This window comes from Tetrao urogallus, assembly GCF_951394365.1.
Source record: "Tetrao urogallus genome assembly, chromosome: 7".
NCBI lineage: Eukaryota > Metazoa > Chordata > Aves > Galliformes > Phasianidae > Tetrao > Tetrao urogallus.
Window position 1 is genome coordinate 7,615,224 of NC_136820.1, and position 259,527 is coordinate 7,874,750.

Genomic DNA, 259,527 nt, shown 5'->3' on the forward strand with positions numbered 1-259,527 from the left:
CACCTCCCCACACACATACTTCCCCCCCCCCTTTTTTTTTTTTTTTCCCCCCCCAAAATGCATGGGCAAGCTGGCAGCATTAATGAAACATTTCGGATAAGGAATAAATTCAGTCACTGTTCTGTTCCAAGACAAATCCCTGAGCTGCTCTCCTGGGGGAAACAGGTTCTTCACTCCGCGCTCCTCATTCAGTTTTCCCTCAGGAAACACTCATGCAGGGAACAGGCAGGGATAGGCACTGTACCCCAGAAGGACAGGGAAATAACCAGCTCACACACAGGGCACCTTTGCTCAGTGAAAAATAAGATAAGCAAATAAATCAATCAGCAGGGGAGAAGCCTATAATCACTTGCCCTGCTCTGCTTTTGGGACATGCATCCAAATGGCCCAGAACTATACAAACACTTTATGGCGTGCACATCTCCATTAAATCAACATAGAAGCTTTTCCAGATAAATCTTCTGAGGAGAACAAGCTTGGAGAAGATGCAATTCTATCTCTCCTCACCTCATTAATTAATGTGGGAGCGTTGGCTGACTCCCACATCCAGATCCGCTACTGAGCCAGTCTCTCTGGGCCACTCCGCACATTGAGGCTCTTCTCACACATTACCACATGCCTCCTGCTTGTCGAGATTCAAGTGCAAAACTCACACATTTATTTTTTTGCCTGTTTACCAAAAGGAAGGTATCCTAAAATGACCTTTCCAATAACTGCTGTCTTTAATATAGTTACTCTTCTAAGAAGCCCAGCCCTATGCAGCCCTCTCAGATTAGGGAAACAAAAAACAAAAAAAAACAAACAAGGGAGAGCAGGGTCAAAGGCTCACATTCTCCTCCACCTGCATACAAACCATTCTCACTGGATTCTGTCCTTGAAGCAGCTTTTACTCCAACCTGCTGCCTGCAGTCTCTTGGGCAGAGTGCTTGCACTTCCAAATACACTTTCCAGCAGGAGAGCAACTCTTCACAGTTTTTCCCTACTCTAGCTGTAGAAACAAAGATAGCAACCTTGTTTATCCAATGACTGAATATTAAGACAGTCTTAAAAACCATGTTTTCCTTACCTTCCTCCTTGCCCTACAATTGCTCTTAACTCATGTCTTCACTGATGTAGCAGACAGAATTATAAGCAAGTAGTAAGTTCTATTAAGGCGATTTGGCTTGCTGCAGTTTTTTTTCTGAATTTAAAACATAAGCATTTATTGCTTCCAACAGTCAAGGCAAACAAGGTGAAAGCTTTAGGACTGAGTCTCCCCTGACCTTGGGAATTCTAATCCACACCTTTTTACAACCCCCAGATGTACCCTGCCACAGTGTCTGATCATCCCAGGTCACTCAAACCCCAGTCAGTGTGCACAAGTCACCAAGGCAGACAGCTAGCTTCTTGCCCTCTCAAATTACTTTCCACTGCTCTCTGTAAATGGGGATCATTCACCAGGAGGAGGAACACCCAGCTCTGAGGCAGCCACAGGACACACTCCAAACATGCTTCACACAGAAACTTCCTGGGAGTCACGATGTCCAAAAAGGTCACAGAATTAGTCCAAGAAATAAGTTGGTGTGGGATAGAGGGATGATGTCTTCTTTTTCACCCAGGTCGTCTCAAGAGTCAGCTTTCTCACACAGACCTGCAAACTGCAGCACAAGGCACCTGAACTCTCATGCCAGCTTTCCCTGAGGAAAAAAAGAGGCAGAGCCAATCTGACTCCTTCAGAGAAGAGCAGCTAGTCAGACAGAAGGAGAGAAGGGACTACTCCAAAGCTGAGCCAACCCAACGCTAGGAAGTCAAGTCAAATCCATGAAGGCACATCCTTGGCTTTGGATTTTGGTTTGCTTCAGGGATTTTTTCAGTGGCATTCATGTTTAGTGAACTTTTGTTCTTTTTTTTTTTTTTCCTTAAAAAAAAAAAAAAAAAAAAAAAAAAAACATGTTCTTGAAGAGTTAAAATCATTTAAGCTCACATTACAAAGAAATTGGAATGCTTTAGATGGAAATCTCATTAATAAGTTTAATCCTGTATTTCTAATAAGCAGAATTAACAGTTCTAGGACCACTGTTGTCTCTCGCACTGTAATGGAGAGCAATGGACCATCTGGAACAACAGACAGGCAGAGCCTTGGAGGATCAGAATGGATAACCGTTTGTAGACTACATAGTTTTGGGGGAGTGAGACTTTAATAGCAGAATGCAAGCATCTGCCTTCCCAGATACGTGCTCTGATTTGAACCATGACTCTTTGATACTGGTACCTACTGTTTTACTAGAGCCAAGTGGGCCTAAACAATGTCTGTTCAGTTACTACTAAAAAGAAATAAGCAAATTAACAAGCCTATTTTCAATAAAGTTCAGAACTGGAAAAAAAAAAAATCAGCTTATGTTGTGTAAATCTCCAGCTGGAAATTAAAATATCTGGACTTAGTTTAATTACATCTTGAATGTGGTCCCCAGTAGGACTCTATAACCTTTAGGGTTTAATAACCTAGCTCATTTAATGTCCTTTCATTACATTACTGTAGCAATCCAAGAGTAAGGTTTGAAAACTAAAACTCCGTGCTTTCTCCTGGGCTTTCCCATATGTTCACCATCTTTAGCTCAGACTCCCAGGATACTCATGCCAAGTCTTATAAAATTTCCTTAGCAGAACAGAAAAATATCCTCTTTCACTTTATTCTACTATTTATTCTTTGTAGAGGAAGGAAGGGAGAAGAAATAAAAAGCCAAGCAATACTCTGCTGAATATCTACAGAAGATCCATCTCATTTCATGGAGAAAAGCCAGGCAGCATTCCTCACCCAGCCCCAGCAGTAGGTCAGGTAGCAAGGTACAGCCCCAATACTGACTGTTATTTTATGACCTGGAGAGTTGTCTAATGAGAGATTGCCCAACTTCTAACCTGCCACTACTAATCATGACTGCTTGGCTGAAGAGTCATAGAACTAACCAGACTGGAAGAGACCTTTGGAGATTGCATAATCCAACCCTACTCAAAACAGAACTACCTTGCTCTAGTTGTAATAACGAAGACATTTAACAGCAGCCTCCTGCAGCACCTCCACTTTTCTCCTATAGATTATGTCAATTCAAGTGTTTTAATTCCGCCTGTCAGCACAAGAACCACTCTCTAAAACACCTGGAGACTATGTTTTCATATCTATGAACTCCAGTGTCAAGGGAAAAAACATACTTGTGTGCAAGAAAGCAGAACCCCAGAAATGAAGACCTGGAGGCCAGTAGGTGGGAGGGACCTTGCTGCAGGAACCGCTCTGCACTGACGCCGCGGGTGGGAAGCAAATCACTGAGCTTCACAGCTGATGACTGTAACACAACCATCTACTCTCCCTTCGTAATCAGTGCAAAGAAATAAACTTCAGGCACAATTAATCTGACCTATTTAAGCATTGCTTTAAGATAGCAGGAATTGCACTCCAGAATCTATTGACTGTCCTGATCTGATCTCTATTGACTATAAAGGAAACTCAGTTCTAAGAAGATGAATCCTATCCAGTGGTTGCTTTTATTCACAGCACACTTTAAAATAGAAGTAGCGTACACATGTGAGCAAAGTAGGGGTGGATTGTACCTTTCAAAGCCAGTACCACTGAATGGAGGTTGTAAAGGGAGTGGAATAGCATTTTTCTTACAGTCTTTTGTACTGACGTGAATCAATTCTATGTGCACATACACACACGTTTCTTAGAGTTTCTTTCAACCTGTCATGGTTCTATGTTTTTTTTGTTTTTGTTTTTTGTTTTTGGGTTTCAGTATTCCACATCAAAACATCATGTAGTGTACGGGGCATTAAAATGTCACTGCCCCAGTTCCAAGTACCTATCCCTGTACATTACAGCAGTCACGGGATCTGGCCCTTCCGGGTGGGGGGGGGGCGCTCTCTTGCTGCCTGGCAGTGGGTGCTGGAGGGTGCTTTCCTAGCCGTTCCAAGCTTTTTCAGGTTTGAATCGGTCCCGGGAACTCTCTCTCTCTTATCTTGTCTGATTTATTAATCTCAATTTCAATTAAATTGTATATATTGTGTTATTTTGTATTCCGATATTATAGTAAAATAAGTTTTCCTCCATAGATTGTTGCCGCTGTTCTTTTCCTCCCTTCCTTCCTTCCCATTTTTGTGGGACTGGGGTGGGGGGGGGAGGGCAGAGGCCTGTCGCCCCTGTCACGGACATAGATTGATCTGGTCAACTCCGTGACAGATTTTTGGCGCCCAACGTGGGGCACTGTTTTTTAGCTTTTTGAACGAATCTCTTTTTCTCTCTGCTCTTAGAGAGCTTCGTTAGGGAGCATTATCAGTAGTTCAGGTTTCTGTGCTGGAAAACCTGACCTTGAAAGATTAGGCGTACTGCCAGTGTTCTGGGATATTTGTAAACTTTGAGCACTACTTAGTCTGAGTAGTGCCTTTTTTCTTTTTTTTTTTTTCCCTCATCTTGTTAGCTTCAATTCATTAACCCTTTTTTAGCAAGCACCAGCGATGAACCCACTCGTTATCGTGGGGGTGCTGGGTAAAGGATTAAAAGCAATGGTGTTAGTCACAACCTACTGGCCAATAATCCATCTCACACTTGTGTGTTTTGGAATTGCATCCGTATATAACTATCTAAGGGCACTGATGGAGACACCTATGTTTTACCTATTTGCAATGTGGTATGATTTGAACTTTGACATCTACATCCCAGAAGGAATGGCTAATTTCACAAACAACTACATCCCAAATGGAGTAGCTAATTTCACAAACAGCTACATCCCAAATGGAATAGCTAATTTTACAAACAACACGATGTTCAGACCAGTGTCCGGGTTTTCTTTTCGGTTTGTCAAACGCTTTTCGAATCTTGAATTAATACTCATGTTGGTGAGTGTGTCATCAATACTCATGTTGGTGTGCATGTCGTTAATGTTCCTGAATGTACTCCAACGCATCCGTAATAAGGAGTCTCCTCCAAAACTAGAGAAGGATGACTGGCAGGGAATATGGAGAGGTTTAGGAAAGGTCTTAGAAGCATGGGGACCTGCAGTGTCATGGGATTTTACTCTTGAACACCTGTGGGATCCTGAGAAACTAAGCCAGTATTTGAGTCAGGGACTATGCGGCTTGCATAAATCTAAGGAGGTACAACTTATTTGGGGTTTGGCTTGTGCTTACCGTGCCCTATATAATACCATTCTGGAGAGAGAGAGTTTCCGAGCTGAGGTTCAAGCCAAAGGGGAAAATCCCCAAGTCAAATCTAATCAATCACAGGAGACACCAGTAACAATACCAGTTGCTCCTGTGGAGGGCAAGAAATGGAAACGAGTGTCTTCGCGTCTTGAACGAAAAAGAGAAGAAGAGGAGGAGGAGGAGGAAGATCCAGGCGAGGGGCCCTCCTCAGAACCACCACCATCGCGAAAGGCAAAAGGGAAAACTAAGAGACATGCAGAAGAGAGTGATGAAGAGGAAGTCTCTATTACTACTCGCCGGCCTCTAAAGATGACTGAAATCCAAGGTTCAAGAAAGGAGTTTACACGGCGCCCGAATGAAACTCTTGTTTCCTGGTTGGTTCGCTGTTGGGACAGTGGGGCCCATAGCTTGTCTCTGGATGGTAATGAAGCTCGCCAACTAGGTGCCATTGCCAGAGATCCAGCTATTGATAGAGGAATTAGTCAGTGTTCGGATGAGGCTGCCTCCCTCTGGGAACGAGTGTTAACAGCCGTGAAGGAAAAGTATCCCTTCAAAAATGGCTTGAAGATTGCGATGAAGAAATGGGATACAGTTGAAAAGGGGATCCAGTATTTGAGGGAAATAGGCGTGGTGGAAATGCTGTATGACCCTAACTTTGTTCCTAACCACCCACAACAAAACCGCGACCCTGAAAAAGTGAGGACAACGCCTGAGATATGGCAGAAAATCGTGACAACAGCACCGGACAAATATGCCGCTACACTAACATCAGCATGTGACAGATACCAAGAACAACAGAGAACGCCCTTAGTTTATGAATTAATTGTTACGCTCCAAAACTACGAACAATTGCTGTCCCCAATTCATGCTGCCGTTGCTGCTGTATCAAAAATGACAGAGCAAGTGTCTCAACTGATTAACCGTGACAAACCTGTAGCAGTATCAGAGACGCTTGATGAAGATCAGGATAATCAAATGAGTCTAGCGAAGGAGGTGAAGGAGATGATGAAATTTTGGCGAGCCCACCTAACTAAAGACAATGAACCTTCCTTCTTACGTGCACCATCAAAAATCTCAGCTGTTAGAGGCAAACGCTCTCCGGCTCAAGTAAGGGATAATACACCACGAATTGCCTTATGGTATTACCTACGTGACCATGGAGAAGACATGAGGAAGTGGCACAGTCAACCTACTCCTGTACTACGAGCCCGGGTGAAAGAATTACAAGGCAGATCAACCACCAGTGCAGTTGCTCCAGTTACCACAGGTAACGAATAGGGGGGCCCTGCCCTCAGTCAGGGGGGGGAAAGGGATAATAGAGTATATTGGACTGTGTGGATTCGATGGCCTGGCACATCAGAACCACTGAAATATAAGGCCCTGGTGGACACTGGTGCACAGTGCACTCTGATGCCCTCGAGTCATGAAGGGACAGAATCAATCCATATTTCTGGAGTGACCGGGGGCTCTCAAGAATTGACTGTGTTGGAGGCTGAGATAAGCCTCACTGGTAAGGACTGGCAAAAACATCCTATTGTGACGGGCCCAGGGGCTCCATGTATACTAGGTATAGATTATCTCAGAAGGGGGCATTTCAAGGATCCTAAGGGGTATCGATGGGCCTTTGGAATAGCTGCTGTGGACACAGACAACATTAAGCAGCTGTCTGTTTTGCCTGGCCTGTCAGAAGATCCGTCTGTTGTGGGGCTGCTGCGAGTAAAAGAGCAACAGGTACCGATTGCCACAAAAACGGTGCACAGGCGGCAGTACCGCACCAACAGGGATTCTTTGCTCCCCATTCGTAAGTTAATTCGTCAACTAGAGAGCCAGGGAGTGATCAGCAAAACTCACTCGCCTTTTAACAGCCCCATATGGCCAGTGCGTAAAGCCAGTGGAGAATGGAGGCTGACGGTGGACTACCGTGGCCTGAATGAAGTCACACCCCCACTGAGTGCTGCTGTGCCGGACATGTTAGAACTCCAGTATGAACTGGAGTCAAAAGCGGCCAAATGGTATGCCACCATTGACATTGCTAATGCCTTCTTTTCCATCCCTTTGGCCAAAGAATGTAAGCCACAGTTTGCTTTCACATGGAGGGGCGTTCAGTATACCTGGAACCGTTTGCCCCAGGGGTGGAAACACAGCCCGACCATTTGCCATGGGTTGATCCAAACTGTATTGGAACACGGCAGTGCTCCTGAGCACCTGCAGTACATTGATGACATCATTGTGTGGGGCGATACAGCAGAAGAAGTCTTCACGAAAGGAGAGCAAATAATCCAAATTCTTCTGAGTGCTGGTTTTGCTATTAAGCGAAGCAAAGTGAAAGGACCTGCCCAGGAGATTCAATTCCTAGGTATAAAGTGGCAAGATGGCCATCGTCACATCCCGACAGATGTGATCGACAAAATCACTGCTATGTCTCCACCCACTAGCAAAAGAGAGACACAATCTTTTCTGGGTGCAGTGGGCTTTTGGAGAATGCACGTTCCAAACTACAGCCTCATTGTAAGTCCCCTTTATTATGTGACGCGAATGAGAAATGAGTTTACATGGGGCCCTGAGCAGCAGCAGGCTTTTGAACAGATTAAACAGGAGATAGCCCGTGCCGTGGCCCTAGGGCCAGTACGGACGGGACAGGGTATAAAGAACATCCTCTACACTGCTGCTGGAGAGAACGGTCCTACTTGGAGTTTGTGGCAAAGTGCCTCAGGAGAGACCCGAGGCCGACCCCTGGGATTCTGGAGTCGAGCCTACAGGGGGTCGGAAGAGGGCTACACTCCAACTGAAAAGGAGATCTTAGCCGCGTATGAGGGGGTTCGGGCTGCTTCTGAAGTAGTCGGTACTGACACACAGCTCCTTCTGGCACCTCGACTGCCAGTGCTGAACTGGATGTTTAAAGGAAAGGTTCCCTCCACCCATCATGCTACTGATGCCACTTGGAGCAAGTGGATTGCACTGATTACACAACGAGCACGGATGGGGAACCTCAGCCGTCCAGGAATCCTAGAGGTCATCATGGACTGGCCTGAAGGTAAAAAGTTTGGAACACCACCAGGAGAAGAAGTAGCTCGTGCTAAAGAGGCCCCACCATACAATGAACTACCAGAGAACGAAAAGAAATATGCCCTGTTCACAGATGGATCGTGTCGTATTGTGGGAAAGCATCGCAGATGGAAATCTGCTGTGTGGAGCCCCACCCGACAAGTTGCAGAGGCCACTGAAGGGAAAGGCGAATCAAGCCAATTTGCAGAGGTAAAGGCTGTCCAACTGGCCTTAGATGTCGCTGAACGGGAGAGGTGGCCAATGCTCTATCTCTACACTGACTCATGGATGGTAGCAAATGCCTTATGGGGGTGGTTACAGCAGTGGGAGCAAAATAACTGGCAAAGAAGGGGTAAACCTATTTGGGCTGCTGAACTGTGGAAAGACATTGCTGCCCGAACAAAGACTATAGTTGTAAAGGTGCGCCATGTAGATGCTTATGTGCCCAAGAGTCGGGCTACTGAAGAACAGCAAAACAACCATCAGGTAGACCGAGCTGCCAAAATTGAGGTGGCTCAAATAGACCTGGACTGGCAGAACAAGGGTGAATTATTTCTAGCTCGATGGGCCCATGAGACCTCAGGTCATCAAGGGAGAGATGCAACATACAAATGGGCTAGAGACCGAGGGGTGGACTTAACTATGGATGCCATTGCACAGGTTATTCATAACTGTGAAACATGTGCCATCATCAAACAAGCCAAGAGGATGAAACCTCTCTGGGAGGAAGGGCGATGGCAAAAGTATAAATATGGGGAGGCATGGCAGGTTGATTATATCACCTTGCCACGATCTCGCAATGGTAAGCATTATGTGCTTACTATGGTGGAGGCAACCACTGGGTGGCTCGAAACATATGCAGTACCCCATGCTACCGCCCGAAACACCATACTGGGTCTCGAGAAACAAGTCCTGTGGCGACATGGCACCCCGGAAAGAATTGAGTCAGATAATGGGACTCATTTCAAAAATTCTCTTGTAAATACTTGGGCCAAAGGTCATGGCATTGAGTGGATTTACCATATTCCCTACCATGCACCAGCCTCTGGTAAAATTGAACGATACAATGGATTGTTAAAAACGATGCTAAAAGCACTGGGTGGCGGAACATTTAAGCACTGGGAGAAGCATTTGGCAGAAGCCACCTGGTTAGTCAATACCAGAGGATCTATCAATCGTGATGGTCCTAACCAATCCAGTTCCCTACATACCGTAGAGGGAGATAAAGTCCCTGTTGTACATGTAAAAAACATGTTAGGAAAGGCAGTTTGGGTTCTTCCAGCTTCTGGAAAGGGCAAACCTCTCCGTGGTACAGTTTTTGCCCAGGGACCAGGATCCACTTGGTGGATAATGCAGAAGAATGGGGATGTCCAATGTGTACCACAAGGAAACTTGATGCCGGGGGAGTGCAGTCAGTAATTCTATGTGTATATATATATATATATATATATATATAGCCATGTGTGACTAATGCATTTTAATCATTTTTTTGTTTGTTTGTATATATGTATATATATTTTAAGCATGATGTAACGATGTAGAATAAGGGGTGGAATGTCATGGTTCTATGTTTTTTTTGTTTTTGGTTTTGGGTTTCAGTATTCCACATCAAAACATCATGTAGTGTACGGGGCATTAAAGTGTCACTGCCCCAGTTCCAAGTACCTATCCCTGTACATTACAGCAGTCACGGGATCTGGCCCTTCCGGGTGGGGGGGGGCGCTCTCTTGCTGCCTTGCAGTGGGTGCTGGAGGGTGCTTTCCTAGCCGTTCCAAGCTTTTTCAGGTTTGAATCGGTCCCGGGAACTCTCTCTCTCTCATCTTGTCTGATTTATTAATCTCAATTTCAATTAAATTGTATATATTGTGTTATTTTGTATTCCGATATTATAGTAAAATAAGTTTTCCTCCATAGATTGTTGCCGCTGTTCTTTTCCTCCCTTCCTTCCTTCCCATTTTTGTGGGACTGGGGTGGGGGGGGGAGGGCAGAGGCCTGTCGCCCCTGTCACGGACATAGATTGATCTGGTCAACTCCGTGACACAACCACAATTTCTGAATATCCAAGCAGCCATCCCATTTCATTAACAAGTACAAAAACATATTGAGATGCCCCTGATTCCATAAATGAACAGAATTTGTGCTTTTTCTTCACAGGGTGCTTTAGGGAAAAAAAAAAAAAAAAAAAAAAAAAAGCGCAATGGTCAAGATATTTCCTTTTCTTTTTTTCTCCTAAAATCTGGTCAGAATAAACTGATTTCTCATGTCCCAATAACAGCATGGATGGAAGGATGTTCCCTCCATGGATTAAAATCAGGGCCACAGTTCGACCACGCTCACACAGATGAGTAGTCGTCCCTCATTTGCCATTAAGGAAAGATCAGGACATTGTTTAATTTCTAGACTGTTCTAAATCCAGAACAGCTAGAAACAGAAAAGACCAAGATTCTTTTGATTAAGACCTACTAAATATTGGAAAGCACTGTGAAATTAGTGCAACCACAGCCCAGAAAATGAATGCAATACATGGAGTGCTAATGCAAAGCTAGAGAGTCTGCTGGCTTTTTGTTGTTGTTGTTCCAATCGCATTTTATTTTTTCATCTAAAAGCAGCCATAAGGAAGTGGAGCTCTTCAAAGCCTCAAAGCACGAGAGGACATTGCAGTTGCAATGCTCCACTACAAAATGAGAAACACATGCAGGATATTTGAGTCCTGCTGGGAACCTCTTTGCTAAGAGAAGGTCAACTAAGAGAGGCAAGGAGGGTATTCACAAGGTAAAAGCTTTTGACTTGCAGGAGCTGTTGCTATGCCTGATACAGCTCTGAACAAAGACAACTGTTAAGCCCAGGTATTATACACATATAGAGCACTTACACTTGAGTGTATAAAATAGCCACTAGTGCAATTACCATTTAAAACTATAAAGGCAAGGTTACAACAAAAGTCTAGTGTTGAACATCCCCTAACCGTTAGGGACACAAGGCAATGTTTTAAACCTGATACCTACTCCATTATAAAATGAAAGTGAAAACTGTAGCTCCAGACTATAATCTGATGTAGGTTTAATCAAGACTGAAATTTGATACTGCAGACCTACATGGAATTTAACAAAAACATCGGTGAAACATCACTGTGTTCAGTTTTGGGCCCCTCACTCCAGGAAAGATGTTGAGGCCCTGGAGCGTGTCCAGAGAAGGGCAATGAAACTGGTGAGGGATCTGGAGCACAAGTCTTATGAGGAGCAGCTGAGGGAGCTGGGATTGTTCATTGTTCAGTCTGGAGAAGAGGAGGCTCAGGGGAGACCTCATTGCACTCTACAACCTCCTGAAGGGAGGCTGTGGTGAGGAGGGGTTTGGCTTCTCCCAGGCAATGAACAGGACCCACGGAAATGGCCGCAAGTTGTACCAGAGGAGGTTTAGGTTGCACATGAGGAAAAACAGTGGTCAGGCACTGGAATGGCTGCCCAGGGAGGTGGTGCAGTCGCCGTCCCTGGCAGTGTTCAAGAGGCGTCTGGATGAGGAGCTGCGAGATGTGGTTTAGTTTGTGGTAGCAGCGTAATGAGAAGACGGTTAGATTAGATGATCTTACAGGTCATTTCCAACCTTGTGATTCCATGATCTGTGAATCTACCAAGGCAAGTTTCAACTTGATATTATGCACCTCATGCCTAACACAGCCCAAAAAGACAAAGCTCTGATGATAGAAAGCCTCAGATCGGGAGCAAACAGTTCCAGATTTGTATGGCTTTGTACTGCCACCCGTATAAGTCATTTATGTACACAAATCCACTCAAACGCTGCTGAGCTACTAGCAAATCTTGAAAGGAATTTCCCAGCTGTACAAAAATGAACTACCACTTGGGCTAGCAAATGAATTTGTATGTGCAGCAATAACATCTGATTGATGTCACTGTCACATTCTCTTTAATTTCACAGAATTTGATAACCTCATCAGATATTGCTGCTGTGAAAAGAATCCCTATTTGTTAATCCAAATGGCATCTGTTACTGGGAAAAAAAAGTAGAGACATCATTCCTCAAAGATGCAGTTCATATATTGACGTTCATATATTCCCTACTAGACATGATTTCAAGTAGTCTGAAGATTAAAGAGGAGCTGTTTCGTGTTTCAATTAAGAAACAATTTGAGTCAAACAATCCGTTTGCTTGCTCCTAAGGAATTATATTCTCAGTACATGTATTTATGCCTCCAGGAATTACATTTTGTGCATTCTGTTAAGCTAGTGTGTGTAGCTGCATGTTGAACCACCCAATGGGCACTGGCAGACAGCATACCTCTGTACTCACTCGGGAGGAGTACATACCAACAAATGCCCCTGAAAAGTCTATTTATTGATGCTTGTACGCAAGTATGTCATATGACTCATCACTTCAGTTTTTCATTCTGATCTCTTCTCCTCCCCTACAAATCTCTGCTGAAAGCATAACGGTCCTCGCAGTATAGTTTTAGAGCAGATAAATGATTTCATTTAGGACTCTCCATAGATCCTTATTTGTACCCGAGCTATCAAGAGTAGACACTATCCTCTTCAACTCTGCTAAAAAAGTAGAATGATATAAGAACAGAGGTAAAAGTTGAGTATGACAAGATCCACGTTATAGGCAGACATCAATTATATTACAAAAGCATTTTCATTTATGTGCCTCTAACAGCTCTGGAAATAAACAAAGGGAAGGCAAATATGATTTAAAAGAGTATGGGGCTGCTGAATCATAGCCTGAAACTCTCATTCATCACCTGAGGCGAGCACTGAGTCAGCCACAGGAGCACAGGTGAAGGCAATTCAGCTGTGCTGCTGGAATGGGCAGAGCCTGGCTGCACCTCTCCTAGACCCAGTTAAGAGCTGACTGCAGGTGGGAAGGATCTCTTCTGGAGATCCACTCCACTGGAGTTTCCCATGTGAGCCCAGGGTAGGGTGAGCATCCTTCTTTCCTACTCCAGTATAATAACTACTTCAGCCAAGCTCCTGGATATACTATATCATCTGTATATTCATTGACTGTACAAAAAGTTACATCAGATTTTAAAAAGCCTGCTTAAAAAGTTCTAGTTCCTATAACATATGTAAGAGTATTTAAAACAGAAGAAGCATGTGACTCTAAATGAGTATACAAAGATTTCATGCAATACAGGGCAGGCAATGTAACTCCCATTAGTGAAGTTGCAAAAGCAATTGACCTTATAGGACAGTGACATTTTAAGTGACTATAAACTGCTAGTAAAGATGTTTCAACATCAAGTGCCCATATAAGACTTCAATAATGGTTTTTTTTTTTTTTTTTTTTTTTTTAAGAGTACTTCATGTTTCACTGCACAGCATTTCTGGTAATAACAGAGCAAGTAAAACAGGGTTTAAGACGTATAGCTTAAGATGGTCAAGAAATAAAGTTTTCATTAAAAGTAAATTATTTCTGTACTCAAAAAATAATCTTAAATACCCATTTTTCACCATGCTCTTAATAAGGCAGTTTTTAACGAGCCAGTAAAATTTGCTTGTGGCGAGTTCCTGTAACACTGAGTGCAAGTCCCCTATCCCAGTGTCGTGTACAACCATACAGTGTTTCCTTCAACTTACTATCTCACATTACATTTTTAAATTAAAAAGACCAAGTTACCTTAACCTCTAACTAGCTAGTCACCATACGTAGTTCTGCAGTTGCTGTGCTGAGGAACCCACAATCTCAGGTTTCTCACTCATATTGTGAAAATTGCTCTTCCTTGCAGTTTCAAACACTCAAGACAGATAAATCAATGATGTACTCTGCCACAGCTAAAGAATAAAATCTTGAGTGTTCTAAATGTGTATGTTTGGTGGCCCTGCTAGGCAGGGGGGTTGGAACTACATGATCCTTGAGGTCCCTTCCAACCCGGGTGATTCTGTGACCCAAAGCCCAGTTACACACATAAGAGGCATGCAAAATATTTCTATTCAGAAATGAGCATGACAAGGCAATTTCATTTTCACACGAATCTGATGTCCAGGATGATCGGAAGGGTGAATGACTGCAGTGATCTTCAACCTGAGACCTATCCAAATATAACAGTTGTCTAGAGAGCACAAATGGTCAGAAATAAATAAATAAATGAAGGACCTAGAACATCCTAGCTCAGTACTGAAGAACACCTAGTCTAGCCAAGGATTGAGTACTGCTGATACTTGCTATCTTCCAGGTGACCTCTATAAATAGAAGCCCCACCAAACTGAGCTTTTAACTAAAGCTGTTCTTCCACAGCAAAGCTTTTAAGAAAGAGCAATCATGATAACATCTTTGCATTGGCAACAAGCAGACTTTCCCACCTTACTCTTCAAGGAGTGTGGGTCAGTTAAAAGCCTTTGAGATTCTCTACAGTATCAGAGACAGTCACATGGCAGATCTGGAGCAGCAGCTGAAGGTCAGATTGGATATCTTAAGTCATTTAAAATAAGGTCATTTGTGGACGTATAGGCAAGTGAATCAAGCTGTAGGCCTTCATCATACCTGGCTTCCAAAAACTTTCCTTCTAGTGTTAACGGTAGGTCACAAGCATGGTTTTCATTACTAATTCCCAAATGAATCCCTCCATCAAATGAGGATGTTTCAATATGAAGTTTGTGGCTTTCCATCTCCATCCAAGGGCATCTTGCTCCAGCACATTCAGATACAGAAGTGCTGGTATGACAACTAAGTTGTGTGCGTACAGCCTTGAAGTCACAGAGCTTTTATAAAGCAGACTTCTCAGTCGTCCATCACCCAGAGACACTGAGTCATTTGGTCCAAGTCCTGTCATCAACTAGATGCTCCGCAGGGTTCTTAAGGATGCCATGAATTCAGAAGATTTCATTAAATGGCAGCAACTGACCAAAACATTCATAGGACTGCTCATAAGTGTGGAATTTTAAAAGGCACAAGCTCCCCAGCAAATCAGACTAGTTCTATATCTCCTGAGCATTAACTACCAGTATTTCTCATTTCCCTCTGACCTTTTTCTAGTGGAAATTTATTACAAGAATTTAAATTAGCATCAACAAAATTAGTTAAGAGGTTTGTGATTTCAGTAGTTCTTGGAGCATCCCCCTCAGGTGACTGGGCACATGGCTGAAATTGGTTAAACTAAATCCACAAAAAAGGGCTTGCATTACATGTTTTATTCTATTGCATCTATGCAGATCCACAAATTCTTCTTGTTTATGAAATGAAAAGAGCCTGAAGTTAAATTGGATTTTATATCATTTTGTTTATGTTCTGCCCACAGGTTAGTACACTGAGATTACCAGAGTGTTTATGAAGAGCTAAACTGCTTTCCAGTGATGATTCAATGATCCTGGGCACTTCCTACCTCCTCTCTTCACAGCAGTACTGTGAAGTTTAATTTAATCCATTTCAGAACTACAAAGACAAGTACTTTTTTAGCAAAACATAACAAGGAAGAACCACATTAGGCATTATACTTCAGTCTTCAATGAGAGATTAAAAGACACGTGCTGTAAATTTATCAGAATAAAGCTTTTCATTATGAGTGGCCAGACATAACTGAGTCACTTTGGAAGCAAATTATTGACTTGTCTAGAAATAAATACACAATAATTGCAAGTTCATTATTACTGCTTCATCAAATGAAAAAGCCTATTAAGAACATTTATCCCAATTCTACATGAACCTCCTCTTACCTGCAGAACGTCTACATTACCCTAAAACTAATCAAAAGCTACTCCACGGCCGAGTAATAAGTTGTCAAGCATAGATAGCATTCTCCTCTCAACAGCTGTGCTTGAAGAACCATATATTTCTAGCTGTCAAAGCTGCATCTCTTCATATACACCCAGCTGATGAACTACATTCACAAAGAGAAGATCCACAAACAGAAGAAAAAGAAATGGAAACAGGAGAAAGAAGCCACAGTTCTCTTTCGGCAGCATAGCCTTGTAACAAACAGCACAGCAAAAGCAGAAAGCCTGAACTTCTGTTGCCTATCAAGGAACGCAAAGGAGGCGATACACATTACAGAATCACAGAATCACAGAATTGTAGGGGTTGGAAGGGACCTCCAGAGATCATCGAGACCAACCCCCCTGCCAAAGCAGGTTCCCTACAGCAGGTCGCACAGGTCGGCATCCAGGCAGGTCTTGAACATCTCCAGAGAAGGAGACTCCACCACCTCCCTGGGCAGCCTGTTCCAGTGCTCCGTCACCTCACTGTAAAGAAGTTCTTGCGCATGTTTGTGCAGAACTTCCTATGCTGCAGTTTCCAGCCGTTTCCCCTTGTCCTGTCTCCACTCACCACTGAAAAGAGTCCGGCCTCGCCATTCTGCCCCCCACACCTTAGATATTTATAGACCTGGATCAGGTCCCCTCTCAGTCTTCTCTTCCCAAGGCTGAACAGACCCAGTTCACTCAGCCTTAATTTGCCGACACTGTGAAGTCCAAACATTTTCTTTTGCTTTGATACAACTTCATTTTGTGTTACTTCTGCATTTATCCTGCAACAGGGCTTCACGTACAAACATAATCATAATCAGCTGAAAACGAAACAGATCTGATGAAGTTGCACACACATGCTTGAAAAGCATGGCTCTAACCCAAGAAGAAAACCTTGTAAGTTTGGTCACTGAATTTGGAATCCACAACTACAGCTGCGCACTGAGTTTTCTAGAGCAGCTGGGGGCTACACCAGGGAGTTCCCTGGGACAAGAAACTAAGAAGGGAAAAGGTATCCACACCAGTAAATAGCAAACCCCTAGAAGGTGAGTGTACTTGGATCTTCTTAAATTCAAGTACTTAAGAAATTTCCTCCTGCCATCATCCTTTGATAGATAAACAACAAACCAAATCCCTCCTGAAGATAAAGGAGACTTAAGCAAGTGAGAAAACCAGTCAACACCTTTGTATCGCACACCTCTCCTGGAAGCTGGATGTTCTGTAACCTTAACTTACTGACTCCCATATCTACTTCTCCCATTTTCCATTTGTTTTTAAATAAGATCTGGAAGGAGCCCATAGAACTACCACAGACTAAGAGCACAGTTTAGGGCTGTAACACAATGGAAAGCACAGCTGTGACAGCAGAGCAGCAAGATCCCAGGCTGCAACAAGCGAGGATTTGCTCAAACACAATGGCCACAAAAACAAAGAAAAGAAACTACTTACCTTCAGAAGACCTCAGATAAGCAGGGATCTCCAGCAAGATACCCGCACCTCCACCACCAACCCTTAACTGAGGTGTTGGAAGGGGTGGATCCTGGCTCCAGTCCTCTCAATCACTCAGGTTCATTGCTTGCACCTGAGCTCCCCTGGGTTGGCCCTGCCTTCCCACCAGGTGTTCAATCACTGGTCCAGACTGTGATTCAACATTTCTTCTCCAAGGGTATACTCTATCTCTGGGGAATGAAATAGAGAAAAACTTATTAACCACTGCACTGTGAAATTCCACAACATGAATTTGAAGAGTATTTTCCTGAGTGCCACACCACAAAAGGCTAAACTTCATACACATGTCCCACTTTTCATAGGCTATTAACTTTTGTTACATATCACCAGAAGGCAAGCGCAATTTCAAATGCATTTTGATTCAAATTTAATTGGCATCCTTCTCATGGAAAATTGTCCTGTATAACTGCTGATATGTCAGTGTGCCACATACTTGTTGATCTTTCTTTAGAAATGGAGAAAATACATTCAAAAGAAAAGTACATCCACATGAAAAAAAAAATCAGACAACTATAAAACACAGAAGAACTTCACATGTGGCGAAGCAGCAGCATCTGTACATTCAGCTCAGCATCTAGTGGCAAATAATGTTTCTTTCCTGAGTAAGTGCAAGTTTCTCGCACAAGTTTTCTTGGTGCAATTTTGATCTGGAAAAATGTTAAAATTGCCTGGATACACAGTGAAGCCAGATGCAGTACATCTTTATTTTTAATGGAATAATAACCACTTGCATTCAAATTTCACATTCAGCCTTTGAAACTATTTACCAGGAAAAACAAAGGTGTGCTGTGAAGGTTTTTTCGGCATGACTCACATTGCTGTCATAAGAGTAAAACCTGTCCTAGTTCTTCTCTGCCACTCAAGTTTACATAGCAACCTGAAGTACTAGCCAAACCTCTGCATGCAGTTCTCCCACCTTGTCCCTTACGTGACTGTTTACACTTGGAGCTGACTAGCTGCAGTTCATCAGTCACAGCGTATTCTATCTACTCTGGCCTGGTGCCTTTAATCTCAGACTAAGTACATCAGGATTCATCTTTCCAATGACTTGACTTTTAAAGGCTGGTTTAGGTTGAAGTTGGTTTCGGTTGTATTTTTTTTATTTGTAGCAATTGTCTGTCCCCTACTATCTGGCCACATACTATTTGTGTCAAATGAAGAGATCATCTAATAAGTGACCCCTGACTTTGATTAGGACACATTGCACTATTACCTGATTTCATATTTGGATGCAATGCAAAGGAGTTTTAATCACTGGAAGAATTATCTAAGCTCATTTTTGAATGAAATATATTTTTGTTTTGTTTTACAATAGATTCACCTCTCCTAGCACCTATATCACACAATCTACTAGAAGTAAACAAGCGTGAGCACTGAGATCTGGTTTTGTCACTTATCAACAAAACACAAATGGACACAGAGTACAGACTTGTAAATAAACTTACAAATAAATATTTAAAGGGCAAAGACCAAAGATTTCAAAACAAGTTTTATACGAATAGTATGTCCTCTCTATGAACTCTGTTCAACAGTGGATTGTGCACATATGGGTTTTCCAGGGCATAGGATAGGATGTGTCAGTCAGAGTAAGGTCATGAGCCCAAATGTTGACAACTACATTGCATGCAAGCACAGAGCTCAAATGCCAAGAGTGGGACTCACCCTTTGGCATAAACCACCCATGAATCCTAGCACCAGCAACTACCAATAGCTTGTCAAAAATGAAGTTTGCCAGCACAGGTACAACCTGGAAAACAAATCAAGCACTGATATCTTTGTTCAGCACAATGGCCAGAAATTTATTCCCATGTAAGGAGTATGTCATTTGATTTCCATGTCATTGCTCTCCCTTTCAGAGGAGAAGCGGGGTTATTCAACCTCGATTTCTCTTTGTTCTTCTTCAGTTCATCAGTTAATGAAGGCTTCTTTATGCTAAATATTAGTTAAATTCAGCCACCATTCATCTACCTGTTCCAGAGTTCACAACAGACACCCTCTGGGGCTTCACGAAGCCCAGAATCTGCTTCTAAACAGGAATAATATATCTTACGAAAAAGGAGATGCTGTTGTTCTTATGCTGTTCATATGCTGCACCTCTGAACTATTTCCTCTGCATTCACAAGGCTGACCTGTTCCCTCTAATTTTGTACTGACTAAAGCAGTAAAAGGCTGAAGTTCATTGTAATATTCCATCTGTCTCTGTTTAGCCAGAAAGGAGGAAACTGCATTCAATCAGTATGGGTTCTTACTGAATAGTGAAGAGGTCTCTACTCATCCAAAAGCTGCAGCTTCCTCTTCTCACTAGCAAGCATTGATAGTCAGCTCCCTTCCTCAGGTCTTTTAATCCCTGTTCTGCTATTACACACATCAGCTTTTATACCCTTACAGGTCACCTTCAGCTCTTCTCTTGCAGTCTTGATTAAAGCAAGTGGGTGCTGCCTATCTGTAAATCTTTTCCAGACTCAAAGCTTCTACTTCTCTTATTTTAGAGATGCTGATGCACACATTTTCATACTCCCAAACTGACAATGCTTGCTGGCAATCCTAACTCGTTGTTTAACAGTTTATACAGAGCAAACTGAATACCGCAGCAATGTGTCAATTGTGTGGGATGGCCACGAACTGCTTGCTGAAGTTCTCCTCAGTGCCAACACGCTACCTGCCTCTTAGCTAACTTCAGTGCTGCTGCTTGTTATAAACACATCAACACCACAAGATCTGGGAAAAGATACAGAGCTGTGGACACCACCTCACTGTGAGAGAGCAAAAAGGAGTCCTGCTAGTGGAGTCTCACTGAGATTTAATCCCTGTGAAAAACAGAGTTAATTCCTACTCAGACTGTAACTAATCTGAGGCTTTGCAAACTCCTACTTAACGATGAGAGGCTGCCTGACTCTAGCATGGGCCATCCCAACTGTCTCAGTGCATAATACTGCTGATTATGGATCAGTCTGGTAACTCAGCTTCTCCATCAGCAAACCCACAGAGGTCTGCTTTAAGGGAACTGTTTTCAGTCAGCTTTCTGAGCAGGGTGTAGGATTAAGCACCAGAAAGTTATCATGTCTCTCACTTTCTTTGTTTGAGTGTGAACTGCTGGATTCTGCTTTAAGTATCTCTAGCTTAGGTATAACCCACTGCTGACTTGTTTTGAGAGCTTCTCTCCTGATTTGCTCAACACAGCAGACATAGTTATTTCCTAATTGCAGTCAAGCTCCAGATGTAGGTCAGGGAGTATTTAGCTAGGGGAGGTTCCAAATGAAACAAGTCCTCAAGTAATAGGCTTGTCTTTGTTCCCCTGACATTGCTTGCTTTTGAACATCAGAGACCATGAGATTGTTTTGGTACAGGCACTATGTTACGGCTGACGTAGCATAACAAATACTAGCTCTACATCCTTCTACATAAGCTTCAATAATGTCACAGAGCAGAAGTGACAATCAATGCATTTTGTATTCAGCAGAGATCAGTGCCTGAAGACAGGCAGCTAGGAGCATTGGACAGACATGACATGGCAGAACGGAAGGATTCCTGGGATAAGTATCAGCTTTGCTCCAGGCCTCCAAGAAATAACTTTTCAGTTTAGATTAATTTGTAAAGCACAATGTATGATTACAGACCTTGCTTTTGTACACAGACCTGGCCTTAAACATTGTTTTAACTGGTGTTGCCAGTCCTTTCTTGATCATTAAATTTATTTCCTAAAACTTAAGAAGTGTAAATGAAAGGCAGCTTCTAAAAAACAGCATTCAACATTTTTATGGAAAGTAGATTTCTGGCTCTGCTCTTACCAATGCACCCTTCAATCATAAATAATAAAACGGGTGAGTTCTATCTCTTTTTCAAAGAAGTTAGACAGAACTATCATCCTGCATATACAAAATAGGCTTAAAAGACATCCGCTCTGCAAAATAATAGAAGTGGTGCTGAATGATGGATGGGAATCAGTTAAACTGATTTCTAGGACACGTTGTGCATTAATAAATCAGAGACTGTGTGTTCACTGAAAGAAGCGTAGGAGGCACATTAAGAACTTTTATGGGAGTAAAGAAAAAAAGTTAACATTGTATTTCAAAGGAACCTACAGGAGGATTAGCACTAAAATCTTTTTATGAACACTAATACTGAGCACTTACATGAAGATCAAGAAAATAGTCAGCTCCACAGGAAATCCTGGAAGTTAATTTTTTTTAGAAGACACTGCTGCTTTTCACTGCACTTAACGACAACCACGTGCCATTTCTGAAGCGCTCTTGCCCAGCTCACAGCAAAGGTATTAGTTCCAACACTGATCGCTCATTCTAATACTACAGAAACATCTTCCTGCTTCCTTAGCAAGAATACAGCCTCAGAAACCAAGAGAAAAGCACTGAAACTGGAATCAAATACATGCCTTCATCATGGATCCCAAGAGGTGCACACTGCAACACTTCGTTGTGAGCAGAGAGAGAGGACTATCAGTCCTCCTGACTTGGGTCTGCAGACAACCTCAGTGCTATCTTATCTTCATCTTCCAAATGGCTGGCTGAACTACATTTAAAAAGGAAGAAGAAGAAAAAGAAAAAAAACTCCTCCCAACCTAAACCAAAATTTGACTCCTTTCAACTCCCAGAGACAGGGAACTTGCATAGGCAGAGAAATTTTACCACTGTTCTTCCTCATTGTCCCAGATATAAGTGTAGGAATCTAAGAAAAGACTTCTGTATTTCAAAACTCAACACCCCTTGGGGTTTGTTCCATCCAGGTAAATGTACTTATGCTGCAGAAGTGCTTTTCTCTACCCCTTCAAACAAGGGGGAAAAAAAAAAAAAGGAAAAAACAGACATTTCATCAGATTCATTTACAGAATGACCCTGCTGCTAGTAGCACATTGAAGGCCCTGTTAGAGGTTACAAAGCAAAACGATTAAGACAGCCATAGAACAGCTGTATGCTGGGGAAGCAACATTTCAGTTAATAATACAAGACGGTGCTGAAGTCTGCGAACACAGAACCACTGTTCTGTCAATAAACTCTTACCCTGTTTTCCTGCTTTATTCAATTACAAACTCTCAGAATAGACACACCACTTGTGTGGTTCAGCCTGGCTCAGGTTCAGCCATAAATACTTCCATGATTTCAGTAAATTGGAAGAAAAAAACCATAAGTGAGGACAAAACATGTCCTTGATTTTCTGTCATTGTAATACAGTCAAGCTACACCGCAATCTTCATTTAGGCAGCTCTAGGTACTACATGACTTTCAGCAATGGACAGGTTATAGAACAAAGAAACACGCATTATTTGAAAGCACTCCTGCTTCAAAAGCATAGCGTCGTTATGGTCTGTGCATTTTAATGGAGTGGTTTGTGTTGTGCATTCATCCTGCAGCCCATAGGAGATGTATTTTCTAGAAAGCTAGAGGTTAGGCAGCATTCTTAAGATGAAGAGCATGCTATTATGAGAAAACAGTCACATAAAAACATGATTTGAGACAACTAAACTGGAAATTAAGAAATATCTTGTAAGGCTTATAAATAATTGAAGAGAGAGTGTTCCAAAGTTTTGATGTGTCATAAAAGTTTAGTTTAGAAGGTGATGAAATTATTTCAATTAAACAGAACAAATGTCAGCAGTGAAAGCCTAAGCATTTTAATGGATTCATCTGTAAAACCATGGTGCATGCTGAGGCACAGAGCTGGTAGGGGCTTGCATAAAGGCAAGTTATTTGTGAATATAATTGGAACTGTACAAGAAATACCTTCCCAGACTGAGGAAGTTCCTCAAAACAAAATCTGTAAAAGCTCCAGAACTTTCTGCAGTACAAAACTGACTTCAGAATGACAATACACAAAGATAAGGTTGCAAATGGTTCAAAACTATTGAAACAGTTTGGTCCAAGCAACAGAAAAAAACTTCTTTAACTTGATCCTAATGCACATAGAACAGTTTTGGAAGAGGGTGGTGCCATCATCTTAAATGGCAGCACTCTCCACCCTGTAAAGGATATAATATTTTGTCTGACATATGAGAAAAATCTGAGTTCCTAGTCAGTCCAAAGACAACATTCCCCTCAAGCAAAAACATGAACAAGGCGAAGAAGCTACATACAAACAAATGCAATGGGTAAAGTTGGTACTCAAATTATTTCCCCTTGAGAGGAAGTGACTAGAGAAAGAAAACAATCAAAAGACTTTAAAGTAAACAAAAATAACCTGCTGCTTGTGCACTTCAGAAAGTATCAACAGTAGGACCCCAAAGCACTTCAGAATACAGCTGGTTTTGATGCCATTTCCTATCCCTTCTCTTTCAGTGAGCCCGATTCCCTCAACAAGCCATATCATTAAACTCAATACTGGATTTATCATATTTGCTAAGTAGCAAGCATACATTACATACTGGTGACTAAACAACCTGTGGTGTTGCCCAATGCTCCAACCCATGGAATCCAGAGATCCCAAGCTACAGACTGTATCATATGCATGTAATCAGTATGCTGATGTACAGTGTGCATTATTAGCTATGATACATTTTCTATTTGGCTGCATTCAAGAGCAGCACCACAGACTCAGCTGATGTTATGAGCTGTTACCTGTAGATGTTACACTTGGAAGGATGCCAACCATATGCTCTCCATGTACAGAACCACAGAGATCTTCCAAAGCCCGCACGGAGTCATTCAATGGATTACTGACATCCTACTCCTTAATCCTCCATTCCACTCTGAGGCCCTCTGTATAGCTGCCCATTACCTCCATTCCATAGCTGCAATAATTAGAGTTCACATTTTTCAAACCTTCAATTATAATCTACAAATAAAGCTTAAATCAGCTCATTACCAATCTGGAAAAGCACTGCTATGCTGCTTCAGGTCAAGATTAACAAGAAAGATGATGGATGTGTTCACGTACTAACCACCTGAAAGTTGTAGGAATGTGGTTTTGTCATGTCACAGACTGTAAACCAAAATCAGTACTTCAGGAAAGGTCTCTTCCAGGAAACTTTGTATTCTTACACTTCCTCCTGCAAGAGAGCAAATAAATGTGTTATACTCATAGCTGCTCACAGCAGTTCCTAAACACCTAAGAACAAACGGATTTGAGTTATGACAATCAAACTGACAAACACACCAAAAAATTATACAAGCACTAAAGAGTGTTTATTACTGGTATTTAGCTTCTCCCAGTACCTTCCAGGCACTCTGTCCAACCAAAAATCAAAGCTTTCAGATCATAAAAATAAAACCTGAATTCTTTTGCTCCACAGTAATAATAATGTACTGGACTATATTTCATAGAACTTATTTCTGTCCTCCAAAACAGACTTTTGCATGACTGCCTGCTGTTAACAAGCTCTCATGGGCTCATGAGAAAGCTCAGCTGTCTTCCTCTGCCCTTATGGCACAGCAGGAGAAATGTCTCCAAATCACAACCTCCTGTTAAGCTTCTTTGGCTAGTGAGCAATCCAGCCAGGTACACCTAAGGAACAGGGTTCCATCTGTCAGATGACTGGTAACTCATGAAGCCAAGGAAAATGGGTATTTGGTAGGTAAAATCAAGCCTGTCGAAGACTTCACATGGGACAACTGGAAGTATCAAAGGCTTGTTGAAGTGCAAAGACTGAGCTCAGCAAACAGAGAACAGACTACAGCAACAACAGTTAGGGAATGGTGGAAGCTGTTACACAATCATTGCAAAGGGAAAGAAGGCAAAACACTGCAGGTATTCAGCAATTTGTAAGAAACAGCAGCCTCTGACAGAGTGTGAGCTATGTAGACAAAGAACAATTACGGATCTTCAGGCTGCAAATCAAATTCATTTCTATGATTCAAGTGGAGAGCAAGTCAAACTTCTGAGAAGAAAACTAGGAGGAGGTCTCTTCATCACACAGAGAGAGGAACAAATTGCGATACTTAAAAACAAAAAGTCATGAGAAGCATAGAAAGAGGAAAAAAGTCTTTCAATAATAACAGATGAGTCTAGAATAATGGAATGAAACACATGGAAAACCTAGATATACGCAGCTGGCATAAAACTGCTTCACTCTGCTTTTAATTTCTATAGAAATTTTTGTCTATGCAAAACGGCTAGTGGAGTTTGCTGAACAGCACAGTCATTCCTGGATATGTTGATACATGATTACACAAGGCACAATGTCACATTTGGCAATCCAAATCCTAATTAATGAATACTGCTTGAAATAATACTAAATCGAATGAACAAAATATGAAGTGATGAGCTAGCAAAAGGAAAGAGCATCCTATGATTTCTTTTCCACCAAACCAACAGATCTACAGGAATAAAATAGAAAATGGGAAATAAGGTTTTCTGCAATCAAATTAACGACGAAAGCAGAGAAGAAAAAAAAAACCAGTTTCTTTATCATCCCGAGCACTGGTAGTAAGAACAATTTATTCCTCATAGCCTGGAATGTCACAGCTGAAGCTGGAATCAAGAGATCAAGTCATAATCAGCGCCTGGTTGATGGCCAGAAGGATTCTCAGCAAGTATTCCAGCATTAAAGGCAATCTACAAGCAGATAATAACACTGCAGCTAGCCTGCAAGGGGAAAAGAAAAAAGAAAAAAGAAAAAAGAAAAAAAAAAGCCACCACAAAAGTTTAATAATCATAGAAAATACAGATTGGAAAGGGCATCTGAAAGTCATCTAGGCCTTTCTCCTGCTCAGAGCAGGCCACCCTCAAAGTCGGATTGGGTTGTGTGGAGCTTCGTCCCATTCAGAACTGAAACTCACAAAAGCTGGAGAGTTCAGTTTCTTCAAGCACTGTCCCCAGTGCTTGAGGATCCTTCGCTATGAAGGACTTTCCCCTTCATCCCAAAGGAAATCCCACTGCAGCTATTTTTACTTCTGTCCTTTCACATCTCTGAGAGAAGCTTAGCTCCATCTTCTCCAGAGGCACCATATAGGAAATGGAAAGGCTGCAGAACAGAGCTCTCCCTTGCCATCTCAAGGCTAAACAAACCCAGCTCCTTCAACATCTCCAGTACAACTCATGGCCTATACCCTAACCATTTTAACAGTGGTCCACGTAGTGGTGTCTACAAAATCCATATTTCACATCCCAGCCACACTTCTTGCACAGTCGCCCTTTACATGAGGATTTCATACACTACAGAGGCAACCAGTCAATCTGATACCAGCAGAAAGCACCTCCAGGCCTCCCACAGATGCAGCCTATAACAGTACTAGCTGTATTCAACTTGTATAACTAAAACCAAATGCCTCCTACTTCTAGGAATACACTATATTTGGAGGTACAGAGTAAATAATAACTTGCATCTTTCCTATATATCATGGATTTAAGTTTCAACAAGAGAGTAAAAAAAAACACTCTTAGAGAGGATTTTAGAAGATGACTGACACTGTTCTAATTACATTGGATAATCTTGGACCAAAGAATTTTTTCCATTTCATGCCTTTAATGGATTTGAAGAAAATAAAAATAAAAAGAAAAAAAAAAAAAACCCACAAATTACCTTAAGAACTGAATAGCTCTGATGATTAATAATATTTAACCAGAAAAAAATTTCAAAGACATAAAGCATCTTTCTGAAATCCCATTCACCCAGCTGACAAGAACAAGCAGGTTGGTTCTGCAGAGCAACTAGCAAGAAGATATGGACTGCCTTGCTGATTTGCACAAGAAGGCTGACTCGTCCCAGGTAAGACAGTGAACTGGCATCTGACCTCCTTATGGAAATGTGAAGGAGAATTCTGCAGATGATTTTAAGGAACTCATCTGACTTCAAACTCCTTCCACAGCATCCTGTTGTAGACCAAGGAGATTTTTTTGCCTAAGGTTAATCACCAGGAGGTTCTTCTTCCTTTGCCCCTGGAGCCAGCTGCTGTGACAGCCCGTGCAGTGGGGCTAAGACACATCTGATTGCTCTGGATCTTCTGCAGGATCACCTCAGGATGTCAGGTCTCACAAAAACTGTTCAGTTGCCTTTTTTAAGGGTGAGAAAACCCAAGGGAATGATACCAGAGCTTTGGTAGTTGTCACTTACCTTGACATTACCCTGTAATAAGACAAGTAAAAAAACAAAAACAAATTTCCTTACAGAAATCTAAATACCTGCACTGTTTCTAATGTTGAAGGACAAATGAACAGAAATAGAAGTGTGGTTTTCTCTTTAATCCCCTCATTCTAGGATCAGATCTAAGAGGCCTCTCACTCTATTATGCAGTTTTAGATGAGACAACCTTGTGATGAAGGTTCTACTCTTTGAACAAGCCTTCAGTCCTCACATTCTCCTCTCAGAGGAGAATACAGGCAGAGAGACGTGTTTGCTACAAAATCCTCCCCCTTCTGGGTGACCTCCAGCTAGTTTCAGATCTTGGTCCTTTTCTCACCCTCTGGTAATACCCTATTTAGTTTTACTAAGGATGCAGTTTGAGTATTTCCCCACCACCATCTTCTCCCCTCTTCTATTGAGTGCCCCAGTTTCATTGGACATGCTTGAAGTATAGATGTACCTGTGAGAAAGCTATAAAAAAAAAAACAAAAAACAACCAAATCACATCGTATCCACAGATAGGATACAGACTGAAGAGGTAAGATTAGGATTAGAAGCATTTCTGACTTTCTTAATCAGTTTCACGAACCAAGTCTCACCAGTTTCACACCAACATCCAGCTGATCTGAGCCAGTCACCCAAAAGATAAATTGAGGAGGGAAAAGAGAAATAAAGATAAGACGTGATCACCACAAAGAGGAAAACTGTACACTCAGCCTTAGAGCACATCTCCAGCAATACAGGTTCATGCAGATAAATGCATTTCCTCAGCACTACAATGGAGATCAATAGCAATCCCTTGAGATAAATACTGTAAACAATAAGCCACCGTGGGAATAAATCAGAAGATTAGAAGCAGAAAGGATTATTTATGTAAAAGAGCCGCATTGCATTTATTCCTTGGTTTGTACAGTAGGTTTCTGAAGGCCTCTGAGGAGTTCTAAACTGTTCACTTAAGGACTGCTCATTACTTACACCACTGAAAGGCAGCAACCCCAGGCCTGCTCTCTAGCCTCCACTAGCAATAGTGGCAGGCATTGTCATCGTACACTGTGCTTTCCTTAAAGATGCAGCCATAGTTTTCAGATTATACAAAGAAAAGTCTCTATCCTTTATTGCATAAGGACAAACATGAATGCACACTTGTTCCAAAAATCTTGATAGCTGCAGACAGTCGGTGTGGGAGCATGAGGACACCACTCACACAACACCTCCTCCTCTCCAGTTGTTTCACCAGATATGAAACTCTTAGCAAGCACTGGCATATAGCCTTGGTAGAGGCAGGTGTGTCTAGAACAGGTTTATGCAAGATCAGGTAGTTCCACAGGACATAAGACACCTTCAAACTGGTGTGTAAGAAATGCACCTGATGGAGGAAGTGCTTCATCAGGGTTCCTAAAGCAGCTTGCAGTAATGGGAAACCACTTCCATAAAAAACAAACTGAAAAAAAAAAACAGAAAGAAATCACACACGGCACAAGTGTTCCTTATAAAAGGTGGTAAGCCTTTGCGATGCTGCAAGGAATGCTGTTTTATACAGTCCTGTTTCTAATTCAATCATCTCAGGCTCTGCTGGAGGTAAGGAAATGCTGTTTTGACACAAAGGCTTTGATTTCATATGGTACACAAGACTAGAGATGGTAATGTTGGGCCTTTAGAGAGCTTCTACTAAAATCACAAAATTCAATGAAAAATAGTATGGATTTTCCTTTTTGATAAGCACAAGGATTATCTTCCATCACTAGAAAAAGCTATAAAGTGATATTCTGCGAGAATACCTTGAATTGATATTTCAAAGGGCTTCTTTTGAAAGAATGATTTATAGATCACAAAGATCAATGGGTCTTTTATGAAAGAAAACGAATTCCTTTTCTGAACCACAAAGAAAAGAATAATGACATCCTAGACCAGATCTCTATTTTTGAAAGTTGTGTACAGCCAAGAAGACAATAGCTACAGCAGGTTAGCACTTTACAGCAATGCATACAACTCACTAATTACAGATGCAGTCCTTATGGTGCTTTGTGGAAGCCAGAAAGCAAAAGTTATAGTGCAGGAAAATTCACATTGTGACTTATCTTACTCACTCAGCACGTAGTAAGAATTACAAGGAGGTTTTCACTAATAAGTGCATGTGACAAAATAGCAATATGGATACAAGTGTGCCAGTGTGCACATTTCATTCCTTGTCAGAACTCAGAACATGCATTTATGTTAAAGCGTGCTCCCCATATAAATTTTAAGTTACCTACTGCTTGACCACATCCTTTCCTCACCAATGAAATTCCTATCAACTCTTTATTTGGAGGACAGCCTGGATAGACAGGCTTTCCAACATTATTTTCAGTTTTCAGTGTGGTGGTAGAATTGATCTACTTTCATCATTCCATGTGAATCTGCTAACGCCTCACACATCACAGCAGGCCTAAGATTCCCCCATTAGTTTCCTACAGAAAGTTCCTCCAACCCACCGAGCCACAACCTTTTTCTTCAGCTCACGAGCTCACAGAACAGTCTAAACCATAACCCTTGGCACTAGGCAACTGAGCTAGGTCAGGCTTGGCAAGCAAGAAGAGAAAGCATATTAAAATAAAATAACGCAACCTGCAGCATGGGTTTTTTATTAGCTTAATCAAGTGGACATGATAATAAAGAAGATAAAATTAAAAGTAAATCCTTACACAAATTTATCCCTTAGATTCCCAAAATATTCAAGGACAACATTATTTCTCCAACGTTTTTATCAGTGCTCATTCCTCTAGAGCTGTGTCACATTGTGCAAAGGGTAGAGCTGCAGGTAAGAAGAATCCTGCTTCTCTGCTTTGTCTTTTTCCTGCTTCCCTTTGTCTTTTTACTCTTCTTGTCATCATCTGTGAGCTTTGTTCTTTTGGGTTAATGTGGCATGTCTCCAACATAGCCTTGGAAAATGACTATAATGTGATTTGGGTTTAGTGTCATTAAACCTGATTACCAGGGAGTACTCATGAAAATCCATAATTACCTCACAAAACAAAAGAGACTTTTGTTTTTGTTTTACTGGGGAATAACAAAGAGTTCTACTTCAATTTAACTATTTGGAGTACTCAAGAAAAGTTAGACATATTTTTCTCCCTCTGCACTTCTCTGGGTTTTGTAAATATCATAAAATACCAAAATCTTCTGAAAACATCAGTCTTCTCTCAAAACTGATTTCTTATATAATGCCAAATATACAGCCTTTATTTAAAAAAAAAAAATCCAAATAAAAAGCCCTTGAGAGCATAATGCATCTTGATGGATGTGCTAGTGCTTTGAGTACAAGCTGGACTTTATGATTAGATCTATAATAGTGGAGGAAAAAAAGAAAAGCTGGCCAGTGTCAGTGTAGCAAGCATCCACATAACTGAACTGCCTCCCCTCCTGGAACAGCAGCTTTGCAGGAGACATTAACCAGTAGCATGGTGTTCCTCCCCAGTTTTGGGGCAGTTCTACTGCCACGCTTGATGGACAGCTGATGTCAAACCTGGAAAAACTGGTTTAAGAGGTTTATAGTCTCTGCAGCTGTGTTAGATAGAAGTTTATGTGGCCACATCCCCAGTTATAAACGAGTAGGTGTTCTTGAGCTACAAATGCCACAGACTTCTCCCCAAGCAGCTGTTATATCTGCATCCAGGGCTGTTCAACACAGGGTGGATATTGCCCCATTTTGACACTGAGACACACCAGGAATACCTGTGCAAAGCTCGCTGAACTCCATTCAGAGACTTGATTAACTGTCCTCTACCTGAACAACAGGATCTATAGGCTGGGAAGTTGCCCTTGAAGTGCTCTAACATGCAAATTCAGTGCTGTAGGTGGAAACACGTGCAGTAAAATAATATTTGAGGAACTATCCAGCCCTAGGCAGTGAAGCTAAAAAACACTGACAATCTCAGTTGTAAAGTGAGAAATGTAAGAGGTGGACCAAAGTCACCTTCACGGTGTATGAGAGAAGTAAGCAAACTCTCTGTTGATTATATTAGAAGCAGGTAAAATTCCACTCACACGTTTGCCCTCCACATGCAGGATGATCACGATATCTAAATATGTGAAAAATAACAAGTTTACTGCAGAAGTTCTTGGCTTGCCTCTCATGCACAGATTTATAGGTACATGCAAATATGGTTGATAGATGAGCTAGCTAAAACCTCCACTACCCTCTTCTGTTCCAGTTTCGATTAATTCATTAGGAACAAAACACTCCATATCCTCCCCCTGGCCAGTTCCTTTTCAGCCCCACTGCATCAGAGACTTAAACACTGGGAGCCAGGTGAGAGCTTCCTAGAGCTGGAAACTGACAGCAACTCAAACTAAAAAAGCCATACAGAGGGCTTCTGCACTTTCTAACCAGTGAGAACTTTGGCTGCAGGAGAAGAATTTGAGGCACCCAAAAGATCTGTATGGAGGGTTATGCAGCACCAAATAATCCAGAGCTTCTATTTGCTTTCCAGTGAAAAAGACTGCAAAGCCAAATCAGTACCTAGCTTACAGCATGAAGATGCATATTACAAACCTGGAGAGCTTTATCACACAAATTGAGCTGATGGAAACAAACTTCATACTTGCCACTTCCGTCATCTAAGAGTATTAAAAACAAATGAAAACCCCACCTGTTGGATTAACATTAAACACGGACAAGGGACAATCATTTAATTTAGTAGAAAGAGAAAGTTTAAAACAACCTTCAAGTACCATCAGCAAAGGCAGTGTAGAAATTCTCCTTTTTGCATGACACGGTTCTGCCAATTAGCTGAAAACAGCAATTACCAGTTCTTTCCTTTATTATTTGTGAAGAACCAAAACTTTCTGAGCATGATAAATGACCTCATGGAAAATGCAATGCTCAGTTCTGCTAAATTTGCACTTTTCTGGTTTGTTTTTTTTTTTTCTTGTTACTTTTTTTTCCTTTAACTATTCTTCCACATAATCTGTGAAGAGAAAGAAGCCTCTGGGAGAAACAGGGCAACAGGACACACATCAGGGCAGAAAATGCCAGGGAATGGTTTGGAGAACACAGAGCTGTTCTCATTTAGCTCACTGACCAGGGCCAAGACATGTTCCTACACCTTCATTAATTAAACAGAAAAGTTAACATTGTTAGCAACATTAAGAACAAAACCTCATTTTAATTGTTCTGAAACAACAACAACAACAACAACAACAAAAAGAAGCCGATATATTCAGAGGATGACCTTTGAGAATTCTGGCTTCATTAACATTTCAAACAGCAAAGCACAAAATTAAGACAGGAAATAGAATTACAGTGCTATTTGACTGCAGAAGTATATATATCATTAGCATTCCCATAATTAACAGGAGACCAGTGTTTGTCCCATTGTCTCTGCTAATAATGGTGTAACATGCAAATGGGATTTCTTCTAAGAAAGTTAAAGGGGATATTTAAGTTCATTCCACATTTCAAGCATACAAGCACAGCCAGACCAGCCCCTTTCTGCTCTGTGAAAAGGATGTCTCTGTGCCTGCCTGCCCTCCCACACTCCTACACAACAATTGCAGAAGGAAGGCACCAGCTGCTGTGCTTAAGACACAGAGGCCAGCTATCCAAGGCCAGCCATCCTTTCCCATCTCACCACAGCAGCTAATTCCTTGGGGAACTTCCACTGACCCACTCAAGTGTCATGAAAAGAAGTTCATAGGCTAACATCACCCATCCACACGATGCCCTGCAGGACAGCAGATATCATTCCTCTTACAGGGATCGTATTCCTCAGACATGACAGCACAACTCTGCCTGTCTCTTGTTCAAAACGCTGAGCTGCCATGACATCTGTCCATGCCAGTTGTAAGCAGCCACACATCTCCACCACCATCCCTCTTACAGTGCTTGTAACTGACCATGCTCTTTTAAATGCTTCGGGATTTGGGATCCCGAAGCAGAAGGAAAAGAAGGCATAAAAAAAAAAGCTTTACAGGCAAATGCAATTGATCACCCTATGTTAGTAAAGGTTCCTACTCTGGACTAATTCACTAGAAGAAGATGCAAATGCAACACACAGAAATCAGACTGAGCTGAAGTGCTAGTAGGAGTGCTTCCTCTGGCAGAAATTAGTGAAAATGTCCATCTTTGGGTAGCACACTTGGATCTTTCCTTAGACTGCAATCAACTAATTGACATACAATTTCCCCACCAGGTAGGTTAGCAAGCTCCCCCTCCTTTACCGGGCATTGTGCATGAGTTGGTTCACTGTTATTACCCCACTCGTAAGATCATTTCTGCTGTTTCCTTAGTCATATTCTGTAGTCTTCACTTCTGTGAAACATGGCTCTGAAATTCTGCCTAGTCTCAATTTCATTCTCTTTTCCTATGTTAGATCTTCTCAAACAAATCTGCGCTCTTCATAGTGTTTGTATTCCCAAGCTGTGGCACCTGGAGGCTGTCTGATTGTAAACTGACAGGTTGTACGATTTTTCCATCTCTCTTTCAGCAGATCAGCCTGAAAATCTGGTAAGACCCATCTCTGCCTTGTGATAGAGAGGTAAGACTCAGCTAGGAGCTTCTGAAAGGATCCTGCTTCTTCCCAGGGCACAAGAAAAGGCTGGGTGTGAGGAAGTTTTGAAGTATCACTGCCAGCCCTATATTCTGCCTTTAAACAAGTTACATATTTTCAATCTATTCCCTCATTATCTCTTTTCTGTGCAAACAGTCTGAAGTAGCATAGAATGCAGCTTATTCTCTTGTAAGGAATGGGATAGAGAGGGGGAAAGGATCATCTATTACTTCTCTTTCTTTACATTACATTAGGACATCATTTAGATTATGAGTTTACTTACAAACTCCTTGGAAAAAAAAAATAATCAGATACTTAGCTAGTCAGCTGCTTTGATCTCATAATAAACATGGACAGAATTTCTCATCCTCAAGCCTTTATACAACTACTGCTGTGCCACAGATTACAGCACAAACCAACTAAGGGTTAAGGAAATAATTACTGTGGGGCTGAGAGACTCAATAAACAACAGAAGTTGTGGGATGAACCAGATTTGTTGATCCCAGCAGATAACTACAATTAAGATGTAATATTTCCTTAAGTTTTTGTTTACCCCTTTACTGTTTATCAGTATTAAAAAGGCAATTTATACTTTGCAGTTCTCTAGATTGGCCAGTGTATTTCACAGCAGGCAGGTGAGATTAAACTGTCCATCACCACAAGCTGTCCTTTCCCTGTTCTTATATTATCAAAGCCTATTGAGATTAGAGCCATAGGAAACTGGAGGAAATGCATTCATTTGCTTCAAGTTCATAAGCTTATGAAGTTTGATTCCTACACACCTGTAGTCTTCTTTAATAAAAAAGCAAAATCCCAGAAGTTCCTTCAATGGTAATGAAAGAATTTAAGACTGAGAAACATTATATGCATTTTCTGAACTTTTCCAAGACATCACAGAATGTCTTCCCAGAGTGCCCTAACACAGCAGCCAGCTGGGAAAGAAACCAAAGCCTCCTAGAGGCTGACCTGTTTAAAAGGGAAGCCACTTGTCCCGCTTGGCAAGATCACAAGAAAAGCTTCAAGCTGCTTTACTTTTCACAGATCACTCATCCAGCATCTCCCTCACAAAGCAGTCAGAAGAGTGGTCTGCAGGTGAGGGACACTTCCAAACACTTCACTGGCTCCACATATGAGCACCCAAGAAAAGTCTTTCCATGACACGTCAGAAAGCTGAACTGATTTCTGTCTGCAGAAACTCTCTGCGCTTTCCTTGAGGTTTGAACCAAAACTTTGAAGCCAGGGATAACCACACTAGAATTTAAAACTAGAGAAAAACAAAGCAAATAAAAAAACGTCAGTGTAGCTGTCACCTTCTCATGGGCAAGACAGAGCACTCTGCAAAGAAACAAGCATCTGACTTGGGTCCAAGTAGTGTTGAATGACAGGGATAAATCACAGTGATCTGTGCTGCAGAGCAAGCCAAATAGTTATCATAGAATCACAGAACACCCCAAGCTGGAAGGGACTCAGAAGGATAAGTGAGTCCAACTCCTGGCTTCACAAAGGACCACCCAAAATTCAAACTCTATGTCTGAGAGCATTGTCCAGACACTTCTCGAACCCTGCAGGCTCAGTGGCATGACCGCTGCCCTCGGGAGGCTGCTCTGTGTGCATCACCTTCTGGTGAAGAACCTTTCCCTAACTCTCAATCTGACCCTCCCCTGACAGACCTCACAGAAAGGTAATCAGCTGCCCCACACAGAAACCAACTCGCACAAGATTCAGATGGGAGGGATGGAGGTTTCAAGAAAATAAGCCTTGGTAATAGAGGAGAGGATGATGACAGTTGATGTTCTGATCTCCATTTCTTTCTCTGGCTGTTTCCAGGTATTATAGAGATAGCACTGCTGAATAATAGAAACTTGGGTAAAATAGATTTGGGTTATAGCTGACTTTGAATCCATGGAACGGAAAGATAACTAAATCAGGATATATTGAAATAAATGGACTCATTATAGTTGCAACATACCTTGTTTTAGTCAGCTTAGGCTGTAGGATTAAACTGACCAATAGATCTTTTTAAGACTCTGGTAGTCTGGGGCCATGACCACTGTCCTGGGGAGCCTGTTCCAATTCCCAACCTCCCCCTGGCTGCAGCCTTTTCCAGATATCCAACCCGAACCTCCCCTGTGTTATCATATAGGTACCATACTCAGATAAGTTACTCAGCATGAGCTAATTCAAGTTGCAAAATCCACAGGACATCTTGACACCATGACAATGAGAACAAGCATAAGAAACCAAGGAAAGAATAAGAAATTGCCCACAGAAAATTGCCTATGGAGCTCTGTCTCAGAACCTAGGTCACTGCATGGTTTTATTTCTAGTGTAGATAAAATCTGCCTTCTTCTTTCTAGACCTCTTGTCAAAACCAGAGAAGTGGCTCTTCTAACCAGAGAAACTTGGTGAAAGAAGGCACTCTAGGTTGCCACATCCTTTCCTTCTCTCCCCGCTTATCGAACTTGACCAGACTTTACCTTTAGATGCTCGCTGACAAGGCCTTATTAGCACAGAGTTAAAAAGAATTTATGGGAGCATTTTTCTTAGAATCCTCTACTAAATACCCTTTATAATTCCTAGTCTGAACCTCCTTTCTTTCCACTAAAGCCCCCTGCCACTTAAAAAGGAGAATTGCCTCAGGACAGATGTATCCCTACTGAGAAACCACAGAACACTTCCTGTCCATCCCTTAACTCATGAGTCACATCCTCTGGGGTGTCAATCAAACACAGAGAAATTAAAAGCTTTCACAGCTTGGAGAACAGAATGAAAAGGCAGAAATGTGAAAGAGTGAAGGACTGAAAATAGTTGCTCCTCAGTATGATTGATTTTTAAATCCTCCGCTTCACACATATTAAGCAGCAGCATGAAGTCCTGCATATCCAGATGTATGTTTCAGTCAAGATGAATAGGCTCAATAAATCCAGTAAACAGGAAACTGTTGAGGACAGGTGGGCATAATTCTTTTTTCCACCTCCAGTCTTCTAATTGATAAAGTATATGACTGCTGGCAGTTCATTTTTTTCACCCATTTACAGGAACTACAACTACATATTCTCATGAAAGTCCTCAGCAGCTTTAGACTGCAGAAGCAGGGGACTGAGGGAAGCAAAGCCTTCCAGTTTGATAAACATACTGGAGCTAAGTGAAGATCTCATCTGGTACTATGATGGCTGTTATTTTTACAGGGTAAGACCTTCAGACAGAATCAAAATCCAGATGCTTCTGTTTCAGAAGTGGCCAAAATACACATCCTTGTGCTTTGCTACCCTCAGATCTGGTAGCTCACAGTGCAGGGCTCTGTTTGAGAACATCTTTGGTGGGATCAAAAACAGACCTCGCAACAATCACATTTGAATTAATTGCTGCAGTTGTGCTTGAGCACAATTGGGGCTATGCAAACTTAAAATTCATTTAGAGCATCTCCTAGCAATGATTCATCAGCAGCTATGCAGAAAACTAGAGGTGCCACATGGGTTTCTTAGACATTGTTATATTTTCCAAAGGGAGAACTGCCCAAGTGTGAAGACGAGACTGGCTTTCAATAATAGTACAGCATGATGTATCAGTGAAAAACATTGTCAGCAAAGTATTCATTTCCCAAAACAAACAAGGACTAACACTACAGAAGCCAACTTATAAAGAAAACTACGAAGAATAGCAGACACTCTTCCTGGCAGGATTCAGCAAACAATGTTACTCACTGCAATGCATGGCACAAACAGAAACAAAGAGGCACAGCCAAGAAGAGATTTGGAGTATAAGTTTGCGAGTAGCTTTTACACAGCAAGGGTACGTGTTTGAGATTAACAGAGAAGCTTATTAACAATAAACCACCCTTCTATACTTACAGCAGTATCAAATGTAATGAGCAGAGGCAATGCCACAGCAGCAGTTCACAGAAGGACCTCAAGTCCCAGGAAAGAATCCAGACTTCAAGGGGCACATGCTGAGCGTGTTCTAAAACTTAGCACTAACCCTGTCTGCTCATCCAATATTGTTCAGCAGCAGCAGCCACCACAGTAGTCTATCTACTTGTTAAAGTTCACAGGCAGCAACAGGAGAACCAAAATCAGTTTCCAGGAAGATATATTACAAAAAGAAACAAACCCAGCAGTAAAGAAAAAAAATCCCCATACAGCCCTGTTGAGTACCAGTCTCCCCCTGCATAGATGTTAATGGACAATAACAAGGAATTGTCATTCCAACAGACCTCATGTGTTTGAACCTCATCAAATACACTTAGAGCAACATAAGTAATGTGAAAGAAAAGGCAAACCCCATTTTGTGACAGACATCCATGTCACCTTTCTGGTCACGCTAACAGCTGGGCAACCAGCAAAGAAACCATCTGGGAGGCAGCCAGGCTTGTTATCCTGCAGCAAAGATGCCATAATTTAGCAGGCACCAAGAGAAATCAGAAAGATTTATTTGAGACACTTGAGAGACCCCAGATACTTTGTGGTAAAGGAGGAAGAAAAGATAACTGATTTTTCAGTTCTTAAATGGAAGGAGGGGTAAGATTGGGCCAAACACCTGCAGACATGAGCAGCAGTCACCCCCCCTTCATACCTTTTGTGGGACGCACAATTTAATCCACACAGTGCCCACATGCTGCAGCAGCAGCAGATACATCCAGAGCTCTCTAGGTCTGAAATAAACTGTAGGTGACTAACAGAGAACCAAATAATATTATCATTACTCACGTTGCCTAATATCTTCCACTGTGAGTGGTCCCTTTGGTTTCAATTAGTTGTTATCCTGATGGGTGCTGACTTAATAGCAGATAAATGCCCGGCCTTGGCAAGTGCTGAAATACTGCCTGACTGAGCATGTTTCCTACTGGATGCCTTATTGCTTTGCAAGCTCATCACCCCACTTGAAGTGAACAACCCAGAGCTTACCCACTCTAGCTTGCCCAAACCCACTCTAGCTTGCATGGGAACAAGACATTGTTTTGCATTACATTTTTCTCCTAACATCTTCATTTGTATACAACACTGATCTCTCTCCATAGCAAGAAAAGATTTGACAACTGCATGTTTTTCAATTCCAGGGAGGAAAAAAAAAAAAAAAAAAAAGACCAACTTATTATTTTCTCCTCCTCCACCCTCTCTTCAACAGACAAAGCAGTTTTCCTATGACCCCAAGGAGCACAGGCCAACAGAGAGTCATCAACAGAGCAAGCCTGGGGGCAGCAACATTATAGAAAAAGTTGAAGCCTTTGATGAGAAGTTCTCTTTTCATCTGTAACTTTAAGCTCTATCAATTGCTCAAACTGTTTTTGTCACCTCCGATGACTTTGCTGAGCACAGTGGACTTTTCAGCACCAGAGAGTCTAGAAAGACCCCAGAGGTAAAGCTCCAGGCAATATCTCCAAAACAGGAGAAAGCAAAGCAGGCTCCCAGTAACACCCGCAATGATCAGCAGGGACTGAATGGTCACGCACAGCTTGTTTTCTCATTTCCAGCTGCTCTGTAGGGCCTACCTGACAGGTGGGTAAGAGGATTTATCTCCGCTGTGGTAAGCAGGGAAGTTACATAGGAGCTTGAATTACAAAAGTTTTGACTATATCATGAGCCTGTTCCAGCCTAAGTCTTAACCAGCTGTCTGACAAACAACAGGTGCTTCTGCTAGCAAAATATGTGAGGAAAGAGGGGAAAGATAGTCCAAGGGAAATATAAGGAGAAAAGGCTTTATGTTCTATGTGCCTTCCTCAGAATTTTATTGGTTGCAGGCTCACCATTAGATGCAGACTGGCTAGATACTGAGGAAAGCAGCCCAGCTCACCACCTCCTCCTTGGAGCTAGTGACTTACATTTTTACTCATGTATTTTTTAATGACTGAGGCCAAAAATCTGCTGGTGTAGGTCTAGGAGATGGCAGTGACACCAGCTGGGGTGAGGAAAATCAGCTAAAAGAAATGTGTGTAGGTTCATCTGCAAGAGATTGTCAGAAGCTGAGGGATGAAGAAGGGGAAAAACACAAGTTATTCACAGCATGAACCAGGCACTTTCTAAGCAGTCAGTCATGGAAATAAATAGTCCCATTTTGACTCTCAACCATTTATAATCACAGAAGAATTGAAGTCTTGTTACCTTTGAAGCCTGTAACCATTTAATCACTCCAAACCTCATCGTTCTTTTAAAAAGCAGCTGACTGGCTCCTTTCCTCTTTCCCAAAAAGCTGAACCTTGGTCTATGCATGCGTAGCTCAGTTCAGAGCAGTGAGACCTGCACAGCCCCAGCAACATCTAAGCATCTTAACTCACACAGGGCTTTGGATGACCCAGAAAAGCTCATAAAACAAGCAGAGATTTTCCTAATTAAATGGAGACCATGAAAAGTAATCTAAGTTCTTAGAGAAATGTTACAGTGTTTATAAAGGGAAGATAATGCTGTTCAAACTGCTCCTGAGAGGACCATAGGAGCAGCAAGTTTCCAGCATCTAGAGTATGTTTGTCTACTAGATACTTAGTAATATATCTAGGTACACTTATTAAAAGTGAAAACATACACAAGCCTTGGCAGTCTAGACACCCGCTGTGGATTTAACACATACTGCTTCTGTGCCCGTTTATTTTCTCACATGCCTAGAGCACACCCAACAAAGCCCAGAAGGCTTCAAGCAAAACCTTCTAGGGTGCAATACCACTGCCATAGGCAGAAGTAGAAAATAAATGACTTCAGGTGCTTTGGGAACATTAGTGGTGCTGCAGACAGAGAGGCAGGCAGTGGAAAATAAATACAGCTAAGCAGTGGGAAGTAGATTACTTTTGCTCCTTAGGTTTCCCATAGGGGAAGGGGATGGGAAATACAGGGGCTACAAAGGACTCCCAGAGTTACCAACACCCCTAGTTTCCAACCGAGGAATTTATCCTCTTTTCAAACTCTTCAGCTCACCCTGCTAACAGAAAAAGCAATCAGCAAGCTCTGGTAAAGTCCTGCACAGCTGCAAGCACCCACACCCCAGCTGGCACTCCAGGGCTGTTATCTTGGCCCAGAGAGAAGAAATGAAAGCCTCAGGTGGAGCTCTCCTTGACTTGCAAAGCTGACACAACAGACTTAGCTAGCTTTAGCAGATCAAGCAGGCCGGCTCCAGCCACGTGGCCTGCATAGTGCAATCCCTGGCACAAGTCTTGCATGGTGGAGAGGCGGAGAGGAGGCACCCAGACAGCTTTTGCCAGCCAGACTGGGGTTAAACAGAGCTGGGTACCCACCAAAACAGCATACGTACACCTAATTGCATGGCCTGCAGCAGCTATCCTTCAGAGCAGACCTCCAAAGGGCTGAAACAAGGCCTGGGCAGGGGTGGGTAAAAGCCCCAGGTGAGGCCTCATGCAGCCGTTGGGGCAGAGGGGCCAGAGTGGCACTGGGAGGAATCTTGCAGCCCCCCTCGCTCTCTGATGTCCCTCCTTTGCAGGATGTGATCTCCAAACAGCAGGAGCTCACACCAAGGAGGAGTTCACCGCTTTCTAAAGTTAGTCATTGGAAAATGTGCCGCCTCATGGTGTGTCCTTGCCAGCTGCAGGCCTGCCCTTGGGGAGGCTGTTGGAGAGCCGGCATTGCCAGCCCAGTGAATGTACGGCACCTAGGAACTGCTAAATCACTCCACATCAGTGATAATCTCTGCAATTGCCCTAAACCGAAGGATCCACGAATATGTTAAGTGCCATTAAATAAGGAACAGCTTTTGAATGGTCCCTGTAGTACGAAAGACAAATCTTTGTACACCAACAGCCTTCCTATTCGCCTGTCTGCACATCCTGCATTGTGCAGGGCATTGACTGCTCCCACAGATTCAGACTTCCCACTCTTGAAGCTTTTTAAGCCATGCAATTCCACAGGAAATTTAGCTACCTTTTAAAAAAATAAAAGGAGAGAGCAGCACACAAACCTCCAGACCTTAGAAAATATTCTCACATGCACCTCAAAATTTCAAGAGAGGGTGAGGAGAACTAATTTGTTTTTCTTCTTTAAATCTCACAGTTTTTGCAGCTGGCAGTGTGCTCACCGCTCTTCAGCACAGCAGCCTCTCCGTGTGCAGCAGTGCTACCACTGTGTCACAGGCAAGAGAAAGGCAGAAAGAAATGCAGAAGCCCAGTAGGTACCTCCCTCCTTTTCCTTTGGTTATACATACTTTGCAATCTTGGTTCAGAGTTTGTTGTTTCACCCAACTAGAACTATCTTTGTATCCTGTAAAGTCTACCACTCTTTGTTCTGTCCAGCAAACAAGATTTACACGCAGGTGCTAGCATCTCTTGCCATATACCTGGAAGATAAGTTTGTTTAACCAGATTCTTGTGACTGAAATTTGATTTTTAGCTTTCTTAATGGAGATATTTTTGAAATAACGCTGCGAAAATGTAGGAAATAAATTTAAAGTAGCACTTGGCTTTTTAGCATGAATGAATTTAAAACTCCAGATTTACTTCTATCTTCTTTGCTTTTTCATTATTAACTTTCCCAGATGCTGTACTCATCATAGCCCGGTGAAGAAATATGCGGAAGTAATTTAATATGAAGATGGAAAAGGCTTGGATCTATCTTGGATAGGTAGAGCGAGTTCACATCCGTCTGTAAAAAAAAAATGGTCTTGCAATCCTTTTTGACAATGAGGAATGAAAGAACATCCTGGCACCTATTCTTGTCTGAATATCTGGAAGCTACTGAGGGTCTAGCAAGATGGAAGAGAGACTTGTCAGGCATGATGCTGTCGGAAGAGTAGAAAGTTGTACAGCCTGTGCTCCCAGGAGCAGCGTGACCCATCTTTATGCAGAATAAAGCATATCGCTCTGGAGGATTGTTCAGGAGACTGAACAAAGGGATCTGCAAAGGAAATGCGTTAGGTACAGCAAGCTCTGTTTTGGGGGTTACTGTATTTTCATTGCATTGTGAGCACCCAGAGGTCACCTGTCCTTGCTCCAAATGAGCCCCCACTTCCACTGCACAGCACTGTCGGGAGGTGCTGGTTCAAAGGCTGAAGGGTCACATCAGCACAGTGGTATGAGCCCTGGGTGAATCAACACAAGCGTGTGGTATTGATGCTCACCTCTACCAGCTCAAAAGCTGGCCCCAGCTCTGCAGCAAGTTCAGCTGTAAGCTGGGGCTTCCCACATGCAGCACCACACATCATAGGCAGGAATGGAGTGGGAACAGGCAGAAATCTGGCAGCATGATGGGCTGGTGAGTTGTCCCCTTTCCTTCATATCTGATTGCCCGCCCTATCCAAGGGACCTGACCAACCAGCACAGGAAGGCTGGGCTGTATCTGCAGTGACTGTCTGCTTTTTTCAGTAAAAGGCACTTTGCTTACATCAACAAATCACCTCTGGAGTTAAACAATAAGCACAGTCCCAATAAAAGCTGGACCTATAAGTAAAGCAAAGGAGCTGCAGAGGAACTGCAAGTGCCAGCCTCAAAGCTGTCCTGGAAACCCTCTGTGCAGTGGAGAAGACCTTCTGTAACTCAGGAAAACAAGGCTGCATTGCACTAAAACTCAGCAGCAGTGAGGCAGGTACGAGCCATATGTATTTGGAGACCAAAGGCTTTGTATTTTGTTATGAGAAAGGAAGGAAATATTCAATAAAATTGTACTTTTAAAACTGCCTCTCATCCCAAAGTGGTTATCTAGCAAGTGGTGTCTGTATTGAAATGCCAGAGGAGACTGAATTCTTCTGCAGCAGTCAGAAAATGTTTGTTTTCTGCATAAGAAAAAGTCTAAAAGCCTCCCTATGGAAGCAGAAAAACTTTTTGGCATTTAAAGAATTAGCACAGAGAAGAAATTGATGGTTCAAGATATTTCTAGGACTGACCGCAGCAGAAAAAAGAAAGAAAAGAAAAGAAATAAAAACAAAAGCATTAACAATGTGCACATTGACAAGCTACCTGGACAGTGGAAAAAAGTGTATTTGGGAGGTCAAGTACTTTCAACACTGCTGTAGCTAAAGTAATTCAATAAATGAACTGATATTTTCAACAGTGCTACACTAAAATAGAGCAAACACAAATTAGTGGCCATCCAAGAATTGTACACAGATGTTAGTTAGAAAAGGCTTTCAAGTAACGTAGCACAACTTGTACTAAGTTGTCTAGGAAAGAGATTAGTTCTTTCCTTTAGGTTTATAAGAACATACACGAGGTCTGCAGTCTAGAAGCCACAGCCAACCTATGTGGTTCAGTCCTGATCCACTGGAGCTCCCTTGGGGAAAAAATGTCATACAAGCATTCCAAAACTGGAGGGATTCTAAAGACCACTGTTACTAAGAATAAGATGTTACTGAGCTAGATTTGCAGCCTCAAGTGAGTCACAGAAGAGAGGCATCAGCAGGCTCTAGTTGGAGCAAAATTGTCTGCTTTCACAAGAGGCTGATTCCAATCTGAAATACAACACTGCCACTCTGCAAAACATGTTTCTCCCTTCAATCTTGATGTGATTGCAGCGTGGTGATATTCAGATACTATGAAACGTAATTTAAAAGAGAGTCCATTTGCAGGTGGTATGTCATTTGGTAATCTGCATCTGTAAGCAAGAAGTTAGAGAAAATACATCACAGAGCCAAGTTCAGGCACTGCAAACACGCTGTAGAAGTAATGTGAAGAAAAACAGGGCAGAGGAAGAGTGCATCTCCCCTCAGGGGAAAAGCAGTCTTACTGATGAATGAGTTAAGACGATTAATAGCTAGAATAGAGCAGATCAAAGGCTGGAAACTAAAATCAGAGTGTTAATATAAGCTGTCCACGCAGGTGACAAAAGCTCAGATCATGGTACAAAGACCAGATCAGATAGGAAAGAAGGCAGAAAGCTAACTTGCTTTAGAAAAGAAGGCAGAAAGCTAACTTGCTTTAGACTCCTCTTTAAGATGGAAGAAGAAAGGAGCCGAAAAGTCAGGCTGCCACACAGAGGGCTGCAGGAAGGCACACAAGCCATAAAATCTAACCTAAGCATGCATGCAGGTAGCTGTAAGGATCTTGTCTCTGCCAGCTCACAGCCAACCCAAACGAGGGCCAGAGCTTCAGTAGGAAAAGGCTTTTCAGGATCTTTCCTGAGGACAAAAAGCATTTGAGCCTCAGGACATTGGTATACGTGTGCTTCATCTTGTGCCCACAGGCAGGCTTTAGGAAGCCTGAAGACCTACAGGGAAGGAGCAGAAAGTCTGATTCCAAAGCTGGCAACAGATGCTACATGGAAGGACTTGAAGTACAAATATTCTTTAAACAACAATGGTAACATGCACTCATCTGCTCACACCAAATATGAATCAGAGATAGAAATTTCTTCAAGGCTGCTAGGACAGAAGGCTCTATAAATTTTATCAGATGCAACAAAGTGGGTTACAGTGAAATCTTCACCTCAGCAAAGACAAAATACAGAGGTATCTTCAAGGGAGAAAAAATTCCGTTGTAAGACATAGAGCCCACATACCCATCAGTACCCCATTGGTATTGAAGTTTAGTAGTGCTGTTGGAGCCAGGTGCAGCTGCTCATTGGCCTTGAGTTTTGTACTCGAGGGGCACAAAGCTAAGGAACTGCCTTGCCAGGTAAGCATCCCTGCTAAGTAACCCTGATTAATCTATCAAATTATGACAGTGCTCTGAAAGGATGAGCAGTGCTGCTATATTCATGGTTCAAGGCTTCACAGTTGAATGAAATCATCTCTTGTCAGCTTTCTGCAGGCTCTGTCAACTGCACAGATACTGCATCACACAGGTTGAAATCCTGTCTCAGTTAACAAATGCCCTTGCTAGCTGGGTCTAGAAGTGTGCCTGGGAAATTTTATGAATGACGTACTACATGCTGAATGATGCCTTCATGCATGAGGGTACAATGCAAGAGAAAGGTACCAACAGTTGGAGAAACAGAAAATTGAAAGCTCCTGCACAACAGAGACATCAAAGAATCAGAGAAACTCAAGGGGATCCAAAAACAGGACAACATGGCACATGGGGTGAGCTTGCAAAGAAACCATTAACTCCCATCACTGCTGGATTTCCTTTCCACGGGCAGCACAGCCCTAAGCAGAACCTCTGCGTAGGTCGGTGGCTTGTGACTGGATGTGGACACCCAGTGCTTCCTAAGCAGATGCAGGAAAAGAAGAAAGCCAACAGGGAAAGATACGAACAGAAAATATCTAGCTGGATTGCACAAGATACAGAGCTTTGAATCTGCTGACAGCCAGAAAGTCTGTCCTCCCCTTTAGCCTACACAGATGTTTTCGTTAAGGTATTAGGTACAGCTCATTATAACAGCATCAAGGTGTTTGATTGAGCATTACTGTTTACAGCAGAGAAAGAGCACTAGCTAACAAGGAAATTGGAGGTTCTTTTTCAAATATGCTGTGGCTAGCAAATTTTAGTAACTTATACTTGGAAAACCCTATTTTTTATAGAGGGAACAACGTGACCCCATTGTGACAGTATAGATGTTTACCCATTTTGCCTGGACTGCAGACACAAAAACAGCTTTCTGTACAACAGCACTTATTTGGGTGTTTTAATCCACTGAAGCAGAAGCATCCCAGACTTGTCAGATTCCCTGAAGTTCATGCTGAATGGCCAACAAGTTTCAGAGAAAAAAAACAAAAAAAACCAGAAAGTATTCTGGGAAACCAATGGGAAAGGTTTCTAAGTGACATCTTGTTCATAAAGTCACAAAAGAACAGCATGAAGTGAGAAAAGGTAAACAATGATGTATTTGAAATTTAATTTTCTGCCAAATAATTGTTCCAAGATGCCTTTTGGCAGACATACTGCTAATGCTGGAGATGCTGGATACATTGAGGTACACTGAGCAAGGTATCCCAGTTAGCTATACCTCTTAGACATCCCATAGCCAATAGAGAAGCATTGCCAACGGGCCCCTGCTCTAGGCTTTCCATTGCACTGATGGTAGTGGCAGTTTATCGAGATGATACGCCAAGTCTCCAGAGCAGTTCCCAGGTCCCCAGTTTTCCTCCTTTCTTGCGAGTCAGTTTACAGAAGCTGATTGCATTTACAGCTTTGATGAGCTCTGTGCATTTGTGAGAGCGCAAATTAAATATTGCTTCAGCCCATGTGGGGATGTACAAAGCCCCACTGGCACATTGGTGTTTTACCTCCACACTTGCTGGAGGATTACATTGCCACCTCTCAGATACCTTACTTTCCAGATCGTACACATTGCATTAGGAGCTCATTCCTGGATCTACAGCAACTTGTAATGTGCATGTAATGAGAGACACCTGCTGTGGGGGCTCTCAGCCTAGCCCCTCCATGCAGTGAAGTGGTATCAGCCCTATGCCAGCCCACACGGAGCCTTCCAGGTGCAGCCAAAATAATGCTCCCTGACCTCCCATCCTATTCTGCTACTGGACCACCTTACAGCCTCCCTCACCTGGACTCATTTCCTCAGTCTACACAGTCACTGGCCAGCACAGAGAGCTCATGGACCTGTGGAAGCAATGTTTCTGTACCAGCTGACCTTTGAGCGCTTGCTGGTATGGAGAGCCTTCTCCTGCAGTCCTGTGCAGACAGCTGGGAGCTGTCACCCTTTGCTTTGTGAAGCCCTAAGGCAGACCAAGTCTATTTGCTGCTGTAGCATCACTGAAGTAGCAAAACCCTCAGTGGGGCAATGGGAAAGTAGACAGTGAATTGACGGGCAGGACATCCACAGCCTCTCAGAGCTCTGTGCAAGATGCCTGCTTTGTTGTCTCGAGGGAAGCATGCTGCCTGAGAGCCTATCTTACAAGAAAGCTGTGTTTTTAAAAGCTATTTAAAAAATCCTGGAAAGGATGAGGGATCAGAGAATTACAAAAGAAAGGAGCTGTAATGAGAAGTCTATGAAAAAATGGGATAGTATGGAACACAAGCTCTTTGGAGGTTGCTTTTCTTACCACATGTGAGCCTCTCATGACTTGTCAGCAGAAGCTGTTCCTGCCAGCAGGCACAGAGCAAGCCCACTGTTGTTAACACTGGGTGATCTCATCACCTGTGCTTGAGTTAGACAACACTTCACACCAAGAAGGAGGAGAAATACCTTTTTGGCACAGCACTCCAAGGCACTCACATGTCTTGCCTGCAGCCAAAATGTCGTGCATGGCTGCAGTAGGCAACCTCTAGGATTTATTTTGAAATCTGGTTTCCTGAAAAATATGCATGGTGCTCTGGAGGGGGCAAAAGACACTGTGTCAGATATTCTCTGTAATAACATCATCTCACAACTGTCAAATGCCCGCAGATCAAAAGGGTGAGCAGCAAACTCAGCTGGCTCTACTAGGAACTTCATGGAATTTTTGGATGAGTTTGTCCTACTGAAAATAGGGCTTTAGTTATGCTTGGAAGGAGGTGAAGAGATTGTTGTTTCTGTGTTTCATGTGGAAGAGCCTGAAGCAAACCCAGTGACACTGCATTTCGCTTACCTTTAAACTCTGAATCTACCTCTGGGGACCATAAAGTTCATGCTGAGAAACAAAAACAGCAGAAGAAAGGCACTTCTGAGACAACATTAAAATATTTGAGAAACTCGATGGTGAGGCAGAGAGCTCAGGAGCTTGCCATGGAGTCCTCATGTCCCCTTTCAGAGAGGGGCGGATCTAGCAATTAATGTTACTGAGATGGTAAAATTTATATCACACTGGGAACAAAGAGGAAATAGCCCAGCAACAAAAAACAGAGATGGAAAAAGATGTTAAGAGTACTTCACTGCAGCACTTTTCTTTTCTGTAATGCTTTCCCCTTGTCTGTGTGCTGGTTTCTTTTGATCTGTGTGTCCTGCCTTGTGACAGCTCGCAGTGGGCTGCCAGGAGGCTCAAAGTGGAGCAAATCAATTGGCTTGAGTGCATGCTGGGAGGAGATGGAAGGTGGTCTCCAGGGACTGGCACAGCAAGAGAAAGAGTTGCCTTGGCCTTTCTCTACTGGCATCCCAGTGCTGTCATAGCAGAAAAACTTTGAACCTGAAAGTGTGCCAGCAATGGCCATGCTGTCGATCTGGCCAACTTGGAATGCACCAAGCAGGCTGACAAGGTATTTGTGCCAGCTCCTGGCAGACATAATTGCCAAAACAGAAACACAGAACCTAAAACTGGTGATGCTTCAGAAGAGAGAGAACAGCAACAACCCACCGACACTAAAAGGCCATCTGGTGACAGTGCTCCAAACCCACCAACACTCAGCTATCACAGGGGACTTACACTGTGTTTACACCCAGTGACTTCACCAGGCTCAGAAAACTCTTTTTTCTTTTTCTTTTTTTAATCTGGGATGCTAACAAACATATGAAAGTAAGCAATCAGCACAGCCTGACTTCAGTTACCAACAAGATCTGTTGCTTGTGAGCCTCAACCACCAAACCACAAAACAACCTCTCTCTTGAATCCAAGCTCCTATCTGACACCTTGCTGGCTGAACATTTAAAAAACTGGTCATCATGTACTTGGGAAGGATGAGGAAAGCTAGAAGTTAAGGTCCCTCTACCGGAAAGCTGTTTCACCTCTGATTCAGAGTGGCTGACAGCCTCAGTCAGAGACCTTAGAAATCACACAGGCAACTGGAAAATCACTCTCTCCCCTTACCTGGTGCATGCAAGGGTTGTGCTGGTGAGCCAGCTGCACCTCAGCATCTCCTAAACTGCTCTGCAAGGGGTGAGCTATGGCTGTTGTTCCTTCTGCAGAATCTGTCTTCAGAGCACGGGAAGCCATACCTGAAAATCTGCTCCAGCTGACATTGCAAAGAGAAGGGGAAGCGTCATGTCTTTCCTCAACCCCTAATGCCCCACACAGGGAGAAGGGAGGGAGGCTGCTGGCCATCCCCATGAGCCTTGGCCCTTTGCCAACGTGCCACAGCATTGCAGAGGGAAGAAGGATCTTTCCCAAAATGAACTTTCTCAGTATTGCTACTTTTTACTTTTTAGGAATAAGCCAGTCGTTTCCGCTGAGAAATATTGCACTTTTTGTTAGTCGATAAGAAAGGCAATTGAAATCCCATTGCAGTCTCCAGCATGTAGCACTCTGAAGGTTAGCTCCAAATGTTTCCCAGTGCAGAATTAACCAGAACATACATCATTGCTTTTACGGGCAGCATCATTTCTGATATCTCCAAAGATAACAGTATGGATCAGGGGGATTATCGTGGCATTAGCTGCTCTGATTACCTTCCCTACAGTTTAATAACAAGAGCACTTAGACTGTAGGTGTATCAACAGAGTTTTAGATTTGCGAGCAAAGAAAGTTGGGGGTTATTAGCAGAACGAGAGGAAAGAAAAGGTCACGCACTGAAATGTGCCTCTCAGGATGCAGCTGACATTCAGTGGGGCAGGGAAGTGATTTCTCAATACGGCACCATGAGCATTCTGACGAGAAGCAATAGGGACTTTGAAGATACATCTTGTCACATCCAGGCTGCTTTGGCTGCAAACTTAACCCGTTAGAAAATAAGGCAACCGCATTTGGCAACGTCTGCCTTTTAAAAACCTTATCTATTCTCTGCGCACACTTTGTTGTGCTCCTGTTTATCTGCCACTGTCTACGGTGACAACTGCACTGGCTCCTGGATTACTTTTATGTTATTTAGTCAGTAAGAAAACATTACTTCCCCAGAAATAAAAAGCCAGAAAATGGGGTCTCTGCAAAATGGTGGCTGCTGGCTCCACTATTGCTCCTCCTGCCCGACGCCTTCCCCAAGGAGCTTCACTGCTCTCTCCAGAGGAACTAGCTGGTCGGTGTTTTATTGAGGAAAGCAGAGGGGCTGCTGAAGAACCTTACAGCTAAAATTACAAGCTACCAATGAGATTAAACATTTTTCCCAGGCACATTTACTGGAGACAATATAGAATAAGTTTACATTTCTATTGTTCCTGCTCTCTCTGCTTGTTAAAGTGCAGAAGACAATCCGTAGTTGCTTATTTTGTATCTAAGCAACTGTCAGACTCTATATCTACTAATAAGAAAGGGTATAATTATATGCTGCTACTTTAATTAGCAGCAGATGCCTATGTTTATAAAGTAAAATGTAAGATTTTCTGAAGTGCAGTCTTGCTTATATGCAAATTGCAAGAGCACTTTCATGGGCTTTTAAAGCCTTTACTGGGCCTGGGCAGCTCACATGAGGAAGGGCAGGAGGTTCACACAGCCCACTGCTGGTGCTTCAGAGCTCTGTTGTCCCAAAGGCCTGTTGGGGAGATCTGTGAGGTGAGGGCAGATCAGTGCCTGCAGTGCCCTTCTAACACCACCAGCACTGGAGCAAAGCAGGTGGCTGCCCAGAGCCAAAGGGCAAAAGCCACCTGCTGTGGGCACTTGCTATAGTGCCCTGGAGACACAGCTGCAGAGCAGCTGAGATGGGAAAGAATCCTTAATGTCAATTCTTGATCTCATCGAGGTGCTTCAGCAGCACACAGTGATGCAATGCAGCATTTTTCTTTGGAAGAAATAGCAGCAGGACTAGTGCTGAGGGGCTCTGCATGTAAGAGCAGATGAGAGTACCAATAAAACAAAATGAAACCTCGTCTCCATGCAAACATGTGCAGACACAGTATATAAATGAGAATAACCTTGTCCAGGATAGAAAATACTTGTTAGATGAGTCTTTAATTTCTGTTAGTCTGTATTTTTAGTCTCGTTTCCATAGAAACAGCACTTGTGATGGTACTGTCCTGCAAGGCAGCGAGCGGATGTACATATGTGTATGTTCAACGTGCATTCCCTCTTAGCTCCTGAAGCTTCGAATGAATTTGCCAGCAAAGTTGGAAGATCCACAGATAGCCAGATGCAACAAGTTTTGAGAGAGCATCTGGGTAAGGCAGAAGTGATTTTGCAGTTTCCCAGCCAAAGAAATCTCATCAGAGGACAGAGAACCTGCCAGGAGGGGAACAAGAGGTGGGCCACTGCTGCACCTCCAGGAGCCTCTGCAGCAAAGCCCCTCCTCGTATGGACACCAGCCCCCTGAGACACACTGCCAGCCATGAGCCACATGGCCATGGGAAATCTGTTCCCACATTTGGGAATCAAGGCTCCCCTTCAGATGCTGGAAAAGTGCAAGAATCCCATGTGAAGGCTTGACACACCAACAGAATAACTGATGTCTATCTTCCTTCTTTGTCCATCTTTTGGAGTCTCTTGCCTTGCTCCATGTGCAACTGAGGGAGAAAAGGTGGAGCAGTCAACCAAATTTGGCCCATTTCTTCAGCAAAATCTATTGTGCCACCTCTCATGGCCTTATATGCAAGATAAAGGACAGGTCGGATCATCAGTCTAAATTAGAGAGAAATGCTGATTGTCTGCCCTCATATTTCTCATTCTAGAAAGTTACCAAATCCTTTAGCACACCTTTATGTCCCTAGATTTTACACCCCTCTGTCGCAGGTGTTAATCCAATCACAAGACTTAAATTACACAAGGCTGCACCCTAACAGGCAGCAAGGGCTTGCAAGCACACAGCCCTGCCTTTGTCTTCTTTCCCTGTGCTTTCTAATCCCTAATCCACCCTCTGCGAGAGCTGGCAGCCACGGCTGTGCTCGCTGCAGTGCAGGCTGGCAGCAGAGAAACACGCCAGATGCTTTCCCACAGAGCCTGGGTTTGCTCTTGCTCTTACTCCTCAGTTGTCAGTCCTCGCTGAAGGTCACCCCAACAGAAAATTTCTGTTTGTGCTTGGCCTTCACACATGTGGTGTTGAGGCACAGTGTGCAAAGCAGTGCTCCTATAGCAGGTACTGCTAGGAGCACATATGGAGCAGAGGAAGCTGGTGGAGTGAGACACCTGCTCAGTGAAGCATTAGCATTTATTTGAAAGCTGCAGAGAGCGGTTTATCACGTAAGATCTTTGTCACAAAGCCCCATCAGCCTTACCTCAAATAGGCTTTAAAAAATTCATCCGCGCCTAAGGTTAGCTGTAGAAAGCCACTGTAACTGTAATTAATGTGCTACAAGTGGAAAGCAGCTTTATTTGCACCCGTGGCCGTTTTCAAAGTGATCTGTGTGGCTGTTTAGCAGTATTTCAGGATTCTCTGTTTGCAGTGGGGTCTTTGTGCCTTCTGCTGCACACAGTTAGCTTTTACAGCCGGTCCTTAAGTAACATTCAGCAACATAATGTCTACTGCCAGCCCACTTTTGCACACTGCTGTGTGGTGTGATACGAATTCTCCTCTCCTATGATCCCAAAATACAGCAAGTACAACTCCAGGGAATAGCATGCAAAAGCACAAGAAGTTTCTACTTCTGTTACCCTGAGCATCCAGCTCCTCTCCTCCTGCTCCTCCCGTGGCGCTCAGACCACACAGAGTGCAGGCACCATGAAGTGAGCAGTTAGGGCCCCAGAGAGCCCTAATGCCCCTTTGTCCCTTGAGCTTCCTCCACCATAACAGCAGTCTGCTACAGGCTGTGCAGCATTTTGGGCCCCTCCAGCCCTGCAGAAATGAGTGCTCGTCCCGCTGTGTGACCACCTGCAGGACACATTGCTTGGATGCCCACCATCATGAGCGGTTATCTGAGCAGTGGCCCCTGTCTGCAGGGAAGGGGCACACACCTGTTGTTAAATCCCCTTTAGAGACTGGGATAAAAATTTTATGTCATCCTATGTAGAAATGTGATTGCTATCAGTATGTCAAGCAACCTACTGCCCCTTAATTAAAAACAATGGGCAGAAGGCGTCCCTGTGTGGAAAAACGGAGGGTAGAGATGTCTTCATTTTCCCCACTGACCACCCCAGGTGAAATACCTCATACAGCCAAATAGAGGGGAGAAAAAAACCCTTTAAATCCAAAATAACATCTTCTGGAGATTTGCAGGTGATGTTTAGCTTTCTCTGGTCTCTTCACAACAATCTTTTTATAGCATAGCAAAACTTTCCTTCCATAGTCTGTATCATTTCATCTCGACCCTTAACAACGCTGTTCAAAATTTTCCACGCAAAACTGATGATGCCATTGAGACGCAAGGATTTAACAGCAGTGCAGTACGTGGGGATAACGCCTTGTCTTTCTATACAATGCCACCCAGCGGTAGCAAACTGCCAGCCACTCTTCCTTCCTTAGCTATGTTTGGACTGGAAGTGCACTGCAAAGTTTTGTTTAATGCGACAAGAAAAAATAGAATTCAGCACAGCCCTACGATAATGTCAGAAAACATCAGAACATCACACAGTGTATTTGCTGGATTAACATCTGTTTCCATGCTAGATCTCATACTCCTTTTCTGCTTATGGAAGTTAAAAATTGGAGGAAAATACAGAGTAATGAAAATTCCAGCATGTGGAATGTTCCATCACTAATAAAGTGTAACTAGTGACAGCAAGAGGCTGAATGGAGAAGAGACGCAGCTTTGAGTTTGAAACGGGGCATGGCTTATTGGGCATGCTGGCGTCGGGTCGACGGTCGGACTAGTTGACCTTAGTGGTCTTTCCCAACCTTAATGATTCCATTAATTTAAATTATAAAAGGCCACTCCTATCTTACCAGCAGTTCTTGTGCTCATGTTTCATCCTGCTGAGTCTCCTTTCCTATGGGCACATCAACACCAATCGCGATTCCTCTGCCCAGGTCAGTCACTCCAGGGGTGATCCTACCCATCTCTAAAACCTGACTGTAGCCTATAGCCAGCCTGTGCCAACACAGATCTACCTGATCTGTTACATCTTTCTTTTTCCCTTCCCAAGACCCTCTCTGCCCATCATCAGCCCTTTGCTCTCACCCAGCCCTCCAGTTGTATCTTCTGTCCCACTGGAAATCACCCTCCAAATGAGCTCCCTTCCTTGCTATCACTTCTGCCACTGCCCACAGACAAGGGAAAAAAAAGCTTCCTTCTCCATTAAAACCTTTTCTGGAACTTGTCCCCCTCTACCATAGTTAAATCTCCATCTCTTTTTTCCTTCCTTTTACTAAAACTGTTCTGTATCTTCTTCTGTTTCCATTAATTCTGGAGCCCTTTCCATCTCAATTCTGTTTTCCTTATACCACCCAAAAGGGTAAGGTTTATCACTTCTTTCAATCAATATCTCAATTCTTCCATTCTGCCTCCTCTTTCTCACCTTGGTTGATGAGCACGCTTGTTTCTCAGCCTCCAGCTGCCCCTCAGCTTCCATCCCACCTGCTCCTGGTTCTTGCCTGATCACACTGACATCTTTCCTCCATCAGTGTCTTTCTCTCTCATCTGCTGCTCCTGTTGGAGCTGCCCCACAGCGACATTGCAGCTGCTGCCGCTGGCACACCTTCCTCCTGCCGGTAATATGCTGCTTTGTTCTGCTCCAGCTCTCCACTGGGTCTACATCCATTCTGCTCCAACGCTGCTTGCTTGCAGCATCAGTTTGGCCACGATCAAACAACTCTGCACTGCATGAGCTAAGGAATGCACGATGTCTTTTGCGCTTGGTCTGTTACAACAGATGTAGTTTCCCACGTGCCTTGCAGGCTCTGCAGTTCGGGCCGCAGGTCATCCATCACGGAGATGCCGGGATATCTACATTCACTTAAAATCGGCAGCGCTTAATTAAAAGCCACTCACCTGTCCTTCCGGCAAGGTGAGTCCGGGATCTCTTACTGCACACAGGCACGCCGAGCGAGCGGCGGGAACTGCCGCCATGAGTGGTGGCACACCGCCCTCTGCTGCTTCCCGACGCGCTCTGCTGTCAGAGCAGGGGCTGAGGGTCTCCTATGCGGGTGTGTGCCTCAGGAAAGATTCAAGCAGACACACAATAGGAGGCTCAGCAAGGTGCGGCACTGAGGGGACTCAGAAATCCTAAGCACGATCACAGAATGCTTTGGACGTTCTGCAGACACTGCACAGATGAAGCTAACGTTATCAGTTGACCGAGGATCTGACTTTGGCACAGCAGTTTTCTCTAAGCATCATCATGCGCTGCAAAGCAGGCCAATGGACAACAACCGAGCTCAAAAACCACACATACTGCACTGGCCAAAATATGGGACAGTTTCAGTGGCAGTCTCAGTTAGAAGTTCTGCCTCCCAGCACAAACATGGTTACTTGAAGAAAACTTAGAAGAAAATGGTATCTTTCCCTGTATTATTATGGGTTAACAAAGGCAATTGAACTTGAAGGCCAAAAGCATTCAGCTAGAGGAGCCACTCTCCATTTCTTCCATCATTCATGAACCTAGCCTGCTCTCTTCTTCCTCCAACTCATCCAAATGCATACAAATCCAACCGATGAGTTTCAAATCAGCCTAATTTTACTTTTAGAATTTAAGTGCTAGAGTGGTAACTTGTGGCCAAGAAAGACAATGAGATCATGAGGTGTGTTAAAAAGAACATGAGGTCAAGGAAGGTGACCATCCTCCTCTACTCTGCCCCCGAGGCCTCATCTGGAGCACCATGTGAGCACCATGTCCACGTCTGGGCTCCTCAGTTCAATAAAGCCAGGAAACTTCTGGAGAGAGTCCAGAGGAGGGCTATGAAGATGGTGAGGGTCCCAGAGCATCTCCTTCATGAAGAAAGGCTGAGAGAGCTGAGGAAGAACTAGAGAAGGCTGAGAGAGAATCCCACTGCTTTTTTAAATACCCAGGGGAAGGGCAGACTCTTTTCTGTGGTACATAGCAATAGAACAAGGGGCAAGGAGCAGAAACCGCAACACAGGAAATTCCATAGAAACAAAAGAAAGACTTTTTTTATTGTCAAGAGCAACAGAGAGGTTGAGGAGTCTCCTCTGGAGATTTCCTGTGGACGCCTTTCTGTGTGACCTACTGCATGGAACCTGCTGTAGCAGGAAGGGCGCTGGGCTCTGTGATCTCCAGAGGTCCCAGCAGGCCTGCCCAGCCCTGCAGCTGCCACGCAGCCAGGCCCCTACAGCAAGCACCAGCAGCTTGCTACAGGGAGGGCTGTGCTCCAGCATTCCAGAACACCTGGAGTAAAGCATGCATGCACTCAGTACAGCCATATGGGACAGCTGAACTGAGCGGGAAGAACTGGCAGTGATTGGTTTGTGGTAATTTGTTATGACTTGGCACTGATTTCATGATGAAGTTTTCTCTTTCATGCTTGACAGTAGAATATTTTTCCTCACCACATAGTTAATAGAACCAGTGGCCTGCTACTCCAAGATTTAGAAGCATCGTCCCGCTTTGTTTTGAAAAGTTAAAGCTGAAATGGAGTTCTACTACCATTGATTATGACACACAACATAGCGAAATTAGATGCAAGGCCAAAGCCATCAGTACAATTTACAGCAATCAAATGCTCAACACTGAAGGATAGTGTAGCTTCAAACTTCAGTGCAGAACAAAAAATTTAACTGAATATATACTATTTTGAGTTGCCAGAGCATAAAAAGCATACAGCAAAGTAGTTTGATGAAAACAATTCCAATAAACTCCATGAATTATGGGGTCTATCAGTACTGAACTATAATGACAAACACGATGCCAACATTTTAAAAATATTAAACAATAACCATTTTAAATACAACTTCAAATAGTTGTTTAAGAAATCTAAAGCTACCAGGTTCCTAACAGTAGCCAAAAGTTACACCACAAAGTACCCTCAAATCCTCCCATGTTTCTCCCTAAAAATGCACAAATCAGCAGTTCTGGGAATTCACTTTTCAGGAGCTGGAACTTTCCAAACATTTTTTAAACTTATGAGAACAAACTCCTGAAAAGTTTGTTGTCCAATCAACTTCATTCAATAGTGAAGGAATCAAAATTCACATTGTTGTGTCTTTTCCAGTGTTACATCTTGATAAATGCCAGAGAACACGCTCTGACTGGCAAGCCACTTCAGAACCACATGCTTTAATGTCAAATAAGTGCACCAATCAGCTAATAAAGAAAAAGAAGCGCTTTCTTGCAAGAGAAAGAAGAGTTTTCTTGCAATTTCCAGCCACCTAGCAATTGATAATGTCATTTCTGAATGTCCAGGCCCAAATACTGCCTCAGGGTTCTTTGCAATAGTAATGGACTACTTTCAGCATAATTCAGACTAAATCCCGCAGATCACTCCTAAAGCACTCTGAACAGTTCCTAATCTCATTCAGGATTACAGCAAAAGAACAAGTATTAGCTGGTAATGCAGAAGCTTGTGGTCAAGAAAGATATTTTTCATGACTTAATTTTCATATGACTTAAAACCATTTATTTTTTTTTTTACAGGAAGGTACCCCTGCAATTTTTTGGTATTCCGCTTTTTTTTTTTTTTTTTTTGTTAGAACTTCCTAAGACTTGCTTTTCAGTTGCTAAGAAAACTTTTACAGAAGACAAAACAAAACTAAATGCTCGACTTCACAACCTCTGAAAGAACACGACTGTAAACTTTTGTGTCTGTATAGCAACTGCAAAAAACCGTAGTGTTACAAGTTTATTTAAAAAACAAAAACAACAGTTGTTGGAGTATTTGTGGAGGGCATTGCTCTGCGGGGGGCAAGCTATGATCTAAAAGGCTTGCCCAGCAAAAGCACACTGCTGTGAGCAATATGCAAACCAGAGTATAACAAGTTCATGGAAACTGACACCAAGTCCAAGCTTCTGAAAGGCTGAGGAGGCCTCACCATTTCTTCCTCATACAATCAAAGGGAAATACTCTGCATCAGCCTTGGAAATCAGTACAACCGGCAAGATTTAAGGCCGTTGTTAAGAACTGCTGTGACACTGTGAAGCACCTGCATGGACAAGTACCGTGTCACACAGCCGCTGACACGCGAGGCATATTCACCACAGCATACACTCACTTGAGGCTCGTAACTAATTCCCATCCTTTCCCAGGAAACAACTTGTCTGAAACCACGGTACTCAAGAGAGAAGCCATGAAATCAGGTTTTCTAATTGTTTTTTTTAATAAACTATAGAAGAACAAGGTAACATTTCAACTGAAGTCATGATAGCTGCATGCTCAAAAAGCAGATACAGACATGTCTCTGGGTTTTTCTGTTCTCTTGAAAGAAAAGGAAACAGTCATGTGAAAGCTGAAAGTAATGCACAGGTTTCTATACACATTCAACTGACAGCAGACTAAAGTAAACTAACACAGTTGGAAAAATGTTTTAACAGTGATTTCAGATCTACGAAATTTAAACATAAATGTCAGCGTTAGGAATCCTTCTGCTGCACAGGTTACATTTTATACAGCATCAAAATTCTGTAAATTGAGGCACTAGAAACAAACTTATCACAGTTACTCAAAAGCATCCGACGTACAAATGGAATAATCTACAGGCGACTGTGTACTAGAAATACAGAACTCAAATGGTGGCATTAGACTTGCGCTTGCTCACATCAACACAGTGAAATCAGTGGAAAACTACTGTGTTGGTTTTCTTTTTCCAGTCGAGTAAAATCAGGTTCTGATAGTTGGTTCAAATCAGTCCCCTTCCTAGCTTTTGCTCATTATCCTTGCTTGCCGCCTCTGCGTTATGACAAAAGAAGAAGTTTGAGAAGTTCCCATGCCACCCCATGCAGCCTCTTATAAAGGGAAATGCAAAGCACTCATTTTCATGCACTGTTGTACCCACGGTGCTGTATTCCCCTAATCCACCATTTTCCCCCAAGTCACAGAGCTTCTACAGGACTAATAAATTTATTTTTAATTAGATACTCATGTTCTGAAAGAGGAGTACTTTACACCTTTTGATTGGCATTTTCTGTAGGGGACAGGGAGCTTAAAAGACGATTAGAGCTGACGATTAGTCTTCACAAAGCAATTGGAGCGATCTCATAGCAAGAACTCGAGACAAAGAAAGGAGCTCATATGGATCTGCATGCTGCTCTCTTTTAAGAGGAAGAGGATTCAGGATCTAGTGAGGTTTCCACCCAGATGCTACGAAAACTGGCACCCTTAAACCTCTACATTAAAATATACCTTGCTATTTTAATCAGGCACTTAAATAGAAAAATAAAAGTAGTAACACTTAACATAGTTTTGTGATAGCTATTCTGTACGGCCAGAACATCTTGAATGAAGCACTCAAGAAACCAAATGCCCACAGAACCAAGTAACACATGTGAAGGGCTAAAAGGAAGAGAGTCCCATACTACACAAACAAGTCTAAAAGAGATCGAAAAATGCTTAGCAAGTATTTGGTAGAAGCCATTAACCACAACCTTAGATTCTTCACTATCTAATGTAAAATGCAACGTAAGGTTGTTAGTCCCTTGAGAAGATGGATCCAAAAGTAAATATTATACGTGCTGTCATTTGCCAGATGATTCTTTTATCCACCAAAAAACCCCCAAAAAAACAAAACCAGTTTCTCCACTCGTTATGAACTCCACGAGGGAACGCATTACAATTTGAGGGGATGGAGGGAAAAATCACATAAAAACAATCTGGAAAATTCCAACAATCAGTAGCTGCCCTATGTTAAATCATTACACATTTCTGATCAACTTTTCTCAGAAAAACATGGGTTCTACAGCAACCAACCACTGCTCCTCTAACAAGGACCTTGATTCAACTCCCTTCTTTTAAAAAGGGTTCTTGAGATGAGAGCAACCATTATTTTAAAGTGGTAATCAGCACTTTTTAATCGAATGTACTTCACAGGTACAGGATTCTACCCGCACGACTTTATCTGCTGTGTATTTGAATGGTTAGTTACAGGCTGTCAACAACAACAACAAAAAAGCTCAAGAAGAGGTTGAAATTCAATTGTAAGGCTAAGCACTCAAAGTTGGTTTTGTGTTATGGTCAAGTGTAAGTCAAGGGATAAATGGAAGAATCTAAGAGACAATACATCACAATACATTTTTCTGGTAATGAAAATGGTAAATATTTAAACCATCCTTATGTAATTTATTTTTAACCAATGATTTACAAGGTCTTGATTATTAGACAAAATAGCATATTTTAACTAAACTCAAAAAAAAAATACAAACCAATAGAGTATAGAAGGAAAGGCTATATAGCTTCATAGAATATATCACACCCAGTGCACACCCTGCTTCATTTTTCTCATCTGATCTCACTTGTTATTGGAAGGATTTTTGCAGAGAAACATTTAGGGCTAGTCAACATGTAGTGTAGAGTTTTCAGACCACTGAACTAGGTTCTAATTCTGGCATTGCTCTACAGCCTATACCTGATCTCAGTGTTTAGTGTAATCAAAAACCCATCTAGACATTTTTGAGCAGTTAACAACAAACAAGAGTTATAGACTGCATACAGTTCAGTATGGTACGTTAACGGAAGCTAAAGTTTTAGTATGCTTATTGCAAATTTCTCCAAGATTTTTAACAAGCAGAGTTTTGTCGCGGATATATTATTGCTGTGGAAAATAAGGCTGTTGAGGAAAAGGGTATCCAGGTTGCTGAGGATATGGTGGTTGTCCAGGGTTTTGAAATACAGGTGATGGGGTATACGGCCCATACTGGCCATACATGTATGGATTATAGCCTATTGGCATTGGCATTTGGCAATACCTGTGTGAAGAAAAAGAAAAAAACATACTTAGTTGCAACACACTGCTTATGTCAATTTGCAAATAACATCATATAACTCATTAATAGACAAAAAGACACGCAATCACTGCAAATGCTTTCTTTTCATGCTTCTTTATGTGCAGCAGGAAGCGTGGCAACTTTTAAGGACGAAACAAAAAGAGGTTTAATGCATGGAACTGAAATACAGACAGAAGGTAGAAGAATGTAACTTGAACTTGAAGTGATCCAAATTGATTTTTTGTGTTTAATTTCATTATATATATTTTAACATTTTAAGAGTCTGCTTCTAAAAGGACAGCAGCAGCCTCAAAATCCTTATGACAGCTCCAGAAAGATGAAAAAAGCATCAGAAGATAGCACACTACTCAAATAGAATTTATTCTGTATATTGTCATCTTCAGTAAGACACTGGGAATTGAAAAATGATATGCCAACACTTAGGAGATTAACACCGACTAATCACGGGACTTGCAATGGTCCACAAACCACAGTCAAGGAATTGCAGTGCTATCTCCCTTTCCCCTTTAAACAGGAAAATGTTGAAGTAAAAATCCCCTCAAGCAAAGAGAGCCCTCCACAAATGCTATGTGCCAATAATTCTAGCAAGAATTACACGATTGAAACTGAAAAAAACCCATCATGCCTCAAGAACACGAAACATTGCTGTAAAATCTGTTAACTTCAATGATAACAGATTTAAATACGTCACAAGTCACAAACAAGTGCTTTTAGACTGCGTTAACATTCCACAACAGAAGTACTCCCATAACATACCCTGGGTAACCTGGATAAGTTGGGTAAGGAGGTCCCTGTGCCTGTGAAGGCACAGTGCTTGATGCACTGACTCCTGGAGCTGGAGTAGGAGCAGCAGGAGTAGGAGCAGCAGGAGCAGGAGCAGAAGGAGGTGCTGCAGCTGTTCCAGAGGGTGCTGATGCAGATGGGGAACTGCTTGCTGCAGAAATCACTGGTGGTGGCGGCCGTGCTGGTGGCTGTGGTTTAGTACCCTAACAAAAGAAGATTAATCAAATTGGAGCTTCTTTCAGGAAGCCACAGTATCAAAACCTACGGTTATGTGGTTGGCTTATTTCTTACTTTTAAACAAATATTCTATATTTACCTCACATAGATAATGCAAAGCAATGAACATTCAGTTTCAGACATATAAATCATTAACGCCAGCAGGATATAATACATGTTCCTCCAGTACATTAAGGAACAATATATGTAAGGTTACAGATCAGCATAGAGCTCAAAGATCAGACCTACTTTCAACCCACTAATTCTGTAACATATTTACCACCATGGTTCTGGGTGCTGGAGTGGGAGCTGATGGAGCAGCAGGCTTACTTCCTCCAGCTGGCGTGGTCTGATAAGTAGGCAGAGGAATGGAGGGTGCACTGGGCTCCCTAGCAATGCTTTGTTGCAAATCTCTATTAAAAACAGACAAGCATACATATAAGCTTTATTTAAAAAAAAAGTATATAACAACTACTTAAAAAAAAGACAAACAAAACCTAGTATTTAGAGCTTAATCAGTGAGCTGGCTCCAACAATTTGGAGTCTATGTCATTTTAATAAAAGAAAATCTTCCAGCAAAACCTTTGATTAAGTGTTATATTTATTTTTAATAATATCTTTATGTTCCAAGTCAATATTTGGTATAGAACATGACTCCTGGACACTACTTTGATAAGATAAAAGGAAGCACTGGCATCATGTTAGCTTCCACTAAATAGTGAAATTTTACAGTCAGTTCATCATGAAAATTCTGAGGCAATAGATTAAAGCTGCATATTCAGATGAATGTAGTATATGTCTCAGTGCAAAAAAATACAGCACTTGAAATTTGGCAGATTCTCCAAAACACATTAGGATGCATTTAAAGTTGGAAAAAATTTTGCACAACAAGTGACAGATGAGATACATAACAGTATGCAGCAGCAAGCACATCACACCTGGCATTCTGAACCACAGCATGCAAAGGTGAGCTTCAGAGCAGAACAGAACTGGAAACTCAATTTGTAGGGAAAAAAAGCAATGACTCATATGTATATGGCAAACTATTTGTAGCAGACAGTGGAATAACTTTTCAACATCATTATGCTGAAAGTATCAAAACTAATCTTAACATCTTAGAAAAAGATGCAACTCAGGGAAGGAATTCACAATTTTCTTCTTAAAATTACACAGCAGAGATTGCTGACTTACAGAAAAGTGGCAAGCTTCAGAGTCAAGTGTGTATTCTGGCACCCAGTGACCAAACATCTACTGTAAAGCTTAAACCACCACCTCAGTGAGACACCAGATCAACAGATTAATTTTCAGTAAGTGAAGGCACAGCCCACAGCCAGTACTTGATTTTATTGGAGGAACAGGAGAGACACACAGCTCACCACACTAGTTTAGTACTCAAACTGAGAAATGCATTTGGGATCATATACTACAGGCATCCCAGATCTGATTGTCTGGGTGACAAGAGTTGGTCAGTGAACAGCTTACGTGTGAGGCAACAAATGTAAAGCTTTAACAGTGTTAACATATAGGAGATGTAAAAATACTAAGAACTAAACCTTCATTACGCAGCTTAGAGCTTCTGAACTTCATTTGTGTATGAAGGAGGGAAAAAAGCAGATGTGAAAAAAGACGGAAGGGGTTTGTATACAGTTGGAAGGAATTTATTTAAAAGCACAACATCCAAGTGATAAAAAGCAGTTTTAAAAAGGATGAGGTTAGAAAAGATACAGTTTGAGGGCTGAGCATCTCGTTCATGACATGGTACTTGCATAGTACAAAAAAACCTGTATTTTCACCAACTGAAACTTTACTAATTAGCCTTTTTTACAATTGTCTACGTGCTTAGCTGTAGACAGCTGAGAAAAGTAGTTTCAATTATCCTTTCCTGTCAAGTCAAGTGCCTAAAAATTACATTTCAAGCATACTGTACCATCCCAGTCACATGCATGGGACCTTGACAACATAAAACTGTTGCTTCCTTCACATGAAGGACAAAATCTACTTGTCTTTCTTCAGTAGCAAGGAAGTAGCAACATGCATAACCCAAACAATAACAAAGGAACAAACTGGATCATAGATGGAACATCTATTTCTTTCCCTCCGCTACACTGAGGGGCATGAATGACAATCAGATGCTAAAGCATTTAGCTGACCTCCCAAACCAATATCACAGCAGGGGCAAGGAACAAAAATCAAAACTTCCTCAGAAGGAAGAATATGATTACCAGATACATCCAAAAAAAAGGATGTACAGTAAAATCACGCTAAGATGAAAATCATGCTAAACTGTATAAGGGAACCGGAGAACAGAATTCAAAGCAGAATTCACCATTCATTTATTCTATTACTTTTGTAGTTTTGAATCTCAAGAAAAGGGTTAACATGTAAAGCAAAAGGAGGGATGTGTGTGGAACACCTCATGTTATCAAGAACCATGATAAATTTGTCCCAGTGATTATTTTCCAATAAATGCTGAACAACTTCTACAACACGTAAAATATTTAAATCTTACTTGAGCAGTTCATCTCTTTCAGTCTTGCGAGCAAAGACAATGTCACTGCACTTGTTTTGGAACTTCAGAAGGATTTCTGTCAGCTCATTGTAAAACTAGTAACAAAAATTAAACATGCTCAACCAAGAGTTTCAGATTCCACAGCAGCATTTTTCTACACGCAGACTGTTACAGGCATTATGCTACTACATTGATCACAGCCTACCATTCCAGCAGAAACTGCAACTGCATTTTACACTTTTTGCAAAAGCACATTCTAGTCAGCTGCTGCCCATGTCTGTAATACCATCCAATTGCACATCATCAATATTCAAACACATAAAGAATTCAAAACAATTACAAAATCTATTTAAAATAGAACAAAACTTGGATCGTTGTTAGTTGATTATTTATTAAGTGGGGTTTTCTGTTGTTTCTTTTTTAAATTATTATTTTTGACTTATTATTTTACCACCTTCAGTTAGTTCCATGCATCTGATTTGTCTTTTTTTTTCCTCTAGAGGGTTATCAATTCAATAAGCTAGCAGAAGTACTTAATATTAAAGCAGCAGGAAGCAATCTGGAAGATTAGATCAAGAGAGCGGGCTGAATAAAACCCTCCTCCCACCTTTTCTCGTGTATATGTTAGCAGTATATAAAACACGAATTTGATAAGGTGATTAATTATCAGAGAATAAATTCCTCAGATAAAACAGCTTATGTGGGTAATTCAGCATGAAGCAGCCCACTATAATTAATAGCTTTTCCTATTTTAATATAAACCAACACTCAGAAAAGCTCACTTTTCAGAGAGGAACACCTGCAAAAACAATCAACTTTCAAGCAACTCACTGTCCTCACTTCTGCAGTAAAATCCCCCAAAATGTACCTCCCATTTAGCACGACTACACAGTTTATGACTTTTGATTCACATCTGACTGAGTAAAGAAAAGATTCTTCCAATTCTTCGATTATTACTGTACCTTTGTGCCTTCTTTTAAATTGGCTAGGAGTTCCACGAAGTTGTCATTTGCTACAGCCAAGTTCTTCAACACTTCTTCTCTCAAATTAGATTCGTTGTTTGATTGTTTCATCTTTGCAAAATCCTGATGTGCATTCTTAAAAGGAGAAAGGGAAAAAGTGAGCAGGGAAAATAATGCAGCCTGGTTCCATGTAAGACTCTGTATCTTCTGGTTTTAGTTTTATCCAATGCTTTTACCCTCTTTTCCCAAAACCCACCTTGACCACCTTCCAGCCACACCATACACTCCCTGACACACACTGACTGCCAAGTGCAGTGGCTATTTCAGAATTACATATGTATTAACTAACTGGCAGCAGGTAGCAGCTAACTATCTGTTTTGTTTGCATTGGTCTCCAGATAATTCTTTAGCTCCTACTGCAGACACTCTTCCAGAGGACATACTAATTAGGCTCTTTCTGCTGCACTATACTCCATTGATACTCATGAAATCATACTGAGTGCTTTTATATTTAAGAAGCTCTACCTCAAATTTGGTTGACATTGGCAAGCTATTAAAAGGCCAGCAAAGTGGAAAACTGACTGAAGGATCACCATCTCATTTCTGTGGGAAAAATTAGACTTAAAAGATAACTTCAGCTGCCAGAAGCAGCCATCAAACTCGAATTCCAGGACATTCAAGCATCCAAGTAATATCCATCAAAATTTTTAGAAGTAATTACGTGGTGATTAAGCAACAACTTGTTCCTTTTTGAAGAGTTTCTTATCTATTTTCTTCCAAGTGCCAGTTGCAGTCACAAGTTGCAAGTACCCTTGCATGCAAACAGGCTCCACGATTACTCAAACAACTGCTCTTCCTTGACTAAGCACTAGGACTTCCTCTTCTGTCACATCCATCTCAAATGTTAGTGACAAATTAAGGTTAAGATTATCATTCACGCTTTGAGAAATTCTCATTGTTTTTTTACATTGAGCTTCACAGATGCTGGAAGTCAAGCAGATTAAATAAACCAAAATTTGCTTCAGAGAGAAAAAATGTCTTTTAGCAGACAACAAAGACCAATCTCCTTTTATCTCACAAATGGCTATCAAGATGGGGTGATTGGGTGAGGAGAAAGAAAGTTAAATCAACCCAAAACCTCTTAAACACAGATAAATTTCTTCTACGGCAAAACAGTCTGCATTACTGGGCTGAAGACAGTCCAAGGGAATTTACACTGCAATTCTGGCAGAGTTCACTAGAAATCTGTTTTTCTTTCCAGCTGTTTCTCAGTGATCAGATGAGTAAAGGAGTATCAGCTGGTCTACAATAAGAGTCCACAGCAAAACAGAATAGAAAGCAAAGTGAGATTTCTACAGCACTGGAAATGTTAAAGAATTGTTACTGCTTATGTTGAGAGTAAGGAAGATATAAGACATAAGGAAGACAAGCTATCGCACCTGAATGTTTTTGAGAAGTTCTTCCTGCTTTTTCAGGGATTCCTGCACTTTCTGTGTGTAACTTCCATAAATTCTGTCCAACTCTGTCACAGAGATAGCCTCCTCATTTATAGCACCATCCTGTGCAAGTGCAGTCAGGAATTTATTCGTCATGTCAAAATTTACAGATTTTAGGTCATTTTCCAGTTGTTCTCTCTCCTTTTTGACTTCATCCAGACTAGCCAGCAAAGTTTTTAATACATTAACGACCTAGGCGATAAAATTGTCAGAAATTAATATGTTTAGAAGAATTATTGCAAAAGTATATACTGCATTATTTATTTTCTATATTGCACTCTTCACTGTTAGCACCGGCAACTTTACTGCACGAGCTTTTATTTATGTGTTTAAAATGACATTTTAAGGATGCATGATTAAGGACAAAACACAAAGAAACAAGCAACTTCAAGCATTCCTTAAGCTATCTTCTCTTCTACAGATTTGCTTCCACTAAGAACACTGAACAACTATGATTTTTTTGTTGCTGTTATTTAAAAATCAGGTACAGTATTACAATATATATAATTAGAATATACAGTATACAATACTCTAAACATGGCGAGCTAAATACACTGATTTCAAAACACTTCTAGAAGAAAAGAAATATCATATCATTGTTAATGAGCCACGACTTCCTTCAAAAGCAGATCTAATGCTTAGACAAAAAAATAACAGTATTTCTAACTGCTCCAAGACCTGAGTACTCCCCTACAGCACCCTATAAGAAAGTACACGTCTAGTACTGTTCCTCTTACAAGTTTGTCAACCACTTCTGCTTTACTTAACAACTCAACTTGCCTACAGTAAGCACAAAATATACTTCAGCAGATTTTACACAAAACAAAGTATAGACAGCATTTTTGAAGTGCTGTCCCCTGCATTAACTGCAACTAAACAAGAGCTGCTAAGGAACAGCTTACACATCAGTTCACTTGAGTATATTTGGTTAGACGAATAATCCTTCTATACAAAATAGAGACTATTTGCATGCTTTACCTCGCTCCCTTGTAATGTTTTTGCTGGGTTGGCAGAAGGAATGGCTGCATTGAGTTCTGCCTCTGGCTTACACAGAAGTGCAATGGTATCCCGGTGAGACTGATAGCCTTCTCTAACCTGTCCATCTGCTTGCACAGCTTTATTCAAGATATTACGGAAGTTGGCTCCCTCTGGTGGTGGGAAGAAAAAATGGTAATATTTCCAAACTTGTCCTGCACCAGGCTATACACACAAACACAAGACAACGCTTTTATCTTTTAAAGCTTTTAAGACAAAGTTTTAAACTTCATTTAGAAACAGTACACAAACAAGGCAGCTATATAAATTATCCAGAAAGGCATATGAAAGCATTTTAAACTCCCATTTTAAAGCCTGTAAAACTTTGCTTAATTAAGGCACTGATGGCTGCCCCTTGCTGCCTTCCCAACAGTACACATCTAGAACAGAAAGCCTGCTATGGTGATGATAAGTTATCATCTAAGTAAGTATTATGACAAACTGCTAAAAACTAACTACACAAATCAACGAAAAAACACCTTAAGAGATAATTTTTGAAAGCTGATATACAAAGAAGCACTAAAAGACCCACTTAAGTGGTAACTGAAAACAAGTTCTTAGAAGCACAGCCATTTTTTGCTACATATTATTTCTGAACATCAGCACATATATGCTGATGAAACATCCAAAAATTCTCTGCCATGACATCAACTCTCACCTCCAAATAGTAGTACAGATTGCCATAAGGATATTTCAGCACACACTCCTAAATCGAGATTTATCTTCAAATTTATACAACACAATATGTAAAAAACTATTTCAATTTATGTAAGAACAGACACTTCAGAACATCCCTTGGATTCAAGTCACAAACTTGAATGAGCTTTACCTGCCCTTAAAGGTTTATAGAGATCATTGGATGGTGTTCGCTGCCAACGTTCTTTGAATTTTGTTCGGAGTTCACTGTCTGTAGTTTCTTCCTCGTCTAATAACCGTAGTGACTGAAGGAGTTAGAAGTGTATTTGCATTATAATGCCTCGTAAACATGAAATAGCTACAAAGCACACAGCTAGTTCAAGAAATAAAAAGAATGCACACCTATATTTCATAAATATAATTTGCAAATAGAAAAGAATATATATGGCATAAATGATCCAGGTTTTTACAGAATGTTTCCCCACTTCCCCCACCTTGATGTTAAAAACAAAATACTTGTGTGTTCACTTACATGACAGTGCAGTTTTTGCATACATGGGCTAAACATTTGAAGTGCTATCGCGAGCACAATTTTTAGTGCTACTATAAGCACTGTGGTTTTAAGGAGCTATGCAAGTTAGATGCATTTTGGATAACTGTGCACATTGACGTGGACCTTTAAAGAAAACAAATTAGGTTGCTGTGTTCAAGGATGTTTTAGTGTTAGCAGTTGCTGAGCTTACTTCATCTAAGATTTCTTTGTTCCTTTGTAGCAGTTCAGGTAGATCTTTGATCAGCTGATCGATAGTCTGAACTCCTCCCTGTTCAATCACAGCCTTAGATTTGTTCAAAATGGACTGAGGAACAGTATCACCAGACACATCTTCTATGGCAGCCGGAAGATTGAGGGAAGCCAACACTCTGAAAGAGTCAACATGTTCTATAGTTGTCTACAGTGCTAAGGTAATTTTCACACAGTCAATAAAAGAATGGAAACACAGTACTTAATATACCATTGGACAAAACAGTCAAAGTGAGCACTTTGAACTTATTCATGGAGTATACCTCACAAAAAAACAGCTCTCAAAGCTCTTAAAAACTAAACAAATCCTAGACTCCCAGCTTCTAACAAATATGGCACATATTTTCAGTAGCAACTACCTGGCAGATAAGTAACCAACTGCCTTGAGTTACATTTTTATTTTCCAGCTTTGTAAGCTTTTTATTATTATTATTTAAAAAAAAAAAATCTTTGGAGGTGGGGAGATGATGCAGCGTACTGTTGATTCAGTTAAGCTGACCACTGAAATGTGAAAATCCCTCTAGATTAATGATAGTGGATTTCTTTCAGAGCAAGTGCCAGCCTCTTAAAAACTGAAAAGAGTGAAAAAACAATGAAATGCTATTCATTCTTCTGATACTCTTAGCCTTCGTACCTGCAGACAAGTAGTTCTCAACACCCCCCCAAGGAAGTCTGCTGGCCTACCATACAGCAATAACAGAAGACTTCACTGCAATCTGGAGACATACAGGATCCAAGGCAATTAGTATTTAGAAGGTGTTCCATAATTCCTCTTGATGAAGTTAAGAAGCAGCCATACTTACCCATTTGCCAAATTTGTGGCTTCTCTCATCTGGGCTATTAGCCTGTTTACTAGATCTGCCTTCCTCTGGTTATAAACACTCACAGATTGCTGAACTTGCAAGGGAACCATCTTCTCAAACAGGTCTACAATGAAAGAAGTATAAATTACTGAAGTTGTACTGTGGAGGTAAGAGGATGCAAACACCTTCACAGTTCTTTAGTATGGGCTGTACTTTAAGATACTCTTCTCCACCACTCCCTAAGGTGTGTTAAAATAAATTTCTAAAGGTCTTTATTTTAATGCATTGGATTTCCATCTAAGACTGAAAATGAGTTAAAATAATCTAAAGGCATTTCATTGACAACAATTGTAGGACTAAAAATCATACCTTCCTTAAGCCTTTTTTTTTTTTTTTTTAAAAGGGAACAAAAAGAAAGCGAGAAGACCATTTTTCAGAACCCCCTGCTCAGCCAAACTGGTATTTACCAGCTTTAAGAAAGGCCAGCACGTAGGTTAGCAAAGACTGTATAATTTGATATTTTCCCCTGTATCATTGCTTTTTCAAAGTTATAAAGATTGGTTTAATATGGGGAAAAAAACAGCTGCTGTGAAAAATCTTTAAGATTACATTGCAGATAATGATTTATATTCTGATTTTTTTCTTCCAGCACATTTTATTCTCAAGATGAAAAACATCAAATTGGAAAAAATAATGCTTTCAAAGATACTGAGCGAACTTCATATAATTCAAGAGTAAACACCTACTTTTTCATGGCACAAACAGGCTTTAGTGGCTAGGCACATTTTACAAGGTAGCAATTGCCCTGTGCTTGGCAAACTTTTCTTACCAGTGAATTTCTGACTGAGGGGCACAACAACTGGAGTAGACTTGACAAGGCTGGCTTTCCCAATGGGCTCCAAATCTTTCAGGTCAGGAACACGGTCATGATAAATGAAGTCGTTATCTTTTTTGGCAGCTGTAAGCGCACGGTTGATTTTGTCCACCAAATCTTTAACATTGATATATTCATCATAACGAGACGCCACTGTTTTCACCAAGTCTGCTGCATGCTAGGAAATTAAAAGAGTTAAAGTTAGAGAAAAGCTGCTGTTCTAATATATTTATTTTAAAAAAAGATTAGCTTCCCAGTTAATCATGTGTCTTAATTGCCAAAGCATATGATTGATTTTACTCTTTTCTTTAATAAGTGGAATATTTTTTTCCCGGGTATCAAAATTGAGATTAAAAAGTAATTGAAGTTGCTTATTTAAAAAAAAAAAAAATCAGTGAGCAAGCCTCACAGCCTTTAGGCACAATAGCCTATGAATCCCCCAAATCCTATAGGAAGATCACAGGTTAAAGGCAGTGACACTTCAAAAACCTGTTTACAAAAGAAGTCACCAAGTCATTTCCATGTCAATTTTAATTCAAAGGTTGCTTTCACAGGTATCACAGAAATTTCTCAAATCTTGCTCAGGGGCATAGAAGAAGCAAAGCCAAAGTCCTGGTCTCCACACCTACTGCTAATACCTGTCTAACCTTGAGCTCAGAAGCTACAGAAGTGTTGCTGAGTCCTACTGCAAATTAAAACACAAATACTGCTGCCTCTTCACTTCCGTTTGCCAAAGCTACATAAAGCTCTAAGATCTCCAGCCTTCCTACACCCAATTTACTGCAAGAGAAATGCAGGACAAGACATTGTCCTCAGATGGTATTTGTTCCATCCTGATCACATTTGTGTTACAAATACATAAAACCAACATGTTTAAGAGGCAATTTTAATCAAGGCTTGCATAAAATCACAGAAAGTCAAGAACTGAAACATGGGAGGATTGTATAATGGAGGGATATAAAGGGCTGTATTACAAATAAAACTGAAGTTTGCTAAGACTTTTGCAATAAATCACCCACCAGCAGTTCTGTTGCATCCCCCTCCTCCCTATTACTATAGACTAACAAGCATGTGCCAGAAGCAGGAAATGACAGAAGAAACAGGCATGTATCATATATACTTTAACTTGAAAGTTCATAACAACCGTCCTTTTTCTCCCCAGCCTAATTGTAGCACTTCATAGCATCTGAAATTTTCAAAAAACATGAACAGAAAGGACAGCAAGTCTCTAGTTTAACAAAATAAGACAGGACTTTGTGCACCATTCACAACGCAGTACTGAAACAAGTAATAATGGCATACTTCCCTTCAGACTTCACAGAAACATCTCAACTATCAAGCATGAAGGGATACTTTCTGTAACAGAACACTACGAGAAATCAAGGGCAGAAGCTTATTAATGATACAAATTAACAGTAAATCTGATCTAGACAGATCTGTTAGTGGCAAACATTTAAAAAAAACCTCTAAGATTCTCTAGCAGTGGAATCTTAGAGAAAAGAGCTCTGCTAGGTGGATTTGGAAGTCAAGAGAAAGATTGGGAGGTATACCTTCATCCATCACCAAAAAACATGTAACAGTAACTTCTAAAATGTCAACACTATAACTATCTTGTAACTTTCCTGTTATTAATAGAGCACATGGGTCCCCAGACAAAATGGTACTTCCTACTTTCCCTTCTCAAGAACCAGAGGACTTGAAGAAAACTGTTAATTTAAGGTATTTTTTTTATACTACACTGCAACAGTGAGAAGACCTTTCCCATCACTATATTATAAACAAACCCCTCTGTAAATCAGGTGTAGATACAAAAAAAAAAAAAGACTAAAAATCCAACTGTTTGTGTTTTTCAAAAATCAGATTTATATCAGGATTGCAGGAAAAGAGTTAAGTACAGACAAAGCTGAATTTAATTTCTTTTTATGACCTAATTACTTAGGAACCTTTATGAACAAAACTGCTAATTATCCTGAGGAAAGAAGCACGTGTAAATGTAAAGATACAGATTTAACTCGTCAAGCAGGATCAACGGTACCAAAGTGCCCCAAAATGAAAATGCATCATCATAACAGCTACAGATATATTTCTCGCCTATGCAGCTACTAATTATTTGATTCATGTGATAAATATGCTCTGCAATTTTTGAATGCTTCAGTCCTACCTATTTCAGTTTTAAGACACTCACCTAACATTTCAGGACGAAAAGTTTTCCCATATTTTTCAGAAAAGACAAAAAGTATTCAAGTTACCTACCTGCAACCTCCCAATTTCTTCACCAAATTTCTTCTGCTGTTTTGCCAGGATAGATTGATGATATTCTGCATTGGCCTGCATAATGCAGTGCTTTGCAGCCAGAACAGGAAACACCTCCTGGAAATAAAAATACTGACCAGGGGAAAGTCCAACCACATAAACCACCACAGACAACATGGGATGCAGGAAGAAAAAGGAAGAAGAAAAGGAAATTAGAATCACCCAATTAATGGTTTAGATAGGTTAAAATATTAGAGGTAAATGTAAGAGATCACACGACTTTGCATGGATTGAATCAATTTTTTCCTCTTTTTCAATCTGTTGCTGTAAGTTTCTTGCTGTCTATTATATCAGATGAACTACAGCTTAAATTCAAACCATGAAGTCGCAACATTTACTCCAGAGATTAGGAATGCATGCATGTATTAGGAAGGATAGTTGCAAGAACACACCCAAATGCCCCCAAGACAAGACAGTATTCTTAAAAGGAGGAGGAAAGAGTGGGAGGGGAAAACCTTTTTTTTTGTTGTTGTTGTTTTTTTTTGTTGTTGTTGTTGTTGTTTGGGTTTTTTTTTTGTTTTTTTTTTTTTTATATGTAGCAGCAAGAAAATAACACCTACCAAGAAAATAACTCTAAAACTGTGAAAACAAAGAACAAAAAGAACCAAAAATATTGAGATGTAAAGCCATTAAAAAGTCATTTTAGACTTTCATATAAACGCACTTAGCTTCACAGGAACACCAGTCAAGACATGAAGAAAACATTATACTGCAGGCAACAGCATTAGGCACAGTCTTTGATCAAGGATTTGGCCTTGCTGTTCTATTTCTTAAACCAAGGAGCACTGGAAAAGCAGAGTGATGTTTTAAAGAACTCGTACCAAAACCTGCTGCTTCACATTTGTGCAACCTTGATGCACCCCAGAGATGAGAAGTCCAACTTGAAAGATCAGCAGATTAGGAAGCCTTGCAACTGGAATGTGACACATCAAGTTGACCTTATTTCACACCCCTAAGCATGTAATGGTTCTCAGAGCTGACATTAACTCAAAGACCCAGAAAACCTTACCATGTTATTTCGAATAACCAGTTGACAGATTACTGTAAAACTGGAACAGGGAGCAAATCTACAGTTTAGAAGGATTCACAATCACAAAAGACAAAGCAAGGCCTTCTGTTATATCACATTACATCAGAATTCAATTACAACCACAGCACCTAGGCAAGAAATTGGTCCAATCTGTAAAACACCACTGCACGCGCAACAAGAAATACGTGCACACAAAGGAATCCAGAGTTGCAGACATGTAAAACATCAATTGAACTTAGGCTTTCTTTTCCAAAACATATATTGAAAAGTCACCCACTGTCTAGCGCAAAGGCATTTGTGTAATTTAGTCCTTAAGAATAAAAAAGCATGCTAGGTTTACTTTAGCAGAGTAGCCCTTACATGGTTCCTACAATTCAAGATTCCACTCTGCAGAGAAGTTTGAAAAACAGGGAAAAAAAACAGAGAAAACTGACATGATTTACTCCAGAGGAAATAACTGCCATGACATTAAGGACACCTATGGGGCTTACAGGGCATATTAAGTCACTGGACCAAACACCAACCATTTTATCAATGGTAAATTATCTCTTTTTTTTCCTCTGTGGTGGTAGGTTTTAGTAGATTTGGTATATTTGACTTTTCACTTTTATGATGACCACCCACTGCAAGCTGGGATCATTGTTTTAGAAACTATGAATGAAAAGTAATTGAAAATCAGCAGTTTGGGATGTTCCCATGGATATTCACACCACAATCAGTACGGAAGACAAACTCCAACTTTACTACATACAAATGTAAGAGTCTAACAATATCAGAATTAAGTACCTCTTATCCAAGACTGAAGTTCTCACACTGCACAGAAGAATTCCCACTGTTTTATGATTTAATTATAATTGATAGAACCTTGAACCTTCTCAACTTCAAGTACTTGTTATTGAAAGAATGTGGTAGAAATAATCTTCCCACTTCTTCCAAAAATTAAGAGCGCTCAAATTAATAGTCAAGTCTAGACTGAGGTAATTTATAAATATCAAAACTGCTTTGGAGGTGGAAGAGGAGAAGGCAGGAAGAGGAGACGCTTTTTCAGCCATGCTTTTCATTAACAGGTAGGTGATAAATGCTGCCATAATAAACTGTTATCAAGACAGCAAATTTCACACAAAAACACTGAGACTAGAAACCAATCAAACCCCATTAGAAATGTTAGTTTGAAAACCCGATTTAGTAAGATATTAAGTAAGAAGGTATCCTTGAAGGCATCAAATGTTCCAAGTTCACTTTAAATGAAATATGCTGCAAGTAAACACACTTCAATTACATTTTTTAATAATTATTTAAAATAAGTGACATATTTTTCTTCCTAGATTCTTCAGTTTTTCTAATTACAGCTTCACACATAACATAAATGTAACAACAATGGTCAGCTTTTCTTGAGGATACCACATGATGCATATTTGATTAAATACACTGCACACAACAGCAACAGATCCCACGTTATTTCCAAGAGTTACTAACCTTGGGCAGAGTATCTTTGTACTGACACTGTTTGTAAGCATCACCATAGTAATCTGCAGCTTGATTAGCTAGTTTAGCTATGATGGCATCTTTCATTTTATCTGAAGGAACAAAGAAAAACATTATGATTATCATCAGTGTACACAAGTCAGCAGGTTAATTATTTCATCTCCAAACAGCAGTAATCACTAAGGGAATACATTTCACATCAGAGACACTTCTGCTCAGCAGCATTCCCTGCCTCGTGTCCTCGCCCAGTTTCTGAAGCTAGAACCATTAAAAAGAACACATATCTTTTCTTATCTCTTTTTATAATCATCTCTGGCCTGCACTAGCAATTCAGCCCTCTTAGATGAAGCAAGAATCAATGCAAACATTGAGCATCTAAACAGCTGCTCTTACAAACAAATATTCTCTGATTCAGGTGATTTTTTGTGTATGGCCAGACTGATAACCATTAGTGGGAAGTACAGGAGAGGGGGAATAGGAAGCCATAAGTACTCAAATCACTGAAAGCAAATCCAAAATGTGCTGTTCATTCTAAAACACACACCTACAACACTCAGATGCGAGCTATGATGTTACACTTTATGCTCTCTGACTTCAGTGCATTTAAGACATCCTAGGCAGATGTTTTTCAACGTGGAATAGGTTAGAGATGGCAAATGAAGGAAAAGGAGCTTTTGTGATCTGACAAATTTTTGTTAACATGTTTTTATTAAATATTTAGTTAACTGAAGAGAAACAAGTAACATCTAAATAGATGGGACAGGAAGAATATTCTGTAATTTAATCTTCCTCCACAGAGCCTAAGCATTAACATAAAATAACCGTTGATACATTAGCCACACTTCTATTAACAATGGAAATGTCAGAGACCATTTGTCTGCACAGATAGTTCAGAATAGGTATTTCCCTGTTACAAGCTTTAGCTTCCATTCACACATCCTAAAAATACTGCAGCTACTAATGCAAACATACAGAAGGAATAACAAATATATGTAGACTTAGAGACACTTAAAACATTAAGAAAGGCTGAAGTTCGATTTAGCTGACCTTTTTTTTTTTTTGTCAAACAACTCCCCTTTCAATTTATGAATAAGTGCAGTTTCACCAGATATCATCTGAGTAAGGCTGCTGAACAACCCAGCTCATGAGAGAGTCGAATCAGAAAAATTGCAAGTAATGCAAATAGACAAAGCAGCAAGAAGCTGAATTTGAGTTCTGAGACCAGGCTGTGAAGCACTTCTGCCTGAAAAACAGGTTTTCCATGTTGTCAACTACAATACTTCACACAGTGCATTTCTTTTCCTGAAGGGAAAAGAATCTCTCTACATCTGACAAAAACCTACAGCCTCCACAGTCAGATTATTATTAACATGTGCTTCTAAGATTGGAGGACTTGTGGTCATAGGAATAGCCAAATTCACTCGTTAACTAGGTGCATGTGGACTTTCAATCAGTCTCGCTTTATCATATTCTGAATAAGAAGTAGTTTTGCTACCAGCATGACAATAAACATAAACACACCTTATTAGTAAGCAAAAGGACATCAGCTTCTGGTTAAGATTCTCTAAAAGGCAAAAGGCTACAATATTTTTTCCCCTATGAAGAAACATACCAGTTAAATCTTTTGTTTCCCAGACAGACAAGTATGTAATCCAGCAAAATCCTTCATAAAGAAAGACTAATTGTTTTGAATACAAAAAGAAAGGAAAGGCAAATGGAACAAATGCACTGTAAAATGAACCTTAAATTCTAAAATGACATCTGTAGTTTATGTTTGATGACCTGTACTTACAGAGGAATGCTGGAAATCAGTAAGGGCAAAACTGAAAATCTGAAAGGCCAGCCATCAGATCTTGATAATTTAAAATGATTTCATGTTTTTCTGGAAGTTACAACAAGCACATGAACACAACCTGAACGTTAACGTATACCTCTTGTTGCTTTCAAAAAAAACACTTCTTGTGCTTGAGCCAGCATAATGAGACTGAGGGTTCCAACTGTGTCTGGAGAGATGTCCACTGTAGGTTCTCTGTTCAGAGCTGACAGGACGGTGTCTTTAATGTGTTGGAAAGCACCACTTGCAAACTAAACAAAATAGAAAATAAACATCTTTCTTATTCCAAAACAGGCTTTTGCTCTAATATAATTCATGCAGTAATTTCAAAGAACTATAAATTCTTTGGTATACAGTCTCCCATTTATTGTTTAACTGTCAAAACCAACTCCAACTTGCAAATTCTTGTTCTTGCAAGGACAAATATAAAAGCCAAAGTATACTGGTGATAGCTAACCACATAAGAACAGGAAAAATGTAATGCATTTTAAGAAGAATTTAAGCGAGTATTACTGTATAACTTGTTAGGAGTAAACTTCATATTAGCTAAAATTACTAGGTCTTTAGTTGAAGACTGTTAGTTACCAGCAGTCGCCAGAAGGGGCAGAGGCGAGCTGTTATGGAATGAAATCTTTCAAAACTAGCAAGTAAGCACGAGCCAATGCCATCTGATCAGCCAATCCACCATTGTAGTTAAAGGAAGAAAACACATGCAGCTGCAGAACTGATGTTCTAAAATCAATAACTCTGAATTCCAAAACATAAGCAGGGAGCCTCTGTACCTGATAGTGTTTAGCTGCAGCTTTTAGCCCTTCGTCATTATCTAGATTCTGTTCTGCTGCAATCTGGCTTGCCAATGCTCCACAGTTGAACAAAACACAGGTCTTCTCATACCCCAAACTTGCCAGAGCTGCAATCAAGAAAAATTGTTATCCACACTTTTAAGAAAATAGTAACTTCCAGTACTTGAGCATCCTACAAAGGGACAGGTTCAAACTAAAAAAATAAAACAATCACAATGAACTTTTAAAGTAAAAATCATCTTTGACCCAAAGGCTGAACAGAGCCTATTGAATACTTCCACTAAATGTTTCAAAGTGAGGAAGAGCCATAGCATAAATACACGAAATAGCTAGAAAGTCATTACAATTACAATGCAATGGGTTTTTTTTTTTTGGCTCCTGAAAGTATAAGAACATACTTTATATTTTCCTTTAGTAACGTGTGTGACCTTTTAAGTATCAGTCACCCTGCAGCAACTACCCTCAGAACTACATGTTTTTACTGTATCTTGAATGCAGATCGCCCTTCTTCCACTGAGAGCAAATGGATTCACATGCTCTGTCTTATTATACATTGAAATGGAGGGAGGGAGTTTTTCCCCTCAAAAATATCATTTCACACTGAAAATACTAACAAATATAATGGATGTATTCTGGTTACAGATGTAATGAGACAGCTACAGATTTACTTAAAACATGTGCTCACTAGAGAGCAGCATGGCCTGTTCAGACTCAATTCCTGCAGTACTTCAAAGTCCCAGAGGATGGAGCCTCCAGATCTAGAAACAGTTAATACCTGAACAACAACTATTTTGAATCTACTAATTGCCTTCCAGAGGTTATTAGAATTTCCAGCACAGGCATTCAGCCAAACACTGCAGATATTCTGTGCCCAGTGGAGAAGACAAAACTGAATGAACTCATTAATTCCCCATTTCACAAACCCAGGTCCAACTGCTGAGTTATAACATGCAAGTAATACTAAAGAGGCACATCATTTTGTATCACTATCATCCAGCCTCTTTATTCAGCTACGTATTTCTTTCTCACCAAAGTTTTTACTCCCTGAGCTGCACTAAATTTTAAGACAAGTAGCCACTGTATTTCATCTAGGTGATAGTCATTTATCTACATCTATTATCTACAATTTCTCCTTTAAGTTTACTTTCCAGAATTATTCTAAATAACATGTTATACAGGCTACAGGTTAAGTCAAAAAATTAAAACACAAGGAAGTAAAGAAGATGTCTTAACGTTTCTGAAGTGCAGAAGTGCTCCGCAGCTAGAATTACTTTACACTTTGGCCTGTTTCTCAAGTGTGATTTACTACAGTGAGAACAGCTGTTAAGCAATATAGTTTTTCTCAGACTCATCTGTTTATAGCTCTATCTACTAACTTAAGCCAACATATTTCAGACTGCAAGTCATGCTACGAACTGGGTCACTCTTCCAACAGTCCCAGTACCTGCTAGTACCCCTGTGATACAGACTGGGATACAAGGGAGGGCAGGAAGAAAGCAGTCACTGCAGTGAAAGCCAGAACTCTCGAGCCACACTCCTGGATCTCACTTCCACAGAAGTGAAAGGAGTTTTGTGTTGAATTTTCATCTGGAGAAAGAATTGCCTCCTGTTTAGAGGTAAGCACATTTTACTCCCTAATGACGGAAAACTTGGCCTCATACTGACAAAGCCCACTGCTAATTCTCACCAGAAAGGCTCACACATACGCTGTATTGCACTTGGAGAGCAGCATCTGGACAGTCTGCAACATCGCACTAAAACCACAGACCAGTAAACTCCTTTTGTTAACTTCTTCCCACTAAGGTCTGTTTTAAACTTCAAAACAGTTTTCATTCCGCTGCTCGTTAACTGACTATTACTCACAACTCAATCATGAATGTCTTGGATATTGCACAGGGACTGTTGCATAAATCTCTGGCCATCTGCCTCACACTATTTAGGCTAGTATATAATTAACCTGCAGACAAGCAAGCTTTCTGCCACAAAACAGCATATAGTCAAATCCTCAGGACTAACTTTTATATGTCTCTGAAAACTGACAGACTTTTTAAGTAACAATTACATATTCTGAACTTCATTATGAAAGAAAAGTTATTTATCATGAAGCAGGAGCTCCCCAGAAAACAGAGCCGAGCAAACTGTAAAGAAAGACACAGCATCTTCAGGACAGCCTCTCATTACCCACAAAAACTTCCTAGAGTAGTTCAGAAAACTGAGCAAGAAAAGATGTGTAGCACCTGCTTAAACACAGGGACATGGTATGTTGTTACACATAGAGTTCACATAAACACAGCTGTGACAGCTGTATTCAGAACAAGACATGAGAGCTTCAAAAAAACTACAAAAAAAGGCATTCTAACATTTTTCAAGCTTTGTCCAGAGCTTCAAAATTGCAACGGTCATCCTGCAATGCTAGTCATGATAAACACTGAGGTATAAATAGAAACACTAGAGAATGATGACACAGCTGAAAAGCTTCTCACTTAATTCAGGATTTAGTCTCAGTTTCTGTATTGGAAAGCGTTCCAAACCCATTTTATTACTGTGAGTTTGCACTGCAGAATTGTCCTTAGGCAACTAAAACAAAACAGACTAACTCCTTCAAGTCCAACGTTATTTCTCTCTCTTCTAAATACTATATGAAGACATTTTATAAAGAAGTAATAGAATAATTATTTCAACACATGGGAAGTTTCTTTGGGTAAGAAACTGGCTAGAGGGCCATGCCCAACAGGTAGTGGTGAATGGAGTGAAATCCAACTGGTGACCCTTTTCAAGTGGTGTCCCCCAGGGGTCGGTACCGGGGCCCATCTTGTTTAATATCTTTATTGATGACCTAGATGAGGGCATTGAGTGCACCCTCAGTAAGTTTGCAGATGACACCAAGCTGGGAGGTGGTGTCGATCTGCCTGATGGTAGGGAGGCCCTGCAGAGGGATTTAGATAAGCTGGATCACTGGGCTGAGGTGAATGGGATGAGGTTCAACAAGGCCGAGTGTCGGCTCCTGCACTTTAAGCACAACAACCCCATGCAGCGTTATGGGCTTGGGGATGAGTGGCTGGATGAGTGTGAAGAGGAAAGGGATCTGAGGGTGCTGGTTGATGCTCTGCTGAACATGAGCCAGCAGTGTGCCCAGGTGGCCAAGAGGTGCCAACGGCATCCTGGCCTGCATTAGAAATAGTGTGGCCAGCAGGAGCAGGGAGGTGATCATCCCCCTCTACTCAGCACTGGTGAGGCCGCACCTCGAGTATTGTGTTCAGTTTTGGGCCCCTCACTCCAGGAAAGATGTTGAGGCCCTGGAGCGTGTCCAGAGAAGGGCAACGAAACTGGTGAGGGGTCTGGAGCACAAGTCTTATGAGGAACGGCTGAGGGAGCTGGGATTGTTCAGTCTGGAGAAGAGGAGGCTCAAGGGAGACATCACTGCACTCTACAACCTCCTGAAGGGAGGCTATGGTGAGGAGGGGTTTGGCCTCTTCTCCCAGGCAACGAGCAGGACCCGGGGAAATGGCCACAAGTTGTACCAGAGGAGGTTTAGGTTGCACATGAGGAAGAACTTTTTCTCTCAGAGAGTGGTCAGGCACTGGAATGGCTGCCCAGGGAGGTGGTGGAGTCGCCGTCCCTGGCAGTGTTCAAGAGGCGTCTGGATGAGGAGCTACGAGAGATGGTTTAGTGCTTGTGGCAGCAATGTAATGAGAAGACGGTTGGACTGGATGATCTTACAGGTCATTTCCAAACTTGTGATTCCATGATTCTATGATTCTAAGGAATTTCCTTTTATTCTCTGGAACAAAATGTGATGCCCAGTCAGGTCACTGAAGTCAGCCTTCTCCTCGAGAAGACTCAGCAACACAAGCACATTTCAAGAGGACCCAATTCATGGAAAGCATAAGGGCTGGCCTTAGATTAACCAATCATCTACTACTAAATGTTAACTTGAACAATTTTTACTAATGTCAGTTCAGGGTGTACAAGTTAGTATAACTATTATCAGACTGAATATCTATTGGTGCCTTTGGAAAACTAATCTTGAATCTCAACTTCAATGTTATAGAAATCATGTGCACGGTGCTGAGTGATTAGTTATGTTAAGAGATTAATCTGTTATTACTGCAGGTGAACTCGTGGAAAGCTATATTGAAAATACTACAGAGACTAGTAAACTTTCAGTTATATAGTTCTATAAAATCTTGATAATATTTTCAATGCAGGCATTTTCATTACAACTACATACCCAGTTTGACAGAGCCTCCAAAAAGCGATCCTTTATCAAAAGCATCTTTCCATGTAAACGTTACACAGACCTGACAGGTACAAAAAAAGACATTTATTTTTTAAATGAAATAATGAGGCTTCAGAAAATATTCCAAACTTACTACTTATCCCTTTTTACTCTAACTACATGAAGCATTTACTTCACCTGTGATGTTACACACATTCTGGAAGTTTCAGGAAGTAATCAACATTACTTGAAAGTGTTTATTCCATATTTTTTCCTCCTCAGTAGTTTTTCTGAAGTACTTCTAATTCATGCAAGCAAGACAAATCCAAAAATTACCCTTCAGCTCTGCTCCTATTCTGAGTGACAGACATGTTTATTTCCAAGCTTACTCCTCTCACACCCAGCACGACAGACAGGTATGGTCACCACTAAAGGAAACCACCCAGGCAGTCAGTTTCCTCTATTCCCAATCACCAGCATATTTAGAACTGTTTTGTAATACAGTCTTCATGACACGCATATTAGGAATAAATTCAATTGTCAGGAAATGCATTCAGAAGAGAAAGCAGGTAAAAATAGTGTTTTCTTATATTACATTTCCAGCACATATGTCAAAGACAATGCAAATTCTTCACAGAACCTGTTATGAAGTTCCACAGTTTGATTCAGTCAATTGAACCAGTTGTTGGCCACAGGTATCAGCCCAGAAAAGACAGCAAAATACTTCATTTTCAAATGCCCTGAGAGACAGAGCACAATACTGTTCAGTAACATTTTCTTCTAGCAGAAACACTGGTTCAGGAAGTTCTGGTTCCCAGCTCCTCAATCCTGCTTCCATTGACTGCCTCTATTAACAGAATAGTTTACAGATCTGTAGTTCCTGCTCATAAAGTTTTCCAGTTCACTGCATCCCAGGGTTTGCAGATCACCACAAGGAAAATTCTGCAAGTTAAAACCAAGTATAGTTTGGCTTTGCTTTCCTAACAAGTGAAAGCAGCTACACAGAAAACTCAAATCAGTTTGAACTCCATCAAAGCCACTCCTTTGTAATCTTTAAGTCTGAAATTCAGTCCTTTTGGTAAATGCCTCAGAAAAACAACCTTTGTCTTTTTCTCCCAAAATAAGTCTATAAACATATTCCAGTCTCCATCTGAGGAAAGAAATCTTTCATCTCACTCAGCACGCAGAATCTAACCTGAATTTGTTATCTGAATCATAAAATATGAAATAAATTTGGTAGGGAAAAAAAAATACAACACCTTTCAGAAACTATGTTATTTACAAATGCAGAGAAAGAATAAGCAGTAAGCTCTTCATTGGATTTAGTCTTTTTGCTGCTACAAACGAAACCTCTGTCCTGCCTCAAAAAAAAACCAAAGATCAAATTGCATCCGTTACTAACTTAAGGTTTTCCCATAGAAACCATGTTTTTAAATAGCCTTTATAACATGGTATGAAACAGATTTCCTGGAAAAAGGAGAGTTGAAGAGGAATCTTCCAGCCAAGCACAACTCTTTCTAACTTAAACCACAACCATCAGCCAGCGCTAAAGCTTTCCCAAATCTTTAATACATAAAGGCAACCGTGACAACCAGAAATTAAGTTTTAGCATGGACTACACGAGTACAGGCTGAAAATAAACAAAGGTCACAAAAATAAGGATCAAAGATTTAATGCCCTGTCCAAGCTAAGTCCTGTTTAGCAGATTATGCACAGGCTTGGAAGTCACATCCTAGTTGCCACCATTAGTTACTTCTGTGTAAGGGTTTGATATACCTTCTTACCTGATTCTCAGAGAATGGAAATTTTGGTTCAATTGAACACAGCTGATCATAATATCTACAAAAAAAAAAAAGAAAAAGGTATTAGAAACCAAACCAAGAGCCTTAGCTGTTAAATGTGCAGTAAAGAAGACGGTAGCACAGGCTCCTCACCGCCACCCAATACACTACTGGGCTCACTCATAGCTATGGAGGACAACTGCAGGACAAATTCTGCCTGAAGGAATTGGTTTCAGAAGATGAGCATGTTCAAAGGGAGGCTTATTCAGTGACAGTGAAAGAATTAATTAGAAGCAGAAGAGTAGTGCAGATTAAGCTGTCCATGCCACATTCTGAAAGAGAATGTATTAAAAAAAAGTTATACAAAGGAGTCCCCACGCACGTAAAAACACAGGAATACCTTAGACATTAAATCATGCTGCAAAAGTAAAGTACAACATTTAACTTAATACAAACAGGTTACTTAATGGGCTCTTGCTCTGAACATTACGACCCAGTCCCCAGTCATTTCCAACTGACTTGTTTCAAATTCAGTATCCTGGAAACAGAATTTGCTTTACAGTTTACCAGCTGAAAAGCCCAATCCTTGATAAAATTCTTCAATTGTAAGCTGTTGTCATTGAAGTATATTATCACAGCCACTGTGAACTAAAACCAAGTCTCCGTGCCAGTATTTTGTCTACTCAGCAGAAGATGTTTGGGAAAGTGTCAGAAAGGTGGCAGGAACAGCACAGTTTCCCACACAACCTTTCCAAGCAACAATCAGCAGCTGAAAGTTCTCCCAAGTTGCATCACTACACCTGCACCACTAATTAAGCAGCAGGCAGCATGCAGAACAGCCACAGAACTGCAAACACATCCCATGTGAACACTGTGTCTATGCTTCTCCTTGCACAAACTGACATATGGGCATATGCACCCAACATTATATTAGTCCATTTCTTTTAAGCAATTTATGTTCCCAATATTCAAAACATCTAGTTTCTCAATCTGACTGACAGCTAACATCACCCCTGTTTCTTTAGAATATGTTATCAAATATTAATCAGTCTGGACACGAAGCAGATGTTCCACAGGCAAGGAACGTATGTTTAAAAATTCAGGAAACATTTTTAATATACAATAAGAATAGCACAGACTTCAGTAAATTACATCTACCAATGTACATAATGATATGGGTTTATGGCTTCAACCAAGGCACTGCAATTCAAAAGACAATATGCTAAACCATATCGAAAGCTACAGTAATCTGCTAATCTGCAGAAGGTCTCTGACCAATAACACTGAGTTAAAAGAGATTGCTCCCAAGGAGAGAAGATTTCTGCAGCTGTTTGTGTGACAGGGCTTCACTCAAGATTAATTTCTTACTTATAACAACTCAACAAGTACGTAAAAGCCAAAGGGTTTTAAGACACTTAATATAAGCTTTAGAGCTTGTGACAATTTTCCTCTTGTCCACACAAATCCATAGATCAGCATCCTACCTTATCATGCTTCACTAATAAGATTGCTGTAAGATGACCTGTTGTTACGGAGTCAGAGTTGAGATATGCTCCTACTCAGATACATATTCTAGAACAAGGCGCCTTCCCAAAAGAACTACAATGGTGGCAAAGAGCTGATAAACTGTGTGGCTTTAATATCAAGGTAACTGATAACTTTCTTGCCCAGGGAGGTGGTGGAGTTGCCATCCCTGGCAGTGTTCAAGAGGCGTCTGGATGAGGAGCTACGAGAGATGGTTTGGTAGCTTGTGGCACTGATAGGAATGGGAGGGTGGTTGGACTGGATGATCTTGCAGGTCATTTCCAACCTTGTGATTCTGTGATTCTTTCAACACTAAGGAAGTCAGCACATGAAAGGCAGCAGTTTTTAAAACAATGTTTATTTTCGGTAAATGTTTGTGTGCGTTCTTTTTTAAAGTTCTGTTTTCCATCTTTCATTAGATGACCATAGTTTGAAAGCACATATCCCCTGAAATGAAGTAGCAGTTAAATACACCTTAGTCACAATCTCTTTTTAGTGACCACAATGCACGGTCTGATCACATAAAAGCGTGCAGAACAGCAGCCCTCTCATAGTTACAAGAAGTTCAGTTTTGCATGGCGATGCTCTCATCAGTTCAAGTTTGGTCTGAATCATCACACCATCACCACCTCCTCTCCCCCCCACCTCCATTTCCTAGGAGGTTTAACTGACACGGTTTAACACAAGCAGTTCAGAAATCAGTGAAATAAATGCTATCACTGAAGATAATTTCAAGTCACGTACTTCGATATTTCCTCCGTTGTCCTCTGCTGGTCTCAGCAGGTTCCATTTTGTATTATATCAAAAATGAGTCTTCCCTTTTACTCTCCTCACGTCACCCAATTCAGTTACCCTCCCACAGTCCCCCATTACCTTTCTCCTCAGCCGCCAATAGGACAGAGTCAAGATGCACAGCTCGTTAAATGGCCTTGCCCATCAGGTGCATGCAGTCAGGTGCTTGCAAGCATTGGCTGCTGGCAAAGACTCTTATTTGTATGGCCAAAGGACAACCACAAAGAAATCAAGAGGTGTGAGCTCCTCCCAACACGCAGTTGCTCCACTAAACATCCATGGATACCAACAACAGAGGGCTTTTGTTTGGCTGTCTTTTTTACAAATAAATAAATAACTTTGTTGTTTGAAGCCTGTGGTGCTGTCATTTCTTCTTACTAAAGAACCTGAAATCCTATTCAAGACTCATGTCTCTTTAAAACTCTGCAGACCTTCCTCCCCCACAATAAAAACCCAACACTTCTGCTTAGCAGTGACTAAACATAATGATAAGGGTAAGAAGACACCAACTAGAAAACAGCAAGCAAGCAGTACAGCACAAAGACGGAAACCATTAAAGGAAACACAACATCTGATACTTGAGTCAGTAACACAGCAAAGGCTAAGGGTTGACATAAAGGTGTCAACCATTTAAAACAAAGTTACAATAATTTCTAACTAGTCCAGATACTAAGATCTGAAGTTGCTGTGCAACACAGATGGGCACTGCACATTTGGTTGTGCTAAGGTGACGGATTAAAGAAAGTCACACAAACCTATCAATGTGTGCCAGAGTTCCAGCTACAGCAACAAAAGTACAACAGATGTCAGCAACCCAGACCTAGCTCAAAGTGCAGGGCTCTTGCACTAAAACAGGCATTACAGGCTCCCAAATCCTTACAGAAATGAGTAACAGCAGCCAAATGAGCTGAAAATCGAGGTCTAATTACCATTCAATCGAAATGTAACTATATGATTTATGCATTAAGCTCAACTCCCCTTTCTCCTTCAGACAATCACAAAGTAAAATCTCCTTCAAAAGAAGCTAAAAGAGGCCAAGATCTGCCCACTCTCCCAGATAAGAGCTGGAGTTCTGAACCCACAGCTGGAAACCAGAGCTGCAGCCTTCAGCCTCCATAGAATCTGACCACTCAAAATGAAGCCCTGCGCGCACGCACACAAATCTGCAAGGGTTGTTAGAAAAACAAAACCAATTAAGCTCATACCACCGCCCCAACGCTCCACAGAACAAAAATGGAGTCCTGGTTATCTTTAGAATTAAGAGAGGAAGCGGGGAACCCCTTGAAGCTATTATTAGGCTAAGGAAAAGAGCACTACATCAGATTCGGTACGACAGGATTTAAGGAGAAACACTTGTCCAAAAGCTCACCGACCTCACTTTCCGAGCACTCGATTCTCACAGAACACAAAGCCTGGAGGCAGGCAGCAGTCCTTCCCACTTACATTTTCCCCCCTTCTCACCGGGTGCCTCAAGTACTTCTCCAAGAAGCACTTGCATTCATCAGCCACACAAACACAGCCTACCACCTGCTTTCAACGCTTTTGTTCAGGGTTTATCTAGGTAATGGAGCCACAAGCGAGTGCATTTCTTCTCCAAAAGAAAAAATGTGCAGTAACTAAGCAGCGAAACAAGGGGAAAGACTGCAAAACAGGGGACAACTCTAGACTTGTTAGCAGAAGATTATACCCTCATTTCTTAACATCCAAGGAGCCTGCAGTGCTCTACTAAGAAACATGATTTAACGACTGTTTACCAGGGTTGATAGTGATATGACAAGGGAGAACGGTTTTAAACTGAAACGGGAGGTTTAGGTTAGATATTAGGAGGAAGTTTTTCACCCAGAGGGTGGTGAGGCACTGGAACAGGTTGCCCAAGGAGGCTGTGGATGCCCCATCCCTGGAGGCATTCAAGGCCAGGCTGGATGTGGCTCTGGGCAGCCTGGTCTGCTGGTTGGCGACCTGCACATAGCAGGGAGTTGGAACTGGATGAGCATTGTGCTCCTTTTCAACCCAGGCCACTCTATGATTCTATGGTCTAAAATGTCACAAAGAAGCGAACGCACACTGCGGTTGCTCTTCCAACTTTGCTTTACTAACAAACCCATTTTAAACACGGCAAGTGTAAAATCCAGCTTTAACAAGGTTATACCTTGTTAAAGCTGTTAACTGAAACACAAAACTTCACACGGCTCCAACAGTAAGAACCAGATAGCAGGAGCTGGGAAGGAATGAGAGCTTTCTCATGGCAGTCGGAAGTTTGGGCTCCTTCCAGCAAAGCTCAGCTGGATGCTTCTGTTCCAACTCGTCAGCAGCTGCTGGCACCTTCCGGAACTGAGTCTATATAGCAGAATATTCTTACAGAATAAGAACTTATTTTCCAATAACTGGAATGGATATAAACAGTCAGACACAGATAAAAAATGTATTGTTAAAGATAGGAAACAAATTTTGACAGTTTTATTTCTCATGTAGGTATATTTTATGCCTGTTCTATTCTGTTTCCATGACTAAGACTGAAGTAAATACGAAGAGATTTTGGTCATAGATTCTGAACGTACAGATAGTTCAGACCATCATAACTCACATAACTCCCACTATAAAAGGGACATTCTCAAGCAGCATCATCATGAATGCAGGTGTTTTATGAGTGGAAGCCTTGACAGAAGTTCTGGAGAAGAGGACATGACTTATACATAATGCGGCAGCGTGAAACCATGCTCAACTTCTGACTGCTGCAACAGCACCCGGGCAAATTAAAGTCACCTGCTGACAGACAGTGAGAACAGATCTCTGCATATGGAACTGACTTGAAAATTGGCTAATTATGCAATTGCGATCAGTTTCTCTTCATAATTCCCGAGGTAGTTGGATAGTATGGCTTCAATTAACATAATGACCTGGCTCTGAAAGAGGGAGGTTTCCCTCAGCCGTTGGCTTTCAGCCATACTCCTCCTACCTTCTTTTGTTCCAGCTCTGAGGTTCATCTGACCTCGTGCTGAGCCCATTTTCAAGTTTCAAACCGGAGAAAGAGCCACATATGCCTTTTATATTCTAGAACTGAGGAAGAACAGAACTCAGGAGATATGGCAGCACTTTCTCCATTCAGCAGTTGTTAGACAAGGTGAGGTCATGTGACAGATCTGGGCTAAACAGGGATTTCAGGTAAGAAATTAATCACAAACCTGACTGACACAATCAGAAAAGGGAGCTCGATTGCAGCGTTCAACGGAAGGGGACGTCACACCCTTCAACTTGGCTGAGTCAATCTTTCTGTTCATAGATGTTTGTTTATTTTCCTGACCTTCAAAAGGCATGCACAGTAATGCCCTCAAAAGCATACAGAGCAATAATCAAGAATAAAACAGGAAGCTGCAGAGATACCATAAAATACTTAGTTTTTATAGCCCAAACACCCAGTGTGGGCTTGATAAGCTCTTAAACAACAAAAAACAGTAATTATCTTCCGTGTCATGTATCTTTTGCATTCCTTTCACAGCTTATAAAAAAAACCCAGGGAACATAAGATATGTTTCCTCTTGACAACACTGCAGAAGCACATCAAGCTTGTGGCTATCATTTCTCTGTGCACTAGGAAATCCCCCTACTTGATTTTCTCTTTAAAAGTCTTAATGCTAAAAACTCATTGAATCTTTGATTCTAACTATGAAGACTGAAGCCTGTGCTTAGTGTTCATCACTGAGTTATTCACAGTGCCTTCAGCGATTAGAGCTACAAATAGCTGAGCTTGAAATGTTTCCCACGCAGGAGAGAGCAGCAGGATTACCACAGCACAGCAATGCTGTGATGCATCGGCACTACAGAGATGTAAAAGGATGAGCATTTTTGTAGGTGACAGAGCTGCGGGTCCCAAAGCAGCGCTTATACAGTTTACTAGGCAGAATGATCAGATTGAAACTTATCCAACCTACAGCAGCTCCAGCACAAGGCACCCCTTTGCTTCCTCTTAGCAAAACCTCCTTTTAGCAAACTGAAAGCGTCAAGCAGAGAAATAAGGCGGTGACTTTGCAAATACACTTAGAAGCTGCTGAACAGCTACTGAACAGCGTCGGGAGTGTGAGGGGAGCTGAAGAGAAGCCATCAGAGGCAGCGATATATAACATAATCACAGAATGGCTGGGGATGGAAGGGACCTGAAGGATCATGAATCTCCAACCCCCCCTGCTATATGCAGGGCCACCAACCTCCACATTTAATACTAGACCAGACTGCCCACGGCCCCATCCAATCTGGCCTTGAACACCTCCAGGGACGGGGCATCCACAACCTCTCTGGGCAGCTGTTCCAGTACCAACACTGGAACGGAAGGTACATCCCGTAAAGCCAACGGCGTTCACTCAGCTCCTACTATCCACACTCGGAAGGGGAAGCTGGGAGAACCGAGGCCCGCACATTACTCCCAGTCCAGGCTCCCGAGCAACCAGGCGCCCGCCCGAGGCGCAGCCCGCGGGCCTCCAGAGCCGGCCCGACGGCCCCGGCCGCTTCCCGACGGCCCCGCCCGCACCGCGCCCCCGAGTCCCGACACGGGAGGAGAGGCGCGGCCGCCCCGGCCCTACCTAAGGAGGGTTTCGAGCGCGCTCTCGTGCTTATCGAGCGGGCGGCCCAAGGCGCTCTTGCGCAGCTTGCTGAGCTCCTCGGCGGCGCGGCAGTGCTCGGCCTGAGCGTCGCCGCTCGGGTAGCTCTGCTGAATGAACTTGCAGAGCGGCTTGGCCAGATCCACCTCCGAGGCCTTCTTCAGCTGCACCGAGATGAAGTTCGTCATGGCCAGCGCGGGACGGCGGGCGGCGCTCAGCTCAGTTCACACCGCTTCGCGCTCACTTCGCGCCTCAGCCGAGCCCCGCACCCGGCCTGCCGGCCCGCTCCTACACCGCCGCGCACTTCCGGGATCGTCGCGCGCTCCCGACGCAGCGACGTCACGTACGCACGCACGCACGCACGCCGCCCCCGCCCGCTTTCCCCGCCTCACGCACAGCCCGCGCCGATCGCTGTCACCACTCGGTGGCCGCTGCGGCTGCGTGCGTGGCGCTGAGTACCGGAGGGGGGGTGGGGATGAGCCCAGCAGCTCGGGAGAGCAGGGGGATGCGAAGGGTACTGAGAACACCCTAAGAACTGGTGTGTGGGATCACGGAATCGCGAAGGCAGATAAAGAGGTCTCGGATCATCTCGTCCGACCGCCGGCTCTGCACCCCCGTCTCACAGCGCGTCCCTCAGCCGCGCCAACGCGGTTCTCAGCCGCTTCCAGAGACGGCGATTGCTGTGCCACTGCGTCACCGCTGGGAGAAGGGATTTTTCCCAGTATCCAACCTAAAAATAAGTTGGAACGTTAGTTCTTCGTGGCAAGCGCTGGGATTGAACGGCCGTGGAGATGGTGGAGGGCCTGGAGCACCGCTCCTGTGAGGAGCAGCTGAAAGAACAGTGCGTTCTCAGCCCGAGTTACTCAGGCTCAGGGATCACTGAAAAGAGGCCATGCAGAGGATGGAGCCAGGCTCTGCCCAGCACCAGGACCAGCGGCCGTGGGCACAAGGCAGAGCACAGAGCTCCCTCTGAGTGCCAGGTAGCTCTCTGTGCTGTGTGGGTGATGGGGTGCTGGCACAACCTGCCCAGAGGCTGGAGAGTCTCCTTGGAGACACAAAGAATCACAGAATGGCCAGGGTTGGAAGGGACCTCAAGAATCATGAATCTCCAACCCCCTGCCACATGCAGGGCCACTGACCTCCCCATTTCACACTAGACCGGGCTGCCCAGGGCCCCATCCAATCTGGCCTTGAACACCTCCAGGGATGGGGCATCCACAACCTCTCTGGGCAGCTGTTCCAGCACCTCACCACTCTCGTAGTAAAGAACTTCCCCCTGACATACAGTCCCTCAACTTAAAACCATTTTTCAGTTTTGGAGACCTCCAAAAGCCTGGACACCATGCTTTGGGTGTCCCTGCTGGAGCAGGGGCTGTGCCACATTGACCTGGAGGCCCTGCCTGCCTCAGATCTGCTGTGATTCTGTGAAATCTCTGCTGGCACCAGAAGGCAGTTTCACGGTTTCTGTGGGCACAGATATGTCAGGCACGCAGCTTGCTTTCTGCAGACTCAGACAGCATGGTTCAGCCAAGCAGGCAAGGCAGCCTGTGAGGCTTGAGCTGCTGTGCGGTCCTCCTGCAGCTATGGGGCAGTGGGGAAGGAGGAGCAATACGTTCTGCTGCTGCTGTGTGCTGGGGCAGTGTGGTGAGGCAGCTGCTTACAGCCCTGCCACCTTCCTTCTACTGCAAACTTACGCTCACAACAATTCCTCTCTGTATATATTGTATGTGGTATACATATATATGTATGTCTGTGTATTGGTGCTGCCCACACACAGCAGATACCTGTCCTGGTTTCAGCTGCAACGCAGTTAACTTTCTTCCTCCTTCAGTTTCTTGTAGCAAAATATAGCAAAATGTAGTTGACAGAATTTTAAATTTAAAATGGAGGGAATTTTATCATACAATGAGTATAGTGAGTAAGCTGTCCCACCTTACTCCTATCTTGGTATGTGACTTCCTTACTGCTTTCTCTCCCCAGATTTTATTGCCCACGCCCACTTGTGAGCATGCCGTCTCTCGGACAGAGGCTGCCAGGTGGCCTTATACTGACGGCATTTTCCAGTCCCGGGGAAAACCTCCACCCTCACAAGCTCAGATCCTGATCAGTCTCAAGATAGAGCCTGCCAAGGGGTTGCCTCCCTTTGTTTCCAGCATCAAGACTTTGTGAGGTATAGTGAGCCCACACGGCGTTACACGATGCGTGGCTGCCTATATAAGGGTGGGGAGGCCATGAATACCTCCCTGCGCAACAGTCATAAACACGGAAAGGGTGTGAACAGGGAAGGGCAGAGACTGCAGCCATGAGATCATGCTTTTACTTTGGAACCCCGGTGACCTTTAGATGATGTTGCTTAACACATGCAACCACCGATATTTTGCATTCCTAAACCGCCCACCAACACAGTTCAGAAATTTCACTGTTACAGAGTAAATTGCCAGAACTTCAAACATACAGGTGGTTTGCTTTTTTCTCGTGGATTTTTTAGTCAGTATTCATCTGATAACTTTGCTCTGGTTATTACAGTTGTCATAAGCAGTACTGACTTGTCTCCTTGTTACCTTGTGACCAGTTAAGTATTATTTCCCAATTTAGAGATGAAGAAGCCTCATAGTCAGTAGTTAGCAGCACAGGGAGCATAATCTGCATCTTCTGACTCAGAGTCCTGTGCTTTAAACAGCAGACCATACTTCCCTCTTCAACAAATTCATGATAGCATCTAAAGGAACTGCTTAAAAACAGCTTTCCCCTGAAATGTTTAAGGTAATGCAGCATAAACAAGTTGGCTGTATGTAAGCACAACCAAGGTCACTGATACATTTAATTTTGGTGTAGACAGATGATTAGATGTCCCCAGTTTTCCTCTCTTTCCTAAACAGCTATTATGTATATATAGAACATGGCAGTTTTGCAAAAGAGTTTCTAAAAGGCAGATTTGATTTCAGTATGCTATTGGTGTTTCTGCATGCTTCATATGTTTTGTCTAGTATTTTTGGACGTAAAAGTTTTCACTGAAAACTGATATCCTATTATAAATTTGCTTTCTGTTAAAAAAATCTGTATACATATCTTTCACTAAGGCAAGATTTTATTCTTAGACTTTCATCACGACCCTTTATCCATAGTGTAAGTGTTGCCTTGTAGCAAAGGCCCTAACTGGCAGGCAAGGTGCTCTATGAAAGTGAAAAATCAGCAAAAAGAAGTGATAAGGCACCTCATTGTTCAGTTCATTAAATCTGATGGTCGTCCAGCATAACACTTCATTTAATCATTCATATTCAATGCCATTTTGGCACTCTGGACACAAACGTCTGGGGACAGGAAGTAATTCCAAATCTTTTATCACCACTACCTTTTGACATGAGTTTCAGGAGTCATGGCCTCAGTTTCCAAAACTGGGGAATGCAAAAAACAAATTGTAAGTCAGAAACAGCTCTGACTGAACTAAATAACACGTCTAGTCCTACTACCTGTTTAAAAGAAAATATAAAATTCTCCTAGCTATTCTGATATTAAAGTCATGAAACATTTGCAAGACATGGTGATGTACTGGTAAGAGATTGCTGTTTTATTTTGTTAATATTGCTTGGGAAACTGGTTCTTCCTCACTCCCCATCTGGAAGACCAGAGGGACACCAAGGAGGCCAGAACAGAGCTATTTAGGACCACACAGGAAAGGGAAGCAAGGTCCAGGTGAGGAGTAATCCCCTTTAAATACAATTATTTGTGTCTGGACTCAAGTTTAAGCACCCATGGCTCTGTGGAGGACCAGAGCAAGTGCTGGTCAGTGACATCTGCTCTGGCTGCTCCAACCAGCCAGGCCATTAAAAAGGTGGTAAAATTCTCTTCTGTGCAAAAGTGTTTTCAAGAGTTTTAACACATTGTTTTTAATGTTCATGCAATTCATATCTCTGTGGTTTTAGAAGATTTACAAAGCAGAACAGCTTGTAGAAGACAGCAGCAACACTCAATAATAAATAATTGAGAAGCGATTAAAACATCTCTTCCAAAAGCTGAAGGTCAGGATTAGGGCAAGGTGCATCAATACAAACATTTAAAATTCTCCTTACAATGTATTGAATAAAACTGCTTTCAATTTCCTTAGACTCCTACAGACTTCTATATTGCATACTAAGGTGCAGTCATATTCTGGCTCTGGAAATGTACTTTCTGCTTAAAATGATGCAGTGCTTCTATAGGAAATTTTGCTGATGGAATGCTATTGCTTGCAGGGCAGCTATGCATAAGAAGAGGTGAACATAATGAGGAATATCATCACTGTTTGATCCCAGACACACACAGCCCTTTACTGAATCCAATCCTGCACATATAATCTTCTGAACAACCCACGTGTGAATATTTTACTCTGATTTTGGCATGAAAACTTTGCAGCCAACACATTTCGGTGCAAACTTTATGATGTGTGTTTTGAAAAATGTTCAGAGCTTTTCTCTGAAAGTTTGTTGAAAGAAAGAAAAAGACTTGTTCTGCCTTTGTTCAGTGTTGAACTGCTGCTTAATACATCGTTAGTTCTGCTTTGCATACATAAATTATGTATTTTAAAATAATTCTGACCCCTAGGAATGGAAAACAAAGTACCTGTCATACTGCACAGAAAGTAGATGAAAAATCAAACATCTGCTTTTTGAACAAAATTTCGTCTTACACAGCACTTATTCTTGCTATGAACCTTCCCTTGAACTGTCATAGGGTTTCAGAAGCTCCCAGCAGGAGATGGATAGCACTCTAATGTTATCACATCTTTAATTAGATTAGAAGTTAGAAGAATAAAGTATTAATAACCTTGAAAAATAAGTTTTTCTAATATATTCTTCCCCTAACTATATGGTAGTTTTACTGTTTGCAATTTAAAGTAAGAAACAACCAAAACTTAAGTATGCGTTTCTTTATTCATGACGGGAAAGAGTTTCTAATTTTGCAAATTGCTCTCACAAGCTTGGCTAATTAAGCTGGCCCTTCAAATCCAAAAGCCAAAGTGTTTTCACATCAAAGAGTGCAAACATGTCAGTGATGGGAAGTAACAAAACAGAAGAAAGATAGTTGGGTAACATTGAATCTCTTAATCGTTGTTATACAGAGTATACATAAAGCAGCAACTTTGTTTTATTCACTGTAAGATATTGCTTGCTTTATTTAAAGCATTGAATTTCACATTTTATAAAGAACTTGCTCTGACTATGCCATCAATTCCATTAAAAAATGTTTGCATCAAAGGACAGAGCAGCCTTCAAAGAAGTAGAAATTCATATTTTCCTTTGTTGGTGTTTTATGCTCTGTAATTAAATTGTATATTTTTTTTGCCTGTATATTTAATGCAAGAAAATGTTCTTTTCCTGTTTATTACATTACAACTACAAATTTTGACTAGAAAGCTCCATGTGTAGTTGGAAGACTGGGAGTTTTACTGGACGTGAAGGTATGAAAGAAATTAAATTTCCTTAATTGAGGAAGATTCTTTACAAGTCATCTTTGACTTAGCGTTTATTTTAGTAGTATTTTCTATTTGGGGTATTTGTTATCCTGAAACATGATATATTCAAATAGAAATCATTTCACAGAGCTTGAAATAGGTCTGAAATGGATGTGGTCATTAGACAGCAGAATGTGTGTTAGTATAGAGAGGTCACATCTTGCTACATGGAAAAAGCAGGATGGTGAATGAGATCCCAACAGAAATACCTTCACTTGGCCAAGTTCACCCAAAAACCCTGCTGAAATTCAGCTCTGTGGTTCTTTATGGCAACAGGAAGGTTCACACTGCCGTGCAATCCTTTCTACAGACAAGGAAGTATGATATTTTTGGCAGTAGAGAAGAGCCTGTAGAAAGTCATAGCCCAAATACCTGCAGCTCTATCACTGCACAAAGCAGCCAGAAACTGGTGAGGGGTCTGGAGCACAAGTCTTATGAGGAGCGGCTGAGGGAGCTGGGATTGTTCAGTCTGGAGGAGGCTCAGGGGAGACATCACTGCACTCTACAACTTCCTGAAGGGAGGTTGTGGTGCAAAAGGGTCTGGCCTCTTCTCCCAGGCAAATAGTAGGACCCGAGGAAATGGCAAGAAGTTGTACCAGAGGAGGTTTAGGTTGGATATTAGGAGAAACTTTTTCTCTCAAAGGGTGGTCAGGCACTGGAATGGCTGCCCAGGGAGGTGGTGGAGTCGCCATCCCTGGCAGTGTTCAAGAGGCGTCTGGATGAGGAGCTATGAGAGATGGTTTAGTGCTTGTGGCACTGATAGGAATGGGAGGGTGGTTGGACTGGATGATCTTGCGGGTCGTTTCCAACCTTGTGATTCTGTGATTCTGTGAGCCTACATGATATGTCCAAAAGTGGACGTACTGGAGCATGCTCCTATGGATCTATCCTCTGGATTCCCACCCGGGCACATTGCCCTTGGCATTGCATGGATGAAGTCTGTTATGCAGAGAGAAGCTCAGAGAGGGAAGTGTCTGCCAGAATGGGCCAGACAGAGCAGGCCCACGCTGCTGGAGCAGTATTCAAATGTGCCAGCAGGGACTGACGCCTAATTTTACATCTGAGGGGATGGCAAAGATGCAAGGAGGAGTGAAAGAATCTGTTTTTACAGCTGTAAAAATCCAGATTTCTCCTTTTAATGTGGGGTTTGAAGGAACTGCTCCCAGGAAGGCACCGTGGAAAGAACAACTGCAGGCCTTATTTGGTGAAAACAACTTCAAAACAGCTTGAGACCTTGCAAACTGGAAGGGCCAAATCAAATACAGAAGCCCCTGAGAGCATGGTTGTTCCATGGTCCATGCAGAAAGGGGGTTGTGCCTTTTCCCAGTTCAAGACATCTTCTCAGCACCCACACTGACAGCGTTACAAGGAGCCACCACTAATAACAACACAGGAAATGCACTTCTGAAAGCAGCAAAGATTCTCATATCTCACTGCTAAACTTGCCCGTAATGTCAGGCTTTTATCTTACACATTCCAAATGTTATGAATCAGAACAAAGTTTCTCTGTTATGTAATGTTACAAAAGCCAGTTTTTTTGTAAAGTTTTGTCCGACCACAAAAATCCAGGGCTAAAGAAATGGCAACAGGATTTACCAACAGTGCTGCCCAAGGATTCCTTCTAAAAATGCTTGCTTTGCAATTTTCAAAGGAGAAATGATGCACAAACTGAGACTTGTGCAGACTTCAAAATGCAAGATGCAAAGTATGTGGTTTCATCTATTTCATCATTCTCCTACTGGCCATGTGTGGACATTTGTGGTACAAGCAGGCAATGAGATGCAGCATCAGCAGTGCACTCCAATTGCACAGAAGGAGGAAAAGGAGGATGGTTTGATCAAGGGCATTGTTACAGTACATGTCTATTTCTGTTCTTTTTCCTCACAAAAGGAGGTAATTGTGACTGATGTTGTTTTTTAATCACGGTAGGACAGCCATAGGACATCACAGAGGCTGACTCAGACATTAAAGGGGATTGTGTGAGAGACACTGGGAGAGCTGGCTTGCATTAGGAGACTGCACTTCAGGCAACAACACCTTTGCAGAAGTTATATAAATTAGGGCAGGTTCCAGTTCACTGCTCAGAATATATGATTCATCCTGGCATGAAGGATCTGGATGTGGCTTGACTAATGCTAGCACCTAAAATGTCACTGTAAGGAATGTAGCATGCACATCATGCTCTGCGAAGCTCAGGAGATTACCCCTGGTGATTACCTCTCCAACTCCAAGGTTGGTCTGCTTGGCATTCCCTCTGCAGGCCCTGGAAGTTCCTACTGACACTTAGGCAGACTGAAAATGGTGTAACTGTGGAATCAGACATTCAGCTGATTTGCATATGCAACATTTCTTTTAGTTGCACTGACTGGAATAAACTGCAGCCTGGCATTCCTTCCAAACTGGTCAGCCTCACAACTTGACATTGTTTCTTCTGCTTCCAGACAGAGAGATGCTGACATGCACAAATAAGGTATTTCAGGAAACACAGGATAGTATACTTGTACTTCAAATATTTTGTTTAAATAACGTTTAATTAGTTTCCATTCTTCACGCAGGCATGACAGGTTTATCAGCCATCACTACCTAGGAGCTATGGAGCTAGGAACTTGACAGTGACTAGGGATGACTGACATAAAATTGTCCTTGGAGTCAAATGAATCTCTCAAAGTAAAACGTACAGGCCAACTGCTTATTTACTGGCAGAATCCTTTGCCTTTCTGCAACTCCAGTGACTTTGGATATGCATGTTTCTGCCTACTCTCACTCTTGTGTTTTCTGTATTCTGTCTCTACTTCTCTGCCTATTTCTAGAATCTACTTCCTCCGCCTTCTGCAGTGTTCAAAGGTGTTATGCTCAGATTGGTTAGCTGAATGTGAGTCATCAGAGCAGGCCATTTCATTCTCCCATGGTGTGTTTCGCTCAATCTCATGACCATCATTTTTCTTTCCATTTCAGCCTTGCCAGTATTACCTGCTTGGCACAGTAGTTTATCAGTAATTAATGAGGAACCTATTTTCTGGGATGAAGCAGCTAAAGAAGTTTTTTCTTTACTATGTAGATGATTCAGTATGATTTTCATTCTGCTTTATTGCCCAGAGAGGTATGCTGTGATTCAGCACTAACCATATCTGTTCTTATAAAACTCCCATGAAGTCTAAGTATATACACATCGTTCCCAAAAAACAGCCTGGTGAGAGCTGGGCTTGTGATGTACTATTTGTTAAGGAGGAAGATAAAAACCGAAGTGAAACCTTCTAGCTGGCCAGGATGTATTTTCAAAAACACTCCCCATGTACCCAGTAATTTGCACTCTTGTAGCAGCATGCTGACGCTGTACCTCATCACAGGATAACAACAAGTTTGCTCCAACTTGCTTTCTCTCCTGTTTTCTCATGGACTCACACAGAATAATAAATCATGTCAGAAAACAGCACATTAGCCAGATTACATGCAGAGAAAGAGGAAATAGGAATGTTGTTGTTTTAGGAAAAGGCTGTAAGAATGGAGAACTGTGGGCAGTTATTGCAAGCTGAAGTGATGACTGAGAATACTTGTTGTGAAAAAGCATCACATTTGGGGTGTCCCAACCAAGTCTAGTCCTTTTTTTTTTTTTCCCAGCTTTTAATTTGTACAATGAAGGACACCAGGAGTGTGGTTGTATTTGCTGTAATACTTGTTAAAGTACTGTAGCTATTTGCAAGGGTCTATGCAAAGAGTTAGGAACCCTTCTGTAATAAAGATAGGCAATAATTGAAGGAATTATGTTTGAACAGACCTGTCTTAAATACAGGACAGAAGTCATTTGCTGGAGGATCTCTCATGCCAGGCCCGAGATAAGAACCAGGGATTTCTCTTTTGGTAGATTCCACTGACACATTCTAGCCCTTGGCTATCCCTGTCTTTCCCCTTTTACTTCTAGTCACCACGCAGGGTCTTCCCAACAAATGAAGCAATGCCTCAGTTATTTGCTAAGGATGTTTCAGCATGCCAGCCAGCAGGAAAGCAGTCTGAGGTGTGGCTGAGATGTTCTTCAGTACCTCTCACGTTTAGTGCTGAAAGGTCCTATGGGAAACAACAGTTATGATACAAGTTAGGGCAACTCTTAGGGCAGCTGGAATATTTCCAGGGACCAAACAGGCAACTTCAAAATGGAGGTAGCCACGTGTTTCTTACACCTGAGAGGATCTCCCCTGGCTGACATTGTCTCGATTTTCCGATGTTTCTATTCCTGTTCTGCAGAGAACACTCAGTCAGGGGACATGATGCTGCTGCTTGAAGTGCTGTGCATGCAAATGACAAAATTCTGTCTAAAACAACGTACATGATGAAGGCAGACAGATGAAGACCGGCAGAAAGGTCCAAAGTTACTTATCTGAGGCACAGTTCTGAGGCAGATTCTGATGTAATCCCACCAGAACCAGTTCCCAAACTGGAAACCTCTACCAGCACCGCTTGGAGCCAACTCGCTCTGCATTTCAGCACAGTGCATGGATGGTGACAGCACACAGGTAGCTTTAATGCCATAACATACAGCCCACAGTGCTGTTACTGTCCAGGAATAAAATGCACTTTCCCCTTCTATCTTAAAAATTCATTTACAGAAGGGAATGAAAAGCTTTTGAAAACAATTAGCGTGTAAATGTCGTTTCCACCCTTGCCATCCATACTGCCTAATTAAATAGGGATACTAACAAAAGTAACAGGAATCTCATTTCTTCTAGCTACAAGATAAAGCTAAAAGTAATACTATTCGTGCCATGCTTTTGATTTATTTCCTGAGAGTGGTGGTGTATGTTATAAATCTACTACCAACTGCAAATGCCAGGCTGACAAAATTCATCTCTCGGAGCCAACAGCTTACACTTGTACTAAGCTCTTGTGTATTACTTTGGTATCGGATTTTCTCCTTGTTGCAGGATCAGCTCTCTGCTTTATGACCACTGACATGTGAAATAAAATGCAGTGACCAGAAGATGTCTGAAGCAAAGTCAGATTTTATTGTATAATGGACTTCCATCAGTGTGGGATTAAAACAAGGCTCATAAAACCAACTGCTATTTAGTGGTTATGGAAAGAAAGTAAATCTGCAATTAAATTATAACGGGGTATTTATTGAGTAAAGGCAGTTCAACTTAGTTAATTAAAGCTGGAAAATATTTAAACTATCAGGAACAGACTTCTATTGAAACCATATGATGAGCTTTGGCTTGATTACTCTCAGACAACTCACTGCTGCATAACTCTTCAGGCAAAACACCTGCCGAGAGCCGTATGCTGGTAAAGAGAGATTGCAGACACATTTTGAAGTCGATGAAGACAGTCCGGATTCAAGCAAAGATTACATAACCGCCGTGTAGTTCTGTGCAATGCTGTCTGTGCTGTGTTTCAGTGGGGGGTGCTTCTTCATGGAAAAGTATAGTTTGGATTCAATATTTGTTTACGTGGGCTACCAGAAGCAATTATGGCTCAGAAAAACCTTTTCATGATAATGGTATTCTTGGATCTTCCTGCACTGAGCATGTCTTGACAAGGAAGTATGCTGCAGCATACTGTCATATCATGCACTGCCAAAAGCCCCAACTCTCCACTGCCCACTGTTCCTGCATAGCCCAGGCACTGGGAGAGCAACCCCATGAAGCCAGCAGTGCATCCTCCTGGCAGTGCCCAGCAGCACACATGGTCGGAGGGCCTGGGCTGGTCTGTTCTCAAGAGCATCGCTGCTAGGACAACGTACAGCCAACAGGACTGTGCTGCAGCCTGCACCATCTGTGCATGCCTTCATCCGTGATGTACTTCTTCAGAAATTCTGCCACATAGGTGGGATGTTTAGCTTTTGTTGGCTGTGCTCACCACACCATCTGCAAGACACAAGGGAGCACCTCAGTACCACATGCCAGCACTGGAAGGTCCGAGATCTATTATTCTATATATTAACATATACTTAAAAGCCATTTAACTTGGGTGCATTCATTCCTAGTCTTTTTTCCACTGGATCCAGAATCTGTCTTCTGCCTACAGTAACAAGTAAAAGGCCATGTTGGTGGCAGGCAAGCACAACCACCACATCTACACCTACACTTTAGCTTTGGCTTTTACCCATAGTTGTCTGTTAGCTGTTGCATTTTAAAGAATCTGCAGGATACTCTAAAACTGTACAGAGGAAGGCACAATTTAGGTTTTGAGTGGCTTCTGAAGAACAACAGGGAACAGTATTATGGCAGCATTATTCTCTGGAGTTGACTGCAACAGCCTCTGTTAGGCTACAGCTTATGATAGTAAGGACAGCAAAAGTGTTTTGTCTTGAATAATATTGGCTTTGGGATCTGGCCAGGAATATGATCACAAAACCATACAAACACTGCAGTGCCTGAGATGGTGCCTTGGAGATAGCTTTTGGTTTGCACACTCACATCTTTAAGTGCATATAAACTTGAACAAATGCACACTCAAAAGTGCTTTCAGTGCCCCATTTCTGGTTTCTTTTTCTGACATGCCTTTAGCATATCCCTATGTATGGACATCTCTATAATAGTCTAGAAGCTCCCTGCATTGTGAACATGGATAGAATAACCTCAAACATGGTGTGGGCATAGTCAGAGTGTCTGTTTCATTCTCTGGGCTCAAGTTAACATTTCTCAAAGCAGCATCAAGATATCAATGACACTGCATTGAAAAGGGAAAATGTTTCCCTTCTAGTCTGTCCCAGGGAAACGCAGAGAGCACAGTTCTTGTGAACCTCCCAGGAGCTCAGGGAAAAGAAAGGAGTGCTACAAAATGCTAGGAATGTCATAGCTTCCCCAAAAGTCTTTTCCACTATCAAGATCTGACTTACTGAAGAGTTTGCTTTTATAAAATAGATAATCTGGAAACTGTTTCCTTTCATCTGACTTGAGACAAGTCAGACTGGGGGAATAATAAATTCTTATCTTCTGTTTGAAGAATGTCTTGACTTTTCTTTCCCAAAAATACATATAACTGGATGCTAGTTCTGAGAATGTCATCATGCCCTAGGATTGCTTGAGTAAATAAGAGGAATTATAGCTATTGCCAAGATGTTCTTCATTCCTATTTTTGGGCATACTTCTGAAATTCATACGTAAGCAACACTCACTGCAATCAAGGGAAGTTGCACTTAGGTAAGAACTGATGCTAAACCTCATCACAGCAGGATTTTCTGGATTTCTGACACTCAGCCCAAGTTTACAGCTCAAGTCTCAAAGCTACTCCTCACCTTTACATCGGTCCACAGCAAAACCGCAGAAAGGAACAAAAATGAACTGTGGGTGGAAAATCAAACTGTGCGTTGGAATGTTAGATGTTGTCATTCAGGTCCATCTCAAATTTAAATCAGTAGTTCAGATAGACTGGTTCTACAGCTCCTACCCCTCCTTGGCCACGTAGCTCTGTAACAGAAGTGGGATAGAAGTTCTCCTACGTGCAGTAGCAGGAACCTCAGAGATGCTGCAGAGCACAAGGCTGTGTGTGGCAGTGTGCTGCCCAGCTGCCCCATGCCGTAAATATTACAGCACTAAGACCTAAAAATGGAGAACAGTTTCATCACACAAAACAAGCTGTTGGTCACTCGATTGACATTATTTTAGCTTAGGCTTTGCAATCTTTCTTCTCAAAGGATTAGGTTGTAGACTGGTATGTAAACCAGTTTATAATCAGCCAATGTGTTGAAAAGAAGCATGTATCTGAGCTAGACGAACTTCAATTCTGTTCATAAGTGGTGGCTGGCTAATCACTGCCATTTATATCCATCTTTGATTCTCTGAGAGTGCCTGGTGTGACATCAGTGAGAAGGAATAGACTGGGAGGTTCAGGCATTCGCTGCAAAGGTGGACGTGTGGTGTGCTGATACAGACAGTGCTGCCTATCTGATGGCATGCCGACAGCTGATACGCCCTTGCACACACACTTGTGCTGTGGGCACGTGTTCTGGAAAATCCAGAGCATACAGGATACATCTGCAGGCAGAAATGCCCATATGCAGAAATTTTTATTTCAATAAGAGTTTAATTCTAAATAGGGAGGCTATTGTGTTCAAATACTGGCAGTGAATGTAACAATGTTTCTGCTGTGAGTCATACAATATTATTTAAAAAATATATGTATAATTTTTAATTGACACAGACACTATGGTTACTCAGTTAAAGCACATTCAAAAGAGTCCAATTCTGTTATCGTGGATCTGTGCGACTGTACTTGGGTACAAAAAGTCTGCGTGGATTCAATGAATGCCAAGTAACAGTTAGAAGCTGTTTTAACAGTTCTTTGAAAATGATTGTTTTTAAGATAACTTGCACATATATGTGTACGTATGGCAATTTCTCATTTACATTCTGACATTCAAGGCCAGGCTGGATGGGGCTTTGAGCAACCTGGTCTAGAGGGAGGCATCCCTGCCTATAGCAGGGGGCTGGAACTAGGTGATCTTAAAGGTCCCTTCCCATCCAAACCATGCTATGACTCTATAACTACTTTTACTTGTTTTTGTTATTTAAATTAACTGGTATTTACATGTACTTTCATTGAAAAACCACATAAACACATCAACTTCTTCCTGCAACTTAAAAAAATAAAATAAAAGTACCAAGCCCAACTTCTTATCAGGTCAGTCCATAGGATCTGAATCCAACCCCAGTTTTCAAAAAGTGCCTGCATTTGACTTGCGTGGACTTGTTCATTTTGTGATAAATGTGTTGTTTCTTGGCTAGATACTGGTATGTGACAAGATGCTTTATTTTCTTGATGAAGTAAGCTTTCTGTTGCTCATTGAAACACTATGGATCTGATTAGAATTAATTTAAATAGTCCATTCAGACCCCACATACACACAGAAACAACCCTACTATCTCCCCCTGTAATCCACCTTACTTTTTCAGTGATTTTACCTCATTTATAGCACTGCTGCTTTCATAGCTGCAATTACAGCTGCTACTTCATTTCACTCTAAAATAGTATGATTCACTTTAGCTCTGGACAAACCACCAGCATGCCTTGAACTCCAGCCACAAGAAAGCAGCGCATCATCTCCATCCTCAGAAGCATCCTCTGCACTCCCTGGGTGCAGAGGTAGCACAAAGCATGACTCAGCCTCTCTCCCAAGAGCCACAGAATCCAATCTCCGTGACTTCACTGCATTGCACATGAAATTTGCAGGCTCTGTGGCTGCTGCTTCAGTCCCTGGCACAGCAGATCTGCATCTATTCCCAGGTGAGCGCAGGAGGTGGGGATGTGGGGGAAGGGAGGATGTCCCGATGTTCTTTTTCCGAGCCAATCGTGCTCCTCCTGAGTTCTGAAATGTAAAGTGATTGAGTAAGAGCACATCGTTCTATGGCATGGATCCATAATGGTGCGTTTGGTCGGAGCTGCTGATGACTGGGCTAAGTGCATCTGCTTTAAACTGCACATTCAGCACCAGCCCAAGTACAAAGGGATTCCAAACAATTATAGGCAAGGACAGTCAGTCACTCTTCTTAGGTTAAAAAAGAAAAAAAGAAAAAAATTACCCGTAGCTGGCTTTTTTTTTGTTCTAGAACACAAATGAGTACTTCATTCTTATTATTTATAGGTATCAGCCTCAAATACCAATTTATATTTGCATCCGTGCAAACCTAGTAAGTTTCTATGTGAGAAGGGTGGACAGCCAAGGAGAAAATATTTCTAGCAACTGCTGTCTTGGCTTCTTTCCTTTTCTGCACAGCATTATCAGTAACAGATAGGGCAGGTAAAGTTTCAGCTACGTGCCTCTGACCAGAAATACTCGCTCAGGGCTCCGGAAAACGCACCACACGAGGGAGCTCTCCAGCAGCCAGACAGGTTTTTTTCCACCGACCGGAGGAAATGAAAATTAGGCAACTGCCAAAAACTTCAGCCAGTTTAAACTCGTTCCAAAATGTAAATGCATACAACTACCTGTGAGAAAAAGAACTCAAACCACCACAGATTAAACTATACATATGCAACTTCAGGTGGGTATTAAATTGTATGGATGCAAGGAAAACTTTACCTTATTGAGGAAGAATCCTGCAGACTCTACTTGTGTGAGAAAACCTTTCTTGGTCAATCCTGTTAAAGCAGGAATTGCTCAAGTAATGATTGATGGCTGAATCTGGTTCTACTGATAGCAAGGACTTGCACTACAGGAAGGAAAAAAAGCCAAATCAAAGACAACACACATTTTCCTTTTCCCTTCACTTAACTCCAAGCAGCAAGAAGTGGTTGCTCTGTGTAGATGCTGGCACGGTCTGCAGGCATGCTGGCATTACCAGGATGAGCAAAAAGCACTTTTTCTCACGCAGTTTGGCACATTTACTCTCTTGTAAGTTTCACACAGATAAAAGTGCCATGACTTGTTTTGCAAGAGTAGAGATTTTGGCGGTCCAAGGCCAAAATATACCCAGCTACACGTGTCCCTTGTTACTGCTGTGCAGTACACTGTGTGCTGCCTGGTTTTCACTTTTCAGGTCAGATGAGCCAAGCAGTTTGGATCTTTTTCCAGTTCCTTCATGCTGCTGTAGAAACAGCTGTAGAAACTGCTGTAGAAACCTGACTGGGAATTGCATCTACATTGAAAACACTCTTGTAAGTATTTTCAATAATTTTTGGTCAATTTCTTACATGTGACAAGGTAGAAACTTTTCTACTGATGGACTCATGATGAGCTGTTGTGTCATGGATTTTTCCAAAAAGTTGCTGTGCAGCAACATTACACAACTGTATCCACACAATGCAGGCGTGTCGCAGAGATTTACAGATGGAAAAGCTAAATCAATCAAGGGCTAGCAAAGTAACCAGCTGCACAAGAGAGGCAATCACCCTCTGACAAATGACAGACAGGTATCTCTACCAATAGAGACAAATAAGTACCTCTGCCATATACAAAAATGACACACAGGATAGAGCTAAGCAGCAGCGCTTTGGAAAATTGTAGAGGATGTCACAGACCAACATGATAAAAGAGAAGTGGCTGCTTTGGGGTTAACTCTGACACTGTATCCTGGATCTATGTTATTACTGTTTTTCATCACCTTTGAATTTATTCTTCTTTCTTCGTATCACACACATCAAGAAAATTAGCAAATGATTCATAAAAGATGTATCGGGATTAATTATGTAATTGAAGCACCTACATGTTTGTAGATGTACATATTTGACCATAAAAAATGAATGAATGCCTTGCAGCAATCCAGCAATCAGACATGAGTCTGCACACCCCTCGCCCATTTCTGCAATCAAATCCATTTAGTATATATCAGAAAAATTATTATATACTCTGTAGGATTAATAATTTGACCTTTTAACCATCTAATAAACAGGCATATGAAAATGACCTCTAGTAAATGTGCAACTTCATCTGTGGCAGAAGCCCAAATGTAGCAAAAGTTAGAAGGCACTGAGTACAGTTTAGACAGTTACAGACAGTTATATCTGCAACGCCTTGTGACAACATGGACTTTAACTTTTTTTTTTAATTTTAACCAACTTGCTACAGATATTGCAACATCACCAGAAGGATCTCCCTTACTGTCCTCATCTATTTACATTCAGAATACATGTATTACTCTGTGTATATATATATATATGTATTACATTATTCTGATATTCTTCTCTGAGGGGGGAATTCAAACCATTCTTAGAAGTTATGAACAGTGATAAATACCAGATACACATCGTCCTTTTACAATTAAGGTAAGAAAAGATATTCAATAAATACCTGTACAACATGGACAGCAATGAAAACAGTGACACATTTCTTCTTCAGATGGCACAGTATGACACTTTCACCTCCTGACAGCATTAACAAAACCCTGGGTGCTCTGATCTGCAGCCTATGAACACGTGAAGCACACGGGCTGTATCAGCACACACTGCTGTGCAGCTTTACTGCTAGGCAGCATGCACGGCCCCATCCCAGTGCTGCGTGGAGCTGCCCAGCTGGTGCAGGAGCACTGTGACTGCTGCTGAGGAATGTGGCAGGAATGGGAGGACAACTTTCTCATGGATTTCTCCAGTGCAAGCTGAGGCAGCGTCATTTGTAATTTACTGGAACTTTCTGCACGATTCATGTTTAAATTCACTCTATTTTTATCGTTAAGGCCCATGCTTCTGACCTGTAATAAAGAGACTTTTAAATCACGGAGTTCGTAAGGGATTTTTGTGGTTCCTTCACCAACGGGATTACATCTCCTGTGCGGGAAGCATTTGTCAGAAGTCGGTGCGGGAAGGCAGCCTGCCTGCTGCAGTGACTGACAGTCCCTGTGGGACAGCCTGCTGGAGGGACCGCTGGGAAAGGAAAGGGCAGAAGGGTTCCCGAACACTTCCTCGTCAGCCAAAGGGACGAAGAGAGCAGCTTTCTCCCTCTCCGGCCTGTTTGCCAGCACGATTCCTGCCCTTTTCAGAACAGGACACTCCATGCAATGATTGGGCCGCTCTGTTGTATGGAGTGGGGGCGTGGAAACAGGTTTGATGTGAAGTTGAGGTTGGAAATGCGCCTCATTGGATTAGTGTCATTTACTTCAGCTCCTGCTTAATGACTCACACTGCTGGCCAGCCATACCCAGAGGACTGAAGGAAATTTTGGTTCTGCATTCAATTATGGGCTAAATTGCTCTGCAAAGTACTATTCATTGTTAGCAATACACCAGAGTGGATTTGCCCTCACATGCTTGCCTATCATAAAGAAGATTGCATTCCAAAGGAAGCAATCTCCTTAACCGAGCATAAGAGGCTTTAGGAGATCTTTGGCTTGAATGAAAACGCCTTCTTCTTGGAGCCAAGCCTGCATCCCTGGGAATAAAGTCCACCAGGGCTCTGTGAGAACTTCTAACGACAGAACCGTGTCCTTTGTCTGATCTGGAGGCTGCTCTGGATGCAACGCTGGAATGCTGCTCCTGCCTTACCCAAAAAAGAGGAAAGCGTATCCAGAAGCTCTACTTGCCGAATGAAATTGCTGTATGTTGGCAGAGAGAAAAACCGGACCATGGTTTTCTTTGTCTCCACCAAAAGTTCAGTGCTAGGACTTCAAAGGCAAATGCCACGAGCAACACTTCAGCAGCAAAAAGGCCATCCGCAATGTCCATCCACTATAAAGGCAGTGGTGCTGGCAGGCAATGATAGAATGAAATACAGTAGTTCAGTCCCCTGATTTTATAGCAAGGCTGTTAAAAATATTTCCTCCTATGTTTTTTAAGTGCTTCTTACAAGAAATTGTGTGTGGGGGGGGGGGGGGGGAGGAGGGAGGGGGAATGTCTGCGTATCCCAGTGTGGCTTTTTGCACTTCACATAGCTTTGTGATGTTGTGTGTGAGTTGACAAAATATTTCCAACATTTCAAGTACGTACTTACCCTTCCCCTCGGTTTCAGTGCCATTCGCAGCTCATTAGGTTACCTTATCAGTGTATTTGCATTGATTCAAGGGAAATTCGGAGAAGTTAGTGCTAGGGATTCCCCGCATTTATTGAGTTACTTAGGATTTTCCATTTTAAGAGGCTGAGGTTAACTTGGACTGTAACTAAATGTGAATTTTTAATTTCCTAGGGGATTTTTTTTTTGGAAGCTTGTCTGCTGAACTGAAACTGTTTACAGCCCTTGTTATTCCAAGAGTCCAGTGTGACCTACTCAGTTACTCTCTCTTTAGCCAATCCTATTAGCTCCACAGTTACTTTTCAAACTCACAGTAAGAAATTCAGTTTTTAAACTGACACTACCATAGAATCGGATTCTAATGTGCTGAAAAAAAATGTGTATATGGCACTACAGAATTTTATTTTTCTGCTGCTTTTATTTCCATTTCCAGCAGTTTCTTGGGTCGTTTACAGTAAGATGAATTCATAATTACACACACTTTCTTTTCCCACAGTCTTTCTTAGTACATGGCATCGCACACACAGGACAAGTATTTAGCTTTGCCCAAAGTCACATGCCCTATTTATGTGTAGGGAAATCCAGCTGTGAAAACCAGATGAGAAGCTTATTATCTTTTGGGGAAAAAAATCATAATAAACTCTAAAGTATAATACATACATTTCTATTTCAAAGGTACCTATAGTCTTTTAAATCATCTTTATTACTTTAATGCCTACAGACAAGCAAGGATGGGATCCCAAATTTGTCAGCTCACACCAAAATCAACAAAGGGCTGCTTGTGCTCATGCCTTCCCCAGGCCTATTGTGCAAGGTCACGCAGACATCAGCGCGTGGGAAAGACTGCACAGAACTCCTTGGAAAGAGGATTTGTGAGAAGCAAACGAGATCTCTGTAGCACCAATTAGCTTGGTTTAAAGTGCTGCGAGGTGTGGTTCCCCTGCTGGGAGATGCAGCTCCTGTAACTGAGAGTTTAAACCTGCCTGAGTCTCGCAGCCGAATGAAGGGAGCACCCGGAGCTCCTGCAGTCTCTCACCCATCCGCAGTGCTAGCACTGCCTCGTCCTGGAACCAAGAGGAGCCTTCATGACACGACGGCTAACAGCGTAAAAGAAGAAAAAAAACCAAACGATGTCCCTGAAGCGTTTGCACAGGGTCAAAACAACACCAGCTGGGGTGGAGGAGAGGGAAGGACCGGGTACGTGACAGCGCGGGAAGGAAGGCATCGCCTGTCCCAAGGGCAGCTCGCACTGTAGCGTAACGTGACGCCTCCAGAATCAAAGGGACGGCAGACCGACACCACCCCTCGTGCTATTGAAAGGAGCCGCCGAGTCCTCTGCTTCTGCCCTGGGGAGCCGAGCCCGCTCACCGCTACCGAGGCACTGAGGCGGCTAACGGAGCTGCCACAGAGGACTGCCGCGTCCGAGAGCAGCAGTTGCGTGAGAAGCGGAACCGCCGTCCGCTGTCCTGCGGCACCGGCAGCCACAGCGCGGCTCTCGGGCAGCGCCGGCATCTCCTTTCCCCTTCCTGCATCGGCGGCGTTCAGACCGATGCATCTGACCCCCGAGTCGCAACCCCTGCTCACGGCGCCCCGCGTTTTAAATAAAGCCGACCCGCAGGGGGTCTGTTACGCCGCACATTCAGCTGCGCCGTAGCTACCGAGCCGGCTCCCCGGGCTTTTCCACCTCACGCCACGGCAGAGGGCGTGGCGAAGGGCTGCGGGACGCTCGTCCGGGCGGCGCCGGGAGGAGAACGACGCCGCTTTCCCCCTCCGCCCGCTTCCCCTCTCCGCAGCGGCTCTCCCCGCCCGTCGCAGCGGCTCTCCCCACCCGCGCGATCCGCCCCGCCACCTCTCGGCAGCCGCCGCCCCCTCAGGCACCGCTCCGCGGGGCGGCGGCGTCGCGCACGCGCGTCCTTCCGCAGGGCACGGCCCGCAGGGGGGCGGGAACGCCGCAGAGCGAGGCAGGAGAGGAGGGATGCGCCGAGAGGGCGGGGTCCGGGCAGGCCACGCCTGGTCTGGCTGGCGCCGGCCGGGGCGGGGGACGCAACTTCTACGGGACGGCAGGGCGGGAGCCGTTCCGTTCCGCAAGGGTCGCGCGGCCCGGCCCGGCTGCGGAGAGGGAGAAGTACGGCGAGAGGCGCCGGGACGAAGTTTGGGAGCCGCCCCGCGGCCCGGGGGCCGAGGCGGGAGGGGCCGGAGGCCGCGGCGTAGGGAGCATGGGAGGTCCGGCCCGGCCTCGCCGCTGCGGCGTCCGCGGGGGCGCCTCCGTGTGCTGCGCGCAGTAACAGCGGCCCGCCTTTCCTCGGCCTCCTCACCCTGCGGCGAGGAGCTCTCCGGGACGGCGTGCGGAGGCGGCCGGGAGCCCCCTCGAGGAGCCCGGATCCCTACGCGAAGCTTCGTCTCGGGGCCGGAGGCGGCTCCGCATGGCGGCTCCGGGCGCGCAGCCGGGGCGCGGGGCTCTCCGAAGAACGCCGTGAGCCCGCCCGCCTCCCCGCTTCCCCCCGGCCCTGACCGGCCCGCCGGCGCCTTCCGAGCGAACTTCTTCCGCCATGGAGCCCCCGGGGATGGACTATTTCTGCGCCCAGGTGCAACAGAAGGACGTGGGCCGCAGGCTGCAGGTCGGCCAGGAGCTGCTGGAGTACCTGGGCGACCCCGCCCGCTCCCCCGACGTGGAGCAGGACCAGCAGCGCCTTGACAAAGTGATCGACGAGCTGGCGGCTTGGGTCAACTCCAGCAACTTTAAGGTGAGGCCGGCCGGGGGCTGCCCGGCGTTCCCGTCTTCCTTAGGCGGCTCTGCCGTACGTGGGAAGTTGCGTCGGAGCTCCGTAGCGGCCCGGCGGTGCCTCACGTTGGGCTGTTTGTTCGCCGTCGGCTGAGAGGCGGCGATCGGCGGTCACGTCGGGGAACGATTCCGCCGGCGGGGAGCCGGCCCGGAGCGATCGGCAGATCCACGGCGGGGATTTCCGCGTGCTGCCTGCGAGCGCCCGGGCCGTCGGCGGGCGGCGGTGTGGGCACGCCGCGCTGCCTTTTCTCCCTTGAGAGCCCTTACGGAGCCCTTACGGAGGGCGTCGGCTGCGGGGGAGAGCGAGAGCGGGGCGGGCTCTTGGGCTGTGCTGGGAAGAGGGACCGGTTGGTTCCTTGTCTCGGCTGGACGACTTAAGCTGTTTCCCTTGTAAAGGGGTGAAACTGAGAGTGGAAAAGCCGACGTCGAGGTTGTGGTGGTTTCTTTCCGTCTGTCTCTCGCTGGTGGCCCCGTGTATGCGCGGTTGTGTTTTGGAGAGTTGTGTCGCGAGCTGTTAATTGCAGCAGATCGATTTGTTGGGTGCTTTGTGAGCAGCTCCTGTGCTCCCCTGTGCGGTGGTGGCTGCCGGCATCTCTGCTTCACTCACAGTGGAAGTTAGCGGATGCTGGGAAGCTGCGCTCTGCGTCTGACCTGCGTGTTTTGTCTTGAGCAAGCACGTGTTGGAACGGATCTGCAGAGACCGAGCCCAGCTGAACTGCTCTGTGCCATGTCGAGATGTTAGACCTCTGTTTTTTTTCTCCACAGAATGGCCAGGGTTGGAAGGGACCTCAAGAATCATGCATCTCTAATCCCCCTGCCACATGCAGGGACACCAACCTCCACATTTAATACCAGACCAGGCTGCACAGGGCCCCATCCAACCTGGCCTTGAACACCTCCAGGGATGGGGCATCCACAACCTCTCTGGGCAGCCTGTTCCAGCACCTCACCACTCTCTCTGTAAAGAACTTCCCCCTGACAGTGTTGTTAATAACCTCAGGATCTGAATGATAATGTGGCAGGTGCTGCAGGCTCCTGCACATCTTCAAGACAAATATTTGATTAATTGTTTTTTTTAATTACTGTATTTTTGTTCATTTGTTGGATACCTTTTCCTCTGCGAAGGAGCGGATATAACAGCACTAGAAAATTCTGTTTTCCGTCTTCTGTGTTGCTGAAGGTTTTGCAGCTTGATGTGGCTGGTTAGTTGAGCAGTGATACTGGCTGGCAGCTGACTTATTCATCAGAACTGTTGAGCCTGATGAGCTGGAGCAGCAAGTCGGGAACATTCAAGGAAGTTAGGAGAGGGAGCACTATTTCCTCCTAGGTGACGGATGTGGGTAATGAGGGAATAACTAACATAACTCGCCCTGAATGTGCTGTGTCATTTTCCACTGTCAGAAAACTCAGTTTTTGCTTATGATGTGATTTACTAACCACACTGAAAACAGCAATGAGAGATGCAGGGGCTCTGGGTTCAGAGCTGTGCTTTTAGCTGAGAAATGTCATCCTGGGAAGGGGTAAGAACTGGAGGGAATAAGAACAGAAGGGTGGATTTGTCAGACTTGGTAACAAATGGGGAAAAACAAATAGGTGTGGTGTACACAGGTACAGACTTGTTATCAGCAGGGTTGAATCAGCTTGTGCAAGATTTTGACCGCTTAAATAGTGCTTTTGCTTTCTTGATGTTGGCAGCTAGTCACAGAGCTGTAATAAGCAAAACAAAACTGGTAGTTCTGAACTCTGGAAGCAGATTAGGGAAAACTTGTGAGTTCATCTAGCTCATGGAAGAGGAATGCACGATTACCAGTTTGAGTAGCTGACAAATCAGTAAGGTGGAATTAAGAATGTGTGGATGGGTGCTGAAATGGGATGGAGTGGTACTGAAGGTTTGCTGGGGAACACTAGAAGTACTCTGAAGAGGGAGATGAAGCCTCGTTGAAGGCTGTTAAAGGCTGTCTGTAAGGGTTGCTTTGCGGGCTGAGTTAGCTGTCCGTCAGAGTTCTTATGCAATCAGTGATTAAGTGTCTTCCAGAGACACCAGCGAGAGCACAAAGGATGTGCATGTTTGAACGCCTTCAGTTTGGTCCTAATTAGAACTAGAGTGTTGCCCACTGAACTGGGAATGGTGTGCTGAGCGTTCTGGCACTATGGTTTGTTTTGTTTTGTGGTAGTTGGGACTGCTTGCTTTCTTCCTACAACCTAGAGGTCTTTGTGTCTGTGTTTTTAAATGGCTGCTTTCCCAGGGCTGTGAAGAGCAATGGAGAAAAAAACTTAGGGAAGTGAATTATGTAATCTTCCTTTTTAAGGAGGAGATAAGTTGGATGCAAAGCATTAGGAGTTGACTGATGGCGGTTTTTTGCTGGTATTTGTTTTCCCAAAGCTTAGAAATACCTGGCAATCACAAGACTGGAACAATGCTAATATTTGTGTTCAGGCTTGTGGGCCAACTTCAAGCACTAAACTCATTCCACTTTCCTGAGGGTATCCTATCCTTCTATTACTGATACCTACTTAGAAGCTTTGTTGTGTTAACCTGCATGTTCTTCCCTGTGAATGATGCCTAGTCCGAACAGATTTGGAAGACCTGCCATACTCAACAGTCACTTGAAAAGAATTACAGGATTATCTAAATTGAAACAGTCTGGTAGCTCAAACTGTTTTGTGTCTGAGTCAGATAAGTAATCTGGAAATCTGCTTTGATACATCTGCTGAAGAGTTGTAAGATGACATTGGAGAAATACAGCTTCAGCTGCAGAGTTGAGCAAGTCTGCTTGTGGTAGCTAGCAGTTTGTGTGTGTTCTGTGGTCCATTTCAGAGCCCATGAAATCAAATAGTAGTCCTCTCAAAATGTAATTATTGAGTAGTGAGGCCAACTTGCTGATCTACAGCTAAATCATGTGTGACTAGAAGTAGTAAAAATTACTACCAAAATTCTGATGGGAAGTCAAGGTATTGCTTATGTGAGAAGAGAAGCAATGTTTGGATTTCTAACCTTTGCAGTAGAGATGTTTTATTCAATTGCAGCAGGAAATCAGTAAATGAATGTTGTTCCTGTGTCAGAGCAGCAGATTACTATTGCATGACAAACAAAGTTGGATTTCATACAGTCTCTTGCAGGTAATGTGGTTTGTCTGTTATTCCCAAGCAAATCCTTGGAGTTAGTGGTTACTCTGTGCTTCTTGGAAAGCAGGCTGTTTCTTAAGCTTTGCTCGTCAGCTCAGCAAATGCAGGAGATGCTAAAATAACAGCAGTGTGGCTGCTGTATTTATCTGTTATCATTTTAGGAAGTATGTGTTGTGTCTTTGATTCAACCGAAGGCTACCAGCAGGAGGAGTTCACAGCATGCAGCAAGGAAGGGAAATCTGCACTGCAGTTTTAGAGTCAAGAAACAAGTTTAGGGTAGTAGCAGCAGTTGTAACTTCTGTGCATACACGTAAGTGGTAGTGGGGAGCTGAATGAGGAAATGACTTAATAAAAGGAAACAATTGACAATTGAGAGGTGGTTGACAGGGGCCATGCATGAACATGCATTGATGTGGCACAGCTTGACATATGACACACATGGACACATGACATGTTTTAACAAACATGCTTTCACATGCATAAATACAACATCTGTTGACCAGCGTCAGCATGGGGTGGCATTTGACAATTGTTGATATGAGATATGTTGACTGATGTGTTAACAAAAGAAACGTGTGACGTGGCATCATACATGTCATGACATCACAACGCAGAAAAAGACATCTGTCAACATGCCAGTCATTGACAAGCATTTACATAACTCACGTTTGGACAAGTGTAACAGTGTGACACATGTTGACACGTGTGAACACAAGAGTTGTTCGTGTCACACAGTGCCCTTGGACATGTGGTGACAAGCTTCAAGAGGTGTCACATGTCACTGTGCGACAACACTACATGCTTAGATGATGATGTATGTCATGCTACACTCTTTGGTGTGTTAGTGTGCCGTTCACAGGGAAGAACATGTTAGTATGCTTTCTTTGGCATGCAGATTGCTTTAGTGGATGTGTGGATGTGACCACATAATGCTGGTGTATGTTGACATGGAAAGTCACATATCAACGTGTGATGTGTCAATTTGCAACGCACTTAGGTAGCCTGACCCTCTGGTATATGTGGCATACCTCATCATGTGTCAATGCATGACATGCTTCTGCACATCGACATGCAACATGCTTCAGCACCCATTGTCACACATTAACGTGTGACGTGTTTAAAAAAAAATGTTTTGGCATGTAGCAGACTGAGGTGTATCAACATGTGATGTATGCTGACAGATCAACAGGCAATATGCCTCGACATCTATTATCTCACAGTGGTGTTCTTAAATGCTTCGGCAAGCAACATGCTTTGATACATGTCATCACTCTGGACTCTTCAGCGTGCTTTGACACATGTTGACATGCTGTATGTTTTGGCATGCTTTGATATGTGTTAACGTGTGATGATTTGGCACACTTACACATTGATGTGAACCTACGTTTATACACTTCCACATGTTGATGTGTGACATGCTACAACTCTCGAACACTCGGGCACATGAAACACTGATTTACGTGTGGTAATGCTGAACATGTGCTGGCACTCACTGGCACAGAATAAGCAGCAACATGCAGGGTGTTGATACGTGACAGTGAGTATCAGCAGTGACAGAATACAGGGATGTGATATGTGACAACATATGAGATGAACTGTGTTGACTTGCATTGATGTGTGTCACACGTGCACTTTTGACATATATTGACACATCATACGTGGTGTGACAACACAAAATATGTCAGCATGCAAGTCTTGCTTATGCATGAGCACATCACATATGAACATATTTGAATGTCAGTCAGGGCTGTGCTGTACATGTTAATATGCTGCATGAATCAACACACTGCACACGTGAACACATGCATGCAACATGCTTAATACCATGTTAATTTTATTTAGACTATGAGAGATATGTCCCCAGTTGAAGATAGTGGAAAAGAGCCATGCTGATGATGACATTGGTATGTGGCCCAGTGCTGTTGGAGCACTTGGAGCCTTTATCTTGTAGATCAGTTCTGCTGCAGTTCCATAGCACGTACCCCAGCATTTCCTGCAGGTCAAGGGAGGAGGTCCTTCCCTTCTGCTCAGCATCTGTGTGGCTGCACCTGGAGTACTGGCTCCAGTTCTGGGCTCCCCTGCGCAGTTGAGATGTGGACATACAGGAGAGTTGTGAAGGGCCTGGAGCACCTCTCCTGTGAGGAGGCTCAAGAATATGTCAGCTGTCTTTGTAAACACCTGAAGGGAGATTACTCAGAGAACAGAGCTGGGCTCTTTGCAGTGGTGCCTACAGCCAGGACAAGAGGCAGAAGGCAAAAACCAGAGCATGGGAGGCTTCCTCTGAACACACGCAGCAGCACTTCGGTGCTTTGCAGATGGCAGAGCGCTGCCCAGAGAGGCTGTGGGCTCTCCTCCTTAGAGACCTCCAGAAGCACCTGGGCACTGTGCTCTGGGTGTACCTGCTGGAGCAGGGGCTGGGACGGGTGGACCCAGAGGTCTCTGCCCTCCTTAGACCTGCTGTGATTCTGTGATGCCAACTGATAGCAGCTCCCAAAAAAGGCACGCTTGAACACTCAGCGTGGTGTTTAAATTGGTAGTATTTACTGTGGTGGCCTATATGCACTAGTTAGTGAAGTAGAACTCTGCATTTGCTAAGTAATTCATTGATAGACAAGTTAGAAAGAACCAGCAACATCCATGTAAATGTGACTTACATTGTAAGAGCTGATTAGACTATCCTTTTCACAAGGAGGGATACAAACATATGGACCACACAGGCTCTGGGTCAAACTACTCTTACAGGAAGGAAAATGCAGGTGGTCAGATTCTGTGATGGTAATGCTCAGGGTAGGATTTTCCTCTGATAACTGTCAGGCATCTCACTGAGATTTATGGAGCCTCAGATCTTCCAAATGCTGTTTGTGCCCAGGTGAGACTTCAAAGAAACCAAACCCCAAACCGTAGTGGCACAGCGTTGGAAGGATTCATCACCAAGTATTTGCTGTCTTAACTCAGGAATGTTCTTCAGGATTGTAACAAGCAGATAGGTAATAAAAGACAGTCTTACATGTGTCACCTGTTGCAAGTCTCTGAGCTCTTCATCTGCAGAATAGAGGACTTAAGAGAGGTTTAAGAAATGTATTAAACATGGAGAAGGGAGATTCTCTAAGTGCCTTTATGGAGGGAAGGGCTGCAGTTTTGTGTATTAATAGAGAACAGAATACTTACAAAGGAAAGCTATCTTACAGTTTGCCATTGGAGATCAGGTCTAAAGTGGAATTTGTAGTCTGGAAACAGATGCATAAGAAAACAGAATGTTTATCCAAAATAATTCAAAGAAAATCTCAACCTGAAGTCTTTTATAGCATGAAAAGCTATAAAAATAACTTTAAAGGAAGGAGTCTTTATGAAGCTTTGATGTTACCCTAAAAACTGATTTGTTATTTAAAGTTAACAATTATAGTATTCCACTTCCTCGTCTTCCTAAATCTTAGCTGCAGTTATTTAGTGGAAAGATATTAATTTAATGTGGGATAGCATCCACTTATGTTTGCTATTGTCTGTTAGCGTGTAGTAAAATGAGTTTCCAAGTAAGTTGGAATTTTGTGCCTCCCACTTAGGAGGAGATCTAGTCTAGAAATAATAAATCCATTAAAATCTGTCCCATTATGTGGTTGTTTCAGGTCCTGGATTTTATGGGTGGCTTAGCAGTCTGTTTTCCTATGGAAGCACGAGTCCCGTGATGCTGTGTGTGTGGGCTGCCTGTGCTCCCATTCATCTCCACTCAGATTGGTTTTGGCTTGTTGCCTAGGGTGGACAGTTGTTACAGCGAAGGATTTTAAGAAAACATTCTTTTTGAAGAAAATGAGGTTTCAAATTCTATGGAAATAAATAGCTGATAGGAGGGATTAATTCTGCTTGTGTGTTTGTGGGGAAATTACAAATGCCAGTGTTTCAGAAGGGCTTTTCTTGGGCATGGGCCTCTTCATGGGCAGCACCCCGAGGTAGCTGCAAGATGTGAAAATGTATGTTGTGTGTTCACAGCGAGCTGCTGGAGGGAATTAGGAACGAAAATTGTAACTGGGTGCAGGATAATAAAAGGTGAGAAGACGTGTCCCAGCTGGTCACAGTGGGTTGGTTTAACCAGCTGCTTCTGACCATGTTCTGGTTCTGATGTAAATGGCTGTTGAACTCAAGCTGGTTTCTGCTCACAGCTGGGAATTCCTCAGAATTCCAGTAGCATTTTGAACTATGTGCTGCTTTCTGAATTTTGAACAATATCGAGTGAAGAGAAAAGAAAACTTGTGTAGCTGAGGAGGTAGGCAGAGGAGTGGTGTGGTCTGCACTGTGATGAGAGACTGCCAGTTTCTCTGAATTCTGCTGGGGGTTCAGAAAAAGGTTGTCATTGCTTTGTATGAGCTACGTAACCAGACTGAAGCAAGTCTCAGCATCTGGGAAATATTTCTTTTTCTTGCTTGTATTAGCGCTTACACACGAGAGCTTGATTTATTTTGAGTTTTAATCTGTTTGCCTTTTCTGTGTCTGGGAACTGCACTTCCAGACTTCTTCCAGTTATTTTTTTCTTTCATTTTATTTTTTTGCTGAGGCTTTCTGTTGGATGTTTCTTTCAGCAGCTGGTAGAGGAGGTGAGACCCTAAGCAATATGCCTGTCCTGCTGCTGGTCTGTTTCTAAGGAGCTTTGGTTTCCACTTCATGTGGAGCTAAATCTCTGGCAGCCTTCTTTTAAAGGAATAAACAGCAGAACCACAGTACTAATATTATAACCCAGAGAGATGAACAGCTACTTCCAATTCCTGAGTCCTTTTAATGAATTACTTGAATTTTTATCATTTATAGTTGCAAATAGTGAAACATTGAAGTTTTAACATTTATTTTCTTCCTATTTTAAGGCAAGTACTGAAAAATCTGAACTGCTGTGCTAAATGTAGATATAATTGATCCGTTCCAAACATTTGCTGATAAATTTGCGTTAATGAAAGCTTTTAAGAAATTGGCAGCACTCTAATAAGGAGCTTCATTTTTCTTTAAGATATGGTGCTTGAGCGTGTTTTCTTATGAAGTTAGTCATTTCTGTAGAATATACTCTAAAGAATTCTGTGCTCTTCAGTTTTGTATATCTGATGCTTTTCTTTTCAACAGGTGGCGTTACTGGGATTAGATGTTTTAGGTGCCTTTGTCCACAGACTATCGGGACGCTTTAAATCCTACATAGGAACTGGTAAGTGAAAAGTAACCTTATTTTAAGACCAAAAGGAAGAAGGAATGCTGCACCCCTAACCCTAGCAGTGGTAGCTGGACATGTGGAGTTAAGTCCTAACGCATGAATTTCACTTATCTGCTCATTTCATTTTGCTGCTGTCCTTGAGAACAGATTGCAGTTCCAGGGCATTCACATTGTTGTTTTATCACAGGCTGTTTTTAACAGAAGTGCCTGGCTTCATGTCCTTGTCCAGAATGTGTGTGAATTACCTTGTATCTTGTCCTCCTGCACAACCAGTTATGTTAAATTGCCTGTCAAAACTTCAAGCTTGCTCTTCTTTGGGTTTCCACCATTGCCTTTAATTGTTAAGAAATCAGCAAAATTTGACAGGTTATGAATACAAAGATTAATTTGTGATAAGTTAATAACTAAATCAACAGAACACATGTTTTAGGATGCTGTGGAATAGTATTTCTGCTGCAGCAAAGTGCTACGGAACTTACATATTTTGCTGCGGAGGGTTTTGTTTGGGTGGTTGGTTTTGTACTTCAGTAAAGGAAATTGACTCATATTGTACTCATGGAATATTGATTTATGAGTGCAGTTTGTAGCTAGCTACAGACAGTGCTGGGCTTCAAAGTCTTACTATGTTTTGGCTTATATTTTAGTTACTTGTGGAACCTGAAATTTCAATGATCTTACTGATGGTTGTAATGCTTTCTCTTTGTTTCTTCTGTTTTTGCCTCAAGTGAGCTGTTTAGGTTCACGCTCAGACTCTTCCATTGGAAAAGCTTTTTGTTCACTCCTGGTAGCTGTGTGCACTGAGACTGAGCAAATAAAGATGTTTATTTATTTATTTATTCAATCTTGGTAGCATTTGTACAGACAGGAGAGAAATACTGGCACTAGGTAACGTGTAGCATCAGTGGGCATCTGAAGCCAAGTATTCCAAAAGTATTTTCTAGAAAAGCTGAGAAGCAGTGCCCTCAACTGGGGTGAGTCTTCTGAGCATCTCCAAAATGAAGGCCTATAAGATCCATTATGCTCAGTATGCAAGTCAAACCTCTGCATGATCAGCTTTTCTATAAGCTTAACAGACAGAAAAAAAAAAAGGTTACAGAATGCACCATGTCTTGTAAAAAGGTTTGGGTCATTTTCAGCTCATATCAGTGAAGCAGAAAGACCAAAACTCGATGATAAATGCTGACTGAGGGTAATAGAGAGTTGAGAGTAATTAAAGGGCACTGTTGAAAAACAAATCTGCTTCCTTCAAAATGTAAAGAACCACCAGTTTCGCAGATCATAATGTGTTGGCTCTGCAGATGTGACTCCAGTAACTCAGATCAAAGATGTGTGTGTGATAGTGGCCCATTTCCAGGTGCCTGAGAATAAAGTAAGAACAGGATAATACTGTAGGGATTACTCCTTCAACATGACATGCAAACTGCCTACAGTCCTGGAGTTCAGAGCCAGCTGAGGCATAGATGTCGCCTTCAGTGTCTTCTTTAAAGTCACTGTTTTTGTACAGTTCATGGTTTTTGAATCTATGTGTGCTTTGACTTCTGAAGTGTACTGTAGTAATGCTTAATTGTGCATGGTGTGACAAAACTCATTTTTGGACTGGCTATGTAATAACTTCATGCTTGCTCACCACATACATTAAGAATGTAAGTCATAATTTCTGTTCTTCTTATAACTGACTGCCTGTCTTTGTCTCACTTATCTTCCATGCCCCTTCTCTTCTATCCCTGTCCCTTCACTCCTCTGTGGTTTGTTTCTTGTACACTGTTCCACAGTTTTTATTGTTCTTGTTGCTGCTTTCAGTGCCTTTTAGTTGTAAAGCTTTTGAACTGAGGAATTCAAAACAGCTGAGAAGGAATCTATTTTTATTATGGCATAATTATGTTTGTTTCCATTACATCACAGATTACTTTCATAATTATTGATAATCTTTTTTTTTTTTTACATTACTGCTTCCTGAAAATTGACCCAATGTATTCATGAAACTGTCTCACAACATGTTTCTTTTTCAGTGATGGTGCGTTTACAGCCCAGCCTGACATTTCTTAGTTACTGCCTCGTGCATCATTCTCTATTTATTTTTATGATACCTTCATTCTTGTAAGCCCCCTTCTTGAGAATATTGTGAAAACTCACCTGCATTCTGTCAGCTGAGTTTCCTTCTGCAGAACTGTACTTCAGAGGGCTCTCAGAAGTTTGTAAGCTATCACGAAGGTGTTGCCTCCCATTCTCTGCTGGAGCTGATAATGCATGTACTAATAGAAGGTTCTTTACAGATGCTAGAAGAAACTACTTTGGCTAGGGTTTTAGATGGGATTGCCTCTGCATTGCAGCTGGATGATGAAAGTTGCGTGGAGGCAGGAAGAAAAGAAGTTATTTTTCTTTGCCAGGAACTTCTACAAAGTTTCCATAACCATTTATTTGAGGAGATGGGGAATCTTGTATTGTAGATGTGCAGACTTCTGGTCTTCAGTAATCAACTGTGTCTGTATTTTTCTCCTGCTGTCTTCCAGGGAGAAACCTTTCCAGGCCTGTTAATCCGCTTGTTCAGAGATTTCTTTAACTGCACGTAACAGTATGCTCCCTAGTTTTATTTTTTGGGTGATTTTTCCCTTCGTATTTTCACTGAGTTCACCCTCAGTGTTTTCTTTTTAACATTTTCCATACGTCATCATTGCTGAAGCTGCTGTCAGTTCCTCATTGACAGCTCAACATTATTTTACAAAATCAGTGGGGCGGCAGGGGTGGTTTTCTTTTTAATTGGGAATGATCTGCACCTTCAGCTTCACTCTCCAGTGGAGAAGAAGTTATTCAAGTGAAGTTACAGTTTTGGTGGATTTTTTGGTTGTTGTTGAAGGGAATTACTCCTCACCCAGACCTTGCTTCCCCTTCCCTGTGTGGTCCCTGAGTAGCTCCCTTCTGGCCTCTTGGTGTCCTTCTGGTTCTCCAGATGGGGCTGTGGGGGAATCAGTTTCCCAAGCAACACTAACAGAAGAAAATAGCAATCTCTTCCCAGTTTGTTTCCATTTCTTGCCAATGCTCCATGATTTCAGTATCATGGCTTCTGGAAGGCAGTAGCTATGTTCCCCAGTAGTGCTCTGCCGTGTCAGCAGCCTCTCAGACACTGCTCTGTACGTCTAACTGGAACAAGATGCTAAGCGCATATTTTAGGTGGCATAAACAGGAGATGTGCAACCCCTCTGTGGTTCCTGTGCTTTCGTTGGGTATTTTAGGATGTTAGAAAGCAAGCTATCAGGGATGATCTTTAAGCCTTTAAAGTCACACTCTTCTCTGCAGGGTCAAGTGCTTCATCTGTCAAGGAAAGGCTTGGTCTGGAGATGGTGTCTGTTTGCATGGCTCAAGTGTACGCTAAGTCTGAGGACACCACTAAATTGGAGGAGCTGTTGACTCCCTCAAGGGCAGAGAGGCCTTGCAGGAAGATCTTGATATATGTGAGGGCTGGGCAGTCGCCAAGTGCCTGAAGCTGAACAAGAGCTAGTGCCAAATTCTGCACCTGGGATGAGGCAGCCCAGGACATGTGTACAAACCTGGGGACAAGAGGCAGGACTTCATTCACTTCCAGAGGAAACAAGCCAGTGTTGCATGTAGCTTCTTCCATGGTGGCATCCTTTTATGAAGAACCACATCACATACTCCCTGCTGCTGACATGACTGTTTTAGGAACTTGGACACAACAATTTGGATTTTTTTGATAGTACTCAGAGCTGCTGTGAATTGCTTTACAAGCAATGAGAGTCAGGATATGTGTTAGTGGATAAGATTCAAGGATTATGTTCTGGAAAAATAGAGCAGATTAAGGAATATTTGAGTGTTCTGTCTCTCACTATTTAGTACTAATGCTTGTTCTGTGATTAAAAGAGATTACATAAGAGTACTTAATTGCCTTGTCACGATCTGTTTTCCCAGGTGAAGGCATCAATTATTAAAATACTGTATATAACAAGTAATTTGGTTCTCTAAAGAAGTGAACGTTGTTTTGCTGCTGTTCCTTATTCTGCTTCCCAGCCCATCCTTATGAGAATGGTTGCTTTTAAAATGTTATTTGTTCTTTTTTTTTTCTTCCTATTCCATATACAGTTCTTGAAAAAGTTTTAAGTCCTTTGACTGCCCTGATGTAAGAAATGCCAGCTGGAGTCAGACATAGATGCAGTGGTTCATTCAGTGGGGCCTGGCTTCCATCTGTGGTCGGTTACATCTTACTGCTTTCACATCCCCACTCATTGTACATCTGTGCCTTTTCTCTTTGGCAACTGTTTATCAACTCACTGTCCATAAATTTCTGAAATTCAAACCTGCTGATGCTATCTGTCTTTCAGTGTTCCACGATGATGGATTCTGAGAGTTTGCTGGTTTAAAAAATACATAAACAAATAAATAGGAAAATCACAACAGCTCACTTGTTTTTAAACTGCAATCTAACTCTTTTCAGCACTGTTTATACCATGTTTTTCTAAACCGACGCCATCACCAGGGATTTCCACCATCAGAATGTTCAGTATACGACACACAAAAGTGATCAGTAACTCAGAATTTATTTTTTTTTTATTTAGAAGATGAATTTCAAAGGAAATTGTAGCTTTTTGTATTGTAAGCTATTGTACAAAATGAGGTCTCCTACTGCACTGGATAAAAACAAGAAAAAAAGATTGCAGTTTGATGAGATTTTGATTCAGAATTCTTTTGTTATTTACAAAGGAATGATAAAAAGATAAGGTTCTGTAAAAATATTCAGAATATGTTTCAGTTTTAATACATTACATCGTTATACATCTTTCTTAATGTATAGAACTGTACATTCTGTGATATTATGTTGCCATTCACTGTCATAATAAATCTTGTAAGAGGTCTTAACGTGTGCTGTAGTTATCTATGAATTAAGAGAAAAATATGACACTTAGAAAACCAGACATTGTTTAAGTATGTGTAAGTACAAATTCATGCATACTTTACAGATGCACACAGATGTTATTTGAGCGTATGTAATAGCAGCGTTGGTATCAAAGTTCTTAATTTTTGTTTTTTCCCCCCAGTTAGTGAACAGCGGTTTTGGATGGAATGACATTTTTTGGATAGAAAGGGCTTAAACATGCAGCTTAATTGCAGTGTGACTGTTCAGTAGGTGGATTTAATGGTGTATGGAAAAATGTTTTCCTCCTTACCATGAAAATCAAGAAGCGCATTAGGATGAGATATCATGGGCATGTATGATGTTGAAAAACGTGATACTTTCAGGTTGTATGGACTCACTTTTTTTTCAGATTTTTATTAATCGATTTGAAATGCTGAAACTAATGTCGGGGTCTGCTGTTGGATAAGCCTAAGCCTAAATATAAAACCTGGAATAATTTAGGTTGGAAGGGACCTGTGAGTTCCTCTGGCCCAAGTCTCTGCTCAAAGTGTGACTGACCTCAAAAGTTAGACTAAACTTTGAAATTAAATCAAATTGCTCATCAAAGATAAAGCTTTTTTTTTCTTTCTTTCTTTTTCAATTTATGTGAGAGAAGCCTGCCTCAGAGATACCTTGTTGCATGTAAATGCGTGTCAGTTTTCTGACTTTGGCTTAGTAATCTCAGGAAGAACTGTGTTGGATATGTGCTGTAGGATTATTTTAAACAATAAGTGTTGAATATTTCTTTTTTGTTTGTTTCAGGAAAGGCTGCAAAGGGAGACTCAGTTATCTGTATTTTTTTCCTCTAGAACAGATGTTTTAAGTGGCTCATATTTTTGAGTTTCAGAGAAGATAAACTTTCTGCAGCATTTCAGAAGAACCTTAAATCTCCTTCATTTCCCTGTATAGTTAATGATCACAGCTAATGGCCACAGCCCTTCTGGTCTGTGACTTCTTTCATCTTGGTGGCAGATTCCCTGGTGCTATTACAAAAACCAGAAAGCCACCCACACAACTCAATCTTTAATGCTCTTTACCCTCTGTTCAGCTAGCACTGGAATTTGTATTTATTAAATAACCATAATTCTGTGTGATCAGGATGACTTTTATTTAAGTGATCAATACTGGTGAGTTGGAGTACCATCTGCTTGCTTCTGTGGATACTTCCCTGTACGACCCTTAAAAATACAGTGTCAATAAAGTAGAGCTGACAAACTGTAGCCTTCCTTTCCCTTTCTTACCCAATTCTAATTAATTGTTAGTTCCCCTCTTCATAGTTTTCTTTTCATCTAATGCATCTCTTAAAACTCTTTGGACTTGAAGCTCTCTTCTTGTATTTCCTGGGGCTGAGACCCTGATGGATTTATGGTTATATCATGAAAGAAATGCGTGCCTTTTTTTTTCTTCCTCTCCCTTATTGATGATGAACAGCAGGTCTAATTAATCCCATTAATGCTTGTCTTGGCTCCTGGAGAGATGCAGAGAGGCATTCGTGTCTGAGATATCTCCTGACTGAACTGTCTTGCTCTGGACCATACTTCATCTTGAGGAGCATCAGAGGGGGAACAGCAAGGCCTTAGTGGACATTTTAAGTCCAAAAGCCTGTTAAAGATTCTTTGTTTAGAAGCAGTCGTCGTGCTGTCAGACCAGCCATATCGCTGGCCTTGTCGGAGCCTCTTTGAGATATTCGCTTCTGTACGTCTTCCACAGAAAAGCAGTCTGCTCAGATTGCCAGCATGGCTGTTTTCCCTCCCTTCTTTCTGATACCGGCAGCCATTTAGTGCTGTTTCCTGAACTGGCAAGGTTTCTGAGAAACCTAGTAGACACGGCTGCCTGAGTTTAATCTGTTTCTGTCCCCAAGGCCTTTCTTTTAACATCTGAAACAAGAAGATGCACTTTTTCGTAACAGGGTTTTTACTTACACTGTTGTTGTTCCAACTCTGGTGGAGCTGACAAGATCCATCTGAAGTTGGTTCATGGAAATGTGGGTTGGCAGGAGAGGGTCTGCATAAAAGGGGCGCTCTGAAAGAGTAGTGCTCAAGAGGAAAAGGAAGAAAGAGGGAGCTGGGAGCCATAATGCAAACTGAAAACTGTGTCATAACAGAAGGAACAATTGTTAAAGTTTAACAGAAGAAAGTTGTTTGTGCTACCTGTGGCATTCTTTGCTGCGGGGGTCACACGGTTAAGCTGCTCAGAATTTTTTAAAATAAACTGGGTGCCATTCTAGGCACTGACTTCTGTGATTTACTTGTTTATTATCTCCTGTCCCTGTAGATAGAGGAAATAAATATTTAATCTCCCGAGGCTGTACTCTGACTCTCCAGGCTGATTTTGGCCCCAAATCTTACATATACTGTCCAACTAGCAGTGATAAAATCATTATGTGAATTTGTATAAATGAAGTTTTATTTAGGTTTACCAAGCCAAGAAAAGGAAGACAAACGAAGGAAAAGAAACCATTTGGATAACAAGCTGTTAGGGATAGAATACTGAGATAACTCTTCATGCACTCAGAAAATGTATAAATAGCAACTCAGCTGTAGATAGCAGGTTAGGTGGAGATAGGTCAGGCAGAATTAACGTGCACTGTAGAATACAATTGCTGACACCTTTAGGTTTACTTCACTAATGAATATTCTAAAATGTTTGTTTAACAACGCAGAAATCTTGGCAGGAAAATCTCTGGGATGGCTGGTAGTGATGGAGGCTGACAGTACAGTGTGGTGAGAGGGCAAAGAGAATGGGGCACAGTACTTCTTGGCTCTGAAAAGAGTAATCAGCAACTCTGCGTATGGAATCAGTGTGTCTGAAATTTAGTGTAGTGTTTTTCTGCATATCAACAGAAATGAGTAAAAGGAAGAAAGTTGTAACACCATCACTAGTTTTTCAAACCCATTTGAAATAATTTAAATAACTGCAACCTAACCAAACTACCCTAACAACCCGCTGCTAAATCATGTCCATGTTCCACTATGTAGTGGAAGAAGTAAGAACAGCAGGATTAGTGTAAAGCAGTAGGAATACGTGAGTCCATATTGTATGTGACACTGTATACTTCAGTGTGGTAAGTTCCCAGGTTCCTCAGTAAACACTGCCTTCATGTATGATGCTGCTTCTGCATCTTCACCTTCCTGTAACTCCAGCATCAATTTGAGACTTTAGTTGGCAGACTGAGGCCAGAAATTACCAAATGCATATGTTTGCATTGCAGCATAAAGAAGAACATCAGGTTGATAGCATGTGAGAAAATATAAAACTCTGTCACCCAAATGATTGTTCAGTTGTGTTTGGAATAAAGTTGGGAGATGAAAGTATTGTTCTCATTGATGTACTTTCTGGTCATCTGTTTGGGAACTAATAACGCTCTCACCTTCTAATGCAGGAATTTCAGTATTACAAGTGTGTCTTAAATTGTTCCTGTTAGGGATAGAGACACAGGTTAAATTAAAAAGTTGAGAATTTGTTTTGTAAACTCTTAGTGCACAAATACCCAGTGTTTACTTCGTAAGGTGCTGAAAAATTTCCATAATTTGTTCCTGTTCACTTTGTTCCAACACGTCTGGTAACTTCTGCTTTTGACTGATGTGTGTGTATCTTCATGGAGTGTGAGCAAGTCCTCAGTTCTTATGAAAAGACAAATACAGGTACTAGGGCTGGGATAGCGAGTAGGCAAAGCTGCTGCTTTATAGTTACTGTGCTGGCTTATCCCGATGTAGGGTATTGGCCTGTATTGAGCTGTAGTCTCTGAAGTTTGGCTGTAATTGGGCTTAGGTGAGGCTTCTGCTAAGAAGTCAGTTTCTTGTGCTCTGTGGTCTTGGCTGGACAGGACTTGCATGGAAGAAAAGGCCAGGAGGCACTGAGTGAAAGCTAGGCAAGGAGGCCTAGGGAAGGGAAAAGAGAAGGGCATACCAGGATGCTGAAAGGGAGCCAAGTGTCTTGAGAATGGTCTAAGAATGTTTAGGTAGGGAGCTGTGTTTCCCACTTACCCGGAGAAACAAGAGCAAACACCTTCAAGCTATTTTTTGTCACTAATGCAGAAAAAAGTGGTAATACAAGTAGCTCTTGCTAAACATTTAGAACGTCTGGAAGAAAAGTGATGGAGGCATTAGGACCTCCAATTGTTTGGTGGAGTTGCCCTTCTAGGTGAGCATTCTGAAACTTTACCTATGGGCAACTAACTTAAAGTCATTTCCTATGTTTTCTTTCCCCCTACTTAGGGGGAAAAAACGGGAAGCCTGCAGACTTGTGGGCCCTTGGACAACTCATGCAATAGATAGTTCCTCTGCCAGAGCCAGCTGGATGACAAAGGCTGGCATGTTTAGTAGTCTGTGGGTTGTGTCATCACTTAGTTTAACGCAGTGATCTCATCATCTCTGTTCAGCCTCTCCTAGTAGCTGCTCTGTGTGCTTAGTGCTTTCGGCCTGGTATCTGCAGCTCCATGAACTGACTCAGCCTGCTGATGAGTCACCACCAGAGCCCTGCTCCAACAGGGCTGGCACTCGCTGTGCTTCCCTCCCTTGGAACAGCTCACTGCTTGGTTTTGTTTCCCTCTTTATAAGTAAGAGTTGCCTTGAGCTGTGCAGTAGTCAGGTGAGGGCTGTGGGCCTCAGCAGTAAGGGATGGTGCAGTTTGCAGTTAGCTGAGAGGTGCTGCAGAGACTCAGGAGAGGGACTGCTGGAAGGAAAAAGGTAGCCAGTAAATGTACAGATTGTTTAGGAGGGATCAGCTGTGTACTCCCAAAACTGATTTCTGATGTTCAGGATGTTTCTTTGGTGTTCACAAAACGTGGTGTGGGGGGAAGCGCTTCAAAGTGTAAAATGAAGGCAGCTGTACTGACTTATTCAGAGGAAAAGGGGAAGAGAAAATAAAGGAAAAATGCAGAAGCTGCATAACGAGAGCTAGAGATGTCAGTGCAGTATGCAGGGCCAGGTGAATTAAGTGTTCGGATTAGAACAATTAGGAAGTCTTGGGATACAGTTGGAGAAAAAGTCAAACCTCAGCAATGTACTTGTCCGATAACATCAAGCTGTGGAGACAGCTGTGGATTTTAATTCTGTTGTGTAGGATCAGAGGACTGAGGAGACATTCAGAGTTAACGATTCCGTTCCCTTTCTTTGGCTGGCAGCACTTCTGTTTTGTTATAACATTATCAAGCTCTGTTAGAACTCTTCCATATCTTCCTTTCAAAAAGTAGGGGGATGGAGTTTTATCTTTGGTGAGCAGAACAGCAGTCAGTGGCTGAGAGAGGGATCAAGCAGCAACTATAAAGGGCTCTCTGGTGTTGTAAATGCAACGCCAAACACATCAAAGGCAGATTTGAGGTGTAATTTTGTGAGCTGGTGTTGGAATATGAGAGTCTCCAAAAGGCTCGTGGTAAATATTAAGCTGGTGTTAAAAGTTTGAAATAAATGACCCAGTAATTGCTAACCTGGTCCCTGCTCGAGAGGAATACTGAGTTGGAGGACAATTACAAAGCCTGGTGTCGTGATCTGTGTTGAGTAAAAGCTCCGGCTAGGATTACCTCCCTGCTGCTTCCAGCTTTTAGAAACCTGTGAATCAGATCAGAAACAAAAGCTAATGCACGAGGTTGAGCTGTTAAGAGGTAAATGTTACTGTTAGCCTGTGACACTTATTCTCCCAGGTTGTGTTTCAGGTACTGATAGTGCCTCTAACAGCTCTGTCCCCAGGGAGCTAAGTGGGAGGTGACATCCCTGCCAATTCCACCTCGCTTGTAAAGGCCTGAGCAAAAGCAGAGCACTCAGTGTTGTTGCTGCTCGCTTTGAAGAAGCGGTACTGAGAGCGCTGGGGGTTGGAAGGATCTGAGTGTGTGTGTGGGCCCCACACAGAGGGCGGGAAGGTGGTCCAGCAGGGCGTCCTGCACAGCGCTGATCAAAGCGTTCCTTCTGTGAGTCGCCCGATGATCAGATGGCATTAATTTGTTTGTCAGGTGCCTTTATGAACTTCCCTCCGCGCGCATGCAAATCAAAGGTTTCTCGTGTTCAGTTTTTAGCGAGTTCTAATTTGTGGGATGTGAAATCCATCAGCTCTGATGTAATTTTAGTTATATACTACTTGAGGATGCTTTGTTGTGAAATAATAAGTCCAGTTGCCACAAGATACACCGTGTGAAAAGAAGGATTTAAAACATGTTGTGTTTTCATAATGAAATAGCAAAATCTCAGTGATTTGACAGTATCCTATTTTTGTCTCCTCCCCTCCATTCCCTGGGTCTTAGCGTTGTTCTTCAGAAAAGCCAGACATTCAGAAGTTTATGGCATACTTCCTGAAGGTTAAATGGAATCCATTCATACAGTTCTTAAGACAGGGAGCTTTATTTCTTTTTTCAGATCGTGTTCTTCAATTGCAGTTCAGTGCATTTGTTGTTAGTTTTTGTAACCTATTCAGGAATACATTTCAGGATTGAAAATACTTTGGCCAACTTACAGTCAGCTTTTGTTTTTGAATGAGGTGTACCTTACATCTGTTTGAGAAAATACCCTTTTGAGTTGGAAAATCTTCACTGGAAAAGTGTTTCTTTTATTTTTTTTCTTTTTTTCTCTCCTGTAGTTCTCCTGCCTTTGATAGATCGTATGGGAGATGCCAAAGATCAAGTTCGAGAGCAAGCACAGAATCTCATATTGAAGCTGATGGATGAGGCAGCACCGCCCATGGTATGGTTTCACTTTATATAGATTCAAAAGTAGGTCTCTATTAAGCATATTACTTTAGCTTGACTTTGAATTTATCATAACATTATAGTGACTGTTAATGAATGCATGTTAAAGATATTCTTAATGGGTTAACAGTGATGCTTTGTTCAGCTGAAGATAACCTAGCACAGCATAATTCTGCAGTTTTTGCATATTGTAACTAAATTCTGATTAGATGTTTTCATGTCATGTGGCAGGACTTTGTTAATTAAATGCTGGAAACAACCTCCCGTGTCTGAGTTTGTATGGTGGGAATAAGTAAGTTTATTTAGCTCAGAATTTAAAATTTGCTTTGTGCCTGAAGAAGTAGGAGTAGTCTCACAGTTCAGATGGTGCATTCTGACGTAGAACATCTAGCTTTCTGCATGTTTGACAGACATGTGAACCTTTGACGAACTCAGATGGGGATGTTCCCTTCTGCCTCGTCGTATGTTGAAGTTTGAGTTCAGCAAACCTTTCTACAGCTGTTAGAGCTGTATGGCTTCCAAGTGCTAAGTCTGGTATATCTACTCAGTGAGTCTGGCAAATGTGAATGTTTTAACAGGACGTTACTGATGGAGGAGTGACATTATTTGGAACTCTGAGAACCCCAGTTGTCAGGAGAAAGTTCTTTGAGGCCTTCATTTCTTAAAAAGATCTGTTTCTGAGTTTAAATGGCAGAAGTTAATTGGGAATGTCTGCTTTTTTTTTTTCTGCTTGCTAATTCTTGGCTTTGTTTATTCATAGATAGAAGTTTGAATGTTTGTACATAGGGATTATGATTTTTTTAGATCTGCAGTGAGAAGACTGTTCATGACTGCGTTGTTTGTGTGCTGGTACAAAAATATTGCAAGCAACTGCAGAAATTTAGATTTCAAGTAGGATTTAGGTATCAGAGCATCGCAGTGTCATCCATGAAGCCTAGCCTTTATCCACTCACTTGTTGTACTTGTGATCATATTCATTGCCAAGAGATGTTACAGCACTTGACGCTTAATTACTCATTGCTTGGTAGCTCACAAGTAACACGGTCCTGTGCCCAAGATGCTCTGAAGTGTCTCTCTTACACCCAACCCTACAGTAACAGCATTTGGATAGATGCATTGCGACTTGCAGACACTTTCCCTTAAACAGTCACTAATAAAGAGAGTGGTTGTGCTGATTTTGTGTGGGCCCAGCTGAACAAGTTGTGGTTACTGGTGCATCTTTCCATCTCCAAAGGGAGCATTTGTTGTTAGGCTGTACATTGAGATGGTAGAAGGGAGCTTCCCCTTTGAAGCTTACCTACAGTATAAGAAACAATACAAGATTTGTAGAGTGCAAGGAACAGAATGTGTAAGTGAGAGGAGGCATGGTTCAGGTGTCAGCTCCCAGGATAGCTTTTATGTATCATTAAATATTTGAAAAAAAAGCATCTATCATCATCATAGCAAGGACCAAAACAGAGGAGTCTTTCCTGTGCCTCCTACAGAGTTTTAGGCTCCCTTTGCTGCAGAGAAACATCCCTTTGGAGGAGCTGGGTGGAAACCTTTTTGGGGGATAAAATTTGTAAGTTTCTTCCTGATTGTCTCCTCTGGTTTGTTCTGATGTGTTCTTGAATAGTACTAAATTTGTCCTGTTGTCAGTTCCTTTTTCTCATTTTTATTGTTTGGGTTTTTTGTGTTGTGTTGTTTTTTGTTTTGTTTTTAAGAGCTTGACATGGCTGTTTATGTGCAGGGTATCATCAAAATAAGAGTATAGACAGTATCAATGCATGAATAGGAGAAAGAGAGGTCAGCACAAACGATTGCTAGCAAGTCAGCAGAGCTGAAATTTCTTAGAAGCCTTTGAATTTCTGATTAGATGGATTCAGTACTCTCAGTAGGTTTAATAGCAAAAGATTGAATTTTTTTTCAGTCTGCCTTCTTTCTTTGTGCAATTTCTTCTCTGGCTGCTTCTGCACACCTAGTGGGGAGATTTCCTTTATTTCACATTGGTCCTGTACAGTGGGCTAATTGGAGGGATGTTTTCTTCAATAAAATCCTGTTCTTTACCGTTAAGCTGCACAGTCTTGGCAAGCTATATTCTGATTGTCTAAGGTTTTTGTTTTTTTTCCTCAAAATGTGATGAAGTATAAGGCACACAAACAAGAAACCACGAGACGGATCCAAGTGATCAAGTAGGCTCTAGCTAAAACATCTGCTGTGAAGTGTGCTTCCTCATCAGTGCAAATGGTGCAGGATTCCCTGTTCTCTCACTGCCTGTTTTGGTGACCGATAGCTGTTTGTATTCCTTCTGCGAAGCCAAACACAGTCATTGGTATCTAGGAGATGTTATGCAGTCCCTGTACATCGCAGTTGCAGCCCTCCAGGGGCAGGAGGGAGGGTGGTGCCTGCACACGAGATGTGCTGCTGGCAGAGTGCGGCCATTGCTAGGCGACGCTGCCGCGGATGCTCGCGCCGTGCCGGCTGTAATGGCAGCGCTGCAGCTGGGGGAGTTGCACTCTGGGGCTGTGCATCCGCTCTGAGGTACCACTGGGAATCCCACGTCTCGTAAGCTTTGCGTTTTCACTTTTACACCCTGTGCAGCTGGAGATTGGCAGGGAGATGGAGAGGTAAAACGATGAGCTGGACAGTGAAAGGCAAAGGGAAGCAAATGGGCAGGAAGGTAACCGAGAGCTTAGCGAGCCAGAGAATTGTGCTATGGAAAGCAGCACCAGCACAAAAGGAGAAGTGAAAGCAGAACAGAAATGGAAGCTAAGAAAGTAGAACGAATAGGCAAGAAATAACCAAAAAATTAAGAAGCAAATTTAAAGCAGAAGTAGGAGAGAAGTGGACAGCAGGAGTGTGGATAAGCGCAAGCTAAACTGGGTGAGAGGAAATGTTGGCCGGGAAACAATGTGAAGCAGAAGGGATATAGCAACTTCTGCTGGAGTCCCTAGTTGGAAATGTCAGTGTTTGTGTTTAGCAACTGTAACAATTCTGTATATTTTCTAAAGCTGTTTCTGGAGCAGTACAAATACACAGCTAGATTTCTGAAGAACATTTCTTGAAATTGTTTTTAGTTTACGAGTAATCTGTACTGTGTGTGTTACTGCGTATTTTATAACTTAATTTTATCTGCAAAGTCTCTTTACTTTTCCAATGGACCTGTCTTGCATTATTTTTGTGTTATGAATGTAGAAAATGGATAGAATTACACTGTATTGTGCTCCTGGTAATCAAAGACAATTGTTTCTGTTTTATAGTACATTTGGGAACGCCTTGCTGCTGGTTTTAAGCACAAGAATTACCGATCCCGAGAAGGAGTGTGTTTGTGTCTTATTGCAACCTTAAACATGTAAGCTTTTTATTTCTATGGAGACATAAGGATTCTATCCTTTTTCTTAATTGTCCTTTCTTCTCTGAAACTAATACTTCAGGAAGTCTGATTCAGTTAAAAGAATAAATGGGAAAAATCTGAACAACTTGACCAGTAAGCTTTCCAAAAGAAAGACTGAAGGTATAATTTTTTTTTTTTCCAGAACTAAATGTGGGACTAGTAAGAGAAAGATGGAACTTGATTGATGGTTGTATTTTATCAATGCTAAGCTAAAGATCCACTTTCTGTTTTTCTGCCAGAAAAATAATTTTTCTTCTTCTTTTTCTCCAGTTATGGTGCCCAACCATTAAGTCTCAGCAAGTTAGTACCACATCTGTGTGCAGCATTTGGTGACTCAAATAGTCAGGTAAGTGTTTCAATACTTCCTAGTGCTTCAACAGCCATATTTAGAGAGAAGGATGAAGGCAAAATGAATAAAGGCACTTAAGAAAAATTGTTAAGTTTGCTTTGTAGTAGGTCATTATTTTGTAGTTAATTTTTTAACTTGCAGTTAAAAACAAAACAAAACAAACCCCTTACATAGGTAAAACATCTGCACTGAAAATTAAGTTGTAGTTCATAATGATGACATCTGTTGAACTTCAGAAAGCCTTCAAATGGAAATGGTTAAATTGTCTCAACTTTTCTAAAGCTGTGTCTTATGGGGAATACTAAGAGTACAGTGAAAAAGAAGCCAGCATTGGCAGGAGATGGGCAAATGAAAACTTGTTTTTATGCTTACCGTGTTGGTCTTTGTCTCCTATGCATACCATAGCATTTCTCTATTCTGGAGAAAATCTGTGAAGAATTTATCTTGTTTGTTGCCCATTAGTGAAGAGGTAGTTTATATCTTGCTAAAGCAGTTCTAGTTTTAGTGCAGACTGCTACAAAGGACTCAGGTATTCCAGAAATTCTTTGTGGAGAATAATGACGTGTCATTGGCAGTTTTGGTTGTGATGATTATGCTTTACATTGCTGTAAAAGGCACTTCATCTCTTGCTGTAATCATTTTTTCCCTTTACTCTAGATATTTTTACTCCCATTCTTGTGCTTATGTGAAACCACGTTAATTCCTTACAAAGAAGTTCAGGAATCACTTTGGCCCACTCTTGTTGGCTATCACATACCTAGTTTTCTAGAAGGTCCTTGCTGCACATAGGAAGTGGTCAAAGCAAGATGATGAGGTGTCAGGAGTGAGTTCAGGGACTGACTTTTGGAAGTGTTGCCTGGTGTGATAAGCTCTTAAAGACAGCACATGTTTCCACAGATAGTGTTCTTATGCCATTCCCAGAAATTCCCTCCACAGCTGTTATTTCTAGGATTTTTCATTTACCGTCTGGAGATGCTCTAACTTGGAAGAAATTCCATCTTGAAATAACAGTTGTATTTCCTTTCCCTTCCATCCTCACTGTTTGAACTGTTCCGTGAAATGTGTTGGCGCACAGGTCTGGAAGATTAGTGGGTTGTCAGCAAAATGTTGTTTTGCTTTCTGAAATCCTGAAATGAAATAATAATTTAAACTTGGCTTTCACAGGTGAGAGATGCTGCCATACTAGCCATTGTGGAGGTTTATAGACATGTGGGGGAGAAAGTACGACTAGATCTTACAAAAAGAGGAATTCCTCCTGGAAGGTGAGCAAGTGGTTTTGATTTTGTGATGCTGACCCAGAATGTTGTGGTGTTTACTGCTTCTGACCTTCATTTTACAGTCTTTTCTGCTTGGAAGAGGTATATGAGTTTATAACCAAAAGCAGCCTAACATTCAGCAGTTAAAATTCCCTGATTTTAGGGGAAGGCAAGAGCTCTAGAATAGTTTTAAAAAAATATAAAATAATAGTAAATCAAAATTATGCATAAATATATATATAATGGGAGCAGTGAGAAATACATTAAACAGTAGGGAAATAGCTGAAAAATACTTGAATACTTGAAAATATTCATAATGTTCCTTACTCTAGATTTTGTGTTTAACATGAGCGTAGAGAGTCACAACTGAAGAACTTCATCCTTTCCATGCACTGTGCATGTGTGAGAGAAGTATGCGCACATCTGTGGAAGTGAGATGGAAGTATGGCAAATCCTGCCCTGAGTCTTTACTTTCTTGAAGATAGTTATAATGACAGATGTCCTCCTTTGCTTTTGCTAACTGCATCAGAAGAAACCTCTCCACAATGGAGGTTTGCTCGTGGGCTGCAGTTACATGAGAGATAGTTCCTTTGAAAGGCAGCCACTTGGCAATTCTGAACTAAACTTCCTTCTCACTGAACCCCAGAACTGCTCTAAGGGAGTGTTAAGCTGGTCTGGTACACATGCCATCACTGGATATTTCATGCAAAAGGTGAAATGAAATTTTGAAAGTGCTTTCTGAGTAATTCAAGTCTGTAAAGGCTGGTCTGCGTTTTGTGTACGTTAGTTTGTATGAAGTAAAAGTAGGCGCTGTTTTGTTGCTGTGGAGTTGAGCATTTATTTTGTTGTGAAAACCAGACAGATCCTGACTTTTCAAATTTGTCATTAAAATCATTTGCACTTAGAAAAAAAAAGTCTTAACCTGAAACTGAGGTAACACTGAGATACAAACAGAGATAACACTGCACTCTGAGTCCTAATGGTGTTTCTTTATTTTAAGAGAGCTGATTGTGTCTGCTACGTGGGCTCAGTCAGGATATCAGAATGGATTCTGTGGCTCACGAGAACACTGAAAATTGTTAGCCTTAGTTTTAATGGTTTATAAGGTACTGAAATACTGTCATAGGAGAATGGTGTTAAATTTCTTGTTTCACATGCTAGGCAGAGCTCAGCCTCTTTGGACCAAAACTTATCCTGCCTGTAGGAATGGGAAATTGTATGCATTCTCATCTGTTTAATGATTGTTACAGTTCAGGGGTATGAAGTGATTACATGGTTACCACGGAAGATGTGTTATTACTACAGTTCCAAAAATTCAGTTCCACAGCAGATAGTTTTATCTGAGAAAATCCTTCTTGCATTAAGCCAGAGTCTTGGATGTTCTTTGGAACAGAGAATGCAAGCAAAAGAATGCAGATAACAGCAGCTTTTGTCTGTGCTATGAATGTTGGGTCTGACCATAAGTCTGGGTTCAGCACTCATCCTGTTCACATTTCCAAGTGATATAAACTAAGTCAATCTTGAGATCCAAATAGGATTAAACACCACAGGAGCTTTGTCTCTCCAAGCTAATCAACAGCTTCTAACTTAACTTGCAGTAGGGACCAAACTGCTGATTCCTACTGCCAGAATCACTTGAGCACCAAACTCCCCTTGATCTGAAAGCAAGCGTAATTGTGCCATTTTCATTTACATCAGTAAGCAAAGCTGGACTTGGTGCATATCCAGCTGGTTCTTGCCACTGAATCTCAGCAGTTTCACACCTGACAGTCAAGGTTAGCATAAAATAATACATGAACTGAGGTTCAGTGTCGTGTCTTCCCAAGCAATCTTCAGGTTGGGAGGAGGTATGGGTTACAATTTGAGTATGAAGCTGAGTATGAGTTGAGCATGAATCTACTGGTCTCCATCCCTAGTATTGATGGGAAGCAGAATTCCTGCTGTCTCTTCCTACTTAACACAGAAACAAGGCGGTTGACAAAGCTCAGGAAAGACAGATTAGCTCTGTCTCAGACAGTTGCTCCTTCACTGGCAGACCCAGTTTAAGAGCTTTTTTTCCCACTGCCTGCCAGAAGTTCTCCCTTTGCTTTGATTCATTAAACTTTTCGTATGGATGTGCAGGAGCTATGGTCTGTGAAACAGCTTGATTTATGGTACCATCTTACCGTTGTTCTGAGGGAAATTTATGTTCATATTTGTGTGTCTGGGTAGGTTTTAAGGATTTCAAGTAAGTATTACGGATAATCTGTAGTTCAGACGCAGCTGCTTTCAGTTGTTCAGTTCAGCCTTAAAGAATGCTATTGCAGCTCTTTCACTGTATGACAGTGCATTACAATTGCAAGCATAAATATTAGCACCATTACTTCGATATTTGGTAAACATGTGATTTCAGAGAATGTAGGCTTGCTTCGTTTGCATAACAAATTGCACATTAGAGGTCCGTGTGTTGCTGCCGGAGTGCACTGTGCCTAAAGCTGAGAATAAGAGCTCATGTCAGCCGGAAGGAAGGCAGGAAAGTTCATCAAGCATTATTTAGAGAAATCACTCAGATTATTTAAATACGAAAGTAGTGTATACATTTTATGTCTCTATAAATATAAATGTACAGCGTAATTCACAAACGGTAGCTTAAATAGGTTTTATAATCTGTAGATTTGCACTTGCAGAAAATAGTAGGCTGTCTAGAGAAGGATGTTGGTCCTGAGCAGGGTCTAATTGGCTAATAAAAGAAGATGTAGTTGTGCTATTGTAGTTCAACTCCACTTGCTAATAGTGTATTTTTTGTTCAGTCACTGAGATGAATTTGCAAATAAAACCGTTGAATTCCTCTTTTCATGTATGTTCTTCAAGTTACAAATCTCAGAAGAATATCTTCATTTAGGCCTGAAGAGCATTTCTTTTCTCAGATATCAGTATGGAGTCAGTGGCTGGAGATATGGCTGCTGTGCTTTCCCTTTAGTTAAAGTTACTGCCAAAGAGGTTTGACAGTCTTTGTTATTGAGCCTATAAGCATTAGTGTTAATATGTTTGTGGATACTGAGAGTGGATATTGCATTTCTTGCTCTTTGAGCCAAGAATATGGAACCATTTTTGTTCCATTTGGGCCAAATGGAATTTGTTAGAGTATGAAACATGTAGCTGATCTTCCATGAATAGAAGAAATACATATGGATTTAGAAGTTAGCACTTGCTTGGTCTGAGCATTTACAGCCTTTCAAGATCTCTCAGGAAATCATCTGACAACTTTTTCCACCATTACTTGAGTAACATAAATGTAAAAAGTACATTTATTTGTTTAGAGTTCTCATGTCTAAGGCTGCAGCTTCATATCTGGAAATGCTACGTATGTTACAGGATGCATCTATGAGTACTGCACTTAATGTGGGCTGCGCATTCTATCTGTCTGGTTCATACTGTAGACAGGGTCCATCTGTATGTCCACATGTGGGCACTTCTTTTTTTCCAAAGGAGGAAGTAAGGAGAAATGTATATCACCTTAAACTGTGCCTACACTGCAGGATGTGTCTGTCTGAAGTCAGAAATACAGGCTTCTAAGCATTTGCAGCTGGAGTGCCGTGTTGCTCTCTAGCCTGTACCACTGTGACTGCATAGCACTGAGTGCTGACAGGTTATTAGTGAATGCTTATAGTTACTACTTTATCAGATATTCTGCCCAGAGTGAGAGGCAACGTGTGTATCATCACCATGTGTTTATAAGGAAATATTTCATTCTTCTCTACTTTCTTTGCTTAAAGTGCTCCGTGAAGCATGTTTTGATAACTAAGTTCAAAAGAGCAGGAAATAATTTTTTGTTTTGAATTTTGCACGTGTGCCAAAAGCACACCATCAGCCCAGCAGCATTTAAGAATCGGGGTGCAGTTCTAAAGGAAAACTGTTACTCACTGCAGTCTTTATATTCAGCTGCTCTGAGGATAACAGCTTCAGCCTTTCGGACATGCTTTTAAGGGTGTTTGTTTATTTGAAGGAAGGTGGGCCTTCCTGTGGAATTCTCAGCTGGCTGTATGGTGTCTAGCAAGTGCTTTCAAGTATTTGGCAAAGAAAAATACCACTTCAAAGCTACTAAAGTATTTGAAAGTGTGAGGTAGCATAACTGATCTATACCCACTGTGAGAATTGCCAAGTGTTGTGTGACTTCTAGTTGGTAAACGTGCATTTAAGGTCACTATTCAGTCCTGATAGTTTTGTACCTAAAATATCCTTACAGCTATACATACCATACTGAGATGCTTCTACAGCTTTTATTGCATTTTCTGCAGAAGTGATGAGAACTGGCTGTTCAGATTTGGCCAAGTTTCTTGCTTGAATAGCATTTTCTACCTTGTGGGACCAGACTGGAAATGTGAATTTTTTTTGTACTTTTTTTTTTCTTCCTGTTTAACATGTAGCAAAGCAACTGCAGCATGTTTTCCATGTGAGAATCAGTGGTGCAGAAGTGTTTCGTGTTCCTGGAGTTTAGAAAAAAGAATTTCTTCTTTTCAGTGGAAGCACAAACCACTTAAAAATATCTTCATAACAAACCAGATTTTTCAGAAAATCAGCAGTTGTCACAGAGCAAATGAAATATCAATCACTGGCTGTTTTTCTCACATCAGCATTCTGTAGTTCAAATTGTTGCCTTGTAGGGTTGTGTATGAATAGGGTAATATCACTGCCTTTCTGAAGCAACTATATAATACTACTAAACCTCTACTTCAGAATTGTCATTATTTTTTGTGTTACTAATAGTGATGCTCGGTTTTATTTGCTGACTTGGTGACATTGCTTTATGTGCATTTGTGTGAAGATGCTCAACTGACTTAAGAAGGGGAGTCCCTTGGAAATTAGAACTCATAATCCCTTGTCTGACTGCTTTATATATACTAAGAAACTAATACATGTTTTTACTGGTAACCTGGAGGACTTCCAATATGTAAATATATGCTTTAATATATACGTATATTTATATATATTTTTGTTCTTTACAGGTTGCAAACAATCTTTGCAAAATTTGATGAAGTGAGAGATTCTGGAAATATGATTTTAAGTAACATCAGTGGTGAGTATGAAACATATGTTAATCGTCGGCTTTAGATTAATGCAAGATAAATATTTGAATGCTAGTATGAACAGTGTGAGATGGTTGACAAGAAACATCTGGAAGTATACTGAGAGAAACAGACATTTGCATAGTGAAACAGACTTACGTTACCGATACTGGTTTTTAGGACTGCAGTCAGAATACAGCTGGAAAAGGTTTTGAAATCACATGGAAACTGGCAGTGAATCTTCAACAAGTTCTGTGTGCATGCAGTAGAGGCTGTGAGAACGCTGCAGAGTATTCGTGCGTGGAAAAAAAGAAATCAAACGGGCTTTTATCTTACAGCGATTCCAAAAGAAATTCAGTGAATAATGGCTGTTTTATGTGGTTTCTTCTCAGTTAAAATGTTGAATGATAGAGTAAGTTCCAAATTAAAGAAATAGGGGATTGAAGCATTCAGAGACACTTCAGTGTTGAAGTTGTGACTTCATCTTAAAATTCTCCTTTAATATACTGACTTTTAGCTCTTTTTCTGGTGTCTTTCATGAAAACGAGGCCTGTTATGCAATGAATCCCTGTTGCTTCCTGCTGCAGTCCTGAAACAGTATCTTACGGGATGAAAGAGCAAAACCATCATTCTTTCTTACTTAAAACTATACTTTAAAAAAGAAAAACAAACAGCAGTTGCATAACAGCACAACAAGGGAGGTGTTGTGGCAGTGGCTTTAATTTGATTGGTTTTGAAAGCTTCATTGTCTGTCTGTTTTCTGCAAACAGTCGGCAGATTTTGGTTTATAGTGGAGGATATTCAGATACTTTTGGTGAAATTATACTGAAAAGGAAGCTTTGCTAGATCTAAAATGTAACAGTTTGAAGAAATATTTTGAGGAATGCATATGTGATTTGATAATGTATGCAAATGTACTTTTTCATTTTAAACAGTCTCACCTCTCTGTCGTTACTGTGAAAACAGAGGTTGTGGGTTTGCAGAAGTGCATTTTTAAACCTTTTTGAGATTACAGTGAAGTTCTACATTGCATTCTGGTTTGAAGTAAAACAGTGCTATTCTTGGGCACTTGGAAATAAGAAAATAAGGATTAATATAAAAATGAACACTAAATATGTTCATTTTTGAAAAGAATATTTTACACTGTAGATCTGCTTTGATTGTAGATCGACTCCTATTGGAAGGACAAACCATTATTTTTTTGCATTTGAAGTTCATACAACTGCATGGGTTTGAGTGGTTCAGAGGTACATTTTAGTTGTATTTTTTCTGTTGGCAGTTCTCGAGAGATACGAGGAAGTTACAGGAGAATATAAACGTATTGAAATAATTTAAATTGTGGGAATAAAGGAACAACACATTTATTGCTGGACTAGTTTACATTGCGTGTAGGAGCTTTTGGTTGGTATCTTACAAGAGCAGATGCAATTCGTTTGAAGCCATTTTACCTCATCTGTACAATGCAGGTGTTAGTGCTGATCTGCAGTGGTACAAATCCTTTTGGGCTTGTAGGTGGCAGATTCTGTGCAGAAGCTACCATGAGTCTGTTTCTTTAGTCCCAGAGACAGAATCCCTCTCGTACCTTTGTTTCAGAATCTCTGTTTATCTGTTGAATCGATCTAAGCGGATATTTTTTTAACGCTATGGAAAATATACTCTTCTATTGTAAGTGGTTTATCTCGACCTTCTTCTTTATTCTCTAAAGGACAGAGAGATATTTATATTTACTGCTTCCATGTGTAGATTTAAAGTTAGTGTTGAATTCCTGTGGCTTTGTTACCAACTTTTCAGAGCTTTATCAAACATCTCTGGATAAAGGCCAGATGTAAATACGTGCGTTACAGTACAGAGGATATTTTAGTGCTTTTAAAGGCTGATGTTTTGGAATAGGGTTCAAAGACTGTGGGGAGTAGGGTTGTGTTTCCAAAGAGAGAGGAGTCAAGGGCCAAAAACTGTTCTACAGACTTCAGTGTAATTAGAATGGTACAGTCCATAGTGGACCCTTTTTTAATATCTTTTAACCTCCCAAAGGAATGGCTTTTTGCTGTCTTAGCTGAGTTGTTTTCTCAAAGAAGTCAGCTGTAAGTGATGGGAGTTCTCTTCAAAGTGTGTGCTGGATAGGGAAACGCTTGCTGAAAACAACTGTCAGAGGTGCAGTCTTTAGCGGAGTTGTAAGGCACCGCTGTGCTGGTAAATCTTTGTCGTGTTGACCTACTTTCTGAGAATCCAGAGATGTCACTTAGGTTCCTTTCTTCCAACAATACTTCTGACAGTTGTTCAGTCACTTCATTTTGCATATGCAAAAAGAGAACCATAACCTAAAAAAATAGGAGCTTGAAGCAAGCTGAATGGAAGAATGTTTTCCATAGTATTTTTAATAATTCAGACAAACAAACAAAAAAGAAAAATATGCTCCTACTAACACAGTTAAACATGTGTCAGGTTTTAGAAATGTATTGCTGTTCTTCAGCATGTGTGGGAGAAACAAAGGAGGAGAGGAAAAGGTTCTCCTGTGTTTTCATGCACACTGGTGGATTTCATGTGCTGTTATCCCTTTGCCTGTGATAATGGACCTAGCATGAGCAGTCCTCCTTCATTGAATCTAACCCTGATAGAACAGCAAAGAGAGCAGGGAATGCGGTCTGTAGGGACTGACGGATTCTAGCGGAGGGCGAAAGATGTGAAAAGCGCACTGAAATGAGTGCTGCTAGAATAACTGGGGCGCGATGTAGCTTCAAAAGCCAGCAGATGAGAAGCGTGGAAGGCCCTGTGTTTAATGATGGGACTGGGCTCCAGTCTTATGCTGCTGCTTGATGAGTCATTACAAGCTTAAATAATATCATACCAATAATTTGCCTCTCCAGCTGACCTTTGATTCCCTCTCCCCCCTGTCTCGATTGCAGCATCTCCCCTCCAATAAGCTGTGGTTAGTAAATTCAAACATCTTTTCTTTGCCACGAATTACGTGAATGAATGAGCTGTTCTGAGAACCTTGGGTTCTGTTTACATTCACAGTAATGCAGCATGTTATTAGAATTGTATCTGGATGTGTTTGTTAGGCCAAATCTTGTGTGCGGTGCGGTGCTTGTTTTGCCATTTTGCTTCAGCAGAAATGTGTTGCATCCCTGCAAACTGGAGGAGGATCTTTAAAGCACCTCCCCGTTTTTCAGCACATGAATGTGCATTTCTATGGAAACGGGACTGGCAGCCAATCTCAAAGCTGAGCAAGCACTTGTTTCTGCCGGCTGAGATTTGTAAATAGTGTTTTCCCTCAGAGAATTTCAACAGACCTCCGTACTGGAGAGCAGCGTACATTTTCAGACAGGGAGTCAAAAGTAGGGAGAACAATAACTGAGCTCTGTGTTTCGCTTCATTCAGTAGAATGATCCAAGCTGAATATTGATTGTACCCCTCTGTTCAGCCCATGCAGTTTTCCCATTAAAGGCATGCCTCGCAGCACTACCTTACAAACAGCATGCGATCGGTGGGATGCACTCGTTTCAGTGTCATACACATTTTAGTGTCACGCTCCTGGGGGGGGTGGAACGGATTACAAAGACTCAGCCAAGCCGTATGTTCTCCTATAGCAAACAGTAAACACCTGCAGAAGGCAGAAACGGGTATTTGCTTTGCCACGTTATGCTTTTTTCTTTCTTTCCAGTTTTCCTTTGTTGGTTTCTTTTTGCGAAGAGGGTTTCTGTGAGATCACACAGCGACAGCCTGTGCCAACGGGACGTGGTGTGAATGTATAGCGTGGGAAACGCTGAGGCTGCCGATAGGTGCTACAGTCATTTTACACTGTTTGGGGTCCATCTGCGTGCTGCTCGCTCATCCGGCAGCTCAGAACGCATTCGTATGACGATCAGTTTCACCCGCTGCCCTTTGTGGTTTATACCCGGACGTATGGAAGCGTGCCGAGCAGGCCCGCGCCCGCACCGTGCCTCGAGGTGCCCCGTGCGCGTCTCTGGGCACCGGAGCTCAGCGCCAGCGCTGCGGGAAGCGAGCTGCTCAGCGCGGCACGGAACGGAACGGCTCAGCGCGGCGCCGCCGGTTCTCAGACGAGAGGGAACGGGGCGGGAGGCAGCGCTTATTACTTATTACAGCACACGGTGCCGTCGCGGCAGCTTCGGGCCGACCGCGAGCGGGAGCTGAGGTTCCGTCAGGCTTTCCTGACGGCCGCAGGACGCTCTGCGGCAGCCGGTGCCCGGACGCCGTCAGGAGAAGGCGTTTCGCTCCGACCCACCGGCACCGAACGCCTTGCATCCGCCGCCCCGCTCGCGATTCCGGCGCTCCTTTCAGCCCGGCCAGGGCAGGGCGCGGGCACGTGACGGTGGGGCGGAGCGGGGCGGAGCGCGGTAAAAGTCCCCGGTGGGACGGGGCCGGGACCGGTCGCCGGCGGGACTGCTATTTTGAAGCGGGGTGCGGCGGGCGGCTGTGGCGGCGGGGAGCGGGGGCCGCTCGGCCCGGCACTCGCCGCCCGCGGCCGCTCCGCGCTATGATGGCGATCGGGGACGGTGAGTGGCCGACCCGGGGGCGGGCGCGGGGTCCCGCGGCGAGGGGCGGACGAGCTTCTGCGCCGCTTCCCTTCCTGCGCCCCATTGAGCGCGCTGAGCCCCGCGTGCGGCGGCTCGAAGTCTCGGCCCGGTGCGGGGGTCCCGCTGCGGGCGGCTCGGGGCGCGTGGCGAGAGGTCCGCCCCGGGAGCGGGAGGCGTCCGGCCGCGCTACTCGGCGGGGAGAGGCGGCGCTGCGGGCGCCGACAGGGAAGCGGCTCGCTGCCGTGCGGCTCGGGTGACGCTACGGCGTGCGGAGCCGCGTTTCCTTCCTTACACAAACCGGGGAAAGTAGGTCAGTAAAGCGGTGCGGGCCGCGCGGTCACGTTTTGGATAAAAACCGGATTCGTGTTCTGCCTCCGTGCCCAACCCTCTCCCGGTGTGACAGCTTCCCCTGCGTGCGTCTTCGTTTTCAGAGGAAGTTGAGAAGTTGTCATTTGGCTTAAAGCAAGATGAGGAAGATAGGAGGAGGGCTTTGCGCTTGCAAAGTGCGATGTGCGTAGTGCTAAAAACGTTGAGGAAACTGGCCCTGTAAGGCTTCTGTACGGAGATGAAGGTGAATCTTTTATCTGAGTGCGCTGAGATGGCAGTAGTGAGAGCCTGGACAAAGACCTGTTCTGAGGCGTCCTGAAATGGATGTGTGGCACTGGGTGCTTTGGGCATGCGAAGCTGCGGGATGCAGCAGAGGGATCCGGCCTCAGGCTGCTCTCTGATGTTTGTTTTTATTTGTCATCAGCAGACTGCAGGGGAGGTCACCGTCTTTGTGGAACTGAGTGCGCACTGAGCTCTTTCTTGTCATTTTTGCTCTAGGACTGTTTTTCCCAGTGCCCGTTTCCCATGAAGCAGTGCAGTTCTGTGTGGTGTAAACATGGGTCGCGGTGACGCGCAGATGAAGGATGCGAGTTGTAGCATGTTAAGAAATAACTGTATTCCCTAGACAAAGCCATAGGATTTTTGTGGTTCCCTAATGGTCGAGGGTTATGAAGTGAGGGTGGTTGCGGAGCTTTGCTCTGTATAATTAAATTCGTCATTAACAAAGGCACTAAGAACAGAGTACTGTTCGGGCAGTCAGCTGACGTTCTGTGTGGGAGCTTTGAGCTGTAATGCCAGATACAATTAAGAGTGTGTAGGATGATTATGTAGCTGCTGGTTTCTCTTGAAACTACTGCTTACCACATTTACAAAGAATTCAGTCCTTCGGCATTGTGTTATAAGACTGTTAGGGATAACAAAACCTTATTAACCATTAAGAAAACTTTCTGATTTTTTTTTTCTTTCTCAGTGTAAATGCTGCTTTAGTCGTGATTTTCCATTTCACATTCATCCCATACATCCTGCAACACAGCAGACACGTTCTATTCTACGGGTGGTGATTCAGTAGGCTTTGAGAAGTTCCTTTTCTTGACAAATTGGCACTGTGCTGTGGCGGTACATTCAGCTTACTGTCTGAAGGTACGCCATTGTTCTGGGTGATGTTGTGCTGCTACGTCAGAGAACAGAACTTGTCCTTTGTTTTCCTAGCTTTGTTCATTTAATCGGCCTGGATGTGTTGTAAAGGTACATGCAGTTTGGAAGTATTGTATGGAGGTGGTATTTTGAATGTTTTGTCTGAAATGCAAGACGGTGGCTTACTGTAACTGTTTGGCATTCTTTCAGTGTTTCTGGAGCATGAGCAGGAATGTAAATAAAACATAATGCTTAAATGTTGAATCTTAAGCTGATTTCCAAATTGAGGATTAAAGGGAAAAGCCAAGTTTTCTGTTTACCCATGTTAGCTGTCTCAAACTCTCCAGTCTTTTCTTTGAAGCATGCAGAGGAAGAAAATAATTCTGTTTCTGGACTAGTGAGCAATTGAACTGTTACTTCCACTGCAGTGAATGTGTGCCAGTGGGAAAGCATTCAGTGTCTTGGTCTAAAGGCATTTCACATGCCTGTGTGAATGTAGGTCTGTGTTTGTTCCTCGGGTTGCTGAAGAAAACTAGTCAAGAACCATTCCTCGCTTGGGATTTCTTGTTTCTTGGAGAGGCTAATGCATTTCTGCCCTTATCCGCTGATAACCTGATTAGGGTGTTTAGGAGGCAGCTAACGTAATGGCAGGGTGGCACATCGCCTTGTGCATTCTCTTCATGCCTTGTCATCCATCAATGAGCTCTTTCTTTCCTTGGTGTCAGTCAGTACTGTGCCACTTCATTGTTCTACAGGTGAGGGTCTGTCCTGCTCTCAGTTCAACAGATTTATTAAAATTGGGAGAAATTTATCTGCCTAAAACTTGGGGCCGTGGGAAGAGTCATGGAAGAAAGGTTAGACTTAAGTGTTCTTTGGATGCACTAACGAGTGCAGTTCCAGACACAAGGTATTTGAGAGCTATCTAAAAGCATCAGATCAGCTTTATAGGAGAACATTCTTGGTTCCCTCATCTGTTTGATAGTATGTACTGAATATTCTGTCTTGAACTGCAAAAGTGAAAAAGGGGATGTTTGTGTAAATGCTGTATGGTGCTAACGATGTTTGATGACTTCAAGCACTCATCGTATTCCAAATGATACAGTATATGCAACTGATTTAGCTGCTTATACTAGTAATTGTATCCAGATACAGTAAGAATTGTAGCACATACAAATATGAAATCATGGGTTTTGTCTTTTTTGAAATTACCTCATTAGTGTATGTGTGTCCTAGAGTACAGGAACCGTCACCTTCTATTCCCTGATGTTCTTCTGAGCGGAAGGCTGTCTTCCTAAGTCTTTAATCTGATTAGTGCTTTCTGTAAAATGTGGGTGCTGCTCAGCTTTAATATCTTATTTTTGACAAGTAACAATAAGTAAATAAAAAATTGGACACATGAAAGTTAAAAGGCTGTAGAGTTTGTTTTCAGATGATAGCTTAATTTTCAGTATATAGAAACTGTTGCCCTTAAGCATTTTTGACACGAATTTCTGACTCCTCAATCCTCTGGTAGAAGGGAGGAGGCTTTTAAAACCCATTCAGGCCTGGGAATGATAGTAAATAAAGCAGTTGTTACACAAGCCCAGAAAATGGGCAGGATTTCACTGTGGTGCTTTGTACTGTCCAGAGCCATTTCCTGAAAAAAGTCTTTTAGACAGTAGATGTTGGGATGTAGAAATGCATGGCTTCTTCCCTTTTCTTTTTTCCTTTGAGCATGTTTTGTAAACATGCTAACTGTGTCTCTGTTGGTTCATTTCCCTCTAGAGGAGCCCTGCTCCTCCTCTTCCATTGCAAGCAGCTGGTAGGCGCTGTGCTGGGGGAGTGCCTTTCCTCCCTGTGCCTTTGAGATGAAGGACAGATACTGTGAGTTGGAATTAGATGGCTATTCTGAATCAAACCAGTTAAGAGGTTCTTTTCACTGTAAGGTCATGTGGAACTGTCACAGTGTTTAACAGAGGTTATGAGTGGTGTTTTGTCTTTAAAGTGCACATACCATTGCTCATAGCTGAAAAAGATCTGTGGGACAGTGAAACAAGTAAATGGGGGAGGGAGGGAATGTGTAGAACAGCCAAGGGCTATATGAAAATGAACACTTTCTGCTCAGCATGGATGAACAAAGTAAGGTTCAACATGGAAACAAAGAGTTTCAGAGAAGAACTATGTAAGTCAGACCATTTCTTACTAACAAAGATGCAGACATACGGAAAAGGCATCACTGTTTTCTGGACAGCAGTAGATTCTAGACTGATAACTGAACTTGATTTTTTATTTTTTATTTTTTATATTCCAGCAGTGCGACTAGAAATAAATTTTGTCTTTAAGTTTCTAAATGACATTCAGAAATGGTTGAGGATTTTCTGGTGTTCAGAGCCTGGGTATTTGTATATATGATTCTGTAGTTCAAGAGTCAGAAGGGCCTCTTTCCTATGTTCCTGAAGATGTGTGTGTGTGTGAAATATCCCTGCAAAGTAGCAGAAGGTGCTGAGGCAGGGCAAGGGGCAGCCCCAGCGGTGTGTGCGGTGCGGTGCTGTTCCTCGGGCTGGCAATGAGGGCAGCGTGTCCTGCTGCGGGGTACGTTCTGTGTGCGGGAGGCGAGGAGGGGACGCGGGAACCTACGTGCAAACTCTAAGGTTCCTAAAGCACAGACACAATCAGTGCTTTCTTTTTTAAAAAAGAAAATGTGTTTATTTAGTTTTGTGCTTTTTACTTTTTATTATTTTGAATTGTTAATTTTAAAATGGTGATGGTCGGGTGTTGAAAGAGAAGTCCAGGCAAAGCATCTGGATTGGATCTTCTTGCTGTGTTTCTGCACTTCTTCGTGTCTGAACCGAAGTGTGGTTCTCCCCAGGAGCAGCTGCTTCTGTCCCTTCTTTGGCTTCTTCTCCTGCCCTGGGCAGAGATGGGGGACGGGGGCAGGAAGGATGGGCTCATGGAGCCTTGATCTGTCAAGAGAAGGATGATGAAGAAATGGAGGCTCTGTGTGAGCCCATGGGATGGCCCTGATTTGGTGCTGTCCCACCCGGCTAAGGGTGAACTTACGGGATCCTCGCAGCCCTGCGATGTTTGAGGTCCCTCTGTCAGACTCGTCCCGCTGCCCCGGCACAGCAGCTCCGAGGATGGCAGTCCCTGCCCTGCCCTCTTGCTCAGGACTTGGTGAAGAAGAGATGAGAGGACTTGGGAAGGGACGAGGGAGGGGGGCGGGAAGGAAGGGCTCGTAGGAGCCTTGGCTGTGAACAGAAGAAGGACCAGGCAATGGAGGCTCCCCGTGAGCCCGCAGGATGGCCGTGAGCTGGGGCTCTCACAGGTAAGGGCAAACTTACAGGACGGGAGGATCGGCGCCGGCGTCGAGGCGGCCGTTTTGCGGGAGGTGGACGGATCCTGGCGCCCCTGCGATGAAATTTGGGGCGCGACCTCTTCGTGGTTGGCCTGGCAGCAGCAGAGAGATGGCCGGTCTGCCCCGATGGAGGTGGATCCACTTCCATCAGCTCATCTGCCACGGGTGGATCCACCTCCATGGGCTCGATGTCATCAGCCTCTTCCAGCAGCCGCCTCTTCTTTAAAGGTGGCTGCTCCATCCCGTCCTGGGAAATCAAAAGAAGTACAAAGTATCTCTTTCCGATACTGGAAAGTGCTGCTGTCTCCTGCAGTGTCAGCTGAGGGACTGGGGTTGAGGGCAGTTGGGTGCCCATGGCGACAGGATTCTGAGTGCCACTGCAGGCCCAAACATGGCGGCTGGCAGTTGGGGCCTGCGGCCATTTCTGGGAGGCAGTGGCAAGAATGTAGCAAGAGGGTCAGTGGGGCAGGGGCTTCTGCAGCACCCTGCAGCTGCCTGGGGTGGAGGAGGAGCAAAGCATGCTGACACCCCACAGGCAGCCGAGGGAGAGGCAGTCATTAAAAGCAGTGGAGTTGCTGTGTTTGTATCGGCTGTCCTTTGCCATCCGTCAGCTGTGGCCCCGGAGCGTGAGAAGGTGGCATCTCTTCTGCCCTGATGCCAAAGGAGAGAGGTGTGGAGGAGAGGGCCTGGCGTCCTCTGGGTGGCCGCCCTGGGACTGCAGGGGGTGCGTTGGAGGGCCTGTGAGCTCCTTGGGGCCTGGTGCTGGGGTTTTGCACCTGGGGGATGGAAGGCTGATTAGGGATTGCTGTCCTCAGCCTGTTCTCTCTTTGACTGCAGAACGGGTGGTGGAAGGTGAAGCATCCTTTGTATGTGATAGAATTAATTTGTCTTAGCAACAAATCTGAGTATTTTTTATTAATAGAAACATAAAAAAAAGTGCAGCAATAACATAGAACTGGTGGGACATCCTACCTTGTGTCTCTGACACTAATGCATCAGTCTGATGGTAGGGGCTGCTTTTACACACTTGTTCTAAAGTTTTATGGGAATAATGACCGGAAATTCTGCTTTTATATCTGATTTCAAATACTGTGTGTTTGATCCAGCTGCCTTGCCTGAGGCGTCAGGTGCCCTTTGAAATACCCTGCAGCACCCAGACTGCCATGCATTACCCAGAGGAGGTTGGTTCCTTTCTGGAATATCTGCTGAAAGACAGTTGGAGACCCAGGATGTCTGTGCCATGTAAATGGTTGATCTTGGGTAGCTGTATCCTGCTTTTTTTGGTTGGAGAAATGTTTGGTTGGAGAAATTCCTACTTCTTGGAATGCTTGATGTATCAGGGTTGAAGTGTTCACTGAATAGCGTGCAACCTTTGCCTGAAGAATGAATTAAATAGAAGGCTCAGCTTACCTGTCACAGCTGTAGTTCTTGTGGCATCCTCTTCATGCTTGACAGAAATTTGAACTGGTACAGCCAGCAACACTGGAGCTAACAGTGCTAACCCAGATGTTCCAGGCAGCTGATGCAGGTGGTGTTTGTGTATCACTGAGTGGGGACTGGCAGTTGGGATTCTGGTAGGCACAGGGTGTAGGAGGGGCTGGGGGAACCGAAGGATTTTAAACTGTTTGGCTTAGGCATGTTTTTGCAGTCATGTTACAAACAGTTTGTAGTGCCAAAGAAGTCCTAAGAGGAGTCCAAAAGCATTCACTATCTGCTAGCAGTACTTGAAAGTAAGATGTGTATAAGAAGGGCGTCTTTTAACAGAAATCAGTGTTTGGAGGCAGTTTTGTTAGAGTGCATCCTCTGGTTTGATGTCTCTCTATACTGTAAAATACTGCTGTGTGGTATGCACAGCTCTAGAAGATCTTGTTATTGCTACATTTTTTGTCCTTTTTCTCCTTTATAGCCAACTTTAGTTCACTGTTACTGTGAGAAATACAGGGATTTTATTTTTTTTCCTGCGTTATTACTTAGGGACTTGCTTTAAGATTAATTATCTCCTGATTATCTTCTAATGAATGGCATGAGTAGATTGTCTATTTCTACAGCCATCTAGATGACGGTGCATTTCCTTCTTTCATCCTTTATTGTGACTTACAGCGTAATAGATGTTAAATGACACATTCATTCTGTGACTCTTAAGACCAACAAAAGAAAAGACTTCCGTTGTATAGCAATAAATTTACTTTAATTTACTTCAGCCCTAAAATGTTTTTTTCTCTGTATGTATAAGAAGTTTTGGATGCTCTTTTGTCTTTGGACATTTGTGATTACCCTGATTGTTCTACCACCAGATTGGAGTATGTGGTTTGTTAAGAAGCTTTTTGCATTAATAGTAGCGAATATCAAGTTTGTAAATAGTTGTCCTTTGTATGTCTGAATACTTTCAAAAACAGATACTACATATTTAAAATACAGAGACTGAGAGTAATGCTACAAAGCAGAAAGATAGCCCTTATCTTGCAGTTATTTTTACTTCCAGTTGCATACTGTTTCTTATGAGTTTTAGCATAAACTTTTGCCACGGTTCGAAATTTTGGCTTGTGTTCCAAGAGGAGCAACTGTGCCTGGATTTCATCTAAGAACAATTGTGGTAAATGCTGTGTTCTGAAAGTGGCTATCTCTAGGGCCAGGTCTTTCAGGTTGGTTTGTTTTACTAGAAGCATTCTATTGACTTTTCTGAAATGTTTTGCAGATAATGGGCATCAATGGGTACCGACTGAGTTAATATGCAGTACCTTCACAACATATGCCAGTTCTACAGGTTTCTGTTTCTTTTATTGGAGGAGAGAACTTCTAGTGGTGTTTTGTTTTGTTTTCTTTTTCCTGGAACAGACCAGAGCAGAAATGTGCATTTGGTACTTACTTGGTTTCTTGAAAAGCTTTTGGCAAGACTGGCTTCCACGTCTTTTTCTGTTGGTGTGCTTGCCTCCAATACTCTTTTTGAGATGCAAAATGAAGATACTGTGTACAAGAATAGACTAAAGGAAATTAAACTGAGATCCTGTCTTTTACATTAACCATGTTTTTTAGCAATGTGTTGTTAGCAATCGTTAGCAGTTCATACAGCTTTCTATTCCCCTTTTCAGCAGCGTGGAACTTTATTGGAAAATGCTGATTGGAGAGTGCTCTCAAGCTGTCATGTGTATTTGCAGATGTGGAATTAGATATTCTTCAAGTATTTTGTCTTCAAAATTATCTTAATATCTTTTAGTTATTTTTCTCCAAGCTGTTCTAGAATGAACATTTTGCATCCTTCAAATAGATTTTATTTGAAATTATTTATTATATTTAATCTTTTGTGAGTGCTCTTGATTATGCCCTGTGGATTACAGCTCATCCCAAGCTCGAGTTCCCTGTGCTCAGCTCTATGAATGTGCTTTTGGAAGAGATGGAAATATGTGTCAGTGGAAAGCATGTAATACTGGAAGCAAATGTGGTGCTTCAGTTTCATTAACTTCTGTGAGTGCAGATTTCAGTCCTCAGGCCTTCACAAGCATTGTCAAATGTCTTCCTGAGAAGGAGATACCCCTGAAGGTCAGTTGGTGCAATGCTAGTGAAGTGTGAGGTAAAGCTGTGAAGGCCTGAACTGGTGGAGAAAATGGACTTCAGGGAAAAGTGGCACAAAACATTCTTGTTTTCCTTTATTAAGAAAATGGACTGGTAGCACATGAGCCTCGGAACTTCGAATTAAACCAGCCGTTTCATCAGTTAGTGTTACGTATTTATGGTACCGGGCTTTAACTTTGTAGTGACTGTACTTTCAATTTTAACGTTCTGAATGTAAATCATGAGAAGGACCAATTAAGAACGCCCAGTGTATAATCAAGATGCTATAATCGCAATATAGTTGTTTAATCAACAGATATCAAGATGTTGTAATCACAATATAATCGAGAGAATCAAGCAAGGTAGACAATGATCACAAAGAGAATAAGCAGAAGAGCTTACCCTTTGGCTGAGCTCACCAGAAGACACCAAGAGAGGGGATCTCCAGAAGAGATCCTTCCCCTCTGGTAGCCAGCTCTTAAATAGGTCTAGGAGGGGTGGAGCCTGGCTCCACCCCTTCCGGCAGCACAGGTGAATTGCCTTCACCTGTGCTCCTCTGGCTGACTCATGGCTCGCCTCAGGTGATTAATCAGAGGTTCAGGCCGTGACTCAGCAGTTCTCATACACCCAGCTATCAGGGGTTACAATCACTTCTGTATTTCAGACGTGCTTATGCACATGAAAGAAGAAAAAAATGGGATTTTGAAGTGATTTTCTCTGCAATAAGCAACTGTATGAAACTATTTCATAGGCAAGGTCTTTAATCCAGTGCTAACAACGTCTTCAGTGCATGGACAAATACAGCCTTTGACAAGGCAAAGAAATTTGACTGTGTTGTCACAACCATTGTTGAATGCATAGTTTACAAAACAAATAAGCAGCAGTTTTCTGAAATACAGTTTCTACATTCTTGCATCGTGCAATAACTTGCACAGTTCCTCATCTTCAGTGCTCCTTGGTCATCTGCAGCTTGGGAAGAACACAGCTGGAGAGGTGGGCTCCCAGAGCACAGCGCTGTTTGGGGTGGTTTGGGTTCTGGTGTGTGGCTGCTTTCTGATTAGCAGATTCTGCGTAAATGAGCAAATGCTCACTTGCTATTTTTAACTTGTACTGTAAATAACTTCAGTTTTTCCAAGGCGTCTTATGCAGTACTTTTGCATATCAGTGCTGTGGTGTAGTGCTGCTGGATACTAGCGTGGAAGTCCACCCTGTTTCATTGTGGGTACTGAAAATGGGAAAAAAAAAAAAAGAAAAAAAAAAGAATATACAGCAACAAAAGCATTTTTATTAGAAAAGCCTATTTTTCATGTTTAATCACTTTTTGTGACAGCATAATGATGCATGGATGTTGGTCTGTTCAGATGTGCAAGTATCTGCATGATGCTCCTAATGCCGTTCTAAAATGATCTGCAGCGTTGCAGCATCCTAGATAGAAGCCATTCTTATTTATGTCTCTATTAACCCTTTTAGCTCATTTCTTGATCTGGCACTGGGCTTTCCTGCCCAGAAGTCCTGAAGTCTGGCTACCTTTAATCTACAAGAATAAGAGCAGCAGGAATCAAAATGTATCCCTCCTTGAGCTGGGCTGCTCCCATGGCAACGTGCAGCCTCTGTGGTGCATGAATCCAGCCCTGCCTGCGCTGAGGGAGTTACTCTAAAAATCAGCTCTTGAGAAAGGAACGATTGTATGAAAATCACTGCTGTGTCGGTGTGCATCCAGATGTTTATTGCTTTTTTTGTTGGTTTGTTTGTTTCTTCTTTCATCATAAAGACTTGGCTGTGCAGCACAGTGATTTTTGCTAGTGCAAGAAAAAAATTCAGCTGTAGGACTGGCAATCTCTGACATGTGCAGCGTGGGGTGTTCCCGTGTTCGCTGTTGCTGCAGATGCTATTGGAAAAAAACTGCTTTACTGCTTTAATAAAAGCGGCTTCCCTTTGGGAGGCTGTGTTATTAAACATAGGTGACATATTGCTGGGAACGAGTTCTGGATAAGCCAGGGTAAAAAAAGGCAGCGCTCCAGAGATAACAGAGGTGTGCAATCCAATGGTTTTTGTTTGTTTTGAGGTGCCAGTTTTTAGAGGTGGTAATATGTTACATTGGTCTTTGATTGCTGTAGTGCAGCTGTGGCTCAGCCTCGCCCATTTTCTTTAATACAGGAGCCATAGGCTGATACTTTCTTCCATGCAGAAGCTTATAGGTAAATCCTTCTTCTGCTAAATGGATTGATTAACCGTTACGTTCTCCTGCTGGAATATACATACATTATTTTGAAGGCTGAGCATTTTCATTGAGGCTGTTCTATCTAGTGATTAGAGATCAATCTGTTTCTTGCTCGGACATGTGCAGAGCTGGAGTGACAGAGAGGTGCACACACCCTGGAGCACTGTCGGTCAGTCTGTCTAATCTTCCAGTGAAGGATGGGGATTGTGGCGAATGCCGTGCGTGGGAATGAGTTTCTTTGCATGAGGGATTTCCACCTTTCCCCCTGGCCGTGGCTCCCAGCAGATGATGTCACCTCGCAGCTCATTGGCTCCGCCTGCACCTAGTGCAGGGAAGGCAGAGAAAGATGCCGGCACAAATCTCAGTGGTGGATCTCGGGTGTTGCGAGCAGATTCCAACAGCATCTTGGATTAGCATTTAAAATCGACTGCGTGTGGCCATGTGAGGTGCTGGGTCCTTCCTAGGGCCAGGGGATTTAAGAGCTATCAGAGGAATGAGGCGGCTGATCTGCAAGCGGATCTGCGATTGTAAGTTGAAAAATCTGGGTGGAAGGGAAGAGACAGGGAATGCTGGTAGACACATTGTGGGAGGATGTGTAGCAGAAAAATGCATGCACGAGTAAAAGAAGAAAAGGGAGAAGCATTTGTCTTCAGTAGAATGCAGCGATACAGAATGGTATTTCCTTGGGGGGAAATACATGCAAGTAGGCAAAAATATTTGATCTGTGCAAAGATATTTTCCCTTTGTGGGAATGAATGTGAAGGATTCATTTTTAGGTGCAGTGCTGTAGTGATTAATTATGAAGGCAAAATGATATTTTATGAACACTTACTATGTAGAAAATGCTGTTTATTTCTGATTGTCATTTTATTCGTAGGTCACAGGCAGAGGACAAAGTGATAATACACGTTTTTATTTATGCATTTTTTCAGTCGGTGAAATATGAAGCAGAACAGACGATTGAGAACTAAATATACATTCATTCTCATATATATTTCAATTTGATGTATCCTTTTCTAGACAAAAGCTTCGATGATGAAGAGTCGGTGGATGGAAATAGGCCATCGTCAGCTGCTTCAGCCTTCAAGATTCCTGCACCTAAAAAGCCAGGAAATCCTTCCAACAGTGCAAGGAAGCCGGGTTCTGCTGGTGGGCCGAAGGTTGGAGGTAATGTAAAGCTGTTCAGCCTCTAATGGGTGTTGCCAGAAACCTTGCTAGAACAAGCACAGAACAGAACTTTGAAAGGTGATGTTTAATTCATGACTGCAGTATTCTTGCAGAACTGGTAACAGTAAGGGACCCTCTTTTACGTAATTATTCATCTTTAAAGGTGTGTGTATAAAGCCTGGCTGCTTTATGATGTGCAATTGGCTTATAGAGGCCTCACAAATTAAAAAAAAAATAATCTGGAGAATGTGATTGTATTGGTGGAATGAATGTATGCATGTGAATTCATGGAATCCACATGTCCATCACAATATATACAATAAATATATTGTGAAACTCTGTAGTAAATGCATGTAAGTGAATTTTTTACTGTAGGTGTGCTCTGTTTTGGCTCAAAAGGGCTGGTCATCAATTGTAGACTTCAGCAGAGGTGTATGGTACAGCTCAGTGACTTCTACTACTCCATAAACTGCCAGAGTAATGTGAAACTAATTGTAAAAGATACAAATGAGAGCCAAAAGTGTTGCCAGGATTTTTTGCATGGTAGATTTCAAAGTAGAATAATGATGATGCTTGCTAATTATAATCATTGAAGGTGGACATGCTTTTTCTTCTTCTTTTTTTATAATATCTGGGAGGGGCGGAATCTAACCAGCAACTGTTCACTGCTATTTAAAAAAAAAGTGACACCTTTTTTGATGGTTTATGTACACATTCAGAAAAATGTGTAAGTAAGTGGAAACATAACCATGCTTTAGGTATGGTACTTGATAAATCATTTTTTGTTTCTTTTGGTAGGGTGTTCTTCTGAACTCAACAGCAAAGATAAAATTTGAACTAAAATATGCATACCAAACAAGCTGCAGTATCTGTTGGCCTCTCAGTAAGGTAGAGCTCATGTTTTGGCAATTCATTGCATCTCTAATGTGATCTTCAGACTTCCTGACACATTGAAAAGATTCCCGTAGGGCGGGATCAGCACTGCCATCGTACAACTCACAATTGATAGCAGTATGAATCAGGAAGTGCCACTTAAAAGACTTTATAAGGGAAACTGTCTTTGAAATTAACAGTTTGTATTTTGTTGCTGTTATTTATTTCTGTATCTTTACAGCCAAGTGTCTAGAACTAGGTTCTTACAGAAAACCATTGGTTTGATGTTAGAACCATTGCTTCTGCTTCTTTTGAGAGAAAACAGAGGTGTCACCATTAAATGAATGAAAAAAGGAGTGAGTCAAAGGACATGACAATGGAAAAGGACAATTACTCGAACATCTTATTTCCAGAACCATTAAATAAATAGATACCTGGGAGGACTTGAGATTAGAGGAGGCATATGGTTCAAACATCTTTCCAGAACTATCTGTTGATGAGCTCCCAACTCATGAACCTATAACTGGTGCTGCCGTCCCCGCTGCCTGCAGTGGGTCCCACCTGGGGTGCCGGCCCGTCCCCTGCCTGTGCCCGGTGAGAGCTGCAGGTGCCATTGGGGCAGGACGGGGCTGCCCCTGCACGGCTGCTGCGAGGGATGAGGTGAGGAGGGCCCGAGGAGCTGCCGCTCTGCTGCCTGTGGGTGCCGGGGAAGCTCCTGCTGTGCTGGGATGGTTGTAAACCTGTGTCCCGTGTCAGATGGAGGAGCAGAAGCGAGCAGCAGAGGCTGCTACTTGGTGGCAGCAGGGAGGGGGCCAGAGGCTGGCACGTTTCTCTCTGTGCTGCTGCAGCAGGTCTGGTGGGGCAGGAACAGCACTGGTTTAGCTTTTTTGGAGCGCTTCAGTCATGGAGGCCCCATGGGGAGTCTTACATGTTTTCAGTCTGAAAAACTCTCTCAGGTCCTTTCCTTGTCAGTACTTGGAGCTTAAATGCTTCTTCATTTATGACAGCAGTCTCTACCGTGACCCCACCAACTCATCCTAAATTGGTCACTTTCACCCAGTTGCAGAATTTCTGTGGAAAGCTGAGGGCTGAGGAGATGCTGGCTTTGCTCTCCTCATTAGAAGTGTGAGGTGAACATCTGGTTTGTTGTTTATCTGAAAAGCTAGTGAATCGTTTTTTTCCTTCATCCATGCTGCAGCAGCATCCCCAGTTGTTGCTTGTTCATCCTGTCCTGGAGGATGAGGAGAAGGGGAGCCTGAGATCTCAACTACCTTCGTTGGCTCAGAAACAGAAGGCATTTCTGATTCAACTGGCTCTATTTTAATTTTTCTTTTCTTGATTTGGCTGAAGTTCTCACATAGAGGCATTTCTGCAACAAGCCAGTGTTTGCCCTGCCGGTTTGCAATCAATGGTGTGAACAGGAGATGTACAAACCGTTTTTGTTTCCTATTCTTTTTTTTCTCCTTTTTAAAAAAATTTTGGAAGAAAGCTAACAAAAGCAGTGATGTTCTTTAAGTCTTTTAAGTTACCCCCTTCTACAGGATCAGATGCTTCATCAGATCTAGCCTTTTGTTGTCAGGAGATGTATCTGGATGCAGGTCTCTACTGTATGCTAAGTCTGAGGACACCACTAAATTGCAGGACTCCCTGTTGACTCCCTGGAAGGCAGGGAGGGAAGAGAGATCTTGAGAAATGTAATGGCTGGACAGTCACCAAGGGCATGAAGTTTAACAGGAGCAAGTGCCGAATTCTGCCCTTGGGGTGGAGAAGCCCAGGACATATATAACAAGAGTCAGGAGAGCCACCCCACAGAAAGGGCCTGGGGGGTTCTGGTTCAGGGCAAGTTGAATCTGAGCAGGCAGCATGCCCTGACAGCCCAAAGGGCCAGCTGTACCCAAGGGTGGTGCATCACACCGCACTGCCATCCAAGTGAGTGAAGGGGTTGTGTAGCCTCTGTGCTGTGTAGCCTCACCTCCAGCACTGGCTGCTGGGTTGGGCACTGCAATCTGAGGACATGAAAGTGCTTGAGAGCATTCCGAAGGAGGGCTGTGGAGATCATGAAAGGTCTGGAGGGGGTGACATACGAGGAGCAGTTATGATCCCTTATTTGTTCAGCCGAGAGCAGAAGAGCTGAGTGATTCTATTCTCACAGGAGCCTCACAGAGCCTACCTCTGCTCTCTGGTGACAGCAACAGGGCCTGAGGGAATGGCATTGAGCTGCATCAGGCTGAGGTTTCGGAGAAAGTTCTTCACCAGGGGGCGAATTGACACTGAAATAAGTTTCACAGGATGGTGGTCACTGCCCCAAGGTGCTGGATTTCAGGAAGTGTTTGGACAGTGCTCTCAGGCATAAGGTTTGTGTTTTGGATGGTCCTGTGTGGAGCCAGGAGTTGGACTTGGTGACGGGGTGGATTAAGGTTGTGATCGGCGGCACAGAATCCAGCTGAAGGCCTGCATCTGGCGGTGTTTCTTAGGGATTGGTACTGCATCCAGTCTTGGTTAACATCTTCATTAGTGACCTTGATGAAGAGGTAGTGTCCACCCTCAGCAAGTTTGCTGGTGATATGAAGCTGGGAAGAATAGCTATGCTGCTATTCAGTGAGACCTGGACAGGCTGGAGAGTTGGGTAATGAGAAACCAGGTTAGGTTTAACAAGATTGACTTCAGTCTTGCACCTAGGGAGGAATGACTTCGTGCACCAGTACGGGTTGAATGGTGACCTACTAGAGAATCATGCAATCACAAGGTTGGAAAGGACCTCGAAGATATCTAGTCCAACAATCCTCCCATCACCATTGCTACCACAAGCTACTAAACCTTATCTCATAGCTCTTCATCCAGACGCCTCTTGAACACTGCCAGGATGGTGACTCCACCAGAGAGTAGCTCTGCAGAGAGGGACGTGTAGGAGTCCTGGTGGACAATAGTTTGGCCATATCTACAGTAGGGGTGACATAGCTTGTCATTGCCTTTGGAGGCAGGTGTGATTAAGTTTGCAAGAAAGATAGGCTGCTAAGAAAGTATCAGAAGTGGGCAAAATTAGCAGGGTGAAAAATCCAGTGATCTGTTTTTGGTCACACTTTATTGCTGGGAGGTGCTCAGACACTTCCTTTCTTCTGAAGAATAAAAAGTGTTGGATCTTCAACTTAATGAGGTAGAGCTTCATCTGGCATGGTGTTTATTCCATGATTGATGCACTTCCCTAAGATAGTGATTTGTCAACAAATACAGTATCCTGCACAGCTGATCTACTTCTGGCACATTTGTTTTCAGCTGTTCACTGGAGTGGCACAGCCTCTCTAATACCCATTTGTTCCAAGGCCACCTTCTTGAGAATGCTTGCAGTGTGTGTTATGTACTTCAAGAAATGGGTATTCATGGGCTCTTGGCAGCTTGGCAAGACACTTCTGGGTTGAAATAGACACCATAATTTCTAGCAGAAGACAACCTAAGTTGAGTGTTAGCCAGATGAGCTATATTTTATATCCTTGTGCTCTTCAAGATCTCTTGGAGGGCTTTGATTGTTCTCCTGCCGATGTGAACTCCTTCTACCACGATTTCTACTATTCAGAAGTTTTATGTAGTGTGGATGTTAGTAGGGAAGCTCCATCCATACCTCAACGAGAAAGCTGGCCTCTTTCCCCATATTGTCAGTTGAGGTCGGTAGTCTCTAAAATCAGTGAAGTGGTAGGAATGCTGGCACTTCATTAGACTGCAGTGACACTGGGAAGAAAAGCTTGCAGATTAAACCATGTCAGGGTGAAAGTTTATAATAACTTCCAGTTGTATGCTTAAGAGAACCTCTGTAGGGCTGGAACATTATTCTTACTGTTGTAATTTAAGGCAATAACTTGAACTTCATAATTTTTAGAGTATCTTCAGTGAGAAGATCACGCATCAAGTATTTTTGTCTGTGGTTTGTTGGCTTTCTTTTATGTGTTATATTGGCCTAGTAGCACTAATAGATGTTGCTTACTGTTTTGCACCAATAATATTGTTAAACTCTTGGAAACAAGCTTAGTTTAGGATGAATTATCCAACAACAAACCAGCAAAGGTGATCTTATTAGTTTAAAATAAGAGCTATTCTGAGTGCTGTTTTAGAATAGATTTTGGAGTAAGCATGTTGATGATGAGGCTGTGGATGCCCCATCCCTGGAGGTGTTCAAGGCCAGATTGGATGGGGGCTCTGGGCAGCCTGGTCTAGTATTGGATATGGAGGTTGGCAGCCCTGCCTGTGGCAGGAGGTTGGAGCCTCATGACCCTTGAGGTCCCTTCCAACCCTGGCCATTCTGTGATGCCAAGTGCAATCCAAAGGACATAATGTTTTGCTTTTTTGCTTTTTTTTTTTTTTTTTTTTTTTTTTTTAACCTTTGTTAAAAAATCTGTGCACATCCAAAAAGCTTGGGTTTTTTTTCAACATTGAAATAAAAGGATTTATTATGCTGCTTTTTCTTAAACTGTTCTGAGGTTCTGATTCTCAGTGGAATCTGCTAGTGCGGCAGTGTGAGGTTTGATGTTGGTACTACTTGACATAACCCTCAGTTTTAGGGTGATCTTAATTCTTAACAACCTCCAAATGTTTGGTGGCTCAAAAGTCATTAAAAAGACTTTCTTCTAGGTAGGAATCCATTAACTGGAAAACAGGAAAACCAAGTGAACAGTTTTCCAAAAAAAAAAAAAGAAAAAAGAAAAAAAAAAAAAGAAAGAAGAAAAAGAAGAAGATTATAGCAGCTATAATAGTGTGGTACACATTCTTCTTAACTAAAGGAGCACATTCTTCCCTGTAGGAAGTTATTCACACCTTCAGTAAATTTAAATTCAGGTTGTATATCTCTGTCTGTAGTGAGTTTTATTAGCATTGTAATGCTCTTTTTTCCTCCTTCTCAATAATAGCAGTGCAACCCTATGAAAAGTGTTGCAGTGGTACTGATTTACTCCTTTGGAATCTGTTTTTTAGCAGAGAAAGATTTCAGTACTTTAAGTTGTTATGTTAGTATGAGGCAGTATAGGTGAAAAGTCTCTGCCTAAAACAGGTGTACAGAAAAATGGATGCTTGCCTTCTGAAACCTTAGCCAGGTTAAGTTAGCCTCATTAAAGCTATGTTGTGTAGTTAAGAAGTGTATTTGTTAAAAGGACTTCAATAATTGTGGAACTGTAAATACAAGTTGTTAGTGAATGGACTTGAGTATAGCAGGATAAATGCCTTTCTTGCTGTATTGATTATCTTCCAACTGATGAAGACAGTGCTGTGTTTACTTGACACACAAGAAAGGCTTCACATTAATCGTACTCAAATTATTTTATACTTTTGAGTTCTATGGAAAACAAGCTCTGGAGTACTAGTTCTATTAAAGCATTGTGATAATCCTTCCTATATTACTTGTTTAGTTTTCATGAATGACTTCCCAAGTGCTTTATTTGTCACATAAAACTAACTAGGTTTTTCTTCATAGTTGTATCTCGACCCTTTGTGAGCCACAGAACCAAGATCTTGGCATTCAGAGCATCACTTGACACTCTGTGACAGTTACCTTCTTGGCTTACAGGTTGCTGAGAGCTGGGAGGGTTTTTTTTCTGCCATCAGACCTGTCTTTCTGACCACGCTTTAGAATCAATAGGTGGGAATTGACACTGAACCAGAAATTGTTACAGAATACTTGTTGTCCCCACAGTGGAAGTACGTTACTTTCCTTCCTTATACAGCCTTGCCCGTGAAATTGCTGGTTTGCAATGATGCAGTCTTCAGCTGCATCAACCTAACTCAGAATTCAGGGAAGTGGGAGGAATTCCAGCCTTCCATCTTCTCCTCCAGTTGTTTTGTTGCTGTTTGATCTCCTGTGTAGGGCTTCAGGAGAAGGTTTCATTTCATACGATCATGATCTGTTCTCCTTAGCCATAATAAATTCATGGGGGTTCCTTTTCTTCCCTGTTGTATTCTTTTGTTTGTAGCTTATCAGGTGAATTAGCAAACCAGCCCCAGAGACCAAAATTAACTGCATATACTCTTAATTCACATGCACATAAATGCACATATATACATTCATAGAGCATGTGTGTGTCTCTCTCTCTGCACATTTATAACTACTGTTTATTAGTCTCCCTAATAAAATAAGATGGAGGATAAAATAAGAAGAGGGTGACAGTGAGCACTAATTAAGAAGTCTGTAAGTGAGAGCTTATAACGTTTTGTAACCTTCCTTTAACATCTATACTGTATGATATAGTCCCAAGCATCCTACTAGCCATCATGGTAGTACCAGGCAGTGGTGAGAATAGGGAAGAAGAGCCAACCCTTGTTTATTTTGCTAACGTGGAATACTGATTTTTAAAGCACTGAGAAGGGGGAAGGCTGTTTCTTTGTTTTCATGTGGCTGAATCTGGAAGGAAAGAGAGGAATGAGAGAGGAGGAGGGCCGACTGGAGTCAGCTGACCGTGTCACTTTGAGTCCTTGGGGACTGTGGCTGTGTTACACAGTAAGTGAAAACAGACATGCAGAGCAATCCCACATTGCTGCTGTTGAAGAGAAGCTGCTTTGCAAAGTAGAAAGTATGATTCCACTTTGTAGGGCTGGAAGGAGAATAAAGTGTCTGAAGTTTCGTTTCTTAGGACAATTGTATGTACTTTAAAATAGAGTAGAAAAGTGGAATAATGAAACAAAATAAAATAGACTAAAAATAAAAGGAAGAGGAATAAAATCAGTGCCACTCTAACAACTGAAAATAAAATAAATAGGGTTGAAAATAACTTTAAAATGAAGTAGAAACATAAAGTGCTAATTATTATTATAATGTGGGAATGTGAATAGTGCAATTTTAGCAAAGTCACAGGTATTGCTTGCACCAAATAAATAAGATGTTCTTAAAAATGTAAAGCATCCATATGTTAAAATCAAACAAGTTGACCTTCTGTCTTGCACTAGTGAACTTCTGCAATGAAAAGATAACAATTCATTGTCATATCCTTAAAACTTATTTCAGTTTGCAGCAGCAAACAATGTTAGTTCTACTTGTTCTTAATAGAGTATCAGTTTAGATTGTGTCAGTAAAGAAAGCGCTGCTGAAGAGAAGCAGAAACAGTGATGAAAATTCCTCTCTTTCTGAACACATGACATCCCAGCAAAACCTCCACATAATTACAATACCACAACCCAGCCTGTTTTGTAAAACAAGTTCTAGGTGATACAAATGAGTTGTTTGTGCTCCTGGTTGTTCTCAGTAATAATGCCTGTAATGTAGAGTAATTGGCAGGATTTTACACTATTGAGGTGTAAGACTAGGAACAAATTAAAGTAAAATGTAAATTCTAGGTTATTAGAGGACTAGACTAATGCTGAAAATAAGTCAAATTTGCATAACATTAGCATAACATTTTAAGCCCACCTGTTGAAGCCTGGCAAGCAAGGCAGGGTCACAAATGGTCTTTTAAGTATTTGTGAGAATCAGCTGTTAGAGAAAAAAATGCATGAGCATTTGGAAGATGACAGTGTGAGCATGAGCATTGTGCTTGCTTTGAAAGATGTCTGTGTGAGCTGATAATTCAGCAGAAACAAACATTAATCAACTGTGAGATGAGCCCAGAGGAAGTCAGGGACCTGTATTCCTGTTGCTCGAGGAGCTGCTTTTTCCCCCCATGCAGTACATGGCCTTATCTAACTTATGCTGTCCAAACCTTGAGCTGACTGCATGATTACTTTCTTTCTTGTGTTGTCAGCATGTCTGCCTGCTTCACAGGTGCTTGTTAGTTGATCTGCATAGCATACCTGTGAAAATAGCTAGTAATATTAATCTTTTATAATTGTGAAACTGTGCTGCATTGAAAATTGGGTATTGAGGCTAGAGCTGTTGAAAGTGTGCATTCAGTATTGGAACAAAGCTTCAAATACTGCTAAGTCTCTCAGAGAATATATTGTTTTTTTTAGTTCATATGCTCAATACACAATTCCAAAGGAATCTTCACACTCAAGAACAGCTGAAAAATTTAGACAAAGAATGCTAAATCTTCAGTTTCTTCAATTCCAACTTCAGTTGAAGTGAGAATTAGCTCCTGCGTCTTCCTACTGCCTGAGTCCTGGGACAAGGAACATGTGTGCACTTCACTCTGTGCTTGCTCTTGGATCATGTGTCACATCTCAGAGACTGAGATGGGAGCTTCTAGTGATTATGACTTCCTGTCACCCCTTTTGCTGTAAGCATAGCTCACTCCTGGTTTCTTCTCATCCCTCCTACCCCTATTCTTTACTGGAGTGAGTAATTGCATGGAAAGTTCTGCTTAGCATTGCAGTCCTGAGAGAGAGAGAATGCACTCCATTACTGCATGGAAACTTCTGTTCATGCTCAGTGGCTTGGCATGCGGGAGCAATGTTGTGATGAAGCAAGCACACCACAGGTTGAGTCTTTTACCTTGACTATCAAGTTTTTAATGGAGGAAGAAAAAAGCAGCAACAGAAAGTAAGAAATAACATTTACTTGAATATATTTGAAAGTATTTTGCTATTTTGTTCAGTTTATGCAGCTGTTACAGCTTGAATGACTGTTTCTGGCTGCCTCAGGATCAAGGACTTTTGGCATTGGAGGAGTTGAGGTGGACAGGTTGTCTCTGTTGTCAGTCACTGGGGCTGAATTGGCCAGAATTCATCTGTCAGTTTCCTTCAACCAGGCTTTCTCATGGGGGCTTTTTTATTCTGCAAAGTCACTGTGCTGTCTTCTGAGCTGATTTAAAACAGTGGGAAGGTATCCTAAGTCAGGTTTCCATTGAAAGTTGTTTATTTAGCGTTAGCATTGTACCTGATGATTAAAAAATGTATTTTTGTTTCTGAAATTGATTACCAAAAAATCTGGTTGTGTTGGGACAGCTGAAGAGTTTTACTGATCCTGGTTGCCTGCCTGGTGCCTGTCAAAGGCACTTCAGGCCACGATTTTAGTGTAATTTAACTGACATAAGGGGCTGATACATGTTTCTTCTGCTGTTCTTCTCCCTCCTTCTTTTTCCCCTCTGTGCAAAAATAACTGCCATCAAACAGACATGCTGAGCATCCCTGTATGGTGATCTCCCAGTATTTTTCCAGCATTAATTATCAGAGCCCATTTCATGGAGTCCTGTGCTTTATGCATGAGGTCTGTCAGGTAGGCAGGGTTTGTGCTCCTAAAAGCTCTGAACAAGACAAGTTCCATAGTATCAGGTTTTTTGAGGATGGGAATTTATTTGTTTCTCTCCAGATGCAGTTGGTTTTTATCTCAGAAAACATACATGAGGCAGCTGGAATTTAGCTGATTGATTCATCATCAAAAGTAAGATCACTGCAAGTTTATTTTTGGATATTCTGAGTTTTATTGGCAGAGCTGAGGTAGTTAGCAGTGTGACCTGTTCCTTAATTTGTGTGCAGAGCCTGGAACGTTTGTGTTCCCAATGGCAGGATTTGTTTTGTGAGTGAAACTTGGGACGTCTTATTACAGTAACAAAATCTTTTAACAGTTACTCTAAATATTGCTGGAAGCTGTTGACTGGTGTAACTATCTTCAAGTGTATCAGCCCTTGTTTGCAAAACTGCACCTCGTCTAACTTTGATTGGAGTGCTTTTTGTTAGAGCAAGTGCTGTATCTCTGTTGCTCTAATAGTTTTATAGTTTTTGAGCTGGCAACTTGAAAATACCTATAATACAAAGTGACTCTTAATGAGCCCATGGAAAAATACTTTGATCTTTAACCAGGTACTTGAGACTGGAGAGTAGCTCTTTCCTTGTCTATTGATGACAGTTTTTTGATTAAAGTCCAAATGTGGAAATAAGATCTTACTGAACTGAGGTAAGACCACCAGTGTTCCCTGTGTGCTGTTAATGAGTCAGGGTGTGCATTCTATTGAAAACAGAAATTGAAATAGGTTGTGCAGTCTATCGAGATGCTTTACATCACCTAGTACTTTAAAACATGAAGGGATTTTTCAGTTAGTCAACTTCCAGACATTTGTCCCATGTTTTTGAGAAGCAGAGGTTTGAAAACTGCATAAGAAAAGATGTTATTCTGCACTGTGGTTTTAATTGTAGCAGTAATTGCATGGCGTCTGGAAAGATGGAGTGCTTCCTTATTGAGCCACTGAAATGTAGCCTATGTTAAGGGCTTCACCAGAATCATTTTCTTAAAAATCACCTTTGCCAGCTGAGAGGTCACAATTCAGATCATCAAACACAGATAACTTCTTCCTGCAAAAGGTAACATTTCAAACGTGAGTAGTAATAAAAGCTGACCGAATGAGAAATAAATACATTTGTGAAACACTGCTCAGGAGCTACAGAAGATTCAGGAAATCTCACTGTTTGAGAGACTAACAAACAGCAGAACACTCAGGGACTGTGGAAACTTATTGAGGATTGTCTTGGCACATTGCAAGTTCTGTCCTCCTCACAGGCAGTCAGATTTTATATCATTTAAAGGGATTCTATGAGTTGGTGATAGCAAAAACTGGTTGCTGTAATCTAAAGGAAGTATCTTCTAATTTCGGTCATTTATTTTGTATGTTGTGTTATTTTGTGTCAACACTGTTAAACTTCTTTTTCTTCTTCCGTGTTAGCATGGTGTTTGTGTGGCCCCACAGTGAGGCAGACCAGGGAACTTCTCTCACTGTAAGCATTCCTCTCAGCCAGCGTATTCCTTGCCCACCCTCTCCTGGTCTGATTTTCTGTGATACAGTGATAGGGTCAGTAGGAGGAACCAGTAGCAATGCCAACCAACGTATTGTATGAAAAGCTGAGAAATTTGTGAGCTTGTCCTGTGCACTTTGCCATGCTGAGCGAAGCGGCTGTCAGTTCCTAATTAACAACTCAGTAGAATTTTACAAAATCAATAGGGTAACAGATGGATTTCTTAATATATATATATTTTTAATAAGGAGTGTTGAGATTCAGTTTGTGGTGAAGTTATTGAATGGCCTTGGGGATTTTTGGTATTTCAGTTTTGTTTATTTCAGAGGAAAAAAAAATCCGAATAATCTTACTTCAAAAGTAAGATCCTGTTCCTGTGTGCTGTTAGAGAATTCAGAGGGATAGAGTGAGTTTGTGTAGCAGTGTGCTTTTTAAAGCTTACCAGTGCAGTGTATCAACACACAGCTGTGTTCTGTGGGTAATTATTTTAAAAAAAGCAACTAAAAGCAGAATGAAAATTCCTCTGGAGACTGTGTTACTCCTGAGCTACAAATCCAGAGCTTGATTCTTGCAGTCAATTCATGAACCTATAACTGGTGCTGCCGTCCCCGCTGCCTGCAGTGGGTCCCACCTGGGGTGCCGGCCCGTCCCCTGCCTGTGCCCGGTGAGAGCTGCAGGTGCCATTGGGGCAGGACGGGGCTGCCCCTGCACGGCTGCTGCGAGGGATGAGGTGAGGAGGGCCCGAGGAGCTGCCGCTCTGCTGCCTGTGGGTGCCGGGGAAGCTCCTGCTGTGCTGGGCCGGGTGTAAGGCTGGCTGCTACTTGGTGGCAGCAGGGAGGGGGCCAGAGGCTGGCACGTTTCCCTGTGTGCTGCTGCAGCAGGACTGGCAGGGCTGGAGCAGCACTGGTTTGGGTGGTGGCTTTCTTATGCTCAAATGGTGGGGCCCTATGGGTGCTGCTGTCTCTGTGCCTTCTTCCTTTGGTGCTGCCAGCAGGCTCCTGTTTCACCCAGCAGCTGCTCCCTGCACTGGCTGGGCACCTGGTCTGCTCCTCAGGTGGCTCTCGTTCATGTCCTGCAGGGTGGGGGTAGCCACCTCTCCTCTCCTCAGGGCAGCCCCTTGCTGGCAGCATTCAGGCAGTTGTGGATCATCTCTCATGAAGCATGGGTGGGAGTAGAAGAGTGAGTGAAAAATGCAAAGGAGAAGAGTTAGTTGTGTGGAGAAACTGACGTACCTTTCTGTGAGCAGCAAATGCTTCTTCCTCTGGGAGAAGGTGAAAACTCAGGAACAGAGAGAGATCTTTTTGCAGTCCTGGTGTGTTCTTGTTAATCCATACAGATTTAGTTGGTAAACAAAGCTTTTCATGTTTTCAGTCTGAAAAACTCTCACAGGTCCTTTCCTTGTCAGTACTTGGAGCTTAAATGTTTCTTCATTGATGACAACAGTTTCCACCATGACCCCACCAACTCATCCTAAATCGGTCACTTTCAACCAGTTGCAGAATTTCTGTGGAAAGCTGAGGGCTGAGGAGATGCTGGCTTTGCTCTCCTCATTAGAAATGTGAGGTGAACATCTGGTTTGTTGTTCATCTGAAAAACTAGTGAATCGTTTTTTTCCTTCATCCATGCTGCAGCAGCATTCCCAGTTGTTGCTTGTTCATCCTGTCCTGGAGGATGAGGAGAAGGGGAGCCTGAGATCTCAACTACCTTCGTTGGCTCAGAAACAGAAGGCATTTCTGATTCAGGTTTTTGATTCAGTTTTAATTTTTCTTGTCTTTATTGGACTGAAGCTCTCCCAAAGAGACATTTCTGAGATGAGCCAGTGTTTGTCCTGCTAGTCAGCAAACAAAATCCAAGAGAACTGTTTTGTTTTCCCTTAAAGATGCTCAAGCTTCACCTCGCCATCATGCCCACCTGTCATCAAAGTGCCTGTGATGCATGTCTTCAAGTTTCTTAATTGGACAGTGTGTATTTGAAATCCTAATAAAAAAAACAGGGAAGTAAAATAAAGAAAGACTTGAATTGGTCTAGCGAAGACGTGATTCTATAAAAAAAACTAGTAGAACACTTGTTTTTTTTAATTTTTGAGATAGTGTTTTTATGCTTTGTTAAATAGTTAATCATGCTTTGATTAGGCTGTTCCTTGTTTCAGCAGAAAAATATCAGTCCACTACTATTCTAATGCTGTATTTCTTCTTCCTTAATGTGTTCTTTGTTATGCTGTTTCTGTCCCATCCTGGAGAGCTTTGTAGGTACTTGTGGAGAGAGCATGAAAATGGTAAAGCAAGACAGTGATCCCAAGTCATTGCAGTGGCATCATAAGATTCCGAGTGTTATAGTTTAAAAGCAAGAGGAAGAAATTTGCAGAGGACTTTAATGCCTGGTTGTTAAAACTGCTTTTACTAAACAAATAAACAAAACCAGCAACCAAAATCCAACAAACTTATTTTTTTAATTTGCATTCAGGACTTGTTCTGGTTATTGAGCTTTTCACATTACTAAGCAGCTCAAAACCTTGTGACTGGGAAGAAACTTTCTTCCAGAAAGAAAAAAAAACAAGTCACAGGGCCTCTTTAAACAGTAGGAATTCTTGAATTGAACTTAAGAAGGTGTCATCTCTCGTAGTAAAGTGCAAGAAAAAAGGGGCACATTTCCTTTGCCTCCATCCCCACACACATCCAAGCTAAGATGAAAGCACCAAAGTTGGAGATGCTTAATATGCTGTAATTTTCTTCCATATCAAGACTGTTATTTTCAGTACGTTCTCACCAGCTTCCTGATGTGGAATCAAGGCCTGCAGGTGGCTTTGTGAGCCTTTCTAACCAGGCTGCTTGAATGATAAGAACTGGTGAAAGTTATAATTGATCAGTAACAAGAGGATGAAATTTGTGTATAAATGTCTTGTGTGCGTTGTTCATCTCTTTCAGATTCATTTCTGCTCTTTTTTTTTTGCATAGGGGTCTAGATCCAGCAGTGATACTGATAGCTGTCTTTAAAGACAGAGCTGTTTGATGAGGCTCTGGATTTTAGTTATCTGCTGTGTACTTGCAGATAGTAAATGCAGTGGGCTTACAGGCCCTTGGAATTACTTACAGTGTCCTTACTGTCAGGAATGCAGTTGAAATTGTCTTTGATAAAAAGATGATGTGTTATGTGGCTGTAAGTTAATAACATGCGTTGTTTAGTGGAAGACATTAATAGTTAAAAGGTATGCTTCTAGAAAATGTACTGTCATAGCTGGGTCTAAGAACAACAGGCATACAGCTTATCAGGCTGTGGCATACTCTGCCAGATCTGTCAGCTATAGGTCTGAGGGGAGCATCTCTTAAATAGGAGTTTTGTAAAGCTCTGGCATTGCTTTTGTGGAGGAAAGGCAAGCTTTATAAATGCATGAGAGGTTCTTTGGAAGGGTATCTTCAATTGTGTGCCTGTTAAATTCTGCCAGCAGAGTTAATCACAATGGATCGCATTCTCTGAATTTTTTTTTCTTGCTCTCTATAGAAGTAATTCTATTGAGGGAGTTGATCAGAATACTTACCAAGCAATCAGGAAAGAAGATGAGCAATATTTTCTTTCTTCTGCAGTATAGACAAAGGCAAAGCTGTAAAAGCACGTTGAGGATCAGTAAATTAAGAAAAAAATGGGCTGTTTAAATTAACTAATTGAAGCTGTGTCCCTCAGTAGTAGCAGTCTGTCCCTCTTTTTTCTAACATCAGAAATTGTTATCCATTAGATAAATTATGTTCCCTTATACAGTATTATTGAGCTCAGGCTTGTTGCTTTCGGTATGATACAGAAATGCTAACGTGTCCAAATTCTGGTAGGTATCATTCAAAAGTGTTCTTGAACTGCAATTTCAAAGGAGCAGGAGAGAACCTGATCTGCGTAGGGGTGTTCAGGTCTGTTCAGTCTGCAATCTGAACCATACTTGAAGTGGATGCTCACACTTTGAAGTACACAAGAGTACAGTCATAGCAGTGCTTAGCCCTGCACTATAAATAGAAGGTCTGGGTCTGTAAACCATAAAACATCTGTGAAGAATGTAGCCACTGAGTGTTTGTGTTGTCAGAAAGTCCTCGTTTTGTGTTTTTGATGGCCTCTCAGGCTTAACTTCATTTAATGATGGTTATTTGCCCAAGGAGGCTGTGGATGCCCCATCCCTGGAGGCATTCAAGGCCAGGCTGGATGTGGCTGTGGGCAGCCTGGGCTGCTGGTTGGCGATCCTGCATATAGTGGGGGGTTGAAACTAGATGAGCATTGTGGTCCTTTTCAATCCAGGCCATTCTATGATTCTATGATTATTTGTGCTGTAGTAAGTAAAATACATCTCTGCTCCAGCTGATGCCTCCATTTCAGCTGAAAAATCTGAAATTTTGTGCTTGGGAGTGTTTGCATTATCGGAATGCAATCCTGATCACTTTTACATGTTGTACTAAACATGTTTCTGGTTAAGCACAAATAAAAATGATAAAATTAAACCATTAACCATTAACTTTGTCATTGGAAGCTGCTTAGAATTCTCAAAGAATGAAAAGGTTTTTTTTTTGTTGTTTGTTTTTTAACTTTAAGGTGAAATCAGTGTTGCAGTTTTACAAAGGTTGAATATTCTGGCTTTTTGTGAGCTGTATTAATTGTTTGAAAACAGGTCGAAAGCTAATTCTTTCACTTTGAAAACCTGGATGTGCATTAGATTCTGTTTAACCTTATTTTATGTTTTTGTAGGTTCCTCTAAAGAAGGAGGAGCTGGAGCTGTGGATGAAGATGATTTTATTAAGGCATTTACAGATGTTCCTACTGTACAGGTAAGCTGTGTATGCTAACTTTTGTTTCAGGAATATGCTATTTACAACACTGTCTTAGCTTATTCTTATAATTTTATAGTCTTTCAACTGAGGTGCCATTACCTTTCTGTCTTTATGAGCTCTGCAATTTACATCCTCCATGAAAACTTATTATTTTTTCCAGTTGTTAATTAGCAAAACCCACCTTTTAAGACTATTTTACAAATTACAATCCCGTCGTTTCAGTTGAAATGCATTATTACTTTGCTTAATCTTTTCCAAGGAGTTACTGAAAATAATTGCATGTTTCAATTTTTAATAAGAAAAACATTTCCATAATCTTAGGGAAACACAGGATTTGAAGTTTCATGGGATAAGCAACTAATAATAATACAAGCAAATAATTTTAAAAGCAGGAATTACAGTTTCAACCCTGACTTTTTGAATTCTAATGATGCTTGTCAGACATACACGCACTCATCTGTAACAATACTTCAAAAAAAAAGAAACCTTATAGTGACTTATTTGAATACTAATGAACCTTTTGGATGCTGAGTTCTTGAAAGTTAAGATCTTCTCTTTTAACAGCTCCATAAGCCAGAGACTCACACATGGGCTGAGTCACCTAACTCATGTTTTATTTGAGCAGCTGAGGAGTGCAAGGCAACCAAAAACTCAGCCAAAGTTTTAAAACACCAGCAAGATTTTGTACAACTCCTTTCTCTTGATATATCCTTCTGTTCTATTTTTATTTAAATATTATATATATTTATTTATATATTATGTATTTTTATATTATATATTTATTTGAAGATGATAATGTAGTTCATTGTTAGATGTCATTTTACAGACTGAAATACTGTCTGCTTTAATGAACAAACATGTTATCTCCGTGGTTCCTGTCTCGTTCAGCAAAAGTTTGTTTATGCTGTAAAGGTTTTGTTTCTTCTTTGCCTCTCCGAGCTGTTAAGAATTCTTTGGAGAGCAAGACCATCAATCTTTTCAAATTATTTGGCCATGTTATGTTGACCAGTCATATTCCACAACTCTGAAAACATGCTGCCTATAATTTGATACTTCACTATTTACAGTCCTGAGCAGAGTTCTCTGATCACTCAAATTGCTTAATAACACTGGGAGGGAGAATAGAAGTGGAATACTTGGATGTGTGTGTGGAGGGGGAGATTTTTTTCTCTGACTCTGCTGGATGACTTGGGAAGGTAGGTCATTGCTTAACTGCAGATGGTGGAGGAGGAGAAGGACCACCTTGCCCTCACTAACAGCCCTTAATTGAAGTGGAGAGGCAAAGAGGAATGTGTAACTGACCCAGAATAACCTAATCTGTAATGTATGAGAATGTAAGACCTACTAGCCGGTCAAAAAATAAAAGTAAATGCTTATTATCTTTAAGAATAATGACTTTCTGATGTCCAATCTCAATCTCTGATCTCTCAAAAAAGAGGAAACGCCCTGCAATCTGAGACCGCATTGGTTACTGTGGAAGGGAGAAGTTTTTCTGATAGACCCTGGGAAGAATTAGCAATGCACCAAAATCTGTTAGAATGGATAGAAGATGTTGTTTCTGTGTTGCTGGACCTGTTTCCATGTCTGTTTTCATTACACTTGTGTGGGTCTTAGTAGAGATCTCAGTAAAAACAAGGGAGGGAAATTTATTATGGAAATAATCTCAATGAAGTTAATAAGCACCTGGATTAATCAAATAAATTCAGAGTATTTTCTCTGTGTGTTTAACTTGCTCCTAAAAACCTTCAGTGGTGATTCTGCTTTTCCAGTAAGCTATTCAAATGACTACACTCACCACTGATCCTTAAGGAAGGCCATATTGTTTACTCCTATCTAGTTTGTAATTCTTATGTGGAAATACCTTCTGTCCAATTAGTTATTTCTTTAATTTGTGTTGGAGTTTTTAATGTTTCTTCAATGTGGCATTTACCATCACTGCTGAGCGTGTATGTTACCCTCCAATGGATAATTGCAGCTTATAGAGAAGATAGGTTATTTTGAGATACAGTGCAATGGCTCTTTTTTTTGCTAATGAGTTCTTTACTTACAGCACTGTGATCGACTGTGAGGACTGTGCCTCCATATTTAGCTTACAAACTGAATAGTTTTACAACTCTTTTTTCAGTTTTGTTCAACTGGAAGCAAAAAATTCAGTTGTCATGTCGATAGGAATAATAGCCATCAATAGCTACGTTCTTCTTCCAAACGAATTTATTTGTTTGTATAAATGTCTGACATTGAGACTTGTGAAAAAAAGAAAGTGTAATTGTTGTCTGCACTCAAAACTCACAAAAGTATAAAGCGTGATTAATCAAAGGCAGGGAAAAAAGATTAAAAAACATAGCTTTTGTTTTGAAACTATGTATGGAGAATATAGTTGGGATTTTTAGTGGAAAAATTTTAATTTCATTATAATTAAAGTTATGCCATTTACTAAATTGTTCATTAAAAAGCCAATTTGAATAGCAATTTGAATTTGCTTAGACCCATTTCTGTTTTTGCTGGGTAATCAGAATTTTAACTTCTTTGCCTAGGCATGCAGGTAGGGCTAACTAAAGTCACTGTACATGTTGCTTCTGCCCTTGTCTATTGCCCAGCAATTATAATCCCGTGGCATTAAATACAGCTCATGGACTGAGATCCCTCATCAGCTGAGAACAGAAATTGGCCTGTTTTTGAGGGCCCTCTCAGTGAGACAGCTTTACCAGAACCTCAGACTGAGTTTAATGTGTACACCAAAGAGGTCCTGGTTAGCTGCTGCCAAAAGCTATGATCATGCTCCCCTTGTGCTTGCATTTTGCTTTTGGGATAAGTTGGCATTGGCTGCTGAATTGACATATTTTTCTGTATGTTAAAGCCCTGAATTAGGAACAAGACATAGCAAGGTGGTGGTGGTAAAGAGGAGCTAAGATTCCTACCATGCTTATCAGATTATTCAGATATGCAGGTGCTGTAAAGCATGGATATTTTCCACATCCTAAGTATTGCAGCATGAAATACACAGGCCTTCATTACTGTGTTCTGTTGCCAGAGCATAGGAGAAAAGGTAGAAATTAGTCTACTGTAGCTACTGTAACTTCAATTAGTTTAGTATAGTCAGGACACTGGAAAGCTGGTCGTTTGAAGTTGCGCAGGAAAATAAACTATTTTCTGAAAAGTGTGGATTTGGCTTAACTGTAAAACAGAAGAGAGAGATTTGTAAATCTGCAGAATAAAATGAAAGATGTGTGTGCAAGGGACCAGAGTGAAAGTGCAAAGTGAGGTGTTCCTAACCACTGGTCCTCATTTCCACTACACACCTCTGTGCTCTTGAACATACAAAAGTAATACCTTGCATTTAAGCAGATAATTAGTGAGAATCAATCACTAGTGTTGAGTTTCTACATAAGTTCTAATGGTCACTTCCACTTTATAGGGCACAGGTCTTCTGGAAGTCCTGCAGAATATCTGGCACCCCATGTAGATGTCTCACTTGCTACCAGATGCCTGTGTCTGAGCAATTGAATGTAGTTCAGTATGTTTACATAAACTACTTTGAGTGCAAGAAACTGGAAGTCCTTAGCTTAAAATATGCTGTTGAAAGAATTCTGGCCAGAGCAGTTTTCAATAATTTACTTCATATCTCCTACATATTATTCTGAAGCTGGGGAAAAAAACAAAAAAATCCTTAAACTTTGCATATTCAATGAACAACAGATTATTTAAAATCATAGTGAATTGTAATCTGAAAAAAAAGGCCAAAAAATATGAGGTAATGAAATTCTTATGAAAGATGAATTTCTAATGAAAGGTGAAATCTTGAGGAACATATTGATTCTTTTTTTCTGTTAGTGAGCATTCGCTGCTTAGTATTATCCTCAGTATTTGCTTTAAATTGCTTTTAATACCACTGGCATAGTTCTCTGGTGTTGTATAGGAAGGGCAAGATTCTCAGAATTACAATGGAATTTTCAGTTGTCTTCAATTAGCTTCCTTCATCATGTTAACTGGGAATTTTTCTGTGTTTTTAATATTCCAGATCTATTCGAGTCGAGAACTTGAAGAAACGTTGAACAAAATCAGGGAAATCCTCTCAGATGACAAACATGATTGGGATCAACGAACCAATGCGGTAAACTTTCTGTCTGATTCCAAGTGTGGCTGGTTGCATTTTCCACTATATGGGTGACTGCATATTTGAAAATGCTTTTCTTAGTGATAGCACTCACAATACTCCAAGGCAATTTTATTTTACATTTTAAAACCACGAGCTTCCATGCATCAAATAATTTCAGAATAAGCTTTGGACAAGTGTTTTTTAAAGGGCTGAAGTATATTTTTGTTGGCATTTGAGTGGAAGCTTTTCTGAAAGCCCTCAGAATTGTTGGTTTTTTATTTCTTCATGTCTTCAAAATTACATACTCTGCAGGTAAACTGCTAGCATTGGTATCCCTTGTGTGGCTACAGTAACATTTACTTCTGGAATTAAAATGTCTGTGTGTATGTGGCAGCTATATTCTTCATCTAGTTTGGGTATCTTAGTAAGTATTCAGAAACGGGTACGTGAACATAGCTGTGTATGTGTGTATTTGTAGACTGAGATTTAAGACTTTCTATCTCCAGAATTTACGTAATAATTTTTTTAACTGTTTTTAAGTTACTACTGTGTACGTGAAAATGTGATTTGCTTTAAGTTCCTTATTGTTGACTAACATAATGTTCCTCTTCTGTGGAATTAGACTTTGCTGGAGACAGACACGCTACTCATACACTTAAACATTTTCATGCACAGTTGTCTCAAGAGCTGCCTTCAACTTTGAAACTGGAGACGTACATATGTACATTTTTACAATAATTTGATACTTCTAAAAATTATTATTATTTTTAAAGAGAATATGTATTAGTAGTGTGCTAAACTGGACACCTTGCATTTTTTAGCTCAAGAAAGTTCGGTCGTTGCTTGTTGCTGGAGCTGCACAGTATGATGGGTTTTTCCAGCACTTACGGTTGTTGGACGGTGCGTTTAAGCTGTCAGCCAAGGATCTCAGATCCCAGGTGGTTAGAGAAGCTTGTATTACTGTAGCGTAAGTATAGTTTTACATTTGTTTGTGTACATTGCTAGATTTTAGTGTCATAGAGTCACAGAGTTGGAAAGGACCTGCAAGATCATCTGGTCCAACCGCCCTCTCATTGCCTTTGCTACCACAAGCCACTAAACCATATCTCATAGCTCTTCATCCAGAACCATGTGAATTCGACTTAGAAGTGCTTTACCAGTGTTGCAGGAAAGACTGTCTTGCTGGGCTGCTGTACACTATTACTGATAACGTGTCAAGATCTGACGCTATAGGGATAATGTAAAAGAAACATTTCAAGTAATTTGTTCTTTTAGGTGATAAATATAGTCAATAATCCTTGTAAAACACTGTATGTGAAGAGGAAGTTACCATCACTAGACCAAGTACTTAGTGTTAGTACAAATTGCAGCAGGTACTGCTGTAACGTCAGGGCTTAGTCTTAAAAGCACTTAAGTTTGAGTGTTTGGTGTAGGGCTTTACTGTGACTATAAAAGTGAGCTGCAGTGCACTTTGATCCCTTCCACTTGACTTGAATTGTCTGAGATGCGATTAAAAAGGTAAAACTCAAGTGAAAGCTTAAATAGAACTTTGTACGTTTTGATGAGGCAATAATCTTAAATTTCTGTGACAGTCTTAAGAGCACTGACAAACAGAATTAAGACCTCTGCCCTCATTATTTTGGGGTATAAGATGGGGGGAGAGGGGGAAGACCTATGTTTACAGCAGGGCAGTTTTTCCTATTTCCATCTTTTCTATGGCTTTTTGCCCCTTTGTAAAGGCATTAATCTGCTCATTGGTATGCAGTGGCTGTGTATGTCCCAGAATTCACCCAATTCACCCTTGCTCTTTTGGCCTTATGATAGAACAGACCGCGGTATGCTGCTGGAACATACAGCGGTCCTTGCCAGGGAAATTCAGGGTTTGAGAACATAATTATTGTTTCCTAATGTGAAGTCGATAGTAGCATAAGCATACTGTGTCGTGTCCTCATCCAGACCTAAAAGTTAGGAATTTTTCATGATCCCTAAAACAGTGATGTATTTGTTGTCACTTCCAGATTCTTTTTATATGTACAGTCTGCCTGCATGGAAGTATTTGTTGTCACCACTGGACAAAGATGTTACTTTGTGCTGTATGTGTTACCATATTTGTTAGGATTGAAATTACAACGTTGAAAAAATGGAGTACATTTTTATGGATAGCGTACTATGATGAACTCAGTTTTGCCAGCATTTTGATGAGAATATTAGCTTTTCATATTGTGGTATTTGTTTATCGTTACGAAATAAAGTTACATAGTTAAATCTTCTAGTGTGTCTGCTAAGTAATAAAAATGCTCTGCAAATCCTATGCTTCCAAATAATGGAAATAATGAAAATGAGAAATTCTGCTGTTTAATGTTAAAACAACAAAGTTCATTGTGCATTCTATGTAACTAAGAAATTAATTTTGACTAATCAGCTCCATTTCTTTTTCCTATATAGCCATCTTTCAACTGTTTTGGGAAACAAGTTTGATCATGGCGCTGAAGCTATCGTGCCTACTCTTTTTAATCTGGTCCCCAACAGCGCCAAAGTGATGGCAACTTCTGGGTGTGCAGCCATTAGATTCATTATTCGGGTAGGTGTTCCACTCAGCTGTGTTTGCTAGAAATAGATAGCTGCTCTTAATAGAGATAGGACCAAGTTGGAAATATTAGAATTATCCAGTAACTTTTTAAAGACTGTTTAACACTGGATAAATAATTTTTCTTCTGAGAAGACAAGTATTGTTTATTGTTGGTGTAAGACAACATTAGCACGGTAATGATATTATCAGTATAAAAAGCAAGTCTGTTTTCATGATTTTTACAGTGTTAATCATAATAAAGAAAAAAAAGGCAATTTCAGAACTTATCTGACCTTTTGCAAAAGACAGAGTAAGCTACCAGTCAGCAAGCTTATAACAGATTACTGGATAAAATCCTTTCCGCAAGAGAATTATCATTTATAACACATTTAGTATCAACACGTGCATATATTGATATGTAGCATTGATGTACATCAATATATAAAATATCTTTTTACATGTGTGTATTACATATATGAATACAAAATAAATATTTACTTATTTATTCCATGGAGTTCATAACAGAATGTTGAAGAGCTCAGACAAGTATAGATAAGTTCAGAAGGCACAAGTTTATTGGAGAAGAGTGCCACAGAGATTTGTAATCCTTGAGTTTGAGAACTTTCTAAGCTTTTGATTCCTTAAAGCTGTAACACATAGAGGAGGATATTGTAGGCTAGCTTTGTTTTTTTTTATTGTCTGTTCCTTAAGCATCTACTAACAACCTGTGTCTGAGCCAACATACTTAACTGGACTTCTGGAACTTGTACTGCCGTATTTCTGTTTTGCATAGGAGTGGGAGGTTGCCTGTAGTTTCTAATTTCCAGTTAAATGCTGTGTTGTTCTTCAGTCGCTTAGTTCTGTTTGATGTCATCGGTGTAACAGTGTCACAGTTGTAGTTTTCTGAAGTTTTAGGAACTTAAGTGTTTTGACCACTCACACATTCTGTTGCTGTGCTCATTATGTTTTGGAATCTGAAGTTATCATTGTCTGACCATGCCTCCAAGAAGGTATTCTTGAGAGTTTCTGCATCACCTTTGCATCAGCGCTTGGGCTAAAATGTATCAGTATTTCCCTCCCAGAGTTTTACTGTACATTCTGAGATGACTGATGGCATGGAGTTGAGAGAGGAAGAAGGAATACATCCTTACATAGTATGTTTACAGTTCTCTCTGAGAGAAGAATATTGTTCACAGTCACATTAGATGAGTTCAGATATGTAGGAAAATAACCCTGTCTTCTTACTTATGGTGGCAAATCAGTCACTAGGAAAGCAATATGAAATTAAAAAATCACTAAATTATGTTAAATTGGTTTTGTTGGTTCAGTTGAAGATGAATCTGTGCATCAGCTACAGCTGATTTTGTAAAGCTTCTATTATCTTTAGCTATCCTTTAACATACAGGGTTAGAAACATGGAAGCAGGAACATCCTACCCATTCTGTTGAAATCCTCAATAAATAGATTGCATATGCAGGGTGTGTTGACAGTCAGAAAATTCAGATCTCAGTGTTAAAATGGAAGAAATAAGTATCAGAGTTGAGCGAAATGCAGTCCTCCTGTCTGCAGACCTCTCCCCCTTGGATTATGTGAGGTGAAGAAAACCTTGTGATCAGTATTAAATCCTAAGCCATTATGACTGATGTGTGCTGAAAAACTCATAGCAGAAATCACTGACTGCTAGTTCACATCTTCGTGCTTTTTAGCTGAATAAAAGCAAGCCTGAGCCTTTGAGTCCTTTGTCGAACATACTCCAGAAAGTACGGAGTTGGTATCTCCACAGATTTGGAACATGGAAGTTTTGTACATGAAACCATTTTATTTTTTCTCCCCAGTATTGCTTGTTATTCTCTTGTAGCAGTTACAGGCCATTTAAAACTATGGAAACATAAACAAAACACCAAAAAACAGTAGGAACAATTGCAGCTGCTAGGCTTTCGTGGGTTTTTGGACTCATTCCCTGCTAATTCTGAAGCTGGCAGCACTGTGAGAGCTGATAATTCTTTGTCGGCTCTTTTGATTTCTGTGTTTATATCCTGTAACAATAAACTAAGGAGAAAAGAGTGATACATGAGATGCTAACAGTTTTTCAGAACTGTAGCTCTGAGGCAGGTTCTATAGACTTAAACTCTGGCAATGTAAGCAGAGCTGTTACGCAAATCATCTGATGTATTTATTCAAGAAAGGAATAAAGAAATTCACAGAAAGTGCATTTGTTTAATCATATTACTTGGAATTAAAATGGTACTGCTTTATGTCTAAAATAAAATGGGCTGAAGTAAGGCTCTTTTAATTCTGGATTAAATTATTGCATCTGGATTTAATGTAGCTTATCTTAAACGCTTCAAGTGGTAGTTCAAGGATTTCCTTTTTCCATGAGAATGTTAGGTGTTTACATTTAGATTTCATACGTAAGTATGTTTATATTTTGTGTCATACCTTTATTGTTTTATGGACATATTTTGCATTAAAAATAATTTCATGTTTTTAATGTTAACCATATTGATGGAACCTTAAAAGAGAGCCCATAGATTCAGGTTTCTTTTTGCTACGTAACTCTGATTATAAGACTGCTGTGCCTTTAGTTTTCCTTCAGGAAAAACAAGTGAACAAAAAAATCTGTTTAGAACTCTTCTGAGGAGAAAATTGCATTTGAGCCTTCAGACATGACTTTGCACAGCTAAACACTGCACATCGTGGTGTGGTTGTTGACTCTTGTTGGAAGCTCATTTTGCTTGATCTTGTGAAAATGAACAGAAGCTTTATGAATGCACGTGCTAGCAGTAGTCTCCTACATGTAGCTTACTAATAAGAGACCAATTGTGATTTGTATTGTTTCTGATTCTATTTGAGTTAATTGCTACTGTGTAGATTCAGGAATACTTTTGTCATTAACTACTTTGTTGACTTTTTTCAGCATACCCATGTGCCCCGACTCATACCTTTAATAACAAGCAACTGTACCTCAAAATCGGTTGCCGTTAGGAGGTATGTTACAATATACTCAAATAGCAAATTATTGAGGTTGTTGCTTTCTAAATATGATAACTGTTTGTTGAAAGTAAACAGCTTTACAAATGTTTAGCTGTCAGCTCTCAAGGAACAAGGAACTGTGTGTTCCAGTGAGCAACAGTAATGAATTTAAGCAAAGTTACTTGGACATTGGTAAGGAATAGTGTTCTCTGACATAATCAGGGATGTGAACTGTGTCCTTCTGCAGAATTTAATTTAAAGTATTCTTAACACTTGTAGGAAAAAGCAACTTTTATTTTAAAATCGGAAAGGGGGAAAAAAGTTCTGAGTTGAATCTCTGGTGCTAAGGCTAACAAGAACAAACAGACCAGGTGCTGAGAGGCATTGGGAGATTGTAAGTTAGGTATGCATGTCTTTGCTAAGAACCAGCCTGAATTATTAACTGCAGTTAGGGCTAGTCCTGACAGACCTAGGGAGGTTAGCTCTTGCAGGAACACTGCATTATACTGCTGCCTACTGCACGTGGAGGACTTTGTAAGTGGAACTAGGCTGTGTGTGCCAGATTAATAAGCATACCACAGCACTGGGCTTTGGGTTGAGGTAGAGGTATGACATGGTGGATCGATCTGTTGCCATTTTTAAGTGCTGATGTGTGTCTTTAGCATGTTTTTTCCAAAAAATGATACTTCAATACTTGATGGGGCTTTTAATGACTCCAGTTGCTTCTGATAGTCTGTCATTTTTTGCACAAAATCTCTCAAAAGCAGTTTACGCTGTTTCTGGATCCACAGTAACCGTGAGTGCAATATAGCTATGTATTTACCAGAAATAACTGAGCACCTACACTGTTTACTCTTTTTAAGCTGCATTTTCATCCGAAGCAACTACTATCTCAACCCAAACTGTAGTAACATGTTAAAACTTGCTGTTTTACTTTAAAACACTGGGCAGGCTTCAGCATTTCCATTTACGTCAGCTTTGTCAAGGAAAATGGTTTCAGTTCACGATCTTCACATCAGTGAAGGCAGCCAAAATTGTATTTCATACTGACTTACTGCCTTCGTAAAAAAAAAAAGCCAAAACAACTAAATTAGTTACAATAATGAGAAGAACTTCTAATCCTTTCAGGGCTTTTTTTTGCCACGTTTTATACGTGCCCAAATAATTTGGCCAGAAGAAAAATGATGTAAAACAGGTCTAAAGTGAAAAATATCCAGAAAATATAAGAGTTCTATACCATAGACTCTACTCCCTTTTCAAAGTCTCAGTTATCTAAACACCTTCCTAAGCTGTGCCAGTTTCATTTGTTCACCAGGATCTAGTTTCAGGCATACTTCAGAATATGCATTTGCTAACTTGTGTCTGCTGTGTTGTCAGGTATTCTGAATTATAATAAATACAGTTAAATAACTTGTTATATTCAGTGCCAGGAAAGACTGAGGAGTACTTTCTGTGTGTATGTCCCCATATTAATGGTGTCATGGTGTCATGTTTTCCTTCATGGGACGTACTTTGTAAAGACTTGTGGAAGGATGGGAATAGTGTTTGGGACAGAAAAACAATGCTGGTGTAACAATGTAGAAAAACATTGAGGTGTAACTTAATAGCTGACTTTTTAAAGTATTGATGTATTATTTTTTAATATTAAGATATTACGGTTAGTGCAAATTTTGAATTACTGATGTGTCTTGCACTTAGGGGCAAATAAAAGACATGCATACCTAACTTACGATCTCCCAATTGTGTAATAACATGATTTGAACTAAAGATGTTTAAATTTCTGAAGTTTGAAGTTGTGTTAACAGTTAAACATGCTTTTATGTTAAGTATTTCTTCCCTCAGAATGAAAATACTGAAGTTTCTGTTTTTTCTACAAGCACACTGGAGAAATGAGTATTAATTAAATGGTTTTATTCTGTCTTCTTAGGCGCTCCTTTGAATTTTTAGACCTGTTATTACAAGAGTGGCAAACACATTCTTTGGAAAGGTATGGGCCTGTACATTTTTTCCCCAATAATAAACTACTAATGAATATTAATACAGAAGTTTTTTAGTTGAATCCTTGAATTGATTACGTTATTGAATGTTTGCCAGCCTTTCTAGTACAGCAGGTCATGTGGCTCTTTTAGGTACCAAGGGGTAGGAAATCTGTACGCTCCCACCTGCTGCCTCTTCTCCTTATCTTCTCCTTCTCTTCCTATATTGCATATGAGAAATTGCTCTTCATCTGAAAAAGTTAGTGAATCCTTTTCTTCCTATCAACAGCATCCCAAAGTTTTCTTTCTCATCCTGTCCTGGAGAATGAGGAGGGGAGCCTGAGAACTAAACCAGCTTCTCTGGCTCAGAAACAGAAGACAGTTCTGATTCGGGCATCTCAATTTTAATTTTTCTTGTCTCAATTTTACCAGAGCTCTCATGTAGAGGCATTTCTGCAGTGAGACAGTTTTGTCCTGCCAATTCTGCTGGGAGGTGCTCAAACTTCACTGTGATGCCCATGTCACCACTGGGATACTGCTGTGTCGTGCCCAAGGCCTGGTTGGCTCGAGCAGCAGAGCAGATGTCACTGACCAGAACTTATTGTTGGTCCTGCACACAGCAAGAGATGTTTGAACTGGAGTCAAGTAGCAAAGAAAGTAGCAATCTCTTCCTAGTTGGTCACCATATATTGTAAATACTTTATGATTTTAGTAGCGCCGCTTCCACAAGGCATTAGCTATGTGTCTGGTGATGCTCTTCAATATCAGTAATCTCCCAGAGGCTGCCCTAAATGACATTAAGTGCATTTTGCTGATGACATAAACAGGAGATATGCAACCCCTGTTTGGTTCTTTTGCTTTTAGTGGTTATTCTAGAAATGTAGAGAGCAAGCTAACAAAATCAGTAATGTAATTTAGGCCTTTTAAATCACACCCCTCTCTACAGGATCAGGTGCTTTTTCTGTCAAATAAAGGCTTGGTCTGGAGATGGTGTCTGGAAGCAGGACTCAAGTGTATGCTGAGTTTGAGGGTGCCACTAAATTGGAGGGGTTGTTGACTCCCTTAAAGGCAGACAGAGCTTAGAATCATAGAATCACAAAAGTTGGAAAAGACCTCCAGGATCGTCTAGTCCAACAGTCCAACTATCTCCAGTATTTTCCCACTAAACTGTGTCCCTTAGTACCACATCTAAACATCTTGAACATCTTGACACATGTGATGGCTGAACAATCACCAGAGGTGTGAAGTTGAACAAAAGCAAGTGCTAAGTTCTGCACCTGGGGTCGGGCAGCCCAGGACATGGGTACAGACTTGAGGATAAGAGGCAGAAGAGCTGCCCCACAGAAAGAAAGGGATCTGGGGGTTCTGGCTCATGGCAAGAATATGAGACAGCATTCTGCCACGACAGCCCCAAGGGCCAGCAGTACCCAGAGGTGGTGCATCAGAGGTGGTCACACTGCCAGCTGGGAGAGGGAAGGGGCTGTCCTGCTGTGCTCTGTGCTGTGCGGCCTCACCTCCAGCACTGGACATAAAGAAGGACATAAAAACATTCGAGAGCTTCCAAAGGATGGCTGTGAAGATGGGCATGGGTCTGGAGGGAAGTTGTATGAGGAACAGTTGTGGTCCCTTGGTTTGCTCAGCCCAGAGCAGAGGAGCTGAGGGGAGGCCCGATGGCGGCTGCAGCTCCTCACAGGGAGCGGAGGGCAGCGCTGAGCTCTGCTCTGTGTGACAGCGACAGGCTGAGGGAACGGCATGGAGCTGTGCCAGGGGAGGGCCGGGTTGGGGCTTAGGGACAGGGTCTGCAGCAGAAGGCGGTGAGCATGGAACAGGCTGCCCAGGGCAGTGTCAGTGATACTGAACTTGCCAGAGTTCAGGAAGCATGTGAATAATGCTCTCAGACATAGGGTTAGAGTTTTGGGTTGTTCTGTGTGGAGCCGGGAGTTGGACTTGGTGATTCTTGTGGGTGCCTTCCCACATGGTATATTCGTTGGTTCTTCCAGAGACTTTTTGATTCAAGGAAGTGAACTGTTGAAATACCTCTGTATTTACACGTAGTCAGCATTTCAGAGGCTTAAAGAAAACAAGAAGTGTGTTTTCATGTGTTTGTTTTGTTTTGTTTAAAAAATGAAAACCTGCATTTGTCTGCCTTTGCTGTAGCCTTTACTTTTTTAGAAAACATAATTTCTACCTTCAGAAAAGGAAATAGCTGGGAAGCCTTCTTAAGCCTCTACAGCAGTGCAGTTATATCATCACTACGCTTAAGCATTTGTTTGCTTCATACCTTAGAACTTCTCCCTTTGCTTTCTTTTTTTTTTTTTTTACTTTATTATTTATTATTATATTTATTATATCTTTATATATATTATATATATTATTATATTTATTATTTATTATTATATTACTTTATTATTTTAACTATTTAAACTTTACTACTTACTTTAGAATTGAATTTGCAGAAGCAAAATAATATGAGGAATGTTTGTCTTCTAGGCATGCAGCTGTCTTAGTTGAAACAATCAAGAAAGGCATTCATGATGCTGATGCAGAAGCAAGAGTGGAGGCAAGGAAGTAAGTCTGTACTACTTTTTGCTCTGAAAATTTGTAGATTTTACATGAGGGGTTGAAGGGTGACAATACATAATGTGTTAGCCACAGAAAAGGGCAGAAGTTAGATTGAAAAGTTACGTGTTTGTTCTCAGTGTCTTGAACTAACATCTGATTTCTATTGTAAGAAAAATATTCTAAAGATAGAGGCAATTGCTACCTTCTTAAAGTATTTGCAGATTCTTATGAAATAGGAAAAAGAATGTTTGATATTGCTGTATAATCATTCTTTTTTTTTTTTTTCTTCATGAATGAAGTTATCAAATTTTTTTCAGCATTTTCATTAGTTTAGGCCAGAGTAGAATTAGTAGAATTACTGTTCCTTACCCTTAGAATCAATAAGTGAGTGGAGAATTTCAGAGGACAGAGAGACTCAGTTGTTTTCAAGAAGATGTCTAAGGTCAATTTAATTGGTTTCTTACTGAGCTGGTGAGTTTCTCTTATACTTTGTCGTTCCAATTCAAGTTCCTTTTGCTCTCATCCCTTGTAATCTTTAACATCGTGACTATATTTTAAAGAAAATAAAGAACAGTTACAGTTGGTTGTTTTCTTTTTTTACAGGGCTTATTTGGGTCTTAGAAATCACTTTCCTAGTGAAGCAGAGACTCTGTACAATTCCCTTGAGCCACCTTATCAAAGAAGCCTCCAGACATACTTGAAGAATTCTGGCAGTATAGCATCTCTCCCTCAGTCAGACAGGTCATCTTCTAGCTCACAGGAGAGCCTCAAGTAAGGGTCACTTACCTACTTCTCTGTCGAAAAAATTATTTTATTTTTTTACAAAAATGTTATTCAGATACGATTAATTACTCTTCTTCAAATTAGTCTGTATTGCTTACCTGAAAATTGAAAGTGTTAAAACATGTTGTTAATGACCTGCCAGTAATGTTAAAAACTAAGTTATACAGAGATTAAAATTTTAAAATACTCTTAAACTACCACATGTTACTTCCTGTACTGCAGGAATTGTAATGTAATTTTGCAGATATTTGAACTTAAATATTACAGAAAGGAAGGGGTTGAACAGTAAATAGAAGTAGTTACTATGCAGGAAATGTATTTTTAATTGAGTCTTGAGTAATTTTTTATTGGATAGATGTTATTTTCCCTGTGTTACACAAAACTGAGTTTTTAGCTTCTAGTATTGATAACTAGATAATAAGTTCTCCCTGTGTTTACTACCCTAGGAAATAGGGACATGGTTTTACTTTGTCTAATTCTCCATGATTTTTGACTTCGCTGTACTTACAGATCTCCTAGATCATTGATTAAAAAAAAAAGGGAAAGGAGATTAGGGGATGAAAAAAATATGATGACTTGTCCCTACAAAACAAGAAACAAGCTCTATTTGAAACTGCTTAAATGAAATGGCATTTGCAGTAGATTGTGTAAGTGATGAAATTATAACAGTTGTCTAGGACTTTTTGGAGCTCAATTTAAGGTGAATTTAACCGCGGGCTTGCAACAAAATGCTTCCAAAACGCCAGGTATTAATATTAGGAAATCGCTGTATGTGGTTGTTAGTTAGCTGCAGATACATAATTCTCTGTGAGAAATTACCTAATAATTCTGACAGCTGCATTATCCTTGAGCACCTGAGCAAGTAACTCAGGTAAATACACAGTATTATGCACCTTCTCTCAGCCTTGCCTTTTTTGTATTAAAAATACAAAGGCTTCCCCTCTTTCATCCATTTTTCCCTGTTACTGCAGGCAACCCATAATTTGTTATGTATCAGTCGTTTTTATCTCCCACTCTTTTTGCATGACAGCTGATTTTGAAGATCAGCTCTGTGGTTAAATAAGACCTTGCAGTGGCAGCCTTAAATATTTCTGTGACCTGAAGTTTGTATTATCAAAGGAGAAATGCTCTGTGATGAAGATGTAATTTCATAAAATATAAAAGATGTTCCAATAAGAACGATTGTGTTTTCAGTCTGTATTAAATGTTTTTCTCCAAAAATATTCAGAGAAAATAGAAGGGGTGAGGAAAAAAATATATAAATAACCCTTTTGTTCTCTCATTTCACCGTGTATTAATTGCCTTTTGGATCTGTTACATGGGATGTTTTATTTATAAAAGCCCTTACTTCATGGGTTCATTGGATTTTGTCTTTCAGCCGTCCTCTATCTTCTAAATGGTCTGCAGCCAGCCCAGCCAGCTTTGCAGGCAGAGGTAAGCTAGTGCTATCTTGTGCACAGTATTTATTCTTTAAAGTTCTTTGAATTACAAGATTTAAATGGAACTTAAAATTTTATTTTGTTAAGTATTTAGCCTATTTCGGAATTGAATAATGTTATGTCTGCAAACTGCAGCTACTGCTATGTTTTCCACTTACTCAGCTTGGATTTTACATATTTTCAGTTGTGAGCAAAAGACAAGATGATTTGTTACGTATTGGAATTGTTCTTTGGTTGTTTATCTTGGAGTTTTGTCATGGGACAGTCATTCTCAAAGAAGCAGTGCATTGTTCTGTTGTCTCTGTCTGACAATTGGGCTTGTGGTGTTTGCAAGTGAAAGATGCCTTGTACCTTTCATCTGTTCCAAAGTAGCTGCTGCTGTGTATGTGAGAGAAACCAAATAAAGCAGAATTCAAGCAGTTTGATATTGTCACCAGTTTTCAAAGTTGAATCTTGTCTTTCTCCTTTCATGTAATGCCTCTGTAAGTCTTTCCAAAGAAATCACTGAACTCCCTTTTACAAGCCTCTTGTAATTAAGGGTGCTTGTTTGGTTGGTATTGAAACTGTGAAGGAAGAGTCAATGAAAATTAACTTCAGTTAATAGTTAACATTCAGCATGTAAGAGGAAATGGATTTAAAAAATATTTTATAGAAGATGAGGCCAAAACCAATGAAGGTATTCAGTCAGCTTGCCCAAAGCTTCACCTCAGCTGAATCATGGAAATACTGTCTTCTCTCCATATCACAAAGGGTGCTGTGAATTTCATTATGTTTTGAAGCATTCAGTGGGGTAATAAACCCCATAAACATTCCTAATTATGCAGATTGTAGAAGAATGGGAGCACATAGCATTAAATGGTAACATTTCATATTGAATGGCAATAAATAATACTGTAACATGAACTGTTCTTTATCTGAGTTTCATGCCAACGTGTCCAACATTATTTAATGTCCTTACAATATTGCATTTATATTAACTTTATTTGTGTAACATACATGTTTTTTGCAGGTTTGCTGCAGCAGTAGAAAACATTAACCTTGCAAATACGATTAATTCTATTCATTACTAACAATTTGTTGTTGTTGTTACTAGTTTCGGGCAGCAGCAAGAGTGTTCCAAGCCCAGGAACTCTGCAAAGGTCTCGCAGTGACATTGATGTTAATGCTGCTGCGGGGGCAAAGGCTCGCCATGCTTCTGGACAGACAGCTGGAGCTGGGCGCTTGTCAGCAGCTGGTCTGCCTCCAGGATCTTATGCTTCACTAGGTGAGGGAAACATCTTTATCTTTATCTTTACTGGGGAATTATTTCTGAGGCTTTTCTTCAGAGAGTTACGGGAAGACAAGCCTACTTTTGGAAAACTCTCATTGTCATTTTTGCTGGAGTGTTGTAAAAGAGCACATTTTCTCACGTAAGTTACCAACTTTGCTAGATGTTTTATTTTCCTTCTGCTAGAAGAATACTAATGTAAAGAATATATTCATACTATGCTCTTTAAACATCTTAATCTGGTATTACACTGTGTATTGGAAGGCACGATACCTTCACTTAACAGCAGATGGTGATCGTGGTTTTTTTGCATCCAAAAGTAAAAAGGAAATCAGTACCAGGACTCTTGATTTCCATGTTTTTTTTCTCAGCTCTTTAGCACTGCTGTAAAATAATCAGTTAATGAGACATCTTTGTATTAAGTAGTGGCTTCTTCACATAATACAAACTGTTGCACAAATGTATACAGCTGATTTCGGAGAGAGCTTCCGAAGTCCATTCATAAAACTCTGTGAAAGTAGTTTTTTTCCACCTGAGTGATAATCTTGCTTGTCAGGAATGCTTGCTGTTAGACATACAAAGCTCTGCAAATTAGTTTACAGAAAAACTGATAGTGATGGTAGAACTTCCAAGTTTAAATTTCACCATCGCATAAGGAGAATAAAGGAATGCTAGGCATGTATCCTTAACGTAGGGGTGAGATTCAGTGTTCACTGCTAGTTTTTTCTTCTCAGCCTATGTTCCTGCTAGACTACCAAGGAGGCAAATTCTAGTAGTGATATTACCAGTCATGGTCACAAGGGAGGCAGAGAAATCATATTTAAAAAAAAAAAAAAAAAAAGAAGAAAAAAAAAAAAAAAGTACTTTTTATTTAGCCTTTTTAAACATTTAAAAAAACAAAAACCAAACCTTTTCTTTACCTTTTCAGTTTGTGTTGTGCCTTGGGAGATGTTAGGATAAAAGGATGTAAGGATATAAGGATGTAAGCTATGTTATCCAAGGTTTTGATTGTGTTTTTAGTTAGGTTTAAGTGAGCTGCTTCTTTTGTCATCAGTGCCTACTTGAAGTGGTTTGGAACCACTACTGAATGTGGACGCAGTGTGTTTGCAGTGCTGCTGAGAAAGAACACTGCTTGGAGCAGGACTTTAGCATGGGGTGTGGGCTCCCTCTACTGCCCACACGGGGGATCAGGGAGGTGTTGGGTGTAGACTAGGGTTGGGCTGCTCAGTTTGCTTGCTGGAGGGGAGACTTTCAGTTGGAGAATTGATACTCCTTGCATAATGTCTGAAAGCCAGGGTTAATATTCTTCAAGATCAGAGTATTTTTTAGTCTATTTTGGTGGGCAAGAGGACATAACTGTGGTTCTTAGGTGAAGGTGGAGATGACTCATAGGAAAAGTGATAATAAACATAGCAGTAGGAGGAGGAGAAAAATGTCAAGTGGAAAGCAGAGAGAGAAATCTGTTGGTGTTTATTCATTGTGGTTTACTTCCTCATTACAGATTTCACAGAAATTTAGCTCTTGTTTGGAATTCTGGTTTGCTTTCAGAACATCTTAAGCCATGTGTGTGATTCATGCACAGAATTTGGAAGCAGGAGTTAAGAAGGGCACAGAGGTTTTTAGGGAAGTAAAGAGTGGTGGTTTTATGTGGGGAAATAACAGAGATAAAGAAATGGCATATTCTCATTGGAGTTTGTAGATGGGGAGTGGTGAATACGTGGTCTGTAAGTCCATGTCAAATTCTTTTGAGGGTTCTGAGTAATGGGAAAGTTTTGCCTTGCTAGTGAATACAGTGACTTGTGGAAAAGAGTATAGTGTTGAATTGAAATGGCAAGATAATGTGACAGGTATTCAGCACTAGTGAGGCCGCACCTCGAGTACTGTGTCCAGTTTTGGGCCCCTCACTGCAAGAAAGATATTGAGGCCCTGGAACGTGTTCAGAGGAGGGCAACAAAGCTGGTGAGGGGTCTGGAACACAGGGCTTATGAGGAGAGGCTGAAGGAGCTGGGAATGTTCAGCCTGGAGAAGAGGAGGCTCAGGGGAGACCTCATTGCTCTCTATAACTTCCTGAAGGGAGGTTGTAGTGAGCTGGGGGTCGGCCTCTTCTCTCGTGTCATTAGTGATAGGACCAGAGGGAATGGCTTCAAGCTACGGCAGGGGAGATTCAGGCTGGACATGAGGAAGTATTACTTTTCAGAAAGGGTGGTCAGGCACTGGAATGGACTGCCCAGGGAGGTGGTGGAGTCACCGAGCCTGGGGGTGTTCAAGGAAAGGCTGGATGTTGTGTTGAGGGACATGGTTTAGTGGGAGCTATTGGGAATAGGTGAACGGTTGGACTGGATGATCTCTTAGGTCTTTTCCAACCTTAGTGATTCTATGATTCTATGATTCTAGGTAGTGATAGATAGAAAACTGAAATGCTGTTATAGATGGACTGTACAAAGGTAGTGATGGTGAAGGAGGCCAAGGTTTGTTAACAGTCACACAAAAGGAATACTTCTCAGTTTGATCCTGATTCATTCTCACCCTTACTGAAAAAGTAACATCTACCTTTTGATAAAATAGCTGCAAAATGTAGAACCTAAGAGAACAAGTTCATAAGCGTAGTAATTAGTATTTGTCTCTGTCTCTTAGCTAATTATTATAAGAATTATTATGTGTATTTATGTGTGTTTTTGTTGTTTTAAATCATTTGTATTTGTTATTTACTTTGAGAGTCTTCTAGATACAGGAGGACCTTCTTTAGTTATTCTGAATGTTGACTAGCTTTGGCATCCTTAATAGGTAATGGCCTGTTGAGGAGACTGGAGCTGTAATTATATCTGTTGCACATTAAATATTTTAATTCAGATTGTTACTGTCAGAATAAGCAATTCCAGCTGAACTTGTGAATCTTTAATGCTTTTAAACCTGAGTGGAACTTTGTCCCATTTTGCCTCTGTTTTTATTGTGATGTCTCTTCCCTTCCTGTCCCTTAGCCCATCTTGAGGAGCAAATTTCATAAGATATTGTAATTCAGTAATGATACAAATGTATATTGATGCTGAAAGCCAAGCATGAAACAGCAGATAAATATTTTACTGCAAAGGCTTGATCAAATCTGGATAATACAGGTTTAGCATCCCCATGCAGGGTACTTACTTGTGCCTTGCTCTGTAATATTGTTCCTTGGGCTGACAGAAACCAGTTTTACTTAAGTTAGCTTATACGTGCACAAGTTAGATAGATGTGTCTGCAGTATTTAATATTAATGTATTTTCCTTAATTAATGTTTTATGACTCTGCTGTGAACACCTTTATTCTAACACACTAAGTTTTCCATGTTTCTTTGCCTGCTTTTTCAACAAAGAGGATACTTCTGACAAGATGGATGGTAAGAAATTGTTTAGTCTGTCCTCTAATTCTATTAATTATGTTAAAGTGTCTTTTATGTAAAATATTTAATGTTTACTGTGTTTGTCTATTGATTAACATGTACTATTTTCATTAACTCCTATGTAATCTTAAAGTCTTAATATATATGTTGTGTATATGTATTTGTCAACGTTTTGAATACATCAGCAACAGAAACTTTTATCAGAATTTTGCTATTACTCCAAATAAGAAAAGAATTACAGAGCAATTCTGTAGTTAAATTTCTTTTTGTGACAAGGTCTAGTTTTGTTGTATTTCTTACTTCTATCTCTGAAGTCAGCTTTTTTGTTTGTGTTGTTTTGGAGTTTTTGGCAAAATAGCCTTTGGAAAACAGAATAAGCAGATAATTAAGAATTTCTAAAAGGAAATTAGAATTTTCTCTTTAGAAATTGCTCCCATCAGAATCTGGTCTAGTGCTTAACTTTACATCCCTGTAAGTCGCATAATCCAGTGCAATTCTATTAAAGAATAGTTTGTTGAGGAGACCTACCTTTTCAGATAGCTTACCAAGTAGTCCAGCTATGCTTTAGCACTAACGTTTTCTTAGTTCACTACACATGGACGGGGTTGGCTTATGTTTTTATCATAATTGAAGGGCAATTGAGAATCATGTTTCTCATAGTACTTGTTAGACTTTTTCAGGTGTGTGCAAGTAATGCTTCCCGTGTCGATGCCTGGTAATGGTAATTTCTTGTTGGGAAACACTTTACAAGTCAGTTGCATTTGCTACTTAATTCATAACTCCTGTCACATGCATTTTAACAGAGCACGTTTAGAAGAATGAGTAGTTTACTGAAAGCAGAGCAGGTGATGTTTTTCCTGCCATAGACAGCATATACTGAGTCTCCTGGGGGAAATACACACAAAATATGCACAGAAATGAAAATAGTGGGAAGGTAGGTCTCTGCAGAACTCAGTATTGTGCACATGTAGCCATAAGAGAGATCCTCTGGGAAGAATTTTAGCTATTTTGGGGTGTTGCAGGTGGCAAGTCAATAAAATACGATTTCCTGGTACAGTATTTTAGTATCTGTCTTACTTATTTCCATATCGGGTTTCCTTGTATTGCACATAATAGGATTTAGACTGTGCTGAGCACTTGCTGTGTGCATTTTGCACGTTGTCACCAGGAAAAAGCTTTCTTAAGGACTTGTGTCATAGCTTGTGGAGGTGTCCCATACATCTGTTTAGAAGGGGAAGTGCTCCACAATTGATGAGAGCAATGATTTTTTTTTTTTTTGGTGGGATAATCTGCAGAGATGGATGTGAGACAGAATGAACGCATCTTAACTCTCAAGTTGTAGTTTATTATACAGCTGCTCTGATCTAACTGCTTCCTGCAAGAAGTTTTTTTTCTTCCTACTGCTAATCATGGCCTTGTTTCTATGACTTCTTTCACTCATGCTTTGTAGTACTCCATTATGAACTTCTGTAGGTGAACAAATTCCAGAAAGGTAATTAGATAGAACAGAGATGAAAGTATTCTTTTTTTTTTAATCTCTGGAAACTGACAGTGAACCTTTAACTGTCCAGACAGGTTGGTTGGTGTTACAAAGGTGGATAAAGGAGAAGCAGCACCACTCCTCCTAGGATGAGAACTAGCTGTTAGCCTGGCTTAAATGTTCCAAGATCAAGCTCTGAAAGAATGTTGGGTTTTCTGTTCTTTTTTTTGTTTGTGTGTTTTTTCTTAACACAGACTAGCAAATTTGATTTGGCAAAACTGAGGCACTCCTACATGTGTATTTCTGTACCTGATTTTTGTGAAGAAATGTACACTGAGTTAAAGTTTAGAGGCAGGTTTTAACAGTAGTGACTTATATTAAGGATATTGGAATATGAAGAAGTCACAGTCAGATATGCTGGAACAGTGTAGAATGAAAAGAAAAATGGAGTTGCCCTTTGAGTATTTATTTTTTTTAGTCCATTTAACATTTTAGCAGTGTTACTGTATGTATATTTTTCTGTTATCATCAGATCTGATTCACAGGAGCTTGGAGAAATGGAGCACTGTAGAGATAGCTTCTCATTGATTCGTATACACCGATGTCACATTTGTCCCACTCGTTTTGTCATAGTTTAGCCTTGTTAAAGTTGACGTAATTGTTCAAGTGTGATCTTGTTTCAGCAAGCTCCTGTTCTATCTGCTCACTTCTCTGAAGAAAACTTAATCTCATGTAGATTTTGAAAGTGATCATGCATCAAAAAGAAACTCTCCTTGGTGGAGTTTCTGAAGAGTTATAACTGGCCAGTTTGTGAAACACACTTCTTGTGGTGTGTTCTTGTCTGAGATAATGTATAGTAGTATGTTTTACATCAGAAAAGTTTGCACTAGAATATTTATAAAGTTTTGGTCAGGATCTCATTTAGTTGCCTTACTTATTTTTTCTATTTTTTTCCTTGTGTTTTTGTGACAAGTTTGGAAGGCAGTGCTGTGTGTTGCATTCCTGTAAATCACTGAAAGTGTAGCACGGGAGTTTTTTGATAATTCTGCTTCAGTTCAATAATGGAATTGTAATCCAGGTTTTAGACCTCTTCCTGATCTGGTAGAATTTGTCAAGATTCCTAAGATTATCTCAGAAAAGGAATTAAAGTCGCACACTGTTGTTTGGAATATCATGTATTTTGTTATTTTTTCTGTTTAGGAACAGCTTCTGAAGATGGTAAGAAAATATTTTGTTAGAAAAGCTAATATTTTCAGCTTTATATTTTCATTGATACAAATTAAGCTTTGAAAGTACAATGTAGTCTTCTTGGGGTGTTGTGGAGATACGTAACTCCAGATAGCTTATGCATCTAATACTCGGTTGTCGTGTAGTATTTTTAAATTAATTCTCTAGTACTCATCTGCAATCTGCAATAGAAGTATCATTGCTTAACATTTTCAGTGTGAAAATATAAGAGCTTTATAGTTTTGTGTATTTTATTTTTAAAGCAAGTCACAGATAATCTCATCAAATATGCTCATGCTCTGGGAAACAGGTGCTGCTATTATTCATCTTTTTGAGACTTGTGAATCAATTTTCAGTGTGCTGTTTGTTTAAACGTGTCATTAATGACAGATAACAGCTTATTTGCCTCACGAATGCAAACTGCTTGTTGCCGTTCTGTTTTTATTTTTCACTTTGATGAAATTGAACCAGGTTCCAATTGGTGATTTAACACAGCAGTGAAATAGTGGCACTCTGTATTCCTATGTTTTGGGGCCAAATTCTGAACACAGTCTACATGCCTTGCAGTCTCACAGCACTCATTGGGAAAATACTGCCATTGCATGGGGATAACTAGTAGACTTTGGAGTACTTAATCTAACCAATCTTGCTAACATATTTCTTCTGGTAGTTTAGTGAATAACCTCCTTTATTCTGGTTCTCTTCTTATAGACTCTCATCTATAGCTATTCCCTCTACTTGGATGAATAATATTAACTTGGTTGGTCTCCAAATTCTGGTGTGGAAAGCTTAAAGAGACTAGAACTAAAGAATAGTCTGCGTGCCTAGTTATTCTGGGTCTAATATTGACTGCACATGTCTAGAAAGCATTTAATTTATTCTATTTTAAAAAATGAATTACTCGTTGAGCTAGGTCCACGATGCTCAAACCTTCTAGGTTTTGTTTGTGAAACTTCTGAGAAGCATGGTTAGCACAGTTTTATGGGAGGGTTTTGGGTGTTGTTTTTTTTTCCCTCTGTGTTCCTTGGTAATTTCATTGTTCTTTGAACATTTATGAGGGACATGGCTAATAGTGCAAAAAACTTCAACCTCTGGCATTCTAGAAAGAAGTGATTTCTGTTGTTTTGGAATTGTCAGTTCTTCTGTCTGCTGAGAGGAATAGTATTTTTTTATATCGTGCTGACACTGAGACTTAAATTTACTTAATATTATTAATACTAATTGCTGTAAATCGTATAGAAGTCTATTTTACCATGGTCAGGAAAACAGTACAGTAATAGGGAAGATAGTTTTCACGTTTCTTAAAAGAACACAGAATTTAGGAAGAAATCTCAGAACCCTATTCAGAAGTTGAACACGGCTAGTTTTGTAGTTTTGTGACTGTGAAACTAAAATTATAAACACAGGTACTAATGAACAGACCAAATCTGCAATATTAGCAGCTGCATTGCCTGTTATATATTGAATAAATTTCCCTTTTTGTAATGTGATCAACATATTCATGTAGGAAGCAAGAACTAACTAGTTCAGGGCGTTTAAATGTAACATGCAAATAATTTACTGAGGCATGTAGCATCAGAGAAGTCTTCTGAACCCTCAATTATTAAGTCCTTAAAATATGGTCAAATTTCTACTAATTATCCCAGTGAATTTTCACCTTTTACATTGTGCTTTGTTTTTATGTACAGAAATTTAAGAACATACTAGTAAATGCCACTAATGCTTTACTTTCTACTTTGCTGTGAAAAACTAACTTAATGCAACTTTTCTGTTATAGGTCGTATACGAACAAAGCTTTCAACACCTTCTGTTGGTATTGGAAATTCTAAAACAGATTCCAGAGGACGGAGTAGAACCAAAGTGGTCTCTCAGTCTCAGCGTATGTATTTGCTGTTTCTCAGATAAACCTGATAAAAGGCCAAATGCTTTAGCAAACGTTCATTGACAAATGGCTACAGTCAAAGTTAATTTAAAAAAAACCAAGCTACATACTGAGTTGTTGTTCTGTGCCTTAGGTTCATCATCGCCAGAGAAAAATGAAGGTATTTTTTCAGTGTTTTGGGTCAGTGGTATTTGCATGCTTTTCTAATTCATGTTGTTTTTCTCTGGGCAAAATAGTAGGCTAGGTCTTAGTTTGTCAGTTCAATTAGATCATGTAAAAAGAAGCAAACCCTACCCTTAAATTCTTTCTTCAACTATAACCCTTCAACATTCTTCTCTCCCCCTCCTCCCCAAATCCTTAACACACAACACCAGTAAAATATCTGTGTCTATTATATGTAATACATGGAGAAATAACTCAGAAAAATGTGTAGGCTGAATGGTGTCTTCAGTGTTAACCTGAAAAATTAGTGTTTCATTTTTCAGAAAGTCTCATATCTTCAGCCAGAAAGAGCAGATTTCATTTTAAGCTAGGCGGCTATGTTGGTCCTTGAATATTTACTCCTTTTTTGTGTTACAGACATTACCTTCCCTTTTCTTATCTCTTTGGAACAAAAAACACTACACGCTAAGCAGATAGTCTGTTCTGTAGCTTATGCTGAAACCTGGAGTTGTAAAGAATAAATTTGCTGTACGCTAGCTGATCCCCAGTAATTTTCTTGTGTGCTCATAAACAAAAGCAAATGGAGAATTTCTCATCTAGTTGAGCTGCCTGTCATTAATTAGAGACCTGACTCTATCTCGCCTTCTTTGACACCAGCAGACCTATGGCAGTTTGTTTGTTACCTGATGCCTACAGCCAACTTCTTCTAAAAACATACCTATATTGTTTCCAGGCTTTCAGCTTTGTCTCGTCTAGTGAAATGCATTAAACGTCTTTTAATTAAATTGAATTTAATTAAATTAATGAAAGGAACAGACATGAATGATAAAATTAATGTAAATAAATTAACCAAGGCTATAGTTTGACAGATTTCATATTACAAAGCTAATAAGTAGCGTAGAGTTTCAATGGGCCATTGTAATAATTATTCTTCTGACTAACTTTATCTACTTTCAGTAAAATTCTTTAATTCTATGGTTTATGGCAGAAATGTTTATTTTCTTCGTAGTGATGACTGCATTTCTCCTAACTAGAATTTTAAAGGTTAAAAAAGTAGAAAAAATTTTGTTTATTTTGCTAATTGAGCACTTCCAGTTCCATTCTACTCTGTAGAATTCATTTTCCATCAGACATAGTTGGATCAAATTTGATCCAGTAATTTCAGGTTTTGTGGATTAAAATTCTAAAAAAAACCCAAAAACCAACACTGTGCAAATAAATAAAAAATAATGAAATAAATAACAGAAATGCTCTTAAGTGAACTTTTCATGGGTAGTTATCTGGTCCCATGATTACTTGTGGTTGAAAGCTAAGCTTAGTTATTGGCTGTGACGGAAGTTGTGCAAAACTTGTTCTATGTTTCCATTGTCAACTAAACTCTATCATAAGCAAGGAATTTTTGGATTAATACTTTAAGGGCAAAGTAGGGACAGCAAATGACCTAAAAACTACTTTAGTAAGAGCAGTGAGCAATATCTGTATCTTTCCACTGATACTTGGAAGGAGCTGATCTGTCTTTGAAGAAATGCAATAAATTCTTAAAAATAAACTGGAGGGAGGGGAATTCAAAATTTAAGTAGTGATCTATGACTTTTCTGATGATAAACATCACGTCACACATAAGTGACTACAAATCCAAGGAAACAAACTGAAGCTTGTACAGTTTGATTTTTGCAGATGATGACAGTTTTTTTGCAAGAGAATTCTTTTTTTTTTTTACTGTATCAATATAAAAAGAGATGAGCTGAATAGATATTGAAATAACTAGATGTGTTTACTTGTGATAATGTGTAAAAATTAAATATAAGAATGCATCTTCAGTGCCTTTCATCACTACATCTGTTCAGAACTGATGCTTTCAGTTAGCTCATTATAACCTGTAAGTTGGGGAGAACAAGAATTCTGATACACTTTAAAGAAGGTAAACAGGGCAGACATAAGGTGAAGGAGAGCTGTCAGGCAGTGTATACCTGCTGTTTAGGTGATGCTTCTTTATATAAATAAAAATTTTCACAGCGTTGCATGGAGCGAGATTCTTGATGTTTCCCTACCTGGGGCTGGTTTAGTTTCCTCACTTGTGGCAGGGAAATAACTTATATTAGATTTAAGCTTAATATTTCTTAACAACAAAAAAAGACTGTAACACAGATGCTTTTGTAAATTTAGGTTTAAAGCTATTCAGTATTTTTGTTCGAAGCTCATTGTGTGAAAGACTTGCAGATCTGAATGCTTTTACAAATGATGCTTTTTAGGGTTTTAGAAGGGCTTTACTCCTCCACTTACCTCAATTATTAAGTTGTTTCCTAAAGTAAATAACTATACAACCTGCATCCCATTACTTTATCCATGGAAAAAATTGCTCAGTTTCTTCCTGTCCCTTTCTATTTGGTTGTCAGTTAATATGCTAAAATTAAATTAGTCTTCATTCAGAGAAAGAATAAAATTTTTGAATGGAAACAAATTCTTACTGCTACACTTCATATGAATTGAGAAAGAGGAAAACCCTAAATTACATGCAAGTCTTTTCAAATGTGCCATTGTGAAAGTTGTTTGCTTTTTTTTTGGTCATCCACCGCACTTGCAGCTCAGTTCCTTTACTGTCTGTCTTGAACAAAAATATGTTTTGGCCTTGTGTGTAATTTTTGTTCAGCTGTTGAAATTTTGAAGTTGTTTTGGCAACCTAGTATTTTTTTAAAGTAATTTGAAAGCTACAGTTTCATGTTTAATTGAAATTAATTCTTCAGTGTTACCCAGTTGTTGATTAGAAAGCTGAAGAATTGTAATTTGCTTGTGCAGCTTTGCTTCATCTGCTTTGTACATGGCATTTGAACTTAGTTCTTCAATCGTGGAAGCTACTTAAAAGCACTGCTTTAGCATAACCCCCTTGTGGCTTTTTTTCCTGTGTGAAATGACTAAAGCTTTCTTATTTCCGTTTGCCATCCATTTTTAAATCTGCTCTGCTCCCTCCCTCTTCATGGACTATAAACCCCCACCCCAATCCTGCCTTTACACTTGTTCAGGATCACAGTCTGCTAACCCCATTGGTGGTAAGAGTCTACAGAATTTGTGTATACATCATTGTTTGATCACCTGTTTTACACACCTCATTTTAAGGCCCCTATTCAGCAGAAATTCTGGCTTGCTTTTTTGCACATGCTGCACTTGACTCCCATGATGCAACTGTTACTCAGAAGGCAGCAGAACCGGGAGGGTTTTGTCAGTTTAGAATACTGTTTTAGTAATTGCCCCTTTTTTAATTAATCGTCTAGCTTTCGGTGTTTAGATCTGATGCTGATGGTGGTGTTAAGAGCATCATGACAGTGATGTTGCTCTTAAAATAACGTTTTCAGGATATTACACTGGGTTTGGTTTATTTAGGCTATAGTGGTATGCTCTGCAGGTCAGACAAAAAGATCTTAAAAATAAGCTAGAATAATGAGAGGTTATATTCCTCCTGTGTATTTTGAGGAGAAGTGAAGTTCTTCAATTTCTGATGTATTGTAGAAAATAGTCTAAAAATCTCGGGGACAGTGAAAGGTTTTTCCAGCATCTGGGTTGGAAATACTGGAAAGTGGGAGTGCAGAATAGTAGCATCAGGCATAAGTTGAATTACCCCAACATGGAGAAACTGACAAACCCTTAACTTCTGCAGACCACAGCAGTTTTATCAACTTGCCTATTCTTTTTCCTTCCCTACACTCCCCCCGATTATAGAAGCTATGCTTATTTTTTTCTAGGCTGTTTAAAATTTATTTATCATTTCTGCTGAATAGGTCCATAGTTTGGAAAAGGGCATTTTGCTAAATAACCATTTCAAGTTTGAATTCAAACAATGAACCTGAAGGTATATGCATGGTATATATTTTTTGTTTTCTCCCTTCACCTAGCCTACATTTTGTTTTGTTTGGGATTTTGTTTCTTTTCCCATACAGTCAAGCTTTATTAAATTCATTTTTTTTTAATAAAGTATACCTCATAAGAAGCATCCCATGAAACTTAGTTAAGCTGTTGCATGTTAAGGTCATAGATTTGATAGCATAGGTGAAGTCATATGGTTACGTGGTTATTTTTAAAAGATTAGTGGAATATTCTTATCTGCACATAATTAACCTTTGGTTTAAATTGTGTTTTGCCATGTCTTTGGTCAGAATTGTTCAATTCCGCAGCTTGAAATACAAATAAATTTACCACCAGTCGATACATAAAGTTGTAAAACAAGAGTGGATTGTTTGTTAGGGCATAGAACTGACATGTGCTCTAAGAGCGATGTCAAAGGATGGATCCACATCAGGGACCATTGACAAGTTTCTTGTATTGGGTATGCTGTGCTGAAATGAACAGTTCCAGTGTAATTCAGAGTATACAATAGTACTGTAAACTGTTAATAAAAGATACAGGGTGTTTAAATAGAATGTCCTGATCAGTTCTTTTTAACCTTGTTTAAAGCTTTTAAATTTGTGGACTAATCTCCTCAGCAAAGGATGTGAATATTTGAATTGTTTTCAGTGGCATTTTATTTAACTCCTCTAAGTTTGAAGAACCTGTGCTTTAAGGAGCATGTAAGAAGAGTTTGTATGTTAGGAAAATGATGATCTTGTTCTATAATAACATTGGTGGCATTAGAAGAGCTGGGATAATGATAGAATCACTGGTTTATAGTTGCTCACTTCAGCTTCCTAGCTGTTCTTTTAAAAATTGTTTTATTAACATAACTATAGAAAACATGATTAATGACACAGTGAAATTTGAAAGAACAGGCCAGTGTTCGTGTCAGGGATGTCCAAACTGATGATGAAAATGGGAAATGCAGTTTGTGGTTTCTTGAGCATACCTAGTGCTCAGTGCCACACCAAGCGCTTCCTTGTGCTGATAACTGTATCTGCCTGCTGTGTGGTTCCTTAAGAACTTGTACCAGTGCTTTGAATTTCACATTTTTACCATGTATGTTTTTCCAGACCATTTCAATCTACCACCAGTTTCCTGCTGTTTTTAAGCATTTTTTAAAACCTTGGTTGTTCATCTTTATGTGCTGTTACTTACATTCCTTCATTTTGCCTTCAGCTGGCAGTAGATCTGGATCTCCTGGAAGAGTTTTGACAACAACTACACTTTCCACTATGAACACAGGGGTTCAGAGAGTGTTAGTGAACCCTGCAGCTGCACAGAAACGAAGCAAAATCCCAAGAAGTCAGGGATGCAGTAGAGAAGCTAGTCCTTCTAGATTGTCAGTAGGTAAGAATCGATAGTGAATTGTTGATTTCTTTACAGACGATTTTATGTCATGTGCTGGCTAACTATTCCTTGCATTTACATTACAGGTGGATGGTAAAAATTAGAATGCATATAAATAAAAATCTAAAATGTACCTGGATGCTGACACTAGGAATTGATAAACTAGACAGATCTTCTAACTCAAAGTGGATAGCTTTTTTGCTCTGAAAATGCAGTAGTTGTTCTTTTCTTCTCCATTTCTTCCTTCCCTCTTTCACTCTTGTCTTATTCTCACCCTCCAAACTACCACATCCATTAAATGAAAGTGCTACCATTGTAAGAAGGTTTTCTTTATTACTTCTGTGTCCTCTGGATATGTGTGTGTGTATATATATTTCTGCGATACAAAAATGAATGTCATGCTTCCTGTGCCTCACAGTATAAGCTGATTACACTTGATTGTACTGAAATCAAACAGTGTTTTTCAATAGGTATTGCTGCAGTTCTTCATCTTCTTTATTTTGTGTTTTTAATTTATGTCCTAGCAGTATGGTCTTTATATTTTCCTTCTTGTGAAAGCTTAATTTTTCATTTCTGTTACTGTTGAATAGATTACCTAGAGCGTGATCACAAATTTTGAATGAATATTTTTTTTATTGCTTGTTCAGCCTGATCTTTTTCAAGAGTTTTTTCAACCATTCTGTGAAGAGTTGGTAAATCAACTTTGTTAGCTGTCCAAAAAAGTAGTTCCACTGAACTGACTACATTTAGTGTATTCTAGCACAATCAAGAAAGTGTGTGGAATCAGTTAAAACTTAAAATACAACATAATCATCAGTGTCTTTTCGTAGAAATACATCTTTGATCTTACTGCAAAGCAGAATATCATTAAAACTGCAACTTTTCTTATGTCTTCTCCCTTCTGTGCTGCTGTTTGTCTGTACCCTGAATCATACTAGCACGAGGCAGCCGCATTCCTCGGCCTAGTGTGAGTCAGGGGTGCAGTCGGGAGGCCAGCCGTGAAAGTAGCAGGGACACGAGCCCTGTCCGCTCTTTTCCACCCCTTGGTAAGTACTCAGAGCCCTTGTTGTGCATGGCTGTCTTTGCCCTTCATTATTTGCACCTAACGAATCCATGCCTCCTCCATGTAGCTTGTAGCAGGCCACCGTTATTTTCCCTTCCTTGGCTCACTCACCATTTACTTGGATGGAAAATTGACCAACGTGTGAATGGGTTGCACACATCAAAAACACTCTGCTAGTGTTAGCCTTACCTTAACATTTAGGAGCTTTAGTGTGATTCATTGCACCTAGTTGTTTGTTGTTGTTTGAAGGGTGATTCTGCTTTTGGAGGGTTTTTGAAATTACTTGTTGATCTTTGTTAGAGTATTCATTGCTTAGAAACAGTTAATCCATTTGAACAAGTAAAATATAGCTTGTCTGTCATTCTCCACCTTTCCCTACATCAGCTAGAATCTGTTAATATGTGAAATGAAGCCGATTTTGTTCTTACCTATCCTGTCATCAGAGTACTCTGTGCCAGTAAAGGGAGTAATGCAGTGGTACAGATAAGGAACTGCTACAGAGGAGTAACTGTGTTGTAGGCTGCCTTCAGTTTGCTACAGATGAACAGGGCAGGTAGCAGAGTCCTTATCCTAGTACATGAACCAAAGTACAGTTTTGTAGTTTATTTTTAATCAGAGTAGAAAAAGTGATTATGGAGCAGAGAAGTAATTGAACTGTGTTTTTACATAGGAAAGAAGTTGAAAACTTTAACATTCACACACATAGCGTAACCACTTTCAGTCCTCCTTCCTAGAGTTGCTGTAAGTTTTGTTTTCACTGAGTATTTTGGTTTGTTGTCCTAACACTTAGATGATTTTGTATAAATGTCAAGCTGGTTTGTGTTTCTGAGAAGTGAATAAGGAATAGGGAAGTTTGCTTGTAATTACTTTAACATGCTATGGATTAGGGAAACTTCTTGTATCCTTATCAAGGTTGCTACAAACTTGGTTTCAAATGCTGATGAAAGTATCTTACATGCTGGATTTCTATTTTTTCAGCAGTACAAAACTCTGTAAGACTGACTGACTGACCAGTGAATTTTGTAGTTTGCAGTTTAAGGCGATGTGATTTTAGCCATGAAGCCTATCCTGAATATAGAAAATCTCTGGTTTCTCTCTCAGATGAAGCACCTGACTGTACTGCTAATTAGCACTGGAAGTCTGTTACAGTCTATTAAGGCAGTGTGCTTCCTGTCAGCCATGGTTTTTATTGAGGAAGTGTGGATTAATTGAATGAAAGCTGTTTCAGTAACTAATACTAATCTACACAGATGCTGTTTAATTGGGAAACTCAATTAAAAGTAGACATGATGCAGAATCCAGTAATAAACCCGTCTCTCTTACTAAAACACATAGGTGGACTGTATTGTAGCATACACACATCTTTTCTCCTAAAAATGAGATTTTTCCAGTTCTTTTTGTGCTGCTTTTGCTGCCCTATGCCTTGAATTGAATTGCATGCCTGTAAGATCTGATTTACATTTGATTTTTTTAATCAGTGCTGTTAATTGAATATATATATGAATCTTTGTTAAACTAATACAATAATAATGTTATTTAGTGGATCATTGGACCAGATGCTACTTTAGATTTTATGTCTATAGATGGAGTTTAATTTTTGTATTAGATTTCAGAACAAATACCTGTACAAATACAATAGGTTGAATGACTGGTAGCACAGGGAATGCAAAGTAGCAAGTATGGCAGTTAGAATTAAAAACAAACAAGCAACTATATCTGAAAGAAACCTGAAATCCTTCTACTTGCGAATTTTAAATGTCATTCAGTATTTTGTTAGAACAGCTTTGTCTTATGAGATGTTGTTGATTTCTATTAAAAAAATAATAATGTTTTTCAAGGATAGAATTAGAAGACAAATCAGTCTCTGTATCTGTAACTAGAAATAGTTACACATGGTCTTGGGGAAGGGAGGAAATGTTTGTGTTATCTGGTGTTTAGCAGAGGAAGTTTTGCTTAATGGCAGTGCTAAACCATTCAGGTAAACTGGCACACTTGTTTTATAGTTGCTTCTCTGTGTGAAGTGCTTCCGTAGCCTCATCTTAATGTGAGACCACAAAGGGAGAGAGAACAGCCACTGAGCAGCAGGAGATTGGTAGCTAGTGTGGAAGGGACAATTTTTCTCTTACATGCAGCTGATATTAAACAGCAAGCCAGTGTAATTTTCATACTGTAGTCAAGAAACACATTGCTATTTTGAGTCCTTCCAAAATTGTTCTTATTTTGATTAATCTTATCTTTCTTCATTTTAATTATTGATAAGTAAATACGTTACTTCTGCTGTTCAAAGGGTACAAAAAATATTCTTGAAAATATTTTTTGAAACGAGATGCATTTGATCTAAAATGGTGCCTCCTTTCACTGTCCTAGAAAATTTCCAGCATAATTCAAACGTATATGGAGACAGGATCATCCTGAATTATATGGCTTAAGTTTACCTTTAGTTTTCAGGGCTTGTTGGTGGAAAATAATGAAAAGGTTTACTCCACTGTTGCATCTACTTCCATTTATATTACTCTTGATGCACATGTTTTGACATGTTCTGTCTCCTTTTCCATACTGAGATGTGTGTTCTGAAGAGTCAGGTATTCCATAAAGTATTATTTTCTCAATAAAGCTACCTAACTAAACATTTTCATGCAGATTTCACTTGGTATAAAATACTTTGCTGTACCTCTGTAAAAAGCAGAGAAAAGGGAAAAAACAGTGTTGTTTCTGGGGTCTTTGCAGTGCTCAGGATCATTTTGAGGTTGACTCAGGTTAAATGGTATGTTCTTCCTCAGCTGTGATTTGATCTGTGTTGGAATTGCTCAGTTCAGACCAGGCTCTTAGATTGTGTATGATAATCAGAATAAACAGCGATTCATTCATTTAATTCCTGGTTTCTATTTTTACTGCTTTATGTATCTAGCAGGTGTAAAATATTTGCATTTTCAGTTCTTTATTAAATTGTGGTATTATGTCTGGGATGCAGGTCACTTTGGTTAGACTTGAAAGCCAGTTTCAGTTACGTGATTGTAAAATTCTGCATTAAGAGAACAGAAGGAAAGCAGAAGCAGAAGGAAACTGACTAGTTAAAAACATCAATGTTGCTTGATATAAGAAAGAAAATACTAGCAGTATTGTGTAGGCCAACTGTTCTAGAATCTCTGAAAGACCATTTTTTTATAGAAGCGTCAGAAAAAAAGAGGGTGCTCCTTTTTATTCAGAAGTCCTTAAGGATCTTTGGTTCCAGCTTTCCATAACTTCAAAGGATTTTCTTCAGCCATAGTAACCGGCGTACATTGTTAAGAAAGCAATAAAAACGTGAAATGCTAATTACACTAACTTCTTTAATTTTTTTAATTACAATTGAATGACTTTAACTTCCACCTGTGAAGTGGTGATTTTAAGTAAAGGCTAGCTTATCTGCACATGGGCAACAACTCAAGCTAATGCCAGTTGTCAGCTGCTAACACAGTTTGTGCAGTAGTTACTTTCTTCCAAACTGTTTGGTGTGTGAGCTCTGCTTCTTGAACTTGTAGAATCGCAGCTACCACAATGGAAAAACAGTATTAGTGAATTAGTTGTGTGTGTGTGTGTGTCTGTGTACCTCTGCTTCCTTTTTTCTTTGAACTTGAACATATTTGCTTTTAATCTGCTCTTAATCCTTTAAATTAAAAAATCATGCATGAAATATACAGTGTACATAAACCTCTCTGTTCTACATAATCAGAGAACTTGTCTGAATCTTTATCCTTCTGTGTAGTATTCATTTTCTTTGCTAAAGCTGTATCTTTTTGATAAATGTGCTTTTGTTCATCTAAGCAACTATTGCAGCACTTTGATTCCATGGTAATAGATAGGGTTTGTATGATCCTGTTATTGCAGCTTCCAGACATCACTCCAGATCCACTGGTGCTCTCTACGCTCCTGATGCTTATGGGGCTACAGGTGAAGGATGAGTACACTTTGCTGTCATCTGTGCAGTCATCCTGGATTTTTTTTTCTCACCCACCCACTTGGTTATCCTCATAGTTCAGTTGTAAAAATCGCTATTTATATTAATTTCTGTTCTGTGGTTTTAATAATCCAGATAGATATGTTTGTGTTACTAGATTTTGTCTCCATCCTCATGCCCCAGTGGTAATCCTTTCCTTCCCTAACAACAGTCACTTTATTTTTCCTTGCAGAGGATTTTTTAGTTTCCCACTTATTCAGTATTTGTAGCGCATTCTTTATGCATGTAGTTTTTTCATCAGTAGTCTCTATGGCCTTCCCTTTTTTTTTGCTTTCCTTTGAAATGAAAACAAAAACCCAAAATGAAGACATTAAAAAAAAAAAACAAAAATAAAAACAAAACAAAACAAAAGAAACAAAACCAAAAAGGGCACTACTGAGTTTTTAGTTAAAGTAATTCATTTGTTGTTATTTTTTTTTTCCTCTGTGATACTGGAATAGAATCTTCATGTTACTGTTGTTACTTCAGTTGCACCTTTCACCACACCACTAAAGATATTGGGATGAAAACATCCATACTTTAGCCCCTATGTGATTTATTGGAACCATTAAACAAATGCTTTTCTTCTGCTTGGGTTTTTTTTTTTTTTTTTTTTTTTTTTTTTTTTAAGTGAGTATATTATTAATACTCTGTGTTACTGTTCCAACTGAAGTCTGTTTTGTTTTTTTTTTCTTCATTTTTTTGTTGATGATTTAACAGGTACCAGCTTTGGAATTAGTCAGTCGAGTAGACTGTCCTCATCAGTTAGTGCTATGCGAGTCCTGAACACGGGTTCTGACGTGGAAGAGGCAGTAGCAGATGCTTTGGTAAGACTCTCATGCCTGTGTTGTGTAGGATGTAAACTGCTAAAATGTTTAGTGTCTGTACATTGAAGTGTGCAAAAGAACTTGTCCTTCCATGTCTGACTGACTTGTAAGTGTGGAAAAAAGAGAAGCTGAGTTACTTTAGCTGCAAAGCATGGGAATTTTTGTTCTTAACTTTTGAGAAATATTCATTTTCCACTTTTGAGAAATATTCATTTTCCATGGCAGGCTGGATATAGTCTTGAGCTGTTCTGTTGGAGTAGCTGGAGGAGCCTCTTGAGCAGGAGGCACTTAGAAGCAGTATCCCACAACAGCTACACAGACTTCTAGACAGATTGAGGTTGGTAGGTTTCTCAGAGCTGGGGACAATAAGGACTTAAGGCACACTTAAAGTTGTTTTGACAGTGTGCAAGGCTAATGCTGGAGAGATAAACTGATGGTTTGACAGGCGGTGTTTAGTAAGTTTGGTTTTTATTTTTAAAATGTTACACTGATATTTAAGCTAGTCGTGCTGTTCTTGGTCTGAACCGAACTGTTCTTTAAAAGGGTCTTTTGGCTGCTTCTCCATTGGGCCCCAGTTGGCCAAACTGAAAGCATATGTCATGTGTTTCATTGCTCTGCCATCAGTCTCAGCAAGCTGAAATCTTCAAGTAATTTAAAATACTGGTATTGTGAGATTTTTATCATGTATTGTAGAAAATTTGTGTAACATTATTTATATATAATATCTATTACATAACTAATAAAATTCTTTAAGGAGTTTCTTGTTATTTTTCTAACAACAAAAAAATATATCTAGAATCATAGATAAATTTGCATTGGAAAGCACCTTAAATATCATTTAGTTTCAGAGAGGGAAACAAAATTTTAAAGGAAAAAGAGTCTGAAGAAGTCAGTCATGTTTGTATAGTCTTGCCAGCTTATTGACTTCTTGGTTAATACTGTTTTCATGATAAATTTATTTAAAAGTCGTTTGCTTTCACAGGCACTGAGACAGCATTATCTGTGACATCTTGCCTAACAAGTCATGGTGGCGTTGATCATTAGTGTTTACCATTTTTGGTACTGTAAACTTGCAGAAAGTTTTGGGCAGAAATCTGGAATGTTTGTTAGCAAACTCAAACTCAGTCTGCATCATAGATTTTTATAATGTCAAATAGAGAGAAATAGCACATGGGACATTAGAAGTTTCTGTCTATAATGAGAAAACCCACGTGGCTGCAACATAATGTCTGTCTTTTACTTTGTGCAGTTTCATAGCTTATTTAAATTCAGCTTGGTTACAAATGTAGTTGAAATATGTGTAATAAATTGAGGAGAAACTCTTGCTTCTCCCTTTGATGTCTGTTTTTGAGACCTGAATGTTCTCTGCTTAGTTGAAGCAATAAAGTTTGTTCATAGAAACTCATTTGTATTACCTGAATGTAGAATAGCATGATGTTTCTATAAGTGCTAGAGGAAGATTAATTTGTATATTTTAGCTAGATTCTACACACCAGGAAGGATCGAGAAGAGCTGAATTAGAGTACTACAGCATTAGCAAGACTGCTCACCTCCCATGCAGCTCCCATTGGCTCCATTCAGATCAATCTGGTCATGAACATTTTTTTTCCATCATAGACTAAAGCCCCCTGTCAGAATTGTGTTTTTAAAAGGTAGAACAGTAACATCCTGACAGACATAATATAAAAATCAAATATTATGGATTGCTTTGCTGTTATGCTATTTTATCTCTTCCTTTACTCTCTTGCACGCATATGCGTGCATGTGTTGTTGACAGTAAGCCTGCTTATTACATGATGTATTGACTAGTTTGTATTTAAATACCATTAAAGCTATTCAGCAAAGAAAAATGAAAACCCTGTGTAAACTGTGATGGTAACTAAAGGGAAAACAGTCGCTTCTGCTTATTTGAATGTGTAATGAAACTGGATTTTTAACTACTCGGTTCAGCTCCAGAGTTTGAATGGCAGAGTTATTTTGCAGCAGCTTGTGTTTGTCCTTTTAGGATAAACTGCATTTTTCCTCTGGCCTTTGTTATGTTTTGTTTTGTTGGCTTGCTTTTGTTTTTTAATGTGTTTGGGATTTTGCAGTAGGACATTTTCCAAATTTACTTCTCTACTGATTGTTGCATTTAGAACATTTGAATGCTGTTTTAAGATGTGAATTAAAGACTCATTTCTAAAATGCTGCTAATCAGAACAAGATTGAGAAGCACGTGGAAAAATGAAGTTTAAATGAAGCTTCCATACTTTAATAGCGTTAAGAGAGAAAGATTTTGACCAAGTAACTGTGAACAACCAGAATGTGACATCATGTAATGTGTCCTTGGAAGTGGAAGTTTGGCAAACTTCTTATTGGTAATGCATGATACACTAATCAGATTGAGAGAACTGAGTCAAATTTGCAAAAGATTGTGTTTTCCAGAGACAGGTAGTTTAGTAGTCACAGTGCTGCTATGCCTTACCTTGCTGTTCTCAATTTCTGTTTCTTTTCAATAATTTACTGCTATCAGCTCTTAGGAGACATACGGACTAAGGTATAGAAATTATTTTCCTTCTTCAGTAGTTTAATATTTTGATATTAACATGTTTGATGCAAAGTAAGTTAAAATGAGAGAATATGGTTTTAGACCTGAATCTTATATTCTTTAACAAGTATAAAGTTAAGTGAAATAACTAACTTTCAGTGCAATCTGTCATCCTATCACGCAATTTTATGAATTTTTACAAGTAAACTTTAAGCTGAACGATTCATCAAACGTATGTCTTCTTTCCATTTGCTTTGCTTTTATATTTGGAATCCTATGCGAGCCATACATTTTAAAAAGCTTTTTATTAACTTGCTTTGAACTGCTGAACGGTTAGAGCCGTTTGTCAGTGCAAGGAGTAGGGCTTGCATCAGTTCTTGGAAATGTTGGTGTTTCTGCTGATAATGGATAATATTTCTTTGTAAATCACTGTTAACGTGAGGTGTTTCTGAACAACAGAAGAAGCCCGTGCGAAGAAGATACGAGTCTTACGGGATGTACTCAGATGATGATGCCAACAGTGATGCATCAAGTGCCTGTTCAGAAAGGTCCTACAGCTCTAGGAATGGAAGCATACCAACGTATATGAGACAGACAGAAGATGTGGCTGAAGTCCTAAATCGCTGTGCTAGCTCCAACTGGTCAGAGAGAAAAGAAGGCCTTCTGGGCCTGCAAAATTTATTAAAGAACCAGAGAACTTTAAGGTAAGAAGGCATGTTAGTAGAAGAATATTTTTAATTGAGAGTTGAAAGAAGGCAGGGAAAGTAAGAAAGGAGGCTAATGTTCTAAGCAGCACAGAAAGTTGAGGAGAGGGGAAGCAGTGTGTGTGTCTGAGAATAAGAATGGGGAAGGAAGGAATGAGGAATCTACTGTCCATTCTGGCTATTAGTGCAAAGGGTCCCTTAAAATGCTTTGTTTAAAAATGGAATTTAAAATCAGTAGCATGCTTATAATACAGAGGAGTCTCAAGGTAGTTGCATCTAGTATTGATGACATGCTAGCGTAGGTGTTTTATTCAGAAGAAACTGCTCATGGCTAGCTCTGAGAATGTCTTTCTCATGACTGGCTCTATTACAATAGTTAGGAATAGGAACTTAAAGTGACTTTTGCTGTTTTAAGATGTGAATTAAAGATTCATTTCTAGCTTGAGAGTCGTATTTTAGACAAAATTATTACATTTTTATATATGTCTTACAGGAAGTGCTTTTTTCAAATTGGTTTACTAGATTATTTGATTTAGCACTGAGGGTTGATTTCACTGATTGCTGTGCATTGCAGTACCAGTAGTACTGGCACTGGAGTTGACCAATGTGTTTTGTCACTTTGACAGTCGTGTTGAGTTGAAAAGGCTGTGTGAAATCTTCACAAGAATGTTTGCTGATCCTCACAGTAAGGTATGTTTAGGTTTCCTTACCTGCAGTAAAATTTTGAAAACATGTTCATAGAAGGCCAGCTTCAGTAAAACGTTGGCAGTAGTTGCACGTGTAAAAATTGCCAAAATATGTTCTATACACAGCTAATGGTCTTAGGTCTGAATCCATTTAATTTGCAGCTTTGAATAAGGTAATTCTGCGCCTTTTGTTGCAAGATAATTGAAATAAAGTGCAGGTTTATTTCAGTTATGATACATTAGTTTACCAGTTAGTGCTCAAAATTGACAAAAATCTGTAGAAAGTCGTGGTGTTTACAAAGGTCACTTCAGCATAAGCTAGTGGTTTCCCCTCAATTGCAAACAAAACACCCAGCTGCAGTAATTTAAGTCATAATGAAAGATGCGTAATCTTAACTATGCCAAATATATGCTTACTTATTTTCCAGGCTATGTATTCTGCATTTCCATTGCTACTGATATCTTCCTCTAGTTTCACAGATAAGACTGAATAATTTTATATCACTGATAATAATTGAGATGCCAAGTATGTTGTGTATAAAAGAAAATGTGATTAGTTATTAATTTTTACAGTAGTAAAGACTGCAAATGGAATAATATTAATTATTAAAAGTGAGTCACCACTCCTGTTATTTTTTTTTTAACACTTATTGTGAGAGATGCATATATATGCAGCACATCTATGTGTATATAATCTACTGCAATAATTTCCTCTAGCTAAGGACTGCAAGTGAATATGAACCTGATGAAAGTTAAAATAATAACATATAGAAAACATGTAACTTCATGTTTAGTTTACAGCTACAGTCTTGCTTGGAAGAAACTCTGTTTTTTATGTTGAATGTAACATGTGTCACTTAATATCTGTATTTCAGAATTGATAAAGTGGTAACCCAGAGAAACTCACAGTGGAGTAGTTACTTCAGAGCTACTGGCTTTCCACAATTCTGTTGAGAAGAAGCTCTGATTATGCCACACTTTGAACATTTTTAAGTCTTTGTGATTGTTTTGATGGAAAACTAAATTAGAGAGATACAAAATCGTGACAGGCAAACTTTGTTATTTTTCTGGCAGGAAAAGTAAAGGCTGGTGAATGCCCTCTGTATTTTTGGAAGAAAATTCCATTGCACACATGAGCATAGTGATAAACTTGCTTACATACTGTAGTAATCCAGAAGAAACAACAAAAACCAAGCTGAAGAGGAACAAAACGTTCCGTTTAGAAGAAGAGAGCAAAGAAAATTAAATACTGAAATATGATTGGTTTCCAAGTGGAGTATGATAAAATTGTGAATAGCAGCTTACCTTAATTTTGGTGGTTCATTCTTCTGTTAATTCATACAGCAGCTCTGCACCTATTGGTGCTATCCTTGAGGTTTTTGTTGAGGTTAGGGTGGAGGAGGAGAATGAAAGCGCTCCGAAATCCAGCTGTTTGTATCAGAAGAGCATTTTAAATTTCCGTTGGGCCTTTATGAATTACTGCAACCCAGCCGATTTTTTGGTTGTTGTTTATTGGGCATTCCGACATGGGATAATGTAACTTCTGAGTTCTGAAATGTGATTAATGCAGTAGCATAAGTATTAGCACCTGTTCCAGTCACTGAAAGCTTGCCTGCTTTTTGATATTGCAAAACTAATCATAATTTGTGAATTTGCTACTGGGGGGTCAGCTCAAGTATCAGAAGTTCTTGAGCTGTGGATTTTTTTTTAATCATGCATACATAGCTGCACAGATCTAATCTTAGAGTCTTGTCTTCAAATGCCTGTAGGAATTGTTCTGTCATCACTTCTGTGTTGTCTTTTTTTCCATTTAAGGGTTTCTTTTAACATGGTATCTGGATGTAGGGAATTGCTTGGGAGGACAGTAATATCATTTGGAGGAGAAGATGGGTGAATGATTTGAAGGATGTGCCAGTGCTTACTGTTTAGATATCCCAATTAGTTTAGATAGTTTAGATATCCCAATAAAATCCTTAAATTTGTGATAAAAGCTTTGAAATACCTTTTTTGTTTCGTTTCTTTTTATATTCCATACAGGAACTTTGTATTGGTGGCCACTAATTTATATGTTTTTATCTTTTTCCCTTTTTTGTTTTTGTTTTTTGTTTTGTTTTGTTTTGCATGCTGTCTCCTGTGTTGGAACTCTCTTTAGAGAGTAAGTTGGTTCAGTATTTGTTGGAAGCCTAACCTTATTTGCATGAATGTGCAATTAACCCTTTTTCTCTATTTTTCTTCCCCAACAAGTTCATGCAGTGTCAAGCCTTTTGCAATCATAAAATGCTGTATACAATGATGTAAACTGTGTGGCAAAGTTTTGAGATGTGCTCTATCTACTAATTAACTGACATTGTTTGGTTATGCATTCCTGCTTTATATTGTGGTGGTTGGCACATCTGAAATAATTCACTTGAAAGGTAGACCAGTTGCAATTATTTTCATATCTGTTTATTTTTTCCACTATCAAATTATTCAGAACTTCAGCTTTAGGTGCTTGATAGAAGTTTTAAGTTGCATCTTAAAAATGCAGACTGCAGCGGTTGTAGTACCTGCATACATTGTTCAGGACGAAGGTGGCTGAATTCCATTTTCCATTCCAAATTCATCCTTTACCTTAAATTCTCTTCCAGCTTTTTTTTTTTTTAATCCTCACGCTTTGACTGAGACAAAAAGCCATGATATTTTTATATTTTAAATACCACAAAGTGATTAAACTTACACAACTTTTCTGCTGGCAGTCGTGTGATAGAGCTAAAATCAAAGCCTGAAAAGAAAACTTAGTCATCACTTGTGAGTGTGTATTTTTAACATTAAAAAGTTGGCACAAAATTTTTAAAGTACTTTGGCCATAGTGGTTCATTATTCACTTCATACTGATTTCACTTTAACCCACTTTACTTGTTGAAAGTATCATAAGGAGTCTACATTACTCCATCCAGTAGCTTGTTGTAACCAGTCTGTTTGGCCTGCAAATTTAATGAAGAATTGTGTGTACTGGTATACAGAAACTTTAAGAAACAGGTACAATTTCTAAGTTCTGCTGTGCTAAATAACTTAATTGGAAAGATTTTAAATATAGTTGTAAGACTTCAATGTAATCTTTATAGTACTTTATTTTTTTCTTCTTATTCTAGGGGGCTGTAAAATCCAAAGACAGTAACATTAGAATAGAGAAAGTACTGTTTGGCTGGTTTTGTCTAGCTTTTACAAACTGTGTCCATGATTAACCCTTTGTGTTTATGGCATATGGTTTCAGTTCAGCCAAATAGAGAAGGCATTTACAATCACAGGTGTGAAAATTACTTCCCACTTCGAGGAGGGCAATTTTTAAATGTCCGACTTGCATAAAAATCTAAGTGCAATATTTTTTCTCATTTTCAACCTAATTTACCCCAACATGGAGGTTGTACTATTACATCCTAATTGGCTTTATGTTAAGTAGAGTTTGTATTTTGTTTCTAATGAAGATTTTTTGCTGTTCAGGGTGTCTCTTCATAGATCCTCTGGTCTTTACGTGGTCCTGAAATAATCTGATTACTTTTACTGTAAATGTTGAGACATTTTTAAACCTAACTCTATTGATCTCTTTTATTTTTTTTCATTGTATGAATTGACTTACCCTGGCTTGATTTATCATCGTGAAAAGCTAGGAGATCTACTTCCCTCACTAATGGTCTGACCCCTCCGTTCCTGGCCAGCGGTGTGGATGTAAGCCTGTTTCTGTAGTGTGGTATCTTACAGCCTTGTGAGGTATCATTACTGCTGGGGTTCATCCACTCCTATAGCAGCAGAATTTGGCGTCATCACAAGGCAGATAAGCTGCAGGAGGAGGAGGAGGATGTGGTGTTAGAGCCCATCCTCTGCACCAGGTATTTCCAACCCTGTAGCCGTGTCAGGTACATACTCAGGAGGCAGTATGTGTCCAGACCTCTTCGTATCATAACAACTTTGTTGTACCCAGCTATTTGCTGGAACAAGAATGCAAGTCAGATGTGAAGGCAGCATCTTCAGCTCAAATACTCATTTTTGTTATCAGAGAAATGGGAAACTCATGAATTACACTGAATTTATAGCATACATGTCTTGAGATCTTTGTGAGCGTAGGAAAAACATAAAATCAGTGAGAGATGCTAAAAAGACTGTTCAGATGAAGTTGTGTATTTATGATGTCCTCCTTCCTGATCTCCCTGGTTAAGTTATTATACATTAGTATGCATCACTTTTTAAAAACTGAATACTGTGTTTTCAGCATTATATGTTTAAAAGAACGCAATGGATATGTTTTGGATTACTAAAGTACTTAAACAGCTGTGAATCCGAAACGTATTGTGGCTTTTTTTCCTGCTCTGGGGAACAACTTTGAGTTTGGATATCTGCAATAGCAGAAGAACCTTGTTCTGTTCCAGAAATGTTTTATGTAAGGAGTTGGCCAGCTTTCATGATCTTGCAGTACTTAGTAGTGAAGATATTTATAATGAAGATTCTACTAGAGCACTGTAGCTGCTTTTTTTGCTTTAGAGAGAAGGTGTTTTTGTAGTCATTGAGGAGTATGTAAAACCCACTTAATGATAAAGCTTGAAATGGGGAAAAAAAAAGTTTTACTTTAAAAATAAATGAGATTGCGCCAGCCATCACAGTAAGCATTTCTTTTCTTGACAATACTGCATGGAAAACCTAGTTTTCAAACTTCTGCAGAAATCAGCTAATGCTTCCACTGTACTCTTGTATCAAAATCCAATGAAAAAGCAAGACAGGTTCTTTTTATTTTTTTCCTGCTTGGCTGCAAAACACTGCCTATCTCTGCCTCTGATTCCCTTACTGCTGCTGCTTTGTTTGTAAGTTCAGCATATGTCAGTGTCATTTCCTCTTTCCCCATCCTACCCTCTTTCCTTCTTCTTATACCTTTTAGGTGTTCAGTATGTTTTTGGAGACACTGGTGGACTTCATCCAGGTCCATAAAGAAGATCTGCAGGACTGGCTATTTGTACTGCTGACCCAGCTACTGAAGAAAATGGGCGCTGATTTGCTTGGGTCTGTACAAGCAAAAGTTCAGAAGGCACTTGATGTCACAAGGTAATTTTGGGGGAAAAAACACAAAGAAAACCCAGCAACATAATAGATCATCACCTCATGCTATTTCCAAGGTGTTTTATCTGTATGTATGTGCAAATACATGCAGTGAAATTCTTGGAAAAATACAGACCTAACAACAGATCATGAAAAAAACTTACTGCTTAAGTGTTCTGGTTTTCTAAATGTTTGAAGAGTTTTGATTCCTTAATGCTGAACAAGTAATATGTTTCTACTCGCCAAATTTCAAAAGGTGGATTTGAGCCATGTATGTTATTGTTTTTAGTTATTTTTTTCTTCCTTTTGATATCAAAATATTGTTGCAGTATTGTTAGAACGTCTCTTAAGGAGTTAGAAAGCAAATCTATTATTTCCATATCCTTCCTTCACTCTGCCCACACAACTTCACGTGGTTCTGGGAGCAGTCAACCAGCCAGCTTTGTTCCCAGATGAAGGCTAGATTTTTAAGTAGAATTGGAAAAGTTCTGGAATCTTCTTCTCGTCCTCTATTCTCTGAAGAATGGGACAAGCTGAACATTTTCTGCTGCAGCAAGGGCCCAGTAGGGTTATACCAGAGTGTGCAATAGTGAAGCAGAGGCAGGGAGAATGGACAGGATCGTTCAGAGAAATTTGTAGGAGTGTTGTGTATGCTTTTAACAGTTGAAGTGCATAATAATTGTGGGATTTTTGAATTGCACATGTTTAGATTCAGAGTACTGCAGTATAATTCGTTACTAGTTGCATTATATGTATTTTAGGTTTAACTACTTCAGAATAGTGACTTCTTAAATGTTGTCCTCTATGAGCTAGGTGAATGTTTCTGAAAGTCAATGTCAACAAAATTGGTAGGCATTTTTTCTTAATATAATAAAGAATATAAAAGTTTAAAGTTTATAAAATAAAACGTGATGTGATTTATTTTACAGGGAATCTTTTCCAAATGATCTTCAGTTTAGTATTTTAATGAGATTTACTGTCGACCAGACCCAAACACCTAGTTTGAAGGTAAGAATTTTCAGGCTTACGTGATAAACAGAATCATAATTCATAGACATTTGATTGTCTTACTTACCTTTGGATTGTTATTTTTGTTTTCTTCTGTTTTACAAAAAAACAGATTTTCAATTAGTGGATTTTGTTTTTGTAAAATTTCAGACAGTCAAGCCAGCACTGCAGGACCAGCTTCGCTCTTTTTGGAGCTCCAAGGTTTTTGTCTGAATTATTGTCTTTATTCTTAACCCTTTGCCAAAACTCTTACAGTGTTTCCAAAACTTTTTTTTGAATGCATTCATATGCTGCTACTAACCTTTGCAAGAAACTTTAAGCATGCAGATGTTCAACTTTAAACATTACACTACTATGGAAATGTTTGCTGCAAGTGAGATCTAATAAAACCACAGCACAGTAAAAATGAGCAAGAAAAATGTGGCCGCCTAACATCAAGCTGGTTATGCAAACTCACTCTATCAAGTCTTCTAATTTTATGTTTGTGATTTCCCAGTATTGTTTTCCTAGTTCATGTATGAGTTTTCCTGTGCTTAGCCTGTTAGGTCTTCAATTCCATTAAGATATTTTAATGTAAACTCTTTGCTTTAAAAACAAGCTCCCTTTATAGAACCCTTACTTCTCTGAAAGCTGTGTGTAGATCTGTACGTACACACATTTTTATGTGTTAAAAATCTCTGCCTGTAAACTTGAAAATTGGGGGTTGGAAAAAAAAGAAACCAACCTGAATCCTGTAGTGCATTTCCATTTACAAATGATTTTAGGATAAATGCATCAAATCTGAAGATTTACCAGTGAGATAAATGGGGAAATAACAAGCATATAGCTGGCATTTTCTGCTCTATCCTGCACGAACTGTTATTGCGCCATTTGATACTGCACAAGAATATGTTTTTTTCCAAGTCGTGTTGAACCTAAAATCACCTGAATGTGCCTTTTTTGTCTACGATACAGTAAAACTTACATTTTTAAGCTTTTGAGGACAGTTGATACGTTGACCACTGTTGCTTCGTAGAGCTGTGTTAAAAAGGGACTGCTGTCATTTATTGAAGACAGCAAATGAGGTAGTAAAAATCAGTTTGTTGTTTAAATAAATCCTTGGAACAAATTGGATTTTATTTTACTTGGTTTTCCTCACCAGAAAGGTGAATTTGGTGATTGAGCTATTCTTTTTGGGACACCTAATTATCTTACTGCTAACGAGAAGGTGAGTTTTTTCAGAAAGAAGTGGTGCCTGTCCCCCATCTTCCATCTTTGCTAGATAATTACAACTTCAGATCAAAGCAGTGAAGTTACTGAACTTAAATTGCAAAATTATTTGTCTAATATCCACTCTGAATGTTTTGCCAAAATTCCAACCTCAGTGCACCCAGATATCTGAGATTAACTGAAAAATCTTTAGGTACTGCTCTATTTCTTGGGATCTTCAGCTTTTGTTTTTTCTCTGAAAAAAAGAGATAGTTCTGGTTCAGGATGTGATAAAATCAGAAACTTGCTTTCATGGAAGGATTCCTTCCTTCATATGATGCTTCTTTCTTGTTTTCATGTGGCAGTACTACCAGTCGTGATCCTTCAGATTAAACTGTCGTTGTCATCGTTTAACATTTACACACACCTAAGCCTTGGAAAATAAACTGAAGCTTTTAGAGTGCCTCCAGGAGGTAGATTAGGAAAGCTGAACAAACAGAGATGATGTTATTCTACTGGTATAGAATACACACAGTGCTGTATTGTGTCCTGTCTTACTCATTGGCATTAAGGAAACATGCAGCTGTGGTGAACTGCTGAAATACAGCTTACAGATGTCAGGTGCACGTATCTGTTTTTGTCAAGTTTATGCATAGTAGTCACATGTAATAAGCTTATTATTTTGCAGGTGCAGAACATATGTTTTCTTATGGACAAGTGTTGTCCTGGAAAATACTTCCAAGCATCACTTTCATTTTTCTCAGGTTGAATACATGATGGCTCACATACAGAGAGATCTGTTAATAAGCATTTTGGCCAAAGCTCATTAGAAATTTCTGAATTATTCTTTCCTTTGAAAATATTAATGTCTTGAAAAGTTTGTTGCTACAGTTGTTTGGTGGTTTTTGTTTGTTTTTTTTTTTCCCCTCTAAAGTAGTATTAAATTTTCTGGATTAAAAAAATAAAAAGACAAAAACACAGCACATTCATGGAGATGAGAGCCCTTTAAAAGTCAGTCGTTACGGTTTTTGTAGTCATTTGGTTAAAGCAAGATAGAGGCAGTATCAGAGTAACCCAGCTGCTAGGACTGACACGAGGGATGTGGCAAGCTGGAAAACACTGTGATTGCATTTCACCTGAGTAAAGCAGAGTTCAGTCTCTTCCATCTTAGGAAAGTGCTGTAAGAGATGGACATTTGTCTATTTTAAGGAAGGTATTCTCTGCATTCTTCTTGACTCTTTCTTATTAGGTGGAACATTTCTGTGACTTATCTTTGTGGACAAAATGAGACTCAGTACATCTAAAATGTTTCACAGGACAGGAAAACAGTTTGCCTTCTGACATTGACTGTGTAGCATCCTTACAGCATTTCCTGAATCTGATGAGTTGCACAGAATATTTTTGTGCCAAAATTTACCTGTGAAAGATTTTTATGGAAACACTTTGGTTTCATTTATCTAGTTTTTGTGTATAATAGTGCTACCTGAAGCTTGCTTTATATTTCAGCTCACTTACTACAGCTGTTCTTTAAGTGTCTATCTGTATTGTATTCTGTATAGGAAAAATACTCACCGTCTCAGTGCTTGTAGTCCAGCTAGATGCAATAAATTCAGCCTACAGCGTGCAAGTAAAGTCATGGCAATATTAAACAGCTTCAGAGACAGTGGTTTGAGATGAACAGCAAATAGTAATTTTAAGAATTCCTGCAGCTGCTTTCATTGCAGTTAAAAATCATTTGTCTCAGGTCTTGCAGAGATAAATTGGATTGTTGAAGAGTACTATCTTAAAACTTTTATTTCTACTCTCACTTGTTTATAGTAATGACTAAAATGCATCATAAGTAGATTTGCTGCTCTTCCAGAGTTTAATTTAGAGTGTTTTATATCAGTAATATGTGCATCTCGTTATAGGGATTTTTGTGTTTATCCTCTCACTGAAAGAATCTTGCCAATAGTGTTTTCATACCAAGTATGTTGGTATTGATTTGCCTAAGCTGAAAACCTCTAACTGTTGGTTGTTGTGTAACCTTGAAAAAGTCCAATTTAACAGCTGCTGTGAAAATGAAGTGTTCATTATTAATGTATCAGCTATCAGTAATGTTCATGTCATTTAGTGTTGTATCGTGTGTTAACAGCCTGGAAGTTTTGATGACCGATGGAAGTTGCTAAATAGTTCTGTTCAGAACACTACAAGTCATATATAATTGAAATTATGCCTGGAGCTTGCTTGCTTTCTGCTTATGAGGGGCATTTGTTTCTCCCTCCTGATAGCAGCTTTTAATTCCACTGAGTCAGAAATACCTAAGTTGAAAAGATTGCATAAATGAATGTTAACCACTTTTTTTGATGGGTAGAATGACAGTTATCTCTGGGGCAGCAGGAACTGAGCAGAGAATGTGTAAGGGAGTTACAGGCATAGCACCCCTCTGCTAAAGCTGGGCAGTGATGCAGTTTTGAAGAAATTAAAGAGAGGCTGCAGTTGAGACAGTTAAAACTAATTCTGCACAAGGGGAGTCAGTCATTCAGAGAACGTCTGGGCAGCTTTTCTGTCCTTCTGGTAAATTCATGTCTATTTCCTTAATATCTTCAAAGGAAAACTCTTTATGTGTCAAGGTAGAGTTTTGTGGAAACTCTATTCCATAGCTTTTAATTTTCAGTCAGAAGATTCATAGAGCTTATCCCTGGCAGTACTGACTTGTGTGCACTGGTTTTCATAAAAGGGTGCTGAGTATTGACTACATCATATTCTAACTTAACCTGATTATCGGTTTATCAGATTATGTCCTTTTTTTGTTTTAATATTTGAAAGAAATTCTCAATAGTTTTGAATGTGCACAAATGTTTTGAGTACTTTCATTTTCTGTTTGTTAAATGATCCGTTACCTTTTAGTCACTACCAGTGAAATCTGAAATTTCTATTAGTACAGTTTCTGTGGAACTTCCTTCTTGAAACAATGTACTTCTCTGTAAATTAATTTGCTGCTTGAAGTTTTATGTCAATGCTGAAAAGATGTTTAGGATAATTAAAGAAGTATTTTAGAGAATGTGCACTGTGTTCTGTAATCACTCTTGTTCTTGTCGCACAGTTTTTATTATCCAGCTAACTCTATTTCTCTTTACAGGTAAAAGTTGCAATTCTTAAATACATAGAGACTCTTGCACAACAGATGGATCCAGGGGATTTTGTAAATTCAAGTGAAACTAGGTTAGCAGTGTCTCGAATCATCACCTGGACCACAGAACCTAAAAGCTCAGATGTTAGGAAGGTATGTTGGTTAATGTGTACTTACAGTATATTCCAAGTGTCTTGGGCAGATTAAAAAAGTTATTGATAATTCATGCCTAAATAGAAAAAAAAGTTTATTTTTCTTTAAAAACAATTTTATTGTTTCCCGGAGAAAATAGACTTCTGTGTCCCTCTGAGCGAATACCACAAAGAGTTGTGTCTAAAATACCAAAATTGCCAAAGTAAAACTACCAGAAAGTACATGTTTGGGAACGTTCCAGTAAAATTTAAAATCTTGAATCTCCACATCATGGTTGTGTTTCACATCTGTTAATATATAGAGATCATATTTCATAGGACGGGGATTAACTTCTGTTTCAAGCACTCTCTGGTATTAAGATATTTTCTGTAGGCATTTTCTGTACAGTTTCAATCTTACTTCCAAAACCATCTATAATAGTAATAGCACGTTCACAGTAGAAATGGTGACTGTGATCGTGAGCTCACTTCAGCCTCAGTTAGGTTTTTTGTGAAACACAAAAGACTGGTAAGCAATCGTGTGTTTAGCCTTTGGTGTTTATAAATGAGGTTGTATCAAAGAATTGTTCTTGTGATGCTGCAGTTCCAGTGCAAAAATCCCCTCTCCACATAACTCTTGTAAAGCCAGATTAATATTTGTGGGCATTCAGAATAAGGATAAAAAATAACCATGAGAAATTTACCAGTGCAGCCTTCAGAAAAGTACACTAGATAATTCTTGAAATTAGAGAGCAAATTTCTTTTAATTCTCTTTGAATGTAGATGGAATAGATTTATTTGTTGTTTTTCTCGTTGTCAATATCCATCCTGTTTAGCTGCCTTTATCAGTATGTTAGCACTTCTTGAATGTTAAATAGAAATACTTTGTCTATTGCGCATAAAGCAGAATCATGTTTGGCATAGACCTATAACTCTTCTGTTCATTTTTCCCTGTTTATTTCTGCAATTGAAATAAAAACAATGTATTTGTTTACATTTCCTTAGCTAGATTCAGGTCAGCTTGAGTTTTGGCAACTTTATTTCTGGAATCAGAATCAAAGCTTCCTTCAGGAGGGAAGCTTTGTGGGAGAGAATTGATAGAAAAAGATGGAGAGCTATCTCTCACAGTGTATACTGCAAAAGAAAATGAAAGTAACTTTTGCCACTTCTTGATATCTTGGTTGTTTATAATAATTCACCGTAGCAAAATTTATAATGCAGATAGCTTTTTTTTTACCTTCCACTTCTAATATAACTTTCAGCATGAGAAAGCAGCAACAGCTTATATCCTTGGGACTTGTCTCGCCTAGTTACCATGTTCTAGTGACATGCATGAGACCATAAACTAGAAAAGGAACTGAAGCAGCACTATCTTCTAAATCAGTAGTTTTAGTACTGAGACACGTGGCGAGCTGTCTTATCTTATGCTTCATATCTTTAATAACCATTTTGATGTCAATAAGTAACTGAATCATGGAAAGAATTGCCTTTGAGTTTTATCATCTGGAACACTTTAATTATATGAAGCTTTCTCAGTTTATATTTTCTTTCCATAACAGACTTGCTAGGGGTTGCTAACTCCTAAAAGCCTTTAGTAAGTCTCAAAGTAAAAATTTGCCCATAAATAGTCAAAAAAAGTTATTCTGATCCTTTGAAATGTTTTGTTCTGTTGACAGGCTTGAAAATGCTAGCATGGTTATGTCAATCTTTCTAAACTTTTTTTAAAGATGACAGTAACATTAACATCTTACATGCTTTCTTTAAATTAAGACTTTTTTTACCACTTGTTTTTCTGTGCCATTTTGCTTTTCTCTAAAACACAAAACAAAACAAAAAACATTCCAAGTAGATTAAAAATCTTTTTTTTTTTTTTAATATTAGTGTTAAGGTGGGCACAGTTAATGTAGTTTACTTAGGGACTGCAGTCTGCAGTGTAAAATTCTACTTTCCTCTACAATTAAAACTCTTCTGAGAAGAATTAAAATCTTAGAGTTCTTCTAAGTTAGAGCAATACAAAACATACTTCTCATTCTTACTCCTTTTAAAATGTGAGTGGATGTGACAATCTCAAGAGAGCAAGCTTATACTCAGAGGGGAAAAAAAGCCTCTCTAAAACGCCTTTTTTCTTTTTTTCCCTTTTTTCTTTCTCTCTCTCTCTCTCTCTCTTTCTTTTATTAATAAGGAAGAAGGAAAATAGATGGCTCCTTAATGAAACCCTTCTGTGAGTCGATTTCCATTTTGATACTTCAGGTTGAGCTTGTAGGCAAACCTGATGGTTATCAGTTTCTTTCCTGATATGACTGTAGACTGTATTTTGTTATATATATGTTTTGTTATTACTGTTGGCAGCTTAAGTAGACACAGCGTTAGGCAGTGAAGATGTGGATAACAGGACAGAGAAAAGAAAGTGGTACCTTCCAAACCTTTGTTCAGTTGGAGGTTTTGTTTTGGTTTTGTATGTATCAATTTATGTGAAAAGACTGACTAAAAGAAATAATGAGGGAAAAACGGAGCACCAAAGACAGGTTGTAGAGGGCATTCAGGCTGTTCACTTGAAGACTGTTCAGGGAGGAGGGAATAAAAGTACCAGAAAACAGCTGATCACGAGTGTGCAAAGACAGTTTGTGGCGTTCTAACATGCTAGAATTTTCATCATTAAATTTAATACTAAGACGTGTGCTGGTATGTGCTCTCATAGCTTGGCTTTCCACTTCTAATTAAAAAGTGCTACAGTTCATTGCTCTCGAAGCAAAGGGGGGAAATAAATGTCTAAAAGAATTTCTAAACTGCTTGCTTGAAGTATTTTTGGTGCTGAACCAAGCTGCCTGTCATTCTGGCTAGCATGAGGCACTGGTTCTCTCCAGTGCGTGGCAGACCTTGATGGTGTGTCACTTCTATTGAAACTAGATAAAGTTGGTTAATCTCAGAACCAGAGTTTCATACTATAAAGAAACTTAATAATCACTAGCTTTTCATTGCATGTGCTAAGTTAGTTGCAATGTTGACAGTTTTGTTAGCCTGTCCAGTGAATATTTAACAAACTAAGTCATGCAGTCAACATTTCTTTAGCAGAGAGGAACTCAAGTGGTATCCCATCATTCTGTAACATACTGTAGTGCTTTGTCACTGTGTATTTCCCTCTTGGCAGAAGTAAATAAATAGAATACGTTGTATGAAAACATGCTGTAGGATGAGGATGCCGTTAAATATGAAGTGCTAAAATTGGGGGTGTGGAAGGTGTAATCCAGTACACTACAAACTCCAGTACGTAAGTTTTCATCTTTCGAATGTATAGCAATAAGAAGGTAGTGCCAAAGGTAAATCTCCTGTTCCTGGCCCACAGTGTCAGAGGGCAGAGGTTGGTGGCGTGGCAGTAGGGGCTGAACCTTCCCACCAGCACCCTGTTACATTTTGTTGCTGTGCGACAGATGGCAGCAGAGGGGCAGTCTGATCAAATGGCGTCTGGTATGGAAGTACATCTGAAGCAAAGGTGTGGAATTAAATTGTTCCATGCAGAAAAAAAAATGCTCCCATTGACGTTCAATACTTGCTGAACATTTCTTGACACCAAATAGTGGATGTGAGCACAGTGAGGCAGTGGGTGCTGCGTTTCTGCAGTGGTGACAGCAATGTGAAAGACAAATCATGTTCTGGATGGCCACACACAGCTGTCGTACCACACAGTGAAGAACATCTTGATCAGTTCATCCATGTGAAATGGCAGATTACAACCAGGGGTCTGTTTATGGAGCTGAATATTGCCTTCAAGGTGCTGGAGAAAGTGGTGGCTATGTTGGAATGTCATAGTGTTTGAGCCAGGTGGGTCCCACAGATGTTCACACAGGAACGGAAAGAACACTGCATACAGTCTTGTTGTGACCTGTTGAACCAATACAAGGCTGAAAGTGAAAATTTCCTGGATCACATCATTGGGGATGAAGAGACGTCATGTCACCACTACAATCCAGAGTCAAAATGGCAGTCTTTGGCATGGTGACGTGCATTTCCCATCAAAGAAAAAGTTTATGACACAGCCCTCAGTAGGTAAGAATCTTACCAGTGTCTTTTGAAATAGGAAAGGGGTGCTCCCTCTGGATTTCCTGGAACTCAAACTAACCATCAACTTTCGCTGCTGAATCAGACGTTAAGCTGAAGGCTTGAATTTCCACAGCCCATCCAGAGAAGACAACCTTTCTCTTGCAACACAGTAACACTGGGCCTCATACCAGTTTGAAGAGAGTAGAGCACATTGCCAATCTTGGCTGGACTGTCCTGCCATACCCACAGGATACTCTGGATTTGGTGCCTCCTGATTTCCATGTGTCTGGAATGATGAAAAATGGACTGCGTGGGCAACAGTTTTCTGGCAACAGTGCTGTCATAGCAACTGTGAAACGGTCATCTCCACTGGTGCAGGTTTTTTTTTGAGTGTGGCATGCAGGTTCTTAATCACAGCTGATAAAAATGCATAGCTACTGTGTTGAAAAAAATATTTGGTAGCTGAGAATTTGTTCTATTAAGTAGTGTTACTGTGCTCTTTGTATTAGTTGAAGTTTCCACAGAAATAAATAGGAGCCATTACTCTTGGAGTAGCCTGCATCATCATGGTGCTTGAAAGCTAGTCTGTTGGTATTGTGTCTTACCGCTTGTGGAATTCAGGAGAAGGAATTACAAACTTATTCCTACTTGGTGTGTTCAATTTTTCCGTTTTAAAATCTGCTCAATTTGCCTGTAGAAGCTGTTTTGATACTTCCTTCACTCCTTTTAGTAAACAGAGTTCTGGGGAGGGAGGGCTGAGGATCATCTATCCGAAAGACTGCTTATTAGGATGGTTCTGAAAGGTGTAAGCTCACTGTTGTGTGCCTGAATTTATGAATATCTGAACCTTGATCTTAGCAGTGCATATGAACTGCATTAGTTTATAACTGCTAATATCTTTATTTAAGTTAATACTTACATCACCTTTTGTGACTGCCTGTCATTATAGCAACTCAACTTAGTGGTTTTAATCTGCTTTTTCTTCTAGGCTGCACAGTCAGTACTCATTTCCCTTTTTGAACTTAATACTCCTGAGTTTACAATGCTGCTGGGTGCTTTACCAAAAACATTTCAGGATGGAGCCACAAAGCTTCTTCATAATCATCTCCGAAATACAGGCAACAGTGGTCAGGTATCTACACTTCCATATTATTATTTCTGAATTTACTGGTGTTTTGGACACAACTCCATTTCATTAGAGTTGTGTGAGTGAGAAAATTACTGGAGGTCATCCAAGCCCCCCATGAAGTCTTATTAGCAGATACCACTCCTTATGGAATGCTTTTTATTTTCCTGCAGAGATATTTGTTCAGTGTATGTTATTTCCAAGTAAGTGACTTAACGAAGTTTGAATGGACTTGTTAAGAGAAGTGTTTATTATCTCTTACGTTAATTATTTCAGAGTTAAACATTTGAAATTATTGTCGTTGGTTAGAGAAGCCAAGAAATTAAATAGCATTTCTTTAAATGTTTATGGGTGCTAGAAAATAAAAAGAATAATCAAGTAAAGGGGAAACCATGGACTTGCTGTAGTATCTCTTCTCATCTCTCCTCTACCAGGGTTCAATGGGAAGTCCTTTGACAAGACCTACTCCACGCTCCCCAGCAAGCTGGTCAAGTCCTCTCACTTCCCCAACTAATACATCGCAGAACACTTTGTCACCAAGGTAATGTTGGCCAGTGTTGCTGCAGTTCTGCATCTAAGGCTTCATTAAACATGTTCTCCAAAATAGTAAACCAGGCTGTGAACAAATGGAGTGCGTTTTGCACAGTCGCAAATGCTGAAAAATAATCCCTCTTTCTCTACAGAATGACATAATAGTGAAGTGTTCCACCTCTCTGAATGGTCTGACAGGAGCCAGGGCTTTCCTAACGTGTGCACTTGAGAGTGCAAGATGCATAGTAGGAGATGGAAGAGAAACCTTCATCCCCAGCACGTTAAAACAGCTTAAGTCATCCAGCCAGAATTAATTTGGGGGGGATAAGAATTGTTCATAAATGTTCTTACCTTCTCTGATGGCATCAGAGTTGTCAGTGAAGTGGATTTTGTAACTTTGCTTTTAGCAGTCAATCAATACGTTGATCAGTTGCCCTTACTCTGGAAATCTTTCTTACAGAGGGAGAATGGTGTAAAATTCTCTTAGAAGAGTAAAACAGCAGAAGTTGTACTTGAGTCAGATGCTGCTTTCTTGGCTAGCCATTTGCAGTGCTTAATTTTATTACTGTTTCCTGTGCGTCTGTACTTCCATGTTAATGTTATTTAAAAATACAGGATCAGAAAATAAATCCACCTTAATTTGTATGTCCTTTTCCATGGCCCACAGTGCATTTGATTATGATACAGAAAACATGAATTCCGAAGATATTTACAGTTCTCTTCGTGGAGTCACTGAAGCTATTCAGAACTTCAGTTTCCGCAGTCAGGAGGATATGAACGAACCTGTGAAACGGGATTCAAAAAAAGATGATGTTGATTCAGTGAGTAGACGTGGTACATCTTGGTACTGGCAAATCAAGCCAATATCTGACTTACTATTAAAGATAAAACATCTTTTTAAGTAGGTTTGTCTGTACTGATTTCTGCAGTGGGACATATATGCTAACTTCAGAGCTTAAAAGAAACAAGCATAACAGTTCCCAGCATTCAAAATGCATTTTAATTGCTAATTTTAAGTGGCATTAGCTTTTTGTTTATTTTAAACATCAGTACTTTTAAAAATTTCATCTCATAGAACAAGGAGTTTAATTTTTGAGAGATTTGTACACTGTTCTTTTTCCCAGAAGTTTAATTCCATTCAAAACCCAGAGGTTTTTCAGTGGTGAATACACTGTTTTAAACTTCTGTTTCTGTGGAACTTCAACTTTCAGATCTGCTGGACCTGCCCAAAGTGTGTATGCTTAAACATGAATTGTACACCTTTTTTTTCCTTTTTTCTTTTTTTAAAGTTCAGGGTGCTGAAGCAAAGTCTTCTTACCTGAAGGCCAGCTTAATGTATCCTCAGGAATGCTTAGGAAACTTTCCAATCTTTAGAAGTTTCTGCTACTTAGATGTGTGTGTAAAGTAGTGATTTGAAAAGTGTGTGTTATATATAAATCTGGTATTTCTTTTCCTGCAGATCAGCAGTGCTTCTGGAATAGCAGAGCTACGAGCAGGAGGTGGTGTGAGTGAGACAGGCCGAACAGCTCTTGATAACAAGACATCATTACTCAACACAATGCCTCCTCACTCTTCACCACGCTCACGAGATTATAACCCATACAATTATTCTGATAGTTCGTTTAATAAATCTGCTTTGAAGGAAGCCATGTTTGATGATGATGCAGAGCAATTTCCTGATGGTAAGCTTCAGTTTGCCTTCTGTTCTAGAAGGGAAATTGTGACATTTTTCACCTTTTAGTTCAGTTTCTGAGTTAACCCTTAGCACTATCCCTTTCCTTAAGAGGTTTTACATAATATATTTTAAACTAGTTTATTTATCAGCAATCCTTCTGACTGACACTGTTCGATTGTTTGACATTTATATAGAGTGAGGGTGGGTGGGAAATGAGGTAATTATTGAATGGTATTGTATTCTTCTGGTATTGTTTTAACAGCAGGATTGTCAATATAAAGTTTATTTACCACACTACTCTATGGTTGAGATTTAAAGAAAAACATTTACAACAAGTAAAGCTGGATTAAACCAGCTCAGGAATTAGGCGAAAGATGAAGTATTTTGTTAGTAAAATATTTGTATGTGAAACATGACGTTGGTATTTTATATTGACTAAACAGGCTTTTGCAAGGGGAAAAAAAGCTTTTACCTGGAAAGTGAATCTTTTAGCTCTTTTATCTGTAGGAATTTGGGTTGTTGTTTTGTAGGCTTTTTCCTGGGAAAAATTTCTTACACATCATCACGTGCACTCTGTTCTTCCAGCAAAATGTGTTGTCACCTTAATTATTTTATTCAGCAATCTTTACATTCATTTTCTTTATCTACCTGCTTTTTGGATCTATTGGTGTATAGTAGCAATTATTCAGAAGAGACATATCTTGTCTTTTTTGAATATGAGTGTATACCAAAATATAGTTCGATGCAAAATACATACATACATACATACATACATACATACATACATATATACATACATACTACATATATCCATTGGGGTGGTTTTGGTTTGTTTGTTTGGTTTTTTTCCCCATGGTTTGGATCTGATAGTCTCATCTCATTTGTGTGTAAAATCTATATTCTTCAACTTGTCTTGTGTTTATTTGCTACTAACTGCTGCTATCTGCTGAAAATCTTGGATTTTTCTTCCTCTTGCCAAAGTTAGCTTGGATTTTTAAGTCACTTTTCCTTAGAAGCAGAACACAGCCTCTGTTAGGAACCCAGTGTTCCTTTGCAAAGAAGCTCCTTTCTTTCTTCTCATTTCCATAGATTGTGCTTTGCATATGTCTGCTTTTTTAACTAGTACTTTGTATATGGGCTTAAGAATTCACTTCTTTGTCTTGCCTTTAACTTACTGTCATTAGTTTTCATCTTTTTTCCTTTCAGATCATTCCTTATTTATCAAGTTCATTACCATTTCTTCTCTCTTTCATTGTTTTTAAAATGAAATAATTTGTAGATTTTAAAAGCAGTCTCCATATTCCATGAAAAGCATTAATAAAAGCATCAAACAGAACCAGGCCGTGCACAGGCCTGAGCAGGGACATCACTGGTATCCTCCAAGAGTAATAGAAAGCAATTTAGAATCCAGTCATTTTACAAGTATTTCATCCAAGCTTTGTTCCTGCCTTGTTCACTTGCTTGGGCATGTTTCAGACAGTAGGCAAATCTTTATTGTGTTCAGAACATGCCATGCTTTCCTTTTGCCAGCACTGCGTATTTTGTCAAAATGACATTATTTGATGGCTTGAGAAGAGCTGTTCTTTATCAAAGATTTGTATATATATAATATTTTACATGTATCTGCTACATACTTCAATTCATTCAGATGAAGCACTTGCATTTGCTCCTACTCATTTCTGTTGTTGTTTGCAGGGGGGAAAAAAAGTTGCAAGTAGATTTTTACACTTCTCCTTTCTTATCTGGAGAATGTTTGGGAATTAAACACCACAGCTAAATCATATACAGGAATGGAAAATACAAACTGTGAAAGAATACACTCCACATCTTGTCCTTATGTTTTTAAGAGTTGTAGTCTCTCAGTATATGACCTAATAAATTTGTTCTGAAAAATGTATTTCATGTGTTAATAAAGTGCAATAATTTTGGGAAAGGTGCAGTTTTGGGAAAACTTGGTTTTTAATGCTGTTCTTTACCCCCTGAAAGAAAACTTTCAGCCTCTGTCCAGGGGAATTTAAAGAAAAAAAAAAAAAGTTAATTTATTCCAAAGTCTCAGTGCAAAGGTAGAAGCTATCTGCTTTTATTTCTTGAAGGCTAAAAGGGTCCTGATGATGGAGTAAAGGCAGTATCTTGACGTTACACTTAAATTAGACCAGAATCAAGGCTTTTGTTTTTGACTTTGCAGATTTCCACATCTGTAGTCCAGTGTTTCCAAATAAGAATTGCTACTGACTCTTTTCTCCATCATCATGGAATTCTCCGTAATCAAAACTGAAATCCAGTGCTATCTTGTAATGACTGCCACTGGGATAGTAGGCATTCCCTGGAATCTCTATGAGGCTAAAAGCCTTGGTTTGTTTGTATTTCCACTGTTTTACATCAAGGACCACTCTTGCGCATTTTGTTTTCCTGTTTGTGTTGAAAGCCTAGCCATTGCTGTGGAGTCGTGGCTTACAAAAGATCTGACCAGTACAGTAATACTGAAGGTGCAAGTGTGAATTTTTCTTCTTCGATGGAAAGGTCATTGGGAAAGCAGCCCTTTGTTGTATAGATCAGATTTAAAAGGATCCAGGGAACTTGCCACTTTATGTATTACAGGAGCAAGAAACTCTAGCAGTAAGCCAGCCTACAGGTTGCTGGATCCTCTTCAATTTTGTGGATGCTTTTGTTTTTTGCTGTATCATCGTTGTTTTATTGTGATTGTAAGCTTGGTCAGGAATATTGGCTGCTTTGAAAATGAAGTAATTAAACTGTAATTCTGGCAAACAGACTTGGAGGAAAACAAAATAAAACAAAACAAAAAGAAAGCAGTTAGCTACCCTAGAAGATACTTTTCAGTTTTGCATCAGGCACTAATATTTACTAATATTTACCAAGTTTCAAAATTCTGTTTGTATACATTCCTTTTTTGATAGAGCCTCCCATGGATCATTCTGATCTAGTTGCAGAGTTACTAAAAGAGTTATCAAACCATAACGAGAGAGTTGAGGAAAGAAAGGCTGCCCTGTATGAGCTCATGAAGTTAACTCAAGAAGAGTCTTTTGGTGTTTGGGATGAGCACTTCAAAACAATACTGCTTTTGCTGCTTGAAACACTTGGAGACAAAGAGGTAAGGTTAGATTAATCTAGTTAAAAATGTACATGGTTTGCTTTCACTGGCTTTTTAAGTTGTGTGGGTTGTAGGAAGAGCACAAATTCCAGCTAGTCTTGAAAAGCAAGAAGTTATGGAAATGCAGGAACATCATGTGAACTCTTGAATCTCTTAATGGTGAAGGGCCATCTTCTCAAGTATCCTTCAGGTTTACTTGGCACTAATAATTGCTTTTGATTTGATAATAAAATGTCTGTTTTCAAAGATAATGTATTTGTGTGACTGTGTGATGCTAAAATACTCCAAAGAGTAAAATTGTATGCAGCTCAGCATAGATAGTTCCAATTAGCAGCATGATTATGATGCACCACCTGAATTATTTCAAAAAGAGCAAACAATTGAAGACTTTTTTTAGCTGTATTTATTTCCATATTAGTTTCATATTGTTTATATGCATAGAAAGGCACTGATGTTTCACTGTGTCAAAACTTTATAAACCGTTGAATAAACACTTAAACATTTGTCTATTCAATGTTACATAACTCATTTGTTTTAATATTTAATCTCTAGCATGCAATCAGAGCTTTGGCATTGAAAGTTCTAAGAGAAATCCTAAGGAATCAGCCAGCAAGGTTTAAGAATTACGCAGAGCTCACAATAATGAAGACATTAGAAGCGCATAAGGATCCTCATAAGGAGGTTAGTAAGCAGTTTTCTTTGTTTGAGACTGTGACAAAATATCACAGAATGCAGCAACTGTGTTTTGTCCAGAAAGTGTTTGAGAGATCAGATCTTACCGATGAATCGTTTGTGTAATAATGAAGATGTTAACACAGGCATGCAAAAAAAAAGGAAAAAAAAGAACTACAGTTTTGTAAGCTCTGAAATGCTTAATATCAGCCCTAGTAACAGTTGCCTTGGGTGCTGCCCAAGAGGACGTAAAACCATAGCCAAGGATGTGCCAGCAGAGTTCTATGAAGAATAACTGAAGGGAGTTTTTTGTTACATGTCTTTTTTAGCCCAGTTATCTAATGCAACCCTTTGGATTTCTGTAAGGTTGCTAGTTGAGAGATAGGATTGAACACGGCAAGGAAATTACAATCCCTTCCCATTTTTAACCAGCTCTGGTTAAGCTATTCTTCTTCACCATTCGAGAGCGTGGCTTTGAGTGTTTCCAGGAGAGAAGATACTGCAGGGAAGAGTTGGTTGTGGCTGGGAACTGTGAGGAGGTTCAGAAGTAGGATGAGTGTAATCTTGCTCAGAAAGCTTATGATAATGTGCATACACATCAAAGGATGATGTATTTTGATATAAGAAACACAAATACAGAAACCACCCAAACATTAAACACTTCACATCAGTGTCACTGATGTTATGAAAATAAGATGTCTAATGAGATGCATAAATCTCTCCCTGCTTTCCTTGCTCCCACACTCCCTATGATAGGACTTTTTCTGTGTATGGGACTTGGTGTGGAGTTCCAAATTCAGAAGTTTGACTGCAGTTTTTTCCATACCAGTGATGTTTGTCACTCATTTGATACTCATCTTTGTTTTCCCTGCGCCCTCTTAATTTCATGCACCATGTTTATTTTTTTCTTTCTTTCCATTTGTCCCTCCATATTACTGTTCCATTTCTCCTTTTTTTTTTTTCTTAATGCATGTGAGAAAGAGTAAACAAGACAAGGTTGAAGAGAAAGACTTCTGAGTTTTTTGTACATAATCTAGCAGCTTGTCTTTTAGCTGCCAGACACCACAGATGCAGAAACATGAAGAAATGAATTTTCCCTCTTATGACTGTGTTGTATCCTGAGCTTCTGCACCTTTTGACTAACTGTTTTCCTGTATCTTCCCTAAGAGTTTTAAGAACTCTTACCTGAATTTTTTTTTTAAAATTAAAGATGGGAGAAGCCTCCAGAAGTAGCAATCTATGATTGTCATTAAACAGTCTTTGAGATGAACATGGAAGCTTATTAATGGTCAAAGACAGTAATGAATGACAACACAGGAAATTATGGCTTTCAATAGTGGAGAGATTTCAATATGTAATTGTATAATATTGTATTTATATTCTGCATAGCATTGCAGACTAGAGGGATTTCAGATCTGACTCGACAGCTATTGTCAAGTTTGGAAGGTATTTTCAGGCAGGTTTGGAAGACACCAATGCACATCTTGCAGAACATATAGTTCAGTCATACGGTGTTGGGAAAAGCCTTGTTTTTAGTATAGTAGTCCAACAGTTGCAAAATTGCACACATTTAAAAATCCTTTGCCTATTTTTACAATGCTGTGGAGCTGTTAAGAAATTTTTATGCTCAAGACTTGTACTGGCACTAATACTCTTATAAATAATTTTTCCATGTCTTTTTCATTCTTTCGATAGGTGGTGAGATCTGCTGAAGAAGCTGCTTCCATGCTGGCCACTTCCATTAGCCCAGATCAGTGCATCAAAGTCCTTTGTCCAATTATCCAGACTGCAGATTACCCAATTAATCTGGCTGCAATCAAAATGCAGACAAAAGTCATAGAGAGAGTATCTAAAGAAACTCTTACTCAACTTTTACCAGAGATTGTGCCAGGTTTAATACAGGTAAAAACAAAGCAAAAAAACCCCACCTTCTTTGTATGGAAGAATTACAAAGATTTTTTCAAAATACCATTGCTTGGCTCTCATGAGGGATTTTTATTGGTCTTACAGCTGATGGCTACTTTGACCCAGACTAATTCAGATAGTGAGCGCACTGTCGTTCATTGTCACCTGGCTAAACTGTAACTGTGGTTAGGACTCAGGATCTGGCTAGGATATGAAGTATTGGCTGTAGTTAAGTTCAATAGACTCTTTCAGTTATATGTAGTATCTTTTCCAAGTTGTGACCATTTGGTCTGAAGTCATCCACGTTGAATGTTTGTACTGTTGTAGGGTTTTATCACTTGGGGCTTGGGGGAAGCAAGAGGAAGGAAGCAGTTGATTGGGGAAAGTTCAATAAAACTAGGAGGTTATAAAAAGTTTCTTTCTCTGTCTTTAAAAATGAATAATCTGCCACCATATAAAGAGTCAAAACACATCAGCTTGCATGTGCTGAATAAAGACTTCCCAGAATTTGATGGCTTCATTCTGCAGATTTCTGACTTTAATGCATAAGGTCAAATCACACATCTGCAAGAAGGTAAGAGGCAGAGCCTTCTGAGAAAGGGATATGAGACAACCAGGCATGAGAAACAAAAATCATTCAGTAACAAGATGGGAGTTAATAACAGAGTTTTACCTGTTAAGAAACAGCTTCTTTAGGAGTAAGAAAGCTCTGAATGCAATGGTCTTCTCTTTAATAAATATCTGTAATCTAGAAGACTTTATCCTGTGATCTCCCCTACTGTATTTCCATGTGGAGCATGACAGCAGCTCTGTTTTCAGTATAGATTACGAACAGGAATTGTATGGGTTTTAATTTCAGTCTGAAAAATAATTATAAATGGTAATTAATAACAGCCTGCCTTTCAAATGTGCATGTTCTGTATTCACTTGTTTGTTTTTGTGTGTTTTTTTTTTCTTGGAATGCTTAGCATTCACTTAAAGTAGATTTTAATGTATTTATTATAAGTAGTACTGAATAGTTTTCTGAGGCTTTTAATCATTAACTGATAAGCAATTAATGTTAATTTTATTGCTTTCTAGGGTTATGATAATTCAGAGAGCAGTGTTCGTAAGGCATGTGTTTTCTGCCTTGTAGCCATTCATGCAGTAATTGGTGATGAACTAAAACCACATCTCAGTCAACTCACTGGCAGTAAAGTAAGTAAAAAATGGCATTTAAGAAGTTTTGGTTCATAATTACCTGTATACGTTTGTGTTGTGGTTGCAGTTACCAGGAAGTTTATACATAAAAGTATGTATCTGAATGGAGATAGCCAGGGATACTGAAACCCTCAGAGGGTCGATGTAACTTTGATATCAAAGGTTCAAAACTGAAAATCCATAGGTCTGCAGGTACTTAGGCACATGCACGAAACTTCAGCAACCTGAAAAATAAGAAGTTGTGTTTCTTGTTGCTTTACAGTAGATTTATTTAATTGTATATGGTCAGTGGCTGAAAAAAAATCAGAACAATTTTTACCTGAGTACACTGTCAGACTTTTTATTCTGAAACAGTGGTAGTAGCTACATTCAGCATGGCTTTTTCTACGTCCATATCTTGCCTCGTATTTCATGCAGTGCTGACTGAAAAGCAGTCATTATGTAACATAGTTTATGTTTATGTTATGTATGTCTCCTTTGTTGTTGTGGTTTTTTTTGTGTGTGTGTTTGTTTGTTTGTTTTTTGCTGTAATCTGTCCTTTCAGAACCTCTGATTTGGTGAGGAAGAACCTTGTGTTCCTTTTTTGGTTAGGAAACCTCTTATGTACTGTTTTTTTACATTCAAATAGATGTATGTTATGAATTTGTCCATGGAGCTAAAGCAAGACAATTAATATTGTATACATTTCAATGAAACAGCTACATCTTAAAAATAGTCTGGCAGTGATTGCACTGAATATGACTGTAGACAGCACTGGAAGCTTTGGTAGGTGCTGGAATCAATGCCTGTAAGTAGAGGCTTAAAACCACAACATTCACTTAAGAGAAACAGACAAAATAAAAAAAAAAAAAACAAAAAACAAAAAACAAAAAACAAAAAAACCCAGTAACCTGCCTTAATCAGAGCAGCACAGTAATGTGGGGAAAAGTATTTGTCTTAGTGTAGCTACCATAGGTTGCTTTCTTCACATCCTTAGATTTGCTGTGTTAGATATTAGCAAGTGTGTTACCTTTCACTTAATGGTGTAAAATACAGTTTTGCTTTTAAGAGAAGAATTCTTTTCAGAGAAGAATTAAGAGAAGAATTCAATGTATCATTTCTGTAGAGTGTACAGTGTGTAAATACTGAACAAAATTAATTCCTGGCTTTGCAGATGAAGTTATTGAACCTTTACATCAAGCGTGCACAAACAGGCTCTGGACCAGGGGATACGACAGCAGATATGTCTGGACAAAGCTAATGAAGCTGACAAGAATTAACCAGCTCTCCTGAAGCAAGGGCAAAGCCCTCATCAAGTGAAAGGAAAATTCTTACACACAACTTTTGGAACCCTGGTTTCTTTTTCTTTTTTTCTTTTCTTTTCTTTTCTTTTCTTTTCTTTTCTTTTCTTTTTTTTTTTTTTCCTTAACCAACGGCTGTCTTCAGCCTGCATGTGACTGTTGCAATAGAATTATTCCAAATCTAAGGAAAAGCAGTATTAACATCAGTTGGTCAAAGCAGAATAAAATCTAAAAATAATCTAATTCATCAGATATCCTGTTACGATCCTCTGTGTCTTCCCATTAACTTTTGCCAGTGTTATTGTATTAAAAAAAGGGTTTTTTTAATGCTAATTATACAGGTATGCTTTAAGCTTCAGAAGTTAAAATATAAAATTCTGTTGCTTTTTTTCAGCTGCAGATAACACTGTTTTTATTGCTATTTTGTTTGAGTATTGTGTCCTTCGCTAGAAACAAGAAGTGATGTGAAACTAGGCCAAACTAGTCTGGACTGCAGTGAGACTCAGTCACTGTTGGTGGTTCATCATCTTATTTACAGCTTGTTTGGGATATTCTGGAGATTGAGAAGTATGCCTATAAAAAGCTGGATCGATCCAGTTCTGTACAAGTGATATTGTTCATTGGTTGTATGTTTGTTGCATAAATAAGAATTTTGTGTGCACAGCAGAGGACTGGTGCAACCAGTGCCTCTTGGTGTGGGAGACAGCCCTGCCGACCTGGTGACAGAGTGGCAGTCTGCTTTTAGCAGCAGACTTAATGGTCACTTGATGGACGTGAACCATCCTTGCCACCTTTCCTTCTTCAAGCAGGATGCTTCAGAATGGAGTGCTCTGCCCAAGCATGCTCAGTATGTATTTATCACTAGAATGTTTCCTCTCAACCTAATTGCTGGAACCAGTAGTCTTGTATTGTAACTCACATGGGATTTTATGACAACAGTGCAGAAAACTATTTATTCGTTATCTTCCTAAAAGCACCAAGATTTTCTGCATTGAATTTTATTGGGGGGGGAGGGAATAGTCACAAATGCTATCGATCTTGCCACCTTCTAATTTAAAAAATTATATATTTTGGATGAGTTGGGAAAGCTGCACCGAATGTTTGCATGGTTTTCTTGAATAGCATCCTCAAGACCCATCTGGATTAAGGTGTGGAAATGTTTCCAGGGTTTGTTTTTCCATTTTTGAAAAAGAGTTAGTTTATTGTGAATAATGGTTCTTTGTATTTATGAACTTGATAATGGAAAGAGAAAACAGGTCAATTAAATGTGTCCCTAAACGTTCTCATCTTTTTTTTTTTTTCTTCTTTTTTTATTTTTTTCTTTTTTTTTTTTTTTTCCTTTTCTTTTTATGTCTTTGATATAAGCAACAAGTTAGTTAACTGAGAACTGGGATAAGCAGCACCCTTCCCAGAAATGATGGAAACTCTTTTTCCCTAGCTTTTCTTTCCCTTTGATTGTGGTGTTGTCTAGTTGTAGGAATATATCCTGATAAGAGAGAAAATTGTAGTGCCAAGGATGATGATCAATGCTAGGCTAAAATTCTCTCTACCTCTTCAGGGTGACTAATTTTTGGCTGAGCTGCTGCATGTAGCACCCGGTGGAAGAACTATCTACAAAGTCTTTTGTTTTTCCCAAATTATCACTTACTGCATATTGAAAACTGTTCTTCAACACACAGCCAAATATTGCAAGAGCCGCTTATACACTTTGCTTGCTAAGTACCCTGAAAACCAAAACTGAATGAAAAGCTGTCAGATGCTTGTAGTTACATGAAAGGTTGTTTTCACTTTAGTTTGAAGTGAATCAGAGAAAAGCTGAGATGTTGTTGTTAAAGAAGCAATGCCATTACAGAGATTTATGTGGAGGAAAAGTTGTAGAAATATATGTAAAGACTTCAAATGAAGGCTGTCATAACTTGTCACTAGCCCTTCTTAACAGCTACGTCAGGAAAATAGTATCTCCTCTTTCTTTCCTTTGTTACGTGTAACATCCTTGTTGTTTTCTACCATTTAATTACATTGTGTATTTATAGTTCTCTGCTTACCATTGTGCATATACTGGCAATAAAATGTACATAACATGACTTGAAAAAAATTAGCCATGTATACATTCTGTTTTTCTGTGTTATTTGATCACGTTATAAGAAAGATATAAAGTCATCGAAGCAACATTGGTTAAAAAAAATAACCTTCATGTTTTTGTGTCCAAATGATGTTTCTTTAGATACTCTGCTAGTAAATCCGACAGCATTTGGGAACGTGGTGTGAATATAGGTAGGGTAGACAAAAGTAGTTTGGGAAATTGAATAGGATCTTTATGAATACCAAATTTCCTTCATCTCAGCAGGCTTCTTGTTTGCTGCTTCATTTATTTGTACATTATGCACTGCTAGCATTTTATTTTTTTAATGTTTCAGAGATATTTTTCAGTTTAATATCTTGTAGCTTCACATTCTGATTATGTGAAATGTCATTTTAAAAAAATGGCACAAATTCTAAGTTTAATATCCCATATATTATTCCTGCTTTTTCTACAGGTAATATTTATTTTCAAATGATCATTTCAAGATGACTTTGCTCAGTCATCTTTGTGAAGATGTTATTTCATACTGAAAAAATAAGCTTATTGAAACATGCCGTATATATTCTGGATGGACGTAATTTTTTATCTGTAAGCAAAAGTTGGTAAGAAAGAAATGTTTTTATCCCCTATGACTGAAAAGTTTTACTCCGGGGAGAGGAGAGGAGATATTTACACCAAGTTTGTCCCTCAGTTGTGCTTCAAAGACACCTGTAATTGTTCTAAGCGTGACATCCCATGTACTGAAAGTCTAAATGCTATATGTTTAAATGAATATTTTAATTATGATCTGACTAGTTCTGTTCCCAACAAAGATGGGCCTGTGTATATGCTTAGAATTTGTATTAAATGAAGCCATCAGAATGTAAGAAATTGCAACCAAATGTTCTCCGCTGCAGCCAGTTACCAGATTTGCTGCATTGCTTTTTGCCTTCATTTCCTATGTTACGAACAGACAGTAGCTCAATTAAAATTGAGCTGTGATTAGTCATGCCTTATGTTTGTACTGCAAGTGGTTTATCTTAGAAACAAAAAACCCACAACCATAAAGTCCTGTGAAAAATCAGGACAGTTGCTGTCGTTCTTCATCAGAAAGGCTTTCTGAATATCCTGTAAAGATAGGACATTGCAGTGGTTTGAATACTGAAACGTGATTCTTGAAGGTTGATTTGGGGCTTAAAAAGGAGGAAAGAAAACTACATGCAGAATCAGGATAGAAAACGCATGTCTTGGATGTCTTAGACTTGGATGTCTTTTGCTTTAAATGATTTTGGGTAACATATGTTCAGCTAAAATTGGGATAGTAAATGTAAATTGAAAGGAGAGTTGATCATGTAAATTTTCCTGAGTTTGGTTGCTTGTTTTTAAAGATAAAGACTGGAACAGATTGAGTTGTCTTGATTATTTGTGGTTGGAGTCCCAGAGTGAAAAGAACAAACACTTGTATCCTGAAACAGACCTGCATATTATGAACAGCTTCTAAGAATGTTTAAATGTTGGAGTAAATTCACAAACACATCCGTGGAGAATGCCTGTAGAAACGAAGGCCTGAGCTGCTCACAGTTTAATTTCCAGCAGAAGAATTCAGATTGTGAATATAACATTTGAAAATACTCGTAAAAGAGAAAATAAAGAGGAATTCATGTGAGTTATGCTACAGTTAATCCCTGTGACAGGCTAGTGAGAATGGTTCGGTTGGTTATGGCAGTTCACTGACAAACACAAAATGCAGTACAAATAAGATAAGGATAGATGGGCAGTTTGGGAGCAGAGGGATTGTCTGGACAAATTAAATTCATGCTTCCTCCCAACTGAAATAATTAACTGATTACCTTTGCAGTTGTAGCCTAATGTAAGATAAAAGTTATTCATGCTATGTCCTCTAAAGGAAAACTTCTGTTTTCCCTTCGGAATTTTGTAGTTAATTCTTCCATGTCTTTAGAAGCACACTTTGTAAGGATTTGCCTCATACATCACGAATGTTCTGCTAAGTGGATTTTGGTTTTGTTAGAACATGGATGACTCCTGGTAATTTGGGAAGTTTGGGAAATCAGGATAGTTGCCAAGTGGAAAAAAAAATCAAACCTAATTTGCTTTTTTTCTATATATCTTGTTTTTGCATGTATATTTAAGTACATTTTGTGACTTCGGGGTTCCTGAGCTGGGCAGCTTGGGTTACTCCAACTAAAGAAGTTCTTTCATTTGCTGTCAGAATTTCAGGGTAATAAACATGTTTACTTAGAAGTTCCCTAATAAGTCATTTCTGCTCAGACAGTCACAGCTACATTCATAAATTACTGTTGAACAGTAACACTTGGGAACTTGGAAATGATATTTAGCAAGCAGCTTTGAGTATGGTGTGATTTCTATTAAAAAAATTCTTCTTCAGTGTGTCTTAGGCAGATACAAATGATCCTAATGAAGCATATTTTCAAGAAGATCAGAAGTAAGGCTGATATAGAAACATGGAAAATATCTCTTCAGTGGAAAAGCCAGCATATCTGCATACGATATCTAGACTTGTTACCACTGGCAGAAGGTAGAAAGGTAACTGAAGTTTGTATTAGGCATCAAAGTTCTGTATGTCCTTCATCTTGGTGTTCCTCCTTTCCTACATCTTGGCTGTTGACTAACAGTGGAAATCTTTGTACCTCCACAAACTCATACTGAAATCAGTAGCTCAGTCATGTCAAGCCAGATTCAAAGGTTGTCTCTTCGTAGTCAAGGAAGGTTTATACCAACAAAAAGATGTATTTGCATTAGGCAGTGGGCATTCTCAGAACTCAGTCTGGTTAGATGTCCCCTCACCACCCGTTCAGCTTTGATTATGGCAGAGCCCCATATGAGAGCACCCCATGTGAGCTCCCGTCTTACTTCCAGACCAATCAGACTAGGGAGCAGCCTGAGAGTGGTCCTCCAGGAGCACCCTGCAATCAGTGACTTCTGCCACAGATGTTGGCAAAAGTGAGTGTTCCATGCCTTGGGGATTTGCTTATATGAAAACAAAACACTGCCATTTTCTATCACAGTCTGCTTTACCTGAGCATACGTAGTTGATGTTACAGTACCAGGCAAGACAAAGGAGACACTGAGACACTGATTTTTAGCTTGGTTAAAACAGCTGAAATGTGTGTTGGTGAGGAAACTGGATGTGTCTGTTTCAGTTGCAGATTAGCGTGCTTTAAATTGCTGACAGCACAGTGCTTGAAAACGTTTGACCTAGGAAGGTACTAGCGATGCTTAGAGCCTCAGGTAAGAGGGATGCTGTTCATTAGGAAAGAAGGAACTGCACTCTTCAATGCATTGTGTCAGATTGTGCCAGAAGCTGGCAGTGCCACAGCAATCTACAAGTCCAAATACTGATTTTTAGACTACCAGATAGGTGCAGAACAAGTGCAGGACAGCAGAATAACAAGACACTTGAAGTTGTTCACCTGGATAGACTTCTGAAACTCTTACAAAACAAAAGATATACTCCATTCCATTTCATAGCTATAAAAACCTTATGAGTTTTGATTCAGGCAGGATGTGATGGGTTTAAGCAGAAATTTCTTTGGGCAATGTCACTGTCCAAATGTCTTTATGCCTACAAATGACCTCTGTACAGCAGTTTCCTTTGCAGATCTTAAAGTCCTAAGATCAAGAAAAGAAACCAAATGTTTTACCGATTATGCCTTCATATCATAAGATATGAAGTCAGTAAGCCTGTTTTTTCTTAATTAGTGCCTCAGGACCGTAATCACACCCTCTTAGATTCAGAAGTGGGTTGTATTAGGAATACAGCTCTGAAGAAAGAAGTTACAGGAGTATCATCCTGTAATTGAAGCTGTTAGAATTTTTGCTGAGGGGATAGAACCCATGAGGGAAGGAGCACATCCTGCACTGATCAGAAAAGCAGCAGCTGGACTGGTAAATGCAGCAGTCTTTACCATAGTTGTTTCACCATATGCGAGCCCGGATTAGGATGTCTAAAACTACCCAAAGATCCAAATAAAGATGGCAAGTGAACCTGGAAAATATGCAGGCATTGCTGCTTATCCTTCCCTCCATGGCAGTGGCACAGTGCGCTGCTGTTTTCAGGCTGTTTGCAGTCCTCTTGTGTGCTTCTGCCAGCTTCAGGTGACCAGCCACAGCAATACCAGAAGGATGTGCCAGGTCTGACCTGATCAGAAGATGTGTGATTAGAACCCAACTCGGGACGGGGATGGAGCATATGCAGAAACTTTCCTTGCTAGCAGTTCTTACTTGTCAGTGTTGAAGTTCATTATAGAAGTGGCAAAGAATGCAATCCCTCTAACAATATATATGAGAGAGAGAGAGAGAGAAGTTGTACTTCAAAAAGTGCACGCAAAAAAAATCTGACTTGGCACCTTTCATGTGTTATGTGTGATGGATTCACAGCCAGTCCAAGCAGGGATCATCATTCACATGTGAATACCTGATTGCTAATCAGTGATGCAGGTGAATTGTTGATGGTAGCTTCTGACAGGTTTCCACCCCAAAGTTACCCTGCATTTGGCAGCAACTGTTGATGTAAATGAAGAGTCCAAAAACCAAATAAGGCACATCAAAATAACACCTTTATAGCCTTCTGAGGCTTAAATGTATAGGGGTTGTTTCTGCATTAATGCAAGTCTGTCTTTTGCTTTTAAACTGAACTAGCATTTCAAGCACAACTGAGCATCGTCACTTAACAGCAAAAACCTTAAAGACCCCTCACAACACATGCGTAGCCTAAGTGAATTTACCATGTCTTACATGTACTTGACTGATCTTTTTCCCATTTGGTGATGTCTGAAGAATCCTTTTACTTTCCAGAAACAAATAGCAAACACATTCTGTGTGCATAACCAGATTTAATATTTAACAGTATTTGCTGAAGTTCTCAGAAGGGCAGTCACAAAGACTGAGGGAGAGACTGCTTGATCTTCATAAAAGCTTAAGTAGGTAAAGTATATCATGGCTTAATAGGCCTCACATTGGATACTACTCACGGAAAAAAAATAATAATTAAAGTAATTAAAGTTTTCAGCCACAGCATGCTGAAGTACTTAGATTCAGTGCAGATCCACCTGTTAGCAAAACATGAGCCTCCCCACCTTAAATTTCAGGTTGGACTTTGCATGCTGTACACAAGCCTTAAAGCAAGAGATGTTTTAAATAAATAGTGCCTTGTTGTTTGTGTATACAGTGCTCCTTTCCCGAGACCTGTTTAGTACTTACTAGGCAGATTATAAGCCAAGAAACAAAAATAGCTCCTTAACAATAACAGTACGAGGATAAAAACTCACCTTATTTGTCCCCAAACTTGCACAGCTAGGTAACTACATACCTTTCTGTCTAGAGGTTAGTCAAGGGCAGCAGGTGTGGATATGGGGAATGTACAGTACTTCACAAAGCAAAGTACCAGAATTAAGTACAGTGTGTGAAGCTTATCCTGATGTTAAAAATGCTTGCAAGGAAAATCAGTTGAAATACAAGACCAGGAAGGGAAGAAAGGGAAGAAATACTGACTGTGGACTTTTCTCCTTTTTATTGTGTTTCAGTAATAACAACACATCCTATGTGTTAGATCTAGTACTTCACTTACAAGGAACTCAAAAGCTTTTATGAGTGAAGAATCAGGCTTCTTGCTAACCCCTAGTGGAGGGAAAGAGTGACGAACTTTCTTCTGCAAAAGAGAGAGGCAGTCCAATGATACAAACCCTCATGTACTGCGTCCAGGCCGGGGGCCCCAGCACAGGAAGGGCATGGAGCTCTTGGAGCGGGTCCAGGGCAGGGCCACTAAGTTCATCAGAGGGCTGGAGCACCTCTCCTGTGAGGAAAGATTGATGGAACTGGGCTTGTTTAGCTTGGAGAAGAGAAGGCTCCAGGAAGACCTCATTGTGGCCTTCCAGTACTTGAAGGGAGTGTATGAACAGGAGGGGGAACGGCTGTTTACGAGGGTGGATAGTGACAGGACAAGGGGAATGGTCTTAAACTGAAACAGGGGAGGTTTAGGTTGGATATTAGGAGGAAGTTTTTCAGCCAGAGGGTGGTGAGGCACTGGAACAGGTTGCCCAAGGAGGCTGTGGATGCCCCATCCCTGCAGGCATTCAAGGCCAGGCTGGATGTGGCTCTGGGCAGCCTGGTCTGCTGGTTGGCGACCCTGCACATAGCAGGGGGTTGAAACTAGGTGAGCATTGTGGTCCTTTTCAACCCAGGCCATTCCATGATTTGGAAGCCAAGTATTCTGAACTTGAGGCCCTGTGTAGTACGTGTGACACCATACTTTTGCTTTAGCAGCATTTACATATTTTATTTTTCAAGGTACAGACACCTGCAACTAATTTCATGTAGACAGACTCAAAAAGATGTCTAGAAGACATGAGGAAATAGATACAATTTCAGGAAGTTAAGCTTATGTGCAATGGCAAATGCCTGCCTCCACCCAAGCAATCTCCTCTGAGAAAATGTTTGTGGGCAACAAAGGAACGAGGAAGCGAAGTCTTTTATGCTTCCCAAGCTGCAGAGTGGTAATGGCTTCTTCAAAGCAGGAGAAACTTCACCCGGTCACCTAAACTGTGATGTGCCCCGTTGTACAACTGAAAAGCTTTTAAAATACTGGAACATTCCCACTTAAACAAATTGATGTGGCTGTCATCTTACCAAATTAACAATGCGTTTTTGCATTGGGAGTCCACAGGATTTTATTTTGCTTTGCTTCTACACCATCAGGAGCAGTGGTCATGAGTGAGCATGGCTTACAGCAGTAGCTGTTGTCAGCACACACAAGTCTGAAACATGCACACTATGAGGAGTAGCCATAAAACAGGCCTTGAACTTTCACCTGTCAGAAGCAGAGACTTGCAAACTCAGCTGAACACAACAGATATGATCACAATAGCCTTCATCATTTTGTCCTCTACTAATAAAACCCCCCTAAAAAATTGCAGCAGCTGCTTTGGCTGTAACCAGTGACTTCACTATTTTTAGCCTGCATAAGCATGATTCCTGAAAACTGAAATGAAGCAGAGACTGATGGGGCACATTTGCTGTGATGCTCCACGGCACCAAAAGAACAATGTTTGAAGTTTTCTGACTACTGCCTAATAAGAAATAATTCCATTTTGTTCTCCAGAGCCCTGCTCTTTGATATCCTGATTTTCATAGCCCAAGTTTTGTCACAATATTGCAGTAACATTTCAATGGAGGCATGGAGACTGTTTAAAAAAATAATAGCAAACTATTTCTGTTTGTCAGTAGTCCTTTCTGTTTCAAGCAGAATGGGTGCCCTCTGCAGGTAACTTACTTTCTACTGAGATTTTTGGATGTGTGCACTCTTTTAGTTCTGCTTGTCAAGGTCTTGAGGACTGATCAGCACTGCTTTGTTTTCAAGTGGATACTGCACTGCTCACTGCATACGTGGGCAAGCAAACAGCACATGGGTGTGCCAAACAGTTAGTTTGCTTCTGAGTGTGATTTTTTTTCTCTGAAGAGTGTGTGTGGCCAAGGAGGGGAGGGAAGAGGAGTTGTAAACCTTTTCTAAGCAATTTGACAGTGGCTTTGTTTTTTTTTTTGTTTTGTTTATTTTCAATGGCAAGAAGATAAAATAACTATAATATTATGCCGTGTAGAAATCTGCCTCTTGAATACAGGGATAGAATGAACAGGCAAAAGGGGTGCAGTGTAAACACTACTGAAAATCACAGAATGACAGGGCTTGGCTGGGACCTCGAGAGACTGAGTCCAACCCCCTGCTAAAGCAGGTTGCCTACAATAGGTTGCACAGGGAGGTGTCCAGATGGGTCTTGAATATCTGCATAGAAGGAAGGTATTCTGCTCATCTTAAAGACATCGGTGTATATTCCCCCTTAATTTTTCTCTTCAGTCATGCCTACACACATATTTTTCAAGTCCTTTCAGTGGACTGCATGAAGAGAGAACAGTATGCCTGAGTCAGCAGTGCTATGAGGTTTCAGCTCCCAGCTCTATAACATGCAGTTCTGCATAGTGACACTGATAGTGTGGGAGAGGAGAGGAGATAAATGGAGATGGTGGTGATGACTAGGCTGCACCTGACACCATGTTGGCTCGAAGTCAAGCCTAGCAGCTGGGCAGCAGCTAACAACGTGGCAAGACTGGAGAGCAAAAGAGGAGGTGGGGACCAGCCAAGACTTTCAGCTGTCTGTCACTTCTGGAGAGTGATACCTGTAAACATGGTGGCAGATGCTAAATATAAAGGTGTGAGGAAATAACTGCAAATTTAATCTGAATGTGTATGTTCTTCTCTCTCCTCTCTCCCATCACTGCAGTGACCATCTCTTGGTTGAGCACAACGCTTCATCTCATCCCAAAATGCTGTTCTGGCACAGTCAGCCTGAACATTATCACCATCACCAGTATCCCACCACTAACAGCAGCTACCTGCGGTAAGAAAATAATGACTGTGGGTAACTTTAAATAACAGTAGTTATAACATGATAGCACCCAATAATGTAGTCTGTGCAGCCTCTGCTAATTCACAAGCTCAAGCCTTCATGTAGAGTTGGTGATTGTAGACCCACTGATAAACATTTGTGCAGTGGAGCCACTGTAGTGGAGGTTTACTTTACTACAGCTTCATGATCTTCACAAGTGTGCCACCCTACGTGTGCTTGCAACAGCACTGGAACATCTAAATGCTTTATATGATATCCACAGATGTCTTAACTTTGGCTCTTTCTCTCTGAAATTCCATTAGCACTCCAAAGGTAACACTCTTGTTTATGTGAAGCCATACAGACTTAGACGCATCTCAGTGCTTCACATGTAGTTTCAAAAATGCATTTTACCTATTGAAGTTCAGTTGATGTGCACATTTGGGAATACAAGCCCCTTGCAGCATCAGGGAGGACACAGTGGTTAAACACTTTGCACTGAAATCTGATGCAATATATATCTAATTGCATCAGCGTATCCGTATGAACTTACCTTACCTCTTCATGACTGAAGTATTGTTTGAGTACAAATAAGTGTTATTTGTGTACTAAAATATTATTTGTGTGCAAACAATTGTGTACAGCTTTATTTGTATTCGAATGCTTCTTAAAAACGATTGTGTTTTAACAAGAGCAAAGTTCATAGATTCCAGGTAATCTTGAGTTTGACTTTCAAATTATAACACGGCTCGCTCTCTATGTTAAACTTCAGCTTATTACTTTTTCATTTAATACCACGTGTATAAACACGACTGTGTTTAATCTACTTTTTTACAGGCACCCCTTGTTGGTAATCCTGCTATTGTATCGCAGTATCACACCTGTTCTTGTAGAATTGTGAGGGAGCATGTTCTTACTGAAGCATGCCGAGTTGCAGGTTTGAAAAATGCAAAGAAATGAAGTGATTTTTATCTTCTGATAACTCCAAGTGTTAAACTAATGAAATTTATAGTGGAGTTTATCATTCCATTACAACACAAAGGTCAGGGTGATGTGAAATACAGATTGGCTGACACAGATATATTGCAAACACAGTGCTGTTTCTACTGACTCAAGCAATAAGTCAGAAACGAATAGGTGCTGGAATTTCCTCATGCAGTCCTGCTTGCAAGCGACATGCATAGCTCTGCAAGAGGAACCATATAGCAAGTAACAGTGAAGACATCCACTCCCACCTCTGGTTTCAATCCATTCTTCAGTGCTGTTAAGCCCGGGGTGGTGTTTACTCGAGCTCAGGACCACATTCTCTCTGGGATCTTTTTCACTGTGTCCTTATCTGTCTTTGTTTCTCCCATCATATTTGCTTCTGGCGCTCCCACACTATTTCAAAATCTGCCACCCAAGCCCCTCTGAATTTACTTTTCCACATACATTTGAGCATGTGCCTTTAGGTTTTGGTGGCAGCACCCACCTGTGTTTTGATATTGAAATACCACATATGTGGGGTTTTTCCATAAATTAAGATCTGTACATAGAAGTTAATGAGGTAGGCCCTTGAGGCTGATGACCTTAAGCAAAAGGGATACAGACCAGTTCAGATAGTAGGCTTCAGCCTGGTCATAATCACAAAGATGTCTGGTTCTGTCAGATCCTTTACCACGCGTCAGTCCCACATCTGTATGTCAGTAAGGCTTATATAGAAACAGCAGCTGACCTCGGGGAAGGACGTTAGCACTAAGTGGGGAGCAGATGGAGAAAGGAATGTCTCAGGATCTTTTCTTCCCTCCTCTGCCTTCTCCCACATGCCACTACAGCTGTACTTAAAACGCTCCTATGCAGATACAAATCACCCTCCTGCTGTGTGCACTTGACCTGTGTTGTATCTCAAGCTTACAATTACAACTGGTGAGTCCAGGCTCAGGGTACAACCTCTGGTGGAGCCTATCTTGGGAACACAGTTAGAAGAAAGAGTTGCTTGAGGAAACCCACTGGTGTTAAACAAGAGACTGCTTTTGAAGCCCCGAGACCTCCTAAGATGGTGACAGGAATGTGCAGAAATGGAATGGTAGAGGCACAGGAAAAAAATATCATCTATGACAGGTTAGGGTTGTGGGTTTTACCTGCTCCGAGTATTAAAGAAGCAATTTGAGATCTCAAAATGTTTAAGTCCTGTTTTACACTATTTTACCAGGCAGGTGAAAAGTTTAGAATGATTTTTATGTTGACAAGTTGGGGAGGGAGTCAGGAAAAAAAAACGCATCATTTTATAAAGCTTACAGAATCTTCTGTCCCATGAGCTCTGCTCTCAGTCTTACTGAAGAGCAAATATTTATAATTTGGGCATCAATTCTGCAATCTCATCCTCAAAAAATGCTCTTTTGTCTAACTTGAGGAACTCTGCATGGAGCTTATATTGCTTATATTGCAGAACAGGCATTGTGTTAAGAAAAGGGCTTACACAAAGCACCATATCTGCATTGGATGTGGATTTTCAGTGGTTTTTTTTTTGTGGTTAAATCCACTGTAGTTTTGCGTGGAATACAGATAGCAGTAAAAATGTGACAACTTAAATTACTGCTTATAAAGAATACTTTTATGCTTGCAGTAAGCATCTGCCTTCAACTTCAAATTAGACTTGAAAATTGCTTGAACTCAACTCACCCTGAGTATATGGCCAATACCTATGTTTAGGAAGAGACTGACAGAAAGATTATGGCTTAGTCACTGTTGTTGTTTTTCAATCGTTGTTTTTAATGTCAGTGAAATGAACATCAAAACTGTTCTTGAGGTCTCTGGTTGAAAATGCTACCTACCTAAAGATATTTTAAACTCTTTTGGCAAAAGCTGAGAACTCCGTACAGTAATTACAAATGCTAGAGATTTATGTTCAGTACCTGAGCTGATACAACTTCACATGTTGGGGTTTGATAGATCAGGCTGGAAAGTGGTGTTTGTAGGCGCTGTTGATCCTCAGCAGATGATGTGAGAAAGGAACAGACCAAGGAACCTGCCCCAAAGAAAGCAAATGCATCAGAGGTCTGTACTTACAAGCAACAGAATCCTCTCAAACATGTACACAGTCATAAACCGACACTGAACACTGGTTGCAAATGAGCCAGGGATAGAAATAATGCTATAGGAAAAAAAAAAAGGATTACAATATTTATTATTTAATAGAGGAAGGTGCTTTGTATCCTAAAATACCCAAAGATAATATTTTCAGAATACTAGCAGTCCATTTGCTTATCAAAGGCAAATTTTATCCAATTGTTAGAGGCTGAGCTGCAAGAAAATGGGTCTTACTGTACCCACTCACAATACCCTCAGTTATTTCTCAGCAGAGAACAATTCCTGGTTAAAAAAATCATCAATTTATGGTCTTGTGACTGCTGTGTAACTATACTCAAGTGGAGTAAGCAGATAAACCAGTTTTGCTATACATAAATCATTTATCTCTGACTGTCAGAAGTAGACAGTTCACCACCCTTAGCTTTCTGCAAGCTACCAATTTTGTATAACTTAGAAAAGTATTTTTCTTCCATGTTATTTATACTATTTCTCTTTCTTATGGGGCCCACTTTACGTCTACAAACGTCTGCCTAGAAAAAGTTTGAATTCTCAATTTAAAATCTATAAAATCCCATAAAATTCACAAAAATTAATAATGCTATTTTTGTCATCCATCTTCAGAAATGAAAAAGAAAGGGGGGGAGGAATAATTGTTTGTTGTTTTGTTTTCTTCTCAGGTTTAAAAGGGGTATTTTGCCAGCAATATTTGCAGTTCTCATAAAGAGCAGTAACTTGGGAGCTAGTGCTTATGTTAATAAGAAACTTGGGCTCACACCCTTTTCATAAATCTTCTTTTGTCAGCTGCTGCTTTGTCTGTCCACAGGCAGGCAAGGAACACTTAAATCAATTACTGCAGCAAAAATACCACTACTGTTGTGTACAGAAATAGGCAGTCAAGTCTTAAATTTCCATTCACCTTTAGGAACCAAGAGTAATGCTCCGTGCGCTTCTCTTTAAGGATGTCATACGTACCTTCTGAATCAACAACGGATATTATTTTATTATTAGTGCAATTAAGGCCCTACTGAGTTTTGAAAAACCCGTGCAACTGTACTCAGAGCAGGTTGATATACGACTGTGTTACAGAATCATAACATACCCCAAGTTGAAGGACCTATAAGGATCACTGAGTCCAACTCCTGGCTCCACACAGGACCAACCAAAATCAGCCCACATATCTGATTACACTTTACAGTCTCAGTGCTTTACTACAGATTGCTCAGTAGGTGAATCATTCTAATAGGACTTCTCAAAATATTATTTAATAATCCTCTGAACAATTAACATTTGAGTTTTCTAGAGTCGTGGGCTACTCAATTACCATCCCCTCAGTGGACCAAATATTTTAGGGCCAGAGGGAACGACATTAACCACTTCTTCCTTGCATCCCCACAGCCTTCTCTAACTGCTAGACTGCTGTAATATAACAACCATTTATTAACTGCTTTGCTACGTCTTGGATAATTAGAAAAACATCATAAAATCAAGCTATTTTATGTAATAACTCCATATTCCATAACGACGAACTTCCTGCCTGCGGGTGCTGTGTGATTTTGTAACGACTCTGAACCCAGGAGGCAGAGCTGTTAAGGATTTCTTTTCCCGCAATGCTTATTTATAGCACGCTACGTGTATAGCGTGGTTTCTAGTTTTGTGTGCTGTAGGTATTGTGTGAACTTTTTGTTTTACAGTCCTCAGTACCACAGCGAGCCCCACCCCTTTATGCGGCCCCGGCTTCCAGTTCCTCATGCCGGCTTTCTGCGCCACGGCCACGCGCCCGGACACCGACTGCCACTCTCTCACAGCGAAACCTCGAGTCAAAACCCACCGCCTCTCAGAGCCCTGACATCACTTCCGGTCATTTCCCTTTCCGCTTCCGGGAGGCCACTCCCGGCATGCAGCGCTCCCATGGCGGGAGGGAGGGTGGAGGAAGAAGCGCGCCGGAGCAACCGCGCGCCGGCCCGAGGGCGGGGCTGCTCCTCCGTGACGTCTTCCGGTGTCGAGGAATCGCCCGCTGATTGGCCGCGCCGCCCCCTCTTCTCTCCCCGCTCCCCTCCGATTGGTCCTTCCGCCGCGGGTCAGCCAATCGGCGGCCTCGATAGCGGGCGGGCCGCGCCCCGGCAGCGGCGCCTCGGGGCGGGGGGCGTGTGCGGAGGAGGCCGCCATGTTGGCGTGAGCGGCGGCGCGGCGCGCGGGTGGCTGCAGGCGGGAGCGGCGCGCGGGGGCCCCCCAGGGGCGGCCTTCAGCGGCGGGCGCAAGGCGGCGGCGGGCCGCGGGAGCCCGCGCTGCAGCTGCTGCCGCCCCGGCGAAGGATGCGGCGGGAGGCGCCGCCGGGCCGGGTCGGTGCTCGGACGGCGGCCCCGACGGGTGTCCGGTCAGGGAAAGAGGGGAAGGGGGAGGAGGAAGCGGCGGCCGCCGGGTCCCCGGCCCCCCTCGGCGGCCGGGCGGCCGCAGGATGCTGAGGGCGGCCCCGCGCCCCGGTCGCTCCGCGGGCGAAGGGCCCCCCCGGGGCTGAGCGCGGCCGCTCCCCCGCCCAGCACGCGTTTCTCCGTCCCGCCCCGGCTCCGCGCCGCCCCCCGGCCCCTCTCGCTTCCTCCCGCCCCGCGCCGCCCGCCGAGACGCCGCCTCCCGGCGGAGGCTCCGGGGCCGAGCGACTCCTCCCCGTCCGGCTCCTCCCGCGGCGCCGCGGGAGCGCGGGGGGCGGCGGAAGATGGCGTGGGTGCTGAAGATGGATGAGGTGATCGAATCCGGGCTGGTGCACGACTTCGACGCCAGTCTCTCCGGCATCGGGCAGGAGCTGGGAGCCGGCGCCTACAGCATGAGGTGCGCCCGGGGGGCGGGCGGGGGCCGCGGGGTCGCTCTGCGCGGAGCGAGGCGGCGGCTTCGCTCCTTTCTTGCTTCCTTCCTTCTTCCCACCGTGCCTCCTCCTCCCCTCGGTTTCATTTCCCGCACCCCGAGAGCTGGCACGTGGCAGGGGATGCCCTCTGGAGCTCCCCGGTTGCGGCCCTGCCTGCCGTTCCCGTCCTGAAAACGCCGTTTTCCTGCCCCTCGGCTTTGCGTTGCCCCTATTCCAGAAAACAGTTCTCGGTTCTGGTTCTGCGGTTGTAGTTTGCAGTGAACCGTAGCTGCGTTCTTTCTAACGTTTCGGAAGCGTTCTTTCCTGAGCGACCAAACGCTGTGGCTGTTAATTGAGT

General features: G+C 40.7%; 3 protein-coding genes across 21 annotated transcripts in view; 2 read left to right on the forward strand and 1 right to left on the reverse strand.

Moving 5' to 3' along the window:
- Positions 1-61,114: 61,114 nt before the first annotated feature.
- Positions 61,115-91,990, reverse strand: PDCD6IP (programmed cell death 6 interacting protein; the record flags this gene model as incomplete). 2 transcript variants are annotated; one of them, XM_079538373.1, is made up of 18 exons in its annotated part: positions 61,115-61,274; positions 62,070-62,299; positions 62,593-62,725; positions 64,822-64,916; positions 65,784-65,918; positions 67,223-67,471; positions 68,258-68,427; positions 69,144-69,255; positions 69,694-69,871; positions 70,556-70,679; positions 71,385-71,607; positions 73,683-73,799; positions 76,249-76,349; positions 78,189-78,342; positions 78,874-79,001; positions 83,126-83,195; positions 84,898-84,952; positions 91,785-91,990. In XM_079538373.1, 18 exons carry the CDS (start codon positions 91,988-91,990, stop codon positions 61,115-61,117), a joined length of 2,640 nt encoding a protein of 879 aa, XP_079394499.1. The 2 variants fall into 2 exon arrangements, with proteins under 2 accessions (XP_079394499.1, XP_079394498.1); XM_079538372.1 differs by having other exon boundaries at positions 73,683-73,814.
- A 21,223-nt stretch (positions 91,991-113,213) lies between these two features.
- On the forward strand, positions 113,214-242,745 carry CLASP2 (cytoplasmic linker associated protein 2; the record flags this gene model as incomplete). 17 transcript variants are annotated; one of them, XM_079537951.1, is made up of 42 exons in its annotated part: positions 113,214-113,408; positions 121,673-121,751; positions 133,231-133,334; positions 136,579-136,670; positions 136,983-137,058; positions 138,226-138,323; positions 143,303-143,373; positions 159,483-159,629; positions 175,857-175,936; positions 179,958-180,050; positions 180,857-181,002; positions 182,481-182,616; positions 185,522-185,592; positions 187,505-187,564; positions 190,044-190,121; positions 190,719-190,886; positions 192,277-192,332; positions 193,431-193,601; positions 196,954-196,977; positions 199,661-199,678; positions 201,465-201,566; positions 201,703-201,729; positions 204,752-204,778; positions 206,793-206,963; positions 207,902-208,009; positions 211,894-211,956; positions 212,723-212,829; positions 215,342-215,365; positions 215,816-216,060; positions 216,687-216,750; positions 221,653-221,816; positions 222,740-222,818; positions 227,128-227,271; positions 232,276-232,419; positions 232,848-232,954; positions 233,612-233,765; positions 234,404-234,626; positions 237,535-237,728; positions 238,281-238,409; positions 240,096-240,302; positions 241,386-241,502; positions 242,659-242,745. In XM_079537951.1, 42 exons carry the CDS (start codon positions 113,214-113,216, stop codon positions 242,743-242,745), a joined length of 4,650 nt encoding a protein of 1,549 aa, XP_079394077.1. The 17 variants fall into 17 exon arrangements, with proteins under 17 accessions (XP_079394077.1, XP_079394086.1, XP_079394089.1 ...); XM_079537960.1 differs by lacking the exons at positions 201,703-201,729; positions 204,752-204,778; XM_079537963.1 differs by lacking the exons at positions 204,752-204,778; positions 211,894-211,956; positions 215,342-215,365.
- A 16,295-nt stretch (positions 242,746-259,040) lies between these two features.
- The window catches only part of UBP1 (upstream binding protein 1), a gene marked incomplete at both ends in the record, with an annotated part of 27,490 nt that continues 27,003 nt past the window's right edge, over positions 259,041-259,527 (forward strand). Inside the window, one exon of one of the 2 annotated variants that reach the window (XM_079538642.1) lies at positions 259,041-259,156. In XM_079538642.1, the coding sequence (XP_079394768.1) occupies positions 259,044-259,156 (113 nt within the window). The remainder of the gene's footprint in view (positions 259,157-259,527) is intronic. The other variant, XM_079538641.1, reaches the window with a different exon arrangement.